The sequence below is a fragment of the Hesperophylax consimilis genome, chromosome 13 (assembly GCF_061612785.1).
Source record: "Hesperophylax consimilis isolate HC1 chromosome 13, BYU_Hcon_1.0, whole genome shotgun sequence".
NCBI lineage: Eukaryota > Metazoa > Arthropoda > Insecta > Trichoptera > Limnephilidae > Hesperophylax > Hesperophylax consimilis.
The window spans coordinates 17,401,829-17,690,186 of record NC_142848.1 but is presented as its reverse complement, the minus strand read 5'-3'; the positions used below and the strand labels follow the sequence as shown (position 1 = coordinate 17,690,186).

Here is a 288,358-nt window from a genome sequence, read left to right as displayed (position 1 = left end):
TTTTTTTTTTAAAGATTCTTGGGTAAACTATAACGTGACTGTACTTAAATTACTCCTACTTCATGATTATAAACGTAAAATGCCGTACAATGATGGAGGATTAGCCAGCAGAGAATTGACTACTAACTGATATTGCACGGAGACCTACTTAAAACGAGATTTGTTAGAAAGACACCAATTTTTAAGTGCACTTCTCTTGCACTTCAAGTTCTGTCGTCTTAAAAATCAATCGTTCTTAATATCATGCGTAGCGAGGTTCTGTTTTAACTCGACCTTTTGTGAATATCATTCGTCTATAATTTTTTTTGTGTGTTTGGTTTCGGGTTGTGGCCGTGTTGGATACCACTTTTTTACCCCACCAGAGTTCGCATGGTCTTGGATCCTACAAGTTGTCAAATTGGAGTGATCAGTACTATGGTACCTACCTACCTACGAAGGTTTGAAAAAAGAATTGTAATTGAGATTCCATTCTGAATTTGAAAATTTTACATAAAAAATGTTTAATTTATAATTGAGTAGGTGGGTATTTAAGTGCCTACTTACACATTTTGGTTTTGATTTATTAAAAAAAAAGCAAGTTCGCTTTGACGCGAGTTCTACTGACTATTCACAGAACTACTAGTGATAGTGATTATATTTGCAATTGACTAAAATCTGCACCTTCTTACTCATGCCACCCTTATTTTGCCCATCCGGGACCACTCCACTCTCCATCGCCCCCAGGGGGGCTATATCATCCACTTTCGGAATCACTGGCTTACACGAATAAAACTCTGCTGAGATTCGGTTTAATTCCGAAAAGAGAGACTTTTTATGTGAACAAATATCTAGAAAGAGATAGTAATATACATTATATCTACGTGTATTATACATGCACATGTTACATTCTTTTATTATACACGCCTGACTCCGCTCGCCTGTATTATTCACATATTATACATGTATAGCACATTATGAGGCAGTATGTTTATTCGGATATTATACATTTACGAGTCTCGATGCTGGTGCGTTATTGTCGTATTATACATGTATGAGTCTGTACCAATGTTAAAGTGATGATTCAGTATTTCCCCGCAACTTGTGAATAATATGTAATCCTTTCAATTCATTCGACAAAAGGGGAGTTGGCGTTACATTATCCATAATGGTTCTCAAACCCAAATTCATTCAAAAGTTAACATTACCCGAGTTAATGTACAAGTTGTTTTATTTTTACATATGTATATTTTTAACCGCATATAACCAGAACAACTGTCCTCCACATTATCAAATTTAACGTAAAAAGTGTTGCGAAAACAATAATTAACCGTTTACGTGCCGAGTAATCCCACCGTGGATTTCTGACGTTTGTACCAGTAGTGTGTAGTGTGCCTACGAATCCACCATGGATTCGCTGGTAGTTTTCACCCCGCTTTTAGTGTATTTTGCAACTTAATTGCATAATAAAATATTTTTTATTTGCCTGGCAACGAAATAATGTATCATAATATTATTATACTAGATTCTCGTTTTCTCAACTAAAAATGTATTCATTTTAACATTGAAATTTTATTTAAAATAATATTTGTGAAAATGAAATATATTTTCAATTTTCTTCATTATTTAAAGAACATTTTAACAAACTTTTTTTTTGTAGATTTTTTATTGTGAAGATTACTTATTCCGTTTCATGAAAAATATAATAAAACCCAAGCATATTTTCATATTCATTTACTATACGAGTATATTTTAAATACTAATTATTAAATATATTTTTAACTTATATTTTTAAAGTTCATAGTATCTGCCGGCGCGGCGCACGGCCGGCGGGCGATCATCATTTTACCCCTGGCACACTATGGAGTACAAGGTCGAGAGGTCGTCATTAAAGGGTCGGTTCCAAGTAAGTTCATAGTATCTGCCGGCGCGGCGCACGGTTTGCGGGCGATCATCATTTTACCCCTGGCACACTATGGAGTACAAGGTCGAGAGGTCTGCATCCAAGGGTCGGTTCCAAGTAAGTTCATAGTGTCTGCCGGCGCGGCGCACGACCGGCGGGTGATCTACCTTTTACCCCTTGCACACTAAGGAGTACAAGGTTGCGAGGTCGGCATTCAAGGGTTAAAAAACAAGTTAGTTCATAGTGTATGCCAGCGCGGCGCACGACCGACGGGCGATCGTATTTTTACTGAAGTTGTACAAGGTCGCGAGGCCGGCATCGAAGGGTTAAAATTCGAATTATATTTGCTAGATATTTTACTATGTGCCTATTACATATTACTTAGCTAAATCGGTGGGCAAAGATTTTCCTTAGTGGTTTAAAAAAAGGTTAGGTTGACTAGATAGTTAATATAATTATAGTATATTTTCGATTGTTTGGTGATTTACAACTTATATAGAAAATTCGGTCTCTATTGTAAAAAAAAACTTACCGTGTCAGTTACACATTTTTGTTTAATTTAATGCAATTTTTTTCCATTTTCACATTTAACATTTTTTCGAGATAAAAACATCATAATTCGATAATCAATCTAGTGTGTCTACTGTATGGCATGATATAATAATTATGTATTGTTTTTACATTGCTGGTAAGATTGTCTACAGTACTTATTTTACTAAGTACTAAGGAAAAAAAAGGAATTGTGTTGAAAAAAAAATATATGTATCAATAAAATAATAATTTTTCTGACACATTCGAAGGATGTTATGAATATAGTGAGGCTCGTGTTAAACAAATCAATATCTGAGCATAATTGGTATTGCTGTTATGAATATAAAATGTGTCCCCAGATCGAGTAACTCTTAATGGACTGCTGAAATTCATATTTTTTAGGTACGGGCTATCAATAAAATTGTGAATTATCTTATAAAGCATAACTAGGTCTCGAATATCTCGGTGTTGATCAAGAGTTTTAAGGTTCATGGAGATATAGTTTTCATCAGGCTTTAAGAAACATATTTTAACAACTATTCATTCACTTACCTACCCATCTGTCATTATTTGGTCGGACTACAAAATACGATACCCGTTATTTCCGTCCTGTTTTATTCATTACATCGTGTAACAAATACGGCTGGCAGTTCAGTGTCCGCACGCACGCACGGCCCAGTCGTTGCAATCACATCGCTCACACTAATAATGTCCCAGTTCGGCCGGAGATGGGTGGGTTAGGGGATGGACGGGTTAAAGAATACCTACCCTGTTACATCTGCGTCCGTGTCGCTAGTTTACAGCCCGCTGGAGTTTATATGCGGTCCGCAGCGGAGCGCAGCCTCTATCCCCAACGTGGCCTGAATTATGATACGAGTGTATCTATATAAATCACCCTAGATGTTGCAGATACTCTAAGAATCGCCGTAGTGCTTCTCTCAAACTATTAGTAATCCGGTTAAAAACTGGATTGCAAACCGTTACCAAATAAACTTAGTAATAAATCAAGTAAATTCCTAATACACGGAACACGTGTTCATTCGCCTGCATTTGGCTTAGATAATAATTAGGACATCGTAATAATGTATTCGTATTTTACTAAAATTTTATCAGGTAACCTATCAATTCTTTCGTTAAGGTCCTGCAATCTCGTTTTTAACCGGATTACGAATAATTTCAAGAGATTCTTAAAAATTAGCAATACTCATTTTTCTCAGTATGAAAACACCACCATTTGGAATCGAAACGATGCTTGTTAATGGCAATAACCAAATCTCATATGCAGGACTGGTGCCCTAATATATTCTTCTAAAGAAAAGCTAGGCATCAAAAATTGGCTAACAACTTTCTGCCCACAACGTTTCCCGAGATACTGTAAGCGCATTGCTCACCAAACTGAGAATTCAAACATGCAAAATCTCATAGTCACTGGAAAAGTGGAACGTGGAAGAAACAGGGCAATTATTGGAACGTGAGTTACGCTTCTCGGCAATGCAGCAATCAGAAAGAGATTTAAGATGAATTGAACAACTAGCAGTTAAAGGTTTTTTCTGCTAGGCCCTGCGGGCGGCACTTACTTGGGCTTCGCCCAGTTTAAGTGATACTAACAACAGTTACATTTAATAGGTAGATATTAGGTCATTCACAGAGAGAGGGTGATTATATATTGTTAAAACACGGAACAGGAAGGCGTTTAGGCATAATAAGAATGACAGTTGTTGGGGTAAAACTTTATAAAAATATTTCCTATTTTCCGTGTCCAGCGATTCCGAATATTTACCTATATTAATTTACCTTTAGCCATTTAGGCAATTATTCGGGAAAGGTAAAGTTTTACCCGAACAACTGTCATTCTTATTATGCCTAAACGCCTTCCTGTTCCGTGTTTTAACAATATATAATCACCCTCTCTCTGTGAATGACCTAATATCTACCTATTAAATGTAACTGTTGTTAGTATCACTTAAACTGGGCGAAGGCCAACTAAGTGCCGCCCGCAGGGCCTAGCAGAAAAAAACCCGCGGAGCGGGTTTTTAACTGCTAGTTTTTATATAATACCTTCTGATTTACCTTAATTACTATAAAAGGAATCGAACAGCATTTGGGAAAATTTTAATTTTAGCTTTTTAATTTTTAATTACGTAAAATGAAAATTCGCTTTCGCTGTATGGGATGACAGCCTGAATAATTTCTGTTGATAACATTTTCTTTAGTCGGTATTCCTGAAATGAGCGGTTAGAGACAATTGAAAAACGTAAATTAAAAAAATATAATGTCATACAATATTCCGGAAAAATAGGGCCTACTTAGCACAAATGATTTATTTGACTATTATTTTATTTAACCTCACCTATAATAACCCAACCTAACCTATAATAATCCAGCCTAACCTATAATAATCCAACCTAACCTATGTCCTAACCTAACCTAAAATAATCCAACCTAACCTATATCCTATCCTAACCTATAATAATCTAACCTGACCTAAGCTTACCTCACCTATAATAATCCAACCTAACCTAACCTATATCCTAACCTAACCTATAATAATCCAATCTAGCCTAACCTAACCTAACCGAACCGAACCAATCCTAACCTAACCTATCCTAACCTAACCTAACCTATACAAATCCAACCTAACCTATAATAACCCAACCTAACCTAACCCATAATAACCCAAACTAACGTTACCTAACCTAACATAACCTGACTTATCATCCAACTTAATCTAACCTTACCTATAAACTAACTTGAACTATACTAATCCAACCTAATCTAACCTAACCTAGCATAACCCAACCTAACCTATCCTAACCTATAATAACCTTTTTTAAATATTTCCTTACTTGTAAAAGAAACCAAAATACCAAAATAATATTTGCATAGAGTAAATTATGGTAAAAATTCTAGACACTCATATCAGGAATACCAAAAAAAGAAAATGTCATCAATAGAAATTATTCCGGCTGTCATCCAATACAACGAAAGCAAATTTTAATTTTACGTAATTAAAAATTAAAATGCTAAAATTCAAAAATTCCCGAATGCATTCAGATTCCTTCTATATTAATTAAGGTAAATCCGAAGGTTTTACTTAAAAATATTTCTTATTATCCTTGTCCAGCGTTTCCGAATAATACCTTAATATATATTATATAAATATTTATACCTGGCAAAATGATTGTTTTATTATACATATAAGTACATGTCAGATTAGAGATTTGTTGGCTAATTTTACAATCAACGAAGCGTTTCTATCTTCCGATTGTCTTTCATGTTATTTTATTGGGTTGGCAGTGCCTATACTTTCGCGTATATCATATCGGTGTTCTGTCAAAATAATGCGAAATTATTATTTACGTAAATAATATTAAATATCAATATTTTTCAAAATCGTACATGCAAAGAGTTGTTGTTTATTGTCATTAAGTTGAATCAAATGTTTGTTTTATTTGTAAATGCGTATTAAAACGGTAGTTTCAAGTAAAAATTACCGTTGTTTGAATAAATGAAGTTGTACGTATTTGTATATCGCTCTTATGCGCTCTGTCGGCCAATAGAGAAACTACCCCAGCGGCCGGTAAAGGAGGGATTGACACTTTTAAGGAACCTTGGAATGTTTGATTCTTCAAATATATAAAATGTAAATGTGGATAATTTTTACTGTGACGTAATTAATCCAATGGATTGTGAACTTTCTAAAACATATTTTCTTCGATATTATCCAAAAATTATATGAGCAGAAACGATGTTTTTGAAGAAATCTGGTGATCCTATTTTAGTATGAAATTGGGTCTTAATTTTCAAGTTAGCGGAATTTAACCAAAACAAATTATTTGAATTCGACCAATCAGAGGGCCCAGACCGTCCAGACGATCGCATAATAATATTATAGATGCCATTGCAAAGTTTAAATAAACTTCCAGAGGAAATCTTTTTATTTTGCATATTTAAATATTCGCGCCAGCCCCTTGGTTCGTTCTTTCACCGCCAGAGGAGCGCTCTGTCGGCAATCTATTGAAGCGGTGCGTATCGGCCATGTTGAATGAACGCGTGCTTTTTTCGTCAAACGTCAAACGTAATCACGTAATTGTGGATAATTTTCACTGTAATGTAATTAATCCAATGGATCGTGAACTTTCTAAAACATATTTTCTTCGATATTATCCAAAAATTGTATGAGCAGAAACGATATTTTTGAAGAAATATCGTATTACATGTGGCGATTCTATTTCAGTATGAAATCGTGTCTTAATCTTTAAAGTCTTATTTAAACACAATTTGAATTTGACCAATCACAGGGCCTACACCGACCAGACGCTGGAGTATTAATACTATCAGATTCCAAGTTAAGTTTCATCCAAGATCTGTTATTATTTCGGTTCTTTGAAGCACCTCACCTTTAAAGATATATTAACAAAACTTAAATAAAACTTTAAGGACGGGTTGTTTCGGAGAATTTTAACAATTCATCAAATTTCAACGTTCATTTCCGGGTTCTGTGAACGTCTTATTCAAGTTCTGTTATTATATAATTATAGGCTAGTTGCTTGAAAAAACTTAAATTAAAACAGAACTTGAAAAAATCTTTCACAAAACTGGAAAATGAACGTTGAAATTTGATGAATTGTTCAAATTCTCCGAAACAACCCGTCCTAACAGAACTTTTAAATTTGATAAATTATTCAAATTCTACGAAACAACCTATTCCAAAGCAAATCGAGATCCCTCAGGGTTTTTGGTGACACCCGTACAATAGTTTCGGGCTTGTGTTGCTATAGCGAAACTTCAAGGGTCAAAATGTATGGCAATCTATGAAAAATTATTTGTATTACCATTACTTGTACTTTATTGTAAGCACCGTATTTTCTCAGAATATTACGACAGTAAGTCCGGGCGTTTAGTGAGCTGGCTGAACTTTTTGATCAGTGACGACATTGTGAAAGTTTTTATTGGAAAAATGAAGGAAAACGGCGTTTATCTTTTTACTTCAAATAAGATTAAAACTCACTAGTTATAGTCGGTCTGATACGTTCTGTTACACTCTGAATAATAGTGATCTTCTATCTGCAGAGCTGAGCTCTATTAACGGGACTAAAGGAGTTGACAGTGCATTCTTCTGTCTATAAATATATTCCTGAGATTTATTGGAATTACATCTAGATTTTGGAAAACAATTTGTTCTTTTAAAAAACCTTATTTAACGGGTAGACCAACGCTCCCGGATTAAATTGACGTCAATTTTCATTTTCATTTTAAACACTTTTATACTATCCATGATCCAGACTTTTAGATAGGATATCTACTCGGTAACAAGGGTCAATCTCATCTATTCATTTCATAGTATGGACACCTCAACAGCACAAGAAAAACAGTCGAATAAATAATGTCCAAGTAAATTACAATCGCACAATAAAAAGAACACATTGTTTTACTAGTGACATAATATATTGTTTTGCGGCAATTAATCGTATTTCTGATGCAGAGGAATTTTATTACTGAATTTTAATAAGCCTTTTTGTTTTTCATTGGTCATAGCTGAATAAAAAGAAAAGGAGAAGTTCCCAGAAAATTAAGAGAATTCTATAACTTCGAGATATTATGATGAAATGGTTTAATTTAATATCCTTGTTGTATCGAAGTGGTTTTCCTTTTAAAGTATTAATTTTAAGATAAAGAATGAAACTTTATTAACTTCATTGTATATTTTTTATGTTGATCATATTCATCAATTTATTTATTTATTATTTATACGTTAAAAAAACTGTAAATAGTAGAGGAGAATATCTATATCGTATAAAGTAAATGTAACGTTTGTCTAAAGGTATAAATGAGACATTCATATGTGAACGAGAAGTATAAAAGGGAGTCTGCTTTATATCTTGTCTTTTTACCATTTACCTTCTTGATAGTAATTTGCTTCACAGCGCAACAATAAACCGTATAAATTTTATAACGACGATATAATCATTATTGTATTTATCCACAATTAATAATTCATTGGTAATCCAGTTATTCTCTAAAATAAGAAGCTACCACATTTGGTGCAGTCATTACAACAAATAATATAGTATGTAGGAACAAAAATGTCATTAATATAAAAATGTAGTTGAAGTGATAAAATTGTGATTAAAAACATGAACCGTTATATACTTTATTTGCTATTTTTTAGGGAAATCCTGTCTCGGAAATACGACTTATTTTCTCTCACGTATACACCGTGGAATTCATTTTTACTCAAAGGCAAATTCAATGTTGCTTTCACGCGAAAAGCGACTTTTCTCGTCCACATTTCAGAAGTCTTCAAGGTGCAGAGTGCCCTTAATATCGATTCAGCCAAGATAAATCGCCAACAAGCTTTTGTTTATTTAGTTGGATTGAAAAAAAACGTTTTCGCCGTCGACTGACGGAATACTATAGTGCTCCAAAAAAAATGACCCTGCCCATAAAATTGTTGTGAAATATCGATGAAGGTTAAACTATTCCGCGATAACGTTTTAAACTTTTGACATATCGAAAAATAACAAAAGAAGCCATTCTAGCAAAAAAAAATTCATATGCTAAGTTTTTATCAAAGTAAACTTTTTTACATAAAAAAATTTAAATTTGTATGGAAAATGGCCTCACTACTATATCCACCCGCTAGAAACTGGCGCGATTTTTCATGTTCCATTTACGGAAACTAAAAATTAGAATCTTTCGGTGTTGCTAGTTTAAATAGTTAGAATACAATTTTACACTACCTACTAAAAACGCGTAGGAACTATTTATTTTCAAATCTTTAAATTTAGGTACACGGATGGTACTAGATAGGTACTAGGTAGGCAGGTACTAAAATAAAATAAATTGGCTCCCCATAAAATGCTAAAGATTTTTTATTTACGTATCGAAAAATAGTCTGTAATGCTTCAGTCACATTCCAACATTAAATTTTTTTTTATTTATTAATAATATTTATTGGTACTTTTTTTGTACATTTTTCGAAAAAAAATTAATGAAGTTAAATTAAGTTTGAAATAAGAACTTTTTTCCTACATAATGATATTTTTATAGCGCCATTTCTGCAAAATCACCTCAAGGAAGCTGTAATATACCAGGAGCACAGAAGTTTGGGAAGGTAAAACTTTATTAAAAATATATTTAAACTAAAGTGTCGGTTCACACATCTATGTGTTATCCACGTGGTACAGATTTTGTTTCAAAATATAATGATTTACTGGGTAGGTAGGTAATGTGAGTATGAACTATTTATCTTTAAATATTTAATTACAGAACCGTGATGGGTACAAAACTGCACGTCTTTACCGAGTGGCTGAGTGATAATATAGTATAGTAGGTAATTTTTATAACCATCAGGCACACGCTCTTTGCTTTATCCACATTCAAACATCAAATCTTAAATATAAAAGTAGACACTCACTCCTACTTTATGCACATTCAATCAACATACAAATTAAAAATCCCTAAAAATAAAATTTATTTCCAAAAAAATTCAAATTAAAAAATATATATTTTATAATGCCTTAAATTTCTACTAAATTCAATTTGATCATTATTATTGGTACCTGCTCGGATATTGAACATCAGAATAGATTGTTGTACTGTGTAGGTAGGTACTATAAATATGAACCATTTTCGATTCATAATTTAATGAATGGAACCGTAGAATTTTCGAGATGGGTATTAAAATACGCGTCTCTACATACACATGGCTATACCGATCGACAAATTTGCTGTTTCTCAGCGACGTTTCAATCAATCGTCATATGCATCAATACACAGAATCCCAAGAGCGTGTGTTGCGAAGCTACTGTATGCAGGTATTGTAGATTGGTATCATAGGTAGATGCCGTAGGTAGATACCGTAGGTGGATACTGAAGATAGGTACTGTATCTGCATTAATCGAAACAATTCCAAGAGCGTGTGTTGTGTAGGTACTCTAATTTTTATTTTTAAATATTTATTTGATGGAACCGGAAAGCAGTCGATATGGGTATCAAACTACGCGTACCTAATAGGTAAATAATATATGTTTAAGCTACTTGTAGGCACACACGTGTTGTTTCATTCACATACATATATTTATTCGAGTATATTTGTTGGCTCACACTTTTTTTTACATCAGTTAAAATGAATTAATTTCTACCATTTAGTTGCCTGCAACGGGCAAAAAGCTAGTAATAAAATAAAAACTTGGTTTGTAGTAAATTTGACTTTGTACTTCAGTAATCCTGATTTTAAAATATCCGTAGAACAATTACCCATGTTGTCGCTTATGTCTTATAAATCAGCATGGAAACTCTATCATTATGGATATTATTGTGTCGTGGAAGACTTAGCCAGCCCATGAATTGAACACACTACGCCTGGGTACCTCAACTTATTATAACTGTGCACTTTGCTTATTTACTTTCATTCACTTATTATTACATACTTTATTTACTTATTGTTACTATTTACTATATTATCTACTCAATCTTATTATTATTAACGTCCGTTTGGACGTATTATTATTAACTTATGATTATTCTCTTATTATTGTGTGCTTAATTTGCTTATATTTATTTACTTACTGCTATTTACTTATTATTATTACTTATTAGCTAACACAAGTACTTTGTGATACTTTTTTAGTCAGCAGAATGTTATTGTTGCCAACTTTAAACGTACTGCTCGGCTGAAATTTTAGTTTGTACAACGGTTTTTTTGTAATAATTTAGTAGGTTTTATATTTTCAATGTTATAAAATAAGTTTACGAGTATTTTTTAATTAACCATAATTGTAAAACTGCACATCTCGACACAGGAATTCTCTAGTAAGATTAGCGGCTTATGTTTAATCAAAATACACTTTAATTAATAAATATTTATTACCAACGTTATGAAGTCTATATATGGACGAGGCAAATTTGGAATGAATATTTCTTCATAAAATGGATACATAATTGTTGTTTATGTGAGATAAGTTTTTTGTAATTAACAATTCCTATTTAAAACGCAGTGTAATGTTTTAAAATGTGCCGGCAATGCTTTCAAAATTTCAGTTATTTGTTTTGTTTTCTGGAAATTAAAATCACAAATATTTCAAATATGTTTTGTATATTTTATTGTATGGACGAGGTAAAAAGTGCAGTGAAGTTTTTTTTTCCAAATTCTAAAATTTCAAACATTTTTTAGGCAACTTTATCTACTTTCTAAAATGGTATTTTTTTGCGACATCTTCAAAATAACTAAATATATAGAACATTTAAAATACCTTGGAAAAATTCCGAAATTCGATGAGAAATTATTAATATTTTAAGTTAATACAACAGATAAACAACCTTCTTTGGCTGGATAAGCAATGTGTATCTTATACATTTTTCCGTAAACTATTTTATGTTCCAATTAATTAAAGTTTTCACCACGTTTTTTAGTAAGGCTGTCTTTATCTTGTGCGCATTATTTAAGACTTCGCATTCTGGATTTTTACTTATTTGTACAAATTATTTCCTTTGAACGCTAAGTTTTCAAGCTCTTAAAATAATGTATGTTATTTTTTAAGATAATCTCTGTATTTGCCGAATCGAAAAATAAATTTAATGAAATTCTTTCGGCAGAAAAACTCGTTATACAGAGCGTGTCCGTAAACCCAAAGTAAGCTCAAATATTTTTTACTCCTGGAGAAATCGATCGAACATTTTCAAATGTGGAAATTCTTTATTGAACAGATAGACAAATACATTAATGCCTATGATTCGACAAGTCCCGTTGTAAATTGGTGACAACCGTTTTCTTTTAAAATCGATGGAGGTCACATTATTTCTCGGGATAATCTGTTCAGTGGGTTGTACAGCGAATATTAATTGAAATTAAAGACAATTGATAGAAACATTTTGGCAGCCCTGCTGCAGACTTGCATCTCTGCGGCAACCCTGCAACTGCACGGTGAATCATCGACCAACCACTAGAAGATACGCTATCATCAAATTACGTAGACTTGAATCTTCTGGACGTGCGGCAATAACAAGCTGACCTTCGGAAGCCTGGAGACTTTTCCAAAGATACCGAGATACCTATACATATACAGTCTATTAAGGCAGTGTTCCGCAAACTTTTTATGTTCACGGTACACCTAACTAATCAAGAAATTTTAACGGTACACCAAAGAAAAAAAAACAAGGTAAATTTTGGATAGGATTGGCTAGGCTTATTACGAATAACGGCGAACTTTGAGGTTAAACTACGAAAACTGCATGTCATCATAATTGAAAAAAACATCCCAGGTTTTGAATGGTTTGTTTGGCAAAGCAGGGTTTGTCTAGCCGGGTTTGTGTAATTATGATTGATATTTATCACATAACAGTGACAGAATGACCGCGAAATGTCACCGAATCGGTTCGAGAAGTGAATTTTAATTTTACGCAATTGATAATTAAAATGCATCTTTTTCCGCCGCCACCAAGCCAAAAAGTTTCCTTTTATAGTAATTACGGCAAATCTAAAGTTTTTTTCTAAAAATTATTCGTAATAAGCGTGGCCACTCCGAACCAAAAATTACCAAAAACAATATTTTATTAATATTTGTTATTAAAATCAATATAACATGAAAAGATGTTTAGTGCGAAATGTGAGCCTGTTTAACTGAACACAGACGATCAAAATTTGGAACAATCGTTGATAACGCTCCTCGCATCTCTTCGTCGATCGGCCTCAGGCGTTCTCTTTTTTTTGATTTTATCGTTGTGAGAGTTGAAAACCCCAATTCGCATAAATAGGTCGTGGCAAATGGTAATAGAATTGCAATAGCTCGCTTTGACAGCAGTGGATACTCATTTTTTACGTGGAGCCAAAAATGTGCTAACTCTGTTTCAGAAAATTTTAATTTTAGTGTCCGATCAGTTTTAAGCTCCATGAATTCTTCCTGCTCGTTTATTGGTAAATGTCCAAGGGAAATGCTTTCCGAAAATGGATTTCTTACCCAGTCCATAGGTTGCAGGTCACACTTAGGAAAATATGAGTTCATTTTTTCTGCTAACAGCTCCAAGTGTTTCACTATCAAAGCCTGCACTTTTTTTCTGAATCGGCAGCCATGACATTTGGAAACATTTCGTTACTACCATTGGTAGCGTGGCTGATCCATAGCACCAACTTAGCGCGAAAGTTTTCAATCTTGTCCGAAGACGTTAAAATGTTACAATTTCTTCCTTGCCTTTTTTTGTTCAGCTCATTTAATTGAGCGAATATGTCCGCCAGATATGCAAGTTTTGCTACCCATTCTTCTTTTTTAAATAGAGAAGCAAAGTCTGAACCCTGGGCTTCTAGAAATGTCTGGGTCTCATTTTTCAGCTCGTAAATCCGAGAAAGCCCTTTTCCGCGAGAAAGCCATCGTACCTCTGTATGAAACAGAAGTGACTGATGATCTGCTCCCATTTCCTGACACAATGCATTAAACAGACGAGAGTTCAGCGGTCGCGACTTGATGTAATTGACAATTTTGACGACTTCTTGTAAGACAGACAACAATTCATCAGGCAGAGACTTCGTCATCAGTGCCTCTCTGTGTAAAAAACAATGTAAATTTTTAATATTAGGATTTTTTTTAGAAGCCCTGGTTATAAATCCCCTAATTTTTCCTCTCATAGCTGCTGCTCCGTCTGTGCAAATGCTTTAGCAGTTGCGCCATTCCAAATTATGTTCACTGAAGTACTGGTTTGTTACTCTGAATATTTCTTCTCTGGTGGTATAACCAGGTATTGGCAGACAAAATAAAAACTCTTTTATTTCATATCCATCCGTGTACCTCACATTTGTGATGAGATGCGCGTGACCACTGCTATCAGTAGACTCGTCGACTTGTAGCGCGAAAACTCCACTTAGCCTTAATTTTTCAATTAACGTTGATTGAATGTCGGTGGATATTTCATTAATGCGACGTGAGATCGTATCTGCTGACGCAGGTATTTTTTCGATTTCCTTAGCGGCTTCTTGGCTAATCATAATTTTGACAATTTCTTTGCAGACAGGTAAAATTAAAGTTTCAGCGAGAGAATGAGGTTTCTTCGATTTAACCAGCATATTAGCGATCACGTAGCTTGTTTTTTGCGCTTTGCTTGATGTATTGAAAGACGAACTCATGGGAGTTACCTGTTTCTTAGACTGGTCTTTCATACGTTGAAAGAAGGCTTTATCTTTGTGAGCCACCGATGGGTGTTTAGTTGTTAAATGTCGTGAAAGTTTACTGGGCACCATCGAATTATTAGCCAAAGTTTTTCCACAAACAAGACATTTTGGGATTGGGCACGATTCGTCACCGCAATATATAAAGCTATAACGCACATAGCTCTCATCGTATTTCCGATCAAAAAGCTTAGGTTTTTTCTTTGTTGACTCTGCTTCTTCTTGGGAATCATTAGTTTCACTTGACCAACTTGCGGTACGTTTAACGAATTTATCCATTATATACACGTAATATGGGATATTTTTTTGCAATTAAAAAAGTCAATTAAGTTCGCGACGACACAACCAAACACTAGCATTAACGAATGACTGCTAAACAAGCGGGCGCAACGTCGCCGTCGTAATTCGTAATGTTATGTTGTCACGCGCATGCACCCCGATAGCTCATGCGCAATCACGTGATAATGTAGCAATAGCACCCCACTTATGTAGTGTAGCACACGTGATAATGTAGCGTAGCGGCGTAGCACACGGCCACTTCGCAGCGATCGAGCCCCACCCACGCCACCTCCGGCCGCCGCGCCGCACAGAAAAGTAAAGACCGATTTACAGAGCACTTTGTGAGAAGTGACGCGGGACTCGCGGCACACTTACAAATGGCCACGGCACACCAGTGTGCCGCGGAGCAAACTTTGCGGAACACTGTATTAAGGGACGTACTGCATTTACTTTATCAAGAGGTTTTTCACATTATTTGGAATTAAAAATGTAAATCAAATTTTGGTCTCCGATTACATTTTTGATGTTTTTTTACTATATTATTAAGTTACTATATTATTACTATTTTACTAAGTTTTTTTTTTCGATTTTTTTTTTTAACAAACAAAGCAATATTTTTACTCCAAATAATAACAGGAATCACTTGTGAAGGTAAGTCAAGTCCTCGTAACATCCCGTATAAAAGCTGCGTATGTGGATTGCCAACATGGCGCGACTCTACTTCTCTTCGAGTACGAAATCAGTGACTTACTTATTTTCAATTATTATCGGCATCCATTTGCCATTTCATTTTATAAATTGGCGAATTTAGTGCCGTATATACTCGATCGATTTACTGAATAACTTTTATTTCTCTCTCTCTCTTTACCACCTTCGCATGATCCACATTGGTGACCCTGGCTTTATATGTCTATTATTGTACCCACCTTTTCCCAATACATTATTAAATATTAGTCCAGGTGTGTTTAAGTACCACATAGTATAAATCAGCTGAAAGCTGGCTTTCCAGATCCGGTGGATAAGACTACGAACCCAACTCGTCGATTACTCGCTAAAGTTTATTTGTGAAAGAGCCAAGGTTTTAGCTTCCAGATGTACATAACGTCTTATGAGACTACTGGTTGAAGGTATGAGAGCAAATAATGCCCGCCCTGGAAACGCGGAGTAGTTCTGCGGAAATAGCTCCTATTTTGAGAAAGTTCTTTGAAAATCCCCGAGGCGTGGATCTGTTCCCTCTGTTTTGTTGTTGTGAATTTTTTTTTTTTAGAAAATTCATAAACGGTTTCTAAATGAAACTCGTGGGTTTATTAAATTAAATAAGAGCTGACGTATACCCGGCGTTACTCTACATTTCGCTACTTTCTATAAATATAATTTGCATGTGTTGGAAATTGCTCCGAGTTTCAAACCAATTATAATTAAAAAGAGTAACTGATTTAAAATATAGATGTCGCTAGTTTGCACCTTCTTTAAAGGCAGCGAAACTAAGTTATTAAAGTTCCAAATTTTGATTAGGGAACTCACTTCTCTTCGATAGTTTCTAGCTAAAGGAACCCAAAGAGACAATTATATTTCGCCCTTCGTTGGTGGAGTGATCTCCACAGAGTGTCAGTAGCAGTATAAACTTTGGAAAAAACAACAATAAAATCGGTGTAATTTCAACTTCTACAAAGTTTTTCATTTAAAAAAAAGAGGAATCTTGCCTTTTGTTCTCAAGTCTTAACTTTAAACAGCATGTATTATATACATAAACCTTCCGAAAGAAGCTCTCTAAATGATAGTGAAAACCCAATCAAAACCCTTTGCGTAGTTTTGAATTTAGTTTAGAACAGACGGATGCGGATAGCGACTTTATTTTTTACTATTTAGGGAATAAATTATGTGTATTGAAACAAGAAAAATAAGAGTAAAATTTGATAATTTTTGTAAAACAGATTTCTTGTAATAAATCCTAATTTAATATTATTTTATCAAGACAAAAATACAGGTACCTAATACCCGTAACAGATCAACAAGTTTATTAAAATGTTAAAATAATAATGTGTACTTTAATATATAATATGTCTTGTTGGAAATGTAGTGTCGTTTCGTATTTCGTAACTTACCGCAGTCTTAAAATGATAACATAGAGTAAATATAACATGTAACAAAGATTTTGTATCTTGCGTATTTTTTATATTTTTATTGCGTCAATAAAGCAGAACAATATTAATACAATACGATTGCCGTTTCTTATCTACCTCATGCGCCACTCTCGTCATAGAACTTGTCTAAATACTTTGATGCAATGCCAAATATAAGTTTTAAACTATCCAATTGGGGTCAGCTGGCGAAGGAAATCCGCAACTTATTTTGCAAATAAAATTGTAAAATTGCATCGGAGACGTGCCAGGCACTTTTGGAGCCTGCTCGATGTTCGATAGTTATAATAATGGCTAACTTGCTTTACCATTATGGCGTGTTATTCGGTAGTTTCTTAGAGCATCTATTTGTCAGACTTATTTTGGCATAACATTGCAATAAAAAATTATCAACATTACTTCTAAACAAATGGCACTGCTTAAATTAACACTTGTCATAAATTAATCACAACACACGGATTAAGCTTCCTAATTTAGAATATTGCTAATTTATTAAAAATCTCTTCAAATAATTCGTACTGCTGTTAAAAACGGGACTGCAGGCCAGATTTTCCAATAAACTATCAGTAAAACAGGAATATGCCTTAAATGTATCTTGCGCATTTCGTCATTATATAATAGCAGAATAAGCACAGCTGCATGAACCCATGTTCCGATATATTATTAAAGTACCTATATAGTCCAGTCAAGATGTACATCCGTGCTTGCAAAAGGTCCAGTCATTCTGAATTTTTTATATGTTGTTAGGATATAAACCAGTATTAAAAAAAAAATTTTGCAACTTCGAAAGTGCTGTGCAAGCGGCGGTGGACCTAAAAAACCCGGAAATTTTCGGATTTTTTTCAGTTTTTGCTCAATATCTCAGTAAAGGAAGGGTCTGACCGGTGTAGTTGGTACATATACTTTTAAAGTAGACTAAATTTTCTATAATTTGAGACCAAAATAAGCTATATAAAGCCATTGGTTTTCAAGATACAGTTCTTCAAAAATAGGCAATTTTTTCCAAAAAGTGAAATTTTTTTGAAATGGTCACTTATTTCGTAAAATAATTTCTAAAATACGCATCTCGCGTCAAATATTGTATTAAATAAAGTTGTTGTAAATTTAATAAGCTTTTATTTGAGACTAGATTGATATCTGTAGACTGAACGGTTCTCTCAAAAATGGCAGATAACCAAAAACAGTCGTAAGTGGGTTTTGGGTGAAATGCAAATAAACTGTTCTCGCGTCTTTTTATGGTTTTATTGTGCTGTGAAGTAAATCCATTAATCATCGTGGGCTTATCCTAGGGTTATAATATAATTACGACTATTTCAAATTTCAAGTACCCATTAGTACCTATACCCATGGGTACCCATATGAATGGGCACGCATATTTACGAGCTGTTCGAGCCCACATTTTGGCAAACCTCACACTGGCCAGCATTGTTTTTTATGAGGTTGACATAACTCCTGAGGAGCGAGACGAGACTGAAAAATTGCTGCGAGACACTGAAAGGTCTCTCACTATATCAGCAGAAGAAATTGATACCTAGCAAATACTAAAGGCAAAATTCAAAAGTGCCTTGGAGAACATTAAAGCGAATGGTCCAACATCACAGTTGTGGGCTTTTGTATGACCACTTTGATAAAACTATTCATCCAGGCAGAGCGTGCTGGTGATTGGAACCTTCATTTGTACACTGTCCACAAGATGCTCCCTTTTTCCACGCAGCTGGACATTTTTTGTATGCTAAGAGCGCGCACCTCTATCTTCAGGATATGATGGCTCTATAAGATTGGATGGATAAAAGTGAATACGACATGTTCACAAAAGGATCCTTCACCATTTGCCAGTCTGACAAGTTTTGGTCTGGGTTGTGGTCAGACCTAACAATTGAGCAGAAGCTGATGCAATCCATGAAAACCTACGGTGGGTTGACCCAAGGAAGAGGAATCTCCGAAAGTGTTCTGGCAAGGTGGACAACAGGAATGGTGTTTATGTTGAACATTTGTGAAGAACTGGAAAGTTTTTGCAGCTAATCATGTCATACTGGAGAGCAGCATGTAGACATGAGACCTTCTCGAATCATCCGAGATAATAGTGATGTGGAAAAACCATAAAACTGGTTTGCTCTCCACCCTTCATTTCCCAAAACTGACAGTTTAATTTCTATCAGTAGTGGTTTACTGGCAGGTTCTGAAATTAATTGCCACACAGCCCAGAGAGTTGGAACGGAAGGAGTAATGAAAATTGTGGGGAAAATGTACGACAAGGTAGTAATAAAACGGAAAAATAAAGTTACCACGCTGGCATCGATCACTTCAACCGTTAAACTGCCGGACAAAAACAGAAGAGTGGCTGTGGATCCGCTCACAATTTTTCAGCGAGTGTGTATTGCAAAGAAATCTGAACAGGATTTACAGGATGACTTCAAGTATGAGTTGGCCCCGTTCCCGATGTCTATGTTCAATGAACAAGGGATGCGCAAGGGCACAAAATCTACTCTGTGCTCTGCCTTCACTCCTCTTTCCAGCCACACGCTGATAGATGCCATCACTCACGTCATTTTGGATGTTGGCTACCTCTTGCACAAGGTCGTGTGGCAGCGAAAAAGCACGGTTCGAGCACTTTTGGCGCGTTATACCACCTACGTCCGAAACCACTTTGGGAAGAACGTCTCCATCGTTTTTGACGGCTACCCCGAAGATGCTACCAAAAAAAAACACCAAAACAGCGGAACGACTCCGGCGCTACGCAGCTCATTCCAGCTACGAATTGAATTTCGATGAATCCACAGTAATTCGAATTGCTCAAGAGCATGTTTTGGGCAATGAAAACAATAAGAGACGCCTTATAACTCTTCTCTGTGACGCCTTTCAGAAGGAGGGAGTAGAAGTGGCTGTTGCCGAAGAAGATGCTGATCGAGAGATCGTCATGATGGCGTTATCAAAAAGAGCAGATGCCGATCGGGTCGTCATAGTGGGAGAAGATATCGACCTGCTCGTTCTTCTCAATGGTTAAGGCGCTGAAGAGACAAACGTCTATCTTCAGAAGAGCACGAAGGGTGAAGCTGGTTGCTGTCACTACTTTACGACCTCCTACAACAACCAGGACTCCCGACAATTACCAGGAACGGTAATATTTACCCACGCGTTTGCCGGGTGCGATACCACCTCAGCACCGTTTGGCCAAGGAAAGACCAAAATCAGCACACTTCTGAGCAAGAGTGAACCACTTGCTGAGCAAGTGGAGGTCTTCCTTCGGCCAGACTCTACCCCACAAGCCGTGAGTGAAGCAGGCATCAAGTGCTTCGTGGCTCTATATGGGGGTGACATCGCGAGGGATACTTTGGATTTCCTGAGGTATAAGACGTTTGTCACTTCAACAAACATAAACCTCGCCCGTTTGCCACCGACGGAAGATGCTGCAGGCCACCATGCAGCAAGGTGCTACCTCCAAGTGCAGAAGTGGCGGGGAGTCAACTTGAATCCCACTGAATGGGGGTGGAAGCTGTCTTCTCAAGGACTCACCCCCATCCCCACCACGATGGATCCCGCACCTCCTGCCCTTTTGCGAAAAATTTCGTGTAAATGCAATAAACGATGCTCTGGAAGCTGCTCGTGTAGAAAGGCTGGGCTCCACTGCTCAGTCCTCTGTCAGTCATGCGGTGGCAAATTTTGCATTAACGTCCCGGATGTGGAGCTGAAATGCTTGGACGATGAAGATGACCCGACTACAGACTGTGGGCACCTCTTCCAGCTAAGATAAAAAGAAAGACATGATTTGGCAACCAAGACACAATACCTACATGATTTATATTAGTTTTATTTTTTTGTGTACATGTAATTTGTCCTTATAGTAGGTACCATGATGTTTGTACAAGCATTTTGGTATGTATGTATATAAAACAATGTTTGAAGATGACGTTATTCCCGATAGATGTAATATCTTTTCTTTTTTTCATCAAAAATCTGTTAACTGTTTAATAAATAAAACCATAAAAAGACGTGAGAACAGTTTATTTGCATTTCACCCAAAATCCACTTATGACTGTTTTTGGTTATCTGCCATTTTTGAGAGAACCGTTCAATTTACAGATATTAATCTAGTTTCAAATGAAAGCTAATTAAATTTAAAACAAATTTATTTCATACAATATTTGACGTGAGATGCGTATTTTAGAAGTTATTTTACAAAATAAGTGACCATTTCGAAATAATTTCACTTTTTGGAAAAAATTGCCTATTTTTGAAGAACTCTATCTTGAAAACCAATGGCTTTATATAGCTTGCTTTAGTCTCAAATTATAGCAAATTTAGTCTACTTTAAAAGTATTTTTACAGACTACACCGGTCAGACCCTTCCTTTACTGAGATATTGAGAAAAAACTGAAAAAAATCCGAAAATTTCCTGGTTTTTTAGGTCCACCGCCGCTCGCACAGCACTTTCGAAGTTGCAAAATTTTTCTTTTAATACCTGTTTAGGTCCTAACAACATATAAAAAATTCAGAATGACTGGACCTTTTGCAAGCACAACCCCCTTTTCATGTTTAACTTGACTGGACTAATAGTTTATTAGGAAATGGCCTGCTATCACCTTTTTAACAGGATTATAAAAAATCAGCAATACTCATTTTTCTTCGTAAACTATTTGAATGTCTTTTCTGTTTTTGTTTTAATTTTTATTTTTGGAATTATATTTTAGTATTGTTTTTTTTTTTGTAGGAATAAGAAGCATTCGATGTTCTCTGTATTCTTCTGTACATTAAGAAATGGAAGACTTTGCAATGTGGGAATTATTATACAGGTGTAAGGGGGTCGTACCTGACACACTTTAAGCGATTCTTTACCTTATTTGGACAAAAAATTGAATTTTAGCATCCGGTGTTCAGGTAACATAAAAAGTAAAATTTTGTTATTGTTTTTTCAATTTCAACATGTAATATTTTCGCCTTTTCACCATTTTCTTTTATTTTTATTTGTTTAAAACAATATAAAATTTTCTTCTCTCTTGGCTATGACCGATATTTAATTTTTTCTCTAAGGCTTTGCATATGTGTTCGCAGGGATGGAAAATTCCTCCCCTACAACACATAAGCCTCCATGAAAATTGGACCCTTTTCTTTGATATCTACAGAAAGCTACTTAAAGCTCTCTTGTACTATATATCTTCATAGACATATGTACTCAACTAATTAATACGTTATTTACGAACTTGAACGCAAATATTTCCGTATTTATATTGTAATTAAATTCCATCAAACGTTGTGTAATTTTTTTGATTTATGATATAGGATTTTAATTACCTTCATTTTTGTGGTAACCCCCTTGGTTCTGATCGAGGTGTTGAGTTTCACAATTTAATTGGTCTTTCCATTGCAAACCTAGACTTAAATGAATTCTCCGGATGAGCTAACTTTCCTATTGTAATTTTCTGATTCCCTGCACCCTAACAAAATCGTAGTTAAACGCTGATAAAAGATATTATACATGTTTATTTGGACAGGTAATTTGATATAACTCAAATGGTTAATTGTTAGTAAATTTGATTTTGGTAAACTCTTGGGTCTGTTTGGCGCCACTCCTTTTTGATTCTGCTGCTATAAGGTACATGTAAAGATTGATTTAGTAGGTTAATGTAATTAGTTAATTGCATATTTGACGAACTCGGAATAGCCCATTTGCTGGCATAATTTGGCTCCAAATCCTCCTGCAAGTAAACGAGATGATCGTGAGTCAACAAGAAATTTGCACAATCCTTTGACACGGCTCTTTGATTGATACCTAAGTTATCGCGTCCCAAAAAGCCTTCCACGTCATCATGTGCTGCCTTCAAGTTTCCCCTCGGGTCTCGATACCCCCAAATTCCGACTCCTCCTTGGACTACAATTTACTTAGGGCGAACCGGTTTCGTCCTATATACAATCATATACTCACGGTTGGTGTGGACTTACGGGTCGTGAATCCTCATTCCACGTCTAAAAGAAAATGCGAGAGTGGTCTATAAGACCTAAAATGCAAGCTGTATGCAGGTCCGCATTCTCCAGTAAACAGTACATACGAATAAATATATGTATACATACAGTTTGGGAAAGGTTTATAACTCACAATACGAGGCTATCTACCTCGCATCCCGAGCTCGGATCTCGCGCCAAGAACTCTGCGAAGCTCTAGGTCTGGTAACCTAATATATACGTACTAATAAGGTGATACTAATAAATACTAGTAGAATAAGGTCATATTTGATAGTTTGTTTTGGAGAGCTATAGAACTCCAGGCTTTTGTTTGTTTGGTTTTGACGTTTTTATTTAAGAGAATCGCCATCTCTATTGGATTTGGTTAATGGTCTTGTTATAGGAGCGACCACTGCCTCCTATTGATGAACTGTATTTGTTTTAAATTTTACCTCCAGGTTTCAACATTAATTTTGTTCACCCTATCCCGTGATTTTCCAATTGTTTCAAGTAGTTGATTGCCACATTAGAGAGTACTCGACCCTCAAATATCTCAGGCAACTGATGGGGTTTTGTATGAGCACCCAACCAATAAAATTCAAATGTTTCGTATAATTATTCGATATAAATCTGGCTAACCCGTGATTTTTCAATTGTCGATTGTGAATGATAAGTATTTGTAAGCACGCAGCTTCCAGCTGTTTCAGGTAACTAATAAAAACTGTGCGATTATCTAATCAATGATATTTAAATGTTTCATGTAATTTTTTTGATATAAATCTGGCTAACCCGTGATTTTTCAATTGTCGTTTGTGATTGATAAGTATTTGAGAACACGCATCTTCCAGCTATTTCGGATAATTAATAAAATCCTTTGTGACTAACTAATTATGGCCAAGGTCGTTTCCAAACTATGCGGTTGACCCAATTCTCCAGTGAACCTTTGTTTTATCAACAAATTGAACAATGTAAACATCTCATTTGACCCACTAACCCAGATGTGAGATTGTTTATTTTAAAAAAATATCTCGCGCTCTCTTTGTGATTCCGTTTTGTTACCGTTTAATGTGCGTAGTTAATTTAAATATTTTTAATTCCTTTATTGAAGTTAAACTATTTTTCATTTTCCGAATTTAGTAAATTTACTAGGTTAAATGAAGAAAAAATATAAATATATAAGTACACATATCTCGATTGTCAAAATATGTTAAAAAAAGAGTACATATATTAATAAATAAATATAAAATATATGATTCTACATAGTCTGGAATATTAATAAATACATATTTTCTTTTTCAATAATATAGATATGTCCTCGGGCAGGTATTAAAAATCGCTACCATTTCGATGTTTCGATTAATAAATAAAATACATATATATAATTACATTACTCATATATATATTCTTTATATACAATATTTTATTTTATATTTATATATATATACACAAATACTCAATATACATATTTTAGTGTGTAATTCTTTGTTTTGTTGTTTTAATTTAATATTCAATTGATATACTTCCACTTCACAGCCCTTCTGTGTCTCCTGGGACCTGAAAATTATTTATAAAAGGAAAACTTACCCACGTCAAGGTATTTCCGGTCGGGTAGTACACAACAACCTTGATGAAGAAATCCTACCTAATTAATTGTATTTTTCAACTAATTTCAAAATAAATCTTTTCGACTATTTATTCCTATTTAATATTTTATTCTCGCTTGAATCGTATAAATTAGCTGATATTTAATTTTTCTTCCGAACGAAATCCTAATCCAGAAAACCCGTTGATTTAATAACACCTTTCTAGTTTAGGCTTTTGAATGATAGCTGTTTCAAATTCTTTTTCGAAATGATAGACTGATGATTAAAATTCCGGTTAAAACGACAAACACTTTTAACACTGTCGCTATACGCACGATGGATTTTAATTGAACAATTTATTAATTCTAAATTTCTTTTTATATATTTTTATAAGAAAATTTATTCCGAATTGTGCAAACTTTTAATTAACTTCTTAATAAATTAAATTTTTTTCCTCTTACTATTAATTTTAGAACAAAGGTTTAACGTTTATTATTATCGAATCCTTTTTTTTTGTTTTTGTGTTTCTTTTAACCTAAGATGGAGTATTTACTATTAATAATTTTAAACAAAATTATAATCTATTTTTAAATATCAATTCACGAGCACATCCACTTTAATTTAACGATAACAAACTCTTAAATTTAATTTGAATGTTTTCACTTTGAATGAAATAATTATTTTTAAATTTTAATTAAATTCTTAATTCCGTAATCACTTTCTGCACTTCACTTAACACTTTTAAGCACTGAGTTTAAATTATATTTATTTTCACTGTTTAACCAAATTAAACTGATTTAACAAAACTTCACTGGTGGGGTTTTCAGAATTTAGAAACTGAATTTAAGACTTTTTACAAAACTTTCTAAGTCCAGGTACTTGTTCAGAATTTAACACTTAGATTATTTCACTAGAATTTTACCAATAGACGTAGTACTGCCACGTAACAACTTTTCAAATCCTCGGCGCGACTGTCTCCTGACTGATGTGTTCCATCTTTTATACCCCTCTCAGGTTCCAAAAGACGTATCTGAATTTCTCTTGATGCTTAATTCTATCTCCTATCAACTCGTAAATCCGAACATCCCTTCCCCTAATTTCGATCGTTCCTACATACGATCTTCTGTTGTCCGGCTTTGGGTGGCGGTCAATTTTTATCTCACGTCGCTAACTTAATAGGGTCCGAATCGGGTGAGTCTGTGTTAATCGCCCAAGCTCCCTTTGTCCTCTGTTCATACAAAAATGTAGTTAAAATCTCATGATTTTGCGTTCCTTTTTTTTCTCAATTCGCGATAGGTCCGTCCTCAATAATATATATATACATCTCAATTTTATGCATCTCGTGCGAAAATTGTTTAAATCCATGTCGAAATCTTTACTACGCATTTTTGAATTTCGATTTGTTTAAATTCTACTTAATTTTATTGTTACTTATATGAGCTTTTCCATTTCCACCCGTACTTTCTATCTCCATGACGCAGATTTGAGTTTTTCCTTTATCTTTGAATTTTATTTTTATCCGCGACGTTTTCTTGCACAAATTCTTCTTGATTCTTATGTCATTTCTCATAACTCTTATAATTACTCATTTTCCAAGTCGTATTTATTTATTTCACGGATAAATTTGAATTGTATCACTTTTTTCCACTTGGATTATTCTTTATCTCCGTTCTTTACCCTTCCTTTTATCTTTTCTCCACTTTTCCCGATGTGTGTGGTCTGCTGGGAAATTTCATACTTCATTTATTATTAATTAATATATAGTTTTCCACACTTCTATGGGAGATATACCTAATTAGACTCTGGGATATCTGTCATTTTTATTGCCTGACCCAATCTCCGCCCAATTTTCTATCTTTCTCATACCAGAATTCACATAAAACATATGCATTGACATCTGTTTATGTTTAAAATTTTGGTACTAGACTCGTAAATTTAGTTTAATTTCAAACCTATTAATTTTAATCTCTTTTGACTAATCTAAATACTTCATAAGACCAACGTTAAAGTTAATCGCTTTTCTAATCGTTTATTACCTTAACGTAAATAAAAATCATGTTCAAATTCCGATTGTTTATCCTTCAAAATATACATGAGACCGCCAACCTTTTATCTTGTTTCGATCCCTCCGTAATATTGGGTAACTCTAATATATATCTAACCTAATAATCATGAAAAATGCCTACGTTTCCTGAATTTAATCTATCGCTATATGTTTAGTTTTACTGTCTTCTTCTGATACTCGATTTTCACGTCCCTAGGACCTTCGTAGCAGTCCAAAATATCTGTATTAACCTTCCATTCGATCGCCGCACTTTTCTAAAATGTGTATTTTTTTTGCGAGATTTTCATTCAAGATTGATTTACCAATATGTCCGTTTCATCTTAAATTGATAACGATTAATTTCCATTGTTTCCAACACTCACTCCTCTCTTTAGTACGATTTTTATCGAACATGACACCCTCCTTCTATCATAAATAATTGCACTACAGTTGAAATTCCGCCAGTAACTTTCCTTCGCTTTTCCGTCCTTTTTTTATACTATCGCGTTTATAATTTTTTTCATTGCATTTTTGTGTGTGCGCTTTACAATTTGTAAAATCTTCAAAGCACTCGATTTCAACGGTTCGATACCCCATAAATGTCCCAGTCATTGTAAACATTCCCAGGAGTTTGTCACCTTGAAAGTCGATGTTGACCCTAAAGTGCGTTCACCTCTAATTTCTGTGGGAAAGAAGAAGCCATTAATTATCTTTTTTATTGCCCGATCCACAGTTCATTCCTTTGACTGTATTTGGTGTACGCCTCTCCGTTCACTGATTGGTTACTCAAAATTTTATAGCTCTTTGTTCAGATCTATTGGTTGACAACCTTCAATATTTATTTTTTTGGCCTAGGAAAGGGGAAGTACCAGTCGTCCTAGACGATTTTACGACCTCTTTGCTTTCGTCCCGGAACCTTGATTTAATTTCAACTATTACAGGTGTCTACTGCAAGCAAGCTGGATCAATTCTTTCTCCGCCAGATGTCGTTAGCATGTCCGTTTTCATAAATAATTTGCATATTTTCTCGCAGCTATGGTTTATCTGTTTTTTTTTTCACTGTGATTTAAAGCCTTTCATCACAAACAACAAAAATTATTTCACATGTCGGTCACTACCCGACGTTAACTGTCATGTTCGTAGTAATTTCCTTTTTTAAATGTTTAAGGTGAATTTTTTGTTTTCAAATTTCGGAAATAAGTATTCTAAAAAAAGTATTAAAAATTAATCTTAATTAAAATAATTTAAAAAATAATTTAGCAATAGTAGGGCATTTCTGTGCTACTATTGAGAAAAATGTACATTATTGAGAAAAATCATGGTTAGGTTAGGTTAGGTTAGGTTCAAAATTAAAAAATAATTTAGCAATGGCATTTCTGTGCTACTGTACATTATTGAGAAAAATCATCAAAATGATAATTCATCACATCTTTAAAAAGTTATATGGAAAGTGATGAAACAAAAACTTTATTAACTGGGTTATGTAGGTTAGGTTAGGTTAGGTTTAAAATTAGGTTAGGTTAGGTTCAAAATTAAAAAATAATTTAGCAATGGCATTTTTGTGCTACTGTACATTATTGAGAAAAATCATCAAAATGATAATTCATCACATCTTTAAAAATTTATATAAAGTCATGGAAAGTGATGAAACAAAAACTTTATTAACTGGGTTATGTAGGTTAGGTTAGGTTTAAATTTTTTTTTCATCGTTTTTAATGACTTTATATAACTTTTTAATGGTGTGTTGAATAGTCACTGTGTAGAGTTATCATATGCACGTGACTGTCACTGATCCAAGAGCAGTTGTAGTTCTGTAGGTGCAGTGTCATGGACTGCACCCTGTAGGCAAGGGTTCCCAAAATTTTTGATGTTGTGAATTATTCCAACAAGAATATTTAGAGAATTTTTTTGTTCCCATTTAGTTTTTCAAAAGTTTGACTTTCATTAAGCCATTTCAAACAGGAAGCATGAATCTATCATAAGCCGATGAAATTCGTTCTACAGGATAATACACATATTTCACCCATAGTTAAATTACAATAATTAGTCAAATTACAAGAATTACTGGGTACGACTAAAATTTAGTCGGCGATCGAACTAGTTGGGAACCTTTGCTATAAGGCAAATATTGGTTATGATTAAGTCAACTTTCGATGAAAAGTAGGAATATTAGTTAGTTGATTATTCAAGTATTTAAGCAGCCAACTTTGACGAATAGTTTATTGGAGGAAAACCAGGTTTGGGAAAATCAATATGAAGAGGATGGGATTAGGGAACGGTGTTAGAGAATTTTAGAATATTATACTGGTATGTAGTGGAAATGATTGGGTAAGTGTAATTGGATGAAAGTAAATAGTGGAAGAGAACGGGAAATTAATAATTGATTCATTAGAATCACGCTAAATTGTGTACTTATTGTGGGTATATATATACAGGGTGTTAAGGGACGTACTTGACTTATTTTAACCAATGATTCCTGACATTATTTGGAGTAAAACGTGTAAATTAAATTTTGTAATTCGGTGACTTTGTTAATGTTTTTTTTTTCAACTTAAAACACAAAAAATCAACAGGCATTGGACAGTTAGGATTGGAGTGAGGGGTTGGTCGGTTACTCGGCTGTGTGACCAGTAACGACAAGTAGAAGAAAAAAAAATTACAAACCAAAAAAAAAACATCAATATTTCATTTAAAAATTTTATTCCAAATTAATCAAATCAAATAACGTCAGGAATCACTGGTTAAAATAAGTCAATGTAGTCCCTTAACAACCTGTATATATATTTAAAATCATATTTATATAATAATAATATTTGGTTAGTTTATATAGCGCAGTTTTCGTGAAAAATCACCTCAAGGCCGCTGTACAAATATATTTACTAAATAATTTATATTAGAACTACTGAATTAAAACTAGTGACTTACATCTAAGACTTTTGTCTAGTGACTTACGACTAAGACCTATAACTACTATCTTAATGACATATATATTTACATATGTAGAAACTTACTTAACTAATCTTAAATGAATGAAGCGAATGAATTAAATCAATCGTCGATTTAGATCCGCATTTGGATGATTCACCTGCAAACAAATAAACCGATTAAATTGTTATGTTCCCACTGATATTGTCCATTGTTAGGCAAGTCAATAGCATTTTGTTTTATCATAAGTAGTTAAACGGAATCGCTAGAGAATTTATGTGTGTGACTATGACTATGTTACAACTGAATAATGATTTTTCTTTCGTTATTTATAACACTAATCATTTTAGCATCATCTAGTTTAAGATATAAAAACATAATATTTTTTTCCGAATGATTTATTTCTATAATTTCAATAACGGCCTGCGAAAGAATGATAAAAGGTATTATAATATATATTAATGTAAATATATATTTTTATTGACATTTTTTATTTTACTTTCCTCCCTAGAAAATATCTCTTAAAATTAAAAAAAAAAATTGGTTTGACCGAGGATTGAGCTTCCATCCCCATACACTGGATTCAATCGCGCTAACAACTAACTAACTTCATATATTAACTGCCGTAATGTCCGCGTGTTTGTACGTGATTGCCACAAAAAGTTGATAAAATGCATTGTCATCGACAACGAGTCTATATGGGGAGTTTCAGCTCAATTGTATGTCAGAAAGTGGATTAATTTCCGCTTCCAAGATACCGAAAACAAAAGTGAAATCCAAAGAGATGTATTTAAAAATACATATTTTTAAAAGCACTTTCGTCCAGGTGCAAGCATTATTAACAGCTTTATTGTTGCCCTTAATACCTACCCACCCAACCTGCAGTTGTTGAAACTAATTTTAAAATGTCTTATCTTTTGACATTCATCAAAGCATTCCAGAAAAACTGCTAGACGATAGACTCGATAAAACTGTGTGTCCGCCTTTACAGTGTAATAGGCTCCATTCATGTATATTGTGCAGATAAATGTAATAAATCTTTTAATAAGATCAGGATTCACGAGAGAGAATCCTTTTGATGGATTATATCTACAAGATGACGTACAAATTGGCTGGTCCACACAAATTGGACACTGGACACATCAACAGCCTCGCTCTAGAGGCGCCATTTGGAATGACTAATTGATAAATACTTTATCTCTGTCTAGAATTGTTATCCGATGTTCTCTCTCCTCCAAGACGGACACGAAATTCAAGATAGCAATTTATAAAATATTCCTTGCGCTAGCTGTAAAGCCATGTTTAGACTATTTACCTACACTGAGAAAAATCAGTATTGCTAATCTCTTCAAATTATTGGTAATCGGTTAAAAACGTATTACAGGCGTTTAGCAAATTAATCAACAGGTTTCCTGATAAACTTTTAGTAAAATGCGAATATATTATCACGATGTTGAAACACGTGTTCTGACACGAAACGGCGTGGCATAAGTATTGTAAGTCGGGGTCAGATCAGTTGGGGGACTACCGCGGAATATCATTTATTTGTATAGGATCTGTCACTATGACAGATGAAAGCCGCGTAATTACGGCGCCCAATGAATTGTTCTAACCCCTTCTTCTGCCGTAAGTAGGAAAGGGGGTCATAAAAATTTTAAATATAGCCTGGCTAGCAGATCACAGCGCGTATCGTCTCCACGCCTACACTTATAACACGTCATATCTTTAGGTGTGACAGGTCTGTATGGGATTGTATGGTGAACAATATGGAGTTATATAAAACGCTTTTAACTTATAGCGTATTATGTCACCTCCTTTTTTTATAGAGCGGAGACGATTTACACGTAGTTCCCGTGAGCACTTAGGCCATAGGCCCATTGTGCTAACTCCCATTTTACCTCAATCCTTTAACAACTACCCAGTCCCTAATAAAGTTCACCAGGATTGTTATTGGGTATGTGGCTATGTCTTCTGGTTCTACTGTATGTCTCCCCAGGTATCTGAGCCTAGTTCCCACCAGGGCAGTACATTGGCACCATAGGTGAATTGAAGGTGAGTATCTTCATCCTCTTCACATTTTCTGCATCTATTGGTGTTTTCCACTCCCAAAATCTGCATGTGTCTCCTGAGATGACAGTGTCCCCTTAGTAGTCCTACCAGTTCACTCAGCGAGTTTCTGTCCATATCGAGTAGTTTCTTGGTTCTTCTAGGGCTAGGGTCTGTTCCTTTTATGAGTACTTTGGTTTGTCTCATTCCAGGTGCCCTCTCCCATTCTTTGCAGTGCTGGGATTCGTCCCACCTATCAATATGTCATTTTGTGTGGCAAATTACTCCTACGGCCGGCTCGGATCGTAAAAGTGGTGCTTACAATATTGTGTACTCGTGCATTGCTATTGTTTACATTTAAGTAAAGAAAACGTATAAATAAATGCATTGACCTAAATTGTATTGCCGTGGAAGTTCGGACTTTGTACGTAGATCGACGAAAAATCGATTAAACAACATTTTAATACACTCTTAAATGAATAAACCTCCAGGAGAGACCAAAAAAAATCGCGTTTGCGCTAACGCAAAACTGCAAATTATAATCCAATTTTTATTTTAGTTTTTCTTTTATACATTCAAAAATATTAGTATCCAATTTACAAAAATACAGTTGATTTATAAACGAATTCTGCTATGTATTATTACAAATGACAGCTGTTGAAAGCATTATTAGTATGCTTACACTGTTTATAATTGTTTTGTAATCAGTGGCGGTCCGTGACTTTTCAGTGAGCTAGAGTGCTAAGATTGAAAAATACGACATTATTAATGTTGTTAAGTTGAAAATTTTTTCTTTAAATTTCAATTTTCTTGTGAAGATTTTTTATTTTAATGTGTCTCCCCAAACTGAAAAATCTTTTTAAAAAATTAAAATTTCGAAAACAAAATCTTTTTCAGCTACAACACCAATAATATCGGATTATCAATCTTAGCACAATAGCGCTCTGAAAAGTCACAGACCGCCCCAGTTTGTAATCTTTTTATTAAAACTATTAATTCTGTGTATTTAAAGGTATTTGTACCGCAAATAAAAAACATCATTTAAATAACCCCGTAATTCCTTAAAAAGTAACGCGAATTTAGCCAAAATTAACGCGAAGTTCTTCCAAAAATAAGGCGAAACTTTCGGGTCCCTAATCATCAGAAATCGAACCCTCAACGCCATAACCAAAGTAGGCTGACAAAACCAAGTCACCGATAAGGCCGCCTAAGGATGAAAGCGAGAAGTAAGCGAAAATAGAGAAAATATTTTACACAATAAACAAGGCATAAAAACAATTTGTTTGACAAAGAAGAATCCCCAGTAATACGGACAGTAAAAACGACAGCTCTTTTGGACAAAGGAATCACAACAACAATACCTGTAACACTGAACAGATAATTCTCAGAACACCGATTTATACTGACGTGTTAGAAAATTTGAGAGAATAAAAGTTTACGACTCCTGCGACTCAAACAAATAAATATTTATGTTCAAGAAAGAATTTCGATAGGTATTTCAAAACGATTGATCAATTACACCATAAGTAAGGAAAAATTTAACTCTATTCGGGCACATTGTCACATCCACAACACATTACGACTTTAGAAGTGGGATCCATACCAAATCAATCTGCCTAGCTAGAAACTAATATCGATCTGACGGGACATGGTAGCACTTGCACACATTATTTTTAAACTCATTGTGCAGAATATTTAAAATTTGTTACTTTGGTTTGAAACATTTTTAAAATTAATGGAAAAAACAACCTCTTGTACGTCCTTAACAAACATTTATTATTTAACTATTTCTTGTTCGGTATAACAATTACATATAACCTTACCATCATCAGGTCCGCAATGTAACTAAAAAAAAACTTATGAATCTGCTTAGTCATCGATTCCATCAAAACCTTGTTCAGATATTATCTTCTTGGTGTATGTATTTGTGCAATTTGTCATTGCTATATTCAGGTGAAGGTAGTTTAAAAATATCATTCTCTTCTTTCATTTCTATTGTTTCTCCGTTCGTGTTACATGTTTTGTTATTATTGTATAATAGTCAGTAATAATAATAATAATAATAATAATAATTGGATAATTTGTAGAGCGCCGTTTTTGTGAAAAATCACCTCAAGGGCGCTGTAGCGGCCAATAGTTAATAAGTGCTCCCATATAACGCACACAATTTCAGACTTAGCTAATCACAACACGAAACTCGGTTCTGTTATAATATCTCACAAAGATCTCATACTACTTTTATATGTGCCTACTAAATGATCGTAACTTGCAGTTCGTTTTAGATTGCGATCCTGAAATTTACTACCTTGTTTGCATATTCTATGAACAGTCGAAAGCGCAGGTATCATACAATTCTTTACCATTATTAGCATATTGCGGACGACGCTCCGAACTTTTACCACCACATCGTAAGAAACTGTATGTTCAGTAGAATGTTAAACGGGAACAAGATTGTGTCATATTATTGTCGATACTGTGTCTTCATTTTAATATCTATTCTTTTTCAGCCAAAAGCTAATGAACACGTGTTCCAATACCGTTTTTAACTGGATTGACAATAATCTGAAGAAATCATTAAAAATATTTTTTCTCTGTGTATTCATACATTTTGTTTAGTGGCCATATCGTGCGGTTACTGTGAAAGGTTCGTAACTTTCTAAAACATGTTTTGAAATAAACTCAATTATAAAGTTTGATCTTCAATATAAATTCAAGGTTTTGGCAAATAATGTTAATTTTAATTTTTAAAAACGCATTAGAGTGTTATTTTTTAAACAATCATGCTTATTTTTGTAAGAGTTTTTAATATATTTTTATTGTCTTAAAAATTAAGTTAAAAAGTTTTATTTTGAAAATAGTCGCTAAATACCTAATAAACGACATAAGAGAGAACCCAAACTTATTCCAGACATAGATTATAATGATTATAAACATTAAAATCATAGATACTCAAATAATGTAATTATAATTTCAACGAGAGGGTCGTAGAGGCTTTCGCTAATAAAGGGAGTGGAGAATAGAGCTTCTATAAATACATGTTTAATTTATTGTTGGAATGCTCTAATAAATCCACACTCGTGTTGACCACCGGCCGCCTCTGGTCTATAAACAAATAAATGCAGAAATGATAATAATAATAAAAAACTGATACGATTGAAATCAAGATCAAGATCTTGATTCAAGATCATTCAGAAATGCTAATGAAATTGATCTGAAAGAAACGATTTGGATATTCGGAAAGTTTGATCAATTTCGTGAGACATAATGTAAAATTGAGTTTACTTCGGACTTCACACTAACATGACCACAACATGTTAATATCTATACGGATTTGAAATAAAACACAAAACCTCTCGACTCCTAAGAACAAGAATAACCAATGAAACTGATTATTTGTTAAGGAAAGTGAAAAGTTTTATTATTCACAATGTACATTTGTTACTTATAAATTTTATTAATTAGCGACCGGTTTCGACACGTTCGTGTCATTAACTAGCTATTATAAAACTAAATTTTTAAGTGCAGAAATATGGGGTTTTATTTAGTTTGATTCTTTGGTGGGAGGGGATTTGAGGGAGGGGGAGGGGGTTGAGAAGGAAACGGAGGGAGGAGTCAACATAACGGGGAACATTGTCAATAGTGTCAATTGTGTCATTGTGACATTGTGACATTGTCAATAGTGTCATTGTCAATAGTGTCATTGTCAATAGTCAATAATATAATAATGATTTGCAAGGTGCGATTATTTTATTAACTATATTAATGTTTGAATTAATTTTTTTGTTGATTTCTAATGTTTCTAATGCGCACCAATTAAAATATTTATTAATGTTAGAATGTTTAAACTTAGTTTTATCCCGGTTGAAGCTATGGCCTGTCTCTATCAAATAATTAGCGAACTCGGAGAAATTATTATTTTTTAAACGTAGTTCGTGTTCCCTAATTCTGGTTTTGAAATTTCTAGTAGTCATACCTACATACTGTGAGTTACAATCATTACACTCTAAAGTGTATATCCTATTTTTATCTTATTTAATTTACAAATGTACATTGTGAATAAAACTCATTAAAAAAACAAAAAATGTCTAGAAATTGTTACATAGTGCCAAAGAAATACAAAAAAAAAGAAAGTGAAAAGGTTTGATCAATTTCTTTCTTCCAAATGCTTAATTCTGGCACACCCGACTCGTCCATGTTACACTTCCTTCGGTTTATCTTATCAGTGGCAGTGCCATTTTCATACACTTGTATCCCTAAAAAAATGTTTTACGACATTTTTCTTTTTAGGGCACTTAAAAATTGGTTGAATAATTTATTTGGCTAGGTAGAATACTGCTCCGAAATGTAGAAAAGCTTTATGTTTTCGTTGTATAGTCCCTCTTATATCGATTGTTAAATTATTGGGAAAATAATTGACATCATTAACAATGTACAAGTATTTTGGTCTACTAATTTATCGTAATGTAGAATAAAACAAATACATTTTTTTGTTGTCAGAAGGTACCAACTTGTTTCTTTTCTATTTCGTCATCTGTTTACTATTTCATTTCAACTTTATGAATACATCTACCTACATTGTTATTAATACATATATAATACGATTTATTTAATATAATTTAGGGTTTTCCAATTAGAGGTGTTATTTTGAATAGCCCGCTATTTCGGTAGATGTTACTTTTGAAGCTGTCATTTTTAATTTAAATACATAATAAAATAAAAGAAGTGATAAGAAGTGATGTGTAGTTTGTGGCAAGTTTGTGTTTATGGATATAAAATAAATAAAAATTTAATTTTATAAAATAACACCTCTTATTGGAAAACCCTGTAGTAATACAATTTGTTTTCAAATATAAAAATAAAGACTGTTCATAACAAATAAATAAAAAAAATAAAGTACTCTCCTGTGATGTATGGTAATAATTTGAGTATTTAAGCGATAGATGGCGCTAGTTATAAAGCTTACTCCAGAGTCCGTCAGATGTCGCTAAAGTGTAACAGATGCTTGTGAGGTTATAGTGACAGGGAACAAGCTTCTCGAACGAGAGAATTACCAACCCTCGGGTAATGAACAGTGTAACTAAATCCAGACATATTCTTTGTCACGTAAATAAACACAATTATAAGTAGAACCTTTTACTTTTTAACAAAGAGTTCCCAACACTTAAATCTGAAAAGTAAGACAGATATAACACTCTCCCATGTACAAATACTTATGATTCCATGTATTACTTTTACGTAAAAGCCTTTTTAGGTGCGTAATATGTAATAATTATTTTCTGCTCTCACTTAAACTGTTAAAAGGTAAGACTATGTTGTTAGATCCCTAATGTTTGTTTAATTTGGTAAAGTTTAAGTAAAGTTTTTTTTAATACAGTACCTATTCAGCATCTAACTTAAATGCTGGTAGGTTCCCATATGTTTTTAAAGCACGTTTTACAAACAATATGGGATACGACGATCCCATTAACTCCTGAAAGTTGGAACTCTTTAAAAAAAGGGAAATTTAAAAAAAACATGGACAAACGCGCAATGTATACATTACTCTGAAAGCATGGACATATAAATATAATTGATTGAGTGTAGCGAAGTTCTGTTTTACATTGACCATTTGGTATTTTATCCGTGTGTAAACTTTTTGTTACGTTCCGGTTCCGGTTTAATATGGTGGCCGTGTTCCTACTACGAGCTGTTAAATTGGAATCATCAATATTATGGTATACCTACCGGCTTGAAAAAGTGTATTTAAGATAGTGACGTTTCTTTGGACAAATCGAATAACTCCTTATTCAAATAATATAAATGATTTTTTTTAATTTTACATAAAACATTTATGGTTTATAATTAAGAAGGTGGGTATTTAATTACCTACTTATAAATCTTAAGATTTCATAGGGAAATTTGATTTTGATTTATTAAATAAAGAAAATTAGAAACAATGTTTTATTTTTGAACTACTAGTTATTATTAAATAGGTACTCTGTAGTACGAGTACTAAGAGGGTACACTCATACTCGGTCGCTATTTTTACAGTTCTTGATGTGTAAATGCTTTGGAAATGCGATTTTTTTGTTGACAGGTGACCGGAATTAATTTCAAATAATCAGAAATTATGACAAGCCCAGCCTTGTCTAATCTTACTTTGATAATTTAATTTATATTCCCGAACGTTAATGAATATACCTTTCATCTGATTTCTGAATTTCCCTTTCAACATTGAATTTCTTTTTGGGGTAACAGAAGGGTCGTCGCAGAATTCGCAAATCTCTGAAAATAAATATGATTTTGTCATATTCAGTATAAATGCCTGCTGAAATTAAATTCCTAATTTTGAAGTCTTTGTGAATTGTTTTTCCAAGTAAACAGACCCAAATTAAAGTATCGTTATATGAAATAATAAGACATGATATTTTAAAGAATTTTATCGTTTATTTATAAACAACAGAAAAATTATAAAAGAAAAAGTTAAGTACCTACAGTAGACAAAATGTATCAAAAATATTCAATACTTCAAATTTACAAAGAAATACAGTCAAATACTCATAACTTGCAATTCAATACATCAGCAAGATACCAGAAAACTATTAAAATCCCAAAATTTAACACTAAGCTCATTCAAAATACCTATCTTTATCTAGGCATAATTTATTTTAATAACCTTCCATTAAATTTAAAAAATATCGAAAACATTCAGGAATTTCACCTTAAATTAAAAAATTACCTTAAACTATTATAAGTCCATATTACGTTCACTACTTACATCTAGAAGTAATATTGTTTAAATCTTGTGTTGTTTCTAAATAATGTATTTACATTAATACTAACATGTACATAATTGAACTAGAATTCCCTCACCAAACACAAGAGCATTGTCTCTTTATGGTGAGGAAAGGCTATAATTTCTATTGTTTTATATCTTGTTCATATCCTGTATTTATCTATGTAAAAAAATATTTTTTCTAATTTTAAATAAAAAAATAAAAAAATTAAAAATATATATATATATATATTTTTCTCGCGTGTTTCTCAGAGGTCGCTGGTTCAAATATCTTAGTGCGCAAATACATTTTAATGTTATTGTCTTAACTATTTGAAATAATCTTCTTGCGGATCTTATTTTTTTTTTTTTTTATTTCATTTAAACGCCCATAGGGCTTTTACATATAATAATGTACATCTTTATTTTTTTAGTTATACATTTTATATTAAAAAAAAATACATATAGATTACATATAAAAATGTCAGATTTAGCAAAATATGGGTTACATAAAATATAAGAGTTTAAAAATATATAATATATACCTACATAACTAACAATTTAGAAAATGTCACTCTTACACTGATTATTGCTAATTTATTAAGAATCTCTTCAAATTATTGGTAATCTGATTAAAAACGGGATTGCTAGCCGTTTGCTGATAAACTTAGTAAATTCGTAATAATATCGGGACACGTGCTAAAGCGCATGCATATTTCTTGAAAATATATAAGACGAAATACGAAAATGTTAGGAATTGTATGAACATCGTGACAATACATTGATATTTTACTAAAAGCTTAAGAAAATATTCTAAATAAATTAGCAATATGTTTATGTTTAATCAGAAAGTTTTCTCTGTGAATGCACTATTGTATTGTTTAATAATTTATTTATTTCTTAGAAAAGTACAGCAGATATTTCAAACGAGAATTTTGTTCCAAGTCCAAAATAAAATGTTATTTTTAACGATTTCTTCCAAAAGTATTCTTAACTCCGTGTACACGGAGAAAACTTACTGATATGAAATGTTAATTTATTAAAAATCTGGTCAAATTATTTGTTTTCTTGTTAAAAATGGGACTGCATGACCTATAACGAATGAATTGAAAGAGTTCCTAATAAAGTATCAGTCAAAGGCGAATGTTTTATGAGGACGGCGGAACACGTGTTCATACACTGATATTGATATTGTCACATTGATACTGTCGCATTGCGTCGTGATTCATTATAAAAAGAACACATGTTCTCGATATATTCTGAATGACTAGTATTTTATCATAAAGTTGGCATGCTGTCACTTTTTAACAGGGTCATTTTTCGCGTGTAGGAGTAGAGAAGTCTTTTGAAGTGACAATTTTTATTTATCAAAGAAAATATCCACTTTATATGGATAAAATAGCCAATTTAACTTTATATCTTTCCAAGTTATTTTCGTGAGATAATTCTGTATTCAGACCTCTGTTTTATCTACCACGCTAATCATGAATATCCTATCACATTCCGCCTTCTTTGGAATACCTTTTATATCTTTTGAACAATTAAAACAAAGAGTTTCTACTTCAGCACCAGACAGTTTTTTTTTTATCTAGGATTGTCTACAAAGATTGTGGGTCGTTAATAATGTATGCATAATGATCGTGTGTGATGTGATTTACTGTGTGAATACTAATGGTTGCGATCCACGATTTTATTTGGTGACATTTATTATCTGCTTGTTGTAAAACAAATAACCTAATTGGAAGAAAAGACAGAAAAGATTCAGTCGCATCTGAATTGAACCAGGGACCTCTTCCATGCCAATATCAACATAGTCATTTTTAACTGTTTCGTTCTTCGACTGAGAGCTACTATCATTACTTATTGAGTGTCCTTTTATACGAAGGCTTTTAAAATAATACAGAAATAATATATAAGTATAAAAAAACCTTCAGACTTCCCCACTGAACGCGTATTCTAAGAATTCAAAGTTCTTACATTTAAACACTTATATAGGTATGAAAAATTCAATTATTAACGAAAAAGATAAATTCTCATTCATAACTGAAAATCGAACCATAATATATATTTGCATGCCCTAAACTACACACTTCTTTTGCCCAGCACCATTATACCCACCAAGAAAAACATATCTTTAATAAATTACTAAAAGAAATTAGAAGCATTACTGATGAAAAACAAATATTGAACTAGATAAAAAATATTTTAGGGAAATCGTTAACAAAAAAACTGATTCCCCTAGTTTCACTTGAAAATCTCAATAATTATCCTACTATACTCTACTTATCCTACATAATATTTTTTTTTTTCCTTCCAAATACAATAATTTGTATGGATTTTAATTTTGTAATTCTTTTTACTTTGTAACCTAGTTATATTATTTTTTCGCAAATGTACACTCCTCTTCCATCCACAAGCAAATGCTTTTAATGGGAGTGTAGTATAAATTAAAACAGTATGACTTGTAAACATTGTATATTTATTGTAAAAAACACAAACATTAAACATATAATAAGTATCATTAGGTATAATTAATTCTATTCGTGTTACTTTGTATTTACATTATCGAAGAATTTGATTAAAGGAGTACAACAAGCTTACAATTATATTTATTTATCTGTTTAGAGTTGGATAAACTCGACGCTTACAAAATATATTATCACGTAATTGATGATTATTTATTTATTATCAATGCCCTTGTGGGCTTTTATGTGCATGATACAGAAAACATAAAAAAATAGATAACCCAAAAATAACATAGTCCATATATGAGAAAAAGTAGTAACCAGTTTATAAATTGGAGATATCGTGAAAATAATATAGGTTCATAACACAGTACACAATTATGCAAGTGCTTAATAATAACTAAGTGTATAATACGTACACGATAGCCATGCGAAGATCCTAAGTAGTAATAATAATATACTACATAATTCTGAACATGAAAGAACATAATTATAATTATTATTACTGATCGTTATTATTTTTTAGTAGAAAATTCATTTTCAGGCAACAATTTTTCATTGGATAAATATACGTTTGAATTTTGCTTGAATTTTATATGTAAGTTAGAGAATATATCAATTTCATTGTGTGAAAACGTAATTTGCTAGAGAGAGTTCAAAAATGCAATTGTTTTTGGTTTTTTTTATTAAAAAAGAAAGATAAACATTTCCGGATTACGAATAATCTGACAATATTTGAAAATATCGTACTACTAACACAGTAAATTGAAATATTGCTTGTGTTGTGATGGAGGACTTAGCCAGCCGAGGAATTGAACGTGCGACGCCTGGGTGGGACCCAAACGCGATGCCAACGCAGCTACTGACCGGTCATTTCTGTTGAATGTTTCAAATCTAGATGTTTAATATTTACTTTGTGGTTGGGTTCTTGCATTAAGATATGCAAAGAGTAGAACTTTCTTGAATCTTGAAAATTATTCTTTAAGTTAGAATTTATTGTTGAATTTCGTTTTGAAAATACCCTAACAAATTAATTATTCACAATAAAGTCACAACATCACCCTACCATTTTTGTCCGCCCCTTCAGAACGCGTTGGCGTCGCGCGTTGTTCCATTGACGGATGAACGTCCCATTCTGTTGATTTGTTTTTCCGGCGCTCTTCAATCTCCAGTTTGTCGGCGGCCTCGTCTTTCACGACCTCCCTAAGCGCTTATTGGCGGGGCGCTTACTCGGGTCTTGGAGCGCTTACCGCAGGGGCACCGCAAGTTGAGGGCGTTGTGTGCGGTGCACACGGGCGCCAGATATTTTTTAAACTTAAAATCTAAATGATATGATATACCTAAGAGAAAAAAATATTTCATATTTTACGTTATCTAATATTCAAACGAAGATCTGAACTCTAGGATCTAGTTTTGATACTCAAGGTAAAAAACATTTGTGATGATTTCCGGTTAAATTATAGTATCCCCAACTGAGGCATGCTGTGAGGCTGAAGGGAGTATGAAAGGGAAGAAGATAGGGAATATGAAAGTTGAGAAGTACCTGGTTATTCAGGCCTGGTCAGTAAGCACAGCGAATGCCATTTCAAGCAACGTTTCACACTATTTTTGATACTTAAGGTAAAAACATTTTTGATTGATTTAAATTCAAATCTGTTCGTGTTACTCGGTATCTGTAAATATTTCCCTTTCTTTAAATAAAAACAAAACGACGGCGGCGTTGGGTAGTTCTGACGAAAACGTACCGTTGCCGATCTCCTGAATTTAGGCAATTGCACACCAGAAAAATCGACCGAACATCAACAAACAGAGATATGTTAACCATGCTATTAATTACATCAGATCCAATAATAAATAGTTTTAGAGAGGTTCTAAGAAAAAAATCGGGCTCACTTCCCTCTGAAGTGTTAAATTTACTTGTTCCACCCAATTCCGAGTCAAGAACACAATGTTTGCGATCTGAACATTATTCTGATGACTCCGCTGAACATAGCTCAGATAGCATCTAGTTTCAATAAGCATTCTGTTTAAGCATTTTATCTTCTCACAAATCTATTGGTCTTGTACTCTGTCTTGAAAAAATAAAGATGTTTATGTGTAGTTAATTTCTCTCGCCGCAAATGACTCAGATAGTACTTTATTATTTAAATAATATTTTTTTGTTTCGTCACTGTTCTTGTATAACTTTTGATATCAATAGTTTTCCTAGTTTAGTAATAATAATTGTTTTGATTATTTAACTATTTTTTATCATCCATACTTGCAATTTTTCGTGATTTGTATTATATTTTCTGACTGTGCTTTTACCTACTTATTTTTCTCAAAATATACATATTTTTTACTTTTTTGTTGTTTGTTTTTGGGGTGTTATGCCGTGTTGCGCTAACTCCTTCTTTAGCTGACGTTTCGGACAGCGTTGCAGTGTCCATCATCAGGGCAGATCCGGTAGATCCGAAGATGTGTAATATTAAGTAATATTTTTTTACTGTTTAAATTTGTTTTCTTTATTAACCTTAAATATGATATTAATATTGTATTAATTACACTGGTCGACATTTATTTTTTTAAGTGCAATCCCTTAAGCATAGCTAATTTTTTTATATGTGTTTAGTATCCATAAACACGAAATGAAACAAACAAAAAAATTTATAGGTCAGGTTTTTTTATTATTTAACAATGTTTTTTTACATAATTCTTCCATAGTATGACGGGTACTTACTTAACAAAATTTCAAAACTAATTCAATTAATTTTTTTTTTGCTCCTGATTTGCGCTTGTGAGTATTTTGAGAGTCTCTCTGCAGGGTTCAGCAATAGTCTGCTAGCATAGATGGACTCCACTTTCCTTGGTATCGCTTGTCCATAGCCGCAATGTCCTTGTGAAATCGTTCGCCGTGCTCGTCACTGACATCTCCCATATTTTCGGGGAAAAATTCAAATGAGAGTGAAGGAAGTGTATTTTTAGTGACATGTTACATCCCATATTTTATAGGCCACGAGAATTTCAGACACAATGCTGATATAGTCTTCACTTTTATGACTTCTAAGAAAGTTCTCGACAACATTCTTGAAGGCTGACCAAGCGGCTAGCTCGACTGTTCTCAACACTGTTATAAAATTCGGACCAGTCAAGCTCTCCCTTATTTGTGGTCCCACGAATATTCCTTCTTTGATTTTTGCATCGCTGATCTTAGGAAACTTTTGCTGTAAGTAAATCATGCCATTTCCATCCTCAGACAAACCTTTAAAAAAATTTCATCAAACCCAATTTAATGTGTAAGGGTGGAAGTAAGATATCTTTAGATTTTACTAAGGGAGGATGTTGAACATTCTTCGTTCCAGGTTTAAGGTGCTTTCTAGTAGGCCAGTCCTTGGTCTTTCCTGTCTCTGCTGTCCCACTCGCACAGAAAACAACAATACTTTGTGTATCCCGCTTGCAGTCCTAGTAGGAGCTCTATTACTTTTATATCACCACATATTTTCCATTCGTTTTTTACATATTTAATTTTTGTTAACAGCAGCTTCACGTTGTCATAGTTCTCTTTCATGTTTGTGAGATTCAAATGACATTCGAGCCTAGTTTTGCAATATTATAAAAAAAATCAATGATAACTCACGAATAAATATGAATTAATACACATTTTAGTAAAACTTAAAACCCATAAAAACCTTACGTGATAGAAAAAAACTAATTACATATCTGAAATCAGCGTAAAATTTCCTGTCAGATTTGGCTACTTTCGTTAAAGGGACAAAAAATGTGTTGACCAGTGTTATTTAAAAGATTTTTTTAATTAAAAAAATTATATTAATCACTTTCAACACAAATTTTCGATACATTCAGATTAAATACTCCCCACAAGAGGGTTCCAAACACTTAATTATTATATAAGAGTTTTTTCCGTCTAGCTTGTATGAAACGAAACACTGTGTGACGTGGCGGTCCTGCTTCCCAAGCCTCACCCGTCGTGGCACCTGCCGCACGCCGCCTGCCGTAAGATTAATAATAAATAGTTAAGCACCACACCGGGCGCTTCCCTCGCAGCTAAAGAAACAACCAAATTTTAATCCCTGTGTCATGAAATGTTTTACGATCAAACTTTGCGCCTTAGATATATTTCGTCCGTCTTTTATAATGTTTATATTGCCGGTTTCCGCTGATTGGCGACCTCTGGGCCGTGAAAACCCAAGAAAACTTATGTTAGGCTTATGGTTAATTCGACCTTTAATCCTCACTTCACTTAGAGTCAGTGACGACTGATGACAATTAAAAACTATGTTTTGCTTAAATTATTTCAGCTATGTTGAGTCAAAACACTTAACTACCTATCTAATAAACGTGTTATAAATTTTTTCGCAACCGATAAAAAACCATTTACCCGGGGGCGTATATAAGGGGAGGGTATAGTGGGTTCAAAAACCTTCTTCCCATCGGCCTCTGTATTACGCAGAACAAAAAGAGTATTTGTAGATTACATTTCTGGTAAACACAACATTATTATTTGAACGATATTTTTTATCAATATGATGTAAAAAAATTAGTTGTGGTAAGTGGAGGTCCCAAAATACTTTCTTATAAAATTTTCAAATAGAAATTAGCTTCAGGAAGATAAGATTATAAAAAGGTAAAACAAAATTATTATAACAAAATGAAAATATTAAATAATAAATAAATCGTAGATTTTTGTTGGAATTTCACATTGAAGTCAAAAATTGCGGGGGCTGTTGAGAAAAGAGGGGGCGACGGGGGCTGTTAGGACATTTGTGCGTTATTAAAAAAGTCACCTATGTACCTACGAACTTTGGTATCTAACTACATAACTAACTAATTATTTGTGAAATGTAAATGGAATATACTGTTTTTCACAATAAATCAATAAATCAATCAATAATGGGGCAGCGGGAGAGGCTGATGTGAAAAGGGAGTGTCGCGGGGGCTGTTAGGACATTTGTGCATTATTAAAAAAAAGTCACTTATGAACCTACGAACTTAGGTATGTAGGTATCTACCTACACAACTAACGGGGGCAGCGGCGGGTGCTGTTGAGAAAGTGGATGGCTGCGAGGCCTGTCAGGACATTTGTGAGTTAGTAAAAAAATAATATTGCTAAAGGCAATCAATTAATGCAGTACCTGAAGTATAAATATGTCAAATGTCCATAAAAAAAACATCACAATTTTTTGGCTATTCAATAATAAAACAAATTTAGAAAGAGTAAAGGAAATGCGAGATCTTGGCATAATAATGCATGAGAAACTAGACTTTACGGCCCACATTCAACAAATTGTGAATAAGGATATGAAAACATTAGGTTTTATATTAATAACAATTAAAAACTTTGAATCTTTACAAATCATAAAACTATTATACATATCCCTTGTTAGAAGCCTGATAGAACATAACTCCATAGTTTGGTCGCCCTTCTATAATGTATATTGTACATATTCATAATGTTGAAAGAATTCAAATAAAATTTCTACGCTTCGTCAATTTTAAACTTAACATCTCTTTAGAACACATAAATTACCTGTCATTATTGAATCTTTTAATTATTCCGATATTAGAAAACAGAAGAAAAATTAACGACCTAACCTTTTTATTACAATTATTGAACTCTAAATTCGATTGTTGTGAACTCCTGCATTTAACAAATCTACACATACCTACACGAACAACTAGGCAAATATCAACATTTTACATACATTCATCAATAATTCTTCCCTTTAAATTTTATAACACGTGATGTGATATAAAAATATTTAAAGCGTTCAATAAATGTATTTGAAGTGCAAGAGAAATGACGATTATAAAAGCTAATAATAGTCCCGACAGTAAGTATTCTCCGACCGAAATCCATATTTTTGGTTCACACAAATAAAAGTATTCCGATTTTTGCTAAAAATCCTGAAAGATAACATTTGGAAATACTGCCATCTATTGTGTGATATCTAAAGCTTTTTCGTCTGTTCATCGTTGGTTGGTTCGTGTCGGCACTATTTTCACATTTTTATCGTTTCCCTTCTAAATTGGAAACAACAATTTACCTATACTACCCAACAATTTAAAATGCGTAATATAATATATTTAGCATTTTGCAAACTGTCACCTACCTATAATATCTAAATATGAGCTGGCTGTCCTTTCCTTGGGGTATGTTTTGTCTTTTCACAATGAAGTATTCAACATTTTATAACCCGGATGATATCGCCGAAAGTATTCTTCGAGTTCTAAAAAAGAAAGCTTGTAAAAATTCCACTAGATGGCTACCTGATCTAAAATATCGGCAATGAACGACAGAAATATTTATTGTACCGCCGTCAAGAGATTGCCCGTGGGGAAATGAGAAATTATAATTATCAATGTTGTAAATTTTAAATATTTTCTAGCCAATCATCATCATCATCCTCTCGAGGATGAAAAATTTATTTAAAAATTAGTTCACTAGTTAAGTAGGAACTTGGACCGAAACCAAATAACTGAGAATAATCATCTCTCATTTTCCAACAACCATAATTTAAACTCATGATGAAAGAGAAAGGTGCCTTTTTGACCCGGAGCTCTGTATGCCACTATACCGGAAAGTCAAAAAAAAGAGAATAATGATATGCTCATATAGTCCTCGTTCCTCGAAGAGTTCAATAAAATTAATATTTTGTCAATGTTTCCTTTCATCGTAATACTTCAGTTGAGGGTGAAAATGTTATTGTATTCTCGCTCGCATTTAATAAAAAACAATTTATTTCAAATACCAGTCACTCGAAGAGTTCCATCAATCATCAGTCGCCCTCGCATGCCATTGCCGCAGTAAAACCAGGCTGAAAACATGATAGTAATAATACCACATTTTCATTTTCATCCCCACTCGGGAAAATCCAAGGTTTACCCAATGCTGAGTGCCAGTAGGTACCAGGGTACAAGTAAAGTACCGATTGGTCCCGTCCCGAAGGTTGACGGACTCGCACGAATGCGGCCGACGTCACGGGGCGAATATCCATCCCTTATTTTATTTGGCAACCTCGTTCCTGGGCATATTTAAAGCCTGATGAAGGTGTGCGGATCGCAAAGCTGCAGAGAAGTATTCTCGAGACCGTTATCTCGCGGTTTTATTTGACGTCGGCATCAAAGTGGGAAACTGCCAGGCGACAGATTATTATAACGCAGCGCACCAAATGTGACGGCGCATGCGTGAATTACGTCACTGAACATTACGTAAACTCGCGGCTCGTGACTTTGTTCAGTTGATTGTCGCCATCTTGCATTGTGCTTTTCTGGCTAAATACATGGAAAGAAGGTTGCAGTGCGCGCTCCGCGTCGGTTCTCCGTGAACATTGACATAGTTAGTTCGTATTTTAGCTTTACCTATGAGTTTTCGTAGTTCGTCAATGAAACATAAACTTTTCAAAATGGAATATTTAGTGTCTTGTGTTGCCTTCGCTCTGCTATTTTTAGCTCATATTATTCCCTCGGAAGCGGCAGGTAAGAAATCTTCATTATTATTTAATATAATATTATAACGGAGAGTTTTATTAGTTATTCTTCCAATCCCAGTGAATAATTTAATGGACAGCCCGTCAAATGTCAGTCGTCTGTCATGGCATGTGTCACTTTTGCCATAAACACCAGCCGACAGTCATTTGTCATTTGCGGGCCGTTCCTCGATATGTCAAACTGCTTCTTTTTAGCCATTATTTACACATCTTCGAGCTTCTTCCAATTCTAATTCTGCGTTATGGCGTGGTTTCGATTTTTGGTCGTAACGATTTTTCTTATTTCAAGGCCTTCGGGGTGGAAGACCGAACTAGTCATCACTAAACACTTCATTGAGTTATCCAACTACACTAAACACTTACCTTGTAACTTGTACCACACAGGGACAGGGACAGGGCTTGGCTTCCACTTCCAATGTGATTGATTTATTTATAAACTCACTATTCATCCGTATTCTGAATTTACAAGCTAGCTTGAATCAATTCCTATGAAAAATGTCAAAAATTTGACAACTATTTGAAATTGGTAAATTTATCAGAAATTTTCATAAACCTTTTATATTATGATTTTCACACCGCAAAGTATTCATTATACTATAAAATGTCCCCCACACAAATTAACCATTTTTCTTAGGCTTTGCACAATGACTAATAATGTAATTTGTCAAACAAACTGGGTTAGCCTATGAAATAATACAATCCAGCGAACTTTGATTATGATCAATAATATGACATAAAGATTTGGAGGTACCTACTAATCTTTTTGTGTATTTAACATTAAATTTTATTCCTAATATTCCTAGTCAAAATAACCTAGGTAGGTACCTAAACACTTACCTTCATATGTGGGAACATTTTTAAAATATCTTTTTTTATGTGTGACACCATTACGTTATGCAAATATATTGATATTACAAATTTGACCATCAGATGGCAATAAAACCTCTTCCATTTAATTACAGATTTAAACAGTCAAAACCTTTAAACCTCGTATTACATACCTAAATTCTGTTATTATGAACACACTAGTGTGATTGTAAATTACATGTATTATTGTAAATCCATTTTTTCACAACCCGTCTTCAGATCATGAAGACTTACAACGTTATAATAATTATATAATATTAAATTTTTACTCCAATATTTTTTATTCTGCAATGGGAATGAACTCATAATGTTAAATGTATCAATGATGATAAATCAATATTTCTAATTTATTTATCATTCTATGTTATGTATGTTGTTGAGCTTTCTCAATTGTACATTAGATATCTTACAGACATTCAGCCTAAATTGGAAGCTAATTTAATTTCATTCGAGGATTGTATAGCTGTTCATAGTTACCATTTACTCATCAAACGTTCTTAGAATCCTGCCTGTACCATTGAGGTATATATCATCTTTGCGCCTGGAAGACCGGCCATGTGAGTTTTATCATATTTTACTGGGAAGCAAGAAACGTCCCAGTTTTCGAATGCGTAAACAAACATCGTTTGAATGAGTATCGTTCGATAACGGCTTAAAGACTTATGCGCATAGCCATGATTTGGCATTGTAAGTCACTTATGAGCGCTCGTCGGATATAGGTCTCCAGCAATCACTGTAGAATGCATACATGTAAGCTAAGATACTGCACAAAGATAGAAAAAGCGATGGTGTAACCCTTTCTTGGTAAATAGGGTTTTACCTTAATAAATGTTCATGTAAATTGGCAATATCGTATTAAAAAAATATAACATATTTAATATTTGACTGACACAAGTATCGAGGTTCGAACAACGTGCGACTTCTGTAGCCGCCCACCCTACCTCCCACCACTACCCTAATAAGTTTTTCTCAGAACGCAGACTCTATTCATTGTAACTTAATGGCCTGTCCAGTTAAACCTTATATTATAATGTGAAAACTGACTAAATCTTATTTTCTTCTTCACATGATGAAGGAAAGTTAGTGGAGGTAAAAGTTAGATGCTGAGGTTATGTGAAGGGGTCATACTTCTAGGATTAGTTCTGTTTTTTTTTTGTATGTTTCCACATTTCAGAGCCATTTAGACCCCATTTTTCCATCATTAATTACAAACTAAATCTCATGATATTGGATATCATAGAAAAGAAATGTTTTTTCTACATCAGTAATGATTTTACCAAAGTGTTTCTTTGAAATCTATCTAAAAATCTGACAAAATCTTATTACATATGTCATACTACATTATTCAGCACTATGTAATTAACATAGACTCAATTTTAAGTGTAATAATATTGAAGTTTAATAGAGAAATTAGTTAAATTGTAGCATTGCTGTAATTTCATAGGACACAATGCCATGCCTTGTAAAGTAACCAATATTTCCTCAAACTACTCAATGAATGTATTAATTTCCTAGATGTTGCTGATGTCTGAAATCATGAAGAAGATGCAATCATTTCTTAGATTAGAGTTTTCATGCTGTGATTCAGAATCTGTAGACATTTCTTATTATGTCATACTGTTAGCTTATGGCAATGCAGGTTTGGTGTTACCACAAACTGCCATTATCAACTGCGCCATACTTCTTTGTTTGACCTTACATTTGTAAAAAAGTATTAATTTAACATGTTGAATTTAATTTAACCTTGTATTATTGCACGAGTTACTGTTAATACAGTATTTTGTGGTTAACTTTAATTTTTATTGCTTCAGCTACAAAAATGTATGTTTTTATTGGCTTAACGTTCATTATATTATATTATATATTCATTTGAATAGTATAAACATTTATTAGGTTGGTATTGTTTGACTACCAATTAACTCGTTATGACGATTAGTGTTATAATGTTTAGTGGATTGGTTTGTTTCTTTGTGGTGAAACTATCTTCCATTCATGGTACATAAATGGTGGAAATATATTATTCTGACAGAGTTGTTTCCAAACTCTAATGAAAAGCTGTATTTATTTATTTATGTTCTCGATAAAATGGTTATACACAATTATATTACGGAGAAGATTACAGATTTGAGGTAAATTTAAGTATAAAAAGGTCTTGGGGGCAGTTTTACTATTTTATGACAAGCGTTAAAAGACAATTGCTGAACTGTCTGCAAGTGACGTTGAAAATTTCTTTTATCAATGCAGAATCAATGAGAATACAATTGTAACAATCATGTTTAAAATATGTTCAGTAGCCCTTTTAATGATTTTGAATAAAACGGTGCTATATAATTTATACTTATTTATTGAATGTTAAATTTCTGCTTAGTATTTGGATGTCCTCCGTGGTCCAGGGGTTGCTCGATTAGCAAGCTGTAGGTAGCGGGTTCAAATCCCGACGTGTGCAAGTAAATTTTATTTGATCATTTGTGTTATTTCACAAATTACTCATTTAAAACAATATATTGTTTATTTTCTACACAGTCCATAGTGGAAGATACTCTCAGTATCGCCCTGGTGTAAGACCTCCATTCAAATTTAAACGTTGCTTGAAATGACTTTGGCCATGTTTAGTTTCCAGATTTGAATATACAGATACATTCACACCTTACTCTAGCCCATCTCCTTCCCCTCTCCACTACCTTCAGCCTCACAATATACCCCAATTCTCACTGGCTGTTAGGATCAGTTGTGACTCTTGTGTGGTTTCACATAACAAAATCAGACGACTATAGGTGCAAAGTTATTATAAATTAGCATACATTATTATGAAAATAATTGTTTTAACATACCCACCAGGTGGCATTTTGACTGTAATTTGTCTGGGTTTTGAAACATTTTCTGAATAAACTGCTACAACAAAAAAAAAATCAACATCAAAAAAGTATTAACAATGTGATTTTACTAATGTTTTCAAATGGTGCCTTGTATCATAATTATCTTCACATTCCTATATGCCATTATAATATTATTATTATCAATGTGTACTACATGCATTATTGTCTTAGCTATTTGCATTAATTTTATCTGTCTCATTTAAATACACATTGGAAGTTGTTATCTTTATGCGTTTAAATAAATAGTATTGTTATCTTTGTCCATTGGATCACATTTATCTCTATTGTTGGAATGACACATAGTATAAATCTATTAATATTTACTGCATATTATTATGTTCGACAACAACACAAATAAAAATATGTTGATACAATATTCCACAACACCAATCCTATTGTGTGGACTTTGTAGCACTTCGTGTGTACCTAGTAGTTAATTCACGTACCTTATTTGATTGGAAAGTGATCCGTTCCCCTAGCGGCCAAAATTAAAACATTAATCTATCTATTAGTAGATGGCGACTATCAAGGTCAGTGGTTTGTTTATGCTATCTAGAGTAGATACTGTCGAAATTATTGTACGTATTATTTTTGTCTCATTTTTTGTAGTCAGTCTGTCTACGTGGAGTTCTACGAACGAAGAAAATTATGTATCTGATTTTTATTTATTGATACATGAACAATTGATTTTACTTTGCCAGCAGCGTTGAAGTATGTAGCACCCTGAATTATAGCATTAGTCAAACGCGCCAGTAGATAAATTATGTCAGGATGAGTGCATAGTCATGTTTATATTCATATGTGCATATTTATATTGTCTTACTTATTCCTATTCTTAAGTAAATAAGTCATTATTTAAAAAGTTGTCATTAATCTTAAGATTTATAGTACTGACCTTTTCTTGTTATGAAGAGGGAGTAAGGCCCAGTTTCGCAGAAATTCAAATGTAACATTGTCATCAAATGACAATTCAGCGCCATTTTTTTTGGTACATTTGAATATTCCTGTTTAACGTCGATTTTAGGTGCGTTTCAGCTTTATAACAAATTGTAATAAGTTGACAAGATTAACAACATGATATTTGTCCTCTTTTGCTGATTACAATTTTTTCATATGCTGAAATGGATTTAACGGAAACCTTTCAAATCTAAAAAAAAATGGCGCTGAACGTGGTCATTTGATGACTTTGTCATGCGTGAATTTCTGCGAAATAACTTGGCCTAATTGTCGCTGGGAAAATCAAACGCGTTCCGTTAGATTGCTAACCGAGCGTACCACTCACCGGACAATCTACAACTTCTTCATAAACATTGAATTCACTTGATCGTGCCTCTACTCTTTCTTGGAATGTCCTCAAACTCTTCTCATGCATTCATGCGTCATAAATATATTCTCCTACCATTCTTTCTTCCGTCCATTGTGCATTTTACTATATTTAATATACACAGTTTTTGTTTGCAAATCAATTATCTATTTTCATTATATTTTGCATATCTACCTAATAAGCAGATAGATAGGGTAAACATATTATTAATATCGTAAAAAAATACCATTACTATGTGGGTCAGATAATATATGAATGTATATAGTATATTTTTTTCGTTTGTTTTACCTCTCCCTGAAAAATATCAATTCAAATAATCACTTCGACCAATCAATTAAATACAAAATCCAAGTCACCCCCAGAGTAAATAATTTATTCTTATGTCAGTGAATTCACCCCTTTTATTTTAAAGTCTGGAAATTTTTTAAACTCGCATACAAAAATGAAAATAAAAGGATCCTTTATGGACCGTTTCTTGGACGTTTCTTTCACGTTTTATTTTATTTCTGTCTCTTCAGAAATAAAAGAAAAAACAGGAGATAAAATTATATTTCTCTATGGGGTGAGTCTGGGCCAGTGAACTGCGAAAACGTTGAAGAAAAGTAATATTTTTTTCTTATATTTGTGATTCTGAATTTTAGAAGTGTCATTGGTTATTTTCGTATCAAAAGTGTACCGAGTTGATCGCCTGAAGGTATTAAATATGTATTTGAAAACATAGAAGAGGTTTTTGTTTTTAAAAGAAAGATAAACATTCCGGGTTACGAATGACCCTGAAATATTTGAAAATCTCCTACCATCATCACAGTAAGCGGGAAATGTTACGTGTGTCGTGACGGAGGATTTCGCCAGCCGAGTAATTGAACTCTCGACGCCTGGGTGGGAACCATACGCGAAGCCAGCTCAGCCACTGATCGGTTAATCTGTTGTTTTCTTTCCAATTTTTCATTCTGAGCAGTTTAACATATTTAATGCCTTTTACAGCATGTTGTCGAAAAAACTCTCGAACGGTGAGCTCAGATTATGACATTTTAACGGTGACCGGATAAATCATCAAAATGATAATTCATCACAATTTTAAAAAGTTATATTACATCGTTGTATTATTATATTAATCATGGAAAGTGATAAAACAAAAACTTTTTTAACTGGGTTAAGTAGGTTAGGTCAAAAAAAAATTCATCGTTTTTAATGACTTTATATCACTTTTTAAATGTGTGTTGAGTTATCATGGAACCCATTTTAACACCTTCTTCATTCTAGAATTTCTTACGTTTTAAATATCTATTTATCCTTCAAAAGTAAGACAAGGCGTCTTACTGATTGTTTAAATTGTCCAATAAGAAAAAATATCTTAAGAAACGGCAAAGCTGGTATTTCCACGCTACTAGTTATTTATTAATTAAAATCATGTATAGTTAGTTTTAAATGCCCAGCTGTATACTTCAAGTATGTGGTTATTCTAATTAGTTTGGTATTTATTAGTCTCAATTTAAAAATAGGTACGTACCATAGACATTCAAATTAATAGGGAGGCAATCGTGCAAAGGGGAACAAACCAACTTGCGGGGAGCGCGAGAGGCGGCGTGACCGTCCCACTTTCGGTGATTTCTCACTCAATGAGTCTGACAGTATACAGGTAACTTGCATTGTAATATCACTATTCGGTCCTCAAAAATCAACAATGCTTACGAATTACTAGCCCTGGCTGTGTAAAATACTTAAAAACATATCCCAAACCTACCGCATTCAATTTAAGCGTCGCACAGTGGGCTGAAAATCGCCTTTCATAGACATATAGACATAGAGACTTGAATTTTCAAGGGTCTTTTTTTGGCAAGAAATGGATTCTGCTGATCATTACTATGCTATAAAATTTCGTATGAAGCAATTGCGTGTACAAATGAAGGAGTTATCATTTTTTTAAGAAAAAAATGTATGGCACTGACATTAAAAATGAGTCTATGTCTAAAAAGGTTGGCCATTATATCCTCAAGTCTCTATGTCTATGAAAGGCGATTTTCAGCCCACTGTGCGTCGCTACGCCAGGCCCTATAAATTTATTCAAAGCATTGTCCTGGTGCCAAAAATATAATAGTCACGTGGTTTGCCTCCAGCTCTTCGAATTGATACCCAGATTTCATGTTAGAGCAAGTCTATTAATTTGGATGTCTATGGTACGTACCATCAATTATTATTATTATGCTCCATTATTTCACCATTTGCGTTGCGCTCTCAATTATAAAAATTCATTTATTATTTTTGTTTCAAACATGATTGTATTTTGTACGTCATATTAATAGGTTTTGACGGCTATTGGATCCCTACCAAAATCATATGCGTCACTGATATTGATTTTAATTTATACAAGCAATTTAAGTTGAGCTTCGCTAATCTAATCTATTATTCTAATATATTATTATATTATAAAAAGAAACCCACGTTTCCCTATCCGCCTAATTTTCTTCACAATCAGCCACTGCCACCCACTGGTGGTTATGGTGGTAGGATAGCCCTTGGTGTCACATCGAAAGTAAGAGAGTTTGGTGAGGGTGGGTGGGGTGCGTGACGAAAATGTGCTTAGGTATGGGAAGGCCGCGAATGCTTCAGATTAATTCAGAATGGCCCGCCGACTTCGTCGGTGAGTCTGGAAGGTTCCAGAAAGTTCATGAAGGGTTCAGAAAGTACATGAAGGTTCCTGAATGCTCTCGAAGGTTCTGGAAGGAGAAAGTTCAAGAAGGTCTATAAGGCTTCAAAGTGAGTGGAGGTTCCGTAAAGTTCGAGAATGGTCTTGAAAGTTCAAGAAGAATCCACAGCAAGTCGTGGCGGGGTAAAGCTAGTTGAAAAATGAAAATATCCCTGTAAATTTGTTGAACTTCAAAAATTTCCTTCGACCTCTAATCGCCAGGACTGAACTTTTCGGTTTCCGTTTAAATTTGTCGATATATTTTTTTAATCTAATTTAGATTTTTTCGTATTTCAGCAAGTTATGAAATTAACTGTGATATCCGATATATATCTGATATTTCTTTAATCCTGTTGATTTTAGGTTAGTACTGGAAAAAAGTCGATGTTTTAAACCGTATTTAGATTATAATAACTACCCTTTAAGCCTACTTAGCTTAGTAATTCCGTTTTAAGTATTTACCACTCTGGAAATTGCCGCAAATATATTGTTTTAATTTTTATTAATGTGAAATAACACAACATATTAATTAAATAATAATATTAATTTCCCCACATGATACTTCTTATCGTGATTTGTAAATTAAATTATATATTACGTCACTCTTACTTATTGACATGTAGGCGTTTATTTTCACAGCGCCCTTGAAGTGATTTCATCTCTAAACAAACTGTTTAACAGGTGATTCTACAAGTTATTACTGACTTAGTTTCCTCATGTCAAATTGTCCGCATCGAGATAACAGGTAACAACTATCACAGGACCACGCTATTACTACAGACGCAACGCGGTGTACAGAATAAATGCCTGCTATTGAATAAGGCTGCTTTATACTGAGTCATATAATTTCAATTACTAAAATTATGCTTTAATTGTTTTTACCCGTGATATAATAGCATATAGATATAAATAATGGTTCCATGATAACTCAACACAGTGAAAATTCAACACACTTTTAAAAAGTGATATAAAGTCATTAAACGATGAAAAAAAAATTTAAGCTTACCTAACCTACATAACCCAGTTAATAAAATTTTTGTTTCATGACTTAATATAATTTTTTAAACATGTGATGAATTATCATTGTGATGATTTATCCGGTTACCATAAATAATACTAGCTGACGTGCACCCGGCGTTGCTCCGGGACTTATTCCTTGTTATCGGGGATTTGGGGTAAAGTTTTGAGGTGGAAATTTGATTGTATTTTAATAAGTACCTACTTGTTTCACTTGATCGTGCCATGTCTTCCTCGGGCATACTCGACCTCTTTAACCGTTCACTTCCATGTCATACACCTCTTTCTTCGTTCATCACTTACGGCTCATCATTTTACCTCAAATAATTATTTGATTCCTATCTTCCTCGGGCATTCCGACCTTTTTTGCCATTCACTTCACGTAGCATCATAAAATCCTCATTGTTGATATTAACTCTTGACAGGCCAAGATGCCAAACAAAAAGTCTGTAACCAAGTGGGTCTTCCGACGACTGACGACCCCATGCATTTTTCTGTCTTATGGGCTTTAAAGCCATAGAAATCTCAACTATTCAGTAAATTATTAATGGTAACTTGTGTATTTGCGCAGGAATACGTAAAATACTAAAATGATATGTCAAGTATTTAAGCTAATATAAGGAGGATAGTAATTTTGGGTACTACCTACTCCCTTACTTGGCTGCGGGATAGTTAAAAACTACATTATGTGGACTTCAATTCAACTCCGTGTCTCATTCTTGTACAGTCCCCGACTTCTTCAACTTTCCAAACAACTCTCTAAACATTCGTGGCGCTAATAAGAACAAACTTTGATAAATATATAATAGGTACCTACCTACCTAGTTCCTAGGTACTTTATCATATGCATCATTTATAATTTTGAAAACGTCACATATGTACGCATCAGGAAATTATATGGTACGCACACGACTATATTTGGAATTTAATCCTTACAAAACATCGCATTATACGCAAAACAACCATTACCTAATTACCTAAAACTTCCAGTAACAAACAACAAAAACATTTGTATGTACGGGCGCAAACAAATAATTTGTCTTAATATTTTAAAGCATAACTTGTAAAAAGTGTATTTTAATAAAATAATTAAATTAACGCCATCTATGAACATATAAATAATAACGTACGTTACGTTTAATCTCAAGGGGTATTTTCTCAGAAGCTTTATTAACAAATCACACAATCTTTCAACTCTCTTAACTTCTGTATATCTTTCTTTATTTACTATGAAATATTTTTCAATTACCTTTTTTAAGTCTGTTTTAAAATCTAAATACACTCTTCACTGAACTCCCCTGTAAATTCGTATTCTTGTGTAAAAATAATTTCCTTTATTTGTATAATATTGTCTTTCCTGAAAATAGTTTTATTAAACTCATTGTGAATATACTCATGGTGTATTATAAATATTATTTTCAATATTTTTTTAATAAATTATCACTTAAATAAAAAAATATTTTGTGAATAATGTAGATAATATATCAGGATAGATTTGGCCTCAAAGAACAAACATATCTATCTATCCTCAAAATCTGCACGACAAAATTATTTTTTTTGTAATATGTATATTTTGTTTTTTATAAATATGGCTTCAAATATATTATCTTAATCCAACAACATTTTGTGAAGACCAAATCTTTCAACCTATTTTATCTGGATCTTTCCTATTTTTTTTAGATTTCTTGTTAAAACTACTATGAGTCCTAATTGATTTCTCTTCTTATTTAAATTTTTCCATAAATTACCAACCAACAATACTAATTTCGGCTGTGTGTCTGCCAACTCTGATTCAATGAACGCTAAAACTCGGAGTTGCTTTGAATTTATGTGTAAATTTCAAAATCAGAATGGATGGTTCAGACAAGCGATAAAGTATAAAGTACAAATACTATCTATTATCTGTTATCTAATATCTGTTCTATACCTATTTTAAGTTCTTTTGTTTAAATTTTTGACAGATTCTGTGATTTATGCTAGATTTAGTTGATCTAGCATCCTCCAGTACAGATTTGAAGGCTTTGGTCCAAGATCGGTCCATGAATTGTCTTCTTCCCTGTGAAGTATTTTCCGAAGAACTCTTTCAAGGATTAAAGGCGAAATTTCGAATGCCCTGAACCCGGCTGCTAAATTTCCGGGTGTATCAGATTCTAAAGTTCTCAAGCATCCTCGGAAGTTCGCTATTTAGCAGTAGGTATTCCCCTATTTATCATCTTCCATTCGATTATTTATCTATTTATCTAATCTAAATAGCGTAACTCAGACACTTTAAAATCGTAAAGTTTTAATAACCCGTGATTTTTCAAGGGTCTATATCTAACGTGTGAGTTATTGCCTTGGCTTTCCGGAAGAAGTGTTCTAGTGGAGGCTAACCTAACCCCTATCCTGTCACTTTTCCCGTTGACTAATTTCGAACGCTTCGATTCTCAGAAGACTGAATGACTTTGATGAATTATTTTATTAATCGCTATTCCCCACCCTACTGTAAAATCGTTGATGTAATATATTGTAATTGTAATACATGTACCCGCCCGACTACCGACTGGCGAAGGAAATGTTAAAACATTGCATATTATAATCGAACCCTGAAATATGCGAATTTATCATCTCTTTTTAGAATTCGATTGTACTAATAGGTCATATAAATATAATGAGTTGTTCCCAAATCCAAATATTTTTAGTATCGATTATTTAGATTTTTAATCGATTATAGTACAACAGTTGCTAAATACAGGTGCAGGGTGTTTTTTATTATTATTATCGATTATTTGATGGAAGATTTCGGAATGGATACTTATTGAATTACCCACCAACTGGGTAGGCACCACTGAAGATAAAAACTAATAGAAGTGTACTGTGGGCGTATCCCTGTCCCTGAAGTAAGCTCAATTTTTCCTCACTTCTGAAGCAATTGATTTAAAAAAATATATCATTTGTACTTATATATTCCGTGATTTTTGCTGGTAAAATGCAATATTATGTATTTTTAACGATCTCCTTAAATCACAGTTCTTTCAACGTGATTAATAGATCTTAGAATTCATTTTTATTTTAATCATTACTTTGTATTTGTTCACCGCACTCTTCTACTTATTAATAGGTAATTGTAATTCTGTATCACACTGTATTTGTTGATTAACGATTTGTTTAAGCTGGGTCCAGACATGTTCTTTTGTCCGTACCGTACCTCCGTTTCGTACCAGCGTCGCGATCCAAAAACTCTGGACGCATCATCTTTTGTCCGTACCGTACCTCCGTTTCGTATCCGCGTCGCGATCAAGAGCATCCATCTTCTTCTTCATATCGTCGACACCGCACTCCATTTCGAAAGACAGTTCCTCCCATGCATCTTGCTTTATATTTTTATTGTAATAATTCCTGTTTCCGGGATCCTACAGAACTTCCCTGGCCCTATATCCATCGATAAGCTTCACAATATTATAGTTATCCCACTGCATTTTTCACGCTGATTCGGGTAGTGACAGAGAACACGACCAATGCACGCCGCGAACACGTCCAGACTGGCGCAGACCCGTACCGTATCGCCTTTGAACGGGTCGAAAAACCGACTCGCGATGGATCGGAGCGTACCTCTATCCGTATCGAGACGCCGTACCACCGTACCGTACCGAACGGGCGTCCAAACTAGCGTTCTTGATCGCGACGCTGATACGAAACGGAGGTACGGTACGGACAAAAGAACATGTCTGGACCCAGCTTAAGACTCCGATACTGGAATTATACCCGACACCATATTTATTGTACGTAAATGAAAAGTTTTCAGTGAAACAATTGCACCCCAGATATTGTGATAATGTTGATGGGCGGAAGGAAATGAGGAAAGTGAATGAACTAATAGTGTAAGATTGAGAGAAACTGACTTTAGATTAGACTTGCCAGTTCACAACTCTGGCTAACTTCAGCAACATTAAAATTTGCCATGTTTTGACAAAAAAATTACAGGACTTCCTCATTCATTGATATGAGCGATGTGTGTTGAAAATGATATTATTATAGCGCATATTGATTATTTTTCTCGAAGTAGGTGATTAGTTTAATCGCGATATAAAATGTCTATACTATATATCATGGAATTATAAGCGTTATCACTTTGGCAGAGCAGCCATCGGTGAATTTCGCCTCGTGTTCCTTACAGCTTCAACAAATCAGATAGCTTCCCCCGTCCCTCCCCCTGCGGCCCCGCGTGACCCCGTGGCATTTGAGCCTCCAGGGGGTGGGGGTTACCCGCTACCCCATTTCGCTCCCTAGTATTCCCCCGGTACCCCCACGTCCCCACGGTGTGCTGAGTGAGCCTCCCCCTCCCGGATAACTACCGCGGCCCGAAATACTACATTCATTTAAGGAAATGTAAATGCATGGACCCTGGAGGCGGTAAAAAGTTATTTTTGAATCTACATAATAACCTCGTCCGCCCGTACAGCCATACCGGTGTATTAGGCCTAGGACACCCTACTGTAACTTTAACTTATGTGAATACCGCTCTAAAGTCCCAGCTGCTCGGAGCCAGTAGGACTATTGCATCCCCAATTGGGGTATGTTGTGGGACTGGACGGAGTAGTGAGGGTAAAGATGATGTGAAAAAGTATGGTAAGTAGTTAGCTATTCAGATTTAGTCATCACTTGTACAGTCTGATTGTATTTAGTTGTGATTCCGCACAAGTATCCTAGCTGGCCGGAGTCGTTGGAACCTTGTCTTCCCCATTTTGTGGAATGCTGCGAGGCCAAATGAAGAGGGTAAATGAAAGATCAAGAAGTAACAAACTATTCAAATCCTCGTACCTCATACATTGAAATACACTGTATATATAAATACAAAATACTACATATCGTTGAAAAAGTCCAACGCAAATTTTTGAGGTGTATTAATTTTTTACTCAAAATTCCTTTAGAATCAATAGATTATGAGTTTTATTGCATTTTTAGAAATTGTTGCTGACAGAAGGAAATATTTTTTATATAAAATTGTAAATTATCAGTTGGTTAATTAAGACATATATTAATGTTGATTTACTCTCATGTTCCTACCATTAAATCAAGGTTCCCTAATATTTATTATTGTAACAATCAAACTACGGTTTCAGGCTACAATTCTGTTACAAATAGATTACACACCACTAGTATGTAATCTATTTGTATTTAATCTATTCGTATGCTGATGTTTTTTTTTAATATGCTTCTATCGAATTATAAATTTAATGATTAAACTTTTTAGCAAGGCTTATATTAATAAGATCACTGCATAACAGGTTTTTTGTTTTTGTTTAGTTATTTTTTTCTTGTTTAACTTATTTAGACTTATTTTTTTTTCCTTTCTTTCCATATTGTGATTATGACTGTCAATAACTTTCATGTATGTAATTGGTACTTGTTCAGTTATATGTTCGTGGCTTGGCCTACTTCAGCGTATCGCTCGCGATACATTCGCATTGGTAGTGTATGGCGATAGTTATGCCGAAATAGACCAAGCCATGATGTAATGTGTCGTCTTCCTAATTCCAAATAAATAAATTATCAAGCGAGACGTGCGCTTCCTTGATGCTCATATTTACATCGTTTTTATCGCCCTCGCCCTCAGCAGTTTCGTTTCCTCCCGTATCTTGAGCTAGGCAGGCCCGAGAGCATCTGCTGGTAAATAAGGTGTACTACCGTTATTATTGTTTCCTTCATCATAAGGTGTACTGCCGTTATTATTATTTCTTTCATCCGAAGCATTGTGTCTCTATTAACTCTTCAAGAGTGAGCCTTTCTTCCGTCTCCGATCGTTTAGTGCTTGAGAGATTGATAAATATTATCATTATTTAATTTCCTGGTAAATTGCACCTCGATGTATTATGTATTCTACTTCTATTTCTTCTTCATCGGAGCCTTGTGTCTATCTATATCATCTCATCTGAATATCGATTCTCCAATCCAGGCCGCTCGCGTTCGCCGTCTACAGTACATACATTGGTCGACATTCTTATTCTTGAGTCTCGTCGAAGGTATACACTTACATACGCCAAGCGTCAAGTCATTCGACTCGAACAACGAGTGGGTTGAAACACTCGTTGTTCGAGTGGAATGACTTCGTCGAGAATCGAGACCCTGGACCGCACCTTTCTTCTCTTAGTACTCGAGAGACTTATATATGTGGGTGTCGTTGTTTTGTCAAATATTAGTCGTTTTTAAATACATCCATTTGGATTTAACTTTTGTTTTCGTGCGCGAATGAATGCAAATCTTAGAAGTGGAAACTAACCCACTTCCCGTCATGCGATCGAGCTGAAACTCTTCATTACACACACGGAAATATACGCATTTCTCTGAAATCGGATATCATTACAGTAGTTAATATACGAAATAAATGTCAGTCCCACCCGATCTGTATTTGGTGAGGATGTCGACTCCAGTTCCTGGGTAGGAAGGTTCGATTCTAAGACAAACTAATAAAACTTATTTTAAAATAGATTATAGTAAAAAAACTTTGTTTTATATATTTTGACATATTTTTAAAACGTGTGTTCAAACCGCGGGCGAATAATCGTGAGAAATGTGTATATCTATGTGTTGGTAACAGAGCTGCATTTTTGATTTTCCTCTCATTGTATTGTAGCCTTGATCTTCGATTGAATCTTAGATTTGGCAATACTTTTTCAAGAATCATCGCTGGTACAGGTCATTAAGACGACAATTTCTACGAGGAATTTTTAATTTGTGAAATCTAGTTTCAGTTCTTGGATGGTAATTAGCACATGTAATTACAAGGAACACTGTGCTGTACTGTGAGGTAGGGTTAGGTATGGCTTTTGTCACCCAGAGAGGGAAGTTTTCCCTATTCAACTTAAATTACATGAATTTGCATTGTAGTACGATCTACAAGGGGTGATCAATTTGTTCCTTTAATATTTAAGATTTTATGTAAACAGTTATGGCACAAGAACTCCTAACTGCCCGAAGAGCCAGTTTGACTGTCATACCCATGTGAGGTATGTTGGAGGTAAGTGGTTAGAGGAGAAGATTACTGTTGGGTTATGTTGGGTGGCTAATAATAATTAATGGGTGGTATTAATTTATTCCATTCATAAATCATTATTGATTGAGAACGTTCCGCACACCCGCAACCAAACTAGCCGTACCGAAGTCAAAATATGTCAAACTGAAAAAAAATAGGTAGGAAGTTTTGCATTTTCATAAAAAAATTTCATATTTTTAAAAATTATGTTATACAAATATAAAATATATGTGAAAAAACACGGGGTTATTTATAAAAATCAATTTTCAGTTTTTAAAATTCAAATTACAATATGTTTCTGTTGATATATTATTTAATAGGTAAGTACTTCGTCGCTTGTCTGAATTCTCCTCACAATCAGTTCAAATTTTGAAAGTAATTTTTAAATTCAAAGCGATTTTGAGTTTGAACCAGAACCATCATTGAACCAAATTTTGTAGGACGCACCGGAACTTCTAAATTACTGTTTTTTTTGACAGTTTACACAATTTTAGAACATCATCCAATGGTTACAAGTTATTTGTTTTTAACAAAACTCCCCATCTCAGTTGAGAAATTCAATTATCGTGTTTCGAACGAGCAGAATAAATAGTTCGTCCAAAAATTATTTATTTATTGTAGATCCATGTTAATGATCCGAGATCGTCATTACTTAATATTTTTGACTTTGCCTTTCTTGTGATGTGTGGCCAGGAATGTATAAGTGATACAGGCAGGAGTCGGTGAATGCACACTGCTGCACATCCCTCCATGCACATCTATTATTCACAAATGCATTTCCCGGTGTATTCCCATACGTCAGCGCATCAGCCTCCTGTGTTTGTCTTTCGTTGTGTTTATTTATGCTAATTCTACAAATGTGCATATACTAGGTTGAACGGGTCGTACTCGGCAGACCATGTTAAATACGTCGGTTCTCGTCCATGCATTTATTGTGTTTTTCTTTATTCTATAGTAGTAAATAATGATTTCGTTTTTGTTACGCAACTAACAAAGACTACAAGTGAGCGACGTTCAATCACATAAAATAAGGGACTACATCCATATAATGTTATAATCACATCACCCTCCCATCGGCCAAGTACATAAACATCGATGCACTCACAAGGTTCTTCTTACCTATCGATTAGTTCGGAAATCTAATTGACAAGACCTAATTTTATTATACAGAGTCATGAACAACCTTATTGACAGCCCTGCCATCGTTGCTGCTATTAAACTCTATGTACCGACAAGAAATACTAGACAAAATACAACATTCTTTTGCGACACATATAAAACCAACTATCAGTCAAACTCACTTACCAATAGGATGCATGATTTGGGCAACAAGTTTGGTGGTATTATAGATATATTCCATGATTCCCTTTATAATCTTAAATTCAAATTAAACCAACACTTTGTGGAATCATACAAATTATTGTAATAGATTTAACGATTAGATATGTTATTGTAATGTTTTATATTATATTTTGTTCTTTGTTATTGTTAAATATTATGTTGTTTAAAATGTTTCTTTACGCCATATTCTTCAAAAACTACTTGTATATTTTTTTAAAATTCTTCACTTTTATAACTCTTAGTATAAATTCTAACTCGATAACTTATGTAAAACTTATTTATAATCTATGTAAAAGCCCCTATGGGCGTATAACAACAACAATAAATCCTCGCCCGACTGCTGAAACTGACGACCTGGCCGCGCTGATACTAACGACGGTGGGATTCGCCGCTGGCATTGAGGAATTACTTTCGTAATCTCGCTCTTCATGAAATATGTTTTCAGACCACGTTTGTTCACTTCAAATGCCGCATGATTTAGCAATTTGTTTCATCCATTAAAGAGGCTGTGTCATAAAACACGTCAAAAATATATTTCATCCTTACGACCCGCCATCAATTCGGCTCTAGCCGAGATCATCACCACAAGTTCAGTTCACAACCCCCAGGCGACATCTAACGTTAACTTGTCAAAACAGTCTGAAACTTGATGATGCAGGGGTGGCGGACGAGGAGACCCACAAGGTCCCGCGGGTGTCTCGCTGCGAGCTATCGCACGAGGGGCTCGCCATCCGGCATTGCGGACCCCACGCGGCCAAGCTCACCAACGGTAAGAAGTAAGGGTTGGCGTCCCCTGCTTCTCGATTCCCACTAGAGCGATAATCGCTTAGCTATCACTACCCCGAAAGGCCAAGCTAACATTTGTAGCTAAAGTACCTACTGTGAAATGCTAAGCTGCTAATCGTAGCTTTCCTAAATACCCTGAGAGCGAGCTACCCCTGCTTTCAAATTGCCAATGAAGCGATAGTTGCTAAAAAAACAAGCTAACATTGGTATCTTAACTACCCGTAAAGCCATGCTATCAATTGCTGCTTACCCTTGAAGCTCAAGCTACTAATCGTAATAAAAAAATCCCTGTATCTCCCAGTAGTTAAAAAATATCCTAAAAGCATAGTAAATAGTTGCTTAAATATTCTTAAATGACAAGCTAACAGTGGCTACTAAAATATTCCAAAATGTTCGCATACCTTAAAATCATGTCAGTTAAATACCGAACTACTGATATTATCGAAAATCCCTCAAAGTTAAAATTTATAATTGCAAAAATTCTCAGGAAGCCCAATTAAAAAATAAATAAATTTAAAAGTTTTTTTAATTAATATTTACAAAGGCCTATCTACCGCATATTAGCAATGAAACTATATTCTTAACTCCTACACCAAACTCAGGAGCTAGTTATCTTCATTGGCGTTGAAATACTTCAATATTTAAATATTACATTATTTCGTCAGTATTATAACTTTTTATAAATAAAAATAATTTTAAAAAAAACGTCCACGTTGTCAATGGTCGCTATTGTATCCTGAAAAGCAAACGTACCCAACGATAAAGAATAAGGGTAGAAATCCCCACATCCTCACACCATCACAGTAACTCAATCTACAATGTAATTTTATCGTTTCACTTTATCCCATTTCTCTAGCGCTGAAGAACTTTTCCTTGTAAAAGCTTCTTTGCTTCGTCTATATTCTCACCCTCAACCTTCCGTTCATTATTACTACTCCTTTATACAAATACATTTGGCCACACTTCAGAGGGCTAATATGGCGCATATCCACTTGGAACACTTAAAGTCATTTAAGTTCCTTGTTCATTTCAAATCTCATCTACTCATTATTGGATGTTGTAATGATTCTGTCTTCCCTTTAATATTATTGGTATGTCTTTTGTGTTTATTCCTTTATACAAATACCTTTAGCCACACCTCAGAAGGCTAATATGGCGCATATCCACTTGAACACCTAGACATTTAAGTTCCTTGTTCATTTTAAATCTCATCTACTCATTATTGGATGTTGTAATGATTCTGTCTACCCTTTAATATTATTGGTATGTCTTTTGTGTTTATTCCTTTATACAAATACCTTTAGCCACACTTCTTAAGGCTAATATGGCGCATATCCACTTTGAACACCTAAAGTCATTTAAGTTCCTTGTTCATCTCAATTCTCATCTATTCATTGTTAGATGTTGTAATGATTCTGTCTACCCTTTAATATTATTGGTATGTCTTTTGTGTTTATTCCTTTATATAAATACATTTAGCTAGACCTCAGAAGGCTAATATGGCGTATATCACTTCTAGTCATTTAAGTTCCTTGTTCTCTTAAATTGCATCTACTCATTTATTGGATATGGTGATGATTTTGTCTATAATTGATATGTATTTCTTCTTTATTTCTTTTAGTCCAGTCAGTGGGGAGTTTTACCTTGCAAAAGGTTAGGTAGTAGCGATTTTGATATATGTTGTTAAGATTGGGACTCTAAAGAAAAAAAAAGTTTTCGACCTTGAGAGGGTCGAGCTCGATCCGCCATCTTGGATTGAAGGTGCCAAAATTTGTTTTTTTTTAAATAATTGTGAAGTGGTCGTTTTTACAACCAAATTGTTGAAGGCAAACTTAAAGACAACTAAATTACCTACATTTTTTGTAGAAAGTTTTTTTTTGTAAGTCTAATAGGTAACGAGTTACAGTGGCGGAAATGTGAATATTTTTCAAAAAAGTGATGAAATTCCCAACTTTGTAATTTTTGCGGGTTATTCATTACATAATTATAATAATTTTGTTAACTCATTTCCACACCACCATGAGGTAGAGAACATTGCGCATTTTTTTTTTATTGTGGTATCCCCAGTAGGTCAACTCCACAGATATACCAGCGTTATGCTACAGTAAATTATGTTACATTACTGTGAATTATGTTACTATAAATTATGTTACTTAATAACAGTCTTCGTCATCAATGTCATCATCTAACTCATTGCCTGTGATATTTGGGCTTCCATTGACAAAATCTCTTCTTCTTCGTCCTCGACATCGATGTGAACCTCTGGCGAATTTCGGCATGTTTGACCATTACAGCACCCACATACAATAGAACACTTCAATCCAGCTTTCCTGCAGCCACATGCAACGCCGCATCCTTTTTTACAATTGCATGAAATAAATTTTAATAAAGTCTCGGGTGCTGGTTTCTTTGTCATTCTTACTGGAACAAGCCCGTTGATGTCACGTTTCCCGGCCCAGTTTTCTGGATTTTTTTGGATTCCATACCATTTTTGGACTTAATGGTACGTTCTAAATGCATGGTACCGTGTAGCGTCGTTCGTTAGTGGCAAAGAGGCAAGATTGAATTTGCTTTTTGTTGTCGACTTTGCGAAACGTTTGTAGAGGACTTTTTCCAAGGTTTCCTTATCCATGTCACCCCCGTATAAAGCAACAAGAAAGCGTGTTCCTGCAACTGCTATGTCTTCTGGTGTTGCATCATGTTGTTTGAAGATTCTTATCATGGCATTGAGTCTTGTGTCGTTTTGCACAAGCGAACAAAATTTATTTTTTCCTTGGTTGAAGAAGGACGATGTTGTATCGCAGCCGCTAAAGGCATGAAGAAACAGAATATTCTCAGCCGCCTCTTTGTATTTCACACTATTCGCGGAATACAATCTTTCAAAAGTTTTGCCTCTACCGGGTTTGCGAAGATATATACTATTTTGTTGTGGTGCTAATGCTGTCATGCTGTCAGCAGAACTAGGAGATCAACGTCTTCGCCAATAATGAAAACAGCGTCATATGATGAACACAAGGAAATCGCAGTATTGACAATCAACTCATCAGCATCTTCTTCAGCCTGCTTAACTGTAAAATCATCCTGTATAAATTGCTTTGTAAGCATCGAAATCAGACGGACTTTGTTATTTTCATTGGCTAAAAATCGTTCTTGTGAAACTTGAACTGGCATTATTTCATCGAAAAGAACATCTGCAGACATGTGCTTCTTCGATCGGCGAAGTCTTTCTGCGGTTTTCGTATTTTTTTCACCATCATCAAGCGGATATCCATCGAAAACAATGACTGCATATGATCCATAGTGATTTCTTACATAGTGAACGTACTTCTCGCAAATTGACCCAAAATAATCATTCCGATTCCATACAACTTTATGTAAAAGATATCCTCCATCTACAACATTAATTTTGCTACCTTCAAGTTGCACGCCTTCTGGAAGTTGTTCGAAAACACCATAAAATGATGATTTCGTACCTTTGCGCACGAGCACACTGAGTGACCGAGCATCCAGGCAACGTCCTGTAACCACCCCGACTCAATCAGTGTTGCCAAGTCAGCTGTAGACTAGGATCCCACTATAACAAATCAACGTCATCGAGCACACGGATGATGCTATATAAGTATATTGTAACGTAGAAATACGTTAAAATGATATTGTGTAATATGTTCGTACAAAATGTATCAAGAAAACTGGAGTTTTACAATTTTTTGTCAAAATTTTCTTCTTTCAACCGCTGTAACTCGTTACCTATTAGACTTACAAAAAAAAACTTTCTACAAAAAATGTAGGTAATTTAGTTGTCTTTAAGTTTGTCTTAAACAATTTGGTTGTAAAAACGACGACTTCACAATTATTTTGAAAAAAACAAATTTTGGCACCTTCAATCCAAGATGGCGGATCGAGCTCGACCCTCCCAAGGTCGAAAACTTTTTTTTTTCTTTAGAGTCCCAATCTTAACAACATATATCAAAATCGCTACTACCTAACCTTTTGCAAGGTGGAGCCCTTTTTTATCCCCCACTGACTGGACTATTTATGCTTAGTACGAATAAGTAAATTTAACCAGACCTCAGAAGACTAATATGGCTTATTATCAAACGATATTGTAGTTTATATTGTATTTGTTAATTCCATACTTGGAACACCTCAGGTCATCTGTTCCTTTTTCACTTTTCTACGCATTAGATGTGGTCGTAGAGTAAAGAAGAAAACTGCAAGTGCCTTCCATATAAATTTGAATGGAAACCAATTTTTCCTTTAGCTCAATAGCCCAGCGCTCTGTCTCACTTACTCTCGCCTGACATCTCCATCTTCTTTTCGCGTATACGAATAAAATACGGTAAATACTCGTATCACCCTGGTGAAAGACCACCAATCAGAATCAAAACGTTGCTTGTAATGTCTTTAGTCGTGTTTAGTGACCAGATCTAATAAGCCAGGTTGGTGCATGTATTTTTTATATCATTAATTTAGTCAGTCTTCTTCGATATTTTTCATTCCCGGAATAGGTCAAAAGAAATATTCATTGTCGATTGATTCTATTAAATGATCCTAGTATACTCACAATAATAAATTCATAGAATGTCGGTTGGAGTAGTCCGCATGTGTTTTGTATACATTTCCAAACGTTTTTCCACGTTGTATAAAAAAATAACAGTTTCACAGGAAAATCATTATTTTTCTCAACATCGTATCGAGGGTTTTCCTTTGACCATTGAAAACGGACACTCTTTTTGTGAAAGCTCACTGTTTTCAATGTATTTTTTCGCTTTAGTATTCATCATTGGCAGTTTCAAGGTAAAAATATTTACCGGGTGTTGATTAATAAAGGGGCCTTTTCTTTAATAATTTTTCCTAGAAATATTGCGATCAAAGCGGTAACAACTTTTAGTCTGAAATTAGAAGAAGGCATTCAATCAAAATCAATGTTTTTTTTCGTGTAATATAACAGCTTAATATATTATATTATGTGTAAGGACCAAATACTTTGCACAACGGAAATCATAACGGAATGTTACATTCCGGAAAATAAGTTACACAAAGGAATTAAGTTAACACTAATCTACTACCGGTGTTAATTTGTTCAATAAATAATTCAACATTATTAAATTATGAAAGGTTATCTAAAAATTCTACAATTTTTGGAAATTAGCAATGATTTTTTTTCCATAAAAAACAAACACTAACTGTTAAAATTATTAGTATAAATTATCCAATTGAAAATCAAAATAATTTTCGCAAAATATTTGTCAATGTAACAGAATTTTTCGTGTACAATTTAGTATATTAAAGTAGTATTAGGCATAATCATTTCACCAACAAGCCCGTGAAAAATCGCGGGATAGCATCACTTCATTTTTCTTCATAGTTCCGGAAGTACATTTGATCTGACGGCCTCCGTGGTCGAGGAGTAAAGCTCTCGACTGTCAATCCGGAGGTAGTGGTTCAGATTCCGGCGTGCGCAAGTAAATTTTATTAATGTAAGTTTTGTAATTTCACAATTCATTAAATTAATATAATATTTAGTATCTATTTTTGCGGATCTTTGCAGAGTGGAAGATTCTTTTCTGTATCGCCCTGTTCTAAGACCATCTTTCAGAAATGAAACATTGCTTGCAATAGCTTTTGGCCGTGTTTGGTGACCAAATCTGAATAGCTTCCCCACCTTCCTCCTCCTTATCTCTCTCATCTCCAGGCTCCAGATAGTTGGGACTCCTGTGTGGTATTTACATTAAAAAAATTGAACCGCGTTAGAATAAATATAAGCGCTTCCTCTAGCGAGAAACTAAAAATTTTATGAGTTGTTATTTATAAAATAAAATTGCGCGCATACATACCTTTATGAAAAACGTTACACAATTGAATAAAAATACTACGCGATGCAACCTAAAACATTTTATAATTCTTAAATTTAACTGTGTAACTAAAATGTGTTGGCGTATTTCAAAACTAGATTAAGTATTTTTTATGATTCAAAACTGTGAAACCAACACAGACATAGGAATTTATAGACGAGAAGATAATGGCGAGGGGTAAAATCAACTGTTGAAGAACGAAGGGAGTAAGGCTGACTGTGATTCGTCAATAAATCAATCTGACAGTAAATAGGCATCTCGCATTATAATATCACCATTTACTTCTTAAAAGTAAAATCTGCTTTTGAATGAATAGACATTTTTACATGGGAGCGCAAATTACTCGCCACGTTATGAACAAATTTGCGAAGTCCAAATTCGGCAAAAAAATTCGGTTCTATTTTCAGAGTCGAATATTTCGTTTAAGTATTTAGTTAAGACACTTTTATAAATGTTCATAATTTACTTCCCAGCAACCAACCAGCTTTGTGTTTCGCGTCCAGACGTTTCTTGATGTGATAGTATATTATGTTTCTACAACTGATCCATATTATACGATGTGAATATGCTTAAAATAAAGTAAAATAATGCTTATATATGGAATGTAATACGACAATTGGGATTATTCTCTTTTTCACATCTATTTTTACAAGTTTTCATAGCACAAGTCAACATTTTGCCGTGTTATTTCGTAAAATGAACCGATGATGCCTCGACCATAGTTCGCACAAGAATGATGACGTCACGTTTTCAAATTTCACTTGAGGCCATACGCGAGCACAGCCGGCTCCAATGGAACCGGTATGGGGAGTGGGGATAATACGCTTTTAATCACTTAGGGCAGGTCTACTAATATTCATATGTCTATGGAAACCAATTAAATCTTCACGTTTTACATTAAATACTTACCACAACTCAACTTTTTTTAACGACATCAACGACCCGCAACACTCTTGCTTCAACTGACAATGCAACAAAGTAGCGGATAAGTGTAGAAATTGGCCGGTCAAGGGCTAGTTTACCACAGCTAAAAACTAAAAACAACTATCGTGCATTGAAAATTCCTAGTTTAAATGTTGCTACACAACTGACGTCACACAGCGGAAAATAATTAACGACATGCACATTTAATAAAATTTAAAATTATATTGTTTCATGTAAAATTTCATTTTTTATATTCACCAGACTGCATTTACAGCGAACTACAGGGTTTTCCAATAAGAGGTGTTATTTTGAATAGCCCGCTATTTCGGTAGATGTTACTTTTGAAGCTATCATTTTTTGACATTTGACAAGTAGAAACTACGCCATTAATAAAAATGGAACGATACACGCTTCAACAACGCAATGAAATTATTAAAATTCACTTGAGTGAATCAAATGCAAATCATTTTGACTGATAAGGCCCATTTCCACCTCGGAGTCTTCGTCAACAAACAAAATTGTCGCATCTGGGGCTCGTAAAACCCAAGAGTTATTGTTGAAAAGCCTCTCTATCCTCAACGTGTGACTGTTTGGTGCGGTTTATGGTCCGGCGGAGTCATTAGACCTTACTTTTTCGAAAATGAGGCTGGAGCAACAGTTACGATGAATGGATTGTGCTATTGAGAGATGATTAATGATTTTTTATGTCCGGAATTCGATGGTATTGATCTGGATAACGTTTACTTTCAACAAGACGGCGCTACCTGCTACACAAGCAACGAAACCATTGATCTTTTATGATTGAATATCAAAATAACACCTCTTATTGGAAAACCCTGTACAAATGCTGGCATATTTTTTTTAAATATAAAATCTAAGAAAATTCTTGACGGGTCGGAGTAAGGTATTCTGAATGTATATGGAACCAAAAATAGCACTCTATGTTTAACACCTGTGAATAAAATATACAAAGAATTCGTTAGTTTTATAAAATAATATTTTTGTACATTTGTATATTTCTTTTTTGTTACAAACGTGACGGACAACAACGGTTGTCAACATTGTCCAAATTCTTTATTTGGATGTGACCCATATTGGTATTAATATATTTATCCCATTCGTTTCACAGTTAAAGTCTTGCAGAGAATTCAACAATTGAACGATTCATCCAATTTCAATATTGTTATTCAAGTTCTGTGAAATACTTATTGACGTTGTGTTACTATCTGTTAGTAACCCTTCAGGTTTCAAAATATTTTTACCTACAATTCTCAACGACACAAATTTCAAGTCATTTCGAAATGCTCCCGAGGTATCTAAAATGTGCTACATATTTCATATTTTTGTAGTTGTCTAAAAAAGAAAAACCAATTTAGAAACTAGATAAAATTACCTTTTTAAGTGTGTGTCTTGAAATAAACATTGATTCTTCTAAAACATTAAATTTCAATTTCAAACATGAGAATGTTAACAAAACAAAACTTAAAATGTCCCGATTTTGAGTCGCAACGTCTATAATTTTGAAGTAATTCGATATTTAGAAAACACTTTCCTTTTTTGAATTAGTAATAAAACCATCGCTTCACTTTTTACACCGTTTATATACCTAAATGAACAAATCCAGTCAATTTGTAAACAAACACTTTGATATTTTTTTGATTTTATCCATGTAATTATGCATAAATATTTGAGACAAACTAAGAAGAATAATTATTTATCTTTCCAAGGACGAACAAATCACTTTTTTTAATGTGTGGTTAGACCTGTCCTTCAAATACAAATGGAATATAATGTTAGTGGCTAGTAATGTCCTTCCGAGGCTTAAGGGGTTAATTAATACTGAAACTGCCGGCCAATGATAAAATAATCACAAAAATTTAATGAAACTTTCACAGCACTTGAATTTGAACAATTCATTGAAGTTCCAAGTTAATTTTAGAGTTTTGTGAAATTTCGATTCGAGTTCTGTTATGATATCATTATGGGCCAGTTGCTTCAGTAGTAACAGAACTTAAAAATTATCTTCGGATTTTAATTAATTGTTCAGATTCTGTGAAGGAACCCGTCCTTAGTGTCTCTCCTTGTAGAATTATAGCATTTAAATTAATAGATTTACCTAAACTGACTAGTTATTTAGTAAACGCTCTTACTCTTTCTGTTCTCCTTAATTTCCTTCCGCCTTAAAATATTCCTCACTTGGAAGTGTTACAGTTCATTGACTGCAATAGTGCAATAGTATTTTTTTGGTGTCTCTATAGTTATTTTTTTCTATTTTATAAACAGTCCTTGAGTTGATATTTCGACATCCAGCGAAAAAATCCAATTATTACTTGTTACAAATCAAAATACATCTCGAAGAGCGAATTGCTGGATGTTTGTAGATGCATTTAAATTATTTCAAGTTTTGTTTTTCAGCATTTCCGTGGTACAATCCATTCAGAAGATAGTATGATTACACGCGTTATTAATGAGATAAAACGAGATGTTCTAACGGAGCTATCAGCGGTATGCCTTAACCCACGAATAGCAGTTAGTTCATGGCTTTAAACTAAATGATTGACAAGCCATAATAAACCTGCGCCGAGTGTCGCATTGTTTCGCATTGCGTATATTTACCTACCACTTAACCTTGTTTACTCCTCTAGCCTCCGAGTCGCCGGACCTAAAGACCCCGAGCGGGTATTACTATGTCAAACATTGACGATAAGATTTTTAACTTAGTCATAGACCTTCATTTTATAGGCAGGAAAACTTACACTCAATCCATTTTACTAAGCATCCCTGAGAATTGTAAATATTACGTGATATTATTATTCAGACTTCCGCATATTTGTAGTAAGGACAGGTTTTTTTAATATATGTAGCAGAAATAGTCCAATGGTTATTTCGAATTCATTTGCACTAATTATGCGTAAATATATAATTTAAGGCGATGCACTACGTCGTGTAATATTTTAAATTGAGCCGCTATCAATAACAACCCTTACGTAGATGGCGATAAGGTTTAAATTCCCGCTTAACACCATCCGCCTGTTTTGATTTATGCGAGAAAAAAACATGGCCAAAAAGTGCCTTTTATTTTATTTTGTGGATGTCCAGGCATAAATATTTAATTTTTTTTCGATAATTTTATAAATAACTTAATTTTCCACATTATATAATAAAATTATAACTGAAAATGGGTTCGTGAGTAGGAGATTTTGAACTTTAAAGCAGTTTTCATAGGCTTTTACATTATTTTTTTCTGGGCTTATAAAAAGACTTATCTAAAAAATACTCGATTATTTCAAAGGCCAAGATGTATTCTACTCGCAGTATTTAATTAAAGTATCTGAAACATTTCTAGGCAACTAAATTTTCAAACCAAAAACACATGATTTTGCATTACTAAGTATGGCATCGCCTTAAAAAATTCATGTTTTGACATACCGCCGATATATTCGTTGTGACTTGTCCCTCTTTCGCATAAACGACGCACGTGACTGAGAATTCAGGGTAGCTACAACTAGGCTCCCAGTGCCAGAACTATAACTCGAAATCAAAATACCAATTTCGAAGACGAAGGTTTGATAAAAAAAATGTAGATGGGTATGTAGTCTAGGTACATAAATAAGTACTTATTTCGATGTTAAAATTGGTTTGTTATTGGCTCAGTTAACTGACCAATCAATAAAATTAAAATAAATATTTTAATAGTAGGTACACATTAGGAACTATTTTGAATGTTAGGTAATCCTAAATGCCAATCCGAGTACTATTATGTAAAACCTTGCAAAGAATATAGCTCTGTTTTACATTAAAAAAAACTATTTTGAAGATACAAGTTACCAAACTTATCATATTTCCCGTGTAAAACAAGCCCAAATGCTACAATTGCGATTAGGTTTTTGTTACACTAAAGACTGGTTTCCGTGATAGAGCAGTCCTAAATGCAACTTTTTAACAACCTGATCAACAAAATCAGCGAATACATTTAACCATATGAAAGGACACATTACCAGAAAAAAATTGAATTCCTTCTATCCTCACTTTACACTTCTTTATGTGAACGAATCAAGGAAAGTATGCTCTGCTCTCATGGACAATTTACTGTTTAGCGTTTGGCACATTTTTTATTTCTAGATAGACAATATGATATCAGGTAGCTTATCAAATTAGCATAGAAACCGCCGCCCACCTTACAGAATTAGCATCAAAATTCGCAATTCTCTGGCGACTTTCTCGGAGGCACCCTTGAAGGAGGCTCTTTTTCTATGATCGGGCCACCCCGTTTCCTGCGTGACTAGCGCGCGCCGGAAACGGATGCCTCTCTCGTTTACTACCCCGGCTCCGTAATGTGGCCATTATGCAATAACTTTATTGGCGGTAAATTATTGTCCCCAGGTATGTAGCTAACGTAACGGGTTGGCTGCACTGAATGAAAACTGTAATGTGTAAAATAATGCGCCAACAATAATAGTCGGAATCCTTTGTCTGCGCGTGGTTGGAACGTCATAACCATAACCTGGCTTAATTATCCTCTTCCCTAACTTTAATGCTGTCATTTTGTTGATATTTTAGTTTAGGAATTGTATTAGTTCTTCCTGTGATATTGAATTCTAATTACCATCCGTTTTGTATTCGAACCGGCTTAAACGGCTTGGCCACTGAAGAGTGAATATTTTTCTTCACTGATGGTAAAATGAATCAAACTTTTTCAAATGAACGGGAACACGTCAAAGAACAAAATAAGTTGCAAATTCTCTAAAATATAGCAATGAGAATAATACTTGTGTAAAATTGATTTTCAAAAGTAACTTAATGTTAAACAGATGCTAACCTTGAACGCGATGATATTTATACATATAATAATAAACAACCTATTACCAAAATACTTTTCAAATAAAATAATAATGAGGACGTGCAATGAAATTAGGCTACCAAAAAAGGACAAAACAGTTTATTATAAAAAGGAATGCAATATTATAATACGCTTCTGGAAACTATAAAGTCTGCACCAATTGATAGATTTTAGAAGCCATATTAATCAAAAGTAAATGTAATATATAATAAAAATGTAAATATGTACGCTATAATAAATTAGACATTTGTAAACTTGGATGTACAAATGGATAAAATAAAAATTTAAGTATCGTTATAAAGTATCGAAATTCGTTCTTCACCAGATAATCAATTTCATTGACCTGTCTAAGGCCTGGAGATCATAGGATATAGAAATCAAAGGAAGGAACATTATTTTTCAAACAAATCTGTATAGATCACATTCTTCACAAGATAATCAATGTCGTTGGTCTGTCTGAGGTCTAGACCTCGTAGGATCAAATCAAGGAAAGGAACATTATTTTTCGAACTAATCTGTCTTCACCAGATAATCAATTTCTTTGGTCTGTCTGAGCCTAGAGTTCGTATGATATAGGAATCAAGGGAAGGAACATTATTTTTTAACAAATATGTATAGATCACACTTCTCTCTCAGTTTAGTCAATCTCTTCTTCATTGAAAGATATTTTTCTTTGTACTTCAGTTCTGTTTTATTACTTCTAGTAGTGTTTATTTCCACCTTACGTCGTGTTTCAAATACAATAGAAATGTCGAGAAGTAAACATTTTATAATATGCAAGGTGTATGTGTATCTTAGAGTTTACGACAATTTAATTAAAAAGACATTTAGAGCAATTTAAAAAATTGCAGCATCATTTTTTTTTCTAATTTTATTTATCAGACTGTGGTTACAGGCGATCCTTCGAACAGACAACTGGCAACTGCCCATAATAATGCTGCCGTTATTATGATGTATACATTTTTCTCTCACTTGAGTTGTAAACATGTTCCGTGGATAAGACAACAAAGGAGAACCGCAAACACCGAAGTTTCGACGAATTCATCTAAATTGGATACACCGGATTCCTGTGAACGCCTCCTAGCGGAGTTGACCCCGCTCTCTGTAGACGCCGACGCTGGCGCCGCTCCAAGCTGCCGTCCCGATGCCGACGGCCGGGCCAGATGTCGCCTACGTCACGCGGATCCGACGTGGAAACTCAACTAGACTCAGGGTTTATACGAATTACGTTAACGCTAGGGACACAAAAGAGATAAACCGGTAGAAAAAACAGCACTTGAGCGTGTCTGTGTGCTGATTTTTTTTATCTAAATTAGTTTTGCTTAAGTTACTAATTGTTTTTTTTTCTTGTCCACGGGTAAGCAGTTGATCAATTACTTTGCTAAGGTACCTTGTAGGAGGTAGCTTTAAGGTTTTCGTATCATGAAAGTCTTCAATCGGTGAGTTTTGTATTTTAAAGTTTTTTCGCAAGGCTACACGATATTTTTTTATAAAAATGCATAGCTTCCCGCTCTGTGAAATCACTAAAGAGTTGCCCAATGTTAGCTCAATTTTTCCTTAATCATGCTGAAATTGTACATTTTGAAATGTCTATGATCTTTCTTGGACACAAAAAATTATAAGTTTCATTGGCCTTGTCTTGTCTTTATAACTTTCTTATGTAAATTGGCGACATTAGTTTTCTTTAAGATCGGTGTCGATCGCACTTCTAGGGAATATCTGTTCATTGGCCAAGAAATTTTCGAATAAGGAAAATGTCTTTATAGTGTTGTTTATTTTTATTCTGGTTCGACTGGGAAAAAACGATATACTTCTTGGTGTTAGGTTTACAGTTACCTATATTTTTTAACCGCTCTCAGTAGGTGACTTTTCTTATACAAAAGCAAGCATTCCCGGGTTACGAATAACCTACCATTATTTGAATTCCTCTTACTTCCTTCATTCCAGCAGACACGTAATAGCCCTGAAAGGAATCATTACAATAGGGAAAAGTAGTTTTGCGGCACGTTCCAGAGTGAAAGATACTCTCAGTATCGCCCTGGTGTAAGTCCACCATTCAGAATTGAAACTTTGCTTAAAATGACTTTAGCCGTGTTTGGTGACTAGATCTGAATAGCCAGGTACTTCCCCACCTTCCTCTTCCCATTCCTCTACCTTCTGCCTTCCAACATACCCCAATTGGGGATACCATAGTTTCACTGGCTCACTGTTTGGGAGCATTTAGAACTTGTTCGGTATTCACATTTAATATATATTTTTTAATTAAATCATTCAGTCATATTTGGGGATGCTGTGTAGAAGGAAAATGAGAGAGGACTTAGCTAATAGAGGCTCCAATGAGCAGCTTTACTGAACCCTCGAAGATGATTGATCTATGAACTATCTCGAGCAATTTAGACTACGTCATCCCTATTTGGGGAACGTTGAGAGAACAGCCAAAGCAACGTTTTGTTTCTGATTCGCAGTCTCTATCCAGTTTATTGAAAAAAATACCTTTTTTGTTTCATTTTTTTTTCTTTTCTGCAGTCGAAAGTCAAACATTGCATCAGTGAGAGTACTTTCATGTCGTCTCTGGTTGCTACATCCACCCGTATAAAATGAATCAGATTAACGTACTGTTAAATGTAAGTACCTACCTAGTGCAATTTTTAATTAAGATAATTATTTATAGCTTGTTTATTTATCTTTTCTTGTTTCCCGAATGTAAAAGGTTTATTACGAGTAAATCCTTGTTTTCCAGTTAGGTCTCCATTGGTTCGAATGCCGCCCGTCAGAACTTGAAAGCATAATTTATTTTTGTCGCATTGAAGTGTATTTTGAACATTTTGGCTTTATCTGAAAATATAAATCATCCACTGCGGGAAGATTGACGCACTCGGTATCACGAAAATCTCTCAAATCATAAATACGTCTACGTTATTCGTCAAGTCATTCTTACTTTTTTGCAATATCATCTGATTCCTGAATTTCTTTTCTTGTATATGTGTTAATAATATGTATTACTTTTCGTTTGTTAACCATGCTATTATTATTTTATGCCTAAACCATTTGACGTTCTTTCGCGCAACTTACAACTTACTCTCTTTGTTTGTTGTTCAGATTTTTTATGAATTTAATAATAACGTGGTTATAAGTACGATACCTAACAATTGATGTATTGGTAAGAAAAAAAATCAGGAGAAGTATAAAATCCATCGATATATAATAACAATAGATTAGTCCCCTCAAACCTAATTTTAATCTTAAAATAACACCACCTAAGAGTAATTTCGTAATACAACTCCCCATTAATGCAAGTTCCCTACAATATAATAGCCCAGCTACACTACTCACGAAGTTGATCGAAGTTGACCGAATACGATAGTGTGGGCACGAACTTCGCTTCGCTTCGGGCAACTTCGCTTCGCTTCGCCCGACTTCCGATTGTTGTCGGTAAATGCGCCCGAGTCAAAGGACTCGAAGCGTCACGGCATAAATAAACCAATCACTGACTGGTTGGACTGAGTTACTCGCGAAGTTGCACGAGTGTGTGGGCACGCACTTCGAACTTCGGCTAACTTCGTCGAGGACTTCGTCGAAGCGTCGAAGCGAGTAGTGTAGCGGCCGCTTAAAACAGAGTTCAGAGTGATGGCTCAAATCTAAAGATATTAGAAGAACTAATATCTTTGCTCAAATCCCATGTTGTAATTTCTTATTTTTATAAGCTTGGCATAAATATTTAATTTTTTTCCGATCTTTTTATAAATAACTTTTTTTGCCACATTATATAATAAAATCATAACCGAAAATGGGTTCGTAAGTAGGAGATTTTGAACTTTAAAGCAGTTTTCATAAGCCTTATACATTATTTTTTTCTGGGCTTATAAAAAGACTTATCTAAAAAAACACTCGATTATTTCAAAGTCCAAGATGTATTCTACTCGCAGTATTTAATTAAAGCATCTGAAACATTTCCAGGCGACCAAATTTTCAAACCAAAAACACATGATTTAGCATTACTACGTAGTGCATCGCCTTAACTTAATAAAGTGCTTTTACTGGCAGGACCGTGAAACAAAAGTATTATAATATTCTTATTCACATCCGTAAAATCCACCAACTTACGTGGTGTAATATTTTCCGCTGACGTTAGACTTCGATCTGATTCTGATTATGTATTAAGCTAACTAATAAATTCACTGAAGGCGCTGCAAAAAAGCGCAATACCTCTACACGAAGATGTCGTCTCCCACCCGGCATGCCGCTTGAAGTCCCGAAAGCCCTTCTGGGCGGAAGGAGAGAGGCTCTTCCGACTACCTCTCACCCCAGAAGATAGGTGGAAACTTGAGTGGCAAACGGCCAACGTGGGAAATGCCCATCTCATACAGGACCCCACCGAGAGACAGCCTGGGTTCTCACTGCCTCGCAAAACCTGGTCCGCCATCAATAGGTTAAGGTGCTCCCATAGCCGCTGTGCCCACATGATGCACAGATGGGGCCTTAAAGAGTCGGCGATGTGTGAATGTGGTGCGGTGCAGACTACCGAACATGTGGTCAACGAATGCCCGCTCCATTCATTCCCCGGCGGGATTGATGAGGTCCACATGGCGACGCCTGAGGCCCTAAAATGGCTCGCAGATCTAGATGTCCCCCTCTGACCCCCCACCATACGAAAGAAGAAGACTACGTCACAAACTCATGTAAAATTGCCTCCTATATTAATTTCCTCTGTGAGAATACTCCCGGCTGACTCGATACCATATAGCTGCGTTCCTACTACTAAACGCACCCATACAAATATCCGCCTGTGTGTATGTACACAGAACTTATTATTAGGTATATGTGTAGTATAAATATAGTGCCACCCACCACCACGTGTGTAGCGCATACCCCTCCGATACCCTTTTACTCGCGCGTTGCGCCGCTGTGCCCGATGACGTCACGCGCGCCGCCGGAACATCGGGCCGCCCGGGCGCCTGCCGAGGGCGGGGAGGGGAGGGGGTTGGCGGGCGCCGCCCTGTGGGGAAAATCCGACACTGGCAACGTTTGCCGCATATTTTTGCTGTAGGGAAAGAGATATATAGATTGTATTACTCACCACAGATTTAAAACGGATTTCAATACATTTTTTTTAATTTAACATAAATCATTTTAATCTTAAATGTTAAATGTAGGATACAATCTCAAATGGTATATTTTTGCTACACGGCTTCGCCCGGCAATTTTTTTCTGTGTAGATTTCAGCGCTTTCTTAGAAATATCTTTATTATTTAACGCTAGAAGAATACGTTATAAGCAATGTGGCGTCTTTTTTTACACTTACTCGTAAATTGCTCATTTAGTTATTAATCTAGAAATTAACAGAAACATAAACGAATGTACATATTTCACGGCGCCAGAGCTCACCTTTTGAGAGTTTTTTACGTCTGCATACTTTCAGAATTCATGTCAATACCTGATTACCTTTATCCTTTATAATTTTTTTAGTTTTGTGTAATGTTTGAAAATCTCTTCTTGAGATTTGTATTTCTTTTTATGACTATATTATAACCGGATCCATGATAACTCAACACAGTGACAATTCAACACCCTTTTAAAAAGTGATATAAAGTCATTATAAACGATGAAAAAAAAAATTAACTTAACCTAACCTAACCTACTTAACCCAGTTAATGAATTTTTTTCATCACTTTCCATGACTTTATATAACTTTTTAGAGATGTGATGATTTATCCGGTCACCATTATAACCACGCACCATACCAACACATTTATATCTTCTTAGCCTTGTCTGTTAAGTGACACCACATCAAAAATATGTTACAGCAAACTTTATCATAATATTAAAACGAATTTTACCAACAAACATCCGAGCAGTTTTGACCAAATTCTTGCATTTCCAATTATGATGTTTGAACAGTGTAAGCAATTTACAAGAACTACGCTACAGCTCTATCTCCTTCCCCCTTCCCCGTAAGGGGGGAAAGGGGATGAAGCGACGCCGGGACATCACTGACGTCAGGAGACGCCCACCGTGTACGCCGCGGATAGGACAATATTTTTACCGCTAGGGTATAAAATAAAATAAAAATGTTGTGAGTTCGTCTATTTTGCTGTCGTTAAAAGTTTTTAACGGTAGTGGGTGGTAAATGCTTCAGCAGAATATTTTGCACTCTATCGTAACCAGCACTATAAAATACTCAATCATCTGTGTACCTGAACTGTAGCCTCGCTGTAGTCCTGTTTTAAATGAATATACCTTTTTTTATGTGACACCCCACACAAGGTTTCCTGTCTGTGTTACGTGCCGATCAACTATACAGGATGTATCGGCACGTACCGGACAAACTTTAACCAGCTATTCCTTAGCATATTTGGAGTAAAAAATCTTATGTGCACTTTGCTGTCCGGTAACGTTTATTTTAATAAAAAAATTATTTTTCATATTTTCACCACATGTCACCACTGTTTTATCCTTTGTCAAAGTTTGAAAACCCATCTGGCAATATTTTATTCGAATTCCGTTGAATAATGCACGGGTGTACCTGTACCTATTTGTCGCACTTTTACAATCACAACGAAATGGCACGGCACCATTCGTCTCATTTTTAACTATTATTATTTAGTGTGTGCGAAAGAGCGAAGACGCTTTTCGACATACTTGCTTATAACAGCTGTTGGACACGAAAAGCAATGCCAATGACAGTGATGTAGTGTGGAAATTTTTATTTTTTTTGTTTTTAATTGAAAAAAAAATGCTACCGGACAGCAAAGTGCCCATAACATTTTTTACTCCAAATGTGCTAATGAATAGCTGGTTAAAGTTTGTCGGGTTAGTGCCGATACACCCTGTATATATTGCCACCCGGTTAGGCGACTTTTATAAAGGGGCTGAATGAAGAAATCCGTTATTTCTTATCTTGAAGAGGCACGGATCAACGGTAGCTACCAATTTCTTTGAAAGTTTTGCTCCACTACTTTAATTTTTTTATGGAATACCGCACGTAAATATCAATGTTCCCAACCACCTGGAGCAAGTGAGACTATGGCATCCCCATTTTGGTTAAATTGTTAGGATGAAGGTGGTGGGGTGGGGAAGTACCTGGCTATTCAGATCTGCTCACCAAACACGCCTAAAGCCATTTCAAGCAACGTTTTAAATGTGAATGGTGGTCTTATATCACGGCGATACTGAGAGTATATTCAACTCTGGAACGTGCTGCAAAAATACTTTATATTATTTTTAATGATTAACTTGTGAAATAATACATATCGATCAAATTTAATTTACTTGCGCGCGCCGAGATATGAACCCTCGACATTCGGATTGCTAGATGATCAATCGAAGACTAAAGCTAATGGCATCTTCACTTAGCAACCCTCATTAAATGTGCAAATTACATACCATATGAGCCCGTCTTTCCACTGGGTCGGTATCGGTAAGCAATCGACATAAACCAAAGACATTGCGCAGAAAAGTCATGTTCGCCATGATTTGCAGCCAAAGATATTAGAAGAACGAGATATGCTATGTTGGCCGCCGGACCGTAGGCGGAGTGCTACCTAATTAGGGTACTTTGAATACTATCGGGACGTGTACGCACAGAAATCTGTTCTCTGTATTAGTGCGGATACCTTAGCGTAAGCGAAGGTGTTCAGTAGTATTGGTGAACAAAACCGGCGACACTGGGCAAAACAATTCCACACAGTATGAACTGCTCATAGCACATCTCGTTCTTCTAATATCTTTGTTTGCAGCGCAGCCATTGTGAAAAGTTTCTGCGCACGGTCTTCGGTTTATGTCGATTGCTTACCGATACCGACCCAATGGGGGACTTTAAACGATGCAGGAGAAACAGATGTATATCGGGGTAGGGCTGCCCGTATAAAATAAGACATAATTAATGTCTTAATTAGTTAAATTAATTATTGTCAAAATAATAAGTTTTTATCAGTGGGCCAAATTACACTTGATGATGTTCGAACGGTGCACTCAACTAGTATATTATATTTCATCGGACGCTTCGAATTCTAGGGTACAGAAAGACGAACCTATCTACTGATTGAAAAACTCCGTCTATTTTAACAATACAAAAAGGCCACAATCTCTCCTCTTCTCTTCTATTAGTCTACAGATGAAAATGAAAACATTGAAAAGGTCTGTAATGAAGCATGGTCGCGCAATTATAAAGTACCTACACTCATTAGGGACCGTAGGCACTTCAATATCACGGAACACAAAGCATCCACAGACGACAAACGGATCTCTCTTCCATTAATTTCCACTGGCTCCAGATGTGTTTGTACTATATTGAATACGGTTTCCAATTTTTTTTTTTTTTTTTTTTAATTGACGGTAACCCGGGCGTTTATTGACATCAAAATTTGTTTACAAATTATGTGCGCTACCCGACTCACTAGACAATTTCTGTTCTGAGCCGGGTAGCAGTATCTACTATTACATATATCAATAATAATAAAAATACAAAGTAAATAAATAAAAATACAAAATACAGGAAAAAGAAACGTGATTAAAAAAAAAAAATTACCTAGATAAAATAATCTAAATATAAATTATTACATTCATATGTAACAGTAATTGAACATTTTTAATATGTCATATAAAAATTAGCATGGAAGGTTTGCGAGTAACTTGTTAATGCAATTTCTTTTTTTGTTCATTAGCCACGTATTAAAGTATTTATATGTACATTTTCTGTTGATTTGAGTTGTATGTTGTGTTTCTTTTAAGAAAATATTGAATATGGAAGGTGCGAGGTAAGATTCATGTTTTTTAGCAAGAGTGGATTTAATTATTGGCACTTGTAAATGATTGTTAGATTTAGCTCTAGTGTTCTGGGAGTGAGATATGTGTGAAGGTGACGATTTTATGCAATTTGTATGGATAATTTTTTTTATGAATATCTTCCTGATATCAAGTATTTTATTTTTAATTAAAAGATTTTCAGTGGGATAAAGATATGATTTTTTGAACATAGTTCTAATAAATGCTTTATGAGCTGTATTAAGTAGCTTGATGTATGTGTCTGCGGCACCACCCCATGCCGATATACCATAAATTAAAATGCTTTGACAAAGGGAAAAGTAGACATTTTTTAGTAGTTTAAGTGACATAATGTTTCTAATCGTTTTAAAATTGTATATTTGTTTCCGGATTCTCATTGCAAGTGAAATTATGTGAAGTTCCCATTTTAGTTTGCAATCCACTGTTAAACCAAGATACTTAATATTATCCGAATGTTCAATTTTTTCGCAGTCGCAGTTTTTGGTTTGTGATGTAGTACATGGATACAGGTGTAAAAGCGGGACGGTTTTTGGCTGCCCAATATTTGTTTTACTGAATGTTAGAAATTTGGTTTTCGAGGTGTTTAGGGTAAGAAGATTTTTGTCGAGCCATTTTTTTATCTCCCTCATACCAAATTCGGCGCTCTTAAATCCCTTTTCCCAAGATTGCTCTTTAAAAAGAAGTACAGTATCATCTGCGTAGCTGATCACATTATAGCAGAGTGTTGGAATTTTAATATCAGTGAGACCATTAATATAGATAAGAAAAAGAATAGGGCCTAAGACACTACCCTGAGGCACTCCGTACTTTATTTCTGCTGTGTCACTCAAGCATTTATTAAGTTCAACTATTTGTTTCCTATTTTTTGTATAACTGATGAACCATTTGAGCGGTTTTCCATTGATGCCAATATTTTTAAGTTTTTCGTATAGCATATCATGAGAGATGGTGTCAAAGGCTTTAGCCAGATCTATAAAAACTCCAATTACTTTAGATCCCTTATCTACATGTTTTACAATGAAGTTGGTTAATTCAGAAATTGCCTGTTCTGTGCCCATTTTTGCCCGAAAACCGAATTGATGACTTGATAGTAAGTTGTGTTTATCGAGGTAGGATAGCAGTCTTTTTTTCATTGTTTTTTCTAGGAGTTTTGATAGAGAGTTAAGTAGTGAAATAGGTCTGTAGTTGGAGATTAACGTTTTGTCTCCAGATTTATGGATCGGGGTAATACTGGCAATTTTAAGTTTGTCAGGTACAACACATTGGAAGAAACTTTGATTAAATATATGTAGGAGAGGTATACCGATATATTCTCGTAAATTAATCAGGATTTGGTTAGATATGTTGTCCGGGCCAGGTGCACAATGAGTTTTGAGAGAAAGAATGAGTTCGTTAATTTCTTTTTTATTTATTTTATAAATGTTAAAGGAATGATTTGGTCGCAAGGAGGAACTTTCTTTGACAAGTAGCTCTTCTGTCGTGTGGTTCTTTGTAAGTATTTTTTCCGCTAAATCTAAGCCAACGTTGGAAAAGTGATAATTAATGTGATTTGCAATTTTTTTGGGTTCGTTTTGTGTTAAACAGATTTCCCCATCGACTAACAATTTATTAATAGAAGAACTGTTCTTAGGTTTTGCATAAGCGGCATCTTTGATAACTCTCCATATCTTTTTGTGTCTCCTCCGGCATTATCTATTTCTTTCCTGTAGAACTCATGTTTCGCCTGCTTTACTAGTCTATTACATAGGTTTCTGTATAATAAATAATTGTGTTTTAGTTTACTGTCCATTGGGTTTTTGTTTACTCTTGCATGCATTATATTCCGTTTGTGTATACTTTTTACTAGCCCTGCTGTAATCCATGGTTTAATTTGAAGTGTTTTGTGAGTAGTGTTTTTACGTGTTTTTATTATAGTGTGTTTAGTGGTAAACGACGTATTCAGGGTTAATAGAAATTCATTTAGCGCTTTATTTGGATCCGTTTCCTTTAGAGTTGTAATCCAAGATTCGTGACTTATATCAGAGCTAAGTGCTTTGAAATCTATGATATGCTGTGACATATTTGTATATATTTTACGTTTTATTTCATTTTTCAATCGCATACCAAGTGTGGTGGTGAAATGGTCGGTAACGGTGGAATGAATAGTGGATGAGATGGTTTTATTTTTTGTTCTAACAAAAATATGATCAATACAGGATTTTGACTCTAGTGAGGTTCTTGTCGAAGAATTTATAGTTGACTGAAGGCCATAGTGAGCTAGTAGACTAAGGATGGGTTGTTTCGGAGAATTTGAACAATTCATCAAATTTCAACGTTCATTTTCGGGTTCTGTGAAAGACTTATTCAAGTTCTGTTTTTATATCATTGTAGGCTAGTTGCTTGACAAAACTGAAATAAAAACAGAACTTGAAAAAATCTTTCACAGAACTTGAAAATGACCGTTGAAATTTGATGAATTGTTCAGATTCTCCGAAACAACCCGTCCTTAGATATTCGTTAGTTTTGGGCTTACAGTTAAGAAGCTTTATATTTATGTCAATTATTCAAAGCACTGCTGATTTTCTACGCTTGCACAATAATATTGTTCTATAAATCGTTGGATTAATTCTGTCAATTGAGAGATATTATTAGGAGATCAATGGATAAGTCTATTATATTAGATAATTTGAATATAAAATAAATGCCTACAGTATTTTATTCCTGGTATTTAGTTTTTACGAGTACGCCAAATCACCATTTATCTATCTTTCTTCTATATAAATAAAAATGTAAATGTTCCTTTGTTCAAAATGTTAAATCTCCAAAAGTTCTTCACTGATTGCTATGAACTTTTGACACAACGTTGCATTCGAGTATGTGTATATATTGTACAGATGTCCCCTCCTGTAACAGGTAAAAACATGTTGTTTTTTTTAAACACGCGCTATTGTTTCTTTATCTGCATTGACAGAATGAGCCACAAAAACGCGTGTCAGCAAAGTACGGTAGGCAATTTTAAAACATTTTCAAATACACATCCTCATATATTTTTTAGTATTTGAAATACCCACTTGGAGCTTAGGATGGGTTTTAACATATTATTCACTCCTTTTTGAAACAACAATAATTGATTCACTCGGATCGGATAATTATTTTCTTAGATAATCGTGAATAAGAAAAGTCAAATATCGTGATTTCACTTTGAGCATGCACAGTTCGCGACTTCCCGCCGCTATGAATATCGGAGCGGTACTGACACAACCTTTCATCCTTCCTCTTTAAAACGAGACTTTAAGCCATTGAGTCATTGAAATTACCCCGACAGAAACCCTAAGTCACTCATTAGGACTCTATTGCCCCCCGATACCTATTTTATAGATGTTTTCACGTCAAAAAGAACTAGCAACAATTCTCATAAAATTATTGTTCCCCGTAAAAATTAAGTTAAAACCATGGATACTAAAAGCTTTAGAAGCTTTTGCTGTACACTATGGTCTTTATTTATTTAATTGGTTTTTAATATTTAGTATACAGAGCGGAACATCCTTTCAAAAAAATGTATTTACATTAGGAAAGCATAGCTGCATTTTAGATGTTATTTCCTATTTATAGCTTATGTCTTCAATTGATTCTTGGAATTCATAATTATTTTAAAAGATTTTATTTGGTCGCTTGTGTGGGGGGTCTTTAACTAACTATATACCACCCATATTGCTGTAGTGTTATTGGATTATTAAAGTATGTATTTACATTATAGTTCGTTTATTGTTCTTCTTCATTAGGTGCAGTAGAGTTGGTCGAAGTCAAAATGTCAAAATATAACTCCATCCATATCTGTCTTCTCGGTCGGGTGGTTCTACAATTTAGGCATTTATAGCACAGGCATTTGTAGTTGAGCATCTCACTTGGTTTATTTCACACTCATTTTGTCGCCACCTTATAAAATACAAATTCAAGTTAATAAACTAGATAGATATGATTATTATTCGATACCTTTATCTAATCTCGCTAGCGGCTAACGATGCCCTATCGCACCAACAAATCAAAAGGTGATAAAATGCCGAGTCGTATCATTGCCGTTGTTTGTTCCCTGAACCTTCATTGATTAGATATCGGTCCCACAACCTACTGGCTGTCAGAGGGTGTCCGACCAGTCAATGTTTATTTTTACTTTACCTCTAAAATAGATGAAGCTGAGATCGAGGTCAGATTTACTTTTGGATTGAATTTTTCCGAAGAAAAAACAAATTAACCCTACTATATATCACAACGTATTATATTATACTACCTGTCGTGTTCCTGGCGTTGTTTGCGGTTATGAATGGTTTAGTTTTTAGTAGTTAAAGGGTCAACGTAGCGTTAATATGGTTCTCCTTTTTTAGCGATAGGATGAAAAATCGTTACTCCACTCTAGTGGTAGAACGGCGAACCAAGCCTTAATTTAGTCCTCCATTTTACCTATACTTACGTGAAGCATTATGCACCCAACCAAGCAATTTTCAATTACTGTTTTTAAAGCGCCACCTGTTTTTTTAATCGTTTTATTTTTCGCGCAATTTGAATTGTTTGTATCTGTGCATATAATATATGTACACTTCCGAGAGCAATGTCTTTTCCAAACGTCATTGAGAAAACAGCATTTTGTACTAAAGGCTGTTTCTTGCCGTCATTCGGAATGGAAACGTTGCTTGAAATGACTTTAATGACCCCTTGTTTGGTGATCAGATCTCACAACATAAATACCTCAATTGGGGTTGCCATAATATCTCCACTAGCTCCGAACATTTGGAACTCTGGGCCGTTCATGCGCGATCATCCTTCAATTTTCTCTGATGGACATTAAATTTATTCACAGTGTAGATACCGTGCTGCGGTAATTCACTTGATTTATTTGAAAAGATAACATCATGTTTCGACACATACAAACGAGTTAATGTCGGCAATGAAAACATCATAATAAAGCTGTATTCCGTGTGCCTGCGTACAGAATGTGGTCCGCAACATCTCAAGACTGGCTCGCAATCTATCCCCGCTATCTGTCATCTTTTGTTATTACACCCCTTTAGGTATACCTCAGTACCGTGTCAATTTAACTGATTCATTTTTATTTTTTCTAAATACTTTTTTTTTATGTCCAAGACCAACCAAGACTTTGTTCAAGACATAAACAAGCCCGAAATCAACTTTTGGGAGTTATACCATAAAAATGACTGTTTTTCAATGAATGCTGTCGATGAGATAATATCACATAAAACTTCAACCACAGATAATTGTTTAAGAAGGGAACAAGTACTCATGTGCTAACCACGCCGCTTTTTAATTGTTTATTAATGGCCACGTTCACATTACGCTACACAACGCATCGACCCGCTCCCAACTAGAAAACAAGTAAATTAAAGTTAAAAGGGCGAAATAATGTGTATACAATCAATTTTGACTATAATAGTGCATTCTAGCCTTTCCAGGATTTGACTGTATCACTTAGTTTCCTATATTGATTTTATTATTTCCGTTTGAAATACCGAGATGCGTTAATGAAAAAATATATTCCATACGCCAAGCAATTAATGCGCATTTATAAAAAAGGAAAAATAATTCATCATCGGTCACAAATCATTTCGTCCATTCTTTTGACCCTTTGCCGCAAATGTTTTTAGTTATTTTGCTGTACATCGCACAATCAATCTTTCACCTAATTACTCAACTCCGTTTTTCCTACTCGCAATCTAATATATATCTCCATTGTAGATTATTAGTTATTAGTATTATTACAGATAAATACAGGCTACCTGTCAACAGATTAATAGATTATAATGTATCTTCACCATTTCATGCGTGTAAGCAAACAACTCATTTGTATTATTATTTTTTCCATATTTTTATCACTTCATTAACTCGGATTATGAAATCAGTGTAGATATGGTTTTACTGCTTTTCTCTTTCTGACTGGGCGTGGGGAAATACTATTAAAAGCGATTGAAGACATTGAAAAAAATTGTCGAATATAATAATATTATGTTTGATGTACCCACTGTACGATTTAATCCCCATATTTATTTTGGTATACATTTATTTTATTTTATTTATTTATTTATATTTTAAATGCATATTTACAGAATAAAAAATTCCAATAGCAAAGACACATTATACAAATACATAATCATAATTGCCTAATTAGCGATTTAAATTTATTAATGCTCAGGTGGAAAATTTTATTTATTTATTTATTTATTTAGACGCCGTAAAAGGCTTTTACAATATACATGATTTATGTTTACAGTGGTTCACAGGAGCGAAACAGTATTATGTTAAACAGAATAATTACTGAGAAATTATGTTGAAAATTAAACAAGAATAACATCTGGTATACATAGGTAGGTACAATAGCATTTTTATTTTCAATCCGTACAGTAGTTTAGTATTGAGGTTATTGTTACCTTCAATATTGGATTTGGTTGAATTTGCTGAGAACTAAGAGTTAGCTCTATTGAAACAGGGCTGTCAGTAAGACATCTCATAACAATTTTGGAAAAAATTATAGTTATAATATAGTTATAAAATGTCGATGTCAGAGGCTAGTGAGTTTAGAAGGACTATCATTCTTCCGATAGGCATTGCTAATGGTAAGTTAGTCCTAATTCTCGGAAGAATGAATGGTTTGTGTCTACGCGCTCTTGCGAAGTTATCAGGGACGTAAAATAAATTTTTATTCAAAATTTCTGGATTGTTGATGTGACCGTTCAACAAGTTATAAGCCATCATCAGCAACGTAGCTTTCCGCCTGTTGACAAGACTATCGATACCTAGCATTCCGGAAAGGAAGGCTGGTGGGTATAAATAGGGATAGTACCCGAAGTCTCTAAGATAAAGATAACGTAGAAACTTCTTTTGTACTTTCTCTACCATTGAAGTGTACGTTGCATCCCCGGGTCCCCATATTATTGAGCCACTTTCCAAAATACTACGTACTAGGCTTAAATTTAGCAAGCGAACCACGTCAGAGCTGCAGAAATGCCTGGAGTTACATAGCACAAATCCAAGCATTCTCAAAGCCCTGCTGCATATCGTTTCAATATGAACGTGAAATGTTAAGTGTGGGTCAAAGGTTATTCCCAGATCTTTCGGTTCCATCCAGAAATAGTCAAATTAAATTTAAGCGAAATGTTTAAATGTAGGTTATCGTGTGTGTAGGTTATCGTTATCGAATTTTCGGTAACTCGGACTATCCATCAACCTTCTCTGCTAGCCGGTTTCTTTAAATATATTATTTTGACTGCATTAAAAGTAGTTGTCCCGGAGCTTTATTGAACAGCTTTATTGGCTTATTTTGTGTCTGCCGGCAAATGTCCTTGAATTCTTCCGCCACATTACGTTCGCTCGCAGTATACGTGAGTGTATCTTCCCATATACTACCACGTTAACTTCTCGTTTCTACGTATATAAATTTTCCTCTTCAGACGTTCGCCCTTTCGCTGCGGTAAATCCTAATGATTTCGTTTGTTACTGGACCGACAACCGTTCCCAGCGGCATTGTATTTTCTATACTCTCATTAATTAAATATTTATTTATTCTCCTCTAAATGGTATAAAATAAAGTCGCTTTCGGCATCTGTCTATTTGTGCGCTTAGTTCTTCTAAACTACGCAACGGAATTTGATACGGCTTTAGTTGTACGCCACTACTTGACTCGAACGTTATTCTAGAAGTTTCCAAACAAGCTTCTTGGATTTTCTTTTATTTTTTTAATATTTGTTTCTGTAGCAACTGGAATGTTTGAGAAGGTTTTATTTTCCACCTACATCAGCGACAACGTGAACGAAATGGTCAGTACAGTACCAGCAACCGCGACATCGAGATCGAATTATTTTTCCTAGGTGACGCGCTTCGGAACATTCTCGAACCTTCCTTTCGTAAATCATTTTGTTGTATTTCCTCGTGTATTTATTGTTTTCGGATGTATGCCAAATTTCGTAGTTATTTATTTAACTACAGGGTTTTTACTATCAATTAGAGAATTTCTTCCGGAAGCTTTATATATAATACACGCACAATACATATATAGAAAGTAGAGAAAATTCGATGTTTTGAAATCAAGTCATAAAATATATTTGCATACATTGCGAACGCTGGCTAAACCTTATGAGATACATCTAAATAATGTACTAAGGAACTGCATATCTTAAAAAGACCTACAAGGATATCTCACAGCAACGCCGGGTACACGTCAGCTAGTATTAAAAAAATTCACTTGGCGTTCATTAACTTGTTTTCATAAATAAACCCTTAGTCAAATATACCTACATTAGATTTTATAGGCCAGAGTGGTTACGGTACCGCACTGTCCAGAATCTGAACTTTACTTGAAATGGATTAAGCTGTGTTTAGTTACCAGATCTAAATAGCCTTCTTCTTCCTTATTTCTTTTACTTTCCATTCCCTTTAACCTCAAAAAATGTCCCAATTAAGAATTCCATTGTCCCCTCATATCCAGCCAGTTAACAATAAACAATGTATATGTATCGACGATTGGTACTTGGAATGGGCAGCATTTTAACGAGAAGGAAGTTCAAGCGATCGTGTTTATTTTTCACAAGGAATGTTAGGATTGGGGAAAACGAGGTCTTTACCTGTTAATGGTGCCTGTTTGTTTTGAAGTTCTGGTGGTTTCTGGAAGGTTCCGTGGGCACTTTTAATAGTAAATAGATGTGCGAAATATTTTGTAATCACCACACGACACTATTTAATGAATTTAACACGGGGATGATAATTTACACCATTTTACGGACTTTTCACGAGATAAATTGTTCGAGGTGCGAAAATAACAAGCACTTTCAACGACGAAGAATATTCGAACATAAAATAAATGATGCCTGCTTCTTTTTTCAAATTTTTTTTCCTCTTTTTTTCCAACCTTTAAGAATGAAACAAAAACAAGGAAAAGGGCAATTTGGGTAGGAACTGGAATGTGGAATAATAATAAAACAATTTGACTATTAAGCCGTACATAATAACTGCAGTTAAAATTTTATTAATTGTTTATTTCAGAATGTAAGAGATATTCCCGCGCATTTAAGCATCTTTCTAGTTTTATTGGTTTGCTTCTAAATTAATTTTCGGTTTTCTATGTACATGAACAATCTACTATTTTGAAATAAATATATGTACTTCAATAAAATGTTTGATCGGATTTCATTCGAATAATTTATTTTCAATCACTTGTTTCTAAATTAATATCTCGATTATTCTCATCGCTACAACTTCGTATCGTCTATTAAATCCAGTTTGTTGTTGTTTTGTAATATTGTTTTCATTACATCCTTGTTACGAAGTGAATGATTTTTAAATGAGATTAAAGTATTCATTGATTCACTAATTCATATTCATAAGCTCGTCAATATGTCTGCTCCTAATTCCATCATAAGGTCGTTCGCTGTTTCACAAGATTACATTTTATCTTTAGCCGTTTCGCTTGCAAAGATTTCCAGCAATTGAAATTTAGTATGATGCAGTTATTATGTATTTTTTTAAATACTATGTTCGGTTGTGTTTCTGTCGGTAACTCTGGTTCAATAATAATAACAATAACAGTTTATTCCAGAATTAACTCTAGAACTCGGATTTTCCTTGAATTTAATTTCCATTTTCAAATTAAGACTGACTCTAATATAGCGATAAATCGGTAAAGTACCTACCTGCATTATAATGTTTTTTATTATGTGTTTAAAGTACCTACCTATAATTATTAAATTTCGTTTATGATGTGATTACCTACGAACGTAGTATTATAAATGATTCTTATTATTTTCAATACATAAAATGAATTTATGCAGCCGTTCTTAAAATAGTGTTCAGCATTGTTCGCTTTCGAGCAGTTCTTATTTTATTTTACATGCAGTAGATCAATATATTAAAAAGATTGATTCACGTTTAATTTATTCATGTTACTAATTCTTCTGTTTTCTCTTTGTCCACAGGTAAGCACTTGAATTACCTCAATTACTATTCTCGGAAACTACTTATAGAAAGGTATTTAAGGTGTTCGTAGATTGTAAAAGACTTCAATCGGTAAGTTTTGTTTTAAGACCACAGAATACAGGATATTTTTACAAACCACATAGCTCTGCAGTTGTATGGAGTGAATTAAGGCGAAGCATTACGCAGTAATACAAAATCATTGTTTTTAGATGCTTTAATAAAAAAAACTGCGAGTAGAATTTGCCTTTGATTTTCGAGATCGAGTATTTTTTTTCTGTAAGTCTTTTTATAGTCCCAGATAGTCCAAATCTGTATCAGGCCTATAAAACTGCTTTAAACTTCAAAATCTTCTACTGGCGAACCTTCTTTCGATTATGGTTTTATTGTATAATTTGGCAAATTAAGTTCTTTAGAAAATTATCGTAAAGCATTTAAATATTTGTCCCTGAACTTCGCAAAATAAAATAAAACACTTTTAGCGATGTTTTTTTCTTGCGTACATCAAAACACGCGACATCTACATACGTAGTGTTATTGTTAGCGGCCTGATTCCAAATGTTACACGACGTAGTGCATCGCCTTAAGGTTCTTTTCTTTATTTGAACCCCACGTGTGAGTCTTCCCGGAGGCAACTACGAAATCCCCAATTTGAGTTTTTTTCTGAGACTGAAAGGAGTAGAGAAGAGGAAGGTTGGAAATTTACTTGCTAAGTAACCTTACTTAGTTCTACGACGACAGTGGGTTTTTCTTAACAAAAGTTGTTGTTTTGCTTTCATAAGCAAAAATCTTGTCAAATTACAAAACCATAAAATTATTTCTAAGTTTGTGCTTTTTTATTCTATAATATATTTCTAACTCCCATTCTGACGTTTATTCTGCAATAACCCATTCTAATCATGTATTCTAAATGTTACTCTGCACTCAACGTGTTTACGTTTCCTCAGTGTCCCCTACCTGCCAAGCCAAATTAGGCTGTATTGTAGTAACTAATTTGGTTTATTTGCCGACCTCCGGACGTGCTTTCAGTACGGGTTGGTTTCGCTAACCTGCCTCTAGTCCAAATGGAATAAATTCCCATCGAGTTAACTCACTGCAATCGTTGTAGCAAATATACTTACTATCTTATTTTGATTTTTTTTAAATGGATACGTAATTGCAATGACGTGCAGTAGCACAATGAATAATATTAAATGAAAGGATTTATTGTTTTAGGATTTTTTATGACTCGGTGACGTGTGGAATGTGCTGAGTCAGCGGCCTCGCCGGCTGCCGACTCAGCATCTTAAAGACTGCGATATGAAAACACGTCCTTTTACAAAACTGGTTTTTGTTATTGTGTTAATGGTTGGTTGGTGTGTGTATAATATGAACAATTGTGAAAAGTGGGAAAAGCGCAACTACATATAGCCTCAACTATATTATAACATAAAGCACGTTTGTTAATAATTTCATGTCGCCTACTTATTTTGTGCCGAATTACTATATTGTTAATTCCCTCATTTTCGATTGTTCAATAAGAAAAAAAGTCATTTTTTTTAATTTGTTTTAGTATTAATGTACATTTTAATCATAATAATATATAATTATTTGAAGCGTTGGTATAGTGAGCCCGAGGGTATGAAAGCGATAGCATGGCCGTGAAGTTAGCGTCACGTCGCGTTGGAAGGATTCATCCGTCGCGACGCCTCCATCCTTCCGAAGCCCGCGGGGAATTAGCAAACAAAGTTAGGCGATATCCGATAGTTAAACGCGCTCCCGCCCCTGGAGGGTTGTGGAACCGGCCCTAAGATAAGTTCAGCCGATACCGTCTATAAATGCATACCCTCCCAAGGAAGTTTTAACTATTTACCAGCCACCACTTTTTGAAGCGAACGCATTGTTCCCGACAGAAGTACCGCTTGAGGATAGACAGCGGTTTAATTACCGCAATAGTGTAACTTGCCTCGCTGATTTACGGTCGAATACAAGTTGGTATTATTAAGTCTTTCATGCCTACCCATACTGTGCTTCAAATACACAGACGTTTTGCTTGCCCCCACTGGAGAGATAAACCGTGTTCGTGTGCCCGAAATAAGCTCAATTTTTCCTTTTCGAAATTGATCGAATATTTTCAAATCACTGGAGAGATAAACCGTGTTTGTGTGCCCGAAGTAAGCTCAATTTTTCCTTTTCAAAATTGATCGAATATTTTCAAATCACTGGAGAGATAAACCGTGTTCGTGTGCCCGAAGTAAGCTCAATTTTTCCTTTTCGAAATTGATCGAATATTTTCACATATCAAATTTCTTTCTTGAGCAGATAATCAATTTCATGTGTATGTGTGTGGCTTAGAGTCGAGAGGTCTTATGTAATTTTACAATATCGCTTTTATTTCAATCTTTATTGATACATATCACATTTATGTCTGTGGCTTAGAGTCGAGAGGTCTTATGTAATTTTACAATATCGCTTTTATTTCAATCTTTATTGATACATATCACATTCATGTCTGTGGCTTAGAGTCGAGAGGTCTTATGTAATTTTACAATATCGCTTTTATTTCAATCTTTATTGATACATATCACATTTATGTCTGTGGTTTAGAGTCGATAGGTCTTATGTAATTTTACAATATCGCTTTTATTTCAATCGGTGATACATATCACATTTCTAGCGATCATCAGCTTCCCCACTCAATAAGGAACTCCTGTGAAAAATAATGTGGCTCAAATATAAATATTCGTGTAGATCAACAAACGCTGAATGTGAATACTAAGTTTTATTTTATAAATCACCGCCTCCGGAGGTGTCCGCAAGGTCAATTGTGCAAAATTTCATCAATCTCGCAATAAAACAATCTAGGGTTGTTTAAAAGACAAACCTTCTCCGGGAGACTCTTCTTTAAATACGAGTTTATTCTACTTTCTGTTCTACTTTATTCTATTTTATTCTACTTTCTATAAATATGCATGCAATATAATAAATATATAAAAACCTTCTAGATGAAATTCTCTGAATGATAGTGAAAACACCATCAAAATCGATTTCGCAGTTTAGAAGAACTAAGCGCACAAACAGACGGACGCGGATATCGACTTTATTTTATACTATTTAGAGATTTATTCATATTCACGTTCATACAGTTTACATAATCAGTAACTTTATGGCTTAGAAGTAGTGTTTTGTGAACACTAGGAGAACCTGTACTGAGATGTTCGCATATTTTAGATAAAGTGTTATTATGTCGTCATCGTCTTGAGATTCTCAAGGATACTGAGGTTTTCCACTCATGGCGGTAATATTTTAAATTAAGTTAGTAACAGTTTACGTCATGATATTACATAGACACAATTTAGTGAAAAGAAAATATACTACACGGAGAAAACTTACTGATACAAAATATTGCAATTTTTTTTTGCAACCTGTTAAAAACGGGACTGCAGGCCTTTAACGAATGAATTGACAGATTTCCTAACAAACTATCAGTAAAACACGAATGTGTTATGAGGATGTCGGAACACGTGTTCATAAAAATTCTAATATTGTCGCATTTCGTTATTATATTTATCAGGAAAATTTCAGTTTCATGAACACGTTTTCCGATGCATTCTGAATGCACTTATATTTTTATTAAGAAATGGTTTGCCATCACGTTTTTAATAGGATTTTAATAAATCAGCCAAGTATTTAAAAACGTTACCAAATAACAATCTAAAATTATTATGTAATTTACATACTTATTAAATTGTGTTATTTTTGGCTTGGGGTGAATAGGGTTTGTAAAAATTGTGTACCTTTAATTTGTATCCAGTCAAGTCTATTTTTTTGTTTTATTTACTGTTTTTATTGGTAAATTATCAGCAGGTTGCTTCAAAGTAGGATTTACATAGATTCTGAACAGATTTATTCTCTCTGGTATTAGTAAATTTTCCTCTTTTTCTCTGCCGATTATCGCAGAGGAAAAAGTGTACCAACAAATAAATTAACCGAGTTAAGTTGATTGAAAATAATGACGCACGGTGAAGTGAATTGGGACCACTTAGTAGATTCTCCAGCTGTAATAACCTACTACTTAATTATTACACAAAGTGTGACGCGATCTCATTTCAAATCGTATTCAACTCCTGTGAAATAAACAAGCTTGGTCTTAAAATATTATAGCATTAACAAATTGTTATGATGATCTTCAGTTTTGTTGACGATTTTATTTCTGGTGAATAAAGTTTTGTGGTGTGACGTTGTAAATAAAATACCAGACGCTATATGTATTATTAATACCCTAAAATAAACCCAGAAGCTTAACGACGTAAGTGAAGTAGCCGTGCACAAAAGTATGCGATTCGTGGCCTTGTGTATTGGACAGACCTGCAGCTGAATTTTCCCAAGCAAATCTCTAAAATAAAGCGGGAATCTTAATGACATAAGTGATGAAGTCTTGTAAAAACAATATTGGGCGCGCGGTCCGGCGTAATGGACAGACCTACGGTCGACTTTGCTCTAGCAGGGCTAAAAAATCTAAATTTTCATGTTGTTTATTTTAATTATTTCTGATGAACGTATTACTAAAATCTCGAATGTTTCTAAAGGGGTCCTTCGGGAAGTTACTAATTCATCGTCCAGAAATAAAATGCTTACCGCTAATTTTATAGTTGAAAAACATATTATAAAATTTTCAAACCATTTTACATGAAATATTTTAATGGTAAAGTCCTATTTTTATTAATCTTAAATATAAATAACTTGCATCCGTAGAGATCTCTCTAGAAACATTTGAGTTTTTAGTAATACGTTCATCATAAATAATTAAAATGTGAGCGTCGAGCAAACCCCCCTTATTGGAGTTTTATGTTGCCTTAATTAATGTTCTTATTTTCTTCGTGAGCTTTCTGGCGTACCTACAGTTTGGGCCTTCGTCATTTTTTCAGATTTTTCAGTTGTTGACGGCTCTCACCCTCCCTCTTTAAATCGTGAGCCCATCTCATCTGTAGGCTAACTTTGCTTCTTTTTGTGAAGCAATGCCTTATTCGTATATTCGATAATTTCGTTCCCCCTACTCGCTCCTTATCCACTCTTTCGTATTTCTATCCATCCTTATTCGCATTTCTATCCGCAACTCATCTATTCATGCAATAAGCATTAAGATATATTATTATAATATATTATTATAATCATATTATACTTAATTAAGCGCTCTGCCTGGATCACCCTATGAGCGTGCTATATTTTTGTGGCTTTGCCTATTTCAGCGTATCGCTCACCATACATTCCCATTGGTAGTATATGGTGAGCGATGTGCTAAAATAGACCAAGCTATGATGCGTATAGCGTAATGTGTCGCCAACATCAATGTCTTATACAGCTCACTGTCTATAGCAGTGATAATCAATAATTATAACCGGAGGGCCAATATACTGTAGAGTACCTACGTATAGCTTGACATGGTTAACTTTGCCGTTGGTGGTTAACCTATTTATACTTTCTAAAATCATATTTTTTTATGAAGCAATCATTGAATCCAAAAAAAACAATAAATCTTGACCATTTTTATAATTCTTTCATATTAAAGAGGATGTAATTAAATAGCATACTATTTAAATGCAATTTTGACAGACAAAAGTTTGTTATTTTGAACGGCTGGCCCAAAACATTGAAGAAAGACTTAAGTTTTCCGCTAAACCCTTTTATAAAACAGAACAAATCCTTTGAATATTTTTTGCCGCAATTTTTTTATGTTTTATTTATCCAAGTGCGCCGCACGAAATGATTTCGCGGGCCGCGTGTTCTCAAGTCAAAGCGAAACCCGGTCGGCATCAAAAATATCAAGTAATCCTGTAAAACGTTGTTGAATTAATATTTGTGTTCCTTGGTATAAATCATGCAAAATGTATTCATTCCAAAGATTATGATTGAAGGCTTTCACAGTGTTTTATTAATTGATCAGTGCGGGTCCTTTCCTCGAGGCTAGTTACCCGCCCTCCGCGTGGTTCCCGCCCCAGCCCAATGGGGGGGGCGGCTATTGATTCCGCCTGACTTGTGGTAGCATTGACCTACGCGCGGCCGCCCATGGCGGTTCCGCCATCTGATTTACTACGGAGCACTTATCGTTGGTGCCACCGTGACTCTTCGATGGAATATCGCCGACTGCATTAGAATAATTATTTTTGGTGGTATGTGTGCTCGCACAGAAGCATACAGCATCTTTCAAACTTATCCGGCTTCAGAAAAGAAAATCCCAGTTGTTTACAAAGTCGTCTTTGATGTAATTAGCCCAGGCGCACACGAGCAACTTTAGGTGCGGCAACATTTACGTGTATCAGTAGCCATTACGGTAGGTATATGGAGGTGCGCACGAGACTTCTTTTGAATTTGTATGGATTTTGAAATAGTGGCCAACTGTCGCCGCAACTTGCTCGTGTGTGCCTGGATACAAAGAAATCGCTGTAAAACATGTACATTCGAACAAAGTCACTTCATGCCCCCTTTTTGCTAAAAACAGTGAGCGCAAGACAAAAAGCTATTTCTCAGTGTCGTTTCGTACAGGACATCACTGAACATTACACAGTCACACATGTGTGTGTTGTTTGTTGTTGGTGAACTTTACAGTAGCGAGCATAGTAATGTGTTCAGATGTCGTCGTGATTAATTTAACTTAATTTCATAAAGAAACTTTCTTTCCTTTTACATCATTCCTTTAGTTCGAACATTGATAGATGCTGCAATGAACTCCTACCGGCTTATCATCGAGACGCATGTGTGATCCTGCTGCTGCTGAGAGCTTCGTTGATACGTAAAGTGAGGTTACAGTGAAGCTATCAGCTATATGTCTGTGCATGTAAAATTTGATATGAAAGATTTGCATACCAATCAGGATTTGGCCATTTTGATTTTTCACATTTGAAACATCCCTGTTAAATGCCGATTCTAAGTCCTTTTCCGGTTTTGAACAAATTTTGATCCTTACAAGAGGACAACTATTATATTGTTAAGCTTGTCAACTTATACAGGCTTTTCCAATAAGAGGTGTTATTTTGATATTCAATCATAAAATATCAATGGTTTTGTTGCTTGTGTGGCACGTAGCGCCGTCTTGTTGAAATTAAACGTTGTCCAGATCAATACCATCCAATCTATTCTATCTCTCGATAGCGCAATCTATTCACCGTAACTGTTGCTCCAGCCTCATTTTCGAAAAAGTAAGATAAATGACTCCGCCGGACCATAAACCGCACCAAACAGACACATGTTGAGGATAGAGAGGCTTTTCAACAATAACTCTTGGGTTTCCCGAGCCCCAGATGCAACAATTTTGCTTGTTGACGAAGCCACCGAGGTGGAAATGGGCCTCATCACTCAAGATGATTTGCATTTGATTCACTCAAGTGAATTTTAATAATTTCAATGCGTTAGTGAAACGTCTATCGTTCCATTTTTATTAATATAACACCTCTTATTGGAAAACCCTGTACAATATCGATAGAAAGCTGAAATGCATCTAGAATCGGCGTTTAACGCGGATATTTAAGATCTCAAAAAAAATTGCCATTTTATGACTTTGTCATAAATCCGCCCCTGTAGGAATCCGGTACCTATTAAATTATTTCGTTCCATCAAAAATACACAAATCAATATTCGAAAACTACTTCCAATTGCAAATATCGTGGCAATTAAAAAAAAGCGTTTATCGCGGTTTTCATTCCCCAATAGAAACTTATCACAATACAGTCGAGAGCATCACGTGTCGCTTTCATTAATTCATCAATTCATCCATTCAATATACCCTAAACGGTTGTTTGAGCAGCCTCGACTTCCATACGCCGCACCTCCCCGCTTTCCAATTAGAGTGCGGCAAAATACTGCAATTCCCTGGCTAATAATTATTTCGCTCGCCGGATCGGTGTCGTCGGGCTGCGTGAAACTACATTTATTCATTAAAAATGTTCTCACTCAATGGAACCTACCCACACCACCCACACCACCCACTCCACCCACTCCATACACTCTCTGAACTACCCTTAATGTTCGCTCGCTTTGTGGATAAATCATTGCTTTTAATGGATATCGGTTCAATTTTAAAAGCAAAGATTTTGAGCTGAATGGAATTGATATATTCAGAAGCACTTGCTGTGATGGTGCTAAATAGCTATGATCTTAATTTAATATACAATTTTGTACCTAATTATATCATTCATACTTTTTTTCATATGCAGCTGTTAATTTTGCTATTATGCAATTCTGGCATATTCTGTCAGAAGGTACGAGTATTTCCGCTTTGCAATTATATCCAAATAATTTGATTATTTCTGAACTGTCCGAAAACTACAATCTGTTTTTGAAAGGTGATAAAATACGGTTTCAAATGTATTATTAGAAATAAACATACCTATATGTAATTTTTTTTTAATACAAACAAAAACTTTTTTTAAATGGTTCACCTTGCGTTTTTATTATTACTGATACAAAAAAAATTATACAAATGTATTATAAAACACTGTTGTCACTCCACTTTTATTGTCGTTTCATATTAAAAACATAATATAAAATTCACGAAGTTTCTACATTTATTTTATTAGATACCTGTTAATTCTTATTTGGTTAAAGTCTGGATTTTAATATAAAGTGTTGTGTTTTTTATTTCTTTCTAACACCATTTTGTTCATATTTCTCACCATGGCGGTAAGGGAGACACGATGATTTCTGTGAGATCCGTAATATATGAGCTGTTCCTAAAGAGAACAAATTAACCCGAGGGGTTAAGAAAATATTTTGTACTCTTGTTATTATACATGCTTATAGAACTCTTTTCTACAATTTTCTTTGATAATGTAACTACATACTTGAATTTTACCTACTTATATTTTTCATACTCGATTTATTATGTTATGTACTAAACATTTCTAATTATACTCCATTGTACAACTGACCTATACTGCATACAAAAGCCTTCAAGGTGTGAATAAATAATTTGATTGGTCCTTGATTAACCGGATTACGAATAATTTTAATATATTAATAAATTAGCAATACTCATTTTTATCCGCTTGCCTACGCCGTTTCTTCAAGTTTTCCATATTAAGTTTATTCAGAAACACGTTGCTTGAAATGGGTTTAACTATGGGGATTATACCCGAACGTCCAAGTTCTACCCTACCTTCCTCTTCCCAATCTCCTTACCCTTCTTCACAGAACATAACTGGCTCTTGTGCGGTATCCAAATTTTTTAAAAATGTATCGATCTTAGTGCTTAATTAATCCAAGGAAATTAATTATGCCAAAAACAAAGAAATGTGTTCATACTTCCTAATTTTCTAAGTTTTCGACCCGTATTTTATAGAAGTATCCATAAACATGATGTGTTATTGCGGAAATTCGGGGATTACTTTGTTCGAATGTTTTTGACTCCGGCGAATCCGGTTAACGAATGTAAAATTATTATTGTCTCTTTTTATCCCACGCCCCGGGCTCCCCGCTATATTGTGCCCGCCTCGAGGCACGATCGGAACCCCGGAATTATAGCCCCGAGCCTGAACTGTCTCGTTGCGCCCGTAAGCCCGGACCCGCCCCGTCTGTTCAGATATTTTATGCTGAGCCCACTCTGTTTTGTATACACTTTCGATATTATTATCAATGTGCGCTTCTGGGTATTTACTACGTACATTTTATATGGGTCACGTTTGTTCTTTTTACTACTTCTACGTTTCGATGTAAAATTCACGGCGGAAAAGTAATCCGTTTCACTGTTCTGTGTTCCCTTTTTCGATATACGCTACAATTTATTATCCGTATTGTATTACTCAAATATGGAGATTTCGTTAATGTATACAATAATCAATCATATTCGTTCAATTTTATGAAAATCTTATGGTTTGTTTTGATGATATTTCTGAAAATTTGAAAGATCAGTGCTGATCTTTTTATCTCATTACAGTTGTTGCTTGGATCGTTAGGTTGCTGCGTTCGCATTTTACAAATACCCATACCTCCGTTCATGGTGATGACACGGGACGCAGCGCCGTTGGGGCGAAGGGAGGAAAAGCAAAGCGAGCTACTATGCCGCCATACTTACCCCCTTGGGTAGTCTAATATCATAACTAATTATCTTAATTTGTTCTGTTATTAATATCTTCCCTGGGGAATCTCACGACTCGATTTTACGTTTCCCAACCTTCTAACAGCCAACGACAATTATTCTGTTATCATGTATGTAGGTATATAGCTCGGCTCGTCAAATTAACCTCCCAGGAGATTTGGATAAAGTCTACTGTTCTCTGTGGCCTTTCATTTGAGACCGCCAATACTAAAATGGCTTAACTCCATTACAAATAAGAGAAAAAACCTGTAAACATATATAGCCTCAAAATTATAAAACATGTTAACACAAAGTTTATTTAGGATCTTGTCATATCGAAGATTAAATGATTTAATCAGGACAAATGTAGGGTAGCAGGACTTGCTATCGGCTGTTTAATCTTACCCGCCCAATAATTGTTTCGTGATCGAAACACGAGATCTAGGGGTTGATTAACGGCAGCGGAAGTGTCGGCGTTATGTGAGCTTCCTTGCTTAAAGTAACCCCTCACGTTCCATTCGGCATCAACCTAATAGCTTACCTCTACATTTCTTGTACGGAATGCCTAAATTCCTCAGAAATGCTCTAACAAGATATTGAATAGTCACAGTGGATTTATTATAACTGAACCCTACGTAAAAAAAATATACACAAACTTTTTGTTTTCGAAGTTGTTGTTTGTCAAAATTTTCTCTTTACATATTTTTATTACCAATTTGCATAGTAGTGGGATGCCTGACTCAAATCGGCAATTTTTATGCAAATTTAGTATTTCGTAGCTTTTTTATCATATCTAAACTGACTTTATTTTCTGACTTTCCATAGTTTCAACACCACATTTTCGATAATTCTATTGAAATGTGTCATATTAAATTGATATCGATTCAAGCTGAGCCTGTTTTCTTATGCGAGACCGCACAAGAGTCCCAACTGCTCCCAACCGTCTGGAGCCAGTGAGACTATGGTATCACCAATTGGGATACGTTGTGAGGCTCAAAGTAGTGGGAAGGGAAAGAAGATGGGGAAAGTACCTGGCTATATAATTTCGTCACCAAACACAGCCAAAGCCATTTTTTTATTGGCAAAGTTTTTTGATACATAGGCACATATATAATTATACAAAATATAAGACAGAAACAAACAAAAAATCCCACAAAGGCGAAGCCTGTACGTGGGCATTATAAGTACAAATTATAGAAAAATGTTTCTCATTTCTAGATTTTTTCTTACCCAGCTTTTAACATTTATTTTATACGAGTTTAGGTTTTGGCACATGTTGATAGAATTCGGCAAGGAATTAAACACTTTTGGGCCAATATAGTTAATGTGTCTTTGGGAAGCCTGGTTTTGCAGTGGGGAAATTTGCATTTCAAGCAACGTTTCAATTCTGAATGATGGCCTTATACCAGGGCAATACTGATAGTAACTTCCACTATGGAACGTGCCGCAAATATACTATTTATTATTTTAAAGGAGTATTTTGTGAAATAACACATATTTATCGAATAAAATTTACTTGCGCGCGCCGGGATATGAACCTGCGATCTCCAGCTTGCTAGTCGAGAGCCTTATCCTTCGACCACGGAGGCCATGGTTTCGTCAACCTAGAAATTCTAGCTAGAATTCATGAAGCCAGAGCTCATCAATTGAGTTTTTAGTGGGACACACAAACAGTTTTAAATTAAATGACTATCAAGATTGGTACACATTTTTGGTGTACGTATTAATCGCTCGCAATACTAGTTATACCTTGTTTGGTGTACGTATTTATCGCTCTCAATACTAGTGATGCCCTGTTTGGTGTACGTATTAATCGCTCGCAATACTAGTGATGCCTTGTTTGGTCTACGTATTTATCGCTCGCAATACCAGTGATGCCCTGTTTGGTGTACTTATTTATCGCTCTCAATACTAGTGATGCCCTGTTTGGTTTGCGTATTTATCGCTCTCAATACTAGTGATCCCCTGTTTGGTGTACGTATTTATCGCTCGCAATACTAGTGGTGCCCTGTGTGAAGTTAAGATTACAAACTTGTTAGCTTATAAAGTACCTGATTTATGTCGATCATTTTTATGCAAATACAGTTTGTGGGCTGTTTTTTTATATCTAATTTGTAATTCACCGTTCGTTTGAGGGGTAAGTTTTAACGAAGTCTCATCGGCTTAGATTCTGAGAGCTGATCTCATTTCGTAAACGGCCGAAGTTAACAAGTTGCCGAAGCTGAATGTCGCAGTTCCCAAATCAAATTATTCTCCAGTTATACAGCACACCGGTTCGTACTAACTAACGGTTTGCGAAACCTTAACCGGTTTGAGCTAACTGTTTTTGAAACCTTACCCACTTTGAATAAACTGTTTGCAAAACCTCAAGACCCCGAATTCCAAATTTCTACCGACATATAACGGACTTCTCTTGAGCACTTTAACCGTCTTAGTAATTAGATTCTTTCACGCTGGTTCTACGTTGGTGCAGAAAAGTCGGCCTTGAGACTGGTTTAAGACCATTTTAACCAAACAAACGCTATGGTAATAAGATAAATTTCACTGTTCTGACCTTACGCGCCGCGTTTATAAGTAAGGCTTTAAGTATTTAAGCTCTTAATTTTTTTTAAGTCAATCCTTATGAAATTCCCTCGATACTGGAATCGCAAAGTATGCTCCGAAAATTATTAAAAAAAACTCGTCCCCACCCAAATTATGTCGTTACCATAGACATATGAATATTAGTAGACCTGCCCTAAGTGGTTAAAAGCGTATTATCCCCACTCCCCATACCGGTTCCATTGGAGCCGGCTGTGCTCGCGTATGGCCTCAAGTGAAATTTGAAAACGTGACGTCATCATTCTTGTGCGAACTATGGTCGAGGCATCATCGGTTCATTTTACGAAATAACACGGCAAAATGTTGACCTAATGCTATGAAAACTTGTAAACATAGATGTGAAAAAGAGAATAAACCCAATTGTCGTATTACATTCCATATATAAGCATTATTTTACTTTATTTTAAGCATATTCACATCGTATAATATGAATCAGTTGTTACTATCACATCGAGAAACGTCTGGACGCGAAACACAAAGCTGGTTGGTTGCTGGGAAGTAAATTATGAACATTTATAAAAGTGTCTTAACTAAATACTTAAACGAAATATTCGACTCTGAAAATGGAACCGAATTTTTTTGCCGAATTTGGACTTCGCAAATTTGTTCATAACGTGGCGAGTAATTTGCGCTCCCATGTAAAAATGTCTATTCATTCAAAAGCAGATTTTACTTTTAAGAAGTAAATGGTGATATTATAATGCGAGATGCCTATTTACTGTCAGATTGATTTATTGACGAATCACAGTCAGCTTCACTCCCTTCGTTCTTCAACAGTTGATTTTACCCCTCGCCATTATCTTCTCGTCTATTAATTCCTATGTCTGTGGTCGTTACTCATTTATGCAGCACACACCGGTTCGAACTAACGGTTAGCAAAATCTCACCCGTCGTTTTACTGAGGCTGCGGCATCATTATGGGCCCAAACGCATATTTCAATACAAATCACTTTTACAAAGATTTCTAATTTTATGATAAATATAACTGATATGATATATATAACTGTTTGGTTATTTTCTTCTGGTTGGCTTATTTTGCAATGCTTCAAACTCCTTAACAACTGATTTATGGTCAGCGTTTATTTGATTCACGGTAAAAAAAAAATCGTAACCTAACCCAACTCTGCATTTAAATTGAATATTTTACTAGATTTTTTTTAACGTCTGCCTGGGGTCGTAGTTTTTTACGGGCTGTTAAAATGGCCGCCTCTTTTAAGCCCCCTCATACCCAATTTCTACTGATTTATAACAAGTTTCTTGTCAAGTTTTAAGTTCCAAAAAAGAGTATATTTTTGAAGATGATATCTATACGTTTTTTATGCCGATACGTTAATTATATGAAATTCTCTCTATAGAAAAAAATCGCAAAATAAGCAAAGAAAATTATTAACAACACGTTTTGTTCTATTATTTAATATGTTATACGCATGAAAAAAATCACAGTGTATCTTTAAATACAACTAAAGTGTCGAGAGATTTTTGCTCTATTTCAAACGAGTCGTGTTTCATTGAATATTTTCACCATTTTCGCTTAATTATTATCGTTTTTTAATATTATCGCGCTCCCTCTAACATTTGTATTTACAAAACATCATTGAACGCTTACTACAGGGCCTTAAAATAAGAGCATTTTATACCCACATCGCTAACTGTGTAACTTGAAAACTTTTACAACGAGCTTTTACTTGAATGAAAAACCGCCGTAACATGATATTTGAATTACCGTTATAGCTTTTGTTCGGAAGTTCCGAAAAAACTGTACTTTAATTTACTTTTTATTGTTCTTTACGGCAAGTGTTAAACAGTTCATTCGTGGCTTTGTAATATAAGAATTTCCCATTTTGTACAAACTAGCCCCCTATTTCCCGATACTTCAGATAAAAGTCGGTTGAACCTCCGCGAAAAGCTCGAGATTCGAATAACATACTTATTTATCTTCTCCGTGTTCCTTTCTTCGTTATTCTTTCTGAATCTTTTACCCAGTTTTAACCCTCTAGCGGCCTCGGTACTAAAGTGTTAGTTACTAAGCCTTTTATTGTACTTATTAGATTACCCTTCTCAACGGTGTCGCCCCCTGTATTCACTAAATTAAGAAGTGTCCAGTATGGGGTTGACTTTACTCCACCGATAGTCGAATACATTCAAGCGGACATATATTGCTATTTTTTTAATTAATGTTAATATTGAATGCTCATTATATCATGATAGGTAGATTTGTTATAAATGTTAAGATAGAATACTCATTATGTCATGATAGGTAGATTTGTTATCAATTTTGAGATAGAATACTCGTTATGTCATGATAGGTAGATTTGTTATAAATGTTGAGATAGAATACTCGTTATATCATGATAGGTAGATTTGTTATAAATGTTAAGATAGAATACTCATTATGTCATGATAGGTAGATTTGTTATCAATTTTGAGATAGAATACTCGTTATATCATGATAGGTAGATTTGTTATAAATGTTAAGATAGAATACTCATTATGTCATGATAGGTAGATTTGTTATCAATTTTGAGATAGAATACTCGTTATGTCATGATAGGTAGATTTGTTATAAATGTTGAGATAGAATACTCGTTATATCATGATAGGTAGATTTGTTATAAATGTTAAGATAGAATACTCATTATGTCATGATAGGTAGATTTGTTATAAATGTTGAGATAGAATACTCGTTATGTCATGATAGGTAGATTGGTTCTAAATGTTCTGAAAATCTTTAAGTGGTCATTCTTCAAGAATAATCCTTCCTAATTTTGTCTAATATCCCGTAGCAAAGAGTACGTAATTTTTTCAAACTATAATTATATTATCTTTATTTTATCTTTAACTATTTTATGTTTTGTTTTTGTTCTTTTCAGTCTGATTTCTCTTCTTTTTATTTTTCCATCAAAAACGTTTCTACGAGAGCCAATCACGAAACCAGAGTCCATAAGCGATTTGTTGTGATAAAAGTATTTCTTTGTGATTTTCTAGCAACGCTTCCCCTCGCGGAATTTCCCAAACACTCCTTTTCATATTTGTTTAGGTACCGACCCATGAAATTGACGAGAGAGAGAGAGAGAACACAATTCGAAGATAAACATGTGGCACCTCTGATGAACCAGATTTTCAGGGTCTCTTACATATCAATCGTCCATAAATGATGAATCAATCAATATATATTATATACACGGTCTACCCTACTGAATAAATCCTGAATTTAGATGTTAGTCTACCTACTTACTATCATACTCGTAGATCCTGGTTAAGACTTGAGTTTCTAACAAAGTTCTTATTTCATCAGAGAATCAAACCAAGTTTTTTTCATTATTTTTTTATCGTGTTTTAGCTATTTAAATTTCTTTTTAATATTTTTTTATCCTTTTGTATTTGGTCTATGCAGCGAGTTCCTTTGTTTCCTTCCGGAATTCCCGGTAACACTGAATGCAAATTACAAACACTCGAGAATGATGTTATTACCTTACTGGTAAAACGAGTTCAGAATACGCTTCACGTTTTAAAAGCTTTAATTTTAATTGAATGTGACGTAAAACAATGTATGAGTGTGTAAAATGTCTACACGGAGCTAAAGAAAATCTTTTATGATAGTATGGTGTTGCCATGATTCCAGCGCCCTTTGGCGTGCACTTTTCCCAATTGAACGGAATAGTGTCCCAGATTAATTATATTAGTTTCTTTGATTGGTTTCTGTTCCTTGGGTTTTGTCCCAAATAGCCGTCTGTCCCGATAAACCGGTATTAAGCGGAATCGACTGTATACAATAAGTAAGCCTAAATGGTCTGCTCCTGACAGAATTAATCCCCGTTTCATTCGCGTCGCTGCACAATCGAGTCATGTTGCTGACGTCAGTCCCTGCAAATGTGGGCACATCTGAGATGCGGGATGATACGTTATGATACTGGTGGTATTATCTGAAAATCTGTGTAGCTTCATTATTTATTGTTACTATGCAGACCAAAACATCTACAATTTATCCGAATCTACACGGTCATTATATTCGAATGGAAATAAGCGCAAATTGATGATTTTGATTTATTTATCATTGCAGCAGCGATCTCATGATAAGCAATTGAAAAAAAATACACACGTGATAACGAAAGAAAAAAATAAACACAAAATGAAATCTGGCGAAGAACGGTGAATACTAGTTAAACTAACAAATTGTGGATTAGCGGTGGAGCTAATTTATTGAAATTCCAATATAAAATGGTTTTACGGTGATATAAGTAGTTCGACAGAATATTCGAGATAAGCAGAATTTTAATAATAAGCGGTTGCGGTGATTTCCCGGTTTTATGAAAAACTCTGAGGAATATGGTAATTTGAGCTTTAACGTAGAACCCAGCTGTTTGACAAATTTTTCTCATTACTGAGATTCCTGCAATTTTTTAGTAAAGGGAAAAATGCTTACCGTCTTGTTAAAACAACACGAAGTAAAACATTTTTACAAAATATTTATTTTTAAATTATCGTTCAAGATTCATTGAGACCCAAAAACACACGACTATAATATATACTTAACATAGACATATGAATATTAGTAGACCATATTACCATCCCCATACCGGTTCCATTGGAGCCGGCTGTGCTCACGTATGGCCTCAAGTGAAATTTGAAAACGTGACGTCATCATTCTTGTGCGAACTATGGTCGAGGCATCATCGGTTCATTTTTCGAAATAACACGGCAAAATGTTGACTTGTACTATGAAAACTTGTAAAAATAGATGTGAAAAAGAGAATAAACCCAATTGTCGTATTACATTCCATATATAAGCATTATTTTACTTTATTTTAAGCATATTCACATCGCAAAATATAGATCAGTTTTAGAAACATATACTATCACATCGAGAAACGTCTGGACGCGAAACACAAAGCTGGTTGGTTGCTGGGAAGTAAATTATGAACATTTATAAAAGTGTCTTAACTAAATACTTAAACGAAATATTTGACTCTGAAAATACAACCGAATTTTTTTGCCGAATTTGGACTTCGCAAATTAGTTCATAACGTGGCGAGTAATTTGCGCTCCCATGTAAAAATGTCTATTCATTCAAAAGCAGATTTTACTTTTAAGAACTAAATGGTGATATTATAATGCGAGATGCCTATTTACTGTCAGATTGATTTATTGACGAATCACAGTCAGCTTAACCCCCTTCGTTCTTCAACAGTTGATTTTACCCCTCGCCATTATCTTCTCGTCTATTAATTCCTATGTCTGTGCTTATAACGAATTTTAAACATGACAATTAACAACTAGTTTCCGGAAAATTTTAATTATTTTAAAACTATCTGATGTGTACCCTGCGTTGCCGGGGTTATCCTTATGAGATAGACATATACCAATGCGGACTTTTTTGTAGGCCTTTTTAAGATATATAATATATAATTCCGGAGTATATTAATTTGATGTATCTCATAAGGTTTAGCCAGCGTCAGCAATGTAAGCGCCCGAAAATATTTTTTTTACCACATGATTTCAAAACATCGACTTTTCTCTACTTTCTATATGCATATAGAATATAATATGCATATATTGTACATATAAACCTTATACAGGATTATAAGAGTAATCAATGTTGGCAGTTACAAAGAAGCATGCTAATGAATAATAATATATCTACCTATATGTGACGCTATGATCAAACGTGGCCTCCAAACAAAAAACTTCAGTTATTAAAGATTTTCTGTACACTTCTAAAATCATATTCTTAGTAAGGTGCGATAATTAAATGGCTAAATGTGATCTCAATTGTTAAATTAAACTCTCGCATAAATCAATTTACTCAGTTCTGATTAATAATAATAATATCTTTATTTAGGAAAGTTTACACATTACAACTATACATACATATTATGGTGTACAATGATTTGTAACTTTTATATTTAAGGTTATAAAATTAACAAAAATGAAGAACTATTAATACAAACATAATATTGTGAAGGTAAAAAGAAAATATTAAAAGATTCCAATTGAGATATGGTCACGTTTGATTTTTAACGTCACACATAATATTTACAGATTTCGCTGGATCTAAAAAGGTTCAGATTTGAAGAAAATACAAATTTGCGCTTTAGTGCCAAAATAAGATATTATGTAGGTTTTTTTTTCTATTATATGTATTAATTTCTGAGAAGAAAAAGTTTTGAGTTTCGCTCTTAAAGCTGCCGTCTTTAACATAATATTATGTATCACATTTTCTCTTACATTTCCAGCGTTTCGTTTTAGTCCGTTGCTGAAGTTTCAAATGCCAATCCATTAGTCTTGTCTGTGTAGTGATGTTAATAGAACCGGCCAATTACAATATATATATATCCCATTCCCAAGCCGCAAGCTGCAGGTCATTCTCGCCTTTCGTAGGAAAATATTTAACAAACCCTCTTCAGTTTCGGCTCCGGACTCATTTCGTATTCAAGCACGCTTCGTCTACAATTCCGACCGTTTTCTGGAGTGGAATAAGGGATCGGCGCCACCTAGAGTGGGTGCTACGAAGCGATGCGGAACAACAGGCTATGTAATGTGCTGCGTCGTATACAACTATAACGCGATTGAATACTACGCCATTAAATGAACCACACCCTACAACCATTTTTACACTAGATCTAGGTAATGCAGTATTCGATTACATTGTATTATAGTCTAATCTCGACATACGCCTTGGTAAAAACATAGGCAACGTAAATTATTTTCACGTTTTCCTATAAATGTATTCGATTGAATGAAACTAATTTAACACTGTTCGCAAATAAGGGCCTTTGAAGCTTAACGAGCCTGCGTACAAGCACCACCCCGTGAAAAGTCTTTTGTCCCTTGGCGAATGCCTCCAGTTCCGGTGTTAGTGTTTTATTATCTAGTGCGCATCAGCAGGGGGAGGGTGGCAGACGTGACGGGTGATAGAGGAAATGCACGTTAGGGAGAAGGGTAGTGATAACCTATATTTACCGTAAATTTAACCTGTACCCCTATTTTTGCAAATTTTGCACCAGTGTGAAATTTGTATTATTTTAGTATGTGCTTGGGTGTTTGAACTCGATTTATTGATCCGGAAAGAATGGTGAATACTTTTAACAAGTGCATGTGTGTATGGGGAGGATTTCATGCAAAATGGAAAGGATGAATGCTGGAAACTCCATTAATGGAGGACTGCTAATGAGAAGTGAAGAAGCGAGGCTTGCAAGCCACGATGGAGCGCTGATACCAACCCTGATGTACGATGTTGAAGTATGGAACTGGCAGAGGAAGGATTCAAGTAGACTAAATGCAGGAATAAGATCCCTGGGGCGTAGGTGTGTAAAACCATGAATTACCGTATTACAAATATGGAGATCAGGAGAGAATTCAAAGCATTAGCACGATTTGGGCGTGTGGAGAAGAGAATAGTAACTAAATATTTAATTTTTTTTTGCTATTCGGCTGTCGAATCGTCTTCATTTGGGTATGTCAAATAATATAAAAGGCGATTCAAATGGGAAAACCTATGAAAAGTGATGCACAAAACAATCGGTGTTGGTATTTATTATTGTAAAGAGTTTCGATAATAATAACAGATTATCAGAGTGAGTTGCAGCCAGGTCAAGTTTTGTTGTCAGCTTTGCCGAAAATAATGTATAATTGATTACTCATGAAAATAATTACTATTGATTATAGATGTGCTGATGGTTTTGCAATCAATAAATTCTTGCATTGTAATTTTATCGTTTTAATTACTTTTTTTTTACTATTCTAAACTATTTTTTTTAAATGTTAAAATTACAAAATATAGCCTACGTGTATTTATTTTGCAATGTTACCCCCATATCTACAATGGCGACTTCAGCAACGACTGCAAAGTCATCCGCGTAAAGCTCTAGTGCACTTTATGAAAAGAAATTAACTTTTTGAAAATGGAATGACTTTCGTGAAGTATTTTATCCAAACGAATCGCAGCATTTTACCTCGAGGAAATTCTTCCTACAGCAGAATTTTCTTTTCACTGTATCTTGTTGGTAGGTACTAACAAAAAAATGTTTACCTGGACTCGGGCTCTCCGACTTTGTATTCAGCTCACGGTGGAGTTCGGCATTTCTCATGAGATACTAATACTGAATTATTTATATAGTTTGGTTTTAAATTAGGATTATTTTAAATCCCTAAAAGTACTCGTTGTTCATTTTGATCTCCGGTGTTGAAATAAATTCAAATGCGACATTGTTATCAGATGGCTAATCAGCGCCATTTTGTTTTTTAGTACTCTAGGTTCGTTTCAGATTTCTATCAAATTGTGATCAGCTGAAAATAATGATAATATTTGGCTGATTTATATAGCGTCGTTTTCGTAAAAAAAACACCTCAAGGGCGCTGTACAAATATATGTATTAAATAATAGAAGTGAACTGAAAAAGTTCAACTGTTAACCCACCTTTTTACACAACGCTACGGAATATTTCCTTAATATTACCCAACCTGTACAAATTTGCGATATATATATATCGCTTTCTAAGGGTTTTGATACTCTCAGTAACGCCCTGGTGAAAGACCACCATTCAGAATCGAAACGTTTGGAATGGCTTAACCTTGTTTGTTGACTTAGATTTGTATAGCCAGGTACTTCTCTATTTCTTTCTATATTCTTCTTCCCCGTTTTCTTCCCTCTCGCTCTTTTCAGCATCACGACATACCCCAGTTGGAAATCTCGTAGTCCCACTGACTTTGGGCAGTTGGGACTCTTGTCCGTTATCTTATTTCGTGTACCCTAAGAGAGAAAGATACAACGCCAGAGTTACTCTCAGAAATGAACAGTTGACACATCTGGGCAGATTGCCTCAGATTCCGAGCCAAATATTCCTTCACACGATGTTTCGCCGTATATTTCACCCCTTTGTTCGTCTGTGCTCCTCGTGCGCCGAGTTACGTCATTGTTTTTGTCCGATCGACTGCAGCGTTTTGGCGCATACTTGTATTAAAAATAAACGTTTGAGGTTAACGACTATTTATTAATTGTGGCACAATCAGTTTTCTTTCCAATCGGTATATATATCCAACTTCTAACACTGTTGAAGATATCTTTATAAACCATGCTATCTATCATGCCCCAACATTCAAAATTATTCTAATTGATTGAAATGTCTGTTGTAAAACAAATGCTTAAGCGTTATTGTCATTAGGACAACAGTGTTACAGGGGGTATCCGTTTCCACGAAACGATCTTATAAGGGACAACTCAACCAGCGGATGATAAGAAACTATGTTCACTATTGTGTAACTTTATATGTACATAGTACCCTCCGTTGTTGCAGCTATGGTTAAATCGAGAACAACCATTGTTTTGCACCGCCTTTATTATCTAGCTCGAAACTCGGTGTTCATTTTTGAATGTTAGCGAGACTTTCTGCTAAAGAATAATTTATCGCAGTTTATAAACATTCGAATGCCTGCGTTGTATTGATTTTTACGCTAGCATTTTGATGTACATGGTACGGATTTGCGTAGTACGTTTCGTAGCAAGCGTATTACGTGTCGCATCAGATTATAGCCTTTATATGAAAGGTATATTTTATGTGTGAAAATTTGTATCTTTTAATTGACTTTTGTTTTCTTAACTATCCCGCAGCCAAGTGGGGGAGTAGGTAGTACCCAAAATTACTATCCTCCTTATATTAGCTTAAATACTTGACATATCATTTTAGTATTTTACGTATTTCTGCGCAAATATATAAGTTACCATTAATAATTAACTGAATAATTGGGATTTCTATAGTTTTAGGACAGAAAAATGCATGGAGTCGTCGGAAGACCCACTTGGTTACAGACGTTTTGTTTGGCATCTTGGCTTGTCAAGAGTTAAACAGCTTCCTCAGACTAAATGGAAGATCATTCCGAGAATGTGGACTCGTCATCGTGTTGAATGCTCAGTCCCCTAACTCCGCAAAATGTCGCGGAGTTGTGGCTTCCTCTTAATGAAGAGGAAGCCATAAACCAAAAAGTGTTTTTAGGGTACCTTTTATCGCCACGAATATAGATAATAAACATAGAAATCGCTTGGCAATCGGAGTTTAAAAACGCCCGATTTCAAGCACCAAAGTGGTTTTTATTTATTTTGTGAATAATTTTAAAAGAAAAAAGTTCATCAAAGGAAACTTTCAGAAATAATCTCATCCATAATATCGTATTTTTTTAAATTGATATTTGCGTTCATACATTTCCAATGAAAAAAATTGTTTCACTTTTTTTAATGTAATTGATCATTTTAATTCTACTCGAGGAAAATTTATACGAAGCATAATTTTGGTATTCATTATGTTTACTGATTCGTAATAATAATCGTAAATGGTGATTTAGTCTTGCTTCGCTTTTAATAATACGAGAGGGTTCAACCGGTGCGTGTGGATATTAAAAATAAGACCGAAACCAAATTAGGATACAAAAGCATTTATCAAAAAGAAAGTGCATTATCTCGCAGTCGCATTGCTTTTTACGCTTTCTTTGTGTGCGTGGGTCAAATTTGTCTTCCAGCATATTCACGCCAGCCAAAACTAGTGGCTAACTTCACGGGAATCATTTTTCTAACACACAAAAGGCAGTTAGAAATATTTTAATATACCGATGGTTCGGCGCATTAAATTCGTTAGACCGGGTCGCTGAAGTTTTGCTGTCTGCGTGAAAATCGTTGATTTCATATTTTTGCTCTCCGTTTCGAAATTGGAAAAAATATTATATTATATTATTTTATTTTATTTATTTGGGAAAATCAACAGATTATGTTGCCTATGACATAGATGCAAACACTCATAAAGGAATTTTAACATCAATCTTCTTCAGTAAAATTGACTCGAACAAAGCAATTAGCGTGTTGTATACTATGCAAGTCTGTATATATTACAATCAAACAGGGCCTTGGCTTAATTATCTGAATTTCGTCATGCGCAATTCTATCCTTAACTTAAATCTCTCTTGTCTTTCTTCTGACTTGTTAAATGATTTACGAGCAAAAGTGGATGCGACTCCAGCTACTCCAGTACGCGTACCTCGCATACTTCGGTTTTATACATACCTACAGCAAAATTTTGTTAAAGTATTTTACACGCCAAACTTTGTTTTGTTCCTCGAAACTTTTTAGTCTCTCACAAAAGACGAAAGCCGCCGCTTCACACTGGCTCCTGAGCTCAGACACCAAAAGAATTTTGTATCCACACACGAATTGTAATACCTTATTGGAATTTTCTGGACCACTGTGAACCTGTCACTATTTTTGCTTTGGTAGAAATTGGTAGAATTGTTTTTTGTGGTTAGTTAAATCACATTGCCAGTTGCTACGGATTAATTTGATTGATTGATTGATCGATTGATTGACAAATAACATTCTTTCCGTAAACTACTGCCAATTCAAACGCGGTTTAGTGTCAAATATTTTTGTCACTACAATTTATTATGTTTTATCCTTATTATTGGTAAACTTTTTTTCAAAGAACGACCTGTTTACGAATATCCTGGTAATATTTGAACTCCTACTACCAAATTACTAACAGTGGTAAATGTTGATAACATAATGAAGAAGGACTTATCCACTGACAAATTGAGCTTACTTGCCCAAATTACACTTATATCAGTTTATCTATTCAGTAATTGATTTAAATAAAAATTATTTAAAACTTATTTTTAATCAAATTTTAGACACAACACTCGAATTTTTGCAACGCTTTTAGCTTATTTTTCAAATGTGTTTTAGTTATTTTTTTTTCTTGAAAATGACCATAGGTTGTTAAATTATGTACTTGACTTACTCTTTTACATTATTTTGAAATAAAAAATATGAATCAAATTTGGTCTCCAGAGACTTTTTAATTATGTGTTTTTTTTTTCAAAACAAACAGCAACCAAAAATCTTAATCGTATCGTCACGGGTCACTCAGACGAGTAACCACCCGACCCCAACACTCCAATGCATACTGATTTTTGTATGTTTTTAGTTGAGAAAGAAATGTCACCGGAGACCAAAATTTCTTTTACATTTTTACTCCAAATGATGTCAGGAATCACTAGTTAGAAGTTCTTTAACCTCCTATGTAGCCTTCGGTGGCCTAGTAGTATATTTGCAATTTTCCGTGGGGTAGCCAAGAACAAAATAAAAACGTAAAACAATGCTGCCACAACGCCGCGCAATGAATAAATCCATCCCGTTCATTTCCCAGCGGCGTCATAATATATTATTTTCTTGACATTCACCGCTTTTATTTATTTATTTTCAGGGAATAAGATATCCGATAAATTCCCTCGGAGCTTTTCCCATCCATTCGTTACGGAATAACCCGCCACACTCCATAAAGTAACATCTCCCACTGACTTTAAAGCAAAGAATTATGTGCCTAACCAAACCAAAACTCACCCCCCCCAGTCTAATCCAACCCATCCCAACCAAATATAATTGCAACTTAATTCAAATCATCCTAACCCAAATATTTTTTGGTGCCTAATCAAGAAATAGGTGATATTTTTTATTAAGTCATATATTTGATGGCCAGTATGTTGCTCGATGTGGCTTTGGATGACGAGATCAGAATAGCCAGGCACTTTCCAAACATGCTCTTCCCCACCTCATTCCCTTTTCCATTCACATAATAACCTGATTGGGTATACCGTAGTCCCACCGGCTTCGGGACAGTCGAGAGTACGTTGGACTCTTATCATTATTCGCATAAAAGTAAAAAAAATAATAATTGTATTATGGTGTTCTTTAATTATTTTGGTATCGGTGTGACCGATTACTTGAATTATCTTGGTTACCAAAAATTACGTTGGTGATCATTTAAATAATCCCTCAACATCCCATAATAGTAATATGAATTATTCTCGTCAGATTCGAAATGTTACGAAACTTTGAGTCGTTTCCTGGTAATTTTCCGCCTTTCGCATTTGGCATTTCAGTTTACAATCGGCCGTTGAAGAATGTTGAATGTTAAGTTGGTGCTTTAAATTCACTTCCCGATCCCGTAGCATTGAATTGCAAAGCTGACGGCCAGGCGAAGTTCCTTTGGACCTGAAGCGAAGTCCTGAAATCCTGTTCTACCTAAATATATCAAAGGGTTAATGGGATTCTCTTCGACTTTCTCACCTCTTTATTCTATCTTGGTAAAGTTTATATAATTGGGAAACTATAAAGGCGAACTTGAATTGGAACGTAGATAAAGGCGTCTGGATTAAATTGAAATCAAATTTTATATACATTTTTTCGATTATCTTGATATGTCAGAAGTCTGAATCGATAATGAGTCCCAACTTCCCCGAAACAGTTGTTTTCTGTTTGTTTGGGTGGGGAGAGCAAAGAGGAAGGTTGAGAAGTATCTACATGGCTTTTCCGATCTGGTCACTGAACAAAGTTTCCACCACTTCAAGCAACATTTCTATTATGAACGATGGGATGGACTAGAACACGATACTGAAATTGTCGTCCACTATTGAACACTATACTGAAAGTGTCGTCCACTATCGACCGCGATAACGAAAGTGTCGTCCACTATCTAACGCGATACTGAGAGTGTCGTCCACTATCTAACGCGATACTGAGAGTGTCATCCACTGTCTAACGCGATACTGAGAGTGTCATCCACTATCGAATGAGGTCCAATTAAATTTGCTCGTCAGGATTTAAATACGCTTCGTATGGGTCGAGAGTCACGGAGCTTACCGTTCTGCCACCATTCAGCATAAAACGTGCTTGCATTGTTGGTTTCGTGGGAGATTTTCTTGATTAAAAAAAGAACAGCTGTGAAAGTATGCCGTTACAAAATAAAATTGAAATCTTTAACAATTTAAATCATATTAACATGTGAGCGTGCTATTCAAGGTTGGGAATTTTTTAACTTCAAAAGAGTTTAAATTCGCGTTCAGGTTATCTAAACAATTTGTGGAAGACAGATTTCATTTTTCGCCGAAGTAAAACTCAAAGGTAATTTCATTTAATATACGCATTCTAATAGAAAGGTAAACGTCGTTAAATTGTTTTGCACAACGACCTTAGCGGAGTATGTATGTCGTAGCGTTTCATAAAAGTGGTGATGGTATTACGATACACCCATAGTAATTAATATAAGCAAAATAGGAATTAACGTACAGTTGTTGGAGAAGTTAGCAAATCGCCAAGTTCTTGTCATTCAATTAACCGTTAACCAAAGCCGTACTAACCGGCTTTGCTCGAATTTTAACACTCTTCTTTCGACTTTTTTTTCTCTTTGAAAATTATGTCAATAGATTTTGATGGATATGAAGTTTTCGAGCTGAACATAGTCGAGTTGACTTACAAGTAATTATACCTACAGATAAGACTGTTCATGTTTTAAAAAGCTACAGCTCACTGTAGAGACATCTACGACAGCGCAGATACGCATTTTTACTCCAAATAAGCTTACCAAAAGTTAGTTAGTCTGTCGGTAAATTCCATTAAGCCCTTTATTTGTTTATTTTTGTTAGTTTAATAATATGTGTTTTTTTTATTGTTCACCTAACTGGGTCATTCCTAAAGTGAACACTTTTAATATTGTGTGTTGAATTTATTCTGCCTGCATCATTTAACCAAATTGACTTAAGACAAACAACGTTTCAAGAGCCGTTTTCAAGAATGTATTTCACCTTCTCTTCTTTGAACAAACAAGCGAGCATGTCGTGGTGCGTGGCTTTTGGCTCATGCCCCATGCTCGTCCTAGAACGATGGCGGTGGTACCTCACCTATCTAATCAACTAATCAGCCTTCCCTCCGATCTCATTGTGAATTCACCTCGTTTCCCTATGTGTAGTACACATATCGCCTTCCCCTAAGGCCTCAAGTGGCGCGCTGCACTCCCCAGCCACGTGTGTCTTGGAGGCGTACGTAGAAAATTCTCAAATTATTAGTTTTTAATTTTCCCTTTTTATGTCTAATAGGGATATACATGACACCGTGTATATAATAAACCTCGCCTACAAAACTAGGTTAAATAGTTACATATGTAACCTATTTAACCTAGTTTTTAATCACTTTTCATAACTTCATAGCACTTTTTATAGGTGTATTGAATTGTCATTTTGATGAGTTATCCGGTCACCACTTTAAATAATTCTTAATCTGCTCTTTCATAGATGGCGCTAATTTAATTATTTTAGGAAGTACACTTTTTGGTAGTTATGCTTTAAAATATTACGATAATTTTTGTTCGCGCCCATGCATAAATATAAATAAATAGTTTTGTCCGTATACAAACTCAATTCTTTCAAGAGAGGCTTATAAATACTAAAATGGATTGAATCTCCGATACAATATTGTTTTTGTATGCCTTTCTTGAAAGAATTGAGTTTGAGTGCGATCGTAATTCATCTTAAGAGTGTAATAAAATATATATTTTATCATTTTTAAAATTGCAACGTATCTGCGATTTAAAAGGTGTGATGGAACAGAGTAAGTAATGATGATAATAGTTTGTTTCACGTCACATGCAATTCGCTCTGAAAACATTAACCCATAATCTTTAAATAGTATATAACAAATTATAATAATTTGTTATCCTTTGTGCTATGCATAAAAACCTTGTCTTATAAACATTAATTTATCATTTAAAAAAGGTATAAAACAAAGTCGCTATCCGCGTCTGTCTGTCTGTGCGCTTAGTTCTTCTAAACTACGCAATGGATTTTGATAGGGTTTTTATCATAATTTAAAGATTTTTTTCCCAGAAGGTTTATATAAATAATACATGCATATTATATTTATAGAAAGTAGAGCAACGCCGGGTACCCTTTTGCTAGTTAATTATAATTAACAATTATTTTACAAGCAATAATTATTCGCCTGAAACACTCATCCACATTGAAACATCTCCTGATAAAAGATACATGACGCCAACGGGACTCGAACCCGTGTCCCTTCGATTTCCGGTCGACAGCTCTGACCACTGAGCTATGGCGGCTTATCTCTTATCCGCGAAATAATTCAATATATACTAGTGTTTCATTCAACAATTACTGGTTGTTACATTTTTTCACCTGAAAACAACCAACTTTATTTTGTATGAGAAAGGCATTGTAAGTGCTAACTCTCTCACTAGATGGCGTCGAGACAAATTGTCTACATTTTTAGTTGAAATACTAGAACTTGTCAAATATTAATTACAGTGTTTCAGGCGAATAATTATTGCTTGTAAAATAATTGTTACCCTTTGCGCTATGCATAAAAAATCTTGTCTTAAACATTAGTTTACCAAAAAATAATAATTATAATTAAGTTCAATGACCAGATTTGAATACGATCCAGATACCCATTTCGCGAATTTTCTCTTCTCCATCTCATTCTGCCACCCACTCCCGTACATACCCCGATTAGGGATGCAACGATGTTTAGTGGCCAGATCTGAACAGCCACGTACTTCCCACCCTTCGTATTCCTCTCCTCCCAACTCCCTTCAGCCTCAGTTGCGGCTTGTGGGCATCATTGTCGAGGGAGGGGAAGATTGATTTTCTTGTTCACGTCATAAAAATAATTTTCAGTTTTTATTCCGCAAAATCTTTAAAATTTAACTGCACGTCACTGGTATTATAACACCCCGACCGCCTAATTTGCTCCTCCCATTGACAGTGCTGTTAACTTGTACAGGCGATCCGCTTTAGGACAGTGCCCGAGAAGTTAACGACAATTAATATAAATACCTCAAAAATGAATTAATCACCTTAATTACGGCAGCCCGTCCTTGAACGAATTATTTTGACTTATGTCATGTTGACAGTAAATTCAGTGGATCAAGGTTCATTTAGTTTCAATATACTAGTTTTTTTACTTATTATTTTTGAATGATAAACTAATGTTTATAAGACAAGGTTTTATGCATAGCATAAAGGATAACAAATAATTATAAGCAATAATTAGTCGACTGAAATATCAATACAAATTGAAAATATCTCCTGAGTAAAAATAAATGCCGCCAACGGGAATTGAACCCATGCCTTCTGATGTCCGGTCAGGTAATTGTTGATTGAGGTACTAGTACATATTTAATCATTTGGTGGCTTGGAAATAAGCCGACGTAGCTCAGTGGTTTCAGAGCACCTGACCGGACATCAGAAGGCACGGGTTCAATTCCTGTTGGCGGCATTTATTTTTACTCAGGAGATATTTTCAATTTTTATTGATATTTCAGTCGACTAATTATTGCTTATAATTATTTGTTTTACTTTTTTACTTGATTATCAATAGTTGATCATAGTTAAAAAGTAAGTAAAATTGTTGCAAGATGATATTTTTGATTCTGAATTTGAAATATGAAATTGACAAATATGACTTTTAATGAATAGCTCCCATTGGTCGAGTGGTTTAAGACGCCTATCTCGGTAAGACGAGAGATTCTGGGTTCGATTCCTAGTTGTTGTGACCGTTATTTATTTTTTCTGTATATTGTTCTATTTCATGTTTCATTAAGATTTATTAGTATTATCTTCTTTTCAATGATACATTTTATTGATGAGTATAACCTTATAAACAAGTTAAAAGAAAACGTTGTTCCTGGATAAAAAAAACTATTTTCTCCTTTGTGCAGAGCCGACAAATGCCGCCAAATATCAAGAGGAAAAATCACGTTATAGTTTATATTTTTCCCGCCTCGAAATCCCGACTCTATATATACAAACGTTATTTTTGTTTCAACGTTTTCCACGCCTAATTTTAGTTTTCTCGAATACAAAAGAATTGGATAAACCCTTGGTTATTTCTGCTCACACAAATCTACATCATTTAGACAAATTGTGTCCGAAGCAGCTAAGACTAAACCGTTTACGTTCTTGTTTTCTGTATTTAGCTCGGACTGATGTCGATTAAGTCTATCGTCGAGCAAATTGGGAGCAGTTTGTATAAACTGTTTACTATGAACATTGTTACTCGAGGTTGAAAATTAACTTGATGGCAATGCGATATTTTCGTCCGTAGTTAATGTTACAAGTCGACGGGAAAGGCCTTAATATTTGATGAACATGAAATAAGTTCTTGCTAGCAAGAGTCGCATACATTTCTGACCAGTGATGCCAACTCGAATTTTAAAGTAGAGCTAGGCGAAACCCAAAAAAGAGCCAAAAAGGAGCTAAAATTTTGAAAGTGACATAAAGCATGGGGGGGGGGGTTGTTAGAAAATTTCAGAGAAGAAAAATTCGGGGGCGGACTGCAGAATTTTTGACAAAAAAAAAACTTACCTTTTGTCCTTCTTGTTGGCTGCTTTTGAACAACTCATAACAAACATTCAACAATACACTTGTTTGTTTTTATAATTTTCAAAACACAATTATTTTTGATAATATCGAAGTCTTCAGGATATTTTTATTGTTTTTTTTTATATTTTTTTTTTTTGCTAGGCAGCGACTAGTCCTCTAAAAAATCTAAGCAGTCATCCGGTTCCAGTTCCTGTACCATCGCATTGCTAGGACCGTGGATTCATCAGGATTTTTTTCATATACAGCCATTGTTCCAATTTTTTTTGAACTTCTGGGGGAAGTTCATAATCCTCGCAACATTTGTTGTGTCGCCTGAGTCCCGATCGAATTGTTAAAATCGAATTAACCATGTCATTGCCAAGTCTATTTCTAGTTTTATTTTTGACTATATTTAACTGGCTAAAAACTCGTTCCACTTCTCCGTTTGACCACGGCAGAGCAAGTACCGAAACTGCGAAAGAGCTGATTTCGTGGAAAGGATTTTCATCAGCGGCATCACAATACTTTAGAACCTCAGCCCCAAACTTGACTGTGCTTGATGTGCTTCTCCAGGGTATTAGAGAGATCTTGAACCATTGGACTTCGGCTTTTGCAATGATGTCTGCAGAAATGCCAATTCCGTTCATCAGAGGTGCGATGCTTTCTTTCAGCAGTTTTAAAGTGTTCGAAACTGACAACTGATCTATTTTCCGTAAAACTTCATAATTTTCGATCAAAAGAAATTTAAAATCGATAGGTTTACAGCGCAGTTCACTGTGAGTCTTGCGCGGCGGCCTGAAGTTTCGCGGGACTCGGTCGCTCCGAAGTGTGCGTGTAAACGGCGCTATTTTTAGTAACTGTTGTGCAGGAGTTCGGGAAACTTTTTTTTGGGAAGTCCTCGTTATTTTGGAATATTATTGCAAATATAATGTTTTTTAATATTATTTCACGTGAATAAGAGCTGAAAAATCTGAAAAACGAGCTAAGAAGCTAAATGACTTTTTTTGGAGCTGACGACGTCGATTTAGAGCCAGATCTAGCTCTAAAGGAGCTGAATTGGCAACACTGTTTCTGACAGCAAAATTTAAATGTCGAGTTATCTACCGCCTATCGCAGTTATCTATCCTATCCATCGAGTTTTATCGAGTCCCAACTGCTTCTAACTGTTCGGAGGCCGTGGGACTATGGCATCCCCAATCAGGGTTTTTTGTGAGGTTGAAGGGAGTGAAGAGGGAAAGGAGACGGGGAAGAGGAAGGTTAGGGAGTACCTGGATATTCAGATCTATTCACCAAACACGACTGAAGTCATTTCAAGCGACGATCTATAAATTGTCTTGCTTTAATTAGTTAAAGTGAATAAATATTTTGTTTTAACAACCAATTTTATTAATTTTACTTCAATGACCGAAGTTTCATATTACAAATTTCGTGATAAAGAAGTAAAAATTTACGCTGATTGAATGTTTTTGATGGGGAACATCTTTTGGCGCGCCGCCTAGGGAGGTAAAACCGACTCTAAACGTGGCAGGACGGGACTACTTGTAAATGCTCTTGCACGGAATTGCTGATTTCATTCGGCCAGACTCGTTATTCGTCGGCTCTTTTCGCCCGGTCGTTAAAACTCTGTGCGTTATATTTGCTTCTATTCCCACTAAAATTAGCAATGGATATATTCTAGATGATGATGTATTTTTAATTTGTGATATATTTCTTTGTGTATGTTTTAATAATAAAAAATAATTGTTTCACAATCAAAAATATAAAGACTTGTTTACTTTCATTTTTACTTCCTTCAATAAAAAACGATTTCGATGTTCGCATCTGCCAGGCATCCCGTGACGGCTTTTTTTTTAATGCGCGAATTTTAACTTTTAACAGTTCAATACTTTCAAAATTTGTCTTATTAGCCCCCCCCCCCCCCCCCCCCCCGTTTACCCAATTTCTACCGATTTATAACAAATTTCTCGTCAACTCTGTTAAGTTTTTAAGTTCCAAAAAAATATATGTTATTTTTGAAGATAAAGAAAAGAAAAAAAATCGCAAATCTCCGAAAATTATTAAAAATACTTTTGTTCTGTTATTTATTATGTTATAGACATGAACAAATGCATAGTGTATCTTTAATTGCAACTAGAGCATTTGTCGAGAGATTTTTGCTCTATTTCAAACTAGTCGTGTTTTATTAAATATTTTCCCCATTTTCGCTATTTTATATTATTATCATTTTTTTTTATATTAGCGCGCTCCCTCTAAAATTCGTATTTACATATCTTTGAACTCTTACTTCGGGGCCTTAATTAACATTCAGAGAAAATTAGAATTGGAGTAAAATTTTATCTTGGATATTTTATCATAGTTGATTTATTTTACCATCAAAATACGTACGTTAATAACGAATAGTAAAATGTATCGATGAATCGGCCAATGTTAGTGTTATGTTAATGGTTTTCTGGCACGGCCGCTGTATTATAAATATTATTTTTGTTCTGTTTGCACAATCTCTTTATTAATTTTGTTAGATTTGTTATTATTTGATTTATTTCGCAATTCGGATTTCGTCGGGCACATAATAAAAATACCCAGCCGAAATGATTTCGAATTTATTTGGATTAGGACACCGATTGCATCGAAAAATTGGGCGTAGCTTGTATTCATCGTATTCCAACACGTTTTTCAGGAAATATATACAGTTTTTTTTTTATAATATTTCATACTTTATTTATGAATGAGGCCAATGATATGACGAGTTTTTTTTTGTAGATTTGCAGTCCATGTTAAGGGCGAGAAAACAACTATCACGCATAAAAACATGTATAAATAAATGTACTTACCTACCTAGCAGAACTTAAAAAAATCTTATTTGATTGTTTAGTATAAATATCTACCCCACAAGAGTTCCAACTGCCCAGAGTTAGTGAAACTACGGCATCCCCAAATGGGGTATTTTGTGGATAAAATGAGCAGAGAAGCATCTCTATGGAAAAGCTCTTATGTCCTTACCACACAAGAGTTTAAGGCTAAAGGGTGTGGTAAGGGGAAGAGGATGGTTGGGAAATCACCTGGCTATTCAGATTTAGCCACCAAACATGCCTAAAGCCATTTAAAGCAACTTTTCGATTCTGAATGCTGGTCTTTCATACTGAGAGTATCTTCAACTCTTAACCAACGGTTGAAGTGAGCAACACACACACGCTTTATCGCTGCGTCTCCGGGTTTCCAAAACGTTTTGTTCCATCTCATGTTGTTCCAAAAGAAAGTGAAGGCTCATATGTATACCTTGATGCGAATTTTTCTTTAATTTGTTCGTACTTACGCACTACACATGCACTTGAGGTCTGATGAAGTCATTGATTTTTATGAACCAACATACTTTATTTTATGGACAGTTCCTGTAAATTCTGTCCGAGTACCAACTTTTCAGTACTGTAGAAATGAAGATGAGCTATGCATGAATACATTTCAGAATGATTTTACACAAATACAAAACTCAAGTCTTGGCAAATGTTTTTTCACATATTATTATTTTGTCCTTCATCATAATTAACACCATCATGACCTCGGTGTAATTCACCTAATGGAGGCGCTAATTGCATTTGTGTATCGTGCCACTTGTATAGGTGATTTTTTATCACATTTACCGATTCACATGTTTTTTCTGTCTTGTTTCAGATTCCGTCAAAGGAACTTATGACTACGAGAACTACAAATTATTCGACATCCGAGGCCCCCTAGTTCTCAGTTGTAATGTCACATTTGTCCCAGAAAAGCCATACGTATTAGAATGGTAAGTCAAAATAAAAAATTTAATATCATTGTGTTTGAATCCAAAGGTTTCAGGTTAAATTTTCATACTAAGCTAAAGCGTTGATAAATAATCAGGAATTTTAAAGATTCCCTTGAAGTGATCTTCTTTAATTATCTGTTTACCAATACTGCCTTCTTAAACAAAAAAACAGCTGGAGATTTTCAACAGTCAAATTCTGATGTACGAGACCTTTCATGTTAATCAACCTATTATAGTAAAAAGTACATCAGAATGCGACCATTGAAAATTACCAGCTGCCTTTTTGCTTATGACGGCAGAATACTAGTTGTTGTTTGACAAATAAGATTCACCTTATCATATCAGGTTTGTCAATCCTTATACACTGTATTTTTATTATTATTATTATTGATGTGTAGATAGTCTACATGGCTCCCATAAGCAGGCACAAGCCCATTGTGTTATCCGCCATGTTTCGTCTTAATCATTTGATGGTAACCCAGTATTTTAATCTCTCGGCGAGTATGAAAAGAAAGTCTCCAAGGAGTATGGCCGTACTATTACGGCCGCGTGTATAACTCAACCCATACGCGATTTATTCACGAAATGTGAAGTGTACTGCCATCTATGGACAGTTTACAATAATGTGTCAAACATTTTGAACAGTTGTCTCATTTACCGACGTTATTATTTGAAATTTTAAAAAATACATGACGTCATCAACCGCCATAGCTCTACTTTCTTCGGTTAACAACATTTGATTTGAGAGCGTGCGAGTTCAGAATAGGCAAAATGAAAAAAGGGGAAGTAGAATTCTATCATTCTAATAATTTGATGGCTCTGAAGTGGCACGACAAGAGAGATGTTACTATGTTGACAAATATACATAGTAACAAAATGATTGTAACGAATAAAATGGATTACACCACAGGAGAAAACAAAATAAAGCCCGAGGCCGTAGTAGATTATAGTCGAAACATGGGAGCTGTCGATAAGGTCGATAGGATTCTTGGTTTCGTGGATTTCTGTTATGGTAGGTTCACCTCCAATGGTTTACGATCCCTTCAATAGGCTATATTAGTTTTGTCTCTAACTTGTGTGTACAAGTATTATTTTTTTTTTAATATTTTTACATTGCTAGATATTGAGAAAACTATGGTTTTGCATTTAATTTTTTTTAATTCGTATACTTCAAAAATGCTCACTCCTGGGATACAGTTTGCTACAAAAAAGCTCACTCTCCGAGAGGTTAATAATCAGGGTTGTAATAATCATTGGGTTTTTGGCAATGTCTCCTTTACTTTACAAAATACCCTCCACACAGCATCCCCAATGATGGCATAAGCCCTGAGGGAAATTATTTTCCCGAGGGCCCATTGTGTGGAGAAAAAGTTTAAAAAAAAATTTCTTCCCATGGTTTTTAAGCTTTCTTCTTCTTAATGAAGGACAATGAATATTTTACATCATCAGTGCTACACCCAAGGGTGGGATTTGACTTACTCCACAAATGCCTCCTCTGGCTGATCATTCTACTCCAATCCTTTTCCAGGCAGTCTATCGCCACTTCCTCGGTCTCTTGGGGCACTCACACAGTCATCATGTTTGATGAAGGATCAATGAGCATTTTTCATATATTGCTCATTATGGATTCGTTGATAAATAAACAATTAGAAACCAATGAAAATTTCTCTTAACCTCTAGTGTGCCAAGAAATCCGTAGCAGATTTCTGCTGCTCACCCGTATTGTGCTGGCGAATCCTTAGCTGGTAGCTCACCGTCAACTCACTAGCATTATGAACCTTCAGAAATTTCTCCAGCGTAATAAATATATTTGCTTTATGTCAAATGCCTGATATAACTTATTTTTATTGTAAAGAATGCTTATTTAGCTGGGAAATATGATTAAACTCAAGAATATAGTCTTCATTGTATTATATTTTCTTATAACGTTAGAGAGGAAAAACACATTACTCGGAATATAAGTAGCTATCCTGGGATAGATGACATACAATTTTTACAAATATGGGGCCGTTCAAGTATTACGTAAGCAGATTTATTACAATTATTTACCCCCTCTTCCCCCTTGTCACCAAAAGTAAGCAAAGCTCTTACCCCCCCCCCCTCCCATTCTTACGTAAAAATTGGTACCTTTATGCATTTTTCTGTTAATGTATTCTGTTTTTTAAGCGAGTACCTAAACGTATTAATTATTTGTGAGAATCCTCGAACATGTATTCGGTTTTCAAACAGACAATGTGTGGGTTGCCAATGTGTAAAAAAAAAATAACTACTGCTGAGCAGTGCTGACGTAATCACTATCTCGACCCCCCACCCTCCCATGTCATCAAAAATAAGCAAAGCAAAGACCCCCCTGCCCCCCTATAGTGCTTACATAATACTTGAACGGCCCCTATGTACTCATTATCTGGTAAGAGGGTACAATTAACAGAAACAATATTTTGCGAAAAACAAGTGGGTCATTACGAAAATAGTATCAGCCAGCTTTTTTTTTCGGATGGTCTCTCTCCATCTCTTGACCAACACTTGATTGCATCATGTTCACCAATCCTTGTAAAGTGAACTTCCATTATTGACATAAGCTGTCCTCCTAACTCCTACTCCTACTCCTACTCCTAAATAATCTGAACTGACCGCTGAATCCAATCATTTCAGGTTAAAAGACGACAAGCCGGTGGCGGATGTGCCGAGCTTGCAGGGGCGCTACAAGCTGCTGGCGCTGGAGAACAAGTTTGTGATCGACAGGACCCAAGAGGCTGACGGCGGCGAATACACGTGCCGGCCGCAGAACGCCAGCGAGAACATGTTCGCTAAGATCATCGCCATCGGCAAGCCCGTGGCCAAGCTGCCGCCCAACACCAACGTTGTCGAGGGGGAGAAGCTCAAGCTGATCTGCGTCGCCATGGGAAACCCCAAGCCAGTCATTGAGTGGACTGTCGGTAAGTAGCATCATGATTACAGCTTTTGATCTCATCTCATCTTTGTCTAACACAGATGCCTTCGAATTTTCTACATTAACACGATAAAGGCTTTTATCAATATTATCAGTAAATAATCGACACTCACTAGCACAACACAATGACATTTGATGATTGGCATATACTCAAATATGGTTAGTTTATCGAACCCATTTGATTCATATAAAAAATTGTCGACAAACTTCATTAACAAAATTATTGCCTCCTTTTTTAAAATATATTGATATTAACACAGATTTTATTTTATTTAACAGTTATTCATGATATCATTGGCAAATTCTTAAAATAATTCATACTATATATCAATTTGGGGAACAAACCTGTTTGAATCTGTCAGTATTGCCATCGGAGGGTGTTTTTAAGGCGATGCACTACGTCGTGTAATATTTTAAATTGAGCCGCTATCAATAACAACCCTTACGTCGATGGCGATAAGGTTTAAATTCCGCTTAACACCATCCGCCTGTTTTGATTTATGCATGAAAAAAACATGGCCAAAAAGTGCCTTTTATTTTATTTTGTGGATGTTCAGGCATAAATATTTAATTTTTTTTCGATCATTTTATAAATAACTTAATTTTCCACATTATACAATAAAATCATAACCGAAAATGGGTTTGTAAGTAGGAGATTTTGAACTTTAAAGTAGTTTTCATAGGCCTAATACATTATTTTTTCTGGGCTTATAAAAAGACTTATAATCTAAAAAATTCTCGATTATTTCAAAGGCCAAGATGTATTCTACTCGCAGTATTTAATTAAAGCATCTGAAACATTTCTAGGTGACCAAATTTTCAAACCAAAAACACATGATTTTGCATTACAACGTATGGCATCGCCCAGATATTGACAAAATTATCGATTTATTGTGTGCTAGCCATATTGTTAAACTAATGTCTGACAAGTGTAAAAAAATAGTAAAATTTTCATTAAATTAATCACTATCAACCCTGATATCCATTCATACACTTTCGCAACTCATGATGTAGGAAACTCATACCAATGTTCATGAATGGTAAATATTTATTTATTATCAATATTTGCTTTCTTCTGTATCACCTTGGGAGTACAATAATATTATTTTCAGTCAACATATTTGTTTATCTTTCCATCACGCCTTGTCCAATATCATACAAACTTTATTTTTAAAACAAAGAATGTAACACTTTTTTATTATTTACTTTTATTCTGTAAGTTTTTTCCACATTATTCACTAATATTATGTATCTATGCACTCTTGAACAACCATATAAATATATACCACTATTTATAATTTATTGTCTGCCATGAATACCATAATAGTTGTACATAATATATTATTGAGTTAAATATTATTTCCATTAAGTGCTTTAACATAAATTAAAATCTGTGCTGTTGCCTCTCAAAGATTTGTTTTTAATTATTTTAATGTTGGTATTTGAACCCTTAATTTATATCTATAGTTTCTGGACACAAACTAACTATCTATCTGTAATCATTTCTTTGTTTAGATATTTTATTATATTTCACATTTCTAATTTTGAATCCATTGAATGACTTAAATTTTTATGAACTTTCACTGTAGGCACCATTTTCAGGCAATATTTGAGATAATATTATTCTAGCTGACAACTGCTGCTTGCTTATTTGTAAAAAAAAGCAAAAGGGTTCAAAACTTTGATAACAATTTCTTTCTATTTTAATAGATATCTCTGCATTTAATTAACAACATATATGTAGGTATGTGCATTAATAAATGTCCTTGTAGTGGTATTTACGTGCTTGCAAGCCTTTTCACCTGATGCTTCGACAGTGTTAGCGTATGTGCACCTCAATGGCATTTAAAGAGATGTGTAGGTAATTGTTTATTTTTAGAATTGATAATTCTACCCAATTTTTACATGTTACATTAACCATTTCCAGGAAACGAGACATATAAAGAGAGCCGTGACCGCGTGATCCTGTCAGACGACAACGGCGTGACCAACGCAGTGCTGACTCTGGCCGAGGTCAACGTGGACGACAGGGGAGATTTCTACTGCCAGGCCACCAACACGGCAAGTCGCTTCGTCAACTCCACCAGGGACGGTACCTTCGTCAGGGTTAAGGGTTAGTTTTCTTCATACAACAGTTTCCCTCCTTCCTTTACACCCTACGTTCAGCACTGCATAGAGCCACGTCTCATGAGCCGATTTTCCGGACGCCTGTGATACTTCATCACTTCAACACATCGGTAACTTTCTCTGCTCCTGCTGCCGTCCTCTTTGATGGATTATGTTTATTCAATGGTAAACTCTATTATGCATTTCCAATTATAAGAAAAATCTTCTTAATTACGTGTCACTTAATCAGTTGATTTCTTATTATATTATGTATATAGTCTCTTGGTGAGAATTATAACTTTGTATTACAGTGAAAAAACGGTTCCCAGTTAAAGAAATTTCATGTTGAAAAAGCTTGATTTTTTTACACCTTGAAGACTGAACTTGAAAAATGGCCCTTTATCCGTGTAATATTTTTCCCGCTCAAGAAGCTTTTTTTCCGGCTCTTTGGTTCTCGGAAAAATAGGTACAAAAGTAAATTTTAAATATATATAATTATTTTTATTTTGCACATATACATGATTTTTTTTAAATATAGGAGATTTATAGAAAATTTTGAGTTATGAACATGGCTTCCAATCATTAAAAAAATCCGCTACATCTTAGATCATATTATTAAGAATATATGTGTTGTAAATTTTAACAAAATCGGTTAACCCCTCGAGCTAGTTTGTTCCCTTTTGTGAACAACTCATATGGTATCACAGACATCTTTGTAAATCCCTTACTGTCATGGTGAGAAATATGATCTAATCGGTGTTAGAAAGGTAAAATTCCACTCTTTATATTCAAATCTAGAAGTTAACCATAAAATAATTCGAATGTGCACATTTTTTTTGCCACTATTTTTTTATTTTTATTATTTATACCCGCTAAACTGCCAAAGCAGTTTATCAGGTTCCATTGATTGTAATTTTAAATGGGATATACAAAAACAAAAATCTGCACACGGCTTAGAGCTATAGTGAGCAAACTTTATAGATTGTTTCAAGTTAAGTTTTTAAGTTTACTTAAGTTTTTTATTCCACCAAATACCCTTAGAATAGTATACCTGTCATTGGCGGAATCCCTAATAAGATATGGAATAACTTCATGGGGACATTCAACAAAAACAAATCTTCTTTCAGTCCAAAATGTACAATATTCTTTGGTAAAATTATTATTAAACAAAACTAAATATGAACAAAGATATGACGTACCAAAGTCATTACTATACAATTCTGTAAAATCTGTTCGTGCTATATTGTGGCTTAAAATTGTGAATCAGCATACATCTCAATCTGAACATAATAAAATAGTGACACATATTCATAATACAAGACTAATTGCAAACGATGGACTTGTAGTTCCCAGATACCTGAATAAATACGGTCAAAGAACCCTAGAATACCTCGTTCCAATAATTTACAATATGTTACCAAACTCAATAAAAAGCTGTGAATTGACTCGCAGAAGGAAATGTATGTTAAAAAAATGGTTATGAGAAAGAATTTTTTTGTACTAATGTAATTATGTGTATATTTTATATACTTTGGAATTTTGAAATAGTAAGGTTGGGTTGTTTCATAGAATTCGAACAATTTATCCAATTTCAACGTTCATTTTCGGGTCCCGTGAAAGTTCTATTCAAGTTCTGTTATTATATCATTATGGGCCAGTTACTTGACAGAACTGAAATAATAACAGAACTTGAAAATTAACTTTGAAATTTGAAGAATTGTTCAAATTCTTTGAAACAACACATTCTTAAGCTTTTAAAATATTCTTTAAAGTATAATTCAATTTATCTAGCCAAAAATATAATAATTCAATTTTTTGAAAATCTTAATGTGGTGTATCCCCGTAAGAGAGTTTCATTGTACTAAATGATATTTCTTACATAGAAAATTTTTAAAAGTCAGGCGCTAACTAAATGCCATTTAAGAATCAAAATCCTTAGTGATAAAACCAAAAACAAGGATAAGAGTGGAAGAGAACCTCTGAAAAAAAGACATGTGTTTATAAAATGTTGCAATAACCTTTACCAATGTGCATTCCAGACAAGCTGGCCGCCCTGTGGCCCTTCCTGGGCATCTGCGCCGAGGTGTTTGTTCTGTGCGCCATCATCCTGGTGTACGAGAAGAGGAGGAACAAGCCCGACATGGAGGAGTCTGACACTGACCAGAGTCCCGACCAGTGAGTACCCCCACTCCCTTTATCACAACAAACACCCAACCCACGGGTACTGCTTTCTCTGATGCCAACTTAACCACTTCAAAACTCTAACAAGTTATATAAAATATTACTAAAACCAAAACAAATAGTGAATTTGTTTTTAAATTGTCCTTTCAAGTTTACTCGAGCCAAGACAAATGAAATATTATTCTCAAAGCTTACGAAGTTGTCTTGCAACTAGTGCATTTTCTAGCCATTTTATTATGTTGAAAGGAATAAATTAATAATTAACCACTTCGACAACATCGACAATTGAAATCGAAGAAAAATATTACCAGTCTCTATAACCAAGACGGACACTAAATTGTTGCAAACTTAACGGTGTATATTATTATGAGGAGTGTCAATCTATTCTAAACATTGGATGACCTCACAACATTTTTTGAATTCAGTTTTTAAAAATAGATAGCTTGGCTAAACATTAAAAAAGTTTATGGTAACCTAACCATAGATGACACAACTAGTCATATTTCTTAAATGAATTGTCTTATAGGCAAGGATTAAAATCTTACGCCCTTTTTGTCATATTTTCATTATCATAAAAAGGTTTGTCGGTGGTTAAATTTTCCTCTCAAGATGATAATTAATTTATTATCACATTTATCATTTATCTACACCAAGACAAATGTAGTACATTTCCTAAAGTTTACAAATTAATGTTGCAACTGGATGCATAATATGCCAACACCTTTGTTATTGGTCAGCATGCACATAGTAGAATCTTTCCAAATGTTAAATTATGTTGTCAACGGTTGGTTATTAATTTATTTAATCATTACCAAATGATAATGGCAATTTCAAATACAAATACCAATAATTACTAAGTTTAGAAATTAGTGAACATAATTTTTCTGTTTTTAAATTATTTTCTTTCTTCACTGCCATATGTGTAATTTTATTTTTTAATATAATTAATGGACGTTTAACTGTCAATGTTTTCATTTTTTATCATTAATTCTATACTGAACTAGGTATTTTTCTTCTAATTTTTAGTTTTAAATGAACCCTCTGAACTTTTTTGTTGATAGTTATTGGTTTTGCTTTTATTTTAAGTTATTCTCTAAAAGAGATTATTTTTGTCACAAGTCATTTTGAATCATTTGAAATTATTTGCTCATGTATTTCATTTGAGGTCTGTGTAAACGCAATCATCAACAATGCGGAGTGATGACATTTGTAAACATAGACACAAAATTTTCATACAAACCTTCACGGTATCTATTTTTTTATGGTCGTTAACAGTTCATAAGTTCCCTTGGATACAAATCAACCGTTGCGCAAACTTCATCACAACGGGTTTCCGACATTTGTGTTTACACATTCCTTCAATGTGCTTATTTATTACAAGATTGTGCATGTTCTCTTTTGTAGTGCTGCCGCATGATTTTCATTTTTCTAATTTTCATTTTAAGATAAGTTAACTTTAGAATGTTGAACATGAATGCTTATAATTTGTTTTTCGAAAATAAGTTATATTTTAACTTATTCTTTTGAAGCCCATTTTACAAAAAAAAATCTCACCTCTTTAAAATTTATAATAATGTTCAAAGATATTGTAACCTTTTTTTGGATTTTCTCTTTTTCTTTTATAAAAATATTTATTGTATAAGAGTTAATTGAATGTTGACACATACCACAATAACTTATAGGTTTTAGAAAAAAATATTTTCCTATCTTATTATTGTGTTTTACAATTTATTATTTCTCTTCTGTAATGTGTACCTATCAATAAATTTTATTTTAACTATTAAATGTTTCTTTTCTCTTTCTTCTAATATTTTTGCATGGATAAGATTAAGATCTTGTTGGCATGTGCATTTATAAATATACCTACCTACACTATAATAAAATACAATAAAAGAAAATGCTTATAGAATAATGGGCATCCTTTCTGTCGTACATTTTCTTCACAAAAGCATTATTTACACAAAATATTTTTCCCCAAATGGGATAACACAGTTTCTATGAGATAAACTCAAATGATGAAATAAAGATTATAATGGGTTCTTCTTATATAAATATTTATCAGTTAATAGTTAATTTTTGCTGCTTATAATTATTATCAAAATAATAAGCATATTCATGTTCTAATCACAAAGTTGGAGAATTGTCTGTTGCTGCATTTGCATGATTATACAGGTATGTATTTGTGAAGTCAATAAGTGTGACTCCATGATGTTTCAATCTAACAATGACTTCTTATACATTCTATTTCTAAATCTCAACATATTATTTCTCTATAGAATTGGAAAATGTTTAAAGATATCAATAAACAATTACATATTTTATAAACACCTTTCATATAAATTACGTCAATACTTTTTTGTTAAATTTGAATTAGAATAATTTATTTATAATTACACTAGACAATTACTTAACTATGTACACCCTTATTTAATATATATGTACAGTATAATTTGTCGAATCTATCACTATATAAATGCTGGGAAGCAAGATTGCTGAAATAATGGAAACATTGAAAATATTCAAGCATATGTGCTTTCATAGTATTAACATAAGTGTATTTTTTCAATTGTTTTCCAAATTTACAATATTCTTTTCTCACACTCATGGTGACGGTATTGTGAGTGCACTACCGACGGCTAAAACTGATGCAGTTTGTCTCTTCTAAAAATCAGTTAAATATTACTTAAATTCAATGGTTTTGCATTGTATTTATGATTGGTCCTTTTTTATTTTTGTTAGTTTGTTGTTTAACAATAGACATTCTGTTTTTATTTGAATAGTATGGTTGTTGTAAATTTTCCCTTTTTATAGTATTATATAACTCAATGTGATCTGAGAAAATGAGTACACAATTCTGAAGCTGTCAAACTAGATATTTTGTTTGATATCATTATTTGTTTGTGAATTTTTTCAGATAGTTTAGTTATTCTATCTTAAGTAGTGTGTTATATTGTAAAATACTGTTTCTTTCTTCTTCTTACTACATGTTAGTTGTACGACACTGCAAAGATAGTGTCACCATTTTGTAAAAATTAGAAAAAAGTTCAATCGTTAATTACAAACCAAATGTATATATATATTTTTTACGTTATCCACAATATTGTCAGCATGTAGCGAAATTTTTTTACGATTTTCCACATCTAATAATTTTTTGAAGGTTTTTTTCTTAATAATAAAACAACTTTGTCAAATATCAACCTTTGTTTTTAGTTTATTCCATAAAAAAAGATATAACTCCAAATATATACAGATTAACCTTCTTATAAAGTTTCCACATAAGAAATTGTTTTTCGGTCCCTTGAGATAATTACAAATGGCCTAATTTATCCCACACTAGGATAGACATATATCATCACAGATTTTCTGTTGGCCTTTTTAAGATACACAATTCCGTAGTATATTATTTTGATATATCTCATGAGGTTTAGCCAGCGTTAGCACTGTAATGCCTGAAAATATACTTTTACGTCTTGATTATAAAAGATCGACTTTTGTTTACTTTCTATAAATATAATATGCATGTTATATATATGTAAACCTTCCGGAAGAAATTCTCTAAATGATACTGAAAACCCTATCAAAATCCGCTGCGTAGTTTAGAAGAACTAAGGACACAAACAGACAGACGCAGATTGTGACTTTATTTTATACTATTTACAGATTGTGATTGGTTGCTTTACAATAAAATTTTTTTAAGTATTGCACATTAATGAATATTGTGTACCTTTTAACAATACATCATATTTATGTAATTTTCTTACATTTGTATTTACTGCCTTACTAATAAAAAAAACACTTTACAACCGTTAAACGGAGTTTTAGTAACACATTGAAAAAAAACTATACAAGCTCTTTTTTAAATTATAACTAATAAAAAATGTCTTTAACTGGCTGCGAAAGAGCTGTTAGCAATGTAGCATTTTGACAGTTGAGATTCCCGTCTTGAGAAAGTCAGGATATTTCTGACTATATCTTGTTAAAATTGACTTATCACGTAATGTTTATTAATAACATAAATGCCTTATGCATCTGTAGGTAAATATTAATATAAGAGAACAATATTTATATTGCTGTTTGAGCATATGAATCATTATGAATCTAAAATATCAGTTTTCCTCGGAAATATTACGAAATTTCATGAGAAATTTCAAGTTTACACAATGAATAATCTACGCTTCCGCTGTATAAACAATGTGTTTAAGTTTTTACGGCTGCAGAATATCAGTTTAGATTATTAGTAAGGTTATCACATACACAGTTATCAATTGTATAAAGTTTACATCACATTTATTAGTAAGCCTGATAGTATTTTGTGCCTATCATATCAATGTTAGTAGAAGACATCTAAATACAGTCTTGTTCTTTGAAAATATTTGGTGTTCTTTAATATCAAATAAATACTTTCCTTCCGTTACTCATTTACACGACACAATTACTCCATTATAGTTTTGTTAAATTAATTTATATTTTGTCGTCAACATCATTACAATACACAAGTGAACAAATATGTAGCTAAAATTCAATAGCTGGCTTTGTTGTTACTATGTATTGGTAGTTTGTGTCAGTATTACAGCATGTAGAACATAAAAGTTGTCACAGATTATTATATATAATTTTTTACTTTGCAATCTTCTGCTTTTTCTTTGTTTATCATCTGCACATCTCTTCGGAATGCCCATAAATATTAAGCTTGGGATGTTTTAATCTCCGCCACATTTTAATATGGATCAAATCGAAGATCTGCTCCATTTTGAATTTTTACCACTTGAATTATCCCAGTTAGCGCCGATTCATGGCCCGTTTCATCAAATTGTAATCAGCCGTAAAACATAACGGTAATGCTGTTATGATTTATAGCTGATGATAATTTGATCAATAGCTGAAATGGGCCGAGAGTCTGCGTTTAACGGGGACTATTCAAATCTCAAATATCCAAAATGCCGTATTGTCATAGAAATGTGACAAAGTTAAAAACGCCACAAGCTGAGGATGGATTGTTTCACAGAATAAGAACAATTCATTAAAATTCAAGTTCTGTTACTATCCAAGTACTGTGAAGTAACCGGCCCATGATGAAATAATAATGAACCTTGAATTTTAACAATAAAAACGCATAAATTTGTTTTTGACCACTATTGTGTTATTTTCACTCTACCGGTTTCGGAAGAACCCTTCCTTCGTCAGGAGAATATTAAAAACTGATCTACTACACAAATCTTCTGAAACCGGTAGAGTGGAAATAAAACAATAGTGGTCAAAAACAAATTTATGTGTTTTTATTGTAAATTATGATGAGCCACAAAGTGAATGCTTTTTACAATTACTTGAATTTTAACTTTGAAATTTGGTGAATTGTTCAAATTCTGTGATACAACCCGTCCTAAGTGTATTTCTTCTTTTGGAAATCATTGTGAATGCGTAACTTGCGCTGGCTTGTTGAAGATAGATATGTAGGATGAACGGTGGTTGTGCATTGTGTGTTAAGTAGATGCCAGGTGCCCAATCTCATGGAAACATTGGATATTTTCAGGAAAAATACTCCCGACCATGGAAAGGATGTACGACACAGAAAGTGAGATAATATTAAGAAACAAAGTGTATAACCAAAGCATCCAATAAACAGAAATGAATGGTTAAACAATGAACGGTGTTGCGTGTTGTGCACTTCCCGTATGCCGGAACCAACTGGAATACTATTATTATTATTGTATATCGGTCTTCTTTCACTCTCACCTCAGTCAAGTCTGTGCAGTTCTGTTTTGATGGTGGAGTCGACACTTCATTTACCCAGGCCTGTACGTCTGTCAAGCTGATGCTACACATTTCGCCGTGATTATATGGTGGTTAAGTTGATACCACTTATATTACCATGCCTGTATGATGGTCAAACTGATGCTACTCATATTACCATGCCCATATGGTGGTTAAGTTGATACCACTTATATTACCATACCTGTATGATGGTCAAACTGATGCTACTCATATTACCATGCCCATATGGTGGTTAAGTTGATACCACTTACATTACCATGCCTGTATGATGGTCAAACTGATGCTACTCATATTACCAAATCTATATAATGATCAAACCGATGCTACTCATATTACCATGCCTATATGATGGTCAAACTAATGATACTCATATTCCACGCGTATATAATGGTCAAACTGATGTTACTCATATTGCCATACCTACTTGATGGTCAAGTTGATAATCCTTGTATTGGCGTGCCTATATGATGGTCAAACTGATGCTCCACTTATTGCCATGCCATAAGATCGTCAAGTTGTTAGTCCTCTTATTGCCGTGTCTATATGATGGTCAAGTTGTTACTACTCATATTTGCATGCATATGATGTCAAGCTGATGCTACTCGTATTGCCATACCTATATGATGGTCAAGTTGATGCTCCTCTTATTGCCGTGCCTATATGATGGTCAACTTGACGCTCCTCTTATTGCTATGCCTATAAGATGGTCAAGTTAATACCATTCTAATTACCATGCCTATATGATGATCAAACTGATGCTACTCATATTATCATGGCTGTATGATGGTCAAATCGTTTCTCCTTGTATTGCTGTGCCTATATGATGGTGATGTTGATACCTCTCATATTATCATGCCTAAATGATGGTCAAATTAATACCACTCAATTACCATGGTAATGTGATGGTCAAGTTCATGCTCCTCGTATTACCATGTCTATATGACGGCCATGTTAAATTCTATTAATTTTAATGCTACTCATTTTGCCATGACTGTATTATTATATATTTGATTATTTATATCCATATACGTGTATGATGGTCAAGTTTGTGCGCTTCATATTCGCAAGCCAGCGCGGTGGTCAACTTGATGCTATTATTAACAGAAAGCCAGTATAATTGTGATGTTCTATCTACGCATATAAGCAATTCTATGCGGGTGAAATGTCCCTACACACCGAGGGTGTATGATGGAAAATGGGCCCAGGGTAGTTAACGTCAACCTATTTCAATTCTTTTTGAACTTCAATGCGTTTCTCACTTTTCTGATTCCTACAACATCTTCAAACCGATCAAAATATTTTCACAAGTTTTGTCATAGAAAAGGCCCTCGATGGCGGACTTCATGTGGTCTTCAGCAGTAAATCTTTCTGTGAAATGTTTTGTTCATCCATTCTTCCCTCAAAGAACTCAAATCGTCCTGAAGCATAATTTTCCCTCAGCTGAGCAATAAGTTTTGCATAGTAGACTCCAGTTATCATGTTCTTATTGGTAGGTAGTCTATCATCAGAACTGCAGAACTGCCTCACTATACCAAAAGATTGAAGTCATGAGTTTGGTGGTGGCGCACTGATATATTTCTACCTATCGTATTCACTGCATAGTTTTCGGGAATATTGATGCCCAGATTTCGTCCCCACTCCCTTCACACAGCTTGAGGATTGTATGAGAAGTTTCCACTCGCTGCTGTCAATCAGTCAAATGCCGTTAACATTCTCGGCACCCAATACGCGTACACCTTGTTCGTGTTTAAATGGTTACGAAGAATCTCTCCAACTCTTTCTGTTCTAATATCAAACTTTCCGGTCTGCAAGCAACATTTCCTTCACCCTTTCTATGTTTTCCTCATACCTATATTTTGGGCCCTAGCTTGTCACATTATCTTCAAAAGAACTCTCTTCCTTATTTGACAATCAAGTCCATTTTTGATTTATTGTATATAAGAAAGTAAGACTTACCGTGTGGTAAATTTTCCATTAATGTCCTTTGCTCGAATCCTTTTCTTCACAAGATAATCACTGAGCAGTACTGAAATTAACACAATTCAACTGGAACCTCATTCTACTGTAAATATTTTTTGACAGATTTTGTATCAGCAGTGAGAAATGGATTGACATTCGAAAAAATTACATTGGAAGAAAAAAAAATTTAAACTGATGAAAGACGTTTAATACCCTTGGACTCATTTTCCATCAGACTTCCCTTGTAAGCAGTGGCGGCTCGTGAATTTTGGAAGTACTAGAGTGCTAATATTACAAAAATGGCATTATTGATGTTGTTATAGCTAAAAATGATATTTTAGTTTTGGTCGAAAATTCGATTTTTTGTATGAAGATTTTCAGGAAATTCCGCTGCACGGATTTCCTGAAAATCTTCATACAAAATATTGAATTTAAAAAAAAAAAATCGTTTTCAGCTACAACATCAATAATGCCATTTTTGTAATATTAGCACTCTAGTACTTCCAAAATTCACAAGCCGCTACTGCTTGTAAGTGCAAACTTGTACGACGCTTAGGAGAAATGTTCATTGCTTGACAATTGCCTTCGTTTTTTAGATGTGTCAAAATACTATTTTACAATTGTTAATTTATGATGTTGTATAATATGATGATAATATTTATATTTGAAAAGTATATTAACTGTTGGAAAGAGCCTATGCCTATATACAAAACTGCCATTGTATGTTACAATTTATTAGTGAAGTTTGCTAATGTAAGCTTGTGCTACTGTATATCTGAAATGCGATGTTTGAGTGTTGTGCCTGGATGGGTCTTCAAGAAGGGAATCCTTGGAGCATCGAGTCCCAACTTGTTCAGTGGTTGCCTCAATACATACATACGTACACATTAATACATACATACAAGACGTGTTCTCCCGTTTTCTACTTGTTTACAGTCTCAATCACAAGTAGCGAGCAGAGAACAATTGCTTATTTGATTGCTCTCATTGCATCATTACAAAAATACCTTTCTAGAACGGTTGCAAATACTTATTTTGACTAAAACATACTAAGATGCAATATTTGCATTAAAAGTAATAATAGATTAAGTAATATCAAATCAAATTTATTGACTTTTGATCAAAAATATCTTCATAATAAGTAGAAATAATAGAAAAACATAATTAATTTTGGTGAATCCATCTAGAAAGTCCCCTTTTGATATATGATTTGTTAGTACATAGGTGTAAGCACATGAGACCTTAGTTCTTGAATTGGATAGTTGACATAATAATATGTGCTTATGTTACATAATGTCGTGTGAATTAAGATGTAAGAAGAGTGACAAGCAAATATAAGTAGAATAATACCTCGTCAAAATGTTACTTAATTATTAATACTTGTACTTATCTAATCTTGTTCAGTCCAACTTTAGTACGGGTGTTGCCAATACAATACAATACCAACTTACCAATACATAATACATATGTTATTGGATGTTTGCATTAATAGCTGAGATTTTGTGAATGTATTATTATTTATACTAATTCTTATAATTTATAAGTAAAAAATTATAAAAATACATTTTTATGAATAAGATTTAAAGAAATATTTCTAATTTGGCCCTTCCCTTGGCTCCAAGGATTAGTGTCAGTAGAGAGAATTAGGGTTCATTTGATTGTTAATATAATTGTTATAAGCAATTAACATTGCTGCCCCATACCATAACAACCTATTAACTTGATGTAGTTCAGTATATTTCAAGGCAGTGATATGGTTTATTTCACTAGAATTTTGTACCAAATAAAGTTTGTAGCTAATTAAAAATGCATGTACATAATTAATAAAGACCTAAAATCCCTAACTTTTCACACCAGCCTCGATTAACGCAGCAATATTAAATCCCTGAGAGGAATAACTGTTCAGACACTGAACAAAGTCTGGCATTGTAACGTGTACATAACATGTATATTATATTTAGGTTAATGTTAATTAAGTTAAGGATATTATTAAAGAACACACATTGTTATCGGAGAATGTTACAAATAATATGTTTTGATGCTAAGGTATGTGCAAAGAGTATTTGTTTTGCTGTCATTTAAATGGGAGATTTAGAAGAATTTAAATAATTGCCATCTCAAATTTTACAATTAAATTTGAATCTGAATAAAGTAATAATTAATCATTATATGAATTTATTCGCTGTAGATTTCTTTGAACTGTTGATAAATTTTACTCAAAATATATATTTTTATTTTTGCCTATTTCTTTATACATAGATATGTTTGAGCTTTATACAGCATAATATGATATTCTATTATTATATAATAAATCGCTTTCAAGGCATATTATAAGATGTATTTGTTCTCTTTAATTGTTTGTATTGGCATTATTGATTGTCAGTGGAATATTTTGCAAATTTCTAAACTTTGATAATGTGTTCATAATGATGTAAATTTCCGTATACTTAGTTATTTTATTCTACTAAATAAAATCTTTAATATTCAAATAGTACTTACACTTACACTTTTTATAAAAACGTTCACTTGTTATTTACATCAGACGAAATGCTTGCTAGAGAGGTTTTATATAACTCTCCTACAGTGTGTACCTCCTATGTACTAGGGCAGGATTGGGTAAATAGTCATTTCTAACCTAAAATAAGTACGCTAGATGGAATGCTTTAAATAAGAACAATGTTAGTTTTGGCCGAGCACGGCACTCGTTAGAAAGATACAATATCACGGAGGCAGACTCTTCCAAGCCATCCTCATCCTGCATGTAGTGGTTTACCTTAATATTGCACCTCTACTAATATTACACTCTATAATATGATACAACGTCAAATATACTTAGCTAATTCTCTCCTTAATAGTACATATATATTTATATATAGTAATGGTCGCATGGTGAGGAGGATTGGTGGTAGATTGTTAGTTTGCTGGTATTGGTAACTGCAGCGTAAGACAAACAAACACAAGCACTGACTCGCCCCCGACCACTTGGCAATAAGTCAGAGACTGCACTAGGTTCTGGTCCTGGTCCTGGTCCAGGTCCTGGAGACCATCACCTACTTCCCGACGACTAGATAAACTAGACGCTTGGTGCCATACTTGGTGTATCATGTCGTTGTATTTTCACCCTTTAAGCACCAATTAATTATTCCTAATTTAAGTACCAAATTAGAATAAAATGTTTTTTTAACTATATGGATAACATAACTTTAATTTAACAGTCTGCATGTTTCGTTTTATGATGGTTGATTTATTGACTTTTTATACTTAACATTTTGATGTGAATCATTGATTAGATATATTTTTATGAAATATCAATTAAGGCATGCTTTGATCTTTTCTAGTAATTTGGCTTGTATTATATAAATTTCTCATATTTTTATCAAAAAAGAAACAATAGACATAATGGAGTGAATAAATAGTATTGTATTGTTAAAACAAAGTTGTCATTTAAGCAATCAACCAAACAATGAATTTACATAATAATTGTGGTGATGGAATTTGTAAAACAGTTCTCACAACAAACTAACAACATGGACTCTTGCTTATCTATACATTGCATTTGTTATTTTTTTATGTATTATTTGAATTGTATTCAATAATTTATATATGTAAATAATTTGTGATCATACGACCATCAATCTTGAATAACTATTAAGCTTTTATTTTAACTATTGTGAATTTTTGGCTTCACTCGACATTAGATTTCTAAAATAAATAGTTTTTTTCTTTGGGTACAAGCTTACAACAAATCATTAGTGGGTTTAGAACTTTGTTGAATTTGAAATGTTTTATTTTAGAGTTGCGACCGTATTGAGTTGAGTGACGGCAGCAAGTAGAATAATATATTGTATTATTTGTTTATCCAGAATGAATCTTATATTATCTCATTAACGGTTAATAAAACAAAATATTGATTATACGTGTTTTTTTGCTTCCTTTGTTTGTAGGAAAAAGGGCTAAGCTGAAAGAAGCAAAGCAAGCTTCCGGAGTAGCAGAACCAACCTGCCCCGAGCCACCCTCGTGCAGCCAGTGGTAGACAAGTGGCCCTACCCCTGCCTCTGCTTCCGATACAAACAAACAAACAAACAACTTCCCTCACCTTACTTTACAGTGTAAATACATAAAGGCCACCACACTTCACTTTATTCATTATTCTTTAATACATACTTATTATATTATTATACGTTCATTTTTATTGTTAAGTAATAAAATTTATTTTCTAAACATCAAGTTTAATAGTTTGTTTTTATTTTATGTTAACATTTTTATTTATTTCTGGTGTATTAAACAAAAACTTTTCTCCACAAATGTCTAGTATGTATTAGGAATAAAACTTGCATAATTAAATAAACATTTGCCATCTAAATAATAAATGTAAATGTTCATTTGTTCAAAATATTAAATCTTCAAAAGTTCTTCACTGATTGCTTCGAAATTTTGACACAATTTTGCATTCGAATAAGCTTGTGTTTTTATATACCTATGGTATATAGACGTCACCTGTGACAGGTATGCTTTTTTTAAAAAAAACAGCACCATTTGTTGGACATAAAGCAACGCACGCCATTTTTTTCTCTATCTGCACAGACAGACTGCGGCACAGCAACATGTGGCGGGGTACAGCTAGTATTATAAAGAATAATTATATTTCAACAAGTTCAGCAGCGATTGTGTGTTTTTAATGCTGAAAATTGCTGTTCCGTCTTCATCCACTAAGAGTACCTTGTGTTAATTTGTATAATAATCTATTACTTTGCCAACTTCAGAAAATGAAAAATAAATTAACCCTAAAACTATCAAAGTACGCATTTGCCTGTTTGATGTTGCAAATATGTATGTCCATATTTTGAACTTACTTTTTTGGACCCAACAACGAGAAAGTGTTGGGACCAGGCATGAACTGCATTTACTATTTGGTAGTTCAATAAACATCACATAAAATAACATAATGTAAATTAACTCTTTGCACGCGGCCGTATCAACTCTTGTTACGGCAAAAAGTTCATACTCACAAGCGGCTGTATCAACAGTTGATACGGAAACTTTGACGGCCGATATTCCAGCGCTCTTTCGTCATAAATGTATTTCTTGCTCACTTGGACATTCGTAGAACTATCACGATGCTGACATCTACAAGAATTTCTCAAAAATAAAATTGTATTTCATAAAAAAAGATCGATAATCAAGTGCGCCTCTTCGCGCCTTTTAGTCCTTTAGTTTACATTTTTGACAACGGATGGCGTTAGTACTAGTATGTCATTCATAACTAAAAATGATAAGTGATCATGGTGTCCCACTTGTGTCTATCACCTAAGTACACACACTGAGTGAATGGCGGGACCACATTCAAAAGATACGGTACGTCTTTGTGTGAAATTTTATGTTTTTGTTTTTATAAACATCTAAGAGTGTTGACACACGAGGATTTGTTTTAATATTGTGGAGAATAATCTATTCTGTCTATATAGTCCAATAAATCATGCCAGAATGCTATAATTTGACATTTAATTGCGTGCATAGGTATTTGAAAATATGTACCGCGTACGGGTATAGATAAAACGGAGCAAATTAACGCGTTCAAAAGGTTAAGTGTGTTTACTCCATTAGTTGAATTATTTTTAACAATTTCCACAGATTCATTTGTGGTAGATTGAAGATATTGAAAATCCAACAAAATAAAGTGCAACATGCAAATCCATGCCAAAAAAAGCACAGAAACAAAACTTACCTGTTCTTCTGTCATATTCTGTTTTATTCGGTTACCGTGACACGCATGTCTGTGTAAAAATATATAAACAAAAGATGATCACATAACATAACCTGAATAGTATCAGATTTGTTAGTAAAAAAACTGATTGAAGAAATAATAATAATAATAATACTTGGATGACTTTTATAGCGCCGTTTTTGTGCAAAAACACCTCAAGGGCGCTGTACAAACTTCATACATCAAAAATCATTTTACGAGAAGGGTTATTCCCAAACCGGGGTACCCACTTGTCAAGCCAATTAATCAATGACAACGTAAATTCTGTTTCTTGGTGAAAAAAATTTAGTTTCACATTATTAAATTTCAGCATTTTTTTACCAGAAGCAGAAATAGCACTTTTTTACTAACCAGGAGATCAGATAAGGAACTCTAGTCCCTTTTTATATTTTTTGAAACAATAATGACCTTCTAACTTAAGTACCAGTATATTTTTTTGTTACAAGTTAGTTTTAGACTAAAATAATTTTTCAGACTCCCAAAATCACACCAAATCTGTGGTTATTGTTTTGACGTTACCAGCTAAAAGCAGGGCCGGTCATATGCGGGCGACGCCGAATTGTCAAGGCGCTGGTAATATCCTTAAGATTATTTTTCACAAAAACGGCACTACCCAAAAATACAAATCATATGAATATTATTGATTACAGTGTTATTCGTTTGATTCAGGGCCGGCCCTGACAAGCCTTGGTTTTATTTCAACAGGCAGGCTGTGTCGAGAGTCTTATTCTTAAGTTTAACCACTTTTAATATTTCTAACACTAAGGACGGGTTGTTTCGGAGAATTTGAACAATTCATCAAATTTCAACGTAAATTTTCAAGTTCTGTGAAAGATTTTTTCAAGTTCTGTTTTTATTTCAGTTTTGTCAAGCAACTAGCCTACAATGACATAATAACAGAACTTGAATGGGACTTTCACAGATCCCGAAAATGAACATTGAAATTTGATGAATTGTTCAGATTCTCCGAAACAACCCGTCCTAAGAATGGGTTTTTTCACAGAATTTGAACAATTCAACAAATTTCAAAGTTGATTTTCAAGCTCTGTGAAGGGTCTATTCAAGTTCTATTATTATATCATTATTGGCCAGTTGCTTCACAAAACTGAAATAATAACAGAACTTGAATAGACCCTTCACAGAATGTAAAAATCAACTTTGAAATTTGATGAATTGTTCAAATTCTCTGAAATAACCCGTCCTTAGTAAAATGTCAAGATCTAATCACTACTGTTATTATATTCTACCTGTATCAGACGCAAGTCCTTTACATTGACTGTAAATAAGGGGTGCTGAATCTTCTAGTCGGTGAGCTGCTTTATGTTCAGGGCCTTTTCCGGTTGCTGTGATGTCGTGTATCCAAGGAAAGAGCAGTAGGTAGTCCAAGGAAGCGAGAGGTCAGAAGTCAAAGGCGGTTGTAGTAGTTCCAGCGGGAGAAGCAGTCCAGAGTGAAGCGGTCAGAGTAGATGTCGGAAGAGAGAGACTTAAAATCGCTTTACGCGCGGTATATATAGGACTAGCGGGGGCGTGCACACATCCGTGTGCGCGCTTCTGAAACGCCCCGCGTAAACGAGGTGCATTTTTGTGCAGGTTCGTGTGTTTTCATATGACTTTAATAGTCAATATTAAAATTATTTATTCAATAGTACTCTTTACGCCGCTTCATCTCATGAAAACTGTTTTTCCCTAGCATTTTTAATGTTTTTATAATAAATTGTACAATATGAATCAGTGGGTCCTCAGACCGACATTGGTGTGAGGAAATCCTTATAACTACTTAATATTAATGTTTACATATTTCAATATTACTTTACAACATAGACGCGAGTCCAGCCTTTCAACTTGTATATTTTTATTTAGCATTGTTGCGGCGAGACTCACGCAAATCTAACATTAATTTGCGCAATTATATATGAAAAGAGAAATATTTCTAAGTTTATCGTGCTTTGCGCTGATTGGCTAGCCGTTGCCGCTCACTGTTTGGCCGGGCTTCGCCTGGGCAAAGGAGAGGGGATGCTACGTAAATACTGGGTCCACGGCTTGCGATGTGCCCATTGCTCTCCAGCCGGGGAGGGGATACCACGTAAATACTGTGTCCGGACGCTCGTTGTGCTCAGTACTCGCCGGCCGGGTAAATACTAGCTTTCTTATCCTCCCATGGTCAGAAAGCTGCTTTGCGGCCTTAGGGTAACATTGCGTATTGCGTTCGATACACTAACGAAGTGCGAAAATACATTCGTTACCACATCTGATAAAACAATTTATCAGTGTTAAAAAACCTGCATTACTATGAAAAAAATGCATCATTACATTTAGACGTAAGTCTAAACAATATACTGATATTTAAAGTACACTGATCATGACAACTGTAATAATATGTAAACTTATTAATATTTATTTTTTGGAATAACTTAGTGAGTAAATCCTCAAATTGTTATATTTAATTATTGAAGACAATATTAGCGATTCCTAAACGAAAATCTGAAACAGAAAAATCAGAAAAGGATACGGTCACATCTAGTCCTAGATCCTAGAGAAAAAATTAAGACAATGTTGGTAGTTCTTATCCGAAGTATAATACAGTTAAATATGACCAAAGGATATAGGGTCCCATTAGCTCAGTTGGTAGAACTGTGCCCCGGCAAGGCAAAGGTCCTGGGTTCGAGTCCTAGATGTGACCGTATCTTTTTCTGATTTTTCTGTTTCAGATTTTCGTTTAGGACTCGCTAATATTGTGTTCAATAATTAAACATATTAAAATCCCTTGATGCTGAAACGAATTAGAAAATACAATGGACATATTTCAAAGAAATTTCAAGTACACAAACATGTTTTAGTTGAGAGCGTTGGGAGAGTTGGAAGTTAAAAAGCAGAACCTATTTTTTCACATCATGTCTCATCTAAATATAATACATCAATGATCTATGTGAATAAATTTTTCACTGGAGTTTCTTGTAGGTTTTGTGAAGCTGAAAGTATTTATTTAAAAAAATCGACTTTCAAAAGAAATTTACCTTTCGAATGTTAGTAAGTATGGTCCTGTACAGAATATAAATAAATAATAATATACATACATTCTAATGCAGTATGTATCACATTCATTCATCAAATACATTGTACATATAGTTTTGTATTAGTGATCGACCAATTGGTGGATGCAATCTGTTATCCATAAGTTAATAAGTTTGTCTAGTCCACAGGTTCTCAAACTCATTTCGGCCACCTCCCTCTTTGAGATTAAAAAAAAATCTAGTTCCCCCATATTTATAACTTACTTTTTTTACATTACGATCTGTTGCATATCTTAAAAACAGCTATTGCAAATATTATTTTTTAATTGAATTCGTCCTTCTAGATTTCTTTAATGCCCCCTTATTTTCTTTGAGCCTTCTACTGCTCCCCTGAAAGCCTGCAGCGCCCACAAGGGGGCGTTAACGCCCACTTTGAGAAAGACTGGTCTAGTCTATAGTTGTAATAAGATAGAGCATTGTAGAAATATATCACCCTTGAAGTGATTTTCGCATAAATGGAGCTATACAAATTATCCAAATATTATTATTATTAATTTTGTAAAATGACAATATCAATATGTCATATTTAAACACATTACATATAATTAATAAGATAATGTTGGTACCTACTTTAATATCTTGTCTAATATGATTTATATCAGTTCCAATTTTTTAAATTAAAAGTTCAGTGAACCAGAACAAAAATGCTTACGCATTTCACAGAAATATTTCACTTCCCGCATGCACCGACAACGGTTCACTTCGGTTCTTGAAAGTTGTGATTTTTTTAAAAATATTACAGGGTATCTCTATCCAGCTCGGTCAATCGATAGGGGCCGTTCAAGTATTACGTAAGCAGATTTATTACAATTATTTACCCCCTCTTCCCCCTTCTCACCAAAAGTAAGCAAAGCTCTTACCCCCCCCCCCCCTCCCATGCTTACGTAAAAATTGGTACCTACCTGCATTTTTCTATTAATGTATTCTGTTTTTTAAGCGAGTACCTAAACATATTAATTATTTGTGGGAATCCCCGAATATGTATTCGGTTTTCAAACATAGACAATGTGTGGGTTGCCAATATGTAAAAAAAAAAAAAAAACTACTGCTGAGCAGTGCTGACTTAATCACTATCTCGACCCCCCCACCCCCCTATGTCATCAAAAATAAGCAAAGCAAAGACCCCCTACCCCCCTATAGTGCTTACATAATACTTGAAAGGCCCCATATAGAATTTATCGATAATGCTAATAATTTGTCATCATTCACGAGAACGACTGCAGATCACTAATGCACAAACAACAGTTCATGTCGAATAATTTAAGAACACTTAGGACGAGAACTTTCACAGAATTTGCATTTCATCAAATTTCAAAGATAAAATTCAAATACTGTGAGAGTTCTGTTATTATTTCACCGTGGGCCGGCTGTTTCACAGTACTTGTATAGTAACAGAAATTGAATAGGACTTTCACGGAACTTCAATATTAACTCTAAAAGTGTACCAGGAGAACAAGAGAGTTTGTACAGGTAAAAAAACATTAAATACATGCCTGGTAAAATACGCAATACTCACAACTTCTTGATCTATGTACCCATACGTTGCAGAATCGTAGGACCATCTTCTTCTATTGAAGGTCGGCTATCATCAGGGCAATCTTCTCCCTGCAGGGTGCTTCGGAACAACTCGGCAAAACTGCACCAATTTAATTGGCTTATTATTTTTAAGAAAGACTTATTTTAATGTTTTGGGGAAAGAAAATAAAAATAAAAATATATTTTAAGACTATCAATATATTTGTGAAGAATACAGAGCGGGGAAGGGACAAAAAACTTGTCATAGTAAAAAATTATTTGGCATTAACTTAAAAATTAAAACAAAAGTTTAATAAAACTTTTTTGCCAAGAAATACTGTATGTTTATCTTAAATAAAGTTAAACCAAAAGCAATATAAAATAAATGTTTAAATAATTTTTATTAGAATTGACCCCAATAACACATATTTTGGAATGTGTGTACTAGTACATATATTATACACTTCCGACAGTGGCGAAATGTCACTGAGAAACATTATTTTAGAAAAAAGGGAGGTGTTTAAACTGATCCAATTTGAAATCAAATAAGTTAGAAATGTGCAGTATGCAAGCAATGCATCTGCCTTCATGTTAACTCTCGCTGCAATAGCTATATGTACCAAGTAGAATGCTTCCAGCTAAGTCATAATTTTTTTGGAGCTAAAATTGTTTGTACTTAACTTTCTTGAATTGAAGACAATAACTCGCCAAGTTTTATTTGTATCAAGTAATTTTTTGTAGTAGAATGAGAACAATTTGTTTAATATTTTGATCAACTGATTGATAAAACATTTTTCAGTCCCGATAACAAAAAACAATTAAAAAAATGTATTTTGGATGTTAATATTTTTCATGTTTTATTTTAATGTTCGCCATTGAATCCTTATTTTGTATTTGTAATTTCTGAAACCGGACCAAAAAGGAAGCTGACAATATATTTTGTTGATTGATAAACAATATAATATTTTGAACTTTGATTGAAATGATTGTTACTAATACAAACAAATACAATACAAATCATTTTTTGGGCTTAATTAAAACATCAGCCTTACAAACTGTTTTAACATAATAATATTAAGTAAACAGTCAAATAAAAATAATAATTAAAGTTATGAAATACACAAATATTATAACCATTATTTACTCTCTTAAATCTAGTTATACAAAGACGCAACGTCTCCACAATAGATAATAGAAACCAGGGAGATGGGTCATGAACCATTTTACACAAAAGTACCACTAACATCATCACCTATCTACGCACAGCAATGCCGCTTTTGTTTCTACTAACATCAAACGCGTTTCATTGGCTCCGCCATTTTGATAATCCGCGCAGTTTGGTTGCAGCTAGCAAAAGTTGACATGCTTCCATGCCAACTTATATCTCCCTATTTCTATTATCTACGGTCTCCACAAATGCATGTATGACAATATCAATGCATTGCGTTTGTTAGCAGTGATATTATTTTGCGATTAATTACAACACATTTAGAAAACTACAAATTTAAACATAACAATTAAAAGTAATTCCATAGAAGTCTGGAAAATTTTATGAAAAATACTTGTGCAAGACTTCGTAATAGAAATAACAATAGATATACTAAAAGTACAGTGCTTCCGTAGAACTAGAACCTTCTTAACATGAACTTGGCTACTGCAAGAACTCCTTACGTTTCCTGTCCAACCAATGCCCCCAGGCAGATCCACTCGCATCTTGTTCCAAATTGTAAACAACCGTTCGAATTTGCATAAAATTACATACAGATTTACGTCTTGTTTCACCTCATCTCCTCTGTTTTCTAATAGAAAACATTAAGTACAAATCGCGATCTACCGGTCAATGGCGGCCAATCCAATTGAACAATATTTCCAGATTTCTAATTCACAACCACGGATGAAAAAAATGATATCCTTATCGTAGGACAAATTTGTTTTGCTAGATTCGTTCTTATCTGAGTCTTGGACTTGCAAAACTCGCTCTGGAATTTTTTAGAAATCTGTAGATGCTACGAAAAACTATTTGGAACACTTTAAACATACCTCTTGGGCTAAATATCAACATAATTATACATTGTTCTTTAGATATTTAGTGAAAAATGCTAACCTGCTAATAAAGTGGTTTAATGATCAAAAGTTTGGAAGAACTAAAAAAAAGTTATGGCAAATACTCTTGTAGGATTCTCGTTAGAAGTCGATCCCTACGAAAACTAGGGTAAAAGCTCCCAACCTCAAAAAGGTTGAGAATTCTGGCGGAATGATGGCGGAGTATCTGTTTTTATTAGAATCCTAGATTCCTCTCACCACATGCATACAATACCCAATAATAGTACAGGAATAAACAATAATGGGCATCCTGAAGTGGTTTTAAGTAAAGTTTTTTTATGCAGTATTTATAACGTGAAACATATCTTTTGTGTAAAAACAGAATTAAGTGTATAAAATTATGAGTACGAATTGTGACAGAAAATTATCAAAACAATTGTTTCATATTGCTGTAAAGTAGGTACCGTGAATTATTTTTTCTCAATTTGGTTGCCAGTGTTCGGGCCTTTAATACAGGCGGCATTGGTCTGACCGAACTTTTACAAAAGTCAATGCAAATGCACATTCATATTATCAACAAATTTGGGATTCTAGCATAGTGATAAAAATTCAATAAAATTAACAAATTATTACAATTATTTATAATATTGCCTCAACACATTATTTGCAACAGAAAATAGAGCAGCATATCAACAATAGTAATATTAGAGCTAGTGGGAAATATTTAAATTACATTTTAACCCAAAAATTAAACATAATTTTTCTTCAACCACTAAATCATCTATGATCAGGTTCATCCAAAACCGGTTGGCAGTATTAACATAGATAAATTTAATGTTTAAAACAAAGTATGGACTTTTCAATTTAATCTCATTACAACAATCCACAATGTATAGAATGTCAAGAAAGTGTAGAATAAACGGAGGCCAATCATAACCTTACTTCTGAAATTACTCTAGTTTGTTCTAAAATTGTTGTTGTCATAGTATTGAACAATCTTAGTTCCATTTTATTAACCCCTCAGGCTAATTTATATAATAAGCTATTAACCATAGAGTCAATTTGTTCGCTTTTGGGAACAGCTCATATGGCCTCATAGAAATCTCTCTTACTGTTACTGTCACGGTAAAATGGAAAATGGCGATAGAAAGGAACCACGGAAGAATTAAAATGTACCCTTCAATAAAACTAAAGGATCCAACCGCAATTTTCAGAAAAAGTTCTGAAATTTTTTATTATTTGAAATGACAAAAAGGGAGGTGACAGTAAAGTTTATAATACATTTTTCTAATAAAATTTGTATTTTTTTTTTGTTATCAGTAATTTTAGTTCAGTGTTCATAGACTGACAATATAATACAAATGTAAGGTGAACCACTTATTTTTATTTTTATTTCTAATAATAAAATTTAAAAGAATATTTCATCACCTTTCAAAAACAGTTGTTTCGGATACATTCAGAAATATTTCATTGATTTGGATTTTATTGCAAAGCGGAAATACACACTAATTCTCTGACCTTCTGACAGTCTTTAAGAAAGATAACAGTCAATATGCCAGAGGCCTGAGGGATTAAATTTCTTCACTTTCTGTCCAAGCAGGTATTTTTACAAACATGGAATCTTAAACAGTACAAATTGATTATACAGCAAGTTTTTATGCTTAAGAGGAACGGATGCGCAGCTGAACGACGCGCGGATTTGCGCCAAAATACCCAAACAAACTGAATAATTTAAAAAAATGTATAGTAAATATCTATTAAGGATGTGAGCTAATTTATTTATTCGTGTTTTTAATTACAAAATATAGATCGTTAAAGATTCTATTTTTTACCGATTTCCATTTCCATTTAAAAACAACTTTGGCAATTTTTTGGGAGAAAACTAGTAATTATAAAAAAAACCTTGCCAAAACTACTGTGAAATAATGAAATATAAATAAAACATTGTAAAAAATAAAAGCTTTTTACGGTTGAAATTTTAATTTTTACATGACACAACGAAAAACGGTTGTTTACAATTTGAATTTAAGCCATTTAAAATCGACGGTCCCGAAAAACAATCTCAGATGTTCAAATTTGTAGTTTTGCAATAGAGCTGATTAACGTTTTGTTTCTGAATTTTTACTGTTTTTGAGATCAAGAAATACAGTCTTGTTTGATAGATACCATTCCCCTATTTATAAAAATTATAATAAATATATTATCAAAAACAGTAAAAAGGTAGAAATGAAACAGCTCTAAACCAAAACTACATATTTGCACATCCGACATACTTCTTCTGGATCGTAGACCGTTTTTTAATCCAATTTATTTTTTTAAATTTTATATTTCATCATATTTACAAAGTAGAGCAAAATATTTTTTTTTATAATTAATAATCATTAATTAACTAGCAAATAATTGCCAAAGTTGCCTCTAAAATCATAAAAACACAAATACTAGATATTTGCTAAACATTTTTATCTAAAAAAAATGTTCAGTTTGGTTGAGTATTTTGGACTCAAATCCAAAATTAAGTTTTGTATGAAAAAGGCGTCACAGCCGTTCTTCTTAAGAAGATTTGTTTTATCAGTCCCTTAAAATTTTTATATTTTAAAATGTCTTCGTTTATCCCGCATATATATAAAGTTTTCCCATATAACAAGTTTTTATTATGGATGTATTTGAAGGCCATTTCCTGGCAGTTTCTATTATATATATATATTTATGTATTATGTATTATTGGTAACCGGTTAGCATAGAAAACTCAAAAATGAAGCATAAACACTTATCATAACCTTTGGTCTCGTGGAGGGTTTAAATCTTTTATTTTACATAAGATAAGTACAAATATAACTACACTAGTTAAACGCTTTAAACAACTAAATTTAAATAAAATTAGATTATGTAACTTGGCCTGAATTATCATTGAGATTACTAGAAATTTATAGTAAAAAAGTCAAAGCTTCAATTATGGCCGCTACTTTCGTTTGGTAAACTAACTGCAACTAACAATATTAATATGCAAATATACAATCAATTGATAGATTTCTAAGTTTTCCTGAAACTAATTAATACAACAATTGGTTTCTTGCAGTACATATTATATTTGATATTATATACAGTAAAACCCACTTAAGAAGCTTTTTTTTCCGGTCATTTGGTAAACATTATAAGAGAGAATCGTCGTTGCTCTTGCAAGACCGAGTGAGTTTTACCAAATTTTACAGAAGAAGCAACAAAACTTTCTATTCCAACCCAGTTTTCAATTCATATACATCAAAAAACAACGTCTGAATGAGTTATGTGCGATAACCGTTAAACTTATGCACATAGCCGATATTGGGCCGGATTCCTTGATTTGTATTCAAATGTGTCAACAAACAACGTTTGAATGAGTTATGCAAGCGCAGTGACGATGTTGAATAGTCATAAATAGAAGCGCCTTAGGATTGTAGCAGTCACAATTCACCAACCTTAAAAACGTACATTTGATATGTCACAAAATAAACTTTTGGAAATGGAGAAATAATGTTCAGAAAAAAGCCACACACACTTACTTATCTGAGCAGGAGGCCAAAGGTGGATCAAACAAACTTTTTTTAAATACATTGTTTTTTACATCCACAAACGATTACTCTAATTTGGAGATATCGAAAATCTTTGAGGTTGGTGACTTTTGCCTGAACAGGGCCAATGTTTTTATAGGTAACGCAATTAGAGTTGAGGCAAATAACACGTAGTTATGATTGTGTGTATTGGTGCATATGTATACACTTCAGACCAGCGGCGGTTTTCTCTAAGCAGCATATGTGAAGTGAACTCCCAAACAGTAGCAAAGACAAACATGAATTATAATATTACTACATTTTGAATAGCGCATCACCTAAACTCTTTACTAAAAAATCCGCCTGTGTGAAAATCCATTCATAGAAGTGGAATCAAGAATGCACGTCAGATAATTACTATGGAATATTTCATTTAAACAATATTCTGTCTAGTAAATCTCCATAACCAAATATTAGTATTTGTTTCGAGGCGCGCCTTCTACTTGCATTTACTGTACATTGTGCTTGTGGTATCCAAACTTTTATAAAATTCACCAGATATCACTTTGGAATAATGTCATATTTGTGTGCGCCTCGGATGAAAGCGAAACAAAATTAAAAATTATTATCGGATGCCCAAAATTTTTTTGCATTGTTCTTGTTTTGTAAACAAATATTGTTGAAGAAAAATATTGATTTCTACATTTTTACAAATATTTTTGAGGCATTAGCAAATTTAGTAAAAATTGAATAGATTTTTATGTGAACAGATTTTTAACGCTTAAAACTTATTTTTTTGCTTTTGGGAACAGCTCAAATGGTCTCATAGAAATTGTTGTATCTCCCTTACTATCGTGGTAAGAAATATGATCTAAACGGCATTAGAAAGAGAAAACACCACGCTTTATATTCAAATATAGAAGATAACCGCAGAAAAATCAAAATATGCACCTTTATGAAACCAAAGGTCCCGAATGCAATTTTTTAATAATTATTTTTATATGAAATGACAAAAAAAGTGAGGTGAAAGTAACATCTGTAATAAATTTGTCTAATAAAATGTGTGTTTTTTATTATTTATTTATGAATCAGTTTTTTTAGTTTTCGGATACATTCAGAAATATTGCATTTATTTGGATTTTATTGCAAAGCAGAAATATGGCAGGCAGAGACCTGAGGAGTTAAATTAAGTTATTTTTGCTCACTAAACTTTAAGTAAACCCCCATTGAGAATTGCTGCAAACCGCCACTGCTTGTCATACCTGCTTATTGCTATTGGCGACAAAGGAACATCAACACAAGTATACACGATCATTTACAGTTCTTTTTATCATTTAAAAAAATTTAATATTTATTATTTTCACTGAAATTTTCTTTTCTGAAGTTGAATAACAAGTTTAAAATATACTGTATGCAAGCAATGCATTTGTGTGAGTACCGTGTTAGACTTTACTCTGTTTGCGCGACCTATAATAATGATTGTTTCATTCCATGAGGAAAAATTTTTCATAAGTGACTAAAATAATTTCACTGCGCTTTGTAAAATTTAAACAAGGTTGGTTGTTGTATTTAGCATTGTATTATTTAAATACAATAGCTTACATACTTACATAACGTAATATTATGTAATATACTTGTATATAAAAATAATTCCAAAGAAACAACAGGTTGGTAATGTCAAAAGTTTGATTCATTAAAAAATCGCAATCATGACTTTGAAAATATAATCTGTTTGTAAATAAATATAATATTTTTACAATGTATGTCTAAAGTTATAAAAACTCATTCGCTTATTATATCAAAACCATACCGAAGACATGAGGAACTGAAAATGAAATGTATAGAATTTAGTCCATTCTGAGAATGTTTACATTGTGAGCTGATAAATTGCAATAATGTACAAAAAAATTATCTCAAACAACTTCCTCTGCAAACGGTTATTCATAATTATTAAATACAGTAGAAAATACCCCCGCCCATTTTACATTCACTTTTAAACTATGGGTGTGAAAATTTGATCATGAACACTGTGCTGTATGAATTATATGTTGAAGAAAGAGTTTTGATATTGAAAATGCTATAGCAATTTCAGCAGAAGTAAGGACAAACTTAGCTTACTTTGGGCACAAAATGTCAACAGCACACTTGCATTGGTTAATCTTTTCACCAGCAAACATGTATTTTATGTTGACTCAGTTATGGGTGCATATCTTTCGAAAAGTTCATTTTTTGGAGAGATTTAAATTTCCGAGAAGAAAAATAATGATACCAAAAAGACAAGTCACAACAATAGAAGTTATACAAAAAATATGAAATCAACCCAAGAGATGTCCTATGGAGGCGTGTTATTTCAAAACATTTTGTAAATCTAGATCGAGATTAAATTACTTTTACATAATAAATTGCTGCATACATGCATATAAATGCATTGAATTCATTAAAAAACGTATTTTTATACCGTTTTATAGTAGTCAGGCAGGTATTAAACGGCCGCTCAAATGACATATAGTATGAAAGCCCCGGCACGAGAGAGTGAGAGGATAGGACTCTGAAAGAATGTGAATGTTTAACAAATGTCTCTTTTCATTACATGTTATACGAGATAATACTTTGGGTTAGTTACAGTACATTGACTATTATTCCGCCACCCCTTGTTAAGTAGGACGTAAAATCAGGGGTCAGCGGTAAAGAATGTGAACCTGATGAAATTTATCACAACAACGTTTGAATGCCCCCATGTCTCCTCCAAGTGTACACATTACTTATTTGGTATTAAGTACATAACATAACAATATGCAGTAGCGACATATGCAGTCCGGTATACCGAAGCCAAATCTTTGCTAACCTAAAATCACAAACTAGTGGGCAGTCACACCAGATACCATACAGATACTAGGGATTATTGAGACTGATGGCACCCATATCACTAACTTCATTTTCTATGCAAGAAGATAATACATTTAATACTAACATTGAGATTACCGGGACCGAAATCCTCTAACTTTATGACACATATTATTAATATAACCGCCACTGAATACGTTGTGACTACCGATATTCATTTTTACATTCGCTTTTTAAAACAAACTTCCTCCATAAATTATTAAACTATCATAACCTGTCAAAAGAAAAAGTAAACATTATACTGAGCGCAATCTGTCACCCAAACACGCAGCCATTACAATAATGAATCAATAATTATACAAACTACGGTTGCGTTTCATACAAATTCAAATGTTACATTGTCATCAACTGGAATATCGGTGCCATTTTGTTTTTTTTATATTTGAAAGGTCGATCTAGGCGCCGATCTAGGCTCGTCTCAGCTTTCTACCAAATTGTGATCAGCTGACAAGCAGAACAACATGACGGTTGTAATTTTCTGCTGATCATTAAAAAGCTGAAAAAAACTAAGGATTGATGTTTAACGGGGATCTTTCAAATGTTTAAAAAACAAAATGGCGCTGATTAGCCATTTGATGACACTGTTACAATTGAATTTCTGTGAAACATTCCAAAATAAGAAATGATAACTCCAGGTGACAGAACTGGGATAAGGCTAATTTTGTATATTTTTTTATTTGGGCACTAACCAATTTCGCCGAACACTTTGTCGGTTATAGTATGATTAAAATTATGGAATAAAGTGGCTAACGTTTGTAAAGTTGTTCTGACCCGATCGTAATACGTAATACTCAATAATTATCAAAATAAAGGACGCTTTCTTTTATAATCTCTAAAAATGGTAACTCATTTGCGGTAAGTTTACTAAAACTATTACAGACGTTGTTCAATATGCCGCCCCGATTCAAATAAAATCGTGGAGAATACATTACATAAATTTTGGTTGAATTTGTTCAATGACTAGACAAATAACAGTTACGTCAGATCAATGATAATACTTAACAGAATATCCAATTTAAGTAAAAGTCTTCTTAAATTCTTTCTGAATTTATTATGCCCAGACCTGAAAAAGAAAACACAATATTTAATATAAACAAACATGGACAAAATTTCATGGCCTCCGTGGTCAGGTGGTTGAGATTCTCGACTACGAATACAGAGGTTGCGGGTTTGAATCCCGCCGTGCGCAAATAATTTTTATTTAATTTGTGATATTTCACAATTAATGTATCTAAAATAATATAAAATTACATTATGTAGTATATTTTCAACAGGTTCCAGAGTGATACTCTCATTATCGCTCTGGTTGAAGGCCACCATTTGAAACGACTTTAGTGGCGGTAGGTGACCAGATCTGAATAGCCTGATACCTTCTACTTCCCCATCTCCCTTCTTTCCTACTTTCTTTAGCCACGCATCATAGGTCATAGGTACCCCAATTGAGGATGCCGTAATCCCACTGGCTTCGGACAGTGGACAACTGTTGAGAATACACATTTTGACTAGTCACAATCTTCTTTTCGTATGCAGAATGATTGATACACAGCCACGGGGAAGGTAGACGCTTACCCTCAAAGTGTAGTCCCAACTGCCGGTGGACAGCGCCGTGCCGTCCGGCGACACTTGCAGACACGACACGCGATTCTCGTGCCCGTACAGCAGACACACACGCGCGCACTTCAGAGTGTCCCACACGTTCACGGTGTAGTCGTTGTAGCCCGCAAACAGGAGGCGCCCTGAAACATCACAACGTAGCATTAGGGCAATACTTCTTGACCATAGACATATGAATATTAGTAGACCTGCCCTAAGTGATTAAAAGCGTATTATTCCCCACTCCCCATACCTGTTCCATTGGAGCTGGCTGGGCTCGCGTATGGCTTCCCGTGAATCTTGAGAATGTGACGTCATCATTCTTGTTCGAACTAGCGTCGAGCTATGGTCGAGGCATTTTACGAAATAACACGGCAAAATGGTTGCTTGTGGTATGAAAACTTACCACAAGCAACCACAAAATAGATGTGAAAAAGAGAATAAACCCAATTGTCGTATTACATTCCATATAATATAAGCATTATTTTACTTTATTTTAAGCATATTCACATCGTATAATATAGATCAGTTGTAGAAACATATACTATCACAATGAGATACGTCTGAACACAAAGCTGGTTGGTTGCTGGGAAGTAAATTATGAACATTTATAAAAGTGTCTTAACTAAATACATAAAAGAAATATTCGACTCTGAAAATAGAAGAAATTTATTTTGCCGAATTTGGACTTCGCAAATTTGTTCATAACGTGGCGAGTAATTTGCGCTTCCATGTAAAAATTTCTATTCATTCAAAAGCAGATTTTACTTTTAAGAACTAAATGGTATTATTATAATGCGAGATGCCTATATACTGTCAGATTGATTTATTGACGAATCACAGTCAGCTTTACCCCCTTCGTTCTTCAACAGTTGATTTTACCCCTCATCTTTAATTTCTAGTCTATATATTCATAGTCTATATATTCATTCGTGTTCTTGACCTATTTCTATATACCTACTATCCATTATTATTTAATTTGCTTTCTATCTATTTAAGAAAAATCATGCATCAATTATACAAAGTATTCAAAAGTTTTTACAGTTACCTGAAGGGGTCAACCATGAATAAATGAAGTTAATATTAAAAAGGTACTTACCACTTACAGAGAAGTCAACTGAGTTCACTCCAAATATAATACTTTCCTTGCTGTACTCTGCAACCTCTTTGTCAGCCCTTAGATCAAACAGCCGGCACTGGAAACATATTGAATTTATTTAATTATATAAAGTGCAATATCCCTACAAGAACTAAGGCTGAGCTTTGAGCTACTCACGGTGCTGTCATCGGACCCAGTGGCAACGGCATCGCCACTGGGGTGGAACTTCACGCTGTTGACGTCAGACTGGTGACCCTCGAAAGACTGAACAACCTGCCCAGTCCTCATGTCCCAGATTAGCACCATCTTGTCGCAGCTCTGAAAAATACACAACATTCAACATGTATTTAAATGCAACATGCATTTCATCTTAAGATACTATGTAAACTTTGTAAATATGTCAAAATATGTATATTTTTTTATTATTCATTTACACGGCTTTTTAAATGTTTATATTATTAACCCTTCAGTACTTTCATCACTTTTGTTCAGTTTGCAATGTTTTCTGCGTATTTCAAATGCGCTGTATACATCTTATTTTTTAATTTTCCGTAATAAAAAATACTGTTTTAGAAACTAGATAAAATTATCATTCCGGTGTATGCATTTAAAATAAACATTACTATTTCTAAATATTAACATTTTAATATCAAACGTGAAAAATTTCCTCAAAAACGCTAACCACATTTTTACTTAATGTTTTACTCCAATCATTCAACAGTCTTCAAATTATTTAAATTATTATTATTATTAATTATTATCTTCAAATTATTCAAATTTGAATAAAATAATGAATTAGAATATGAAATATTGTAAAATAATGTATCAACAATATCAACAATAAAAATCATAGAAGAATTGACAAAACTCGATATTTCGAAAACACATTTGTTTTGTTTGGGGAATTTGTAAGAAAACTGTCAATCTGTCAACTGTCATCTGAAAACTTCACTTTTATCTCATTCATATATAATAAAAAAAAGGAAAATAATTTTTAAAGTTAAACCAATTGTTACGATAGCGGCACGAAATATGAATTATTCATTTTGGCTATTTTTAGGATTTTATTATTGGCATTCCGGTATAAATATTTGAGGCAAACTGGAAAGATTTATTATTTCGATTACCCCAGAAACAAATGTATTGCCAGTTTCCGACGGAGCGAGATCTAACGCCATCACATCCGCCGCATGAGCGTGGAAACTCTGCAGCAGCTGGCCGGACTCCACGTCCCATAGGGCACACGTCGAGTCTCCACTGCCAGTCAAGATCTGAAATCAAACTCGTTATTATCAGAAGTAGACTACTAGAATAGACCCTTTAATTAATTCATCTTCACTACAGAGCTGCTTCCCAGGGCGGGATTTTGCCTGATCCACAAATGCTCTGCAACGGCTGGGGTCTCTCATCATTTGTCTCCAGTCCTCTCTCCACTCACTCCAGTCCCATCCTTCAAAAAAAATAAAATAACGAAAACATTGCAAGATATCATAAAGATCATGAAGGAAACCGATCCAGACCAACTTCCTACGTTTGTCGCCCGTGATCTCAACAAGTTACCACCAGTTACTTTTGACCACGTCGACGTTACAAGACTTCTTAAAGATTTAATATTACTGAAAACCGAAATTGCCGCAAAGGCAACAATATTAGATATGATTGCTTTGAAGCAGGAACTTAGTCAAATCAAAGAAACCGTCAGCCATATTACACATGAACGCTCAAATTCTAATGCACAACCAAAAATTGTGAGTCCTTCTATAAACTCTCTTGACATTTCAAACGAAAACAATGCAAATCACGAGAATACGCAAATATGGCCGCAGCCTACAGCCGCTCACGACGGCAAATCTAAACGAAATGCTCGTACTTATGCTAGTGTTAGTGAGAAAGCCCGAAGAGAGCCGGAAAAAACCGAAGCAGCCCGAAGCAGATCACTGTCAAACGCGTCAAACGTAAACAATGGTTTTACTGTTGTTATGAATAAACATCGCAAGAAGCGATTCTTAAATAATCGTGGAACAGGAAGTAATGAAGGAAATTTAAAAATAGCAAACCTTTCAATAGGGTTATATGTATCTCGTTTCGCACTTGAAACAAACACAGAAGATGTAAAATTATTTTGCGAAAATAAAGGTTTAAAAGTAATTAATGTTGAAATCCTAAAACCTTTCAAAGAAACTCCATTCAGGACATTTAAAATCATGATCCAGCAAAGCGACATTAAAACTGTGATGAATCACGATTTCTGGCCCCAAGGCATCGTATTCAGAAGATACAGAGAAGCTATCGAGCGAACCACGAAAGGAACAAAACAAAATGAATAAGTTAAACATCACTTCGATCAATTGCCGATCTGTAAAAAGAGTAGAAAAATTTATTTCTGATCTGTGTATTACAAACGATATCATTCTATTACAAGAGACATGGCTTATACCAACTGATTTAGATTTTCTTAGCGAAATTCACCCTGAATTCATGAGCTATGGTACCTCAGCGGTAGATGTCTCTAATGGCCCACTACGAGGACGACCATATGGCGGACTAGCTATACTATGGAGGAAATCATTCAAGGCAGTGACAATCGACTGTGAAACTCCCAGGATAATAGCGATTGATATCACACTCAACACTGGAACATTACTTGTCATGAGTGTATACATGCCAGTGGACAACACTGATAATTTACCGGAATATTTATCCTGTCTATCAAAAATGCACACGATAATTGAGGAAAGAGACAACCCTAATTGTATTATTCTGGGAGACTTTAATGCCGACATGAATTCGCCATTTGGACGTGAGCTTAAATCATTCTGCTCCGAATATAACCTACAAATTGCGGACGTTGACATACTCCCGCTCGACTCCTACACATACGTAAGCGATGCACATAATACCACGAAGTGGCTCGACCACTGTCTAGTGACTCAGGCAGTACTCAATACAATAGAAAATATGTATATTGACTACAAGTCCGACTGGTCTGATCATAGACCAATGCACACCACTCTAAGAACTAATGGGTTACCCACATATACCGCAAGTCACACAAAAGTAGAGGATCCGTGTAGATGGCGGCCCAAAAGTCATGTAGAAGTGCAGTCCTACTCCAGGTATGCCCAATTTGCAATAGGTCAACTTCAGATAATTTATGGAACCAACACAGAAACTTATGACAGCACCACGATGAATGTAGCCCAAATCGACCACCTATACAAAAACATTGTACAAGCATTGAGTAACTCAGCTATATCTGCGTTTAACATAGGGAAAAGGCCAAAAAATGGGAGAAAATGGAAGGCTACAGCGGGTTGGAATGAGCAGGTTGCCTTATATTATGAAGCGTCTAGAAATGCACACATAAATTGGCTGCAGAATGGACGACCTACTGAAGGTCCCATCATGGAAGCTAGAAAAGAAACCAGATTGCTTTTTAAGAAAAAATATAAGAATTGTCAAAGAAGCTTTGAGCAGAACAAAATGGACAAAATAGCGAACAGCTTTGAATGCAAGAATTTTTCATCTTTCTGGAATAAAACCAATGCCGTATTGAAAGCGAAATACACCGCACCGAGCCAGATTGATGGAAAATCTGTAAATAAAGATATTGCTGAAGTTTTCAGAAATACATTCTGCTCCGCACCAGATCAACCGCAAATAATGGTTAAAGAGATTGAGACAACAATGCATCAACCAGAACAACAGCCGTCCATCGTCATATTACCTGAGATGATCCAGCGAGCAATAAGTAACATGGCAGGAGGTAAATCTGCAGGTCACGATGGACTAGTGATAGAACATGTAAAGCATGCGGGGGAGTATTTAACAATACTGCTTGCCTCTCTCTTCACTGCCATGATCGGCCTCGGACACATTCCGAAAGAGCTGTCCAAAACAATCATAATACCGATCCCAAAAAGCCGCCAGTTGAACTTGACATCATCTGTTAATTACAGACCCATATCTCTTGCCACAATAATTGCAAGAATCTTCGAAAAGGTCATCTTAAATTTAACGGAAGACAAGCTCAATACAGAGGATTCTCAAATGGGCTTCAAAGCTGGATGCTCTACTGATACGGCCATATATAGCATGAAACAAACAATCGAATACTATAAAGCCAGAAAAACAACGGTGTACGCATGCTTCCTAGACTTAAGCAAAGCCTTTGACAGGGTTTGTCATAATGCGTTGTGGAAAAAACTGACCGAACGACAAGTTCCACCACAAATTGTCAATATATTGAGAACATGGTACAACCAACAGGAAAACTTTGTCAGATGGAATGAAAGCCTATCAGAAGCAGCCAAATTAAAGTGCGGCGTTAGACAAGGAGGCTCAATGTCCCCAGTGCTTTTCAACGTATATATGGATGAACTTAGTAAAACACTGAATACAACAAGAATCGGATGCCATATTGCCGGGGTATGTATGAACAATATTAGCTATGCAGACGACATGGTCATACTAGCTCCATCGATAAGAGCAATGAGAAAACTTCTGGCAATATGCGAAGCTTACGTTGATAGTCACGGGCTGATGTACAATGCTAAAAAGTCATCCCTGCTGATATTTAAAGCAAATACTGGTCCCGCTGTCATTCCACCCATACGTCTCGACGGGGCCAACCTGACAATTTGCAGCGAAATCAAATATTTGGGGCATGTCATCACCGATGACCTAAATGATAAAAAAGACATAGAACGTCAAAGAAGAGTACTGAGTGTGCGAGCTAACATGCTTGCCAGGAGATTCAACAAATGCAGTCCTCCGGTGAAGAAGCAACTTTTCCAAACATATTGTATGAGCTTCTACACTAGCGAGCTATGGACGACATACACACAAGGCGTCATGAACACACTCCGAGTACAGTACAACCACGCATACAGAGCCCTATTTGGCCTCCCCTGGCGATGCAGCGCCTCACGGATGTTCACCGAAGGAAGGGTGCATGGGTTCGCTGCTTTGATGCGCCACAGAATAGCCGGGACGAGGCAGCGCTACCAGAGATCGGACAACACTCTTGTCCAGGCCGTTGCCCAGTGGCAGGGAGCGCCTCTACACCGGAGATGGAGAATTTCACTGAAGCCACCATAAAGACCTAATGTGCACATCAATGTATTGATTTTTTATTTATTATTTTTATTTTTATTTATTTCTTTATTCATTTTATTTTTATGTATTAACTTAAATGTAAACTTTTATGGCAGGCAGAGCATTGCACACACCGCTCTGTCCAGCTGAAATAAACATTATTATTATTATTATTATTCACCTATCCTCTTCCAAAAATTTAATCCACATCTTCCTCGGTCTGCCCCATCAGTCTTTGGTATCTATTGAATCTTATGAGAGTCTCACGCTCGATTAGTTAGGGAACACAAACCTGTTGGTCGGAGTTAGGAAAAGTGCAGCAAGACATGTAGCTGGTGTGTGTGCCGACTGTGCGCTTCTTGGCTGAAACATCTTCCTCTAAAGACAGCGGGTAGACCGTCACCTTATTGTCAAGACCCCTGGAAAATAACATTAATAAAAGACAAATATAAATAGAGCCTCGTCTGTACAATGTACATAGGATCACTAAACTCACCCACAAGCCACCAGATTCCCCGAGGGAGCGTATGCACAAGCCATCACCCAGGTGGTGGGCATGGTGACCGCATGCTCCTTATTAGTTGTGAAGGCGTCCCATATTATCATTTTACCATCCTGAATAAATATTATAAACATTATGAATCATTCAATTTTATTGGAATAACTTTTAATTGTACCCATCAATGTAATATATCATTGAATATGAAGATAATACTAATAAATCAAAACGAACCATGAAACAGAATAATAAGACACAAAAAAACGGTCACAACTGGGAATCGAACCCAGAATCTCTGTCGTACCAGGACAAATTAGTTGAAGAGAATATTGTTAGTTCTGAATTTGAAATATGAGATCGACAAAAGTTACATAAAATAATTAGGTCCCTATGGCCGAGTTGGTTGTGGTGATGTTCCGGTAAGACGAGAGATTTTGGGTTCGATACCCAGTTGTGATCATTACCTTTTTATTTTTCTTTGTCTTGTTCTGTTTCATGTTTTGTATAAAACATGAAACTAATAAGTACAGGGTTTTCCAATAAGAGGTGTTATTTTGAATAGCCCGCTATTTCGGTACATGTTATGGCGTAGTTTCTACTTGTCAAATGTCATTTTTTGACCTTTGACAAGTAGAAACTACGCCATTAATAAAAATGGAACGATACATACTTCAACAACGCATTGAAATTATTAAAATTCACTTGAGTGAATCAAATGCAAATCATCTTGAGTGATGAGGCCCATTTCCACCTCGGTGGCTTCGTCAACAAGCAAAATTGTCGCATCTGGGGCTCGGAAAACCCATTGAGTTATTGTTGAAAAGCCTCTCTATCCTCAACGTGTGACTCTTTGGTGCGGTTTATGGGCCGGCGGAGTCATTGGACCTTACTTTTTCGAAAATGAGGCTGGAGCAACAGTTACGGTGACTGGATTGCGCTATCGAGAGATGATTAATGATTTTTTATGGCTGGAATTGGATGGTATTGATCTGGACAACGTTTACTTTCAACAAGACGGCGCTACGTGCCACACAAGCAACGAAACCATTGATCTTTTACGATTGAATATCAAAATAACACCTCTTATTGGAAAACCCGATATTATCTTCTTCTTCAATGATATATTTATGAATCAATTGTTATACCCTGAATTATCATTATCCATCTCAGTCATTGCCTAGTGAGAAGGATAACATAACAAATCTCTAAATAGTATAAAATAAAGTCCCTATCCGCGTCTGTTGGTCTGTGCAATTAAGTCTTCTAAACTGCACAACGGATTTTGATAGGGTTTCACTATCATTTAGATATTTTCTTCCGAAAGGTTTATATTTATATAAAGTAGAGAAAAGTCGAGCAACGTCGGGTACACATCAGCTAGTATGTTAAAATGTACAAGTAAAAATAAAATAATAAACGCCTGGGTTGCCAGCAATGAAATCTTAGGAGCAAGTGATTAAGTCTGTGTACTTGGGAAGTATGTTCCCGAGAGACGGCAAGACTGATAAAGATATTGATAAAACAATAAAATGAAGTTGTAATGTCAACCCTGATGTTTGAGAGGGATCGAACTGGCAGAGGATACTCAAAAGTAGACTGAATGTAGTAGAGTATGAATGTACATATTGTATGTGTAAAATCATTAATGAGAAGATCCAAAAGAATGCAATGCTGAAGTAAGCCAATAACTAACGATATAAAGGAGTGTCAGGAGATTATAATATAATAGTGGAAGAAGTAAGAGAAATCCCAGAAAAACATGGATATTATGGAGCAATATGTATATGAATGTGGATGATGTAAGGAATGTGTACCAAGACAGGGTAATATGGCATTCCATCCATACCCTTTATAATATTTCTGTTACAGAACTTAATTCACAAAAGTAATGCGTATTTGCAAGTACCTACGAATCACTGTCATAATACGGGCATAAACCTAGTGTGGTAGTTAAGAAAGTCACGAAAATTGTAAATTTTTAATATTTACAAAATAAAAACTTACATTTATAAATATGTACCTGGATGTATTTATTTAATTCAAATTTCCGCACAAGATAGGAAACATATTACTTTACGAATAGTCACAGGAACAAAGTTTTATATTTTAATAAACGTGTACACATAAACAATGTCTAAATATAACAAAAATCACCTGAGAAGATGACACCATATGCCTCTTGTCCGGTGACCAATCGGAACACAGGACTTTAGCTTGATGACCTTTTAACACTCGCCTGGGCTTAATGTTCATGTAATTTATAACTTCCAGTCGTTCCGCTACCGTTGCCACTGTAAATATTACATGCATTACTGCCACACATTTTCCAATTAACAGCTTACTTTTAACTACAACTGAAATAGCTTAGTGCAGAAATACCGTAGAACTGAGACAGCTTACTGTAGAACTGAAACAGCTTACTGTGGGACTTACAACTAAAACAGTTCTTACTGTAGAACTGAAACCTGATACAGCTCTTTCTTTAGAACTGAAACCTGTGTACAGCTCTTACCATAGAACTGAAACTGCTTACTCTAGATATGAAACCTGTTGCTACTGTAGAACTGAAACAGCTGACTGAACAACTGAAGCAGCTGACTGTAGAACTGAAACAGTTTACTGTAGATATGAAACCTGTAATTACTGTAGAACTGAATTTGATAATTCATCAGGCGGAAGAGGTGATTGTTTTTTAAAGACTTTTTCAGTTTATTCTTTTTTTAATGGTAATTTATAGTCTTTGGACCATAAAACTAGGCACAGACAGCATTACGGTGGGGAATAGGATTATCTCATTGAATACTCACATGTTACATCGTTTAATTTGAGTCTTTCATCTTCGAGTTTAACTTTTAGAGCTTCTGCCTCTTTCAGTAGAGATTCCACCGTATCTCCGGGACTATTTATAATAACTGCTGTGTCGGCAGCCATTTTATTTTTAATTGAATTAAGTTGTATTCCTGTAAGAAATAAAAATACATTATGGAAAAATAATTCATAACAGAAAAATATTGAGCGGTGTCCAGGCAAGGCAAGGGTCCTAGGTTCAAGTCCTAGATGGGACCGTATCTTTTTCTGATTTTTCTGTTTCAAATTTTCGTTTAAGAATCGCTAATACGGTCTTCAATAATTAAATATTACAATTGGAGATTTTACTCATTAAGTTATTCCAAAAATAAAATAAATGTTTTACTTTCATTTTTCTGTATCTTAGCTACTTTTTTAAAAAAAGAAAGACAAACATTCCCAGTTGACGAATAACCTGACCTGACCATATTTTAATTCCTCTTCCTACCATCATAATAAGTGTAAAATTTAGGAAGACTAGCGAGAGGCTAGCAGGGGATTGAACCCGCAATACCTGGTGGAACCCACAACACTTGGTGGAACCCACAACACCTGGTGGAACCCACAACACCTGGTGGAACCCACAACACCTGGCGGAACCCACAACACCTGGTGGAACCCACAACACCTGGTGGAACCCACAACACCTGGTGGAACCCACAACACCTGGTGGAACCCACCACACCTGGTGGAACCCCAAACTTTGGATCTCTTAACCATCTTACCAATCGACAATTTGAATGGAATATTATTGCAATTTATGCTCACATTGCACTCTCAGAGCCTGTCTCAAAAAATGCCCAAAAAACGGGTTTTTTTATTATTTTTAAACTCACGCCCAAACTTTTAAGTGTGTACCTATTAAAATTTCAAAAACTACATTTACCACATTGTACCATAAACAGTGTACAGTATTTATAACATAAACAGTTGCGAATGATGAATTCTTGGAGCAGGTGGATGAGTTTGTGTACTTGGGAAGCATGTTTACGAGAAATGGAAAGGCTGATAAAGATATTGAAAGAAGGGTAAACGGAGGAAAGAATGACGGAATAAACATCAATGAAGGACTGGACGCGGTTACAAAAAATTGTTAAAAAAAGTTAAGCTAGCAGTCCACAGTGGAACGCTGGTACTAACCCTGATGTATGGCAGTGAGGCTGAAAGGATGAAAGTTGACTTAATGCCGCAGAAATGAGATTCCTGAGGCGTATGTGTGATAACACCATGTGTGATTGTGTGTGAAATGCGGAGATTCGAATGCAAGGCTGATGTAAGCGTAATTAGTGTGATTAAGAAAGGGACGCTTAAGATTGTCTGGACATAAAGAGTGATTGAACAAAGAAAAGAGTGTACGGAGAATGTATGATGCAAATGTGTATGGTAGAAGAATTCGGGGATGCCCGAGGAAGACATGGCTGTGTCGGGCCATATAATGTAAATGAAGTCAGAATAATGATGTATGAATGTTAATGAAGAAAGGAGTGTGTGCCAAGACCAAGTTGTTTGGCGGTACACCCTTTCTGCCTACCGTGGCGTGACGTGAAACGATTAGTTTCTAAGATCTTGAAAAAATAAACCATCTCAAAGGTAGCATTTAAATGTTATGTGTATTATAAAATAAGTAAAAGGCATGTCCCATTAATAAATAAATTATTTATTTTATACAAAATGTTAAATTGAAGTAGACAGGGAAGTTACCAGTTTTAATTCAATCCTAATATTTTTTAAATCTGATTTCGGGTTTACTATTGGACATTTCAATATCTGCTACGAAATAAACTATTTTATTGCGGATATACTGCCGCCAGTCTCAGAATGGACATTGTAACGTAATGTGTAATGAGAAAGTGTTTTGATTTCTCGGCAAACACTAGTAAAAGTCGAGGAATATCACTTCATTTGTAAATACACGCAAATTACTATAAATAATACAATTATCGATTATTATAAATAATACAATTGTTTCCCGCCCAAAGATTTTATGCATCGTTGGAGAAAATACAAGGCCGTCCAGAGTACAGGACTGGGCCTGCAACTGCCAAATCACAAAGTCACTGCTGTCGCTAAGTAAGCTTCACTGTTTAAAATAGTCTAATCATGTTTATTTATATGCTTGCGGTAAAACAACATACAAATTAGCAGGAACAAAAATCACCGCCATTTGCAAACTGTTGTTGCTCTATTATGGCGCGGCACTGACTTGACGACACTTGACACCTCAAAATCTAGTACCAGTACTCTAGTAGGCCTTGAGGTAGTATTCGATGCAACTTTTGAATACAATGTACGAATGCCACATTTATCTTAATTTTGTGAGACAATAACAAGTCCAGATGAATTGTAACGTTATAGGTTTTAGATTTGATAAAGGCGGCCGAGCCCGCGGAAGCAAGTCCCAATCTCATGGTGGGTAGTCAAACATATTATCGGGATTGGTAACATAAAGAAAGCACAAAAGATTCATAATTGAATGGAAGGTGGAAAGACAAGCTATGACGATGTCTTAGACTCAAGAACGTAGTTAACTTTTTTGTGAAACCTATTCACATACACATTTTAGCATATTATGAAAATTTCCCAAATTACCTGAAGAGTTGAAGTAATATTAAATTCCATAATAATAAAAATAATGAATGCCACCTAAAACGTGAGTCATTGTGTTATAAGTCGTTTCTTTATTGCAAAATTAAATAACTGTCACAGATTATTTTATTGTAATCGAAAATAAATACATGGTCATGTATAAATGTACACCACTCCGAGTAGGGCCACTTCAAAGAATACAAAAGTCCCATTTGCAAATTTAAGTATTTTGTATATAAAAATAACTATAATTTTATATAAAAATTACCTTTAAATTGGTTTTGATGACAAATTAAAACCAAAACATTCAATCAATACTATTCGCGACCATTTGACAGATATTTTTTGGACCACGACCACAGACAAAACTCGTGATTATTACGTTATTAGCCATAGATGTCATTACTGAAGTGTTGCCAATTCGTAAAGCTCACCCGACATAAGAGCTAAAAAAGACCCAAATAGTCTGTACTGGGAGGTCTCAAGGTTCTAAAAAATGGCTGATTTACATGACACATTTTTTCATCCAGTTTGTCTAATCGGGATGAAAAAAGGCACGTGTTCTGGTAGTTGGTATAACCGATTTTCGTACATTTTAAGATGGTGGATATTATTTGATGTCTGCCACCTATCACTGTTTTAGATAACTATATTACGTGAAAATGTTACATGTATATTCAGTTTTATTTTTAAAATATTAGTAAACAGACTACAATATCAATTTATAACTTTTTGTGAATATGTATTACTGACTTACTGTTAGGTATTATAAATTACGCGTGTTTGTTTAATGGTTGACATTTTGTTTCTGCAATCTCTCATTTTTTTCACAGTCACGTAGTTATATTACGTGAAAATGTTGCATTTGATTTATTTTATATTTAAACTATCAGTAAAAAGTTTAAGTATTAACTACAAAATTTATTTATTACTCTTTGTAAGTGTGATTTACTGTTAGATTTTGTAAATTTCACGTGTATGTTTGATGATTTTATATTTTTTGAGGAAACAATATACTAGAATTTTACATACATACAGTTAACTCATAGAATAAAGAATACATACGAGTTAACTTGATATTGTAACATAATTTTTAATTAATGAATAGAAATATGGTGAGTGGCTTATTTATGGAGACAGGATTGTGAGAGCTGTTGCTTTGGCATTTGCGTTTCTGTGTTTTGGTAGTTCCACCTTATATACAGGGTGTCCGGAGTGAAAGTGCAGTAACTTCGGGAGGTGATTCTACATGATGGTACAAGTAAAAAAGAAAATTAACTCTTTTTGAAATTTCAACTTTTAAATGTACTTTTCAGCCACATACGAAAAATTGCGCCTGAGTGTGCGTACTGCATTATTATTGCTTTTGGATAATTTGAAATCGACCGGCCGATCCTAGAACTAACACCCGTTACCCCCCTTCCCGCCCTTTACAGCTGGTAACAGAACAGCTGTGATTTATTTACTTTAAAGAAATATTATAAACAAATACCTCACATGTACTCACTATATATGTAGGTTACATAACTCGATAATGGGTTAGAGGGCCTGAAGGCTGCCCATTACGTAACAAGAGATTCATTTATTAATTCTTCTGAAAGCTGATTACTTCAATGATCGTTTCATTCCGTGAAAAAGATAAAGATTTTTAATCCACATTTATGACAACATACCTCTCAACGACGGAAACTTCAAAGAATACCTACAGTTGGAAGACACCAACACACTTTTTGTGTAAATTCGTATTATTATTTTAGTGCAGTTCTCTTTGTTCTTCGAATTTGGTTTAAAACATCATAAAAAGACGATTTTGAAGCGCATTGTTATAACTTCAAACTCTCGGTTTACGCGTCACTGGCAAATAATAAACAACGTCACCAGTCTCGCGCTTAACAAGCACAAAGTTAATTTATCGGGTAAGTGTATTTTTGTACCTATACTCACTGTACCCAGTGACGAAAAGTACTCACAAGACTCACCTCTAGGTCAAATCAATTGGGGAACTGCCGCGGAATATCATTTCTTGTCTTTGAATATCACAGCTGATAGCCGCGTGATCACGGCGCTCAATTGATCTGACCCCCACTTGTACCACAACAGTCACCACGCTCATGCGCTCTGTCGGAATTAATAGGTAGCTACTTATTAAATACGACTATCATCTTGACAGGATTTACCGGGTACCGAACACATAACGTATCTAATAGACAGAAAGTAATGCAAAATTATCGAGTCAAAGCAGAACTTCGCTACGCTCTGTCAATAATAGAGAACTTGTGAAATTTACTGCTTTGTTTATGTGCATGACAAAATCAAAACATTAAATATTGAAATCACCAGCTGTACTCTACGAACCTCTTTCGTAATTTAACAATTTCTTTTGTTAGCATTGTCTGGTGAAATATTGATTTTAGGAAAATCATTTGTGCCCCGTTCAAATAATGCTGAATGTTGGCCAACTGAGATGCGGAGCATAAATATTTATGCATTTTTGAAATGATAGCTCGTTCCTTTTTATTCAGGTTTATTTTATTTATGCTTCTGTCTATGGTTCGTTCGTGTTCGCCGGGTGCGCCTGTTCTCACATTGCTGGAGGATTGGGGGCGGAGCTACGAAGTTTGCCGAGTGAACACGAAGGCTCAAAGCGGCTCGGAACTACGAAGTTTGCCGAGTGTACACGAAGGCTGGCAACAATCAACTTGATTTTGAATAATTTGTTTGAAGTCTTGAAGTTTGACTGTGGTTTGACGTTCGAAAATCTCTCAAGTATGAGGGAGATTTTGAGTTGAAAGAAACGAAACATGGAGGTCGTTATTAGTAAACATTTACAAGACATAATCAACCCTACGGACGAAAATAAGTATTATTCTGGATACAGGAGAAATACGCTGCATTCAATACTGACTTGAAGGCTTCAGGGTTTTCATTCTCAACCAGAACCAGTTATGGTAGAAAAGGTATGTAGCCCTACCCTACTACAATCACAGAGCGTGCAGCGTCTAGCCCTGCCCTTTTGGCCAACATAAACTAATTTGTATTCCATTTTTTTTTTTAACCTAACCTAACCTAACCTAACCTAACCTAACCTTCTACTTCCTGGTTACGAAACCATTACTAGGATAGGTTATTGTACTTTTTATTACTAACCTCCAACTTACCTAGCTCTGGTAGTTTGTATTGATATTTGAAGGTTATGTTTGTATTATTTAAGCTTTCTGCCAGAAGCCTGACCTCACAATTGTTATTTAATCTTATATATTCTAGGTTTTCCGAATAAAATCACAAAGTAGAAGAAATTTGTGTTTAATCCGTGACCTATCCTGATATTCCTTTACGATAGGCCTACTTCACTAGTAACTCTTAAGATCATTTAAACTTGAATGCACTACTTGTATTTTTATGACAAAGTGCCTTCTTCGATGTAATTGTTATGCAGTCTTATGGAGAAATAACAACCAACCAAGAAAGCCAAGTTCTCATTGTCACAGGTTTAAATTTGCCGGGCAGATATGAAGTGAAGTTCGGATTTCGTAGCTCCGCCCCCAATCCTCCAGCAATGTGAGAACAGGCGCACCCGTGTTCGCCCGAGAGTGGTTTATTTATGGTTCGCCCGTTCGAAAACAGTTTATTTCAAATACTTTCGTTTGGTTGTTTCAAAGCGGACTTATTACCGTAAAATAATAAAATATTCTTATTTATCGACAGTTCATCTAACGCAATACAGTAAAATGGATTTTCCTCTGCACGTTGAAGTCATCCAAAAGTTTTCTTCAACTTGTTCTAAAGAAAACATCGTTAAACTTGTAAGTGAATACCTTCAAAGTTTGGTCACTATTACTCCGGGTAGTTCACTGGTGAAAGAAGATTTTTATGATTTCCCAATAGTCGGCCATCATGTGACTTCTATCAACTTTTGTGAAGTCAATCAAAATAAAGAATGTGTGTACGTGAAAAATACTGAAGTTAGGTATCATGTATATAAATTGGACACCGTCAAATGTTCCACTGACACAATGGAAGGAGACGACGAAGAAGACTTACCCGCTTTCAATAGCTGGCAACTGCCTTCTGAAGGGTTTGTAGGACTGTGGGAAAACCTAATATACGACACAAAGGTTAAAGAAGATATTTTGAATTTTGTTGAAACCACCCTTCTCTTCTCGGATAGGTTGGTCAACTCCTATATAATCAACTGGAATCGCGTTGTGCTGCTGCATGGACCACCAGGCACGGGAAAAACCAGTCTCTGCAAGGCCTTGGCTCAAAAGCTCTCCATCCGTCTTGGCCACCGATACTCCAGGGGACAACTCATAGAAATAAACAGCCATTCTCTCTTTTCCAAATGGTTTTCAGAGAGCGGAAAGCTTGTCCTCAAGCTATTCAAGAAGATACGCGAGTACTTGGAAAACTCTGAACATTTAGTGTGCGTTTTAATAGATGAGGTGGAATCTCTCGCCCACTCGAGGACTGCTGCCTTTTCTGGATCGGAACCTTCCGATGCCATTCGAGTTGTGAACGCCATTTTGACTCAACTAGACCAGATACGAGAGTATCCCAATGTGCTCATTCTAACCACGTCCAACATGACGGGAGCTATCGACCTGGCATTCGTGGACAGAGCCGATATAAAGCAGTACATCGGGCTGCCATCGGATGTAGCCATTTACCAAATATACCTATCATGCATAAATGAACTTATGAGGACCGGGATTATCTCCCCGCAAGTACAGATATTTACTTACAAGACTTTAGAAGCATGTAAGTTCCAACAAAACCAAACTACCAAAGATAGCTTAGAGCTGCTGGCCCTAGCCAAGTACAGTGTGGGCCTCAGCGGGAGAAGTTTACGCAAGATTCCCTTCCTGGCACACGCCTTGTTTGTCAACTCCACATCTTCCATTCTCGAGGAGTTCCTCAGGGCAATGAAGGAAGCCATTAAAAAGCACTTGGCCGACAAAGAAGTTTTTGCTCAGTGCATTGAAAAAATTCAAATTAATGGTGATTAGCTTTTGTGATATTATTTATTTATATGTTATTCGTTTACTGTAAGAATACTTGTTCTATAAAAGGTTTGCTGCGTTCAAAACTGCAAATTTTTTCCATTCCATGAAATGTCTTTCATAACTATAATTAATACTTAACAATCTTCACTGTATTTTATTAAATAAACAGTAAGTTTTGAACTTACAATATAATACTGTGTGTATAAGGATTATTGATAGAAAATTACAAGTGCAATATATATATATCTGGCGCTTAATGCTACAAGTGCCTATGTCAAATTTGTAAATCGCTTTGAAAACCATATTATGACTTGTACATTAGATAGGTCTCAATATCACCAGGTATTCATAGCACTCAAATAAGGGACGTTTTAGAGTACTTTCTGGTATGTAAATCTATTTAACTAAAACTGATACTGGCCCTTCCAGCACAAACCTCCAGATAAATATAACATATGCAGTCGATTCCATCTAATTGGACCATTGCTTTACCAGGAAAGCCGATTATTTGGGCAAAATCCCAAAGGAACAGAAAGTAAATAAAGGAACTATTAGGACGGGTTGTTTCACAGAATTTGAACAATTATAGGTAACTCAATGAGTGTTGGCTGCAATAAAAATGCTTAGCATTGATTGTATTTGTGCATAGGTATACGCTTAACACGAGAAATAGCCCTTTATCTTGTTTACGCCTATTTATTGTCGCTAGAGGAAGTGGTACAGCAAGTGTATTATGCTTGTTAAAGAATATTGTTCGGAAGCTTACGATATATATTCATGATATCACAAGAGAAATATAATAATAATCACAGTCTTCATTATTTTTAGTTTGCATTGTTATTAATAAATTTATTTGTGTTAGGTTTTCTGCCACAATCAGTTTATTTTGCTTTTCATCTAATTATTCATTGGACTATGTGTACTACTAATAAATTAAGGATATGGACAATGGCTGATGCCGATAATACATGCACGTATATATCAATATAGATCTGTTTTCCAATCTGGCAGAGGAAGGATGAAAGTATACTGAATGCTGTAGAAATGAGATCCCTGAGGTGTGTGCGTGGTCAAACCATTTACGATTGTGTAAGAAACATGGAGATTTGCAAAAAATGCAAGGCTGATGGAAGCGTAATGAGTAAGATTAAGAAAGGGAGATGGTTAGATGGTTTGAGCGAAGAAAGGAGAATATATGATGTGAATGGTAGTGTCGGGGATGCCAGAGGAAGACATGGCACGATCAAGTGAACCAGGTACTTGAGTCGAACCATGTCGAGAGCCGGAATAATATAAGAGTATGTATGATACGATCTATGAATGTGAATGAGTGTGTGCCAAGACCGAGTTATTTGGCGGTCCGTCCCCTCTGCCAACTCCTGCGGAAAAACAGTGTGATAGTTAGTTTTATATTAACTTCCTGTATAGTCATGCGAGATATCCGTTGTCTCGTTTACGCCTACTTATTGTGGCTAGCGGAAAAGGGACATCTAATTTGTATGTTCACTGTTGGGGTCAATCCGCACCAAATCATCCAGGCCATGTCACCCACCATCTCAGATTTTGGTGAAACTTTAAATTTTTAATCCTTCCATATAGATAAGAAAATATACCAAATTTTACCTTCCTACCTCAACTCGTTTTTTTTTATGGGCAGTTGAAGTTTGGGCAAAATAAGCGTTTTTACATATTCCGAGCACTCCGGAAGAGCTTGTACCTTCAATGAAAAAAAATTGTATCTTTGTCATTTATAGTGCAAATGCAATGAAAATTTTCAATATTATCAAGAAAACTATGCTGATTGCAGAAAAAAATAAATAAACCCTTTACATTTATCTACTTGACTTTAAAAAATTACCAAAAGTAATTTTTTAAGTAATTTTTGGGACGGAAAAGGTACTTTACAAAAAAGCAATATCTCGGGAAGGTACAGTGTTAATGAAGTAATTTTTTTTTTATTCATATCTACAAATAGCATAGAATCACATACAAAAATAAAATTCATGGCATTTTACTTGCTTCAATAAATAAAATCCATTTTAAACTTTTTTCAAACTTTTTGTAATTTTTTTTTATTCTTATCTACAATAAACATAGTACAACCTAAAAAAATAAAACTCCTGGTATTTTGTGTGCTTCACAGTGTAGAAACGTTTTTAAAATAAGAAATCTTTATCATACAGAATTGTTCTAGGTTTTTTTAAATCTAGATACAAAAATAAATAAAATCCATTTTAAACTTTTTTCAAACTTTTTGTAATTTTTTTTATATCTATTTTTAGTTTGTAATTGGGCAAGTTATAGTTTAGGTATATAGCTAGTAATATAGGTTGAATGAATGGACTAATATCAAAGAAACAGTCCTAGAGACAAGTCACTACATGGAAATGATGTATCTGCAACAAGAACAAGACAGAACATGAAAATTACTATCTGCCTCATCACTAAGTTTGCAGGATACTACATGCTTTGTTTCCTCTGACATGCTTAGTTCTGAGTCAGCTTCAAAGCAGTGATCATCTATATAAATACAGTAGTTGTTTCATGTTATGGTGTACGTTGTTAAAATGTCTCTAATCGAAACAAGTTTAGTTAAATGTAGTGTGGGACAACATAATGGTACTGAATGTCACAAAAAAAGTTATACTAAGTCAGAGAAATTAACGAGTGTGGATTTGTTAAGTGAATTTGAAAAAAAGCTTATTCAACAAAGAAGTTTTGTATCTACAGACTTGGTTTTCAACATTTGTGAGCACCACAGAATATTTAACTTAAATAAATATGAAACATTTCAAAAAGCTTGTTTTGACCCGTTCCAAAGCCACAAAAGGAAAATTACAAAAACTTTAAGAACAGTATCCTTGGAATTTTCAGAGAACATTAATACCATTCTAAAAGTAACTAATAAAGCAATCCCTGGACAAAAAATTTGTAATGCATGCAGAGCAAAAATTAGTAAGAGCCAAAACCTTAACAATGAAATTGAAGAGCTTAACACTTTTCAAGAAGACATAAGTGAAGTTGAAAATGTTTTAAACAAAGAAATTTTTTTACAAGAAATCAACACTTCTTTAACTGACATTGGAGAATCTCCATTTAAACTACATGCAATACCATCCCACAGTAAGTCTAGTTACGCTAAACGGAAGTTAGATTCTGCTTGTTCAACCTTAAAGAAAAAAGTAAGTAAAGTTTTAGAAAAAGAATTTTCCCCAGTAAAATGTGATGCAAAAATACCAAGATGTATTCAAGAAAAAGCTAATGACATGGACAGGCTTGTTGAGTTGGTTAAAAAAAAATTGGAAACACAAGTTACACGCCGTGAGAGAATTCAGCTTCTAACTCTCGCTCCAACTTCGTGGAGTAGAAAAAAGGTTGCTGAAGAATTCAGTGTTGGTGAATACTCAGTTCGTAAAGCACGAGAGCTACTAAATGAAAATGGTATCATTGCTTTACCTGATCCAAAAAAAGGAAAACCATTAGACCAAGGAACAGTTACTTTGGTTAAAAATTTCTACCAAAACGATGAATTTTCTCGTGTTATGCCAGGGAAAAAAGATAAAGTTAGCATAACCAAAAATGTTTATGAACAAAAAAGACTATTGCTTTGTAACCTGAATGAACTTTATGCTACCTTCAAGTTTGAATACCCTGCTTCAAAAATTGGGATTTCGAAATTTTGTTGGTTGCGTCCCAAATGGTGTGTGCCAGTAGGTTCTCCAGGCTCTCATTCTGTCTGCGTTTGTGCAATTCATCAAAATGTAGTGTTGCTTTTTAATGCTTGTGACAGTGAAGAAACGTACAATGATTTAATGGACTACTTAGTGTGCTCAAAGAACAATAGAGACTGTATGCTTCGACATTGCGATAAGTGTTCAACATCTAGTGAAAATCTTAAGAAACATTTGTTAGAAAAATTTGAAGAATGGGACCAAGAAGATGAAATTACATACAGTGCATGGGTAACTACTGATAGAACACAGCAGGTTTCAGTTACAGTTCCCTTTCATGAATATGTAGAAGATCTTGTGAAGAGTCTTGTAAAACTTCTTCCTCATTCTTTTATAACAAAGTCTCAATTAAATCTCATTTTAAAAACGTTTCTACACTGTGAAGCACACAAAATACCAGGAGTTTTATTTTTTTAGGTTGTACTATGTTTATTGTAGATAAGAATAAAAAAAAAATTACAAAAAGTTTGAAAAAAGTTTAAAATGGATTTTATTTATTGAAGCAAGTAAAATGCCATGAATTTTATTTTTGTATGTGATTCTATGCTATTTGTAGATATGAATAAAACAAAAAATTACTTCATTAACACTGTACCTTCCCGAGATATTGCTTTTTTGTAAAGTACCTTTTCCGTCCCAAAAATTACTTAAAAAATTACTTTTGGTAATTTTTTAAAGTCAAGTAGATAAATGTAAAGGGTTTATTTATTTTTTTCTGCAATCAGCATAGTTTTCTTGATAATATTGAAAATTTTCATTGCATTTGCACTATAAATGACAAAGATACAATTTTTTTTCATTGAAGGTACAAGCTCTTCCGGAGTGCTCGGAATATGTAAAAACGCTTATTTTGCCCAAACTTCAACTGCCCATAAAAAAAAAACGAGTTGAGGTAGGAAGGTAAAATTTGGTATATTTTCTTATCTATATGGAAGGATTAAAAATTTAAAGTTTCATCAAAATCTGAGATGGTGGGTGACAAATCCAAAATTTTCTGGATGATTTGGTGCGGATTGACCCTGAATGTTAGAATATTCTAAGAGCGCATACCTTGATATTGTTTATTACGAATTTGAATTCAGTCCTGAAGGTTATCACATTCAGTTAAACTATTTTAATAATCTTCAGTATTTTAACCCCCCCCAGGCTAATTTGTTTGCTTTTGGAAACAGCTCGTATGGTGTCATAGAAATCGTTGTCGACCTTACTGACATGGTTAGAAATATGATCTAAACTGTGTTAGAAAGAAAAAGCATATTGCTTGAGACTCAAATATAGAAATTAACCGCAGAAGAATTAAAATGTACACCTTTATGAAACCAAATGTTCCAACCGCTATTTGAGAAAAAGTTATGTGTTATGTAACTAACTGACGTGTACCCGGCGTTGTTGGGAGTTATTCTTATAAGATAGACATATACCATCGCGGACTTTTCTGTAGGCCTTTTTAAGATATACAATTCCTTTGATAAGGTTGATGGACGTATACTACTTACTATATGACAGATTGCAACCCCTCTCTATACATGATTGCAACCCCCATGTTGAGAAACAATGTTTTAATAGCAATATAAATAAGCTCGAGTACATCCCTTTCACAATTTGAGTAACCTCACTTTTCAACTTTCTTGAAATTCATCTGAAAATTATTGTTATTTATATTGTACGCAGAGAAGGCTCTAGGGGTCCAGAAACAGAAGATCATTTAAAAAATATATTTGTTTAATAGTCTCAAGAGCTCCCATTCAAGCTTTCCTTGGCCTCGAAGTTTAAGGTTCAGATCCTTGATGTGTTTAAAAATTTCTGATAAAAAAGCAGTGGAAGTTACATTTTCTTTATCGCCAAGAAAACTTACATACTCAAATGTGTAAAATATTTTACATTGTTAACTAACAAGGTCCGCACAAAATAGGTCGGCCGTCCAGAACCGGACCGCAGTCCGCCATTTGGTGACCCCTGGTCTACAACATCCACATCAGGGTTGCCAATTCGTGCAGAATTCCCCATGTTGCGAGGAGTATCTAAGATTTTCAAGAATTGGGTATTTGCAGGGAGAACCTTTTTGTGGAGAAAATGCGGGGATTCTGGGCATTTCTTTACTATCCAACCACATTGAAAAATAATACTACAATAATTATGAGAACGCACTATATTTTGCTTTCGTTCGCAGCAAATTTAAAAAAAAAAAAGTCTATTTACAAAACCTGAACGAAAGAGAGAATCCGAAAATGACTAGATAATAAACTATGCTAATTTTAATAGAATTTTATTTCGTTTTTAGAGATAAAGGAACTTGCGAGGTATTTGAAAATATCTTCATCCTTTGTGAGTATTTTAGAACATATGCATTGGCAACTCTGGTCCACATTCACATTTGAACCAGTGAAAATATTTTAATATGAGTTTTTAAACACTGGTAAATTGTTTATCAATATTATGACATTTGGATGCATTTTTCAGGTGCCCTTGAATCGCTCTTGAGGTGATTTCCTCACGAAAACGGTGCTATGCAAATAATCCAATCATTATTATTATTATTATTTTTGCACTTTGATTCAATACGATAACATTAGTGATGAGATGCTAAAATTTTACCTAGTATTCTTCGATGTTAAAAGCGGATAATCTTAAAAATATAAAATGTCTCAATTTGATGAATGGGAATAAAATACAGGGCCGGTTGAAAAAAAAAAACTGGCTTTTTAAGACTGATGACTGGCGACATCAAAGGTCACCTCCATAAATTTGATGCATTTTTTGGAGGACGAAAAATTAAAGTTTTGAAAATTATTTTAAGTATTAAAACTATTAGTAACAATAAGAAAAAATACTGCATTGAAGTCAGAAGCTCATTATTGTTTTTTTTTTTTTTAAATGAACTGCATCCTCGTAAGGCTGAATCGACTGTATTACCTTTCAGATGTGACGTATATCAAAACAAGCTTAATTAATGGAATTTTTGGTTGGATTAAATATAAATAATAAAGCTGCATAATATTTATTTACATAATACTTATTTTATTTCACCGGATAAAATATAATTTATTGCAAGTCGAAAACGAAGAGTAAACTCTATACGAGTTTGCTATGGCAAATTATACTCAAAATTACTTAAAATTCAAAACATTATTTACCGTAATAATTATTATTACAGGTTAAAGTCTGCACATCAGGGCACCACGACCCACATTTGCACTTGCCAACTGACAAAATTAAATTGTTCACACCATCAGTATTACCAACCACAACATAAACATTATCTATGTTAGTGTTACTGATCCACAACCCGCAGAACATTAACACCGTATTTGCTGAGGTTCAAAATGCCATGGTGTGAAGGAGCAGCAGTGTCGGTGTTAGTGTTCCACAACCCACAGAACATTAACACCAGACGTGCAAAGGTTGCCTCTCCCCAATATGCCAAGGTGCTTGGCGGCTATGGTGTCAAGGAACTGTTGAAGTTGGTAGTGTTACTGGTCCACAACCCACAGAACATTTACACCGGACTTGCCCAGGTTGACTCTTCCCAACATGCCGTGGTGCTTGACGGCTACGGTGTGAAGGAACAGCAGAAGTGTGTGGATCAGGTTGTTGCGACCCTAGAATAAAAAAACACACTTGGTTATCTAAATTAAGTAACCATTATGTCGTTTCCCTAAAGGGGTAATAGAACGATACAAATTATCTATTGTTTCTTTAAATGCGGTATAATTGGTTACATTTTAAAAGTAACCATTATGTCGTTTCCCTACAGGGGTAATAGAACAATACAAATTATTTATTGTTTCTTTAAATGCGGTATCATTGATTACATTTTAAAAGTAACCATTATGTCGTTTCCCTACAGGGGTAATAGAACAATACAAATTATTTATCGTTTCTTTAAATGCGGTATCATTGGTTACATTTTAAAAGTAACCATTATGTCGTTTCCCTACAGGGGTAATAGAACAATACAAATTATTTATTGTTTCTTTAAATGCGTTCATTTCGTATCATTGGCTACATTTTAATTATTAACCTCGGCTGTGTGAAGGTTAATAATTTTACAAAATAACACAAAGTAATATGTATGTTGAAAGAAAATATCAGAGGCGCTACTGCATACTAATATCTTGTTGAAACTTGCTCCACCATTATTTTGCGATAAGCGGTGCGTGTAGACCAAATTCGGTAGTTTCAGTTAGAGGAATGGGAGATTCGAGGTAAAAAAATGTGTCCAAAGACTGCAAATACTAACGATAACATTGCTAAACTTCACCAAATAGTGTTAGACGACCGCCGAATTAAAGTGAGAGAGATACAGAGGTTATGAAAATGTCCAAAGAACGTGTCTGTCACATATTAAATCAAGATTTAGACATGAGAAAGCTGCTTGGGTGCCGCGTTTGCTCATGTTAGACCAAAAACGTGTTCGAATGAACATTTCCAACGCTCTGTTTTATTACTGTAGATGAAGCTTGGATACACCATGAAACAAAAATGCAGTCAAAACAGTGGACTGCAAAGGGGGAACCGGCTCCAAAAAAAGCAAAAACTGTTTTCTCGGCTGGGAAAGTGATGGCGACTGTTTTTTGGGATAGTCATGGAGTTATCTTAATTGATTATCTTAAAAAAAAAACTATTACAGGAGCATACTACGCATCATTACTTGACAAGCTGAAGGCAGAAATTGCGGAAAAACGGCCACATTTGCAGAAAAAGAAAATACTGTTTCACCAAGACAACGCGCCGTCTCACACCTCAGCGGTTGCCATGGCAAAAATCCACGACCATCCGCCTTACTCACCAGATCTAGCCCCAAGCAACTTTTTTTTGTTTCCTTATCTAAAAACTGCGCTCGGAGGACAGAGATTTTCGTCAAATGAGGAGGCAATCACCTTTGTGAACAATTATTTTGCAGAGAAAAACGCCGAGTACTATTTGGACGGGTTAGAGAGATGGGAGCATCGCTGGGAGAAGTGTGTAGAGTTACAAGGAGACTATGTAGAAAAATAAATAAAAAAATTCTTGTTTCATTGTTAGGTCGGAAAATTTTCAGACCACCCTCGTATATGGTTTCGTTGTGTGGCACTTCCAGTATTTATTCAATTAACTTTTCTGCATTGGTTAGATTGCCAACCCTGGAATTTTTTGATACATTTTGGCTGCCACACCTGCGCTCTGAAGACAAAACTGAGCAGTTCAAAATCAAGGACTCGCATTTTTAATAATAAAACCCTATCCGTTTCAGAACTGTAGTGAAGAATTTTACAATTCAGTTTATTTATTTGTTACTATCATATTGGTAACATGATCATTACCTTTGGAATTTCCCTAGTTTCCTCCCCAATGATGAGAACATAGTGGGGGGGGCTGACGGAGGTCTGGTGGATGATGAGGGCGTCGGGCCCCCTGCGTGGCTTGTCGGGCACCTTGCATAGGTGTTGCGTGGTGAAGGGTGGGTCCTCAGGATAGCTGTTCTGGCTCACCGGCAGCAGTTGGGTGTCCAAGTACGTGGTCACAAAGTGCATTATTATCTATTCAAAGAACAGATATTTTTATATGAAATTATTTTCAGGGGGTCTAGCATGGCTATATCGACAACTAATCAGTATCAATATGACAAACCAAGTGGAAGACACTCTCAGTATCGCCCTGGTGAAAGAACACCATTCAGAATTAAAACATCGCTTGAAATGGCTTCAGCCATGTTGAATGATGAAAAAAATAATAATAATGTGCGTATTTACACAAATCATTGACATATATAAAGATAACTCACCGCCGAATCTGTTGGCAAGGTTTCATCCCAACTTTTTCCATGTAAATTTCCTCCGCCATTCCATTTGAAGTCGCTCATGCAGCCTCCAGATGAAAGTTCTAAAATTAAAAATAATTAAACTAAATTAACTTCTCAAGCGCCAAAAGTATCCATTGGATACAATAAAATTTGTATCCGTTGGGCACCAGCGTGTCTAATTGGTAATCTGAAAATAATTATATAATAATATTTCATGGGATTTTTTTCCCTCGGAATACAGAGGTATTAGATTGCGGGAACAAGGCATTTAAAATGTTGAGGCCCAGGGGCTCTATTCCTGAATCGAGGGCGCTCGTAATCGCCGTCGAAAGTACGTACGTTGGTCGTCGTTGCTATTCCCGAAATTGGTCGAAGGTACATACTTTGACGCCAAACGTCAAAAGTCATTCCACACAACATCTACTGGGTGCAACCAGTAGAAACAGGGCAGCGAGTGGTAGGTTGTTGGCGTTTCTATGGAATTGGCTGTCAAAATCTAGTCTAGCTGTCAATTTTTGTTTTACCGCGCGGATTCCGCAAATGTAAAAGTGGGTGAAAATTTCCCACTTACTAAGTCTTTATCGGAGCTTACAAGCTCAATTAAGGGTTGCTTTTGGCAATTTGTAATATGTCCCGCAGCCATTTCTGTTTTGAATAACGAATAACTGTTGTCTGTTTGACAGTCACACCATAGAAATCCCAAAAACATCAGGAACATAGACAATATTCAAAGGGGTGCCAATATAATCATCTCTTCTACCAACTTCGACCGTTCGACGCTCAAGAATACGTAAAATTGAAACATTCGAAAAAGTGAGTCGCGACGACTAGTAGTTTTTCACTCGAAGACGGCGCATACGAAAACGATTGATCGTTTAACTCCAGAATCGCAGGCCTGGTGTATGAACTCGTCTCACAAATCGCCAATCAACGACATTTTTAATACTTTGACGTTCACCGTTCACAGACGATTCTCGGCCTGTCGGCAATTTGTAATTTTTTAGATTGTTTGACCAGCCATCAAGCATCCCTGTGAACCTCTTCAACTCTACCGGAGAATGAATAGAGCAGACGATCATTGACCACATGTTAGGTAGTCCGCACCGCATCGCATTTCAACACACGAGCACTCCGCAATAAAAGGTGATTAACAACCCCTTTTCAGGTTTTGACCAAATTCTCAAGTCGTCAACCTTAACGGTCATATTTTACATAAATAATGTAATGTAAGGAAAATGTTGGGTCGCCAAATGTAATGTATATTGTTGTAACATTCCAATGTTTACAAAAACGGTAGAGCAAAGATCTCATCTCATGATTGTGGGATTAATTTCCTGTCAAGTAAGTTGGGTGATCATAAATAATAAGAATGAATTCTTAATGGAAAATATATTGAAACATCAAGAGTTACAACAAAGCAGTACAGATGATAAACATTGTAACCATAGAAATAAATATAGGCACATACCCGATGGACTCCTGAATCAAACTAAACTAACTTAACGTGAAACGAAAGAACGACAACGGAAGGCGAACGAAGACTTGCTCTCGGCAGCGGGGAACGGACCCGAGTCGAAAGCCAGGACATCCTTCCCTTGGTGGAAGCAGGAGGACGCAACTCCTTCAATGGACGCCTGCAGGGGCATCAGGCCTGCAGCACGTGGTAGTCGACCAGACTCTTCAACGGAGCCAAGACAGCAATCCGTATTCTTAGTGGCAGCGGGAGAACGCAGCTCCTTCAATGGACGCCTGCAGGGGCATCAGGCCTGCAGCACGTGGTAGTCGACCAGACTCTTCAACGGAGCCAAGACAGCAATCCGTTCTCTTGCGACACGGGGACACTCCGCCAAGAACAACCAGCCACAGCTAGGACCAAACCCATCTCGGTTTCAAGTCCGAAACACGAGCACTCCGACATGACCATCGGCCAACACTCAATAAAAGCGGGATTCCATATTCCCCACTAAAATAATAACAAACACGAACTGTTCGTGAATGGATAAACACCCCGCGCCTTTTTTTTAAAAGAAATAATAACTCCTATTCACATGATTAACTCAGATTGAAGCCCCTTTAAAGGAGAGTGACTGGATCCACCGACCCACCGGCAAGGCAGGCCGGGGAGGAAGTGACCATAAACAAAACTGTACTTCCTTCCTTCAAAATATTGCCAGAGTTTGAGAAAAAACACCATAGACAAAATAACCCCAATTAAGCAAGAACTAAACTTGTCACAAAATATTTATGTGACAATTCCCCCCTTCCCACAAAATGTTTGCCCTCAAACATGAACAACTAAGACCACTAATAAACTAAACTATGAGTCCATCAGGTATCTAGAAAAATGAAAACATAAACAATAATTAGTAGTTAAAATAACAACTAAGAATTGAGTTTCTTAAAAACTAAATTTCTTAAAAATAAATTTCTTAATAATAAAGAAAAAAAACAAGATCACTTTTCCTTGCACAGGAAATCAAGGCCAATTTGGCTTCACTTTAGGGTGGTTAAACAGCCCTCCCTTACACTGAATTTACGCTATAATTAAATAGCAAAATGAGAAACCTATCTAACTAAGTCCATCCGGTTTAACAGTCTTATGACAAAAATCTTATGACAACATTCTTATGACAAAACTTAAAATTAAACAATAGTTAAAATTAAACAATCATAGATAATGAAAATATCTTTATAGATATACATTTTTTTTTTACAATTCAGAACAATGGAGTTCAAAGTAGGCAAAATTAGTACACAAGAAAATACTGTTCTGTGTTATTAGTAGTATAGAATCAGTTTACAAACTGTCTATTAGACGTGACCAGAGTATGGGTTTGTATTGGATTATTTATCCATCATTTTTTATCGTTCGTTATTGAACCAGGATTTACAATTCCGAAGAAATACCAATAAGTAACAGAGTCGTCAAACAAGAATAATATTCAAATTATCCATTTTGCGAAAGTCAAATCAGGTCAGGTTTATAAAACTATAAATACCTGCCGATCAAGGTGGACAGAATAGGGTTTACATAACACAATACCTATCTATTTATCAATCAGTTCATGACCAAAGTCAAATGGTACTAAAAAGCAAAACAGAAACTAGTAAGTTAAGCTCATACCTTAGGATATACAAAAATCCATATAACAACCTGCAGCAAACACTCCACAGAGTGACATTGTTTGTAAAAAAAATGAGACCAAAGCAATACCCAAGCTGGCATTCCTTAAAAAACACTCCAAGTGTAGACAAAACGTCAGCATTTCTTGTACAAACAAAAAAAAATTGTGTGATCAACTATGGCTTTCAGTGAGTTGACACTATTCGAGGGGTGATCAATCCAAAATTTAATGAATGACACTAGTAATACTTAATTTATAGTCTAATACTGGTATTAACAGTAAGACTCTAATGTTTATCACATTTAGACTTAAAAACTAAACAGAAACACACTTTCCTGTATTAGAGGCAAAGTGATAATTCCAAAGGAATTAATTCCTAGTTAAGCACGCCAAAGCAGTACTAACTTCGTTAGAGACAAAACAACTCTCTTATGAACTAAGACTTATATAAAGAACTTTTGTGCATCAGAAAGTAGCTCAAGTCTCTGAAACACAAAATTCCAAGATATACATTCTGAAGTTCCCTGGAGGTTCAATGGGCCAGTAAAGGGGCCTCCAGTGAACTAAAGAAAGAAGGGCATAAACTTAAACATAAAAGCATTACAACATAATCCGTTATACAGACGGAACAAGGTAATAAATCAATGTGTGTGCATGTATGTAACTAAGTGTATTATAACCAATATAATCAAATATTTGAAACTACCAAAATCCCGAAACTAGTGTATGTTATTAATAACAAGAAAAAAAAAAACATAGTAACGAAGAAAGAAAGACTTAACTAACAAAATTTGGGCGCCAGTGACCACAAGGATCACGTTCCAGTTTACCGAGGGTAAATAAACGGTTTATCGTCAATAAACTAGATTTTAGTGTCCGTACTGAGCACAAGAAATGAAGGTACCAAACTCCAAATCATGAGAACAGAACAGTCACAAAAGAATTATAATATATATTGCAATAATGTGAAGGCTTTGGTAGGCCTACACACTAAAACATTAGCCTCCTTAAAAAAAAACAAAACTAATCTACCTGAAGAAAAAACAAATTCTTAATTTTAATATTAACAAGTGGTCTAATAACTTGTCCACAATGAGATAGCGACACACATGCGTCCATGTTGTTTGTTGTAAACTTATATTTATTACTAGTAACCGCTGACGACCTCTTGTCATCCTTGTGCACAGAACGCAAAAAATCGTTGGCTATTTTTTTTTAATATTACTTAACAATAACTTAATTTAACTGGGGAAAATGATAATTAGAATTTTAATAATTATTCTTCAATAAGAATATTATCACTTATGTAATAATGAAATATAAATAATAATTTATTTATAACAGATCAATTACCAAACACCCTATACAAGTCAACTCGAAAAGTAGAAATTGTTTACACTAATACGCGTCAAAACAGTGCCGCCAACGTATTCTCCAAATAAATCAGTGCCGCCAAGCGACGATATACGAGTACTCCAAGTACAATTAAGAATCAAGGACAACTACTTTATTGTAATTTAATCAAAAAAAACAATTATCCAAATTGTTATAATAATTGATAAAGAAAACAATTAACCAAATTGTTATGATAATTGATGTAGATGATGATGATGCTCTTTATTAAAAAATTACACGTCGTTATTTTCGATTAAATAAACCGCAAAAAAAATAACAAAGTCTTGTGCAGACATTGACAGTTATCCATGTTTGTAAACAATGTAGTATTTACTAGTGCCTAATGTCAGATGACACCACAACAACATATTCAATAATGACAGAAGTGCGCTGTCATTGAAAAATAACCATGAAAAGTCTCGTTACCATTTTTGTATATGAAATGGTAATATCATATAAAAGATTCTTTGAAAAAGGTATTTCATTATAAAATAACAATATTGAACATTATTTGCATGTTTATGTTTCATCATGATAGATGACAAATGTCAATGTACACATTTTGACAGATAGTATTTTTAGAATGTAAACAATGAATTTGTTTTGATAGTATTTGTGATAATAATAAGGTAGGTAATTTTTTTTTTTTTTTTTGACAAAGTCGTAATTTAAATGTGTACTGGATTCATAAAAACTTGAATATTACTGTGCAAATATATTTAAAAAGTAAGTATTGTACGTATGTTTGTACCTTGTATGCATTGCAATTACAAATAAACTGAATTTTAATATCACAGTTGTTTGTATTGATATGAAAAATGTACCTCCGTATTGAATATAAAAACATAAAGATTTTAACAAATGCATGTTAATTTTTTAATTTGATTCGGTATTATTATTCACCATTCATAAAAATACAATAGCTTTTGATTGCTGTAATCATTTGAAAGTGTAAAAATACAACACTCGTTTTGACGTTTAACCTTTGTTTATTTTGACTTGATTTTAGATATTCTCGAGCAAGAAAAACAATAGTAGACAATAGAATATGTAAATGTAAGTATATAAATGTAAAGTACACACACATCGATTTAATTTTAATATTATCAACTAGTATTAATGAAAATCCAACCTGACATGACAGAAAAAAGTATACGGCACCGAAAATGAAATATTTTAAACGTTGAGCGCCAAATGTAATGTAAGGAAAATGTTGGGTCACCAAATGTAATGTATATTGTTGTAACATTCCAATGTTTACAAAAACGGTAGAGCAAAGATCTCATCTCATGATTGTGGGATTAATTTCCTGTCAAGTAAGTTGGGTGATCATAAATAATAAGAATGAATTCTTAATGGAAAATATATTGAAACATCAAGAGTTACAACAAAGCAGTACAGATGATAAACATTGTAACCATAGAAATAAATATAGGCACATACCCGATGGACTCCTGAATCAAACTAAACTAACTTAACGTGAAACGAAAGAACGACAACGGAAGGCGAACGAAGACTTGCTCTCGGCAGCGGGGAACGGACCCGAGTCGAAAGCCAGGACATCCTTCGCTTGGTGGAAGCAGGAGGACGCAACTCCTTCAATGGACGCCTGCAGGGGCATCAGGCCTGCAGCACGTGGTAGTCGACCAGACTCTTCAACGGAGCCAAGACAGCAATCCGTATTCTTAGTGGCAGCGGGAGAACGCAGCTCCTTCAATGGACGCCTGCAGGGGCATCAGGCCTGCAGCACGTGGTAGTCGACCAGACTCTTCAACGGAGCCAAGACAGCAATCCGTTCTCTTGCGACACGGGGACACTCCGCCAAGAACAACCAGCCACAGCTAGGACCAAACCCATCTCGGTTTCAAGTCCGAAACACGAGCACTCCGACATGACCATCGGCCAACACTCAATAAAAGCGGGATTCCATATTCCCCACTAAAATAATAACAAACACGAACTGTTCGTGAATGGATAAACACCCCGCGCCTTTTTTTTAAAAGAAATAATAACTCCTATTCACATGATTAACTCAGATTGAAGCCCCTTTAAAGGAGAGTGACTGGATCCACCGACCCACCGGCAAGGCAGGCCGGGGAGGAAGTGACCATAAACAAAACTGTACTTCCTTCCTTCAAAATATTGCCAGAGTTTGAGAAAAAACACCATAGACAAAATAACCCCAATTAAGCAAGAACTAAACTTGTCACAAAATATTTATGTGACAATTCCCCCCTTCCCACAAAATGTTTGCCCTCAAACATGAACAACTAAGACCACTAATAAACTAAACTATGAGTCCATCAGGTATCTAGAAAAATGAAAACATAAACAATAATTAGTAGTTAAAATAACAACTAAGAATTAAGTTTCTTAAAAACTAAATTTCTTAAAAATAAATTTCTTAATAATAAAGAAAAAAAACAAGATCACTTTTCCTTGCACAGGAAATCAAGGCCAATTTGGCTTCACTTTAGGGTGGTTAAACAGCCCTCCCTTACACTGAATTTACGCTATAATTAAATAGCAAAATGAGAAACCTATCTAACTAAATCCATCCGGTTTAACAGTCTTATGACAAAAATCTTATGACAACATTCTTATGACAAAACTTAAAATTAAACAATAGTTAAAATTAAACAATCATAGATAATGAAAATATCTTTATAGATATACATTTTTTTTTTACAATTCAGAACAATGGAGTTCAAAGTAGGCAAAATTAGTACACAAGAAAATACTGTTCTGTGTTATTAGTAGTATAGAATCAGTTTACAAACTGTCTATTAGACGTGACCAGAGTATGGGTTTGTATTGGATTATTTATCCATCATTTTTTATCGTTCGTTATTGAACCAGGATTTACAATTCCGAAGAAATACCAATAAGTAACAGAGTCGTCAAACAAGAATAATATTCAAATTATCCATTTTGCGAAAGTCAAATCAGGTCAGGTTTATAAAACTATAAATACCTGCCGATCAAGGTGGACAGAATAGGGTTTACATAACACAATACCTATCTATTTATCAATCAGTTCATGACCAAAGTCAAATGGTACTAAAAAGCAAAACAGAAACTAGTAAGTTAAGCTCATACCTTAGGATATACAAAAATCCATATAACAACCTGCAGCAAACACTCCACAGAGTGACATTGTTTGTAAAAAAAATGAGACCAAGGCAATACCCAAGCTGGCATTCCTTAAAAAACACTCCAAGTGTAGACAAAACGTCAGCATTTCTTGTACAAACAAAAAAAAATTGTGTGATCAACTATGGCTTTCAGTGAGTTGACACTATTCGAGGGGTGATCAATCCAAAATTTAATGAATGACACTAGTAATACTTAATTTATAGTCTAATACTGGTATTAACAGTAAGACTCTAATGTTTATCACATTTAGACTTAAAAACTAAACAGAAACACACTTTCCTGTATTAGAGGCAAAGTGATAATTCCAAAGGAATTAATTCCTAGTTAAGCACGCCAAAGCAGTACTAACTTCGTTAGAGACAAAACAACTCTCTTATGAACTAAGACTTATATAAAGAACTTTTGTGCATCAGAAAGTAGCTCAAGTCTCTGAAACACAAAATTCCAAGATATACATTCTGAAGTTCCCTGGAGGTTCAATGGGCCAGTAAAGGGGCCTCCAGTGAACTAAAGAAAGAAGGGCATAAACTTAAACATAAAAGCATTACAACATAATCCGTTATACAGACGGAACAAGGTAATAAATCAATGTGTGTGCATGTATGTAACTAAGTGTATTATAACCAATATAATCAAATATTTGAAACTACCAAAATCCCGAAACTAGTGTATGTTATTAATAACAAGAAAAAAAAAAACATAGTAACGAAGAAAGAAAGACTTAACTAACAAAATTTGGGCGCCAGTGACCACAAGGATCACGTTCCAGTTTACCGAGGGTAAATAAACGGTTTATCGTCAATAAACTAGATTTTAGTGTCCGTACTGAGCACAAGAAATGAAGGTACCAAACTCCAAATCATGAGAACAGAACAGTCACAAAAGAATTATAATATATATTGCAATAATGTGAAGGCTTTGGTAGGCCTACACACTAAAACATTAGCCTCCTTAAAAAAAAACAAAACTAATCTACCTGAAGAAAAAACAAATTCTTAATTTTAATATTAACAAGTGGTCTAATAACTTGTCCACAATGAGATAGCGACACACATGCGTCCATGTTGTTTGTTGTAAACTTATATTTATTACTAGTAACCGCTGACGACCTCTTGTCATCCTTGTGCACAGAACGCAAAAAATCGTTGGCTATTTTTTTTTAATATTACTTAACAATAACTTAATTTAACTGGGGAAAATGATAATTAGAATTTTAATAATTATTCTTCAATAAGAATATTATCACTTATGTAATAATGAAATATAAATAATAATTTATTTATAACAGATCAATTACCAAACACCCTATACAAGTCAACTCGAAAAGTAGAAATTGTTTACACTAATACGCGTCAAAACAGTGCCGCCAACGTATTCTCCAAATAAATCAGTGCCGCCAAGCGACGATATACGAGTACTCCAAGTACAATTAAGAATCAAGGACAACTACTTTATTGTAATTTAATCAAAAAAAACAATTATCCAAATTGTTATAATAATTGATAAAGAAAACAATTAACCAAATTGTTATGATAATTGATGTAGATGATGATGATGCTCTTTATTAAAAAATTACACGTCGTTATTTTCGATTAAATAAACCGCAAAAAAAATAACAAAGTCTTGTGCAGACATTGACAGTTATCCATGTTTGTAAACAATGTAGTATTTACTAGTGCCTAATGTCAGATGACACCACAACAACATATTCAATAATGACAGAAGTGCGCTGTCATTGAAAAATAACCATGAAAAGTCTCGTTACCATTTTTGTATATGAAATGGTAATATCATATAAAAGATTCTTTGAAAAAGGTATTTCATTATAAAATAACAATATTGAACATTATTTGCATGTTTATGTTTCATCATGATAGATGACAAATGTCAATGTACACATTTTGACAGATAGTATTTTTAGAATGTAAACAATGAATTTGTTTTGATAGTATTTGTGATAATAATAAGGTAGGTAATTTTTTTTTTTTTTTTTGACAAAGTCGTAATTTAAATGTGTACTGGATTCATAAAAACTTGAATATTACTGTGCAAATATATTTAAAAAGTAAGTATTGTACGTATGTTTGTACCTTGTATGCATTGCAATTACAAATAAACTGAATTTTAATATCACAGTTGTTTGTATTGATATGAAAAATGTACCTCCGTATTGAATATAAAAACATAAAGATTTTAACAAATGCATGTTAATTTTTTAATTTGATTCGGTATTATTATTCACCATTCATAAAAATACAATAGCTTTTGATTGCTGTAATCATTTGAAAGTGTAAAAATACAACACTCGTTTTGACGTTTAACCTTTGTTTATTTTGACTTGATTTTAGATATTCTCGAGCAAGAAAAACAATAGTAGACAATAGAATATGTAAATGTAAGTATATAAATGTAAAGTACACACACATCGATTTAATTTTAATATTATCAACTAGTATTAATGAAAATCCAACCTGACATGACAGAAAAAAGTATACGGCACCGAAAATGAAATATTTTAAACGTTGAGCGCCAAATGTAATGTAAGGAAAATGTTGGGTCACCAAATGTAATGTATATTGTTGTAACATTCCAATGTTTACAAAAACGGTAGAGCAAAGATCTCATCTCATGATTGTGGGATTAATTTCCTGTCAAGTAAGTTGGGTGATCATAAATAATAAGAATGAATTCTTAATGGAAAATATATTGAAACATCAAGAGTTACAACAAAGCAGTACAGATGATAAACATTGTAACCATAGAAATAAATATAGGCACATACCCGATGGACTCCTGAATCAAACTAAACTAACTTAACGTGAAACGAAAGAACGACAACGGAAGGCGAACGAAGACTTGCTCTCGGCAGCGGGGAACGGACCCGAGTCGAAAGCCAGGACATCCTTCCCTTGGTGGAAGCAGGAGGACGCAACTCCTTCAATGGACGCCTGCAGGGGCATCAGGCCTGCAGCACGTGGTAGTCGACCAGACTCTTCAACGGAGCCAAGACAGCAATCCGTATTCTTAGTGGCAGCGGGAGAACGCAGCTCCTTCAATGGACGCCTGCAGGGGCATCAGGCCTGCAGCACGTGGTAGTCGACCAGACTCTTCAACGGAGCCAAGACAGCAATCCGTTCTCTTGCGACACGGGGACACTCCGCCAAGAACAACCAGCCACAGCTAGGACCAAACCCATCTCGGTTTCAAGTCCGAAACACGAGCACTCCGACATGACCATCGGCCAACACTCAATAAAAGCGGGATTCCATATTCCCCACTAAAATAATAACAAACACGAACTGTTCGTGAATGGATAAACACCCCGCGCCTTTTTTTTAAAAGAAATAATAACTCCTATTCACATGATTAACTCAGATTGAAGCCCCTTTAAAGGAGAGTGACTGGATCCACCGACCCACCGGCAAGGCAGGCCGGGGAGGAAGTGACCATAAACAAAACTGTACTTCCTTCCTTCAAAATATTGCCAGAGTTTGAGAAAAAACACCATAGACAAAATAACCCCAATTAAGCAAGAACTAAACTTGTCACAAAATATTTATGTGACAATAACTAACTAACCATCACGTCGTTTTATCGCAGGGGTAGGCAGAGACGATGGACTGCCAAACAAGTCGATCTTGGCACACACATTTCCATTCATACTCTTCTGTTATTCTCACTCTTGACATGGCCTGATTCAAGTATATGTTTCACTTTATCATTCCATGTCTTCCTCGGGCGTTTCCGACTTCTTCCACCATTCACATCCACGCCATATATTCATCTTACACTTCTTTCTTCGCTCATTCGGTCTGCATGCCCAAACTATCTAAGCGTCCCTTACTTAATCATACTCATTACACTTACATGAGACTTGCATTCTCAAGTTAGACATGGTTTTACTTCACACACGCCTCAGGGATCTCATTTCTACAGCATACATTCTACTTGCAACCTTCCTCTGCCAGTCCCATGTCCCACTGCCATATATCAGGGTAGGTACCAGCACTCCATTGTGGACTGCTAGCTTGGCTTCTTTGGACAGTTTTTTGTTAACAAATATTATTCCTTAATTTCAATAATTTAATTCGCTAAGCAAATACCTTTAATTCTCTGAACCAGGTACTCCTGATTGTTGGATAGCTCCATGAAGGGCACGAGGATGGACAGAGTCGGCACATGGTGCATTATCTGCAGCGTTTGGGCCGTCTTCTTCAGGCGGTCCAGGCCCACGTGGCCTATTCGCACGTCCGTCAGGCCCAGCTTTAGCAGAGCGCCGTCTATATCTTTGATCTCCTTGACGACGCGGGCCAATATCGTCGTGGATATCCACTGCAAAGATCAAGTCACAAATATAATGTCATTTCCATCACGAGCTATGGAGCTTTGAAATATCCAGTCAACTGTTAAAAGATATTAAATAAACAGGATTAACAATTGCAACACTGTATCACATCTACAAACATAAACACACACTCCGCCACAATCTAAATATATGCCCTGATGATGGACATTAACACTGTCCGAAACATTGGCTAAAGAAGGAAAAATTGACAAACATAAACACGGCGTAATAATCCAAAAATTAATCACGAAGAGGATAGTGTAACTAATTCTAAAATTGAAATATGAGATTGATAAAAATAACCAAATGTAATTAGGTTTCGATGTCAGTAACTCAATTAGTAAAGTGTTGGTCCTGTTAATACCGGAGAAACTGGGTTAGACTGGGTTTTTTATATGTACAGTGAAACCTCTATCTATTGGTTTTAAAGGGACCTATCGAAATATACGATGAATGCGGGAAAACAATGAATGCGGGATTAAGAGGACAAAACACAATGAGATACGATCCAGTAAAGATACCGTCCTCCCAATCTGCATAACCGTTGGTAGATTTAAATTATAAGAAGAAAATAAGTTTTAGATGTAAATAAATGTGTTTATTTAAAAAAATACAAAGCTAAACAGAAGCAAAATTTTTTTTTAAGTTTATTGCATTGTAAATACATAATCTTTCATCGACATTTGTTTTTTTACTGTTTTATTTCCGCAAGTCAACATCGCTTTGAAATTATTTTTAAAATCAATCCATCAATATTTGAACTTAAATAAAAATAAACTTAATAATTATTAGAACTTTATAATATGTGATTTGAGTGCAGTGTTTTAAAGTGAATATTCTGAAATTTGCTCAAAAATATCGGACTTTCGAAACGAACGGCGACCGGTAAATGCACTCCAGATGTTTTCAACAAAATTCTCGGAAACTGGGCAAGCTTGGACACTGGCAAGTTTTTTACTAAGCCCAGGGCAATTTATTACCCAACCGTCTTTTTATTGCGGACAGAATGCACCACTTCAACAATTACCAGGAACAGGATTACATGGAGATAAATGATGGACTTGACAAACGTCACAGCGGTGCTGCCAGGGTCTCTTATCTATGTGAGGTGTCAGCGCTTTATTAGCTGCAGATACATACCTGGACGCTGTTGTTGGACGCGGTGGACTCTCTTACTGCAGCAGCTGGTCCAGTTCCTTCACCACTTAGGATTCTTGCTGCAGAGTCTCCATCTTCTATCTTCGTAGAACGTCACAGCGGTGCTGCCAAGGTCTGGTATCTGTGAGAGGATAGTGTGTCAGCGCTTTATTAGCAGCAGACACATACCTGGACGGATGACGAACCTCGTGCTGGCACTGTTGGTGGACGCGGTGGACTCTTTCGCTGCAGCAGCTGGACCAGTTTCTTCACCACCTGGGATTCTTGCTGCAGAGTCTCCATCTTCTATCTTCGTGTCACCTGTTCCTTTACTTCATTTTACTTAACTTAACTTCACTCTATTTTCGTAATATTTATATTTTCTGTAATACCTGCATCAACTGTAAAGCGCCCCTGAGGTGATATCTCACAAAAGCGGCGCTATACAAATTATCCAATAATAAATAAATAAATAAATATATTTTCGGCTTTGCAAATGATATTCTTTTCGGCATCAGTTATTGAGTGTGCGTAGTAGAAAGTTTTCAATCTTTCAAAGAGTGTGCATGCTTCTGAAAATGAAGGTACAGGCAGCGGCTCCTCTTCATCAATATCGACCTCTTCTGTTGTCTCCTTCAATCTTGCCTCACACAAGCTTTTCGATAGTTTCTATCCCACAAGTTGGAATATTGTCGTCGAAAGTAACAAAATTGTTAAAATTTGTCAAATTTTGTACCAAGAGATAAGAATTTTCTCCAGTTCGCTAAACTTTAATTCTTTACGGGTTTTTCTAGTTTTCGAAGATTTTCCGCACTTTTGAAATTGCTCCCGAATTTCGTTTTTTTTTCAAGAAAATAGAATTTAACGTGGATGCCGCGATTCCTAAACGCTTGGCTATATCGATGCGTTTTTCAGCGGGGTTTTTTTCCACCTCTTCGATAATTTTCAATCTTTCTTGAAGAGGAGTACGTACTTTATTCATCAAACGGCTCATTTCGAAGATAGTTTAAAAGCTCAAAAAGGATAACTGCAAACACTCCACTAAGTTCGGGTATCTAGCGACAACTGACGACAACTAGCGACTGATGTCGGCGACAAACTGTTATTCTTTCTCTTTCTCTCTCAAAAGTTTCGCGCATCGTAAAGAGTGCCGTCTGGCGCCGTTTAAACATAGACTAAATATATCAAATACGCGACGTAATTCCTACGATGAATGCGGGAAAATGGTGGACGTAGAAACGATCGATGCGATCTATTTTTGTATGAAATGAATTCGGACTAGAAGAAATAAATGATACATCCGGGAAAACGATTATTCGAGGAACGATAGATAGAGGTTTCACTGTACATAATATAGATAATATACAGTACCGCAAGCATTATCTTTTTGTTTTCTGTGTCTTATTTTTTTTTTTTTATATGAATACCGCACAGAGTCCCAACTGTCTGCAGCGAGTGAGACTACGGCACCACAATTGGGGTATGTTTTGAGGCTGAAGGTAGTGGGGAGGGGAAGGAGATGGGGAAACGGAAGGTGGGGAAGTATCTGACTAATCAGATCTGGTCACCAAACACGCCAATTCAAGCAACGTTTCAATTCTGAATGGTGGCTTTACACCAGGGCGATACTGAGAGAGTAACTTCCACACTGGAATTCTATTCTATTTTCATTGAGAGTTATTAATATTATTTTGTATGCCTTTTAGTGTGTGTATTTATACGAGTATTTAGCCTGTATTATAGTCACGTGCTTTGTATTCAGAGATGTGCAAAATGGGTACCCAAAACCATTTGAAATGCAAAATGGAAATGGGTCAAAACTTTTCCATTTGAAAATGCAAAATGCAAAATGGTTTTTAGAAAAGCATTTCAAATGCAAAATGCAAAATACCTATTTTCAAAATCCATTGAAAATGCAAAATGGTTTCTCAGGTCAAACAATTAAAATAATTATAGAATTTTTAAACAATTTTGTCATTTAATAATGGACATCAATGTAGAACAAACATATTACATGATGGTACATCCAAAAACACCACGACTACAGATTATGAAACCACAAAAAATTTGCGCGGGACTAATGTTGCCAACGTAAAAACATAGAAACCACTATCTAATATTTAATATTACAGCGTCATGGCCCCTGTTCAGTATTTGAATAAGTATTTTTTGTAATGGTATCACTCAATTGCCAGGGCTCCTACCAGGGAGCAACTTGACAAATGTAAATTATCTCTCATAGCGAGGTTGAGGACCGACTGATATTTGGGGCTTATGAAAAAAAAATGAGTGGAGATAGTAGGAAGAATGTTGCAAAAAAGCATTTAAAATGCAAAATGGAAAATACCCATTTTGCATTTTGCATTTCCATTTCAAATGGATTTATTTGAAATAAAGCACATCTCTGTTTGTATTGTAGTCACTTGTAATGTTATTACTCTATTTTCTATATTGGGGTTTCTCGTTATATTTGTGCTTTAGTATTACATATAATTATTATTGTGAAATTGACCTCCTGACAAACTGCTTTGGCAGTTTAGCGGGTGTTTATAACGAAGAATAAAAATTATAAAATATTACGAGGTTTAAACATCAATAAGCTAATACTAGTGTGTAATTTAGTTTAGTGTAATGTAGAATCACGAAACACGCCCACATCGCATTTCTTGTGTTCTTCTTTATTCTATGCTCACAACATACCCAAAATTGTGGATGTCATAGTTCCACTGGCCCTGGACAGTCGAGACTCTTGCGCGGTAATCACATAAGGGTGCCGACACATTACGCTATACGCATCAAAGCATTTTTTATAACACCAAATAGCTCACCATATAATCCCACATGGTCCTGTCACACATGACAGATAATGCGTTATAAGTGTGGGCTTGGCGACGATGACGTGCAGTGATCTGCTAGTCAGGCAATATTTGAAAATAATGCAATTTATGGAGCGCCGTGATCACGCGGCTGTCAGCTGTCTCCCATACAGAGAAATGATATTCCGCAGCAGTTCCCCAATTGATCTGACCCTGAAGATTATGGCCTAGTGCGACACCTCAATATATAATCTGTATAGGTTACGTCCAAATAAGTGTTGATGCGTATAGCCTAATGTTTCTTAGTCTTAAATATAAAATTGTGTTATATAATTCTATGTATAAACAGGAAAAAAATTCAGAATAAAATAATTAATAAGCCGAGCCGCGAATTATGGTAAAGGAACGAAGCAACCGCAGATGGCGCGTAACTTCGCTTGCGGTTACTTTGTTCCTTTCCCGCAATTCGTGACTCGGCTTGTGGAAATTTAGTCCTGTTTATACGTACCTTTAGAGATAAATAATATTAATAACTGTTGGTCTACGTTACATTTCTTATGTTTGCATTCCACTGTGTCAACAAAAGAGGGTCAATTTGCTGGTTCATCCAAATATTATGAGAAGAGATTTGTGGTGACTTGGGCGATCCTTCTTCATTCGCTCCCGATGCGTGCGTAATTTCTGATGAAAATACATATTATTTTACATCTTCACATAATGAATAAAGAAATTAATATTACACTATAAGGGTTGATCAGTATTATAAGAAAGGGTTAAATAAATAAACAAAATCTATTGCCCAAATAACTACTCAATATGGATAGAAACTGTTATTTTTTTCCAATGTATAATTTTTTTTAAATGCTAAAAGCATGCGCTTCTTCCACATTTTTACTTTGATCATCTAATACAATGATGTATAACCTATTTACCTATTTTTCCAACCTTTGCGGGTCACATGCAGTACATCATCACTTGTAGGACTACACATTAACAAGACCACTGTCAACCACTACTGTCAAGTTCTTTCAAATACAAAAGAAATCAACAATAAAGCAATAAATATGAAATGTGAAGAGGATTGATGGGAACGCACTCAAATACAATCCTGGTGAACTTCAAGAGATTGGGTTACAAAGAAATAGGTGACACTTTGGATCTATGCAGGTTATCAGGGCCGCAGCGCACATAGGTGCAATGTGTGTGGACACAGGCGACGGCACCAGTAATAATAATAAATTCAATCCACACAGGGAATATACAAAACTGTTTCTAACCACTATTCAAAGGTGCTAGCTGGTACTGATTTTTCTTGAACATTGGGGAGAGCTCATTGCCTGTTCTTGTAGAAGGGTGGTTCCAGAAGATGCTCCTTTCTTTAGGGCTGTCCCCGGCACTCTTCATTAGGGAGTCATTCTTCTCTATTTCTTCCGCATTTCTAAAAAACATTTTCATAAACAATAGCAAACAAATTAAAATTATTTTTAAACAGAGACAAACATTCCCAGATTAGAAATAACCTGACAATAATTTAACTTCGAATTCGATCAGAATGTAATAATTAATTAAATCATTATTCAGTACACAATATGTATCAACATATATTATTGAACAACTTTTTAATGTTTAATTGACACACTTCAAGCTTTATACACAATATCTTTGAAAATAATAGATACATTTTACAATTTATTTTATATCAATTTCATTTTACAACACGATACTTCATGATGTAAAATACTTTTGGAAATACACAAAATCAATGAAAAACAATGATGCTGGTATTTCTGGTAATATACGTTACAGACAAAATAGCTCCAGTAAAATTTATGAAATTGTTAACATGTTTGCTGATTACTTTAAGGACGTGTATGAACCTGATATTCCAGATGACTTAATTCCTTACTTCAATTCGGATATAAATTTACACTTATCGCAAATACACATTGATATTGAAGACATTATAGTCTGTATTAAATCACTTGAACCCAAAACGAGCTCGGGACCTGATAAGATTCCTTCCATCTTACTTAAGAATTGTGTCCAAAGTTTATCTGTTCCGCTTAATATACTGTTCAACAAGTCACTCTCCACAGGACACTTTCCACAAATATGGAAACTTAGCTACCTAACTCCTGTATTTAAAAGTGGTGATAAATCCTTTGTTGAAAATTATCGGCCTATCTGTATTCAATCGTCTATACCTAAACTTTTTGAGAAATTGATTCTTAAGAAAATCAGCTTCTTTGTAAACTCTTGTATCGCAACTTGTCAACACGGCTTTATCTCCGGCAGATCAACTTTGACTAACCTAACATTATATGAAAATTTTATTTCCAATGCACTTGCCAACAAACAACAAGTTGATTCTATATATACCGACTTCAGTAAGGCGTTTGATAAGGTCTGTCATAAAATCCTCATTAATAAACTTTTGAAACTCGGCATTAATGGAAACCTTTTATCTTGGTTTAAGAGTTACCTACTTAGGCGTCAGTTAACTGTCTGTATTAATGATCACTTATCCTACATGTTCGAAGCTACCAGTGGCGTACCCCAGGGTTCGCATCTTGGTCCTTTACTTTTTAATTTATTCATTAACGACGTAACAAACATATTCACCCGTGTTCTCATTCTAATGTTCGCTGATGATATGAAGATATATAGAATTATTGACAATATCGAGGACTGTCTAACACTTCAATCTAATATTAATAGCTTTTACGATTGGTGTCTTAAAAACAAATTAACTCTTAATGTAAAAAAATGTCAACTTATGAGATTCCACAGAAAAAAAAACCCATTTTTGTTCACCTACTTTCTCAATAATCACACCTTATTATCTGTGGATGAAATAAGAGACCTTGGTATAACATTTGACACTAAATTAACATTCATTAAACACATTAATAATATAACCAGTAAAGCAATGCAAATGTTAGGATTTGTCTTACGGATTTCAAAGGATTTTAAAAATTTAAAAACTGTCAAATTACTTTACACTTCACTTGTTAGAAGCCAACTAGAATTTAACACCACCATTTGGAGTCCTTACTACAGTGTACATGAGAATTCCCTTGAGCGAGTCCAACATAAATTTTTACGTTATATTAATTTTAAATTGGGAATATTCGTCGAAAACATTAATTACCCCTCTCTGTTACAATTATTGGGACTCGACACATTAAAAGAAAGAAGAATTTGTTTTGACCTATTTTATTTATTTAAAATCGTTACCAACCTGTTGAACTCCCCTGAACTTCTTTCGTTAATATGTTTCCATGTACCTAGTCGATCAGTTCGTTTCAAATTACCCTATCATTGCAACAATACAGGATCTAACGCTGAACTCAATTCCATAATAAATCGCCTACATGTACTTGGTAATAAATATGTTTTGGATGAATCTATAAACATTACTAGCTTAACCTCATACAAACACTATTTAATTAAAACTGTATGTCAGCGCTTCTCAGATTGATTATAATCAAATATAGTTTTAAAGTATTAATTTATCCGGGATTTATTGTATATGAATTGTTTATATATTTATATATATATATAAATATATAAACAATTGTTGTATTGTATTTATAATAACTATTTCTATTGTTCTCTTTTATGTATTTTATATTTATATTTTTTTTATCTATGTATATTCTGTATTAATATGTATAACAAATGTTATTTTTTTGTAAAAGCCGCTATAATCGGCGTTAATAAATAAATAAATAAATAAATAAAAAAAATTTTACATAGTAGTTCACCACATCTCAACTGTAAATGTACTGTCTGAAATTAAAGTCTACTTTGTAATACCACTTCATGAACTGAAGTTAAAAGTTAGTTTTGCCTATCACTTTCGCATAAAAAAATAACGATTTCTGCATCTCCAGTGCCATAAGTATGAGGATTTATTACCCATTCTACAGGTTTAGTATAGTTTCCTTTTGATTAAATATTCTTCCACACAAGAGACAATAAGATAAGAAAATCGGAGACTCATATCACATTGTTTATAGATAAACATATTTATAGTTGGGACCATTTGACCAAAAAGATTGGTATACAATATTCATACAGAATTATCGGACATCAATGCTTTTACAGTCATTCAAGTAGGACCGGCGTAAAAGGTAGAACAACCCTTCCCGCCGGAAGTGTGTTAACTAAATACATATCGATACTACTGTATTTATGTATTGTAAATAAAGCGTCAGATACTGCAAAAACTAAATTACATACAAAAAGGACTATCTTTAGGTTAAATGTAACGTATATTATAATCTAGGCATTCATTTAGTTATTTTATTAAAATACACTTTTTGCAAGTGCTTTAAAGTATGACAAATTATTTGTTTGCGCCCGTACATATGCAATATGAATAAGAATAAATAGAATTAAGTTACCTTCCTAATTCTGTTTTAACCTTTTAAATGCCAGTAGGTAGAAGTGTAGCTGTGCACAGCAGGCCGTGAATTTTTAATCAAAATAAATCATTTTTAAATCTTATTTTTAAAAATTAAAAACATTACACCTTGAAAGGATATTTAAATGACTTACCAAATTTATTCAATATTCGACGTTTTTGCTTCCCTTCACTTAGATAAACATATTTTAAAAAAAACGGGACATATGTATGATACAGAGGCTCAAAGAAGAGTGAGTAAACTCGCTATTTTTCTATGGTTGGCCTGCTGGGCACGGACAAGAATGCGAGTTAACTCGCTCTTGGCACAGAAGCGGTTAAAAAGGAAAGCCTTAAATTACAAAATATTAATCTGTTTTTCATTTTTTTTTCACTACGAGGTCTTTTGCGCCTCCTGTAAAATTTGACATAATTTACGCATTCTACAAATTAATCCAACGATATATTCAGATGTCTTTACATCAGGAACATGTTTGGAAAGGAGAAATAAACTCACCGCAAGTACTCCTGAAAAGTCTGCTCATTCACAACGGACTCGGGCATCTCACTAAAGCTGAGTTGTTGGGGCTTGTAATTGGGCATGGAGGGGGAGCCGCGGCTGTAAACCCACGAGGGAGATGCTGAACTCTGGTTCATGCTCTCATTCACCGTGGAGTTGGACCTCCAGCTGCGGGTGGACAGGTTCATGGGGGCGGGGGGAGAGGAGTCCCGCGCCACGGGACCCAAGGATGAAGAGGACTGAATTCTGTATGAATTGTCTAGAAGAACAAAAATTAGATTTGCTCTCCTGAAAACTCGTAAAATTGAACTCTTCCAAGTACGGTCTCTATGTAAATTGGTAACCGCCAACTCAGGACAGTGACAATTCAACACAATCTTGAAAGGTGATGTTAAATAGATTACATTAGGTTAGATATATAGGCCCTTTTAATGCTTGATTTCACTTTACAAAATTTTGTTGATTTGCCACTTGAGTGAATTTTGTCTTGAGTGGCCATGGAAACATGTAAATTAAATCATCTAAATTAAGAAAATCATATTTTCAAAAACAATTTGTGACCTTTGGTGACTACGTGTTATAATAACAATATGTGATATAATATACAGGGTGCCCGGGGGGGTAAAGTGTTTTAACTTTGGGAGGTGATTTTACATGATGGTAAAAGTAAAAAAGATAAATAACTTTTATCGAAATGTTTTTCTCAACCAAAATTATTTTTTTAGAAGAATATTTATTTTCCCATACAAATAATTCATTTTTTTAATCTAAAAACTACCTTAAAATGTTGGAATTTCGATAAAAATTATTTTTATTTTTTACTTGTAATATTATTTATGTAGAATCACCCCTCGAAGTTAGCACATTTTACCCCCAGACACCTGTATAAATGTGTTTAACAAACACAATTATCTGTGCAAGGTGCCAAACAACATAAATTTTATTATGGAATTATCATTAAATAATTTACTTTTCACCATTTTATAAGATACATAATTAAAAACACAATAGAGTTTTAGTTGTTGAATTCCGCCTCACGCTTTAATAAACAAAAAATTAAAAATAACACTTGGTTTCATCACAATTACTACAATTTGGGAGGCGGGTATGGGTACCGCCGCCCCCGGAACCTTTTATTGGATATAGGTCACCCCAAGTCATTCGCTACGTTTGGTGCACTAGGACTCTCCTGGACACACTGATCCTTAGATTCCTACTCAACCCTCATACCTTTTACCTCCCCCTCCTTTCCTTAAAAAAAGACCCTCCACACAGCATCCCAAAAGATGACATGGGCCCTGAGGGAAATTCTTTTCCTCAGGTCCTGTGCGGGGTTTGTAAAAAAAAAAAATTATACTGGGGGAGATGGTAAAAGATGCGTTGAAGTCTTTGATGAATTAAAAGAGAAGATAGGTTACTGAGACAATGCGCATGGTTGCACCAAACTAGGTCCAGTGGACATACTTGAGATTTATTGCATTTAGTATCGCACATAAGTTCATTCGTCTGACAAGCTGTCGCCAGCTGCCACAAACACGTCGCTCTGGGCTCTTTTTTTTTGTGTGAAAAAATGCCTTCCTGTGCTTTTGAGGGGTGCAAAAATCATTCTCCAGCAAAAAACATCTCGGATGGAGTTTCTTTCCTTTCGTAAATACACACTCATCAGTCATAGATAATTTGAATAAATATAATTATTCAAGGGTTTTGGGTACACGAAATCGGTAAAGGTCGAAATAAAACAAAAGGAGATGGGAAACGCAGAAATACATAAGTAGTCTTATTCTACTGCGCCCGCAGTCTACTTGTGGGGGACGGGCTGTTGATAATACAGCTATTTAATCCATCCACACACAATCTTTGAATTGCTATCCTTTTCTCATGCATTTAGTTTTCGCTTGATACTAAAATCAACAGATGCACGCACCGTTGTATTTGCTATTTCACAAATATTCTCTGAATTACCATTCTTTTCTTACTCGTTTCGTTTTAGCTATGAGAGATGCAACAAGAATGTTCTATAGTTTTTGTTCGATCCAGTAGTTCCCGGTCGTTCGGCATAAGAACGTTTGGAGCATTGGAGGTCAAATTGGACTAAGTTTTTTTTTTTTTTTTATATATTAACTCCACACAGGAGGCCCTGAAGAAAATAATTTCCCTCAGGGCCTATGTCATCTTTGGGGATGCTGTGTGGAGGGTCTTATTGTGGAGAGGAAGGAGTGAACATGGGTCTTGAAGAGTCCCATGTTGTAGGAGGGAGGAAACACAGAGGCCGGCAGCTCGTTCCACAGCCGAGCTGTTGAACTTAAGAACGAATCGTAGAAGCGACCCGTTCTCATGTGACAAATGTCAACCGTGTACAAATGTTGGGCACGCGTTTGGCGTGTATCCCGACTATGCACCGGTGCCGAAGGGATCATTGACGCTAGTTCCTCAGAGCATCTTCCATTGTAATACCGATAGAACAAGGACAGCATACCTACCTGACGCCTGTGCTCTAAAGATTGCAGTCCGTTTGTTAAGATTGGGGAATCTATCAAACGGACCGCCCGTTTCTGCACAGAGTCAAGGGTATTTTGGGGCTCCGGACCAGAAATGGCTGCCAAATTCGACAGTAGGGCGCACTTGCGATTTGTACAGGGTCAGCAGTTGTGTACTATTAAAGTATCTGCGGGCCCTGTACAGTACGCCCAGCTTCTGAGAGGCCAACTTTACTCTGGCTTCGATGGAACCCCGTACCTGAGCTGGTCACTTATAGTTACACCTAGCATATCAATGGAAGGCCTGTTCGGAAGATTGCTTCCGTTGAAGGAGACTAGTACAACAATAACCAGTCTTTGTATTTATTTAGTCTATGATTTAAGTTTAATTTTTTTTCAAAGTTAAGTTTGAAGGTTAGAAAATACATAGAAATTATTAAAATAATAAAAAATAACAACCTAAAATCTATTTTATGCATGTATACATCTCCTCCAACTTAAATAGTTGTTTCCATTAGTGATTCAATTGAAATCAAGTGTTATTTTTTTTTTAATTGAGTACGCAATGCGGAATTCGGCAACTTTACCAAAAACACTTTTTTTACACCACATTTTATTGATAAACCGACATGTTTCAGGAGCAAAGATCCCTTCATTAGCATACAATGTATCAATATCATATTGATGTATGCTTATGAAGGTAACTCTGTTTCTAAAACATGTTGATTTATCAAAAGGTATTTTTAATTATTCATCAATAAATTTGATTGCACCAGTAGATCCAATATCTATAGCAATGATGCTAGATAAAGGAACATCCATATAAACAGTTGAATACGTTGAACATCTACGATAGGCAGCTATGAGTATCTTGTGTACTTGCCATGATCTTTGAATCCGAGCAGGCTCTTTTGTCTCGCTGTGACTAGGACGGGTGACATGATGAAGGTGTGATACAGGTATCGCAGGCAGTGGTAGATAGCGTTCAGTCCAAATACAATTGTCAAAAAGTATTCTACATAATGAATCCACGTTGTGTAATATTGACATTTGTATTTACTGAAAAGACAATAAATATGACCGCCGTTGTAAATTATACAAAGGTATATTATATATTTAAATGTTTAATTATTACTTACAGGTCGTATATAAGAATGCCAAATAATACCGCATTTATCGATCCCCATTTAAGTGACGCTTTCTTTTTGTGCGATAAATATTTTAAATCTAATGTTTTTGAAAGTACAGGCATCTGTTTTGTCGAAGCCCTGAAAAAACAAATATTTCTTATAAACAGACCTCACAGAGTACAACCTCACCTCAATAAATATAATATCATGTCACGATTTGCTGTGTGCAATCTATAATCAGAAAGGTCATAAATTTATTCAAATTTTCAAAGCTATAAGGTTATTGTAGCAAGCTACTAGGATGGGTAATTTTGAAATAATTATCTTTGATAAGATATATTGAATTCATACAAACATTTTTTGTGTAATTTTGTCCTTTTAAAGATTAAAATATTATAAACTACAAATACAAATATATGTAAAAGAAAACAACTATAACGCCGTCATCGCAACCGCCAAAAATTGATGCTGCACATAAATAAACCACTCTCTAGATCGATATCTTCGGGCTTTTTGTATGGCGCCATTTTGTCACCCCCTTAACCACAGACGACCACAGATAAAACGGTCGTTTGGTCCAGACAGGTAAATATATGGTGGACCATAAAGAAATCTCAAGGTCATTTAAAAAAGAGCAAACATAGACAATATACCTGCACCCAGCTAACATCGTTCATTCACTAGCCCAAAAAAATTATATCATAAAAAATACTGGAATGCAGGAAAAGGAAAATAAAAAAAACCCACAGCTATGCACACATCAAAATATTTTTTATTTTCAAAAAGACAATGGACAGTAATACAAAACAGGGTCAGTACAACCGATGTATTGAGCATTGATTTATCATTGAAGTAGAAGATTATACTAATATATCTAAACAAAACATGAAACAGAACAAGACACAAAAAAATAAAAAGTAACAGTCTCAACTAGGAATCGAACCCAGGATTTCTGTCTTACTGCAACAACTTAATAGGATTTAATTTGACCTTGCACAAAAATACAAGAATATATACACAAAATAGCACTAGAAGTTATTCAAGTTCTCCTGCAAGGGTTTCATATAATTTTCACAGCTTTGTCGTCAGCAAACATCATTGAAAATACTGGTACTTACATGATGTAATTCTGGAGAGGTTTAAATGAACTTGTTTGATGTAATCGTGGCTTTGTTTAGCAATTTTAGTCTCCTAATACGTGGTATAAGATCGCGTCGGAATACGGATAGGTCTGAAAAGGAAAATTAATCAAATTATTAGCCAATGAAGTACATTCAGGAATCATGAACATTGTATCAAAGAAAGAGAGGTTAGTACCTGTATTTAACAACGTGATCGAGTCCTTCTTTCAATTGGTGGAGATAGACCGGATATTTTATGATGATTGGAAGATTAAGCGTTGGCAACGCATTATTTTTTAATCCCAAAAGTACCGTATTTTTGATTTCAATCGCGAAATGGCACACACAAACAAACGTATTTCTTGCTGCTTCTTCCTAGCACTGGATTATCGAATCCATTTGAGCAACCTTTAACACAACACGGCATTAATTTATCACCTTGAAGAATTCTAGCACGCAACATTATTTTTAGATGGGTGAAAGAAAATTCAAAATATTTACGCTAAAACCTTCAACTGACTTCAATCTGCGAAATGACGTCTTGGAAATTACCGTTATTTTTTTATCGGAGCATAACACATGTTTAGCTTCTCTTTCTGTTACACGAGTCGCTACGGTAGAGAGCGAGAGATCAAGATACAATTTTTGCTCTGAGCCAATGAGATCTGAGCTTTCAGCCACAACAGCTTTGTCTATAAGAATTTGGGTTGAGGATAACTCCTCCCATCAGGGTTACAAGGTTATGCGAGAGTTATACGCCCCTGATGCTGCAGTTCCATTATTTTTCTATGGCTGTTCTGACAGCTCATCTATTCACATGTTCCCATTTTTGTCAACATCGTAATAGTAGTAGGTACTATATATTCGGGGATAATTGAAGGTGGGGCTAAAATGAACAGTTCACGAATATAATTTTCATAGACCACTCCATGGATTACCCGCTTTTAATATCGAAGAACACTAACGACGGGTTGTATAGGAGAATTTCAACAATTCATCGACTTTCAACGTTCATTTGCGGGTTCTGTAAAAGTCCTATTCGAATTCTGTTATTATATAATTATAGGCTAATTGCTCAACAGAACTAAAGTAATAACAGAACTTAGAAAAATCTTACACAGAACTTGAAAATTAACTTTGAAATTTGAAGAATTATTCAAATTTCAACGTTCATTTTCGGGTTCTGTAAAAGTCCTATTCAACTTCTGTTATTATATTACTATAGGCTAGTTGCTTGATAGAACTGAAATAAAACAGAACTTGAAAAATCTTTCACAGAACTTGAAAATTAACTTTGAAGAATTGTTCCAATTTCAAAGTTGATTTTAAGGTTCTGCCAAGGTTTTGCAAGTTCTGTTATAATTTCATTTTTTTAAAACAACAAGCCAATAATGATTGACAGAACATTTAAATTTTATGAATTGTTTAAATTCTGTAAAACAACCCATCCTAAGAAAAAATTTAGCATCTCGTCACTAATCCAATCCATGACCGCACCTTATAAACAATTTACTGGTAATTAAAAACTTGCATTACTACATTTTCATCGGTTCTAATGTGAATGTGAACCAGGGTTGCCAATGCATCAGTTCTAAAATACCCAAAAGAGATGTTCGAATTCCCCATAAATAACGAGTTTCTGACTTAAATACAGTATTTTTTTGTTAGTTAAAATAATTTTCAAAGTTTTATTTTTTTAGGTCTCCAAAAAATCCATGATATTCATGTAGGTGTCTCAAAAAGCCTACTTTTGTTTTCAACCGGTTCTGTATTTTGTTCCCATACAAACAAATCGAGACATTTTTTATTCTTAAGATTACCGCTTTTAACATGGAAGAATACTAGGTAAAATTTTAGCATCTCGATACTAAGTTACTGACATTTGTATTGAATCAAAGGGAAAAAAACATCTATGACGGCACTTGATAAATTTCTGGTGATAAAACCTGCATCAAAATATTTTCATCGATTCAAATGTGATGTGAACCAGATTTGTCAATGCATATGTTCTAAAATATAAGGGATGAAGAGATTTTCAAATTCCCCACAAGTTCCTTTACCTTCAAAATGAAATAAAATTCTATTAAAATTAGCGTCGTTTTTTTATTATCTAGTCATATTCAGATTTTCACTTTCCTTCAGGCTTTAAAAATAGAATAGTCAAGAAATGCCAGAATCCCAGCATTTTCCCCAACTAAAAACCCAATTCTTGAAAATATTTTGAAAAACCATATGGTTTTGAATATGCATATAGTTTTTGTGTGTACAAAAACTATTTATTCATATTGAATATGCACGGACGCAAACACATAATTTGTCTTAATATTTGCATAACTTGCAAAAAGTGTATTTTGATAAAATAATTGAATTTAGGCCATTTATGAATGCATAGATTATTACATACGTTACATTTACCCTTAACAACTGACTGCAGCTCCTTAATGGTAGGCCTTGGCGCTTGGCCTTTGTTCTTAACATAAGCCATTTAGTAAAATAACTTGCCTAATTGAAATGTATGAATAAGGAGAAACTCATGGAAGGAGCTCTCCATAAATTAGAATTGTTAATTTATTTAACCCATCGGCATACTAATTTTTATTTGTGACATCTGTGCATACTTGAGAAGGATTATTACTGTGCAGTATTGCACCCCATATTTCCTCAAATTAATCACTTTTTATGGTTTTATATAGATTATAATTTTATTGTGAACTATCTAAATAAGTGGAAAAAGTTTTAGTCCCAATATGGTCAATATGCCGTTGGATGATGAACAAATTTTACTGCATATATAACATTTATGGCAAATGAACAATTCTCTTCACCTCGTTAGTAAACTCAATCTTCATATATATAAAAATTCAGTCTGCCTATGTTTGTGCTCGCAAAACTCGAAAAGTGGTCGACCGATAGAGCTGAAAATTTCAAAGTTGTTCTTATTAGTGCCAGGAGGGTTTAGAGAGAGGTTTGAATGGTAGAAGAAGAAGTCGGTGACACCCGAGGAATACTTAACGCAATATTTCTGCACCGGAATAGATACATAGTCGAATTGATGTAATGTAGTTTTTTAACAGAAACATTGTGGTATACAGTAGTGAATGGTGAAAGAAGTTGGAGATGTCTGAGAAAGGCATTAGCAATAGCGAAGCATTGCAGAGTCCACTATTCCCTCCCTAAACACGAGTTATTCTCAATTAGGGAGGTATTAATTAACAGCTTGGAACATGTATTATATACTTATCCTTATGCAGATAATTTGAAATAACATATTTATGTACATCGTCATTGGACCGGTCGGTATATATACATCGTTATAAGTTTTTAATTTTTTTAATATTAACCCTCTGTCTGCTGTATACTTACTGATGTTCTTGCTTACTTTTATCAATATGTATTATTTATTTTCACTCTGTTAATAAAAATGTAATAATAAATTATGGCAAAAAATATTTACTTAAGATAAAAATTGAACTTTTGAGGTGACAGCGGAAGAGTCGTTGTCAGTGATGCCATGTTGAAAAATTCGAATGTTACTGAAAATTTTATGGGGCTAGTTGTTTCCTTTTTTTTTTGTTCACATAAAAAAGTAAACAATAAATTTACCAAATAAATAGAACAATATTTACTCAACAATTTTTATTTAAATACAGTTTTTAAAATATGTGTAAAGTATTATGTAATTACGACTACATATATTGAAACCATTTAGATTTTAGCTGCTTTTTGAAATTTCATCGATAACCCTTTGTAGAGAGCTAACTTGACAATAGCATTTTCAGATATTTCCACAAAGATTTCTTCATTGGAGTGTAATATTGATACTTTTTCTGAAAAAAAAAAAGATTTATTAGAAATGCATTCTTAATTTTTTTACGTGGCAAATTAACATTATAATTCTTTATGCCCGTGACACACCACGCTATAAGCGCGCTAAGTTCTCGTGGATGGGGCCGATTTCAGCATATCATCATATGCTGAAACAGGCCAAGCCATAACGCGTATAGCGTAATCTGTCAGCCCAAAGGGGACTATAGGTGCAGTAACTTTTAAATAAACATACCCTTAACGATAGTAGTGCACCTCTCATTATCCCAAAGAGATGTATTTTTTCTTGGAATTAGATACATCTCTGTACATCCTATATGGGTTGTTATCTAAAAAAAATTAACAGAACACACATTACGCAAACAATATTTTTAATATATAAACAATTCATTTCATAAGCTGTCACAGAGGCTACATTTGTGAAATAAAAATTAGAATCTACAGTGACATTAGCGCAAGCGATTCTGATTTTGTCCTCTATACAATTTTCGAAGCATAAAGGTTAAAATCACATCGGAAAAAATTCCAACATGGATGGAATTAGAGTTATATGTGCTTGAGCGCCAAGCACGGTTGTAAAAATTGTCACGCACATGTGCACGAAAACCTTTTGGAGAGAGAAGGAAGTATGTAATTATGAAAAGAAAGTATTTATAAAATTTCTACAATCTACAGGGAAAAAAGCATTACGCTTTATAAAAATACACGAATATCAAAAAAAGGGCAATTAAAATACATTAGCGGGCAGATAACGATGAAGATTCAGTGAAATGAAGATTATACATACTTCCATGTTCAATGAATCGACAACAGAAGTGATAATTAATAAATTATTGAATGTTTACTAAACATAGATAATAGAAACAATGGGAGATATAGTATAGAAGCATGCCGACTGTCAATGAAAGGCGGAGCCAATGAAAGATAGATGTTTTGAAACAAATGGGGGCGCCGCTTTGGGTAGATGAGATTGGTAATAGTATGGGTGAATATGACACATACAGTGATATTATCTATGGTACTAAGTAATATAATTACCTCAACAAGTATTCGTATATGAAAGGGTGTCATATAGGAAAAACGTTGCTGCAACAGTGATAGATTTATCAATGGGTGACATATCAGGTAGCCCAGAATGGCTCCTGCCCATCTCCACAGAATACGGAGGTTCAAGACTCCATCAGGTGAAATCCACGGGCTTGGACAGAAATATGTTGTGCTAATACTTTTTAATTTATCGTAACTTTCTTCATTACTTGCATTTTTCACCTTACTGTTTTCGCTTTCTTCTTGACTTGTGCTTTTTACTTTTTCATCGCTTTCTTCTTTACTATCACCACTTTCAGAGTCCTCATCTTTATTAAGATGCTTTCCAATTTTTTTTTTAGGCTTGATAGCACATTTTTTTGATCCCCTTTTTAATTTTTTAGGTTTAGGACTATCCGAAGAATCCGTTCGTTTTCTCTTTCCAATATCTATTTCAGAATCCATGTCGTTGTCCTCCCTAGATGTGTGATGTATTTTCGGGGCTTCGAAGTCAAGTTTAATGTACCAATCTTGAAAGTGTTCTCTTGAAACCCATCTACTATTTACGATGCCAATGCGGAATATAAAGTTTATTTCTTTTAAGGCTACCAATACCTTACTTAATGTGAACAGGTCAAAAGAGGAAAAAGTATTCTGCAATAAAGAGGATACCATTAATACACACATTATAATAGAAGTAAGAATGTTTAAGTAAGTTTTCTAAAATAGAATTACCTTAATATCTTTGCCTTGGGCGCCCACCTGTCCGGCCTTATAAATAAAATTAAATACTCGTTTTGCAAGCTTAACATCACAATCTTTTAACTTTGACATACAAGCTACATTTGATGGGTCAGTTGGGTAAATTGAATCCCTAAAAGAAAAAAAAGAATAATGAAGCAGCTGGTCTGAGCTGGTGTAAGGTACGATAATAAATAAAGGAGAGTTATTCGTTAAACATATCACAACATGTAATCTGTGTCCAGAAATGAGGTAACCGCATAAGATAGGAAGGTATATGATGAAAATACCTGATTAAGTTTGTGGTGAGTTCTTTGATTTTATCTTCTGATAAATTAAACTCACTCAAGTCACTGTTCAAAGTGACACTCAACTCACAAGAGCTGACGACCAGGGAGTCTTGTGTCATCGGGGCCGGAGTGTCTGGCAGTTGCAAAGAACTGAAAGACATCCTAGAAGGATGTAGTTTATCTTCATCCATAAACGCGGAAGAACTTTTCGGTTGACTGGGGGATTTTTTTTCAGATTCCACCTGGTCAACATTTTTCGGGTCAATGATTAGAAGGTTTTCGGGAAAAGTAAGTTCCAATTCTGCGAGCCCGTTGGAGGTAAGCTCTGTGAGCAAGGCAGTTATTCCAGAGTCCAATAACTCCGGACTGAACTTCCTGGATTCACTCTGCATCATGAAGATGCAGTGTTGGAATATCTCGGAGAACATGGTGTAGGGGGTGTTGGTGCACAGCTGGTAGAGGTAGGACTGAGATAAATGGAAGGACGTTGAGTATGAAGACACTCGCTCATTTACATTGTACTTTTTGGTCATGGCAAACATTCCGGAAGACTTGATTTTCAGAATAGTTTCTCGGAGAAGGCTTTCTGGAAACTGACGATATATTTGCAGTAGTTGGTACGCTTGCGATTTCTTTCCACTTTTACATGAGAGAGCACTATGAATCACAGAAGTGAGGGCATTATGATTTATTTCAAGAGTGGTCTGCGGTTCCAACATGGTATCTGGAGACGGAGAATGTTCTGGTATATCTATATTGTACTTTTGATTCAAATCATCCAAGGAGTTGGGAAGACGAACTGAGCTCAAGCTTGTGTCAGTTTTCCCGTACATGTGCTTGTGCAAATATTGAACTAGTTCGATAAAGTGAATTTTATATTCTCTCACAAAATCTAGATATTTGGGAGACGACTCTACCACTCTCTTGCGATTGTAAATGTGAGAATACTTTTTAATAATAAATTCGTCTTGCCTGACCTCTGCTAAGCAGAGCTTAATTTGGTGAGATATTTGTGAATTTTTGGTCATATAGAGTAGACGTCGGCGACATGCGGCTGAGGTTTTATCGATTACTCGCGTGGCCATGTGCAGCATGTCCCGGACGATGGTAGAAGGGGCCAGGCAGGGGTTGGAGAACATGATTCCAGTGGCAGTCTTGCACAAGTGCAGTATTCTGTCTTCCTTGGGCTGCCAACAGCTTCGTAGGGTAGTTAGATTCTTTAGAGCCACCTTATCTACATCGTCATAAAAAGCTTTCCTGACCCTGGCACTTTTTCGCTTGGCTATTGTGCGAACAAAATGTTTCCCCTTCTTCTTAGTTGCAACAAGGGCAGGGTTTTGACGCTGATGTACAACATTCCTGGCTATTTTAGGTTTCTTGCGTGGAACGGTGGCCATCTGAGAGGCTATCTTTTCAGCTTGTTTTCGTTTGATGGGTTTCATGGGAAGCAAGGTTAGCCAAGACCTTCTAATATGTGCAAATAGAGAAGAGTCCAATCCGGCCGCTCCTTTAGCATCCCCAGGAACGGTTGCATTGTCTAGTTCCGTCACTTCCTCCATGGTGAAGGATCTCAGTTCGTTGGACATCTTAGCTTCCGCACTCTGTATTTCCACTTGAGTCCCCACAAACTGTTTGGAGAATCCTAGTTGAGTGTTCAAGCAAACAATCTGCAAACGATTCCAATAATTACTAATGTCGACTCCATTTTGGAAAGCGAAGAATTCTCGGTTATAATTTTTGTCCTCGATTGTTACGTAAGAAGGAGAAGATCCGGTAGTGTCCAGCAAACTGGTTGTTCTATTTATAAATATAAATATTTTATCTTTATCCTTCATAATTCTTTGACCAAATCTAGCCAAGCCAAACAAACAAAGACGTTCTACTACTTCGTATATTGAAAAGACATGGCGCCTTTTAAAGAATAAAAGGTTTTGTATTTCTATAGGTAAGTTCTTGATTAAAATCTGGCATTTGAGTGGGTGTTTGACATAGTCCACTAAAACGGGGGTGAAGACGGTTACTCGGACTATCTTCATGAAGATATGCAGGGGCATGCAGAGCAGGACGTCGGCCAACAGTATCCAGCCGCGGGGCCAGTTTGTGTGCTCCGCCACCGGGGGCACAAACAAGTACTTTTCTGGGGCATTTTGATAAGCGGGAGACAATTCACTATCTGAAAGATCGTTGATTAGTGATTTTGGTGCCATTTGCCCTATGTCACCTTTAATATTTTCATGACCGTATACAATATAGAACAAGAATTCATGGAGAGAACGCATTTTGGAGAACTTTGGTACAAATCCATATATCTTTTTGACTTCTGCAAGTTTGAGTGAGAGTTGCTTGGACTTACTTTCTTGCGGTAATTTTCTGGAAGACTTGGATAAGTAAACCATATTAGCTTGGTCCACTACAGACTGGATGTAAGTGTGGCTACGTTCTATATGGGGCTCACAGATGAAAGTTAGTTTGGGCCCCGCACACTTCTCTAGTTTTACATTTATTAATCTAAGAAGCCCCTGGCTCTCCAATCGGGTGAGTGTTCGCAGAATTGTTTTCTTATCAATTAATCCATTCTTTAAGCCCAATTGTTTTTCCTGTTGGTTACACATTTTCAAAATATTTGACGTATCATAAATAATGTGTCTTTGTCGAAGTTGTTCTAAAATGAAATGAGTTCGGCGTAATTTTGTTGGGGTCATTTTATCTCTTGCTTCTGATAGTAAATTTAAAGTCAAGGTGTCATCCACCGTTTGACTTGTTGATGCTTCTGCTTCAAGTGCATTATGGTTGTCTTTTTCAGATTTTATATTGTTCAATATTAAATTTGGTGTTATTTTATTGTTCGGAGCAGTTTGTGGTGTTTCAGAGTCGGTAGATAATTTTCGCTTTTTACTATTACCATCAAAATCATCCACGCTGAGCCCTACGAATTCTGGACAAGTAAATCTAAAATAAAAAAATCAGATTTTAGGAATGTAGGTACGTAGAGGAAAGAAACAGTTAAGACTGTCATCAAACAAAGATTAAGACGGAGACCTGCAAATACCAAGTTTCCTCTTTAGACAGATGGAGTTTATAAACTCGGATTTTTAGTATGCGACAAGTTTTATGTACACCAGATAGAACGGACCATCTACGGTAAGGACCTCAAAACACTTTTGAGTGTGCAAACTTGGCCATCTGTACAATTCGGCAATAGCCAACCACTTATTAAAACCGGCCATTACATTGCATTTGTCCATGAAGTCTGGGGGAGACAAAAAAACAGATAGTGCACGGAAACTCATAGTATGTACAAGTGGGAAGCTGGTGAATCTACATCACATAGATATCCTAAATACTTTTTTTTCGATCTGAACATTTAGATTTCATTTCATTCTTTTAACTTTTTTGCTACTAAAAGTTTATAGAAACTTTTGGAGCCAGGTCTATGATTCAATGCATTTATAAGACAATAAGAAGCTGATATTAAAAAAGCCAACTTTTGATTCAATTTGCTTGATAATGAAAGCTCAAATCAAAAAAAGTTATACTACAAAATCCATTCCAAATGCGATGTACATTCACTATTTTCTCGCTTGCACTACGAGTTTCCAGACAACATGCATAATAATTTTAACAGAAAATTATTTTAACTCTAATGTTCAAAATTGTAACTGATTTTTCCTGATAAAAATGCATGTAGAGTATGTATGAGATGATATTTGAATGTGAATGAAGCAAGGAGTTTGTGCCAAGGTAAAGTTGTGTGGCTGTCTACCTCCTCTGTCTACGCCTGCAGCACGGCGATGATTAGTTAAACAAATTTAGGTCTTTTAATTAAACGTTCAAGGTACACAATTAAAAAATTTGTGCGCTGCACATTCAAATGTATTGATCTTAATACAATAATAGAATATGTTAAATAAAGCAGTACTTTTTCATTCTCTGCCTTTTGATATCAATCATGGACTTGTGTATGGTACACTTCTTGTCCAGATACTTGAGGGCCAGACGGGCTGTCAGGCAGTCCAGGCCGAGGCTCTCGGCAACTTCCCTCTGCGTGATGCCCGCAGGGCCCGCCTCGCGCGTGCACAGGTAAACCTGACGCAGCAGGGATTCACCCACATAACTGGAACCGGTCACTTCTGGAAATTAAAAAAATAAACATTTCTGTTTTGGAATAAATTTTCATTTTGAAATTAGTGGTGTAAGTAATGATTCTAAGGACGGGTTGTTTCGGAGAATTTGAACAATTCATCAAATTTCAACGTTCATTTTCGGGTTCTGTGAAAGACTTATTCAAGTTCTGTTATTATATCAATGTAGGCTAGTTTCTTGACAAAACTGAAATAAAAACAGAACTTGAAAAAATCTTTCACAGAACTTGAAAATGAACGTTGAAATTTGATGAATTGTTCAAATTCTCCGAAAAAACCCGTCCTAATACTGATAAAAAGTTTAAAAGTTCAAAAGTTAGTTTTTTTCGTATTCATGTATAAAAATTTTAAACTTTAACCCACAGCCTGAGGGAAGCGACTAAAGTCATTTCATATGACAGAAGTGATTTCTAGGTTTGAGCCCTCGCTGTATACAGTTACTTGCTATATACATATATAGTTACAGAGCCGAAATTCATTTGTAAAAAATCCCCATTCATATCTTTAGTGAAAGAATTTTAGAAACGGAATTTACAATCAAATTAACAAACAGAAATTGCAAAATGGTCAGGTAAAAACAGGACTTCGCAGTCAATAAAACAACAATGATCCTGTTTTTTTATCACTAGACTATTTTATCATTTTCCTTTTAGGATAAATTTCTAAGTAAATACATTGTGATTTATTCTTCTTCTTCACAGCGACCAGCTTCACAACGTCCCCAATTGGGGATGGTACAGTCCCAATGGCTCCAGTTAGCAGGGAGCAGTTGGGACTCTAGTGAGATTGTCACAGTTAAAACTACTATGTGTTAGTTAAATAAACTTACCCCATTCATCTACATCCTGATCTTCTTGATTATCTTCCTGCTCCAAAAGTTTGACAGCTCGAACGTAGCGTTCAGATCCATTGTACGAACTGATAGCTTCTTCATCTTTGCAATTGGGAAAAAGATCTCTATAGCTAACCTGCAATTAGTGTACTCCAGTGTTATTCAGGAAACATTAGCTTGTTATTTCTATACAGCTTACCGAATGAGCAATTTTATAAAACCAATATGAGAAGGTCGGAGGCGAGTGGAAAGGGGAAGAAGATCTCTATAGCTAACCTGCAATTAGTGTACTGCAGTGTTATCCAGGAAACATTAGCTTGTTATTTCTATACAGCTTACCGAATGAGCAATTTTATAAAACCAATATGAGAAGGTCGGAGGCGAGTGGAGAGGGGAAGAAGATCTCTATAGCTAACCTGCAATTAGTGTACTGCAGTGTTATCCAGGAAACATTAGCTTGTTATTTCTATACAGCTTACGGAATGAGCAATTTTATAAAACAGAAGGTCGGAGGCGAGTGGAGAGGGGAAGAAGATCTCTATAGCTAACCTGCAATTAGTGTACTCCAGTGTTATCCAGGAAACATTAGCTTGTTATTTCTATACAGCTTACGGAATGAGCAATTTTATAAAACCAATAGGAGAAGGTCGGAGGCGAGTGGAGAGGGGAAGAAGATCTCTATAGCTAGCCTGCAATTAGTGTACTCCAGTGTTATCCAGGAAACATTAACTTGTTATTTCTATACAGCTTACGGAATGAGCAATTTTATAAAACAGAAGGTCGGAGGCGAGTGGAGAGGGGAAGAAGATCTCTATAGCTAACCTGCAATTAGTGTACTCCAGTGTTATCCAGGAAACATTAGCTTGTTATTTCTATACAGCTTACCGAATGAGCAATTTTATAAAACAGAAGGTCGGAGGCGAGTGGAGAGGGGAAGAAGATCTCTATAGCTAACCTGCAATTAGTGTACTCCAGTGTTATCCAGGAAACATTAGCTTGTTATTTCTATACAGCTTACCGAATGAGCAATTTTATAAAACAGAAGGTCGGAGGCGAGTGGAGAGGGGAAGAAGATCTCTATAGCTAACCTGCAATTAGTGTACTCCAGTGTTATCCAGGAAACATTAGCTTGTTATTTCTATACAGCTTACGGAATGAGCAATTTTATAAAACAGAAGGTCGGAGGCGAGTGGAGAGGGGAAGAAGATCTCTATAGCTAACCTGCAATTAGGGTACTCCAGTGTTATCCAGGAAACATTAGCTTGTTATTTATACATAGCTTACGGAATGAGCAATTTTATAAAACCAATAGGAGAAGGGCGGAGGCGAGTGGAGAGGGGAAGAAGATGAGTCATGTATTCAGATACTGAGCCAGTGATCCCTGGATCCGGACCCTGTATTTGGTGACCAGATCTGAATAGCCAGGTGGTACCTCCCACCCTTACTCTTCCCCATCTCCTTCTCCCCACCAATACCTTCAACCTCACAACAAAACCCAATTGGGGATGTCATAGTCCCACTGGCTCCTGATTGTGGTGAGCGGTTGGACTAGTAGAAAAATAAATTAAAAAATAGCTAATACAAATGCAAAAAAATATACTTGTTCATGTCAGGTTTCGAACCAGCGATCCCAGGGTCCGAACCAAAAGAGATTACCGTTTTGCTATGGAGGTCGCCGAGCATCACAACAAAACAATTACAAAATGGTCCGCACACGCTTTCATCTTCCGCACACATCTCGAAGAAAAGAACGAACATGTCACCGAATTTTTATAATATTAATAACCTACATATTTTAAAATAAGTAATTTATTACATTGTGGTACATTATTAATTACTTAATTTTATCTACGCATGATTGCTCGTATTAGCACATTCACTTCTTTCCTTCTTTAATATCTTGTACAGATAAGTTGATGTTGAGGGACAGTTGTTCATAGACTGTTTTCCTCCATTCTATTATCTATGATTTGGACTAATAACTACTTACAGTTAAGCATCGCCCAATCTTTGTGAATTCATTCAGCTTGAGGATATTCTTGGTGATCATTTTGCTATCATGCGCTGTGATGACTTGCTTGACCACTTGGTAGGGTGCCATATTGTTGGGCCATTTCTTTAAAGTTGATTTTATCAGTTCAATTGTCGTCTCTAAGTGAGACATGTAGGGCCGATAGAATCTACAAATTAATATTAACAAATCAATAGTTAAGTCAAATATCATTTGACATTATATTCATGTATATCTACTGGGGTTTTCATAGGTACATTATAATTAAAAAAACAATCTGTAAAAAACAAAGATTTTTTAGAAATCACGATCACGGCTTGACGTGTTTTGTCGACATCTTGGGGTTTTTGTGAATAACCGTGTTAGATTACGTTCAATTGGGCAAAAAAATTCATTATAATACATATTATAATTAATGGATTCAGTTTTCACTCCTGAAATTATTGTGTTTTGTGTAAATAACCTCGGAGCAATGTGACGTAATAATATTTTAATTGAATATCAGAGTTAAAAACAGAGTTTTAAGTGACACCAAAAGGACTGTTTCTTTAAATACCTAACATGAAGAAAAAATAAGCGAGAAACGAAAACCAAAACTAAATCAGTTCCTTTATTCCTGCCCATCCTAAATTCCAATTTTGGCTTATTAGGTTACTATGTATACCGGTCGATTAAACTCCAACCTTTTTCGCATCCTAACAAATCAGTGCCCCCTTTTGTACCAGTCTCACCAGGACAAGAGTGATCATGGCTTGGGTGGTACTATCAAATTGTGTATAATATATCCATTTTAAAATATCTTTTAAAACAATTTTTTTTTTTTGGTTTGACTATGATTTAACCTTCCTACCCAGGAACTGGAGTTGACAGCTCTACAACCCTCGCCAAATGTCGATCGGATAGGACAAAGTAATGTTCAATCAGCATGGTGTATGCGAGGATTCTAATTGTAAATAGTATTTTTTTGCAGGAGATGGTGCACAGCAAAGTTTTTTCATTAATATCCTTATTATCATGATTTATTTTTGGGTTATTATGGCATGTCGCGCCTCCTCCTTCTTTTTCCAGCGTTACAGTGTTCTATCATCAGGACAGATGTGCAGATTGTGGTGAAGAGTGTGTTTAAGTATGTAGATGTGACACCGTGTTAGGAATTCCAATCCTGTGTTTTCCAACCACCCTCCCAGCCCCCGTCACCCGGTGGAACGGATTACATAGGCCTCAAATGCATAACATAAAACACATCATATTTAATTTGAATTACCTTGGTAAATGAAGCAGTCTGCAGCAGGTGACATTGCATTTCTCATCCCTCTGGGTGAATGGTCTCTTTTTAATAAGTTTTAGCCGCAATAATATTTTGCGATGTGGAAACAATGTTTTAGGGTCTTGTCCAGCTTGTATAGCAACTGATGTCTCCCCCTAAAACATTTTAAACAGTAAAATACATTTTATGTTTTACGTAAAGATAATTTTAAAATTAATTTAAGTAGTTTTTTTTTCCTATTCGGGCACTAATGGTTTTAACAAGGCAGTTCGAGGTGTCACTGTCCTGCGCTACTTCGGTAGCCTTCCATTATTACAGGTCCAGTTTCTACTCGCACAGCCTCTGCCTGCTGCTTTCCCTTTGTGTGACATCTTCCTTATGGAACTGCCGTCAGCATCTTATGCGGAAGTGTTTCTACAAGCATCCTGAACAAATGCCAAATTCACTTCATTTGATTTAATCATTGAAGAAAGATTATATGGAATGGTATTCACTCAAGATTTTTCCGTATTTGCAAATGAAGAATATTTTTAAACATTCAGAATTAATTGTTGTGGGTACATTATATCTAATTATTTGCTGCTAACGTTTAATTAAAGACAAAGAAACTCACATTATATCTGGTTCGTCCAATGCGTTCCAGAAGGCTGAACTGTGTGCGAGTGATGTTATCGAAGACTGGCGGCGAACACGGAGCCAAAGCTTTCCAGCGGGCTTCAAGCACACCTACTATCACTAGACGATTTCCCCATCTATACAATTAATACACCATTAAAAGTGAGAATCGTTAAATCACAACATTATAACCCTTCCTCATTGAAGGGAGTAATACACACCGCTAAAATGTGTGTTTCTTCGCGGACTATAAGTTGTTTTTGATGTGAAACATCTTTTGGCACGCCTAGGGGGGTAAAACTGATTCTTGCGTAGCAAGCTTGGCAAGACGGGACGATGATCTTGCATGAAACGATGCTTCATTCAGCCAGCCTCCTCTCTCCGCCTATATTGTTGTTGCCTCTACTACACGCTCACCGCTTCATCGGAGGGAATTTGAAAACAAGAGCGTTATTTCGAGCAGAGTGCCATTTTCGTTAGTATTTATTGATTTTAAATATGAGTGACAGTGACAGTGTAAATGAAAAATCATGTTAAGTAAATACACTGCTCCCTGTTAAAAATAAAAATCAATATCGATGATTTACATCTCGCCGGGCGATTATGGCGCCGTGATAACGATTTTTTAAAACCACAATCCTGAAATTTAGGTAATTCTAGAAAAACTCTTCAGTAATCGATCTGCATTTAAAAAATTATCCCGTTTTAAATTAAAATTATTTATCCAATTCTGACGAAATTATTACACCTGCCCCCCACCGATCACCATTTAAAAAAAAAACCTTTACGCGAACAAGCCGTGAGTGCGGATGTAAAAAGTGCATTTTACTGGAAAGGGCTACAATAAAATGTATTTGAGTAACGCTTGATGTATTACTCTCGTTTACCGTTTGCATTACTTAATGATTGCCTGCTGGGCAAAGATGGGCAATGCCCGGGTTAAAAAGATAGGTATAAAAAAAAATAGTTACTAATATCTGAGTGTAACTGGAAAGGGTGAAAGGAATATTAAGAGGCAAGCTCAAGGGGGACCTACTTACCCCCATTTGGATGAAATATGATTTTTACCTTCAGGCTTACATACCTTAGTTAGTTTAGTAATACGGTGGAACATGGTTTTACCACTTACACATTAGTATGGTAAAGCTGGCCTTGAGCCTGATTTTAACCGCACCATGGTAATAAATGAAGTTTTTCATGTTTATAAGTGAGTGGGTATATGCATGTACCTCAGAACTCATTTCAAATTCACTCTGTCCTTCCTCTATCAGTTTCAGTATAGATTCAAATACGGGTGATTATTTATATTGCTCAATTTAACAAAACCCAAAAACACCTGAATTTATCCTCTGACAATGTTAATTTGTTTTCACCAATTTAAAAATGGCTTTGGGGTTTACAGGGTTAGCTCAATAGACTGAATGACCCAGGGCTCGATTCTCCACAAGCGATCAAAAGTTATTCATTATACGCCATCTACAAATGTAAGTCTCGATGAAATTTGTCAAATGTTTCATTTAAACGTATTCTTGAATGTGGAAAGGTTGAAGAGATGATTGTTCCTGTGAATATTGTCAATGTTTCTGATATTGTTGACGGTTCCATGCTAATTCAACACAGTGACTATTCAACACACTTTTAAAAAGTGATATAAAGTCATTAAAAACGATGAAAATTTTATTTTTTTTAACCTAAACTACATAACCCAGTTAATAAAGTTTTTGTTTCATCACTTTCCATGACTTTATATAACTTTTTAAAGATGTGATGAATTATCATTTTGATGATTTATCCGGTCACCATTTTTGACGTATCTATGGTCTATTGCGTCATTTTTGTGCTAACCGTAGTTTCTACATCTAGATCTAAAGAATGGGATGGGGGTGTTATGAACGAAGACACAATGACTACCAGCCGACGTACTAAGGATATGTTAAGGCTAAAATTCCTGACGAAGACGCCTGTCAAATTAGTGAAATAATCGAGCCTCTGGCGGAACGTTCTTGTTGGTCTCAAAGCAGCTGCTTCAGATTGATCTACATTATGTATTGCATCAATGATCCCAGTAAATCAGCCATTATATGGGACCTTAAAAGAACTTTGTAAAAATGTAAAATTCAACTTGACAACTTGTCCTTCGAAGAGCGTGCAGGAAACAATCTTAGATGTGGATACAATAGACTAGATTTTGACAGCCGTCGAAGACAAGTCGGTATCGACTGGTTCGAGCTACTCGTTGTTCGAGTGGAATGACTTTTGACATCTAAGTATGTACCTTCGACGAGAATCAACCAATCATTACTTCTACCAATGTATGTACTTTCGACGGGGATTGTGAGCGGCCTGGATTGGAGAATGGAGCACCAGTTGCTAGCTCAGTACATATTTAGAGGGCGGTTCAATCCATTATTCAATAGTCAAATTAATCCATTAAGAAAATGTAATAAGACAATTACTTTTCTATTGCTTTTTCATAAGAAGTCAAGCGGCAGACCAATGTAATGTCGACTCTGGAGTCATAGAATTTACAGGAGCCGTGGTCTTTCTTCACGGGTTCATAGGGATATATTTCCAGTTGAGGATCATCCTGTAAAATAAATAATTACATATATATACATAGATTGCTTTGTGTTTTTGACCTCTTGAACGCCAGCATATTGTTACATATAAGGAAACGTTAAAAAAATCATTTCTCTTAACATAACTAGCTATTCTGGGGAAACTACATATCGCACACCTAGATAAAGGGTATCACAACTCGAAATAATTCAAAATTGAGTTATTGCGATTTTCGGAATCTGCGTCGAAAACTACACAAACTACAAAGACACCTGTTTTAAAATCTCCATCAATAATAATGTGATGGCGATGTAAGTTAGTCTTTCTGAGTTGCTCCACGTACACCCACCACCAACAACAGTAACACATCACCAATTACGACATACCAGCAGTAGGGGAAGGTGCTGTCAATACGCACAAAGACTGGATTATTTCGACTTAGTTTTGTATTCGTGATTAACTGCAGTCATAAAGCGGGAATTATTTTAGTTGATTTGGTATTCGTGATTGAACCTGTCTTGTTTCTCGGGAGTTCTACATATCAACTCCACATACTCCGGTTTTGTTTACAAAAGTAAGTAATTTTAATTTTACTAATTCATAATAGTTGATTAATTTGAGTTGATAAAATTATTAAACAATGATTTAGTCACGAATACTAAAATAACACGAAATTAATTAATAAACAAGTGATACGTGTATTTGATGATAAGTAATTGAGCAAATAAATATCCTAGTAAAATAACAAACAACATTATATAAAAATATTTTTAATCGGTCACATAAAAAACGAGTAAAATGTTTTTTGCTGTTCCTGAAAAAAGAGGTATTTTGAGTTGTACTACTCTTCATCTGGGTGTGCGAATATGGTAGATTTATACTATTTTTATAAATTTATAAACACGTTCTGGTAAAACAGTAAAATTTACAAAAACACAAATAAATAATGATGAAAATAGAGTCAGATGGAGTAGTTAATAGAATTGATTTCTTTGTAGTACAAAAAGCAAAAAAATATTAGGTTTGCGGTGATTTTGTGAAAGGTGACATTTAGAGAAACTTTTTACAGAGTGAAAGATTCTTCTGTGATTCATTCGGCGTCATTGATATTCTCCCAGGAAACTGGTAGCGTGCACAAGATTACTAGATAAATTTGTTGAATTCCGCTGCACGCTTAATATATGAAAAAATTATAAATAGCAGTTGATTTCAACTTAATTATTACAAGAAATAACTATTTATGTGGGGGGAGATGGTAAAAGATAAAGTTCCATTTTTTCTCGATCGAAGTTAAGTTGACCTAGTATTTTCTATTGACCCAAAGACAGTAGTGGAACAATCGGACGAATTGTTATTACCTCTAGATCAGAGGTTCCCAAACTTTTTTGACCCGTAGACCACTTGCCAAATTTTTTTTTTTCCACAGACCCCCTGCCTGCTGAATATTGAATTGTCCTAAAACTATTAACGTCCCATGTGATAATCATTTATTTTTTTCGTAAAAAGATTCCCTTCCCTTGCCCGCCCTACAACAGGGTGGCGATATAGTTCCTCTGTTTTTGCATTGTGCAGACAGGGGCGCCCTTGTGAGGTATTACACTAAATGAAAATGGAGCGGATAAGCAACGGGAATTTCTTTCTGTAGCTGGCCCTACAGAACTGCCCCATAAGTTCTTTGTTAGCGCTTATTCCGATTAGTTCTTCTTGTCATATGATATCCGATTCTTCAACATTCCATTTCCAGTCAAAATGTCTTCAAACTTAGTTTTGAAGTCTGTGTGAAGTATATCTAAATGTTGACCTGGACGTTTTTCAAAAAAAAGTTGGGAAACTAGGAAAATTCGCGACTTCCAATGTGCAATGTTTTGGTTCAATATATTAATTCTGACGAGAAAAGGAACGTAGACTCTATTTATATACCTCAATAAACAACTTTACGATATATAAACATAAAAATATCAAATAAGTAATTTCTCAGTCTATTATTAGTATTACGTAAACTGTGTTATTTGTATTGTCATTTACGGAACTCCTAAATATTGAGTTGAGGTAAATGGGGGTCCGCTCGTATGTACCCCCATTTGAATCTCGTGGACCCCCAAATTTTTTTCTCACTGACATAAACCCCCCAGCAAGCCAATATCGACCCCCTGGGGGTCCATATAGACCACTTTGGGAACCTCTGCTCTAGATCAACACCATCAGGCGTTAGACATTACTATTACAAATGAGTCTAAAAAATAGCAGAACATACAATCACAATAATACTAAAGCTAACTATAATTATAACTACCTAAATATATTGATTATCTTGACCAATTAGATTGGTTATTTTTGGAAGATAAAAACAATATAATTAATCAAGTACAGCATTTTTATTTCATCTTAAACACTTCGAAAGAACTTTATGTTTCTAGAATTAATTTGAACGCATTTCTTTATCCCATATGGTTTACAAAAGAGTCAAAAGAACTAATTTGCAAAAAAAAACAAATGCACGGGATATATAAGCAATATAGAAATGTTAACAATTATACTATTAAATAAGTGAGCTGTCTATACTATTTCAAATGTACACTTAAACTTTTTTAACTTTATCTCCAAATAGTATAAAATAAAGTTGCTATAGGCGTCTGTCTGTTTGTGCGTTTAGTTCTTCTAAACTGCGCAACGGACATTGATAGGGTTTTCACTATCATTTAGAGAATTTCTTCCGGAAGGTTTATATATATATAACACATGCATATTATGTTTATAGAAAGTAGAGAAAAGTCGATGTTTTGTAATCAAGTTGAAAAAAAATATTTTCGGGCGCTTACATTGCTAACGCTGGCTAAACCTTATGAGATACATCAAAATTATGTACTACGGAATTATATATCTTAAAAAGGCCTACACAAAAGTCTGCGACAGTATATGTCTATCTCCTAAGTCTGCAATGGTATATGTCTATCTCCTAAGTCTGCAATGGTATATGTCTATCTCCTAAGTCTGCGACAGTATTTGTCTATCTCCTAAGCATAACCCCCCAGCAACGCCGGGTACACGTCAGCTAGTTTATTTTATAAAAAACCATGTACTTTACCATTGTTACCATTTACAACAAATACCTATTAACACAACTGTATTATTTACATTTATATTTACATCATGTAAAAGCCCACCGGTGAATAAATAAATAAATAAATTTGAGGGTTAGGAAATATGTATAACTTCTTAAAATAACCCAAACTATCACCCTAAAAACCTTGACATAAATAGTTGTGTCCATTAAATATTTAGGTTCAAATCAAGTGTTGTTTTTTTAAAGAGACTTTGCATGCAGCGGAATTCGACAAGTTTACCAATTACTGCATGCTTAATTTTTTCGTGATATTTACCTGTATCATTGGAGGTTTTAAAATATATTTTCCTTTGATATTCATAAATCTTTGGAAGGGGACAAGGTCCTCCCTGGGCTCAGGTATGGAGAAGATGTTGACATCCTTTAAATTTACCGCTATGTTCCAGAAGCGCTTCCTCAGATGGTCAGGCACTTCGAATTGAAACCTATCCGACAGCCTCAACCACAGTGCTTGGAGAGTTATTCCATCAAGTCCCTCGAGGCATATCTCGTCTAGGATGATTTCAGCGAAATTTACACCAGGTTCTGCCATAGTTATTGTTTCTTAAAAATAACACGGCATTGCATATCGTCAAATTATAATATTGCTACGTTTTGGTATTTGATTGACTTATTTATATGGTGTGTTCAAGTTACAATGAAACTCGTTCAAAAAGAGAAATGAATGACATGTGCGAATGAAAATGGAGGAACACGAAAACTATAAAGTAACACTAACAGTAACACATCCGAAAGAATTTTATTATTTGAAATAAAATGAGAGTCAAGATATCATTGCAGCAAATAAACTAGAAAACAAACAAAAAAATGGACTAATTTTAAAGTTTAGTTATTTCGAGATTGACAGTTCAATAATATTTTGTTTTTCTATTTTCTATGGAAGAATTGATAGACAATATTGGACAATATGTAGAAATAATGTTGTTACTGTAAAATGTACTTTTCCCGATGTGCACTCACTCATGTAAATGGTGCTATTCACAGCACTGAAAATGTTTTGTAAATTAATAATATAGATAACTCACGAGAAAACGCAGCGTATTGTCAGTTTTACCATTCAAATATTTTGATATGTTTATAATGTCTTATACACATTTTTACGAGCTAGAAACTTATTATCGTATTCAATTACATGAGAATAAATAAAAAAAATACTCCCATGTCTATGGAAGATTATATTATGGCAACTTCAAATCCACCATTTTTAGTGAAGGGTTTGTAGAAAATTTGGGATTGTCAGGCTGGAGGACGACGAGTTTTGGGATCAAAGTGTGTTAAATAGTTTTATTTCAAATAGGCTCTTGTTTGTGCTATATTATTTATTCGAGTAGGGTAGAACCTGAGTTTTGCTTCCACCTAACGAGCTTGTAGATCTTTAAAATCAATTAAGTCTGCGTGAGATTTGTGTGTACTGGGCTTGTCCGTAATCCTTAAACCAATGGCTAATCCCGTTTTGAAGTGCTAACTGAAAGACTTGTATAGCAGTTGTAATTGCTGTGGTCGGATTTTACCGTAGAAAGGCGACACGAGCGAGAGATGAGCCGGCCGCAAGCTGGGCGGATACAAGTCCCCGACGATCTGCGGGAAATACTTCTGGAATTCACAATTAGCTACCTTTTAGAGCAACCGGGGGATGTAATCAATTATGCGGTGGAGTTCTTCACTCGTCTACAGCAAAACAGAGCCACCGCCGTGACGATTGCCCAAGCTGCCGCTACTCCAGATGAGTCCATTATATCTGATGATGATGGTAAGTCTTGTTTTCATAACCTCCACCGACCTGCATCGCATTTGTGCTCGCATGTCATCTCATCAACTGTGACTAGTAAATAACTTGTAAACATCATTTCATTGATTGGTGCAATTTTATAATCACATCAAGTACATAATATTATGTACTTACATATATTTTGAAGTAGGTATATACCATATCTTGGTACTATCAGGTCCTTTGATAAATTCGAATAGTAAAGTAGAGCTGTAATGTGTTTCTTTGTCGATTATGTATGATGTGCATAAAATATTGATGTGAATTTGTTCAAACTTCTCATACATGTCTTGTACAGCTAAGCCGAAGAAGACTGATTCATGTTATAGATATACAAGTATTGCTATTAATTTAATTTGTCTTGAAGATTAACTAAGCTTTAAATAAACAGAAGGACTACTAGTGGCTAACTACTAACTGTAGTGAAAACATTAAAGAGTAGGTCAACAATGTGAAACTATAAACAGTACCTGCTATTTATAGTTCATTTATGTTTCGCTCTTTGCAATTTGATTGCAGTCTATTAATGCACACTTGTTTTTAATATAATATTTTGTTAAACCAAAACATTAAGAAATCCTTAACATCGCAGTGTGTTAAATTCTCATTAAAATGTTTCTAAAAATTGATCAGTTATACAAAGAAAGAAATACTGCAATTTTTTTTTTTTTAAAAGGTCTAGAACCGTACTGCACGGTTTCTATGCAAAATTTAATTCAACTATATACGTCGGGGGAGATGGTAAAAGATGTATTAAAGTTATATTTTTTTTCAATCGAAGTTCAAAATTGTCCGTGTAAAAATATGTTTACCGCCATATTTGATTTTATTAATATGAAGTGACGTTTCTGAGCAACGACATTCTAGACCTTTTTTTTTCAACTGTGATCCCATGTTGAATTCATAACTATGTGATTTAAATTTAGTTTCCGTAGTTAATTTAATTTTTCAAGGCCTGTCAAAATGCACCAAACTTATGGCATATCAGGCTTGATGTTTGATCTATGGCGAATGAATTTTGTCATTTGGTTAATACTCAGTTATGAATTTTGTATGCCAAATTTGATATGTTTTGTATTCTTAAATTTAACCAATTTTAACTGAAGAACACGCAATAAGGAACTCCAATCAATATTTTTTTTTGTTTTTACGAATATTCAACCTTCTAACTTAAATACCAGTATTTTTTTATTAATGTAGTTATCGTAGTTAAAATAATAATTATCGAAGTTTAATTTTTCAAACCCCGCCAAAACTAATGAAATCTGGCAAGGTATCACGTATCAATCTGGTAACGTCACACGTACCTCGGTTCAGTCGGTTAACAGTAAGACCATTTCCTAATGGGTCAGTATGAAATCAACAAAAACCAAAATAAGTAAATTAGCAAGAATTAAAAAAAAAAATATATTAATACTTTCGAAATACTTGGTGACCCATGTGTGAGTCCACTCAGCATGAAATCGCTTTACTTTGACTCGCGTTCTTAACCTGTTAACCGGGGAGTTCAGTTTTGAAATACGCAGCATATAACAGGCACGAACTCCTTCACTAGGACGTATCAGTACGTCACGCCCGGTTGACGTAATTTCATATTTTTATTTTTTTTTATTTTATGCATCAAAAAAAGTGAAAACATCGAATTAAAAAAATTGAATATTTACAAACAATTATAAAGATTACAAAAAATATAAAAAAGGTTATAATTACAGAACAATAAATAAAAGCACACCGATAAAAGAGAAACATTGAGTTTAAAAAATTTAAATATGTAAAAATTAAAAACTCAATTTCCGTGTGATATGCTCGGAAATATACGTCCCGTTCGTTCCAGGACGCAACATATATTTGAAGGACGTATTCATACGTCCTACCCGTACCCGATACTGTTTACGTTTGACGTATTTATACATCCCGCCCGGTTAACAGGTTAAGGCATGCGGCGGACCAATTCATGAGGAAACAGCAATAGTTAGTCATAGTTAAACAGAACCTGCTGACCAATCACAGAGCGTTTAAATCTCTTATGCTGTTAATCATTTTATACTTTCATTTATTAATTTTAGGTATAATTATATTTAATAAAATTTATATACTCGTAAACAGAGTTTGTTGATGTATAAGAACAGTGGCGGTTTGTACTCACAAAAATGGGTAGTGTGCTAAAAATATTGCCAATCTATCCCTACCTACTGGAATGATCGGTATGCGAACTGTAAACTAAAGTGGCGCCATCTTACCGAAGAGTTTACGAGGCATTGGCGCCGTTCCTGTTTTGGAGAAATTTCAATATTGTGGTTGACATCCACGCTCTGCGCGTATTTATAATTGATGTTGCCAGGTGACGTTTCTCCATGAGCGATATGGAATTCGCTCGCACCACGTGACTTTTGATACAAAGAAACATAATTTTGAAAAGAAAAAAAAATTCGGTTGAATTTAACTTAATACTTTTATAGAATTACTTTTTGGCTAGTGGTGTTATACTTACCTTTATAGCAGCCAATTAATGTGTATAGTGTAGGTTGTGATAAAGTGAAAAGTTGTAGTTGATAATTTAAGTTTATTGCAAACACGTTACACTATTACACGATTTGAATATCAGAAGGATTTAGTAGGAATCAAGAAATGTCGACTGCCAAGGGAGAACGGAGAAACAGGAATATTTGGTCGGTAATGAATTGGCAGCGAGCTCTGTTTTTGGGTTGCCATCCGTGAAACAGTGTTTCCGTATTAAAATATTATTTTAGGCTGGCTGACGGTTCTTGACCCCACATACCTTCCCCCCAGTGTTAACGATACATAAAAGAAAAAAAATTAGGGGTTCTAAAAAAAAATATATCACAAAATTTGCATGACGTCGGTTACATAATATAAACAAATTCAATGTGTGACGTCATCGCAAAATAACATAAGCCTATGCGTTCAGAAAGATATATCTTAAATGGTGAAGTTACTTTGTGACTAATACATTTATATGTTTGTGAACGCATTGGCATGAACAAATTCCTACATAACTAATAATACATTATTTGAAAGTTAAATCCTTTTTAAAATATGTTGAAATAATTACATGTTCGGAGCATGTACTGCCTCTACGAACTGTATGTTTTTATTGGAGCATTTACTGCGTCGACAAATTTTATATTTTGTGTTTATTTTCAAAACCAAAAGTTGCAAACAGAGTGCATTTAATACTTTAATGTTTGAAAACAATAAATGGTATTACAACCTTTAACACAAGTGGTTATTATTTAACTTATCTAAACCTTTTTATATGGTAATGCATCTACGAACAGTGTTGTCGGAGAATGTTATGAAATTAAGCATAAGTTAATTATAAAATAAAAAGTAGGAATCTATTTCCATTTGTATATATTTTTAATAATGCATCTACAAACAGTGTTCAGAGCATGAGTTGTCAATTATTGAGTTATTTTAAAGTTGATTATTCTAAATATTATTTATTACATATTTAAATAACTACAAATTTGTCTTATAATATAGGAACATGATATCAATGTATAAAGTATGAACAGAAGTGTTTCTTCAATCTTTGAACAAAGTGAAACGACTATTAATGTCTCTATATTATAAAATTATTTATATCCGTGTTATGGAAAAAAGGTGTAAAAAAAGAAAAAAATACATATTTAAATGTTTTTGTAAAAGTACATTTAGCAATAGCATGGCTGTGAGTACATAAATCTAAATCTTTATTTTGGAGGTTACAAGATAACTAAAAATATAACAAAAAACAACTGTCATATGTTCGTAGAATGTGTTTGTATTGATAATATTATCAAATGGCTATGTTTTCTTACGAACAAATGACAATGGTTCAATTCTGTAAAAAAAATTAATAATAATACATATATGTCTCAACGACATGTTACATCAGATGCGTGATCAGTACATTTGATTTAACATGGTTAAAAGCATTTATATTTGTAACAGAGTCATCACATATAGTGGTAAGTTATTTCTGAACAAGATTTATACAGAAGTTGTCGCATATAGCGAAATGGATAATAATCCTAGAAAATATATGTATATGAGTTTGCACTACACTATGGTAAGTGAAAAGTTAGCTAGGTAACTTTGTGCGATTACATGGAATTACTTCATGGTTTTAAAGGATGAAAGTATTCATCGTAATAAGGTTTTTTATAAAATGATAAAAAACGTAGTAATTTGCAAAATAATTATAATAAGAAAGGTCAGGTTTTCATCAAGAACTTGAACGCTTAAATATTATGTATGTAACATTAATTTAGAGAATATAATTGTTGGTATATGGAATTCAATCTTTAAATCGATATCAAGAGTAGATTCTTAATCATTGTTTCTATCATGAGTTACAGAAAATTTATATGTTAAAAAAAGTTGTGTCTTTTGTGCATTAGTATGTACCGTATCTTATTGGAAAATGGACTTGACGACCTGATCTTGTAGTTGTCTTTGATTCAGGTGGGTCTGGAACAGATGTATGATTATCGCGAGGGAGTCTTAGAGTTCTTCCATTAGTTAGTTCGGCTGGCGAACATTTCAATTCCTCACGAACAGTAGATCTCAGGCTGGTAATATAAGTGGGAGGGTTTCCATCCAGTTTTGCTCACCACTTGCCATGAAAGATGCTTTTAAACTGGTTATTGCTTGTGGGTGATAAGCGGTAGTCGTGCTGAGAGATGATGTGACAGATTTAGAATTCTCCGGGTGCGCGCGATGGTTTGCTTTGCGGTTTGTTGGTCAAGCGCGGGTCAGTGTGTCGACGCCGGGCGCTGGTGACCGGACTCGATGATGATCAGGCACTGGGGAAGAACGTGGTTCTTCAAGTACGCCAGTGCTGACGTAAAGGCCGAAGGTACAGTGGACCTTGCAGGCGATTGAGCGGGAGTTGTTTGGACCAGTGAGGGTGTTGCGTGTCCTCGTGGTGGTCGCGATGTATGGATGAAGCGCTGGTCAGATTGCTGGAACCAGGGCGTTCAGATCCGATGTAGGCTGGCCAGGGATGATTCCCGGGACCTGGGCGCTACAATGATGTCCCGATGGAGTCCATGAGCAGAGCCGGGAATATTGTCCTTCGCGCGATGAAGATGCGCGGGTTATTGCTTGTGTTTCTCTCTAATTGATGACGGCTGATTGATGACTGGTTTGATTTGTTCCATTTGAAGGGGCAGCTTTAGTATTTGTTTTTGTAGGTAAAATACATGATGTTAATTTACCTCAAAGTAAGGTTTGGCAATTATTGGACAATAACCTTAATATCACTACAATAATGTACATCTAAAACATGATTATGTAGGTATGCTGAACAATTCATTGTTTTGCGAAATGGCAATAAGAAATCGTGATATAGGTTACTTGATTGAGATATGTGGGTAGGTTGGCTTGTTCAACTGCAGGTTGTCCACGTGGATTGTTGCGTCATCTTCCTTGTCCGGGGAGTAGATGCTGCCGTTGTAGTGGGTAGGTTGTAATTCATCGCAAGATTATGATGCCATGGTTAGCCACGTTGTTGACAGCCTGATTTCAGGATCGTTCTCACTGAAATTAATTTTAACACGCACTTAATTTTCATAAAAATAGTAAAACATTTCAAGCTAGGGATTGATTCACAAATAGGGTATTGATGGGAAATATACCACGTGTATATTTCCTTAAATTACCGGGACATTTACTCGAATTTATATTAAAAAATTGATTTGTAAGAGATATATTAATTGGATTTTACTTACTGATCTTGCCCGGGATTGCTGTTTCTCTTTTCTGATCCTTGGCAGTGACGGAATGTTGCAAAATGATTTTAAAATACTAAAGTCGGTATATTATTCTGAGTCGAAGGGTCACCAATTTGGCTAGTCGTGTTATAGTCGGGGTCACCAATTTGGCTGGTGGTGTTATACTTACCTTTATAGCAGCCAATTAATGTGTATAGTGTAGGTTGTGATAAAGTGAAAAGATGTAGTTGATAATTTAAGTTTATTGCAAACACGTTACACTATTACACGATTTGAATATCAGAAGGATTTAGTAGGAATCAAGAAATGTCGACTGCCAAGGGAGAACGGAGAAAGAGGAATATTTGGTCGGTAATGAATTGGCAGCGAGCTCTGTTTTTGGGTTGCCATCCGTGAAACAGTGTTTCCGTATTAAAATATTATTTTAGGCTGGCTGACGGTTCTTGACCCCACAACTTTTATTACTCTTATTTGCCTTGATTTCAGATTATATTATACTATGACAATAATTATTTTTAGATTGACTGAAATTTTGGGAGTGCGTTGCTCCAACGCTCCTTAGAGCTAGCCGCCACTGTAAAAGAATATAAATTTTTTAACCTGTAATAATTTTCACAGGAGTTCCTTATTGTAAAATTTCAGTATCTTTGTCACTATTGTTTTTGCAGTATAGCAGAGTGTAAAAATTCAAATTTTACCGCACTCGATTCAACGTTTCCGTTTTCTGGATGACCCGATCCTCGTTTTTTAAGGTTATGATTTCAAATGCCACTTAAATAATTAAATTTACTATACATAATTTTATATTATATTCATAGTAAACTAACATAAGTAATAAAATGAAATACCTATTTAGAAACTTTCTCAAAGAATAACAGTAATATTTAAAATATATCCTGTACTCATTTGTAGATATCTGTGCACCTACTTCTATTTAGAATCTTAAAGTTCTCTTTCATCAGGTACTCCAAGAAATCCTGTACTCATTTGTAGATATCTGTGCTCCCACTTCTATTTAGAATCTAAAGGTTCTCTGTCATGAGGTACTCCAAGAAATCCTGTACTCATTTGTAGATATCTGTGCTCCCACTTCTATTTAGAATCTAAAGGTTCTCTGTCATGAGGTACTCCAAGAAATCCTGTACTCATTTGTTGATATCTGTGCTCCTACTTCTAGTCAGAATCTTAAAGTTTTCTATCATTAGGTACTCCAAGAAATCCTGTACTCATTTGTTGATATCTGTGCTCCTACTTCTAGTCAGAATCTTAAAGTTTTCTATCATTAGGTACTCCAAGAAATCCTGTACTCATTTGTTGATATCTGTGCTCCTACTTCTAGTCAGAATCTTAAAGTTTTCTATCATTAGGTACTCCAAGAAATCCTGTACTCATTTGTTGATATCTGTGCTCCTACTTCTAGTCAGAATCTTAAAGTTTTCTATCATTAGGTACTCCAAGAAATCCTGTACTCATTTGTTGATATCTGTGCACCTACTTCTATTTAGAATCTTAAAGTTCTCTTTCATCAGGTACTCCAAGAAATCCTGTACTCATTTGTAGATATCTGTGCTCCCACTTCTATTTAGAATCTAAAGGTTCTCTGTCATGAGGTACTCCAAGAAATCCTGTACTCATTTGTAGATATCTGTGCTCCCACTTCTATTTAGAATCTAAAGGTTCTCTGTCATGAGGTACTCCAAGAAATCCTGTACTCATTTGTTGATATCTGTGCTCCTACTTCTAGTCAGAATCTTAAAGTTTTCTATCATTAGGTACTCCAAGAAATCCTGTACTCATTTGTTGATATCTGTGCTCCTACTTCTAGTCAGAATCTTAAAGTTTTCTATCATTAGGTACTCCAAGAAATCCTGTACTCATTTGTTGATATCTGTGCTCCTACTTCTAGTCAGAATCTTAAAGTTTTCTATCATTAGGTACTCCAAGAAATCCTGTACTCATTTGTTGATATCTGTGCTCCTACTTCTAGTCAGAATCTTAAAGTTTTCTATCATTAGGTACTCCAAGAAATCCTGTACTCATTTGTAGATATCTGTGCTCCCACTTCTATTTAGAATCTAAAGGTTCTCTGTCATGAGGTACTCCAAGAAATCCTGTACTCATTTGTTGATATCTGTGCTCCTACTTCTAGTCAGAATCTTAAAGTTTTCTATCATTAGGTACTCCAAGAAATCCTGTACTCATTTGTTGATATCTGTGCTCCTACTTCTAGTCAGAATCTTAAAGTTTTCTATCATTAGGTACTCCAAGAAATCCTGTACTCATTTGTTGATATCTGTGCTCCTACTTCTAGTCAGAATCTTAAAGTTTTCTATCATTAGGTACTCCAAGAAATCCTGTACTCATTTGTTGATATCTGTGCTCCTACTTCTAGTCAGAATCTTAAAGTTTTCTATCATTAGGTACTCCAAGAAATCCTGTACTCATTTGTTGATATCTGTGCACCTACTTCTATTTAGAATCTTAAAGTTCTCTTTCATCAGGTACTCCAAGAAATCCTGTACTCATTTGTAGATATCTGTGCTCCCACTTCTATTTAGAATCTAAAGGTTCTCTGTCATGAGGTACTCCAAGAAATCCTGTACTCATTTGTAGATATCTGTGCTCCCACTTCTATTTAGAATCTAAAGGTTCTCTGTCATGAGGTACTCCAAGAAATCCTGTACTCATTTGTTGATATCTGTGCTCCTACTTCTAGTCAGAATCTTAAAGTTTTCTATCATTAGGTACTCCAAGAAATCCTGTACTCATTTGTTGATATCTGTGCTCCTACTTCTAGTCAGAATCTTAAAGTTTTCTATCATTAGGTACTCCAAGAAATCCTGTACTCATTTGTTGATATCTGTGCTCCTATTTCCATTCAGAATCTTAAAGTTCTCTATCATTAGGTACTCCAAGAAATCCTGTACTCATTTGTTGATATCTGTAATTTGAAACATAACCTAAATGAGATTGTGGTATGTATATAGTTTATTATTTGTCCGTGCGGTTTTGTTCAATTGAGAGACGACAGATGATAACTGGGGATGTAGGGAGGTGTTATTGCGAGTGATGTTTACATATTGAAGATTTTCATATATGCATAATAACAGTAAATTATACTATTCCGATTTAGTTAATATTTTATGTGACAAATAATAAATTAAGAATTAATTAAACATTGATAAATATAACATTTCACATGAATTAAGACAATTGGGGAATGTGAGAAATTAGGAGGTTAAAGTGTAGAATGTATGTGTATTGTGATTGAAATGTATTGCAGAGTAAGTATCCATAGAGTTTTTTGTGTTTTGAAAGTATGGAGTTGAGTTTCGGTTTTTAGGATATCAGGGAGAAGGTTGAAGGTTTTGGGATCTAGGAAGGTGAATTATCTTTGTGCTGATGTAGTATGAATTTTTGGTACATTTTCGTGTTGTTTGGTTATATTTCTGGTGGTATGATTGTGTTATAAGAGTGTTTTTTTATTGTATTTGTACAAGAAATGTGTTAGCATAAATTTAAAATGGATTTGACGTATATTGAAGACATACTCGATAAAGAGTCAAATTGAGGAATATCTTGTCAGTCCTTTTTGATAACACATATTTGATCATTAATAGTTTGAGCACAGCCACCCCAAATGATGATGCCGTATCCTAACATGGATTGGTAGATATCATAGTATACTGATTTCAGTGTTGTAGAAGCAAGGACTAAGAGTTCGAAACACATAAGATAGCTTGCGAATGCGGGGAGTTAGGCTGACTATGTGCTGATCCCAACGTAGATGTTGATCAATCAAGACCCCCAGATATTTTATATTGGCGACTTGTGCCAAGTTTGAGCAATTACAGGAAGAATCAGGTCTTGGACTGGAGTGATTAATAATTTTTTTATTGTAAGTAGGTTGGGTAGCAAAGGACAGACTGAAGGTTAATAATTTAGTTTTTCCAACATTGCGAGTAAGGAGATTATCATTTAACCAATTTTTTACAGGGCCTATGTCATTTTGAGCTACGTCGAATGTTACTTTCCAATTTTTATGTCGAGCTATTAGCACAGTGTAAATCAAAGAAAAATTCGGAGAACTTCATATTTCGAAAACACTTTCGTTTTGTTTGGTGAATTTGTAACAAAACTGTACCTTCACTTTTATCTCTTTCATATATTAAAAAAAAATTATAATTTTAAAGTTAAAGCGATTGTTACGATAGCAGCGCGAAATATGAATTATTCCTTTTGGCTATTTTTAGGATTTTATTGATGGATTCCAGTATAAATATTTAAGGCACACTGAAAAGAATCATTATTTCTCTTTCTAACATCAAAAAAATTAAGTTTTCCCGCATGATAGAAAAAAAGATAAAAATACTTTTATTAAATATGGACGGTCATATAAGACCCTCAAACACTGGAGGGGTTAAAAGAAAATCTTCACTATTAAAACAAATGAAATTGTTGAGACAATTAAAATAATTAAACCATTGAAAGATTAAAACAACCAAGGTAATTTAATTAGAGGAATTAAATCAAATGAATAAGTCACGTGAATTAGAAGAATCAAAGGAATTGTACTTTTTACAGTAAGAAGTAGCGATATTGAGATCTTTAAATCGTGGATTAAATTTAATAAGTAAATAAATTGGATTGAATCAATTAAGATAATCATATTAGTTGAGACAGTACAGATAACTAAGATAGATAGATTAAGATATTTAAAGGAATTACCATAATTGTGAGAATTAAATAATTTGAATGAATAAAAATAATTAAGAGAATTGAAAGAATTAAAAGAGTTAAAATAGTTTCAATTGAAAGAATTACGGTTATAATCGGATGAATCGTCTCAGTCCAGAGAATCAGAAGATTTGAAAGTAGTAAGAGAATTTTAAGAATTATATGAAATAAGAGATTAAGAAAATTTTGGAATTAAAATAATTTACATTTGTATTGGTATTTAGACATATTGAAATGGATTCCAGGAGTTAAGGGAATCAAATCAATTGAACTAGTTAGAGTAGTTAAAAGAATAATGTTAAAAATTTGTAGAGTCATTAAAACAATAAGTAGTTACTTTTATTTGCCATAATTAAGTATTTTTTGTATGGCAAAAAATAACTCCTTCATATCATATTGACATATTATTAACACTCATGTTATTTACACAGCATTATTCTGAATTAACATAATTGGAAAAGTGTTTGTTCAGAGATTATTTACATTAAAACATCAAGCAGTTAGTCCTGCAGGCCGAGAGATAGAACAGTCTATGTTGTCGGTGACGGAGATAACTATCGGGAACAGAAAAATGAATGCTCTCCATGATGACCGAGTTTTCAAACCATCCATGAATCAGTCTGAAGAAATGTGTAGCAATGCGCACATTCCTCCTGACTCGTAGATGATTAATTCCGAGCATACTCAAAAGAAAGTCGGTAGAATGAGATACGGGTAGTAGCCATACTCCCTCATGTCGAGAAATTTCAAGAATTTCTCCATGAGAAAATACTTTACCTGGTGTGGACTCCAAATTACCAACTCACTTTCAAGTCTACTCTTTACTGATAATTAAATAAAATTATGAGAACCCGGGTATCTTTATAATTCCTTGTAGTGCGTGGAACAAAGCTCAGCATTCTCGGTGAAGTGCTACAAGCCGTCTCAATATGATCATGAAATGTCAGCCTACTATCAAACATGATTCCAAGATCCTTCATGGTTGAGACACGTTTTAAACTTCTGGCGTCCATTGTATACCGGTAATACAATACCAGGTATGACTCGCCCTAGTGAAACAAGGGTGAGTCATAACTACTATTTACAAAAATAAACATTAAACTCAATCCGATTCATTTTACTCCAGTCAACAATTCTATCAATATCTGACTGGAGTTGATTGCAGTCTTCTAATGTTAATATTTCTAAGAAGAGGCATCAGCAAAGAGAAGAAACCCAGAGTGCAGAATTACTTCTGAAATGTTATTAATAAATTTGGAAAGTGATGAAAGGAGTGGGCCTAAATTACTCTCTTGTGGTACCCCAGATTCTACAAAAAATGTATAGATTGGAATAGTCCGTGAGACACAAACTGCTTCCTGTCTGTGAGATAGCTAGCAAAAAAAGGTGAGCAGTCTTATGGAGAATTTTATTATAGCCAGTTTATTGAGTAAGACGTTGTGATCAACAGTATCGATGGCCTTTGAAAAGTCATTGTGTGAACAATTTACTTGATGGCCGTTGTCTAATGATACGTAATCCGTAAACACCGATAGGTTGGTTTCTGTCGATCGACCTTTTCTAAATCCATTCTTTTCAGAAATTAAGAACGGTTCTACTTGTGGTAGTGTGAATTAATGAAGAATCGATTCGAACAGTTAAAAACAAACATAAAAATGGTGTACCGCCTCAATTATAGTTCAAAAATTATAAAGTTCTTGCCAATCATATTGTAAAACTGGTCAACATCACCCTGCCTTAAATTCCATCCATGTAAAGCATGCTTGTCATTTTTAGGAATTTTTGTAGCCTTAATAACCTCTATTGTTCAATAAATTGTTAAATATTTCAAATTCAATTGTAAATGTTTACGTTCGCGTAAAGAGATTGGGCAAGTATTTTGGTTGGTTTCAAACCCCCGACTTAAAACAAATATTTTGGTTGGTTACAAACCCCCGAATTAAAACAATTATTTTGGTTGGTTTCAAACCTCCGACTTAAAACAAGTATTTTGGTTGGTTTCAAACCTCCGACTTAAAACAAGTATTTTGGTTGGTTTCAAACCTCCGACTTAAAACAAGTATTTTGGTTGGTTTCAAACCCCCGACTTAAAACAAGTATTTTGGTTGGTTTCAAACCTCCGACTTAAAACAAGTATTTTGGTTGGTTTCAAACCTCCGACTTAAAACAAGTATTTTGGTTGGTTTCAAACCTCCGACTTAAAACAAGTATTTTGGTTGGTTTCAAACCCCCGACTTAAAACAAAATTTTCGAAAGAATAATTATTTGATTAAATCCCAATTACGAAATTATTTACTTCATGCTTACTCGTTACTTCTCGTAATAAAATAATGTTATAAAAAACTAAATACAAGTGAGATCAGAATCCACAAATATAGATAGTGGTGACTTTTCACAGTAGGCTGGCAATACATTCTGATTCGTAAAATTTGTACAAAGATTTACATAGTAATGTTTACCTGTGATAATAATATTGATTCTTAAAGTGATCTTTGATTGTATTGCCTATTATGAGTACATACTTTGATTTTATGTGCGGTAACATTAGAGGAATCTACTGTAATTTGCGTGACAACTGTTACAAATCTCTGCTTGAATAATTAATTACCTAAAGATATTTGAAAGAAATAATTCATTTGGTCGGTGGATTTATTTAAATTTTCATTGGGAAAAAACTATTCAAAGAAATCTCTTTTAAAAATAATTACTAAAACAATTTATAGATTGTGGGCTTTTATGCCAATTCGTGGCAGCAGGACGCGTCCTAACGCTTCCTCCAACCGCTTTGTGTTTTTTTTAATATTTTCAAGGGAAATGAGGCAACATCCCTTTGAAATTATTTTTAAAATCAATCCATCAACATTTGAACTTAAATAAAAATAAACTTAATAATTATTAGAACTTTATAATATGTGATTTGAGTGCAGTGTTTTAAAGTGAATATTCTGAAATTTGCTCAAAAATATTGGTTTTTCGAAACGAACGGCGACCGGTAAATGCACTCCAGATGTTTCAACAAAATTCTCGGAAACTGGGCAAGCTTGGACACTGGCAAGTTTTTTACTAAGCCCAGGGTAATAATTTATTACCCAACCGTCGCTTTATTACGGACAGAATGCACCACTTCAACAATTACCAGGAACAGGATTACATGGAGATAAATGATGGACTTGCCAAACGTCACAGCGGTGCTGCCAGGGTCTCTTATCTATGTGAGGTGTCAGCGCTTTACATACCTGGACGCTGTTGTTGGACGCGGTGGACTCTCTTACTGCAGCAGCTGGTCCAGTTCCATCACCACTTAGGATTCTTGCTGCAGAGTCTCCATCTTCTATCTTCGTAGAACGTCACAGCGGTGCTGCCAAGGTCTGGTATCTGTGAGAGGATAGTGTGTCAGCGCTTTATTAGCAGCAGACACATACCTGGACGGATGACGAACCTCGTGCTGGCACTGTTGGTGGACGCGGTGGACTCTTTCGCTGCAGCAGCTGGACCAGTTTCTTCACCACCTGGGATTCTTGCTGCAGAGTCTCCATCTTCTATCTTCGTGTCACCTGTTCCTTTACTTCATTTTACTTAACTTAACTTCACTCTATTTTTGTAATATTTATATTTTCTGTAATACCTGCATCAACTGTAAAGCGCCCCTGAGGTGATATCTCACAAAAGCGGCGCTATACAAATTATCCAATAATAAATAAATAAATAAATAAATGACAGCACAAGTATGATACAGTCACTTCGGCTAAGTTTGGATGCAAAGGGAAATTATCTTTAATGAAAGGTTTCTTGATCCCGAGATGTGAGCTTATTGGAGGAATGTCTAGATCAGAGGTTCCCAAACTTTTTTGCCCCGTAGACCACTTGCCAAATTTTTTTTTCCGTAGACCCCCTGCCTGCCAAATATTGAATTTTCCTAAAACTATCAACGTACCATGTGATAATCATTTATTTTTTTAGTAAGAATATTCCCTTCCCTTGCCTGCCCAACAACCGGGTGGCGGTATAGTTGCACTGTTTTTACATTGAGCAGACAGGGGCACCCTTGTGAGGTATTACACCAAATGAAAATGAAGCAGAATAAGCAACAGGAATTTCTTTCTGTAGCTAGCCCTACAGAACTGCCCCTTAAGTTCTTTTTCAGTGCTTATTCTGGTCAGTTCTTCTTGTCACATGATATCCAATTCTTCAACGTTGCATTTCCATAGTCAAAATGTCCCCAAACTTAGTTTTTAAGTCTTTGTGAAGTGCATTTAAATGTTGAACGTCATTATTACCCTGGACGTTTTTCAAAAACAAGTTGGGGAACTAGGAAAATTCGCGGCTTCCAATGTGCAATGTTTTGCTTGAATATATTAATTCTGACGAGAAAAGGAATGTAGACTCTATTTATATACCTCAATTAACAACTTTACGAAATATAAAAATACAAATATCAAATAAGTAATTTCGCAGTCTATTATATTTGTGTTAGGTATATTGTGTCATTTACGGAACTCTTAAATGTTGACTTGAGGTAAATGGGGGTCCGGTCGTATGAACCCCCATTTGAATCTCGTGGACCCCCAAATTTTTTTCTCGCTGACATAGACCCCCAGCAAGCCGATATAGACCTCTGGGGGTCGATATAGACCACTTTGGGAACCTCTGGTCTAGATTATAGAACTACATAGGAGTAGCACTGGAATGAATTTTTTAAAGGAAATGGTTGAGGTCACAAATATCTGAATATAATGTTTACTCTGCCGCTGAGCAGTTAAGATCCTCGACCATAAATCCAGAGGTTGTTGGTTCAAATCCCGTCGTGAACATTTAAATTTTACTTAATAAATTAATAGGTGTTATTTCGCATTTGATTAATGTAAAATAAGATATTTCGTATTAAGATGTATATTTGCTACGGTGACCGGATAACTCATCAAAATGACAATTCAACACACCTATATAAAGTGTTATAAAGTTATGAAAAGTGATGAAACAAAAACTAGGTTACATATGTAACTATTTAACCTAGTTTTTGTTTCATCACTTTTAATGACTTTATATCTACTATTAAAGGTGTGTTGAATTGTCATTTTGAGGAGTTATCATGGAACCATTTGCTACACATTGCAGAGTGGAAGATACTCTCAGTACTGTCCTGGTGAAAGATCGCTTTAAAAAATAGCTTTAGCCGTGTTTGGTGACCAGATATAAATAGCCAGATACATCCCAGCATTCCTCTTCTGACGGTTTTCCCTTCCTGACTCCCTTCAGCCTCCCACATACCCCAATTGTGGATACCGTAGTCCCACTGGCTATTGAGGGTTTGGACTCCAGTTTGGAATTCACATTTAAAAATATCCTGTAATTTTTCTAGAATTCATTTTGATCACTGCAATAAGAATAATACAAAATACAGAAAATAAAAACAAAATTGGAACAGCTCGAGTCAGTTTGTAATTAATTTGGCTCCCCAAAAATAACTCTGTTTCCCGTAAATAAACAAATGGAAAATAGTTCTGTGATATTTTGATGATGTTTTCCTCCAAAGTTATTTCTGTATTGAGTAAAAGTGATGAACATGTAATTTGGTGTAATCTACATGGCTTCACATCATCTGAACCATTTTTAGTGAATAAGAAGTTAATGTAAGGCCAGATAAGATAATGTTATTTTATCTGAGTTATATTAATATTTTATTAGCACTGTAAAACAATCTATTGGTTGTTATATCGTGACTGACTAACATTAATTACATTTACTCCTAAATGAGTATCCAAAAAAAACATTTTGTCTTATTCATTTTTTAATAATTCTAATTTATGTAATATTTGGGTTTCAAACAATTCATTAAAGAAGTTGTTCACTTATTTGAAAATATATTATTATTTGTAACTAGCGGACCCCTCAATGCTTCGCTATGGCTAGTGTCTTTCTCGGGCGTCTCCGACTTGTTCCACCATTCACTACCACACCATACACCACAATGTTATTGTTAAAAAACTACATTACATGGACTTTAATTTGACTTCTTATCTGATTCCGGTGCAGAGATATTGCGTTAAGTATTCCTCGGATGTCCCCGACTTTTCCTACCATTCACACCACTCTCTAAACACTCCTGGCACTAATAAGAATAAACTTTGAAATTTTCAGCGATATCGGTAAAGAACAGAGATTTAAGATTTTGAACAAACGAACATTTACATTTTTATTTATATAGATGAAAGATGGACGAGAAGAAAGCAACTAAATTGCACCTTATTAAAAAATAATAATATTTGGATGATTTGTATAGCGCCGTTTTCCTGCAAAATCACCTAAGGGGCGCTGTACAAATGTATAATACATTTCTACAATGATCTATGTTATTACTAACTATATATGGAGATAATATTATATAGTACCATACTTACCTGGTAGGTCACTTAAGATTAACACTTAATTAACATTAACCAATTGTTTATTAGCGAAATTTAGATTCAGGATTTAGGACATAATTGGAAAATTGGATATAATTGGAGTTTCTCTCAGGAATGATATTTAATTTAATATATACAACTTAAAAAGGTAAGTTTAGACCTGAATTCTGTTGGACTTGTTATGGATCTTAGTTCCGGAGGGAGTTTATTCCAAGTCTTCGGCCCAGATGCTCTGAAAGCGCAATTACCAAACTTAATATTTGGCTTGCGCTTAGGTTCCATCAGTCTGCCTACTGTTGCTGAACTAAGAGTTGACTGCCTCAGACCAGTGTTTTCCGGGACGCATAGTTCAGAGATGTAGGGTGGGGCCATTTCATTGATGGATTTAAACACCATCCAGCACAATTTGTACTGAATTTTTTCAGGGCACTTGAGCCAGTGAATGTTACGAAGGTGTTATGAAATGTGCGAATATTTAGAAACCCCGGTTATGAGCCGTGCTGCTGCATAAAACACTGATTGAATTTGTCCATTTGATATTTTGGGAGGCTGTGTATTAATGCCGTTGCAGTAATCGTATCTGTGAATACTGCACCCAGTTCCAACTGCTCCCAAAGGTCCGGAGCCGGTAGAATTATTACATTAATAAAAAAATTCTTCATAACCTGACTTCACGGACATATTTTTTCCCAAGTTCACTTTGAAAGCTCACAACTTCGTTATTTTTGGAGATATTGAAAAATTTATTTTTCTGTCTTATTAACACGTTGAACGCCATGTAGGTCAGCGGTGACCTCATAATGAAAATCGTCATTTTTCTCCCATAGCGCCATGTCGGTCATCGGTGACCGCAGTTAATTTTCTTGATTTTCATGGAAAATTTTGGTAAAAAAAAACAAGGAATACGTTTTGATGGTCGCCGATGCCATCTGAGTATTTTTTTTAAAAAATTTAAAATGGTAATTTTTCTTCATTTCTACAATGGCGTTCAACGTGTTAACTATTTAAATTATATATAATTTATAATCATTATACCTATCAAAAAAAGTTTTATTTTTAAACTATAACAACTCTAGCGATGGGTGTTTAGTTTTAGATTGGTCATTAGATTTAATTAATATCATTTCTCAAAATATTAACATGGAAACATATGAACTACTTACTGCGGTTTAAAACCAATGACTTCACCTAGATTTCACAGTTTATCAGTTTATAGACGATTAATTAGTAACTCCCGAGGGATCCCTCTAGAAACGTTTGAGATTTTAGTAATACGTTTATCAGAAATAATCAAAATAAATTCCACGGAAAGATCGATTTTCTAGGCCTGCTAGGATAAAGTTGACCGTAGGTCCGTCCATTGCTCCGAGCCGCTTACCAAATATTATTTTTCACTTATGTCGTTAAGAATTCCACTTTATTTTAGAGATTTGATTGGGCAAATTCAACCGCAGGTATGTCTGATACACCAGGGCCGCGCCTCGCATATGTTTGTGCACAGCTGTTTCACTTATGTCGTTAAGATTTTGGCTTTATTTTAGGTTGTCTCGTCTTCAAACAGAATTGGTGTCTCTTAATAATCACACTGTACTAAACAAGCATTTAAGAGAATTTGGTCTTTATTGAGTAATGAATACCACATTTATTCAAATGTGTGAAACCCAGCTGGAATGTTATTGTGGGAATGTATCATTATATTATGTTTTATACATACTACTTATTAACAACTCGGTGCTGTTTTTCAAAATTGAAGTAATTTTATCATATAAATGTTACCCTTAACCTTATTCTGATTGATCGTGGTTTGTAATACATTTATAAATGTTGGTTGATGAGAATATGTAAGATTTACCTGTGACATAAATTAACACACTTCAATGAGTGATCAAGCACTTGCCTGCAATTGCAAACACTTACATTTGGTAAATAATAATAATTGTTTTTAAAAAATGTGCCTAATTTTATTTTATTTTTAATTATTCCTGGGTCAATCAATCGTTTTACACAACTCCGATCGATCATGACCCACTGGCAAAGTGATTGGATACTTTTAAACATTTAAAAAATGTCATTGATGTTGTGTTGACGTAGTTTATAGATGTATAAATTGTGTAGATCAGGTATCTAGAGTCTCGTCCTCGTGAAATAGAGATGGTTAATTCGAAATAGGCTCCAGGCTGGAACTGCAATGACAGCCTATTTCAGGTATCTACTATCTTTATTTCCCTGTCGCGAGAATGAGATTCGAGGTGCCCGATCTGTAAAATTATATATCCATGGTCACTCGCCACGCCTATCACGGGTGTTGACCGAGCTGAAAGCTCATCGATCAAATTATTGAATCTCTTTTGAAAAAGTGATTCTACTGATCATTGGTGGTTTGTGATAGGGTTGAAATGATCACAAATTAAATCAAAATGATCACATTTAAAATCAAAACGATCACATTTAAAATCAAAACGATCACAATTGACCCAGGACTACGAGTGAAGGTTTTCTGTTAAATTCTATACCTAATTACTCTGTCGAGGTATTGGTCATTCTGGTAACGAGTTTTTATTTATTTAGTGCAATCAATCTCATATATAATGCTAACGGTAATAATGCATTATGATACTATTTTCTACCATAAAGACGGTAGATGGAGAAACTATTCCAAATTATTATCCTTTAATCAATAAACTGACAATACATAAAAGGCACAGGAACTTCACAATAGTTATGACGTTTACCCCAATTTATGACAATTAATTGCTGTAGGTTCAAATATCTATTTATTGTGGGACTTAGAAAAAGTATGATTCTGAAGTATTTCCTTTTAAGGTGATGCACTACGTCGTGTAATATTTTAAATTGAGCCGCTATCAATAACAACCTTTACGTAGGTGGCGATAAGGTTTAAATTCCCGCTTAACACCATCCGCCTGTTTTGATTTATGCAAGAAAAAAACATGGCCAAAAAGTGCCTTTTATTTTATTTTGTGGATGTTCAGGCATAAATATTTAATTTTTTTTCGATCATTTTATAAATAACTTAATTTGACACTTTATACAATAAAATTATAACCGAAAATGGGTTCGTAAGTAGGAGATTTTGAACTTTAAAGCGGTTTTCATAGGCCTTGTACATTATTTTTTTCTGGTCTTATAAAAAGACTTATGTAAAAAATACTCGATCATTTCAAAGGCCAAGATGTATTCTACTCCCAGTATTTAATTAAAGCATCTGAAACATTTCTAGGCGACCAAATTTTCAAACCAAAAACACATGGTTTTGCATTACTACGTATGGCCTCGCCTTAACAAGTATCCTTAGGGTTTTCCCAAAACAATGTATTTTAAAAATCTCATGGACACATCAGCACAGGCTGTGTGGTGTTTGCGAAACTCTATATGTTATAAATCATTTACCAGTACCTCCACGTCATCATACTTACACATTGTCAATCGGTAATTTTTGTTGTTGTCTTATAATATTCTTTGACGTAATGATATAATCAATGCACAGTAATACTAACACCTCAGCACAAGTTCTCCTCATGAGGTGTTAACGAAAAACTATAATATAATTAAAACATTTTCATTAGACATCCTTACTTTAATATAATATTATACACAATCTATGTGCACATATGTAGGAAATGATTATATTATGATTGAAACAATTCAACTGTTAAATAAATAGAAAAAAAGTTAGTCAAGTATCACAAAAACCTATATTTTGGAAATCAATTATTCAACCTTCTGATGCAATTAAGTGTGTGTAACCATCGTATTTCTCTCCGTTTTATTTCCGGATTGTATTTTTTTTATTTGTTTTTCAATCTGTCTTCATTTGGAATACACACAAGCCACATGTTAAGTGAATGCAGCTTCAGTCATTGGCTTTTTGCTTTTTGTTTCTGGCCATTGTGAGAATTGGCACAGTCTGTCTGAGCTAACGTATTCCAAAGTCTTAGAATTATTATTATTATGTAAATTGAAGGATTTGTCACAGTCGACCATTAAAAACAGTAAACTAGCCCATTTACTGCTATTCCACAATAGGTACAGTCACAAGGTACTACTTCTACTAACTTTTGTGCTAAGATAAGGTGCACTTTACGAGTTTTCATTTAATTAGAATAGCACTGTTGTACTTTACATTATTTTTTATTCTCTTTCTATATTTTATTTGCTTTTTTTATTTTTCCTATTTATGTTACTCTAACCCAGTGATAGATAAACCATAAACTATGCATCCTGTGAACATTTTTAATTGGATTGTTAACACTAATGCACTTCCCAATGCTAATTTTATAAATATGTAACCATGTCAATACTCTGCAAATGTTTCAAAACAATAAATAAAAGCATAATAAGAACAAAACTAATAATAATGTTTGGATTATTTGTACAGCGCCGTTTTCGTGAGAAAATCACCTCAAGGGCGCTTAACAACTTAATGTATGCATTTAATTTATTCCTATCACTTGATATATAAAGATACCAATTTGTACACATGGCCAAAAGCATCGTAAAAATAATAATATTTTCTATGATTTATATAGCGCCGTTTTCGTGAAAAATCACCTCAAGGATCTAGGTACATAATATTGCAACAAAATAATTTATCCCAATTCCCTATGCTGACGCACGCGTACGTGATTTGAAAAGACCTGTGTGTCCGTCACGTATGTGTGTGATCGACCGGCACTTGGGATTAAATTTATTTTTATTTGATTATAGAGATGAATTTAGTCATCACTTTATTTTTATAAACACAAGTTACATGTTTTGTAAATAATGTTCGCTTCGTCAGGAGGAAATGCACACTTACTTCTTAGTAAGTGTACATTTACATTCATGGAGATATGAAACAAAAAAAAGATTCACTTTGCCGGTATACAGTGTCGTCACGGATATGTGTAAATCGTACTTAAGATGAAATATTGTGGATTCCACAAATAACAGTGGAGATAAAATAAACAATGTCAGTCTATTTTGAATGAGCTATCTTTTAAAATTCTGTTATGATTACAACTATTTTTATGGCGGGAATATTATGTTAGTATTTGAATTTTGCGCAGAATGTTTACTTCCTTGGGGCTTTTCATGTTTTAATAGCGTTTCACTTTACTTCATGTAAATTACCAATTCCTAAAATAAGTTTAAATGCTTCCCATAAACTTGTTACCTAACATTGAAAGCTCTAGGTGAAACATTTTTCTGCTTCCGATTGATTTACCTAAAGTTAAGACAACATCTTCATTCCTGAAAAGCATTTTAAATTGTGACCTACTAATATATTTAATGTTTAGTGAACAAAACTTATTGAGTAAAACACCAAATTGTAAAATTTAATTATTAAAGATAATATTAATAAATCTCAAACAAAAGATGTGAAAGAGAAAAATCAGAAAAAGATTCTGTCAGAGTTTAGCCCCGAGGCTGAGGTCGGGTTAGTGCTGAGAAGCGACTGAATATTTTCTGATTTTTCTTTTTCACATTTTTCATTTAAGAGTTTTCATTTCATTTATTCTTTCATGTTTGAATACTTACAAAAAAAATATTTTTGTTAATTCAAATGTGGTGTACATTATAATTGTTATCTCAAATGAAATCATTGAACCTTTGGTTGTATTTTGAGATAAACAACCGCAATTACCATTTACGTAATTGTAGAAATTATGTATAGTCCGTTATACTCAATCTAACTAAGCCCTACAGGCGGCTTTTTGATAGTAGAGTTTTGCCCCTTTGTATGTACAACAGCAATTATCGGAATGCTTGCAAAAATTTACTTGTTGCATATATACCTAATCTGTTTTTATTTTATATTGTCAATGAATAATCTTGTATTGTTTTTGTTATTTTGTAGTAGAGTTTTGCTAAAGACAAAAAATTTCCAAACATTGCATTGCCAGTATTTAGTTGAGTAGTTTGTGGTAACTAAAACGTCTAGTAGAATTTGCAAGAACTGGTACTGTGTGGACAGAGCGCTTAGTAGTAAGTAATTAGCACCAGTTTAGTTGACTGGTATAAAATTTATTCTATTTTTACGGGCAAGCAGCCCCTCCACCGCCGGCGTGCATAGTTGTATTGTATCGTGGTGGGGGCTATTGTCCGCGCATGGACGCGCACTTGTACGCACATCCTTGTTGTAGGTAGTAGATAGAGGAGTCAACTTACTAAATTCACTTTTGGAAAGCACTGGCAGAGTTACCACTAACTAGTTGCCACTCGACTAAATACTAGCACTGTGTGGACAAGCCATTAGCCTCTCTCAAGTACAGAAATATTATTTCAACAGTTTGTTTTTTGTAATTAATTTAGTCTTCCCTGTATATTTTTCGTTTTGCATACTCTTTCCTCAGGTTGTCATTCGACAGAATCTTTTGTATATTTAATTAGTTGTTCATCATGCGGTTTCCTAAAGTTAACATTAATGGAAATAAACCAGAATGAGGTTGGACCAAGCTCTTTAAATGCTCTGTTCCCAAACATGGCAACATTCATGAGAGGGTCTGACCGAAACTAGTCTATTTGACCCATCAGACTTGGCCGACCTTACGTTGGTTACCCCTTAGGAAGATTGTCTCTTTTGCAGAGATTTGGTAATGATCTGACTATGATGGTGGGAGCCCGTTCAGTGCCTTATACACCATAAGACACTGAAAACACTTTTAAACTGAACCCTTATCTCACACCTACCTTTAACTTTACTGTGTAACGTGTGTCTTTATTTGTACAGAGCCGCCGGTGGCGCGCTTCAACTCCCGCCGCAAGTCCGTGTTTGCAGAGACGTATGACCCCGAGGAGGACTCAGACTCGGGAGAGGTGCCGCCCGCGGTGCACCCCAAGTCGGACGGGCAGCGGGCCCGCCTGCAGGACGCCGTGAGGTCCATCCTGCTGTTCCGCGCGCTGGACCCGCAGCAAATGCGCGAGGTACTGGATGCCATGTTTGAGAAGCGCGTCCAGCCTGATGACTATATCATCCGTCAGGGTGACGACGGGGACAACTTCTACGTCATTGAGAGGTCAGTTCTGTAGTTGTCACTTCATCTTGCTGCAAATGGGCTAGTTGCCTTAATAATGGGACGTGGACACGGTCAAGCGGCTTGATCGCAAGCACGTAGTTTATTGTCTATGGCACTTTGTGTCAAGCATTTTGACCGTGTACCGAAGCTGGCTTGCAAGCATTGCGCAATTCTACGTGCTTGCGGCGAGGCTTGATGCGAATTTATATTTTTGTGGGAATAGACAAACGACAATAGACAAATAAATATCACGTATCATAAACAATGATATAAATTGAATAAAATTGTTGTAAAATAGGTACTTAGTTATTGTTTTTGTGTTCAATTTGTAGAAATTCATCTAATTTAAAAATTTTGGAAGTATTTTAGTATTTTTTAATAATTATGACAGCGGTTTTCAAGGTCATTAATAATCAAACTGTAGAATAAATAATTTTCTGAATTTTCAATGGAGAAAACATATTTTTTGTATGAATACCGCACAAGATATTCATACAAAAAATAGCTGTAGCTTGTAATACACTTTGCAAATGCTCATGGGTAAAGCGGTACCTTAACTTGTACCATTCTTGACACCAAATTCGTTTCTTTTTATTATTTTATTCCAACATAAAGCTAACGTAAGAGCCAAGAACGCTTTGTCTTTGACAGATTCCATTTTGCCGCGAGTCACGAAATGACAGGAAGGCATAGAAGTACATATACATAGACCACCACGAAATCACAGGAAGGCGTGGCCATGCTTGACGGAGAGGCTTGATGCGGGCTGTCAAGCCGCTAAGCATAGACAATAATAGACAACAATAGACAACAATAGACAAAAAAACTACGTGCTTGCGATCAAGCCGCTTGACCGTGTCCACGTCCCTTAAGGCACAAGTGTGCTTCTATAAACTGTGGGTGATTTCCTCTCTTACAGACACTTGAAATCTATAGATGTGTTAGGTATTATTATTATCAGCACCTTGGAAAGTCTGCACCCGGAGCGAACTGCCCAATTGCACCTGCACAGGGCCAGCTCTAATACTCTGATGACTTATGTAGTGTCGTTTTTGTGAAATATCACCTCAAGGGCGTTAAGCTGATAATGTTGCTAATCTGAAGGTGTGTGACAATGATTTTGTCATTATGAAGGTTTGTGACAACAATGTTGACAATCTGATGGTCAATAATGTTGACAATTTGAAGACGTTAGGCATACTACCTTCTTGCTGTGAAGTGAACGAATAGATAACATATTGAGTATTTCCACAGCGGGCAGTTTAATGTGCTGGTGCGCGGGCCGGACGGGGAGGACCGCTCGGTGCACACGTACGACGGCGCTGGCAGCTTCGGCGAGCTGGCACTCATGTACAACATGCCCCGCGCGGCCACCGTGCGCGCCCAATCTACGGGCGCGCTGTGGGCCATGGACCGCCAGACCTTCCGCCGTATCCTGCTCAAGTCTGCCTTCCGCAAGCGCAAGATGTACGAGCAGCTGTTGGACCAGGTGCCCATGCTGAAGGCGCTGCAGCCGTACGAGAGGGCCAACCTGGCCGACGCTCTGGTGCCACGCCAGCTGCAAGACCAGGAGAAGATCATCCGGCAAGGCGACACGGCCGACGGAATGTACTTCGTTGAAGAGGGTACCGTCCGCATCACACTCACCAGGGATGACGGACAGGAAGTGGAGATCAACCGCATCGGTCAGTACATTTAAGTTACTCTTTTTACAGTCAGCCGGGACTCTCAATACTTTCAGCTTCACAAATCCCACAATTATACTATCCTGTGATTTTCCACATTTTTTTATGTATACCTAAAGACAATTCATTAAGGAAAATAACAATGAAGTTTTTGTTTACCTTCATAACTGATTTATTTCCTTTTTATTATTTATAAATGATTATTATTATCGATCTTTAGATCTCAGAATTATGAAATAGTAGTTAGCCAGTTTCTATTGCTTGACCGATGAATTCTAAAAACAAATCACTGGATTTAAATATTGATACATTGTAACTTTTTATGCAGTGTTCACTCGAAAAAGTGCATATTTTTCAAGATAATAGGTTCACTGTTGTATGTTGTATTTCAGGAAAAGGTGGGTACTTTGGAGAGCTGGCTCTGGTCACCCATCGTCCTCGCGCTGCCTCTGCCTATTCTGAAGGGGCTACTAAAGTTGCATGTGAGTACCCAACTACTACTTCTTCATACCCCTCATATCTAAGGGGTTGATTGTCAAATTACGAAAAAAAAAAAAAAACTGCAAAAAGTAACGCTGTGTGGGAAAAGAAGAAAGGAATGAATTTGGATGAGCACCTGGACAGGTTTTCCAAAAATGCACTAAATCCTGTCTTAAGTCCTTTGCTTAAGTAAAATTTCTAAGTTACTTTGTCATTTATGTGTCCAAACAGAAAAAAAGAGACGAGTAAACATTAGCTTTTTAGTTATGTAACTTTTAACATTTTGTCCTTGCCATGTTTTTCTAAATATTGTAACATATCGACCGGTCAGTGGTTGAGTGGGCATAGCGCTTGGGTCTCACCCGAGCGTCGCGTGTTCGATTCCTCGGCTGGCTAAGTCCTCCATCACAACACAAGCAACATTTTCGGCTTTCTGTGGTGGTAGTAGGAGATTTTCAAACATTGTTGGGTTATTTGTAACCCGGGAATGTTTGTCTTTCTTTTAAAAAAAAAAAAAAAAAAAAAAATATCATTGATTGAGCCCTTATACGGAAAAATAGAGTTATGTGAAAAAGTGAGTTCTGAGATGTGTGCCATTGAACAATTCATTTGACTGTAGTGAGGCGTATACATATACATTGAGTCAAATAAATTTACAAGTAATAAGGTATTTCAATTAACCCGTCATATCCCGGGACCGCATATGTGAGTGCGGCACATTATCTACGAATTAAAAAAAAAAAAAAAAAATTATGTGCTATTTTGACCCTTATGTATAAGGAATTTGTATGAAGAACAAGGTCACAATCGCTTGGGCTATTCTCGTTCTTTACGCAGCAAATACCGGAATGACTTCTAGCTTTTCAGATTTTTTACAAAGAATTTTTCTGTGGAATGCCAACGAAATATTTGCCGCGTTTTTAGTGTCAAAGCGTCTTCTTTCATTATTTTTGATATAAATTGATTGTGGAAACAATAGATTTGAGGTATCATCAAAAAGATAGTTTTATCTACATTATTTTGATGTAATTTTTATAATATTTCACCCAAGAAAAGTGATGAAAATTAACTTCGTAAGAAATGTCAAAATTTTTACGTCATAATGAATAATTATATTTTTAGCATTATTTATTTACAGGTTTCTTGTACAAAATAATATTATTAGTAACAACAGTTGTATAAACTACCGAAATCTGGAAGAATTGTTATCATATACTTATACAATGCGACACAAAAAAAATTTAAGTGGACACTTGACGTTTGATTTTGGAATTTGAGCCTTTGGAAATTGAGCTTAGAATTTCCTGGGACACCACAGGTTAATAGACAACACGTTTTATGTATTTTAATCTATTTATTCATAAGTTTCGACTACAAATAATGCCATTTTTAAACACATCACTTTTGTTTTCATGAATAAATGTATGCTAATCTTGGAAGTAGAAATTAAAGAAATTCGCGCGGGACCTTTTTTTTCGCGAAGCATAAATACCCGCCATAAATGTGTTAAGGATTTCATAAAATTTTAAAATTCCAGACATAATAACAACACACCCATCACCACAGACCTATACTGTCATCTGTGGTTGAGATTTTAAAACGATTTTTGCTGTAAATACATGGCGTGTGATTTGAATGGATCTGCACAAAAACAGCTTTATTTTGATAGCACTGTTTTTCCGCGTATGGGCTCAATTATCCTCTGTTTCGATTGCAAATGTCTAAAATTATCTTTAATTATTTTGAATCGTCTAATTTTTAGCTAGTAACTAACATCAAATTCTTTTCAAAACTCTTTTTGAACATATTTCCTTCTACCTTTCTCACTAAATCATTTATACAATCGTCCAATGTTATAATAATGGCGCTTATTCCAGTCTTGGATGTGGAAACATTTGAGCGCCTGCTGGGCCCGTGCATGCAGATCATGAAGCGCAACATCGACGATTACGAGGACCAGCTGGTGAAGATATTTGGCTCCAAGACCAATGTGGAGGACATCCGATGAAGTGGTTCCCTCAGCTCTGCATTCACCCCTCCCCCCTCCCCCTAACCCCTGCCCCGCCGACAATATTTAAGAAGTTCATCTACGTTTACGCTTCCCTCCGGTGTACATTAATCTCCGATTGGTCTCCGAAGACATTTTAGCCGGTACGTTTACTTGTGTATATTGTTGTACATGATTCAAAAGCAATCCAAAAATAGTTGTGACTTCCGGCCCAAATGAAAATGGCTAAATTTGTATTGTTATTTGTAATTTAAATGTTGTCTTACAGAACCTTTATTGGTGATCTTTTTCGCTTCAGATTTCATCTTACCAACTTGATTAGCGTCCACGTGCGTATGTAAACTATCCACTTTACTTTACAGTAACTGACCAAAGAGTTTTTGTTTGCTCTTTATGCAGACACCCTTCTACCCCCGCAGGGTGCGGTATCACTATCAGTGCGCACATATTTATTCTAATTTAAAGTTTTGTTATTAATGAAATCGTATTTATTTGTTTTATTTTCAATAACGAAATACGTGGATCGTATTTCCATATTTTCCCTCAATAAAGCTGATGAATAAATGATTGCTGTTGATCAATTTGACTGTTATTATTTTGCAGTCTAAGTACACTACTGACTTAAACTAAGAATGAAGGCTATGTAAATTTTTCTACGTACTAATAAAACTAACCTACTTTTCACTAAGAACAAATATAACAATTTTTATACTGGTCTTACTTGAGATGAAGTTTAAAACTACTTAATTAAAATACATAAAATGTTGTGTTGATTATGAATATACTTTATTAGTTTATTTGTATAAAAAAATATTTTAATTTATAATAATGGGTTCTTGTATATCAATGTATCTCTCTTCAATTTTTCAGATTCTACTTAAATACATACAAGCAACATTAAAAATTATTATTTTTAATAAGGGTTACCCTGTTGATTTGAATTGAAGGGAGTTTATAACACAAGTATCCAATATTACATCATTATAAAAATAAGTGATTGTTCACAAATAATATGCAGTCATACAATAATGCTTTCATTTTAATAAGGTGTGCGGTTATTAACATATCTGTACATTTATCATAATACCTTAATGCATATGTACATGGTTTATTTCCCAACATCAACTTCATAAGTTAGATGTTTCTTGTCATTAATTTATGAGCCCTGAAAATTCTGTATGTTTGTAGCGGGTAATCTATTTTACACGCCTTTAGAATTGTAGAATCTCACATAGTTCTGAAATATTATCAATTAGTTACTCTATCTGCTGTCAAATGCCATATCCAATATAATTTTAGCATTGGTGTAGACACAATCAAAAGATGTTACACAACAAATACTGTATTTACTGTGAATTATTTAAAATGTTATAAATTATGAAGGCATTGTGCATCAATACAGAGTGCATCAGATTCGCCTGTTGCTTGTAAGAAACATTGAACATTGTTGTAACATCAATTACGTAATTACTAGACAAACACTTGACTTCAGATTTGTCCAATTGGTAGAAAGTGAATGATGTCATAATAGTCTTGTCTACATATTAACTAGACTAAGGGTAATAATATGTTTACTCTTATGTCCATGCAAGTAGGTCATTTAGTATTTATTTCTTTGATCAACCATATTAAAATTTGAATAAATGATGGTGTTTGAAGCACAAACCTGATTAGGTCTATCCGAATGATATACATGTTTGGGTTTGTTATTATTATTTTTTTTGACTTGGGTCTATATCTAATTCTTAATTTCTTTCTGATTGCTGAATTAATGTCTTAATAGCAAAGTATTTAGCTATACGAATATGCCAGTCGGTATTGCTCTATGAATTAATTGTGTAGTTTGTTTGCCATAATACACTGGTGGAAGATATCCCGTTGTTAGAACCTGAAACCACTTATTGATATTGTTTATGTGTTATCCCGCTTTGGATTTTTAAATATTTAACTATGAATCATTGTTTATTAGTACGCAATATCATGAATGTTCATTATTCCGTGTTTTTTTTATTTATATTATTTTTTTTATGAATCTCGAGTCTAGTCATTGTTTTCTTTCGCTCATTGTTAATATCTCTTCATGAATCTTTTCATTTTCTGATTTTATCTCATTTAGGTTATATTATGATTAGTGACAAAGCCTTGAATTTAATACAAGTTAAAAAGGTTTAATCAATGAAAAACACAATATTAACAGGACTCAATGAAACATGAAATAGAAAAAGACACAGAAAAAATAAAAAGGTAACGGTCGCAACCGGGACTTGAACCAAGATTCTCTAGTCTTACCAGGACCAACTTGGTAAACTTACTTGGACCACAATGGTCCTGGAAGACCAAAGGATCCTTGAGTTTCATTGAGAGTTGTTAACGTATTGTCTTTTTCGAGTATTAAAGATAACAATGAGGTTTAGAAGCTTCAATAAGTTATTCCTAATAAATTGAATATGTAAAAAGTATGCCGCTTGAAAATTAATTGTGTAAAAAAAGGCTTTATCACTCTTCTAATCTCATCATCTTATTCGGCCAAACGAATCTAAAAAGTTTTCAAACAAAATAGCTTTATTGTCTGTGTTCAAAAATGTACCAAAAATGGAAAACGCAACATCTTCTTTTAAGGTAAATAAAGCAGTAGTTGTGTTTGAAACTGTTTTGCAACGGCCAAAAATGTTTTTCCTTGTTTTGTTGGAATATTTGGATGTATATATTTTTAATTTGTTATTAATATGTAATTAGTTACACACCTTTCTTTCGCCACAACGTAATGGGTATCAATAGTTATATTAAAATAAATAATAATTTGCATAGTTTTACTAAATGATTAACAATTGATCATAAAGCACAGAATGTCTCAACAATATAATATTATGTATATATTTATATCTCTTGAATTGTTATTGTCTATTGTTTTATTGTGTAGAATCATATTGTAGTTCATCTGTCCACTGGTTATTTTCACTAATCTTGTGATATGAAGCTAATGTATTCATTCGCTTCGTATGGAATCTTGTACTATTTTAGTTTTGGACCAATTTTATATTGAAATTATTTTTTGTATGTTGGACTTTACTCCTTTATCACAATTGAAAGAATAAAGTAGGTTTTCCTACTCCTTAGGCCGTGTGTGATCCCTAGTCTCCGAGGTAAATGGTGTGCCAGTATCGACTCCCAGTAAGTAGTTGGTTAATGGAACGGGAGAGTGGGTTCAGAGCACAAGCAAGTTCTCTAAGAAGTCCCGAGGATTCTGACAGGGTAGAGAGAGAGAGAGAGCGAGCGCGCGTGAGAGAGATAGTGTTATATTAAATGGCAACATTTTACTTTGTAAAACAATGTAAAGAATCATTTCCCCCTTACTTCGTCTAATTCCACAATCTATATAATGATATACGAGAAAGAAGTAAAATTGTGCGTGAAGTAAATGTTTTCTTATTAAATTAAGGTATAGATATAAATAATATAAGAAATACAGAGATAGTATTGCCTGTGGCAGTGTTGAAGTGGCCATTATCCCATTATCATATACCTGCACGTGGAGGTCGTAATCATTTATCTTCAACTCACTTGTGTCCATTTCCAGTACAAACAAACTCTTCTCCTTTCCTTGTGTTCATTCCTTAATTCAAGATATCAGTATTTTATTTATTATAGTGGTGTTATGTTTTGTCTTTTTGAGTAAAGTAAGTGAAGTGAAAAGGAAATATTAGGACAGAGTTGCTCCAAGCCAAGTTAACTCCAGTGCGGGCACTGGTCGTATTGGACCTTTATTAGTGTTTAATGAGTTCTACACCTGCAAGCAAGTGGTGCCATAAGCAAGATGCTATTCATTCTTATATACGTGAGGTGCTGCTCTCACTGACATTACAAACATTTAGTTTCTATTCTATTCTATTAGCAGGCTAATACAATAATGTATTTATAACCATTTAATAAATATCCAAATTATTTATATAAAATAATAGTTTTGTTGGCGAGCGGTGTCTACCTGAATTGGTTGCTTGCAATGTTGATTATTGTACAATATGACTGTGACTGGTACAGTGTGCTGTGCATGTACATAGATGTCGCAAACTGTGGGCAAACTCCTTCTGCAATACTCTCAAGGCAATACTTAAAGAATTCTTCCGTAGGTTTATTGGTTCCAAACGAATGTGTATTACATCTTCATGTTGTGTTGTGTTACCAATGCTGAAGCCTAATATATAGTTTCCCTTCGTAGTCTACTTCATATTTGTTGCCATATCAAATCATAAATGTGATAGCTTATAAGGAAATGAATATTTGAGTTTCCTCCATTGGGTACAGTGCTAGAGCCAGTGCCGGTGTAATTGTTGCTGTTACAGCCCAACCTCGTATTCGATGTGACTAATTATAAAGAATGCATATCGAGGTAGTACGTATTGTGGTAATGGTGTGTATGTTGGTAACATTGGTTTTGCATTGAAGTGAATGGCTCACAGAACTACTATATCTCGTGTACTTGAGTGTTTTGCACAGTTTATTTATATTTAGTATGCAGTTGCAGACATTGATTCCCTAAGCTGCTTCCCCACGTAATGAGCTTACACCTCCAACTATTTATAACAAAATAATATATTATGTATTGTGAAATTATAAATAAAATTATGTTTGTTTGTAGATTTATTCACTCGTTTTTTATTTCAATTGATTCCCTTACTGGAAACCCTCCGGATAACCCAGGGTAACTGAAGAAACCGGTTCTTTCAGTGACAGCAAAGTAAACCGGTACAGGTATATCGACCATCTCTAACATGGGGTTTTTACCTTGTAAGGACAAGGAGCCCACTATCCCGTGGGTCAATAAAGGTAAGGAATCGACATAAACCGTAAAACTCTGCACAGAATATCTCACAATAGCTAGCGCTCTGAACCTTGGCGAACTTTAATTTTCTGCATGTTATCTTCATGCGAATTCATATTATCTTCACTCGGTTTATGTTGTTTCTTTACCCACACCATTGTGTTGATTTTGGCCAGATTGCTACCAAGCACAAACATTATAATCATGTGATAAATTTGAGTATGTTCAGACTGGTTGGTGGTCGATGGTTAAAAGCATAGGTTCCACCCAGCGTTGCGGGTTCAATCCTCTGCTGCCGTCCTTCATTATTGCACAATCAACCATTTCCACTTATAATGATGGTAGTAGGTTTTCAAATAATGTAGCTGTCAGGTTTATTCCTAACCTAACCTGGGAACATTTGTCTTATTTAACGCAACAATTCTCACACAGTCACTTATAATAAATCAAGTAATTACATTAGCAAAAGTATTTATTTTTCTATTTATAAAGGTGTTTTAATGACACTGCTAACTGAAACACACGCCCTGCAATTGCCTGCAATATTCCAGCTTATTGGTAGATTAGAATTAGACACACTTGTGAGTGAGCGGTCCAGATATACTTTTGTCGAGCACGCTTTCGGCACATTCGTAAAGTATGTTAAATATGTTTGTAGTAAAAAGGTCAGAAGATTGCATGAAATGACATCCAATTCTGGTAAAATATTCATTTTGCGTTTTTATAAATGTTCAAATATTACTCGGTGCAAGGCTATTATGTTATTATTATTATGAATCAAATTCATAGAGCGAGCTAGGTACCTACTCAGATTTCTGTCTCCCACCTTGCACGTGCAGTCAGCTTTCCAACAACAGTAGAGCGTAATTCTAAAAAAATTTCATACAAAACGGTTTTTTAATTTGAAATTTATTTTTGTCCGCGCACGAAAATTTGTTCATGTAATTCGAAAAAATTAGATTTTTGCGAAAATAAATCATAAAATTTCGTAAATCTGAATCTAAAAGACAGCCGTGGCGGTAAAATGCCGAAAAATGTATTTTTACGTGGTTATACATCGTCCTAATTAGTATTATTATTTTGTAATTCTGAATCGATTTACACTGGGGTCTTTTATTTTTTTCGAATTTATTTCAAATTTCCGAGTTTGACTGGCGGAGAAAATTCGTTTTACGCGGAAACATGTCGTAGTTTTACGAATTTACATAATTTAAATTCAATTTAAAGGGTCGGCTGCGACGAAAAAAAGCTGCGAAATTTCAATTTACGCGGAAATATAGTGTTTTTACAAATTTACTCCTTTAAAAGGCCGGCTGCGACGAATATCAGCCGCGAATCCCGATTTACACGGAAATATATCGTATTTTTTACATCAAATATCAGGATTTTATAATTTACGCGGAAACGTGTGGTATTTTTACGAATTTACTTTGAATAACTGAACTTGGAGGGCCGACCGCGGCGGTAATCGGCTGCAAAAATTTTATTTACATGGGAATAATTCGTATGATTACGAATTTACTCCAAAGATACTACTCGATTTTGAAGGGGCGGCTGAGGAACTCGATTTTCGGCAACTTAAAAAAAAAAAATTCTTCATAAAATTCGAATTACGTGGGAACTCTTTAATTTGAAATTTGATTTTTTAAGTCCCGTGGATTTTGAATTAACGAGGTTCTACTGTACAAGAAATAAATGATAATAATATTGCACAACAAAGTTTTGTGTTATTCTAAATTAGTGACTTTGGGTGAACTGTGGTAGAGGTGTTAACATAACACCATACCCCAATTGATGATGCCAAAGTCTCACTGGCTCTAGACAGTTTGGACTCTATGGTATGTAGTATTCATTGGTAACCAACTAACTGTCACGTAGTTCTCCGGTAGGGGCAGGCAGAGAGGACGGATCACCACTCGACTCTGTTGCGGCACGTACATCTTGCTTTATTCACATTTATTCATCGTCTCCCATGAATCTCCACTGAATATTTGGTTCACTTGATCGTGCCATGTCTTCCTCGGGGTCTCCGACTTCTACCCTTCACTTTGTGTCATATTATTATTACCTATTGGCATACTCATTATTATTTGTTACGTCATATGAAATGAGTACACGAGAAATCGTTGGTACGTCTAACAATTATCACCCTCATCATTGGTTTGGATAAATGTGGCACATAGAAATAAACTGAGTTACTTTAGCAAAAAAATGAGAATGGGCATAGATCATCAGTTAGTAGGTATGTATGTACCTACATCACTTGGTGGTAAATATAGAATCTTGGAGAACAAAGGAAGCCCATTTCATAATACGGTAAGATAATATTTTGTGATGAAATTGTTAATTGAACCGCATTTCATTCTGGCCATTCTGTAAGATGTTTATATAGACAAGCACTTGTCGCGAGCACCAAAAAATAAAATTACAAAAAAAAAAAAAGAATTTGGACTACGACGTTCTTTATTCAGCAAGTGAGGAGTGAGGCTACTGGTTTATCAGTTACCAGCATCTCAAAGATTTTGCATGAAGGAAAGACAAAAAACTATGAGAGGTGGTGCATTATTTTGAAGGAGAAAACTTCCACATAAGAAAAAATACGTTGACAAATTCACGAATTTTAAACAACGCTTAAAAAACTTCAGATGGCGTTGAAGGGTTGCTAAATAGATAGTGGCAGAGAATATTTACGAAAACCTCTCATAATAGTTTGTATGACTTGTTGCATAGCTTTTATCAAATGTAATTTTATTCTTATTTTTTATGTTTCAAAGTATCTGTCAAATTAAAATTATACTACCAACCATGTAAAAGCCCTATGGGCGTTTAATAGATAAATAAAATAAAATAAAAATAAATAAAACTCGAAACTTTTCACTAGAAAAAATAAAAATCACTTATAAAAAACATATATTGCATCGGGAATCATGTAATATGGACTTCGTATCTCTTCTTCTCGATCTTCATACTGTCTCGTATGTCATGCAAGCGGATAAAAAAGGGTCTAGTTAATGGCGGCAAGGGCACCATAGGCCTTTGTTATCCAGCGGCCCTTTTTATTAATCATTCAATCTCCTCGGGCGTGGATTCAAATTACCTAATTCAACAATCCTCCCGATGTCTGTCTTACTTATACGTTACGCCGTTAGAACTTTAAAATGCACTCTTTTTCACATCTATTTTTACAAGTTTTCATAGCACAAGCCACCATTTTGCCGTGTTATTTCGTAAAATGAACCGATGATGCCTCGACCATAGCTCGACGCTAGTTCGCACAAGAATGATGACATCACATTTTCTAGATTCACGGGAGGCCATAAGCGAGCCCAGCCGGCTCCAATGGAACCGGAATGGGAGTGGGGAATAATACGCTTTTATCACTTAGGGCAGGTTTACTAATATTCATATGTCTATGGGTCTAATTAATGGCGGCAAGGGCATGCTATGTTACGCCGTTAGAACTTTAAAATGCACTCTTTTTCGCAAATATGTTTTGGTTGGGTAATATATATTTGTATACAAACTTAGGCACGAGTTTTGGCAAATGTATTTTTTCTGTGTTAGTTTTGCGATTTAATTGTGTGATTTTATGCCGGCATGTAGACCTGAGCTTTAAAGGTAGAAAAAACAATTTATTCAGATTAATATATCTTATGTATGGGTGCAACCATCTCAATATTCAAAAGCATAACGTGTCAAAAGTGTTTTATTCGACAATATTGAAAATAACACCATATATCGGTGTGAAGTTTGTAAATTTATTTTGAGAATACCTTTAAAATCAAACACAGAGAGTTCAATTAGTTAACCCTTTAAATATCAGGAACCCAAATTCATATATATCAGTATATCAGCACAAAAATACGTTTCATTAGCATTTTCATTAACATTAGGTCATTTCTATAGTTTAAGTTACACCAAAATTAAGATAATCACAATTATTATCATTATTGATATTCTATTTGGAATAAATTTGATAATTTGGTTGATCCTTATATTTTATGACAGTTCCTGGTCACCATTATAAACTTGCATTATCTTCTCCATTATTTCCCAGTTCTTCTCCTTTGACAGATCTTTGGTGAATACCTAAAACAAAATGTGACAAATGGTTTACTAAAAAGTTCCCAAAGTTACACATAGAATAAAGAATAACACAAGAAGTGCTTTGTGGGCAGTTTCGTGATCCATAGATTTGCCTAATCAAGGCTTAAATTTCCAATACAAAACTGTGTTTATGAAATTCAAATGGGATGGAGATCTACGATATCAGGAAAGTGTAAGTGAGACGGAGTTCTGGGTTATTGTGCTATTTGGAATATTTGTTTCCATTCAAATTTGTATGGAAGGCACTTCTTGTGTTATTCTTTATTTTATGCTGTTACACCTTGTAACGTAATCAAGTACTGCACCGATTAGTAATAGCCCTACCAATCACTATGGTGAAAAACATCCCTAACAAACAGATACGAAAGTCTACGACTCTACTATAATTGTTACATTTATTAAGTAGTGTTTGACACCAAGACAAGAAAACAATACTTCGTAGTCAGTTGACTGCGTTCTGTCGAATAATCTTCATATACAGTTATCAATATATTATATGCAGTTTTTGAAGCAATTTGACAGTTTTTGTCAATAGCCATTGGGCGTCAACAGCAACTAGCTGTAATTTTCGACGGCTAGTTATATTTTGATACAATACCAATTTTAATGGCACTGATAGTAGCAGTATTATTTTCCCGCACACCAATGAGAACCTTGGCAGAGAAGAGCGGAATGTTTACAATTGATACCGATAAATAGATACTCACAGAATACCAGGCGGAATCATCGTCCAGACTGTTGGTGAGCGGCACAAGCACGCCGAGCGAGTGCAGAGCCAGGCTGAGGCAAGCGGCGGCTGTGTGCGCCGGCCGGTAGTCTAGCACGGCGGGCGAGTGGTGGAAGTCCTGCAAGAAGGCCAGCGCCGTGCGAGCCACGGGAGAGGCGCGCCATTCCGCCTCGGGGAACCAGCCCTGCAGGGAGCGCAGGTAGTGCAGTAGGTAGCGGTGCTGCGTCAAAAAAATATTGTCTCGTTTCTGCATAATATTCTAACTTATCTAACCTAATGGCATTGTTGCCACTTCTGGCCAAAGAGAAAAACGCATAACAGCTTTATACAATAACTTTTTTAACAGTGCTCTTGGGATAATATGCCGTAATGCTCTTCCTTTTCCTTTAGCCAACGTTTGTCTGCCTTGTAGTGTCCCTGCACTGATGATGGACACTGAATGATTACCTGAAACATTGGCCAAAGCTGGTGACAGACACCGGTTTTCTTCAGCTGATGCTAATTTGTATGACAATATATGCAAGGTAGTACATGTACACTGGTGTCAGCCCGGGACCGTCTTGGGAATTGTGGAGGCGAGTCGCTTTCAAAAATCAACTGCCGCACGCTGACAAAATGGCTGTTAATTAATATTCCCAACAAAGATGAAGAATTAACTTATTTGCAGCTGTTTTTCATCAGGAGTGATCGATATTCTGATGCGTATTGTTTTTTTTCTTCAATTCTGTTAGAAATAACATTCAATATTACATCGTATATAGATGTTTGAATTTGGGCGTGAATAACTGACTCAAACAGAAGCCAGACAATACTGCAAAAACCTGCCTGCATACTAAAGGAGGAGGATGCGCAACATGGCACAAGACCCCAAAAAATAATCGCAATAATACTTAAGAGTACAGATTAAATCAGCCACAGTATCAAGTTTAAATAAGCATTATTTCAATTTAAAGAGTGTCCAAACTCACAGGTGACGGGGGGTCAGGTTTGAATGCCAGAGTCCTTAGTATGAGCAGCTCGGCGGTGGCGAGGGAGGAGCGAAGGCCCCAGTACTCCTCCCCCAGCTCGAGAGGCCCGGCCCCGCGGTGGAGAGCACCCCGGGATACGTTCACCACGTCCCGCAGCCTCAGGGGGTCGTCTCGCAGTTTGCCCGCCAGACACAGACAGGATGAGGCAATTACCTAAACAACAACAATTCAATCAGCATAATAATTGTGAAAACTAATTACAACCCTTGGAACTTGAATAAAAGAATACCTAAAAATGGTTTCATAAACCTTTGACACAGATGTTTGAATTTTGGGATAATTAATTTTTAATATTTATTTGTTAAATGTATTATGTTGCAATGAACATAACTATTCACGGTTCACCAATTACTTTCATTAGGGGTCCGTTTTTAAGCGCGGGAAAAATTATCAAATTACGTACTCAAGTTACATATTTATGTAAAATATTTTGTATTGTTAACACAAGGTCCGCACAAAATAGGTCAGCGGTCCGCCATTTGATGACTCCTGATATAGAGGATATAGGACAGAAGAGGCCTATATTATATTCAAAGTGGATAGAAATACGCTGCCATGATCTAAAACCTCGATACATAATGAACAAACATAGTACAGGTAAGCGTGCACACAACGTTCTTAACCTAACAATCTTCAAAATGACGAGCATCAAATGCAAATAGACAGTATAGTCGTCACATGTCAACTTAGTGGCCCCCGGACTCGTATCCATAACGGTTATGCTTAATCGATAAGTTCTTTCTTGAGATACCTACTGACTACTCGTCATTGTGGTGGTGTTAGTTAATGGTTTTGTTCAACTTGCGTCAAAAACACATAACTAATACAATAATCATTGTTGATTTATACCTTTTCTCTTCACATTGAAAAGAAAAAATGCATTTTTCATAGTTGTAGTTTATCTAACGCATTACATACCATTTTAGATATGTTTTATTTGTTTTAAACTTAAAACTTGAATAAAGATGTGTTTTTGTTTTTATGTTGTTTAATTTATAACCTCATCGTTCCATATTAGGTAAAGTTTCTTAACCGCTAAATTATTGAAATAACACTTCGATTCAACTTAACTAGTACCTACAACTATTTACGCCAGGGGAGATGAAAAACATACATAGGTTGTTAGTTTGGGTTATTTAAACATGCATATTTAGATTGAACCGGAACCTTTCGGAAAATTTCACATCACACTAACAAAATCCAACATGGACGCAAACGATATTTTGAAAAGGGAAATTTAGAACTTTGAAAAAAAAAACAAACGCATCTTTTACCATCTTCCCTCACTAAATAGTTGTTTCTTGAAGAATTAGGTTACTTGCATGAATTTTATAATGACTTCTAGATCTTTATACTTAGAGTTCGAAAATGTTGTGAAACAAAAAAAATTAGAAACATATTGATTTTTAATACTAAAATAAACAAATCCGTTTTTTAGCTTGTGACGACACTATATATACACGGTGTCCGGAAACTCGTAGTACAAGCGGGAAACTGAAGAATCTACACCACATGGGGAACCCAAAAAAACATAAAGTTTTTTGATTTGAGCATTTTCAAAAAAAAAAAAAAAAAACCAAAAAAAAATATTTTTCGGCTATTTTAGGGTTAAAGTTTTTTCTGGTGTTTAGGGTTGAATAACAGATGTTTTAACCCTGCAGAGCAGAAATATTTTATGATTACACCGGGTTAAATGAAGGGTGATTTCAAAATAATGCTTCAAATCCGAGTTTCTTCATTTGTTTTACTTTCAAATAGTTTTAATTAGTTGGGTACTTTGATCTTCAGTAATAATTTATAAGAATTTGATTAAAAAAAAAATAAAAATAAAATCAACTTCAAACTCGATTTACTCGATAACGAAAGCTCAAATAAAAAAAAATATACTACAAAATCGACTCCAAATGTGATGTAGATTCACCAGTTTCCCGCTTGTACTACGAGTTTCCGGACACCCTGTATATATATACACGGTGTCCGGAAACTCGTAGTACAAGCGGGAAACTGGAGAATCTACACCACATGGGGAACCCAAAAAAACATAAAGTTTTTTGTTTTGAGCATTTTCAAAAAAAAAAAAAAACAAAAAAAAAATATTTTTCGGCTATTTTAGGGTTAAAGTTTTTTCTGGTGTTTAGGGTTGAATAACAGATGTTTTAACCCTGCAGAGCAGAAATATTTTATGATTACACCGGGTTAAATGAAGGGTGATTTCAAAATAATGCTTCAAATCCGAGTTTCTTCATTTGTTTTACTTTCAAATAGTTTTAATTAGTTGGGTACTTTGATCTTCAGTAATAATTTATAAGAATTTGATTATAAAAAAAAAAAAAAAAAATCAACTTCAAACTCGATTTACTCGATAACGAAAGCTCAAATAAAAAAAAAATATACTACAAAATCGACTCCAAATGTGATGTAGATTCACCAGTTTCCCGCTTGTACTACGAGTTTCCGGACACCCTGTATATATATATATATATTTTTTTTATTTTTTTTTTATTATTTTAATATAGATCATAGTTACATTAATACATACATTTTTTTGCAAAATATAATATTTAGGTACATAATTGGTCATGTATACCTTATCAGAAAAGAGGAGCTCTTGTGCCTGATAAGGGAGCCACGATTCTTACTTCAGTGATTCAATGTTATGTGTAAAATATAAATATATTTTTTTAAATTTATTTTATAAAATACAGTATAATTATTTAAATTTACATAGTAAGAACATATTTCAATAAAAATTAACATGTTTACTTTTACAAGAGTCTAAAACTCGTGTGTAAAGGGAAAGAAAAAAATAAAAACTTAATATACATATGTAAATAGAAGAAAAAAAGCATCATAAAAACATAAAGTGAAGAGATTTTAGTTTTTTTATACAATAATTTATAAAATAATATAGTGAGATATCATCGTCATTCTAATTCGTTAAATCATTTAAGATAGTGAAGTTTATTTTATTTTTAAATTTATTATAGTCCGGTTCTAATCTCATCTCTGTCGTTAGTTGATTAAACCACACCACTCCAGTGTACGTGTAATAGTGTTGTACAAAACTGGTGTGCATAAGCGACCCATTGTATTTTGCCTATTGCTCTCGACACGAACCATGGCATGGTGTGATTTCTTATAGAGATCTTTATGGATTTGAAGCAGCGTATTTTTTGTATATGTATTTTTTAGTGATGGGACTTGAAAATCTTGGAAAAGTTGTGAGGTTGGGTAGTCTGATGGTTTTTTTATTAACAGCCTTTAAGTGATTTCCAGCGGTAAAAGTGATGATTTGTAAGCTCAAAAATAAATATGTTCGGTCAAAGATTTTTTTAATGTATTTTTATTAAATTTCTGGATTATTTTTTTTTATACCCTGAGACTTCTGTTGACTTTGACATGATTTTTTTAATTCACTTGTGAAGCCTACTAGCTTGCAAACATTGTTTTACGAAATTATAAAGTATATTATGATTTGAAAAATGGTTGAAATTGTTCAGGGGTGATTCTGACAATTTACCGAGAATAGATTCATTCATGATGACAATCTCCGCATAGCCATGCACCTACTGACAGCTTCATTTCACGGTACAACGAAATATCTTTTTCATATATTTTTGTACAAAGAAACTATTTATATATTTTTTTTTTAATGTAACACCGCACAAGAGTTCCAGCTGCTCTCAAGCGTCTGGAGCCAGTGAGACTATGGCATATGGCAACATTTCAATTCTGAATGATGGTCTTACACCAGGGCGATACTGAAATATAATATACATATACATATAAATATAGATACTGAATATACATATAAATATAGATACTGAAATTCAACCACGGAGCTGTTTAACTCGTTTAGGGTTCTTAGCTTAAACAAAATTTTTAAAAATAATGCACTGTTACAAATTCATAAAGACCATTTCAATTCAACAATTTCTACAAAAATAAGTAACCGATCTAGATCACGTGGTAACTTAAAAATTCCTAAATGTAATACTAGTGCTGGTCAACACCATTATACTTATCAAGGTATAAAATTGTTTAATGCCCTTCCGGATAAAATTAAAACTGAAAAAAATTACAAAACTTTCAAATCACAAATCAAACAACTTTTAGATAAACCCAACGGTAATCACAAGTTTTAATTTCATTGGATACATTTTTCAAATAATTGTTTTATATGAACTCATTTGTAATTTTTATTGATTAAATTTTCCTAAATTCACGTTATGAATTTAGGAAAATTGATTAATGATTTTAAAAAAATATATATATAAACAAAATTTAATATTTAAAAAAAAAATACATATCCTCTAAAGTTATATTATGCGCTACCTAATATGTGCTAATATGCGTTTATTGTTGTTGCATTTTATTAAGTACCCATTTCATACAAGATTGCCAGCTAGGTCTTTGAACAATTTACTACCAGTACTGTACCTACCTTCTATTATTTCGTACCTAATAAGTACATTTTTATTTTTATATCTATTTTTTCTAAGTTTAATAACTATTATATTATTTAAGTTATATTTTTTAGTTTGTAATTAAATTCTTATTTTCTTAATTATATAGTGTTATCAAATTTATCATCTAGTTTTATAGCTATTTGTTAATTTTTAGCTACATCAACTAGTGAAATTTTACAAATTGTAAACCATAATGACTCACAACCAGTGGCGGTTTTCTCTAAAGTGCGTTTGTGCGGCGAACCCCCATTAAAAAGATGAGAAAATAAAACAAACTTGTTTTATAATAATATAAGCACATTATAGATAGCACGCTATTAAAATTTCGCCTTCAAAACCCGCGCCACCGAAAAATACGATGCCTATTCCAAATTTGTGCGAGTTAAAATCCGCGCAAAACTCTCCATACAAAATAATCTTAGCCAGTACAGACCCTATGACGGTGACATATACAAGATTTGGTCTTTCTTTGCAAAATGAAGACAAAGTGTGTGCGTCGAACACGCGTTATGATATCACGTGACCTCCAAACATTGACCGTAACCAGTGACCAGTAACCGAAGAAATCCGAGAACTTCGCGGACTGACCGGCCGACGTTTGACCTTTAAACCATAGGGATGCAAGTTAAGTGTTATTTTTTATGTTATATTATGGTATTTAACTTTGTAGTCATTTTTGTACATATTTTTGTTTTCTTGTTTCTGCATTTCTCCAACCGTTTGCTTATGGCATTTGTAAATCTACTACCTATTGAAGTAGACCGATTTTGATTTCTGTTTTCGTATTTTTTTTTTTAGATAAGTCGTTATATTCCTTAATTAAATTTGCGAAAGTTTCGGCAAACGCCCCATTGTCGTCGCTAGTTATGCTTTTATACTTTTAGTTATTATATTCTTTTATAATTTTAGTTATACTTTTCTCATTATCTAATAATTGTGTCTAGTGTAAAGTGATTTAAAAACAATAATATGTAGGTACCCCTCCCACTAACTTTATTTAAGTTGTGTGACTGCTGCCGTATTCGACTATTTGACGAAGGACAACAGTAAGTAAATTTTAATTAGATATGTTTATCTTCTCTTGAATTTCTGAACCCCCTGTTAAAAAGACCACGAACCGCCACTGCTCACAACCATAGACTAAATTAGACTAGACACGGCATATTCATTTAAAAATAACCCCAACACATTTTTGGTTTGGTTCACATGCACATTTATGAAAAGGCCCACGCATTATGTCGCAATGCGAAATGGGCACTGTGCATTGCGTTTTACCTTTTGTTGGTCTATTTTGCTTCTCAGCTATGCTGGGCAAGTTCATTTTTTCAATCACAAAAATAACCGAGTTCCAAATATTTAAATTTGAATTATGTCCATATTACAACACCTCTGACAACAAATTCTCCGTGGTTTCGCTTACGAGTTTGAACGCTTGTACAAGGAGTTTAAACAGAGTTGGGTTGTTAAGTTCATCTCCATATTTGTGACGTACGCTACGTGGCGTTATTTTAAGAATAAATTTAACTAGACAGGGCTAATCTAGTATAATACATCAATGCTCACAACACTCCCCAACTCAAACACGAGAAATAATTTCTCAATTGAGTTGGGCAATTTTTTGTTAAAAATTTCTAATTTTTTCGCAATCAGCCTCGAAATATCTACATTTGTAAATTATTGTAATGTGTTTGTACATTCAATAAAAAAATAATCTTCTACTCTGGAACGTGTCGCAAGTATGCAAATATATTATTTTTAAATGAATAAATTGTGAAATAACACAGATGAATCAAACAAAACTTACTTGCGAACGCCGGGGGTAAACCCGCGACCTTCAGCTTGGTAGTTGAGAGCATTACCCCTCCACCACGGAGGCCTATATAGTATCTTTAGTAATTTTTATGACCTCTGACCCTTCGGTAGTTAATGACACCCTGTTTAAACAATAAAAAACAAAATCCCAAGCGCGTCCGATTTCGGTAAAGAGGGAGATCAATGACTGTCTGGTGCAATTTGGTGGAAGCACCCTCCCAATAAAGACTCCATTGAAATGCTTAAAGTATATCAAACCTGCTCAAATATCGGGGTTCTATAGAAGCATATAGAAGCCCAAGTAAATCTGGTTTCCAAGAAACTGGGCATCTTGTGTAGGACTAGTAGACTCTTCAATAGTAACCAGCTGCTAACCCTATACAAATGTCAAGCACACCAAACGATGAAATTTGGGAACCATTTCTCCGCTGGAGCACCACAATAAAAGATAAATCTACTTGATTCTGTGCAAAGGAGGGCATGATTGCGTCTGATTGACAATCCATTGTTAATAGACCGATTGCCATTTCTAATGCACAGATGCAATGTGGGCATGCTGTCTGTTCTACAGGTATTTAATGAAGCAGCATTGTTCCCCAGTGCATCGGTGCACGTGCTTGAAATTCGACGTACACGAGCGGAACACCCGTTCACAGTTAATGTTGGCTTCATGAGAACGGGCCGCTTCTTCGACTCGTTTTTGTGTAAGACGTCTCGTATATGAAACGAGTTATCAGCATCTTTTTTTCCTCCTTCATATAATCCGGGCCTCTTCAAGACTTGCATTAATAAATCCATCCCTACATCCCCTATCTTAACCCGCCTCACAATGCTTCCCAATGTGTGGCGATATAGCTCCCCTGCCTTTTCACTGTACAGTCAGAGGCGTTGTTGTGAGGTGTCACATAAAAAATAAAAATAAAGTATTTTGGTAGTTTGGGTAATTTTAATAATTTATGCATATTTCCTAACCTTCAACCATAACTTTGATTGAGAAAAAATGGAACTTTAATGCATCTTCTACCATCTCCCATCACATAAATAATTATTTCTTGTAGTAATTAAGTTGAAACCTATTGCTATTTATATATTTTTTGCATATTAAGTGGAACGGCTGCGCGGCCTGTTTCATACAAAATTTAGATTTGGATTTACGGCTAAAATACCTAATCAAACTGATTTATAGAATAGCGATCTGTTTCCGACAAGCATAGTCTAGAGAGTTTATTAAGTGAAAACGTTCCCCTTAAGCGTGCAGCGGAATTCGACAAGTTTAACCTGTATTTATTTAAGGTACATAAATAGTCTTAATACTAATATAATGTACATAGGAGGATGACAAAAAACGGAGCAATTATTAATGTTCACAGAAGGGTTGATTTAGAAATATAAAACAGTACAATGAACGAATGTGTAATAAATTGAGAACCCTATCTCTCTAGTACTGATTGTGGGTACTCACATAGCAATCGTAGCTGTTTTTATCAACTTCTTTGAAGAATTTGTGAAATAACGCAGCAGCCGTAGCTACTGTAGCCGGTTGGGCGTTAAGCTTAATGCCGCACTCAAAAATAAAATGTACAGCCTGGCTGTGACTTGGAGCCAGGATGTAGTCTACGGGAGTAACTCGGGCTTTGTCTCTCTGGAGGGCCATCACATCAATTACATCCTTCATCATAACAGAATTTATATCTGAAAAAATTGACTATTATTTTAGTTTGACACAAACAATATTTCATATTTTTAGGTCTCAAATGTACGTTCAATGCAAAAAAATATAGGTTTAGTATGCAAGAATAAACTAATGAAGTAGGCGCATTACAAATTGTAAAACATATTCTACTCTTTTGCATTTGCGATGAGAAACAAAATATTATTGCCAGAGAAAATGCTATTAATTTAAACAGAATGAAAGCAATATATTGATTTACCTGTAAAATACGTTACTTTATTTATATTGCCAATATCTTTATGAAGTTTGGTCAATAATAGTAACTAAAAAGAATGTTTGGTTTTTGATTTATTCAAACTTCTAGGCATAAATAATAAAACACTCACCTTCTAGGTTAGCTTTTACGTCATAGACAATAATGCATCAATAATGTAAACATCGCCGCCATAGAAAAAACGGATATCTTGCCAGCTCTTCTTCTTTTTTTAAATGGCCTTTCACCCGAAAGCAGTGTTTGGTTCTAGCCAGTAGTAGTAGAGAAGTCTTAGGCCCATGAGAGGAGTGAAATGTTTGTTTGTAATGTTTTTAGTTTAGTAAATTTCAAGTACCTACGCTGTACACTAAAATACTGCATAAAAAACAACACAAAAGAGGTAAAAATTAAAATGCACC

General features: G+C 34.6%; 7 protein-coding genes across 9 annotated transcripts; 3 read left to right on the top strand and 4 right to left on the bottom strand.

Moving 5' to 3' along the window:
- Positions 1–47,807: 47,807 nt before the first annotated feature.
- Positions 47,808–150,320, top strand: Bsg (immunoglobulin domain-containing protein Bsg). The gene is made up of 6 exons (XM_089638835.1): positions 47,808–48,220; positions 131,005–131,119; positions 133,772–134,055; positions 135,997–136,182; positions 138,215–138,350; positions 150,032–150,320. Exons 1-6 carry the CDS (start codon positions 48,106–48,108, stop codon positions 150,042–150,044), a joined length of 849 nt encoding a protein of 282 aa, XP_089494961.1. The 5' UTR covers positions 47,808–48,105; the 3' UTR covers positions 150,045–150,320.
- Positions 150,321–156,651: 6,331 nt separating this feature from the next.
- Positions 156,652–178,996, bottom strand: Gbeta5 (guanine nucleotide-binding protein subunit beta-5). The gene is made up of 10 exons (XM_089638834.1): positions 178,901–178,996; positions 176,007–176,159; positions 175,354–175,490; positions 173,197–173,315; positions 172,993–173,119; positions 168,731–168,874; positions 167,781–167,921; positions 167,604–167,700; positions 166,481–166,647; positions 156,652–165,974 (listed from the first exon to the last, which is right to left on the bottom strand). The coding sequence occupies exons 2-10, from the start codon at positions 176,128–176,130 to the stop codon at positions 165,963–165,965; spliced, it is 1,068 nt and encodes a 355-aa protein (XP_089494960.1). The 5' UTR covers positions 176,131–176,159; positions 178,901–178,996; the 3' UTR covers positions 156,652–165,962.
- Positions 178,997–182,230: 3,234 nt separating this feature from the next.
- On the top strand, positions 182,231–183,772 carry pch2 (pachytene checkpoint 2 protein). Its single transcript, XM_089638554.1, has one exon. The coding sequence runs from the start codon at positions 182,361–182,363 to the stop codon at positions 183,636–183,638; it is 1,278 nt and encodes a 425-aa protein (XP_089494680.1). The 5' UTR covers positions 182,231–182,360; the 3' UTR covers positions 183,639–183,772.
- A 6,586-nt stretch (positions 183,773–190,358) lies between these two features.
- Positions 190,359–219,571, bottom strand: LOC149418532 (transmembrane protein 209). The gene is made up of 11 exons (XM_089638833.1): positions 219,551–219,571; positions 218,013–218,130; positions 217,667–217,795; positions 217,411–217,586; positions 214,048–214,309; positions 210,400–210,560; positions 209,673–209,803; positions 204,928–205,156; positions 193,131–193,228; positions 192,670–192,885; positions 190,359–190,965 (listed from the first exon to the last, which is right to left on the bottom strand). Coding segments are annotated over exons 2-11 (1,533 nt in total). The 5' UTR covers positions 218,015–218,130; positions 219,551–219,571; the 3' UTR covers positions 190,359–190,836.
- A 2,874-nt stretch (positions 219,572–222,445) lies between these two features.
- LOC149418531 (general transcription factor 3C polypeptide 1) lies at positions 222,446–240,072 on the bottom strand. 2 transcript variants are annotated; one of them, XM_089638831.1, is made up of 12 exons: positions 239,467–240,072; positions 235,984–236,114; positions 233,526–233,664; positions 232,910–233,067; positions 231,625–231,814; positions 229,632–229,770; positions 228,580–228,790; positions 224,661–227,609; positions 224,365–224,503; positions 223,642–224,283; positions 222,839–222,932; positions 222,446–222,605 (listed from the first exon to the last, which is right to left on the bottom strand). In XM_089638831.1, exons 1-12 carry the CDS (start codon positions 239,740–239,742, stop codon positions 222,484–222,486), a joined length of 5,190 nt encoding a protein of 1,729 aa, XP_089494957.1. In that variant the 5' UTR covers positions 239,743–240,072; the 3' UTR covers positions 222,446–222,483. The 2 variants fall into 2 exon arrangements, with proteins under 2 accessions (XP_089494957.1, XP_089494958.1); XM_089638832.1 differs by lacking the exons at positions 232,910–233,067; positions 233,526–233,664; positions 235,984–236,114; positions 239,467–240,072 and having other exon boundaries at positions 229,632–229,736; positions 231,625–231,764.
- Positions 240,073–240,416: 344 nt separating this feature from the next.
- Pka-R2 (cAMP-dependent protein kinase type II regulatory subunit) lies at positions 240,417–273,685 on the top strand. Its single transcript, XM_089638830.1, has 5 exons — positions 240,417–240,960; positions 264,594–264,879; positions 266,134–266,564; positions 266,957–267,046; positions 268,922–273,685. The coding sequence occupies exons 1-5, from the start codon at positions 240,747–240,749 to the stop codon at positions 269,050–269,052; spliced, it is 1,152 nt and encodes a 383-aa protein (XP_089494956.1). The 5' UTR covers positions 240,417–240,746; the 3' UTR covers positions 269,053–273,685.
- A 3,883-nt stretch (positions 273,686–277,568) lies between these two features.
- koko (cyclin Q) lies at positions 277,569–288,109 on the bottom strand. Of its 2 annotated transcripts, none has more exons than XM_089638553.1 (5): positions 288,073–288,109; positions 287,477–287,706; positions 279,674–279,886; positions 278,686–278,925; positions 277,569–277,960 (listed from the first exon to the last, which is right to left on the bottom strand). In XM_089638553.1, the coding sequence occupies exons 2-5, from the start codon at positions 287,690–287,692 to the stop codon at positions 277,871–277,873; spliced, it is 759 nt and encodes a 252-aa protein (XP_089494679.1). In that variant the 5' UTR covers positions 287,693–287,706; positions 288,073–288,109; the 3' UTR covers positions 277,569–277,870. The 2 variants fall into 2 exon arrangements, with proteins under 2 accessions (XP_089494679.1, XP_089494678.1); XM_089638552.1 differs by having other exon boundaries at positions 287,946–288,084.
- Between the last annotated feature and the right edge of the window lie 249 nt (positions 288,110–288,358).

Coding starts and splice junctions, on each gene's coding strand:
- koko (XM_089638553.1), bottom strand. CDS start 287,692: ATGATGAAGGATGTAATTGATGTGATGGCCCTCCAGAGAGACAAAGCC. Junction 278,926..279,673: donor AACCTGACCCCCCGTCACCT/GTGAGTTTGGAC, acceptor TTTTTGACGCAG/CACCGCTACCTACTGCACTA. Junction 277,961..278,685: donor ATGATTCCGCCTGGTATTCT/GTGAGTATCTAT, acceptor ATTTTGTTTTAG/GTATTCACCAAAGATCTGTC.
- pch2 (XM_089638554.1), top strand. CDS start 182,361: ATGGATTTTCCTCTGCACGTTGAAGTCATCCAAAAGTTTTCTTCAACT.
- Gbeta5 (XM_089638834.1), bottom strand. CDS start 176,130: ATGGCTGCCGACACAGCAGTTATTATAAATAGTCCCGGAGATACGGTG. Junction 175,491..176,006: donor CAAATTAAACGATGTAACAT/GTGAGTATTCAA, acceptor TAATATTTACAG/TGGCAACGGTAGCGGAACGA. Junction 167,922..168,730: donor GCAATACATTTGTTTCTGGG/GTAATCGAAATA, acceptor TGTATTTTTCAG/AGCTGCGACAAGATGGTGCT.
- Pka-R2 (XM_089638830.1), top strand. CDS start 240,747: ATGAGCCGGCCGCAAGCTGGGCGGATACAAGTCCCCGACGATCTGCGG. Junction 240,961..264,593: donor CATTATATCTGATGATGATG/GTAAGTCTTGTT, acceptor TTATTTGTACAG/AGCCGCCGGTGGCGCGCTTC. Junction 266,565..266,956: donor AGTGGAGATCAACCGCATCG/GTCAGTACATTT, acceptor GTTGTATTTCAG/GAAAAGGTGGGTACTTTGGA.
- LOC149418531 (XM_089638831.1), bottom strand. CDS start 239,742: ATGGCAGAACCTGGTGTAAATTTCGCTGAAATCATCCTAGACGAGATA. Junction 236,115..239,466: donor TAAAACCTCCAATGATACAG/GTAAATATCACG, acceptor TTTATTTTACAG/GATGATCCTCAACTGGAAAT. Junction 222,933..223,641: donor ATATACGAATACTTGTTGAG/GTAATTATATTA, acceptor AATTTTTTTTAG/ATAACAACCCATATAGGATG.
- LOC149418532 (XM_089638833.1), bottom strand. Junction 217,587..217,666: donor GGCATTCTTATATACGACCT/GTAAGTAATAAT, acceptor TTGTCTTTTCAG/TAAATACAAATGTCAATATT. Junction 193,229..204,927: donor CCTGGTTCAGAGAATTAAAG/GTATTTGCTTAG, acceptor TTTTAATTTTAG/AACTTTCATCTGGAGGCTGC.
- Bsg (XM_089638835.1), top strand. CDS start 48,106: ATGAGTTTTCGTAGTTCGTCAATGAAACATAAACTTTTCAAAATGGAA. Junction 48,221..131,004: donor TATTCCCTCGGAAGCGGCAG/GTAAGAAATCTT, acceptor GTCTTGTTTCAG/ATTCCGTCAAAGGAACTTAT. Junction 134,056..135,996: donor AGTCATTGAGTGGACTGTCG/GTAAGTAGCATC, acceptor AACCATTTCCAG/GAAACGAGACATATAAAGAG.